This window comes from Nipponia nippon, unplaced genomic scaffold (genome assembly GCF_047370975.1).
Source record: "Nipponia nippon isolate SJK-2023a ecotype South Korea unplaced genomic scaffold, ASM4737097v1 scaffold_36, whole genome shotgun sequence".
NCBI lineage: Eukaryota > Metazoa > Chordata > Aves > Pelecaniformes > Threskiornithidae > Nipponia > Nipponia nippon.
In genome coordinates, this window is record NW_028262354.1 from 1,975,561 (window position 1) to 2,240,257 (window position 264,697).

The 264,697-nt window shown below is 57.1% G+C and overlaps 23 protein-coding genes and 1 long non-coding RNA gene across 60 annotated transcripts; 13 read left to right on the top strand and 11 right to left on the bottom strand.

The window, feature by feature from the left end:
* Window positions 1–457: 457 nt before the first annotated feature.
* Window positions 458–1,429, bottom strand: LOC104014934 (uncharacterized). The gene has a single exon (XM_009467617.2). It carries the CDS (start codon window positions 1,427–1,429, stop codon window positions 458–460), a length of 972 nt encoding a protein of 323 aa, XP_009465892.2.
* A 5,784-nt stretch (window positions 1,430–7,213) lies between these two features.
* Window positions 7,214–8,578, bottom strand: LOC104014948 (uncharacterized). Its single transcript, XM_009467632.2, has one exon. It carries the CDS (start codon window positions 8,576–8,578, stop codon window positions 7,214–7,216), a length of 1,365 nt encoding a protein of 454 aa, XP_009465907.2.
* A 10,192-nt stretch (window positions 8,579–18,770) lies between these two features.
* Window positions 18,771–22,631, top strand: LOC104014947 (uncharacterized). Its single transcript, XM_009467631.2, has 2 exons — window positions 18,771–18,808; window positions 20,617–22,631. The coding sequence occupies exon 2, from the start codon at window positions 20,638–20,640 to the stop codon at window positions 21,724–21,726; it is 1,089 nt and encodes a 362-aa protein (XP_009465906.2). The 5' UTR covers window positions 18,771–18,808; window positions 20,617–20,637; the 3' UTR covers window positions 21,727–22,631.
* A 1,444-nt stretch (window positions 22,632–24,075) lies between these two features.
* LOC148053896 (uncharacterized) lies at window positions 24,076–25,523 on the bottom strand. Its single transcript, XR_015707876.1, has 2 exons — window positions 25,464–25,523; window positions 24,076–24,511 (listed from the first exon to the last, which is right to left on the bottom strand). It is a non-coding gene; the product is annotated as an uncharacterized LOC148053896 (long non-coding RNA).
* Window positions 25,524–28,745: 3,222 nt separating this feature from the next.
* LOC104014945 (uncharacterized) lies at window positions 28,746–29,300 on the bottom strand. The gene has a single exon (XM_009467630.1). The coding sequence runs from the start codon at window positions 29,298–29,300 to the stop codon at window positions 28,746–28,748; it is 555 nt and encodes a 184-aa protein (XP_009465905.1).
* Window positions 29,301–35,645: 6,345 nt separating this feature from the next.
* Window positions 35,646–50,283, bottom strand: LOC148053897 (uncharacterized). Its single transcript, XM_087771918.1, has 3 exons — window positions 50,195–50,283; window positions 36,814–38,029; window positions 35,646–36,420 (listed from the first exon to the last, which is right to left on the bottom strand). The coding sequence occupies exons 1-3, from the start codon at window positions 50,253–50,255 to the stop codon at window positions 35,646–35,648; spliced, it is 2,052 nt and encodes a 683-aa protein (XP_087628044.1). The 5' UTR covers window positions 50,256–50,283.
* A 2,612-nt stretch (window positions 50,284–52,895) lies between these two features.
* Window positions 52,896–71,441, top strand: TCHH (trichohyalin). The gene is made up of 8 exons (XM_087771919.1): window positions 52,896–53,093; window positions 53,620–53,779; window positions 54,134–55,205; window positions 58,625–58,676; window positions 60,316–60,457; window positions 60,948–62,603; window positions 62,976–63,683; window positions 64,056–71,441. The coding sequence occupies exons 2-8, from the start codon at window positions 53,642–53,644 to the stop codon at window positions 71,439–71,441; spliced, it is 11,154 nt and encodes a 3,717-aa protein (XP_087628045.1). The 5' UTR covers window positions 52,896–53,093; window positions 53,620–53,641.
* A 3,150-nt stretch (window positions 71,442–74,591) lies between these two features.
* S100A11 (S100 calcium binding protein A11) lies at window positions 74,592–76,566 on the top strand. The gene is made up of 3 exons (XM_087772502.1): window positions 74,592–74,751; window positions 75,857–75,994; window positions 76,278–76,566. Exons 1-3 carry the CDS (start codon window positions 74,749–74,751, stop codon window positions 76,428–76,430), a joined length of 294 nt encoding a protein of 97 aa, XP_087628628.1. The 5' UTR covers window positions 74,592–74,748; the 3' UTR covers window positions 76,431–76,566.
* COPA (coat protein complex I subunit alpha) lies at window positions 76,565–98,091 on the bottom strand. Of its 2 annotated transcripts, XM_009476551.2 has the most exons (33): window positions 97,927–98,068; window positions 97,625–97,738; window positions 97,067–97,140; window positions 96,681–96,761; window positions 96,304–96,380; window positions 95,702–95,811; window positions 91,643–91,752; window positions 90,949–91,048; window positions 90,228–90,363; window positions 89,703–89,785; window positions 88,981–89,131; window positions 88,502–88,568; window positions 88,321–88,396; window positions 86,187–86,269; window positions 85,065–85,204; window positions 84,061–84,146; window positions 83,497–83,635; window positions 82,982–83,144; window positions 82,743–82,889; window positions 82,262–82,451; window positions 82,039–82,134; window positions 81,573–81,661; window positions 81,208–81,331; window positions 80,823–80,912; window positions 80,629–80,738; window positions 80,353–80,430; window positions 80,086–80,154; window positions 79,722–79,858; window positions 78,945–79,131; window positions 78,750–78,860; window positions 78,361–78,522; window positions 78,075–78,269; window positions 76,565–77,762 (listed from the first exon to the last, which is right to left on the bottom strand). In XM_009476551.2, exons 1-33 carry the CDS (start codon window positions 97,964–97,966, stop codon window positions 77,703–77,705), a joined length of 3,675 nt encoding a protein of 1,224 aa, XP_009474826.1. In that variant the 5' UTR covers window positions 97,967–98,068; the 3' UTR covers window positions 76,565–77,702. The 2 variants fall into 2 exon arrangements, with proteins under 2 accessions (XP_009474826.1, XP_087628421.1); XM_087772295.1 differs by lacking the exons at window positions 76,565–77,762; window positions 78,075–78,269; window positions 78,361–78,522; window positions 78,750–78,860; window positions 78,945–79,131 and adding an exon at window positions 79,144–79,497 and having other exon boundaries at window positions 97,927–98,091.
* A 20-nt stretch (window positions 98,092–98,111) lies between these two features.
* Window positions 98,112–111,639, top strand: NCSTN (nicastrin). Its single transcript, XM_087772300.1, has 17 exons — window positions 98,112–98,274; window positions 98,497–98,601; window positions 100,081–100,204; window positions 100,732–100,850; window positions 101,925–102,070; window positions 102,259–102,409; window positions 102,891–103,000; window positions 103,830–103,982; window positions 105,380–105,484; window positions 105,658–105,735; window positions 105,881–106,050; window positions 107,272–107,374; window positions 107,651–107,746; window positions 108,257–108,344; window positions 108,482–108,633; window positions 108,946–109,158; window positions 110,624–111,639. Exons 1-17 carry the CDS (start codon window positions 98,112–98,114, stop codon window positions 110,744–110,746), a joined length of 2,199 nt encoding a protein of 732 aa, XP_087628426.1. The 3' UTR covers window positions 110,747–111,639.
* Window positions 111,640–120,895: 9,256 nt separating this feature from the next.
* On the top strand, window positions 120,896–129,273 carry NHLH1 (nescient helix-loop-helix 1). The gene is made up of 2 exons (XM_087772455.1): window positions 120,896–121,015; window positions 126,280–129,273. The coding sequence occupies exon 2, from the start codon at window positions 126,681–126,683 to the stop codon at window positions 127,083–127,085; it is 405 nt and encodes a 134-aa protein (XP_087628581.1). The 5' UTR covers window positions 120,896–121,015; window positions 126,280–126,680; the 3' UTR covers window positions 127,086–129,273.
* Window positions 129,274–134,881: 5,608 nt separating this feature from the next.
* Window positions 134,882–150,265, top strand: VANGL2 (VANGL planar cell polarity protein 2). Of its 2 annotated transcripts, none has more exons than XM_087772337.1 (9): window positions 134,882–135,095; window positions 141,524–141,717; window positions 143,508–143,775; window positions 143,869–143,989; window positions 145,583–146,190; window positions 146,734–146,870; window positions 147,078–147,213; window positions 147,583–147,814; window positions 148,115–150,265. In XM_087772337.1, exons 3-9 carry the CDS (start codon window positions 143,705–143,707, stop codon window positions 148,373–148,375), a joined length of 1,566 nt encoding a protein of 521 aa, XP_087628463.1. In that variant the 5' UTR covers window positions 134,882–135,095; window positions 141,524–141,717; window positions 143,508–143,704; the 3' UTR covers window positions 148,376–150,265. The 2 variants fall into 2 exon arrangements, with proteins under 2 accessions (XP_087628463.1, XP_087628464.1); XM_087772338.1 differs by lacking the exon at window positions 134,882–135,095 and adding an exon at window positions 141,084–141,160.
* Window positions 150,266–152,264: 1,999 nt separating this feature from the next.
* LOC148053898 (uncharacterized) lies at window positions 152,265–157,120 on the bottom strand. Of its 11 annotated transcripts, none has more exons than XM_087772383.1 (8): window positions 156,993–157,120; window positions 155,023–155,173; window positions 153,852–153,993; window positions 153,510–153,734; window positions 153,033–153,071; window positions 152,866–152,927; window positions 152,603–152,686; window positions 152,265–152,458 (listed from the first exon to the last, which is right to left on the bottom strand). In XM_087772383.1, the coding sequence occupies exons 1-8, from the start codon at window positions 157,043–157,045 to the stop codon at window positions 152,399–152,401; spliced, it is 816 nt and encodes a 271-aa protein (XP_087628509.1). In that variant the 5' UTR covers window positions 157,046–157,120; the 3' UTR covers window positions 152,265–152,398. The 11 variants fall into 11 exon arrangements, 6 of the variants coding, with proteins under 6 accessions (XP_087628509.1, XP_087628512.1, XP_087628511.1 ...); XM_087772386.1 differs by lacking the exon at window positions 156,993–157,120 and having other exon boundaries at window positions 152,265–152,442; window positions 153,510–153,545; window positions 153,633–153,734; window positions 155,023–155,451; XM_087772387.1 differs by lacking the exon at window positions 156,993–157,120 and having other exon boundaries at window positions 152,325–152,458; window positions 153,510–153,545; window positions 153,633–153,734; window positions 155,023–155,451.
* On the bottom strand, window positions 155,594–164,763 carry LOC104022803 (SLAM family member 7). Of its 5 annotated transcripts, XM_087772344.1 has the most exons (9): window positions 163,502–164,763; window positions 161,090–161,383; window positions 160,717–160,986; window positions 160,511–160,537; window positions 159,745–159,846; window positions 159,563–159,607; window positions 157,975–158,030; window positions 157,500–157,610; window positions 155,594–157,261 (listed from the first exon to the last, which is right to left on the bottom strand). In XM_087772344.1, exons 1-9 carry the CDS (start codon window positions 163,554–163,556, stop codon window positions 157,181–157,183), a joined length of 1,041 nt encoding a protein of 346 aa, XP_087628470.1. In that variant the 5' UTR covers window positions 163,557–164,763; the 3' UTR covers window positions 155,594–157,180. The 5 variants fall into 5 exon arrangements, with proteins under 5 accessions (XP_087628470.1, XP_087628466.1, XP_087628467.1 ...); XM_087772340.1 differs by lacking the exon at window positions 163,502–164,763 and having other exon boundaries at window positions 161,090–163,491; XM_087772341.1 differs by lacking the exons at window positions 160,511–160,537; window positions 163,502–164,763 and having other exon boundaries at window positions 161,090–163,491.
* Window positions 164,764–164,897: 134 nt separating this feature from the next.
* On the bottom strand, window positions 164,898–173,488 carry LOC104022804 (signaling lymphocytic activation molecule). 4 transcript variants are annotated; one of them, XM_087772365.1, is made up of 7 exons: window positions 173,292–173,488; window positions 169,402–169,728; window positions 168,761–169,042; window positions 167,638–167,739; window positions 166,897–166,976; window positions 166,128–166,295; window positions 164,898–166,022 (listed from the first exon to the last, which is right to left on the bottom strand). In XM_087772365.1, the coding sequence occupies exons 1-7, from the start codon at window positions 173,341–173,343 to the stop codon at window positions 165,966–165,968; spliced, it is 1,068 nt and encodes a 355-aa protein (XP_087628491.1). In that variant the 5' UTR covers window positions 173,344–173,488; the 3' UTR covers window positions 164,898–165,965. The 4 variants fall into 4 exon arrangements, with proteins under 4 accessions (XP_087628491.1, XP_087628493.1, XP_009474834.1 ...); XM_087772367.1 differs by lacking the exon at window positions 173,292–173,488 and adding an exon at window positions 170,189–170,967; XM_009476559.2 differs by lacking the exon at window positions 173,292–173,488 and adding an exon at window positions 169,849–170,054.
* Window positions 173,489–176,003: 2,515 nt separating this feature from the next.
* On the bottom strand, window positions 176,004–178,738 carry CD48 (CD48 molecule). 3 transcript variants are annotated; one of them, XM_087772401.1, is made up of 4 exons: window positions 178,271–178,738; window positions 177,442–177,695; window positions 177,099–177,362; window positions 176,004–176,823 (listed from the first exon to the last, which is right to left on the bottom strand). In XM_087772401.1, the coding sequence occupies exons 1-4, from the start codon at window positions 178,330–178,332 to the stop codon at window positions 176,735–176,737; spliced, it is 669 nt and encodes a 222-aa protein (XP_087628527.1). In that variant the 5' UTR covers window positions 178,333–178,738; the 3' UTR covers window positions 176,004–176,734. The 3 variants fall into 3 exon arrangements, with proteins under 3 accessions (XP_087628527.1, XP_087628525.1, XP_087628526.1); XM_087772399.1 differs by having other exon boundaries at window positions 177,442–177,762; window positions 178,271–178,726; XM_087772400.1 differs by having other exon boundaries at window positions 177,442–177,759; window positions 178,271–178,719.
* A 1,754-nt stretch (window positions 178,739–180,492) lies between these two features.
* On the bottom strand, window positions 180,493–185,798 carry LOC104022806 (natural killer cell receptor 2B4-like). 6 transcript variants are annotated; one of them, XM_087772357.1, is made up of 9 exons: window positions 185,665–185,798; window positions 183,055–183,378; window positions 182,705–182,983; window positions 182,264–182,386; window positions 181,703–181,767; window positions 181,510–181,575; window positions 181,308–181,373; window positions 181,111–181,170; window positions 180,493–181,008 (listed from the first exon to the last, which is right to left on the bottom strand). In XM_087772357.1, the coding sequence occupies exons 1-9, from the start codon at window positions 185,747–185,749 to the stop codon at window positions 180,934–180,936; spliced, it is 1,143 nt and encodes a 380-aa protein (XP_087628483.1). In that variant the 5' UTR covers window positions 185,750–185,798; the 3' UTR covers window positions 180,493–180,933. The 6 variants fall into 6 exon arrangements, with proteins under 6 accessions (XP_087628483.1, XP_087628481.1, XP_087628479.1 ...); XM_087772355.1 differs by having other exon boundaries at window positions 181,308–181,376; XM_087772353.1 differs by having other exon boundaries at window positions 181,308–181,376; window positions 185,614–185,765.
* A 538-nt stretch (window positions 185,799–186,336) lies between these two features.
* Window positions 186,337–188,666, top strand: LOC104022807 (natural killer cell receptor 2B4-like). Its single transcript, XM_009476562.2, has 4 exons — window positions 186,337–186,474; window positions 187,306–187,629; window positions 187,701–187,979; window positions 188,273–188,666. The coding sequence occupies exons 1-4, from the start codon at window positions 186,417–186,419 to the stop codon at window positions 188,419–188,421; spliced, it is 810 nt and encodes a 269-aa protein (XP_009474837.2). The 5' UTR covers window positions 186,337–186,416; the 3' UTR covers window positions 188,422–188,666.
* Window positions 188,667–191,381: 2,715 nt separating this feature from the next.
* On the top strand, window positions 191,382–193,325 carry LOC148053899 (uncharacterized). Its single transcript, XM_087772389.1, has 3 exons — window positions 191,382–191,587; window positions 191,791–192,120; window positions 192,474–193,325. Exons 1-3 carry the CDS (start codon window positions 191,473–191,475, stop codon window positions 192,809–192,811), a joined length of 783 nt encoding a protein of 260 aa, XP_087628515.1. The 5' UTR covers window positions 191,382–191,472; the 3' UTR covers window positions 192,812–193,325.
* Window positions 193,326–200,986: 7,661 nt separating this feature from the next.
* KIRREL1 (kirre like nephrin family adhesion molecule 1) lies at window positions 200,987–226,089 on the top strand. The gene is made up of 15 exons (XM_087772299.1): window positions 200,987–201,213; window positions 217,446–217,595; window positions 218,340–218,489; window positions 219,862–220,019; window positions 220,131–220,281; window positions 221,243–221,348; window positions 221,499–221,647; window positions 221,725–221,852; window positions 221,938–222,064; window positions 222,221–222,321; window positions 222,416–222,614; window positions 222,772–222,879; window positions 223,020–223,159; window positions 223,263–223,340; window positions 223,511–226,089. The coding sequence occupies exons 1-15, from the start codon at window positions 201,162–201,164 to the stop codon at window positions 223,979–223,981; spliced, it is 2,268 nt and encodes a 755-aa protein (XP_087628425.1). The 5' UTR covers window positions 200,987–201,161; the 3' UTR covers window positions 223,982–226,089.
* Window positions 226,090–228,644: 2,555 nt separating this feature from the next.
* On the top strand, window positions 228,645–233,633 carry LOC148053900 (SLAM family member 9-like). Its single transcript, XM_087772390.1, has 4 exons — window positions 228,645–230,790; window positions 231,043–231,366; window positions 232,016–232,300; window positions 232,439–233,633. The coding sequence occupies exons 1-4, from the start codon at window positions 230,727–230,729 to the stop codon at window positions 232,546–232,548; spliced, it is 783 nt and encodes a 260-aa protein (XP_087628516.1). The 5' UTR covers window positions 228,645–230,726; the 3' UTR covers window positions 232,549–233,633.
* A 140-nt stretch (window positions 233,634–233,773) lies between these two features.
* Window positions 233,774–240,792, top strand: LOC148053901 (SLAM family member 8-like). Of its 4 annotated transcripts, none has more exons than XR_015707864.1 (7): window positions 233,774–234,440; window positions 237,287–237,628; window positions 237,950–238,243; window positions 238,348–238,467; window positions 238,566–238,646; window positions 239,558–239,671; window positions 239,800–240,792. XR_015707864.1 is itself a non-coding variant. In XM_087772374.1 (7 exons), exons 1-7 carry the CDS (start codon window positions 234,368–234,370, stop codon window positions 239,842–239,844), a joined length of 1,080 nt encoding a protein of 359 aa, XP_087628500.1. In that variant the 5' UTR covers window positions 233,774–234,367; the 3' UTR covers window positions 239,845–240,792. The 4 variants fall into 4 exon arrangements, 2 of the variants coding, with proteins under 2 accessions (XP_087628500.1, XP_087628501.1); XM_087772374.1 differs by having other exon boundaries at window positions 238,566–238,657; XR_015707863.1 differs by having other exon boundaries at window positions 233,775–234,440; window positions 239,558–239,688.
* A 737-nt stretch (window positions 240,793–241,529) lies between these two features.
* LOC104015017 (SLAM family member 8-like) lies at window positions 241,530–245,841 on the top strand. Of its 5 annotated transcripts, XM_087772372.1 has the most exons (7): window positions 241,530–241,862; window positions 243,538–243,867; window positions 244,209–244,493; window positions 244,569–244,688; window positions 244,894–244,982; window positions 245,379–245,463; window positions 245,584–245,710. In XM_087772372.1, the coding sequence occupies exons 1-6, from the start codon at window positions 241,727–241,729 to the stop codon at window positions 245,448–245,450; spliced, it is 1,032 nt and encodes a 343-aa protein (XP_087628498.1). In that variant the 5' UTR covers window positions 241,530–241,726; the 3' UTR covers window positions 245,451–245,463; window positions 245,584–245,710. The 5 variants fall into 5 exon arrangements, with proteins under 5 accessions (XP_087628498.1, XP_087628497.1, XP_087628495.1 ...); XM_087772371.1 differs by lacking the exon at window positions 245,379–245,463 and having other exon boundaries at window positions 245,584–245,841; XM_087772369.1 differs by having other exon boundaries at window positions 244,209–244,688; window positions 245,376–245,463.
* A 1,655-nt stretch (window positions 245,842–247,496) lies between these two features.
* ETV3 (ETS variant transcription factor 3) lies at window positions 247,497–257,057 on the top strand. Of its 4 annotated transcripts, none has more exons than XM_087772328.1 (5): window positions 247,497–247,689; window positions 249,043–249,105; window positions 250,093–250,330; window positions 252,544–252,659; window positions 255,192–257,057. In XM_087772328.1, the coding sequence occupies exons 2-5, from the start codon at window positions 249,060–249,062 to the stop codon at window positions 256,373–256,375; spliced, it is 1,584 nt and encodes a 527-aa protein (XP_087628454.1). In that variant the 5' UTR covers window positions 247,497–247,689; window positions 249,043–249,059; the 3' UTR covers window positions 256,376–257,057. The 4 variants fall into 4 exon arrangements, 3 of the variants coding, with proteins under 3 accessions (XP_087628454.1, XP_087628453.1, XP_087628456.1); XR_015707862.1 differs by lacking the exon at window positions 247,497–247,689 and having other exon boundaries at window positions 249,018–249,105; window positions 255,192–256,434; window positions 256,537–257,057; XM_087772327.1 differs by lacking the exon at window positions 247,497–247,689 and having other exon boundaries at window positions 249,018–249,105.
* Window positions 257,058–264,697: the final 7,640 nt, after the last annotated feature.

Here is a 264,697-nt window from a genome sequence, read left to right on the forward strand (position 1 = left end):
AAAGGAGTGGTATAACAACAGGGAATAGTTTTTTTCCAGTAGTAGGTATTAGAAACCATTTTAAAAAATTGAAAATAAATCAGACAGAGAGCAGGAATCCAGCTGCAACTTGAGTTTAATATGACTGGTACAACCCGCAAATATAATTGATCCAGTAACAGTAAAAACCTCTCGAGGTGTGAACACTGTAACAGCGTTGTATTGGTTCGAAGTTCAAAGTCTGAGCACCTGCTCAGAGTTACTTTAACTTCTCACTAACATCTTTTCTGTTGCAGGAATAACTTAAGTGCAGTCAAAAAAGAAAGGCAATGCACTCTATGAGTTTAACATGGATACAATAAGGGGTAAAATAAGGCCAAAGCTTCTCTGGGGGTTCGGAATGGGAACGGGGGGAGAAAAATAACCTCAGACCTCAGTTACATAGCTTGCTGTTTTCACAACTGCGTCTTTATCTGCTTTACCACAGACATTTTGAAGCACAGCGGCTCTTCTTGGAGTGGCTTGAACGTTTCACTCCCCCTGCGTGATGCTGCGTCGAGTGGGTGGCCCGTGGGTAGAGGCACTTGGACTTGCTTAGGTGTTGTGTCGATGAGCTCTTGTGCTTGGCTCCCTCCTGCAGCAGCGAGCATTTGACTGCGTGTTGCTGCGAGGAGCACTCCTTTATTCCCTGCCCAGGGGGGCACTTGGGCACATGTGGCTGCGGCAGATACTTGGTTACGCACTGCTGCGAGGAGTAGGTGGTGATGCACTCCTGCGTCGGGTAGCCCTTCATGCACTTCTGCTGGGGGAACCCGCTCACGTACTCCTGCAGGAAAGACTGCGTTACACACTGCGGCGGGCACTCAGTGACTCCCCGCAGCGGTGGGGAATAGCTGCTGGTCATCCCCCGCAGGGACTGGTGCTCTGTGCCGTACCGCTGCGACGAGCATTTGGATATCTTCTGTGACCTGCATTCGTCCTTGCACGAGGATGAGTACTTGATCCCACATGGTGGGAACTTGACTTTGCCCGGCTCTGGGCACCTGGGTGCGCATGGTGGGAGGCTCTTGGCCACCCGCTTTTTCTCAGGGCAGCTGGTCTCACAGGGCTGGAAACAGGGCTGCATTGTGCTCAGCTTCAGGCTGGGCTTCCTGCAGGGCAGAAGGTGAGTGGTCTCACAAGGCTCAGGGTACAGCAGGACACACTGCTGTACATAGGGCTGACAAGAGAGCAGAGATGTCTGGGTCACACTTGGCTGTGGGCACACGTAAGTGAAAGGTTGCGTGTAGCTTTGCCATCTTGGCATCGGGCTCTTGATCACGCTTACTGGGTGGCATGTGTTACTGCACGCATCAGACTGGGGCGTGCACTGCTGGATGCTTTCGGTGATATAGCTTGATCCTGGCAGGTACAGATGTTTATACCGCTCCCCATAATAGTGCATGGTCATGCAAGGTGCTTATGCCTGAAAGAAGCAGGAAAAAGACAGGCAGTTCACATAGGCATTGGCTATTTTTTGTGATGCAGGACTCGGAGTTTCTCTGCAAGCATCTCAACATGGCAAGCCCACACCCTAGCTCTCCTGAAGGTCCGAGGCTCTCGGTCACTCAAGACCAGGCTGTGATTAGCCAGGGGAGGAGAGGAGTGTCTGTGCCCCCACACCCTTCTCTTAAGAGCCCAGAAACAACTAGGGATTGGAGCCAGGCAAACTAAGGAGTTTTCATGCTGCCCTTCAAAGACAAGCTAAGTGTCCATCAAAGCATTTCACCAGGGAGAAGTGACATTATGACCTTACTTATGACATTATGTCTTACTTCCTGGAAACCTCTTGTGTCCCCACCGGGATGTCCTTTCAAGTTTATGTCCTGTAACTCCCAAGCACCAGAGATGAAAGGCAAGCCAAAATTAAAGGTGTGTCCAAGTTGTATTACTCAGGCGTGGCTGCAGTTCACACGGGCAAACCCAAGCTGAGGTTAAATTAGCCAGCTGAGGGTAAGGATAGGTTTGTGGCAGCACGAAGCTCAGCACGTACAACCTGCCTGCCTGCCGATTCATGGTCCTACAGGGGTCTGCTGGGCTGGCAGCATGCAATTACAGGCTCTGAGCTTGCTACCGCAGCATCAGCTTCGCTGCCTCTGCAAGCCTTGCAGTCCCAGCTTCATACTATTGCGTAGGCATCTTCAAGAAAAGAGGAAATACAATAGGATTGTTTCTAAATATTTGATGAAACTATAGCAGGAAAGGAGAAGCTATCAAGGCAAAACCTCAGCTGGTGTTAACTGGTCAAGTTTCACTGAGCTGAGAGAATTACACCCATTTAAAGCAGCCTCCAGCCCTGCCCTACAGTCATACCAAGACACAGTGTCCTGGTTTTGTTATGGTAACCTGAAGACCCACTGTCAAAATGCCTGGCATAGTAGCTCTGATGATAGTGAAACCTCATCCTGGCAGCCCCTGTACAAGCAGCAGGCAGGAGAGTCTGGCTGAGAGCGCATCCCTGGGGACGGGACCAGGTGGCACCACCTGGAGGTCCCCACTTCCCTCCTGAAACCACTGTGAAATGTCTCACTTTGCCTTGGCCCTGGGAGTTGTAGGAGAAACGATCCCACATCATTCCCCACTCTGGAAAACACCAGTTTCAGGGAGTTTTCTGAGTTTTTAACAGGATTATTTTGAGCATAACAGGTACTGAAACCACTGACATGTGAAAGGTACTCTCATCAAAAATGTTTTTTTCATTTCAACGTTGGTTGGAGATTAAGACATATAATTTAACGACTGTAAAGAAACTGCATTTTCTGAACACCCCTAGTTCTGTCTATAATTACAGTAAGGTGTTTTATCTTCCAAAAGCCTATCACTGAGTGACTGTTAGCAATAACAATGCTGTGTGTTACTACCATTAGGAAAACTTATTATCACTATGATTATAATAATCATCCACTAAGAAAAACAACCTGTTGAAAAACAATGATAACAATTGCTACTACTACATGTACAACACTAAAGTATCTGGTGATGCTCACCAAGATAAAAAGCTTTTAACGTAGGGGGGATGATTTGCTTCCAGGGGACTGTTTGCATCTCGGACTTATTTTCATCAGTTAGCCCAGACAGAAATTTTAACACGTTCAGACTTAGCTAGAGAGTCTCTCTGCTGACTTTCACATTGGCACTGAAGTTGGTCAGCTTCTTACTATTATCTGAAAAGTTTCTTTGTTTAAATTAAAAGGCAGCAAATTTCTCCATACCACTTCCTTTAGAGGAGTTGCCTTTTCGCTTGCAAGCTCATATCTGACTCCTGCCAGCATCGAGCCCTTTATGTAGTCAATAGCCTCCTTCGGACTAGAACTAACAGAAAGTGTAGAAAAGCCCACAAATCCCACTCCTGACTTCACAGTCCATCTGGAAGCGCTTTCCCAATATTCTTCAGTTTAGCACGGAGGAGATGCTCCAGCTGTTAGAGCCGTGCATGCGGTGCTGAAGGCAGCATCCCCCAGAGGATACTTCTCCGCAAGTACACAGGCAGGACCTCTGCCTGCTCCGGCCACCCAGGAATAAAACAGCATTTCAGGAGCTCCATTAAAAGTCAGACTTACCCACTTCATCAGTGAGAACAACCGGAGAGAAGTGCCTAGGAGAGCCCCGCGATGGCAGAGCATTTATACAGTGAATAAGTGCCCTAGGGGAGTGAGGTGGTTTGGCTGGGTGATGCTCTAATTGCCTGCCAGTCCTGGCTGAGCCACGTGCAGCTTCGCGCCGGTGGGAATGGCTGTCCTTGCTCTGCAGGGCTGCCATTGCCGGCCGGCACTGCTGGGACATCTGGCTTGCCTGTGAGCTTCATAAGGGGGAACCTCCTGATCCAACATGCTGAACCAGTGAAGCCCCTGGCAGGCCAAGGACACCCTGGGCAGGGGCTGCTCGTGGCCCTCACGCTATGAATGCACAATGCCGAAGCATCCCTGCCTGCCCATTGCAAATCCAGGCCAGCTAAAACGCACCTTTCCACCCAGAAAAAGATTGCAGTTGAGACCACCAAAGGCACAGCCCAAGGGACTCCTCATTTCCATGGGAGCTGCATACATAAGTCCCTTCAGTGCCTTTGAAAACACCGTCCAGGAAGGACTCTCGGCGACTTTTTGCAGACCATAATTACTGTGGCATGCAGGCTTCCTTCACTCACACAGGGAACCCAGGGAAGAGACGGATGATTGGGACTGAGAAAGCCTTGGGCTAAGGGCAAGACAGCTGCTAAAAAGGACCTGCCGCAAAGTGAATAACCTGCCGAAAGAGGTGACGCTTTCCCAGCACAACAAAGGGGAGAAGGGACGAGCAGGAGCACTGGGGCAGCCTTGGGAAAGGTGGCTGAATCAAACCGGGCTCGTGTCCTGAAAATACAAATCACATTTCCTGCTCTGCTGCACAGTCTCTGCACCAGTCATCCCTCCCTTTGTTCCCTGTTCATGCCACGAATAAACCCAAGGGGAAATTAACAGTGGCATGAGCATAAGTGCCAACAGAGAATGCATTTTTACATAGTCATATCTGCATAAGCAAAGGCCCTGGCCTTTGTTTTCCTTTAATGCAAATCTGACATCTATGAATTGCATTCCAGCATGCTGGGAATTCAGGTGAGATCCTACACATTGAAATAAAAAGAGGTGAAATAAATTAACTTTTAATGGAGTAGGTGGAAAATTTCTCACCGATATGAAGCACCGGGGATGCTGCTGGGTTGCCATCCCGGGAGGTATTTAAAAGACGTGTGGACGTGGCGCTTAGGGACATGGTTTATTGGTGGACTCGGCAGTGTTACGTTTACGGTTGGACTCGATGATCTTAAGGGTCTTTTCCAACTCAAATGATTCTATGATTTGAAGCAGAATATTGATCTCTGGCTTATGAACCACTGAATAAATTTTCTATTTCTGTTTTCACCAGAAAATCCAGAAGCCTGAAGGTAGGTAGGTTATTTACATTTCTGATTTTCCAACAAAAAATCTCCCTCAGTATTATAGAAACAAATACAGACAAAGTACATGTTTTCCCAGTTAATGTCAACATTTCAAGAGCTACAAAAACCAAAAGGACGAATGCTTTCTCTAGGCTTATCTTGTTTTCTCCAACTGAAGACAAAAGCACTGAATCCAACCTGAATTCCTCTGTCTATTGAGTTTCACTCTCCTGAACTACAATGCCCTTTTTAATGTTAAATGATCTGACCCAAGATTTTAGGAATCAAGCTGGTGTCAGAGAGCAGGTAAGCAGATTAATACAATTTTTACAAGCTCCATAAATCCAGTTTCTGTGCAAGCTCCAGATCAAGTAGCCTTCAAGTAATGCTAATATTCAATTTAGTGTTTCCAGTGCAGGTAGCAAAATATTAGCCCGATGATAACATCGTGCCCTGTCATCCAAATGTTCTTAATTAGCATCTATAAAGTCCTTTCATCTCAGAAAGACGCACAGTGCCACATGGGACATTGTTGTGGGGGCTGTTATTATTCCCAATTAAGCACAGGGGAAACTGAGGCACATTGCGCTGTGGTCACTTGGCAGCACAGCATGAGTCAGAGCCAGGGTCAGAACCAGACTCCAATGCAACCACCTCCAAAACAAGCCCCGTGCTCCAGCGGCCGCTCCATCCCTGTGAGATGAGGTCGTGTGCCACCCAGGCACCCACCACCCAGGAAGATTTTCCTAACGATCCCCTGGGCTCTGGTTCCTATGGGAGAGCCACAATGATGTGACAGCTCCTCAGAAGGCCACACCGGTGCTCATTTCTTGGTTTTAAAGGGGACACAAAACATGGGGTTGTGAGAGCATCCCTGGCTCTGCAAGGCAGAAGGAGAGCCGTGGTCACTGCTGCTTTTGCATGCTGCCACACCGGGCCAAAGCATCATCACTGGACATTCAGCAGAAGGTGTGAAAAGGGTCTGCTCCCCCATGACCCACTGAGCACCCTGGGGAAGCAGCCAGATGCCACCTTGACGTTGCTAGATGCTCAGGTTTCAGAGACATCCTTGCCTTCAGAGGACAGCCCGTGGTGGCACCCCAAGGTCACCGAAAAAGGGTGGAGCAGGGCAGGATGCAGGGCAGCGTCCCGGCCCCAGTCACACCCTCCTCTTCGTCTTGCGACACTTGTTTTTGCCCTCCAAATACACATGATCTACTTAGCGTGAGCTACTACTCATTTTCCTAATGATAGGATATGTTACAGGATTTTTGTATTTTTCAGACAGGAGTTCACTATGTTTAATAAAGAACCACCAGAGGATAAAAAGACAAGATATTTAATCTGAGGTCAGACAATTATATTTATTTAAGCATATGTATATGTATAATATAAGTATACATATAGATACATATGGTTTGTTTTCAATACAGCACAGAGTACACATCTTCAGGCAGCATAAAGAATACAGTTAATCAGTTTTATAGCTCAGACATTTATAAAATAGTCATGCTACAACTTTCAGTGTTATTTCAAAGACTTTCTTTTGTTTCAAGTTGTGTTTTCAATATTAATTAAAGCAACCAAGTGAATAAAAACATTCATGTATAAAATTTCAGCAAGGACCAACTTCACCGAGTCAGAAATCCTGTTTTGTTTGAGGACTCTACTGAAGTCAACGCAGAGTCAGTGTTTTAAAGCAGCCGGGATTTCTGGCCACCTTCTGAAATGAAGGCCATTGGAGTAAGATTCGTATACCGTTTGCTTAGCAAATTTACATTTGGCTCCCAAATCTGTGAGTAACAACAGCTATTTTGCAGAACTCGCAGCCTCATGGAGTACAAATTAACATGAACATTGTCTCCCAAGGCCAGGACTAAACCTGGAGCCGGGCACGGGCCAGCCCTCCATGGCCGCACTGCCGGTCCTCTTGATGCTGTCATGATCTGGATGCCTTGGACTCCTCATTTATTTTTTTTTTCTAATTTAAAAAAAAAAAAAATCACTATTCCTTTCACTTAGGTGAGAATTTAATAGCATCCCACTAAACTATGCCTTGTAGCAGATTAAGGTACAAGCCACAGGCACCTGGAGTGCAGCCATGGAAATAGTATCACACCCTGGCCCAAAATAGAGCTGAGCTACAGGGGAAGTACTGGAAAACAGAGATAAAGCAGACTTAAGCAACAGGAACTAGTCGGCAGGTGGTACGAGGAGATAAATAACCCCTGCCCCAAAGCTGTACCTCACTTTTTCTGTGGACCTTTGCCCCGCTCCTTTTTACCAGGGCCATTTGGATGCAGAGCAGTACTTCTTGGAGTGACTCGAAATTTTTACTCCACCTGTCTGACATTTCTGTGGGACACATTTGGGTGCACACTGCTGCTGTGGGACACACTTGGTCACACACTGCTGCTGTGGGACACATTTAGTCGCACACGGCTGTGGGACACACTTGGTGGCACACTGCTGCTGCGGGACACACTTGGTGGCACACGGCTGTGGGGCACACTTGGTCACACACTGCTGCTGTGGGACACAAGTTGTCTCACACTGCTGTGGGACACATTTGGTCACACACTGCTGCTGTGGGACACACTTGGTGGCACACGGCTGTGGGACACACTTGGTGGCACACTGCTGTGGGGCACACTTGGTGGCACACTGCTGCTGTGGGACACATTTAGTCGCACACGGCTGTGGGACACACTTGGTGGCACACTGCTGCTGTGGGACACACTTGGTGGCACACGGCTGTGGGACACACTTGGTGGCACACTGCTGCTGTGGGACACAAGTTGTCTCACACTGCTGTGGGACACATTTGGTTGCACACGGCTGCTGTGGGACACAAGTTGTCTCACACTGCTGTGGGATACAAATGGTAGCACAGTTGGTGGCACACTGCTGCGGGACACACTTGGTCACACACCTGGTCGCACATTGCTGCGGGATGTACGGGGTGGCACACTGCTGCGGGGCACAGGAGGTCACAAACTTGTGCGAGACACACTTGGTTGCACGCTGCTGGGGGACACACGTGGTGACACACCTGGTCGCACACTGCTGCTGAGGGGTGTACGTGGTCACACACTGCTGCGGGATGCACTTGGTCGCACACTGCTGCTGTGGGATGCCCTTGGTCAGGTATGGCTGCTGTGGCACACACGTGGTCACGCACCTGGTCGCACTCTGCTGCTGCGGGATGCACTTGGTCGCACACTGCTGCTGGGGGGCGTAGGCGGTCACGCACTTGGTCGCACACTGCTGCTGCGGCATACACTTGGTCACACAAGGCTGCTGCGACACACCCTTGGTCGCACACTGCTGCTGCGGCACGCAAGTTGTCACACATCGAGTTACACATGGCTGCTGTAGGATGTGCTGGGTCACACACTGCTGCTGCGGCACACACTTGGTTGCATACTGCTGCTGTGGCATGCACTTGGTCACACACTGCTGTTGGGAGAAGCTGGAGGACATGATCCGCTGCCGGGGGATGCAGGGGGTCACATGCTGTGGGATGCACAGTGTCGAGTGCCAGGTAGACACTGGTGGGTGTCTGGCAGTGTACATCGGCGGGCACTTGATGGGGATGGGTTCCTGGTAGACTGGAGGGAGGCACTGCTGTAGGTAGCACGACATCTCAGTGAGGCTTCGGCAGGACTGGACTGGCACATGAGAAAGCAGAGCTTTTAGACAAGCGCCCGGCTGAGTTTCACGGCTGCCCGTGCCGCAGGACCGGCTTGCTTCACAGGGTGCCGGAGACATGTCCCGCCTATGCCACGGTCTCAAAACCATGCCAGCAGCAGCCGAGGACCCAACCCATCATTTTCAACTCAGAAACATGGCACTAAGTCAAACAGTGGGGAAATTCAGAGACACATAAATATCTCCCCAGAGTGCAACTCCCCATCACCTGGACCTCCACAGGGGAGAACTGATCTTGGAGGTCAGCAGAGTAATGGCTGATCTCAGAGCTGCCTTTCAATCATTAAATCCAGTTTTCCCCTTCTGCTTTTGGTTGGTGACAGCCTCTGACCTCTTGCTGATGCATCAAGAAAAAAGCCCAACTGAGAAACAAACTCTGAACCTCTGGCCACATCTGCCATAGCAGGTGAGGCAAAGAGCACCCAAGGCACCGCTGCTTGGTGATCCCATTGCACCGCGGGCAGGCCGAGGTTCACAGCTCAGTCCCAGCATCGCAAAGTTCATTCTCATTAGGGAACCAAAGCCAATTAAAGGGTAGCGATACCACAACTGAACACAAACCTGCTTACAGCTCTTCTAGCGTTATGTTCCCTGATACACCAAAGCTGCTCTGACTGTTGTCAGCACCCTCAAAAGCAAACAACAATAGCAGCACCCCAATTACTGCTAACAACCTTTCCTCACATCTTGCAGGAGTGTCTCTTGGGCTCAGATGCCCACCTGAAGACACTGTAAGAGAGTGCACTCCCACTCCAACACAGCAATTCAAACGAACTAGTTTTAAAAACTTTTCCCATAGAGCATTTTTATGTGTAAAAAAACAGAAATAAATCTGCATTTCAGCAGCTACAGAGGCTCAGCACAAACCAGACTTACCCAGCTCCCTGGTGAGAACAGCTTTGTGATGTGACCAGTGAGCCCTAATAGAAGGAGAGCTTTTATATAGCTACTAAACGTGCCTTGAAGGTATGAGGTACCCACGACATATCCTATTAGCTCCTATGCAAAAGCTGTCCTGTGTGCAGGACTCGCAGTGACTAGCATCAGTGTACTCATCCCTGAGGATGAGTAGTTGAATGTCAGCTCCTCATAGTAAGAGTAATTACCTTTTGTACAATCCTCCCTGGCATGGTAAGACTGAAAGGTATTTGCAGAGGTAGGCAGCCGTGGCATCCCCTGCCTCGGGGGTTTTGCAAGGCAGAAGTGCACCCAATAACATACTGTTATGGCTTTCCAGAGATCTCACAGTCCCTGGAAATGTCCTGGTGGTCCCCAGAAACAGGGTCATCCCATCACTTGGCCTCTTTCCGCACACACATGCCATTGGCTTCATGCCATGAGAGCTCCTCTGACCCCTCCATGTCCTTCTCTAACTTTAGTCCCTGGTTAGAGCTGGCAGCGCTTCTCATCTGCCCTACAATGCCCAGCAGCCGGGGTCGGTTGTGTGTGCAGGCTGGACACAGGGCTCTGAGGAAAAACAGGAGCTCCTAGTAAAGTTTAAATCACTCCCTTGCGTGGGTGCAGTTCATCATCCCCAGAGAACTTCATTTTTAGCTCACATAGCTCTGGAGAGCACCTGGCTGTTGCTGTCCCGATGCTCCCGTGATTCCAACGCAATCACCTGTTATCAGAGCAATGGGAATACACCGTCCAGTGACTCTCAGATGAGCGGAAAAGATGAGCTACAGTCACGTTTGATTGCAGCTCTTGCACAAGAAGCTCAGCTGTCAAAGCTGTGACCGGCAGCACGACAGGGCACAAAAAGCACCGGGAGCAGATAAACTTCCTCCAGTCCTGCAGGTGACTTTCTCAGTGAGTCAACTTTTTATCGTAAACTGCGCACAGATTAAAGAAACTAGTTAGAAAACTGGGAGATTAATTTTTTGAAGTCACTGGAGATCTAATAAATGTTTTAATGGGTACGTTGACACATGAAATAACCCCCCAAAGTGACAATTTCTTCCTGCTGACTACAAGGAGAGCTGAGTGCTCTGCCCCACCAACATCTAGCACTGGCTGAGATGAAACCCAGTTCCTGAGGATGGTTATTAAAAACTGTGGTTTCTTGTGAACTAGAGAAATGGCTCTCCCCAGGTGGTTTTTGAGGCAAAGAAAAAGGTCCATAAATAATTTTGTTATGAAACTGAATAAAGTTTAGGAAGTCTTGTACAACTATGCCCCAGACCAGCAAGAATCACAGGGTGAAATGCTCCCTTTACCATAGGTTTCTCCAGCAAGAATGAATCCTGACCTTTGCTGGTCAGCACTGAGTGTGTTTCTCTTTGCCTGAACCACAAGAAATGTGGCTTTGTTGTGGCATCTCGCCTGCAGAAATTGGTTCTTTGATCCAAAGCCATAACCCTTCATTGCTTTTTAGCTCCGAAGGTCGTAGGTGTGTTCCTCCCTGTTAACCAAAGCGAGCGGTTCACATTTATATTATTTTTATTCTTGTCTGGATGCAGGCACTACCCTAACCTTCAAAGAAATCCTTATTTCATTCCCTACTTGACTGAAACCCCGCAAATACCTACCTAACTTACTGAAAGCCCAGGTGAACTTTAATTATTCAATCACAACAATAACTTGTCTTTCATGTTAATATCCAGCAATATCTGTAAGACTACATGTATCTAAACCCTCTTAATCAGTACACTCCAAAACTACAGAATCAAAGAAAGAAAGAAAAACCCCAGAAACCCAGTTAGGCTCCATTTTAACTTTGGCAACATAGCAACTTTGGACACTTTCACTATGTAACAATTTAATGAGTGTTTCGCTTTCACATGACAATGTCTGTCAAAAACGTGTGCTTCTGTTGTCATCATCTGTGTGTATTCTGGTAGTATTCACCTTCTTCCCACAAGCCAGTCCTGCCCTGCAGTGGTTGCCAGCTAAGAAAATCTCCTGCGCTTTTTTAACGTGCCTGACTCAACCTGGAAAACAGCACGAGATGAAGGTGGGAAAAGAAGTTAAAACAGGGCTGTGGCACTAAGAAGGACGAAGAGGGAAGCTGAAAAACATCCTGTAGGAGACGCCAGGTGAGACATTAGGGAATCCACCACCTTCCCTTTAATAAGTCAGGAATGCAAAGGAGCACCGTCACAGTGCAGCAATTATGGAGCATGAGCCAATGCACCAGGAATGCAAAGCTCCCTGCTGGCTCCAAATATAGAAATTTGGCAGAAGAACAAGCCAGTCAAAAAAGAAGATAGAAGAAACAAAGTAAATTGGCTAGGTGTGATCTGGGATATTGAGTTGAAACCTCAAGTGATGTAAAATTAGCCTTGCTCCATTAACGGTAACAGAAAAATACCGATAAACTAAGCAAGGAGCTGTAAAGCAGGAGGGAGCTACAGCGGGGAGCTGTTAAGCATGAAAACTAGAGCATAGTGAAGGACATGTGATAGGCTACGACAGCAAAGCCAAGGAAGAGAGTCCTCCCTTGAAGAAATAGATCCACCTTGAAGAAGTAGCTACATGGTTCTGTGATGGCCATTTCCTCCAGTCTCTCCAAGACACAGCCATTTCCTCTAGCCTCGCCAAGGCATGGCCACGTCCTCCAACCTTGACAAGGCATGGTCATTTCCTCCAGCCTCATCAAGGCACGGTAATTTCCTCCAGTCTCATCACGGCATGGCCATTTCCTCCAGCCTCACCAAGACATGGCCATTTCCTCCAGCCTCACCAAAGCATGGACATTTCTTCCAGTCTCACCAAGGAATGGCTATTTCCTCCAGCCTCATGTAGTTAAGGACATGGGTTAGTGGTGGACTTGGCAGTGCTAGGTTAATGGTCGGACTCAATGATCTTAAGGGTCTTTTCCAACCTTAACGATTCTATGATTCCTTCAGCCTCACCAAGGCATGGACATTTTCTCCAGTCTCAACAAGGAATGGCCATTTCCTCCAGCCTCATGAAGGCGTGGCCACGTCCTCCAAATTCGCACTGCATGGACATTTCCTCCAAGCTGTGCAAACCACTGGAGTGCAGCACTCGCACATGCAACCACCTCCTGCAACAGCCTTGCAGAACCAGATACTGGTAGCTGGGAAACTGCCTTCAGATGCACTCTCTCTCCAGGAAAATAGTTTAAACTGGCAGCCTGTGAACTAGACCCAGCCCAATGCCTTTGTGTCATAGGACCCTACTGTCTGAATGCTCCTTATCGCACCAAGGCGCTGGCATGAAGTTAAATCTGCCTTGCCAATGCTCCCTGCAGCCCAGCCACAGCCTCCTGTTCCCACTGCTGTAAAAGCCAGAGTGTCTTATTCCAGCTGCTCACATGTACGTGTGCTTCTGGACATTGAGAACACACACTGAAACGGTAGCTGGGCTGCACGTTGTGTTCTTCACAGGAGAGTGCATCTGTTCAGGCGATGCTGCAGGGCAGTAAGGTGCGTGCAGGGAGCGGAGGGCGGAGGATAAAGGCAATACAACAGAATAAGCAGAGATCGCACTTCTATTGTATCAGACTTGTAATTAGAAAGCAGCATACAGGCTGTAGATAATAAAACTTAACATATTATTAGCCCAGCAAGCAGTAAATTTGCAGTCTTGCTATTTCAATGATTTAACAGCACTGAAGGCAAAATACTAACCCCATCATGCATTAGAATGAAATGCTCCTCACTTTGACTCCTTCTTGCTTCATTTTAAGAGTGTTTTATTATTTAATGAACTCTTGCTGTTCTGCAATTAGTAGCCCCACACACCTCTTTGTTCTGGTTGCTACCAGCCTCAGCAGAGGTTAGTCTCTGTAGAAAATCTGACTACATCATCATAATAGCCCTGGTGACTTTTAAAATACTTAAGATGAGCTGTGGAGTTGCAACACAACTTTCTCTCTCCCCAGCGCCCATATCCATTAGCTACACCATCCATTAGCTGGGCTTCCAGTGCAAGAGAAACCTGGGCACTGAGGTATGAACTCAAAGCTTGATTGCAGCCACAGCTGTCCCCTCTGCAGCAGCAACAGACGTTATTTCAAAGGCACGAAGCCCCCAGCAGCACAACTCCAGGGACTGCCAGCACCTCTGCTCTGAATGGGGAAGCAGCGTGTGGTCGCCAAGGCACCCACCTGCAGAAGATGAAGCTGTGAAATATATCTAGTAGAGCCTCAATCACACCAGCAGCGAGAACGTGAAGTTACCATGGCATGCCCCAGATTTTCTTCCTCTGCCATCATTTTCCATATGCAGGAGCTACTTTGGCTTGGGAGGCCATTGACTCGGCTTCTGCTTTTGCTGTTGTTCCAGGTGTGGCACAGAAATGAGAGCCTGTGGTGCCTTGGGTGGTGGTGGGCATTTCTTGGTTTCTGGTTTTGGTGTGAAAAGCTCCTCAGGTTTCTTTTCTTTTTGGCTGTTGCTGTGTCTGGCTCTGCCACTGCTGGGTGACTGGTGCTGGCTCCAGCATGGCTTTGCTTACTGCAGGTGGCAAAGGGGCTGCTTGCTTGCACTGCTGCTGGTTTAGCTGGGAGGACATCCTTCTTGCAAGCCAGGGACTGAGAAAAACACTATAGGAAAAAAGAAAATCCAATGTTTTTGAGGAAATAAAAAATTGCTTCAGCTCCTGAAATTTAATCTCAATTAATTCCATTTGCAAACGGAAGAGTCTGAAATTGCCATCACCAAACTCTAATCCAACAGTACAGTAAGTCATATTATGGCAAGTCTAATTAACAGTATTTAATAGATTCATCGGAATCAAACTTACCCAACCCACCAGCAAAGCAATGAATCCATGCAAAGACAGTGTAACAGACTTGGGAATGAGAGAGGTCCTTATATACCCCAGGAGCCCTACCTACCAGAAAGGCCTGTGCTGTACATGATGTACTTTTTTTCACAGCTCCAGAACACCCCAAATTGCAGAAACAGGTATTTTTTCCTGACCTTTGGGAGAGAAAACTCCCCACTCCTAGGCATTTTCTATTTTAGCAGCAGAAGGCTGTTGTGTTGGCCACACCTGAAGCATGAAAGCTTGTTCTTATTCGGATGTTTTCCAAATGCTCTGTTCTAAAGCCCCATGGCTTCAGTCCTGCCACAAACAACAACAAAAATTTGCAGGCAGCAAATTCACACAGAAATTCAAAATGTGGGGCCTGAACCGCAGGGACATTCAAAGTCTTTTCTGACTTCTTTAGAAACATAAAGCAACCTTAATCCAAATGCATGCAGTGCCCCGAGAACCTCCCTGTTGCACCAGGCACCTGCCTGACCACCATGGAGCTGATACTCCAGCAAGCTGGTATTTTGTCCCCTTCCAAGAGGGCAGGGAAGCCTGAAAGGTGGCACTGTACCCCAGCTCCCTGTTCTCCAGCAGCAGGCAAAGATGAGCACAAAGCTAGAGTGACCCCCAGGCTGCTCTACTTTACAATTGCACATCCTGGTGTAAGGGCGAGAAAAGGCTGATGACAAGCTAAACTCAGTTCTAAACAAGTTCGTTCCTGAGCTCGAGGTGCATGAATGAAGCAATTAAGAATTAGGCTCTTTGATGTGATGGCTGACTGGAAAGTGTTCCTGTTGTGCCCAATGGGTTTTCAATGAGGCAATCTGTTGCACTCGAGAACAGTGAGTCTGCAGAAGCAGTTAGGAATAAATTTAGGCAGGGAATTAGGAGAAGATTATCAAGAAGCAGTGCAGGGAGACTCTGGAATAGGCTGCAAAATCAGAAAACTGGAATCAAAATATGGAACAAGCTTTAAGATGGAGGTTGGTGAATTTATGGAAGAAGTTTTATAACTATGAATGCAGAGTCACAGACTTAACTCGGTGATTCAGCCATGTGCATCTCTTGAGAGTTGTTAAACTAATCCACTAATATAGGTTTAATAGGAAACCCTTTGGTTCCTGGGAAGCTCAGGTGCTGCACTGTGGCAAAAACGAAGAGGAATCACTCATGAAATAATAGGCAGAAAAAGAAAAAATGAAGCATGGATACTTCATAGACAGTACTTGGATACTACAGCATTTGGTTATCCCTGTGGGTGACGAACTTCTTGTCTTCTCTCACATGATTTGACACTCAGTCTCCAGCAGTATGAGAGCAGGTGCTTTAGTGACTGGACTCACAGACAGACAGACCGATACTAGGAAATTCAGTAACAGGTAATTAAGGCTTTTGTCTCGTGAGATGAGTTAATCAAGATGTCCACCCTAAAATGATGACAGCCACAATAATAAAGAACAAGATGGGGTGTTAACAAAACAGGGTCTAATTAAGCCATAAGGGCGAGCCACGTCTTGGGAGATCCAGTTCAGCAACTTCTGAATCACACCAAGACATGAAATCCAGGAGTGCAATAGTTTCCTCAGACCATTTTCTCTGTGCACAAAGGTTCAAAGTACTGGACGGAGAAAAATCCAAGAGCATGCATGCAGACATGAGGCGAGGGTCAGAGCAAGCATTTCACATCCTGAGCTGAGGTTGCCTGCAGTGGTCTTCACCTCTAAAAAAGCTGATCCTTCTTTTCAGACTGAAGCAATACAGCTTTAGGACCCTTAGAGATATTGAGACACTCATCTCAATGATAAACCAGATAAAGTTGACAGCTACAGACCTCCATTTGGAGCTGCTACCATAACTGCTGCATACCTCCCAGGGCATCTTAGACTTTTGGGGACTGATGGACTGAGAGCAGCACAGCACCTACCCAAACTGTATGGGAGCTGGAGTAGCATTTTCTGTCTAGGAAGGATGGGCTTGGGCCAGTATTTTTCTCACTTGTGGTGTTACGTTCCCTGGAATTCCTGGCACAACTTCAGTATCGACTGGGAGCTGAGCCGGGCTCCACCAGGTGAGAGCTGAGGAGCTGCTTAGCTCCACGTTCACTGTAAAGCCACCTTACTCAATGCACGTTTCTCCCGTAGTTGCCCAAATGTTTGAGCAAGGCAGGTTTCACTGCATATGGCATTTGCCTCTAAAAATAGTCTTTGTGCAATTCACATGGAAGGGGAAAGCAATTACACCTCTACTGTGGGAAAAACATTCACTCCCTTTCCATGGGCTGACTTCAGAGCCTCTTCAATGATAATTACCCTAATTTTTCTGCTGAGGTTGCTGACGTGGAGGTGAAGTGACCTCCCCGAGCCTCTCCAGACCTGGATCCAAACCAGTGTTTAAGGTCAGAACAGCCCCACCTTCTGATTTCCAGACAGGATTCAGGTCGTCTCACTTCCAGCTATGGAAAGTGATTTTCTTTAATCACTCGATGTTGCAAGTTGAGGCTGGATATTTTACACCTAAATATTCCAGAAACCTCACTGCTTGCTTAAATACAAGCAATGTCTCAACACAGAGCCATGGCTTTACAGCCTGTAACAGTCTTTGCCTCAACAGTGCTCCGCAAGTGCTACGTGCCCTGTTTCTCTCAGGTGCCCTAATTTATGGACATAACAAAGGTTACTGAAGCTCTGACCTGAAGATGCATATTCACTGGTGAATGTTGCACAAATATTCAAATGCAATGTTTGATCTAATGAAATGCACTGTCTCATTTCAAACCCAGCAGCTCTGTCCTCCTAAGGCCAACAAGTGCAATGATAAAAACCACTTTTTTATGAGTCTGAGCTTATTCCCTCTATCTTCCTGCTTTGAAGGGCTATATTCCAGGAGCATATCTCAGCAGAAGGGCTATTTTGGTAACCACGAAGCATGATGCTACCTAGAAAGTGGACAGGCAGGTTCTCCACTGCTGGAAAGTGTCCTAGTTCCTGCCTTCAGCAGAGCTGCGACTGCAATTTGTACCAGCAGAGCAGCAGGTAAGGCCTGATTCAGGGTTAGGTCTTGGGTTGGGATGTTCCCCTCGCTAGCAAAGGCTGGCAACTCAAACTAAGCAGCTTCCAGAGCCAGCCAGGCAGGCAGCAAGGCAGGGCCCCACCTGCCATGAGGTAAGAAAGGAAGTTGCTCAGATGAAGTCACGCTATAGGAGAAGAAAATGTTGCCTAAAATTCAGGTGTTCTGTCCTTCAGTTGCCAAATGATTATTCACAGAGGAAGTTACACCACAGCTAGAAACAGCTTCTTACATTTGCAGCCCAGGAATCCCAACCGGTGATGGGTACCAGCTCAGCCTGTTGCAACGATTGCATCCGGAGTGCGTGCTCTGATAAGAGCTCTGGTAAAATGGTGGAGACAGGACAAAGATAGTCTCAAGACAACCAAATATGATGAAATTCACCTCTGTGTGGGACGTGTCATCTCCGCTGCTGAAAATAATCCTACCATCAGAAATGAGGACTCTTTGACTTGTATCCTGATAGTTCCCTGAGATTTTGAGGATAATAATCAGTGAGCTATTTTCACTCAATAAACTTTTACATGGAATAATGCTTAGGAAATAAACTGTATATGCTACAAGCTCCCTTTATTTCACATGTAGATTGGAAAATCTTTTCAAATGCCATTGTGGCACCTAAATGAGATCAGCATCCAAATTCCATTTGGATGTGATAAATCTTGTATACTATTAAAAAATCCCTTTACTTTTCACATGATACGTGGAGATAAACTCACTTCCCTCTTCTGTCACATTTAGATGGGTGGGAGCTGCATCTTCTGTACCATGGCAAAGAACCTGCATTCAAAATTATCTGTTCTGAAATGAAAGAAGAATGAAATCTATGAAGATCTTCATGGGAAAAAAAATATAATCCATCTGTCATGAGTTTATAGAATCACAAGAAAGTCACTTTAGAGAATTCATTGATGAAAAGCAGGTGAGAGAATTACAGATTAGCCCCCCTATCTAAAACTACAAATACATCCTAGGAAGCGGGGCATTAGCTGACTTGAACTGACTCAGTTGCATGGGTTGAAGTGGAACCGTGCTGGCTGACACCACACCAAGACCCCTGATGTCGATGGGGTCTGCAAGGAATGTATTAACCTGAGGCTATGACCTTTATTCACACAGAAAGTTTTTTGTTAAATCAGATTAGTGAGAAAGGGGATTAAAACACATTCTGCACCAAAAGCCTCTCTTCACAATGCCTACGTGTAAAACAAGTCTGTGGAGGAAATGTACAACGGCAGTTGTGAAAGAATGAGCTCATTACCTAGGAGGACTCATTCCCAGAAGGCAGGGCTTTGAAACCATATAAAAGTTCTCAAATCTCTGTGCTCCACCATCCACTCGACTTCGTGCTTCTCCCTGTTGACTGGCTGGGTAAGTCAGAGAATACCAATATTTTTTTGTGATGTCTATAATTTTACTGCTTGGCTTCATGCAGGCAGACTCGTTAAAGAAGTGTTTTATTTGGTACCTTTCACTATGCAAAAGATTCCTGCAAAGAAGAGAAACTGTGGGCATTGGGGTAGGACAAGCAGTCTTGGAATGACTCTGCAAGGCAAATTCAGATTGTGTGTAAATCTGAGGACAGTTAAGTGCTAAATTAGACCCTTTCTGAAGAAGAGATGAGATAAAATTATGTTGGTTTAAGTATAACTGATGCTGCCTTCAGGGAAGGAGGTCTAAATGGCCTCCTAAAGTTCCTTCCAAATCTATTTTCTGTGGTTCTGCTATTTATAACAAGAATATTTTTAAAACTTAATTTCATTTAAGAACTATTTTGTAAAAGATAGATTTGGGAGTATAAGGGGCTGTAGGGAGCAGAAGGGTGAAAGTATTCCTAGTGTGCTGTCTCATTCATGCTAACCATGTCAAGAGCAATATATTAATTTGGCTTAAGATCCTATCAGGTCCTTATAGAGAAAATAGCAAGGGACAAGTGATATTGATCTGGAGGATCCAGGAGGATGTAGAAGAGAGGAATGAATTTGCTTTGAAGATGTGCTGACAGGAGTAGGCAACATGGGGAAGGGAGAACAAACTTGCACACTCTCAATGATCTGTGTTGGCTCTAGTCCTGGGTTGAGGGGACTTTAAATGCCCCTTCCAACCAGCACTGCTGTGATTATAAACTTTTATTTATGCCCTTAGATTGTCTTTAGAAAAACAGCAACGCAGGCTTCACCAGACACAGCACGAGTCCAGCTGAGCCTGGTGCCTGCCTTCAGCAGCCCACAACACAGAGGCAGTTTCATAACTTGTTAGGAAAACTCATTTGGCCTGTTGCACATTACTGGCCTTGGGAGAAGAAATCCCTCCTGATTATTCTGATTCATGCAAGCTACATGTATTATTAGTGGCCATGATAATCCAGAAACATAGGGACACATTACCACTGCTAATTCTTTCCATGACTGTTGGAAGGACTCTGCCACAGGTAACCTTAATCCATTGCATCACCAAGGAAGTCAGAGTGAAACCAGAGCAAGAGGAGGAGCTGGCCTGTTGTCACTGTAAAGACTCTTAATGCTACAGAAAGATATCAGCTTACTGGTGAGGTCCACCTTGAGGCCTTAGCACCTCAGGTTTCTAATTCCAAGTAAAATCTGGAACCTGTTTCAATCAAATGAAGTATTTCAGTTTTGTCAACATAAAATATCCTGTTGGGCCCAGATTTATATTTTTCTACTTTTTGATATGTCAATTTTTTTTAAATGTTTGTCTTCAGCATTCATTATTTTTTATTATTATTTTGACTTTCTGAAACTCCTGTCAAACTAGCAGATCTGTTATATGCCAGCTCCTCTCATCAATTCCCCCGGACAGAAAGGAAGGGGAGTTAACACATTGGGAAGAGCTAAGCAACAGGAGGAAGAGCTCTGAAGTGTAAATCAGCTTCAAGTTCAAAGGAGTGGCTCTACCTCAGTTAGACCTGACGGGGCTGTCCCACATTGCAGAACACAAAGGACGAACAAGATAAGACAGAGTCAGAACAGGAGCTGAAAGACAGGATAAAAAAGAAACAGCAAATCATAATTCTTTCTGAGCCAACCTGCTTTGGGAAACCAAGGGCAAACTAAGAGAAATTTACTCTTGCAGCTGATTCGTGCTTCTTGTAATCGTTTCACCCTTATCCCAGTGGAGTTCATTTAGCAGACACAATAACACTCTGACATTTCTTTCAGATAATCTTGTTTCCTGCAAAGATGTCTTTGAATCAAATGCAAATCAAGCAGGAAATCACCCTCCCACCTGGCCTGAGCAAAACGATTTCAAAGCAAAGCCAAGAGCCTGTGCCATGCACTGAGCCGGTCCCATGTCCACAGCAGCAACCTGAAGTCCAAGTCCCAACACCTTGCCCTGAACCAGTCCCAGTAGTAGTGGTACCATGCCCAGAAAAAACAGTGCCATTGCCAACACCGGTGGTGGAGCCAGGCAAAGGAGAAACACCAGTCGTCGTAATACCCGAGTGTCCACCCCAGGAGCAGCAGCAGCAACAGCAATGCAAGCTACCACCAACTTTCCCACCTGTATCATGCCCTGAGCCTGTTCCATGCCCCGAAGAGAAAACAGCGTGCAAAGAGCTGCCTGTGCCAGCCCCTGTTTCCTGCTCTGAACCAACTCCATGTGTGCTGGAGAAGCAGGAGTGCAAGGAGATCCCTGTTCCAGTTCCTGTTACCTGCTCGGAGCCTGCAGTGTGTCCCCAAGAGAAGCAGCAATGCAAGGAGATCCCTGTGCCAATCCCTGTCCCATGCCCTGAACCTTCACCATGTCCCCAGGAGAAGCAGGAGTGCAAGGAGATCCCTGTGCCCGCCCCGTGCCCTCCAGAGAAGCAGGAGTGCAAGGAGACCCCTGTGCCAATCCCTGTTCCGTGCTCTGAACCCACACCATGTGCCCAAGAAAAGCAGCAGTGCAAGGAGATCCCTGTTCCATGCCCTGAACCCACACCATGTGCCCAAGAAAAGCAGCAGTGCAAGGAGATCCCTGTGCCAATCCCTGTTCCATGCCCTGAACCTGCACCGTGTCCTCAGGAGAAGCAAGAATGCAAGGAGATCCCTGTGCCAATCCCTGTCCCATGCCCTGAACCTTCACCATGTCCTCAGGAGAAGCAGGAGTGCAAGGAGATCCCTGTGCCCACCCCATGCCCTCCAGAGAAGCAGGAATGCAAGGAGATCCCCGTGCCAATTCCTGCTCCTTGCCCTGAGCCAGGGAAGTGCTCCCCTCCAGAGAAGTGTCCTCCCATCGAGCAGCAGCAGGTGAAGCAGCCCAACCAGTGGCCACCCATGCAGAAGTAACTTGCAGCTGTCAAGGGAAGCCCTGAAGAGAGAAGATTGCAAACTCAGACCTCCTCTCCCCATGTCTCACAGCCAGAGGTCATTGTCCAACACCCTTTTATTCACTGCAGAATTTCTGTTCAGAAGCACAGCTTCCAACTCCCCTCCCAGCTAACGCTAGCATTATCCTATGCTAACAGCCGCACGCTAACTGACACGTCGGGACTGTCAATAGATAATAAGGCTTCAAGCAGTGTTGTAGGCATGTGCATTCAGCTTTCCAGCAGCCTGAATTTCTGCCCTCTCCCAATCATCCCATTGGCTCTTAAAGGCCCAGAGAGAGACCAAAGAGCATGATAGCATGCACAAGTCGGGGTTCATTAAGCCAAATATTCAAACTTAACCCAAATGCAGTTAGGAACCTAGAGCTCATCGTCCAGACCCGCATGCTGCCTCCTGGTTTTCATGCCTTCCTCCCCAGCTCCCTGTCCGTGAATGCCACCTCCCACCTTGCGTTTAGGGGTTTTGCCTATTAATAAGAGGATTTGAGGTTTGTGCAGAACCTGCTGCTAAGGGGTTCTGGCCAATGGCAACAAGACTTTCTGAATCATGAATCCATAGTGCTGAATATTTTATGCAATTAAAAAAATCCATTGGGCTAGAGGAAATAGAAAGATTTTTTACAAAAGAGCCATCACCTCTTAATTATCTGCTTAGCTGAATTGGTAGCAATCAGCGCTTTCTGCAGAGAGCTCACCTTGGATTTTCTAGGATGTGTAAAAGAACAGCTCAAGATGAGATTATGGAAAATATATAGATAATCATATCCAATCCAGACATGTTCTGAAATAGATTAACCTCACGCATGGCTTCCATCTGTTAGACAAGATAAAGGAGGAAGCATACACACTGCTGTCTCAATTACACCCTGCAACATGTTTCACCACACAGTGTTGTTGCATATGTATTTGGTACTTATCTCTAATTATTTTAGGCTGATCTTGTATCCGGGATTGATTTCACTGTGAAAATCAACAATAAAAATGACTTTGAGTACCAAGTTGTGGAGGTTTTTAATAGCTTCTGCTTAAAAAGATGAAAAGGAGCCTCAGCTTGCAACAGTCAGTCATTTTTTAGGTTCAAAGCTGGGTGAATCTGGACTCAGAAACTTGGGTGGTCACAGGGGACCCTGGGTCTGCTGCTCCTCTCCAGGTGCTCAGGTTAGAGAACCTGCAAGAGTCCTTGCACTGTGTCAGCCCACGGGCTGGCCGGTAGCACTGAAACACTAATTGCACTGAAACACCTCTCAGCAAGATACCCCGTTCCAGAGCATGGCACCTGGCATCGGCTCACACCGAGTTGTCCCCATGATCAATCTGCCCAATTTAAACATATTTACAGCCACTCCGCAACCTTCAGCAGACATAAGGCATGGGCATGTCTCCGAGACAGCTTGCAAGTACAAGCAAACAAGTTTTTCCCACACTTCAGATGAGCCAGGAGCGATGTAATCTCACTAGTTTGGCCCTGTACCTGTTAGATGGGTGTTAGATACATCCAGCCTCCTCATCTGATCACTGAATTGCACCGAGACACGCAGCTGCTGGTTTGCAGAGCAAGCTTATGTCTGTCTGCCAGACACCAATATCATATCACTCAACAGTTTCTGTCTTTGCAATTTTCCTCCTCTACTCTGCCATGCAGCTGACTGGAAATCAATTAGCCAAGCCAGTATGTCCTGCTGAGGAACCAAAACATTCCAAATCCTCTCTCCGATTCTCTTAAAATGGAAACTATTGGTTCTGAGCAAGAAAAGCTTCCTTTCAGAGTTAAAAACTTGCAAAGACTATTTTCCTCTCAGCAGTTAGAGTATAATTGAGACTCTAAAACCATGATTAATTCTTTTGATAGACCCACAAGAATATTACATCTTGCGGAAAACTGAGTTTCCCCAGTTTGCTGCAGCTCAGGATGAAAACAACTTGCAAGATTGCCCTGAGATGGAAGCACATTGATCCTGAGCCAGTTTTGACACCCAGGCAGCCGCTCTGCTCCAAAGGACCCTGAATTTAAGCGGTCTTTCTAGAAATTGTGATCATTTTGCATCCTGTTTGCTTTAGGCATTTCACATTTCTGGTCTGCTTGGTCATCATATTAGTAGCTGTAGGCTTCTGCACCTAATCTGAAATAAAAAAATATGGTCAAATAATCCCTTGGGAAATCCAGAAGGCAAATGTACATGGGTCCCTGTGTCTGTGTGCCTTATATACAAGTGTATGTTTAAGGATAATTATTTGGCTAATAAAAGGAAAGCAAAAGAGCATGAACGACGCTAGTAAAGTGAAAAAAAAATAATCAGGAAGCAAGTAATGAAGTTACTTATAATTTTATTGTAGCATGTCCCGAATTAAAGATCAGAAGAAAGTGGCCCTGCAATGTTGTTCGTTTGTTTTATAGTAGAGGATGAATAAATCCGAGTTAATGAATTGCATCTCTTTATAATGTAATTTTTGCTTGCAAACAAAGGAAGCATGCTGCAAATGTCGAGCTGCTCTGGTAGAGCCAGCAGACAGAAGGAGAGCTTGGAAATAAGCATTTGCATCTTCCATGGCCCTTTGTGGCCATTGCTGCTAGGGCTACTTCTGCTTTGAGCATTGCTGCTGCTGCGGGATGCTCTTCACAGGACACTTGGCTTGCCCTTTTGGGGGCTGGCATTGCTCCACACACTTTGGAGGGCACTTTTCCTGGCATTTCGAAGGTATTTGCTGCTGCTGTTTCTGCTGATGGGAAGACATCTTTGCTAAGCCTGGAAGAAAACCAAGGTACCATTTCAGTTATTTTAAGCCCTACACACTTCTCCTTTCTGGATATTACAGTTTCAGTCAGTTCTTCAGCTTTAACATCAAAGCAACAGTGAAGAGCCTTTAAAAGTTAATCCTACCAGCAAAAAACACACAAAAAAAACCCCCTTGGAAATCCCTGAGGATGCTGCTGTTCAGACCAAATTTGTGTTGGTGACTCCAGTTTGCTGTAGCTGCCCCATATTGCTTTTCTGGGTTCCTGTCACAGTTAGCCTCTATGGAGATCAGCCTCTCTGCCGAGACCTTCATAAAGCATGCTTAGTTCAAGGAGAACCCCAGAGCAATATTTAAAACCAGTCAAAGAGAAGCAGAAAGCTAGTGACATTTCAGTACTGCAAATGGTTTTGAAAGAGAAAAAATCATTTTATAACAATCCCTTCTGGCAACAGCCGCATCTCTGCTTAGTTCATTGACAGCCTCAGAGCAGGAGCCATGTCTCTGGCCATTAAATGCAGGTGGACTGTCCTCCTGCTCAGTAACGATATGATTTTGTACAAAGAATGGAACTCAGAGCTCTGGAGATCCAGAGGACCGCAGTGATCAGCCCATAGCTGCTCAGTGGATGCAAAACAAGCTGCTGGTGGATACCATCCTTTGGTAGCTGACACTCAATGGTTATCTACAAGGATTCTTATCAGTTGGGAAAAAATTATTAAGGCTGACAAGGGTTTGCTGGTCCAAAGAATCAGCAAGGCACTGTCTGGAGCCTCAGAAAGTCTCAAAATAACATAATATGGCTTTTACCTGTATAGATGTGAAATTGCCAGGCAGACAAGCTGAAACTGTTACTAGAAAAACAAAGGAGAAAAAACAAAAAAAAACCCCCAAACCTGTCTCCCAAGACTAGAGCACCAGAAACCCCCACCTATAGAACTAAATGAGCACAGAAGGACTCACCTGGTGTCTCCTGCTGTTAAAGGAAGGGAAGAAGAAGCCACTGAGGTTAATGAGCTTCCTAAATGGGAGGCTTTTATACGCTTTCAGAAGTCAGAGCTGATGACAACAGATTAACTTGATGACCAGAATCTTTCACAACCAGAACCTCCTCCACTGACACCTGGACTTCAGTCAAGGTCTGTGAGAGATGCCTCCTCTTTCAGGTGCGGAGGATTTGTTGTTTTTAATGCAAGGCACACCCAATCTGGTAATAACTGGCTAATTTATTAATAATTCATCTTGTCCTGACCCTAGGCAAAGATCCCACAACTAAACTCAGATTTGAGAGATGGCTCAGATCCTCTCCAGAGTTAGCAGAACATGCTTGCATGAAGTTTAGGTGTTTCTTGATAGTTTTGTCTTTGATCACCAGGATAGATCTCCAGCTGGCATAAACCCAAGGTAGGGTGGGGGAGGTCTGTGTGCTGCATCGCAGCTCCTGGGAACAGCAGCAGGTCTGTGTTTGGCAGTCTGTGTTTTGGGGGTTGGTTTTGGTTTGTTTGTTGGGTTTTTTTCCCCCCTGTCTTTCTCTATTTTCCTTCCTCAAAAGGGAAATGAAATATTTTATATTGCCAAGAAATTAGAAAGCTTTTCCCTTATTTTTTCTTGCACTTTCACGTAGCTTTTCACTGAAGCAACTAAAACTTCTTTTTCACAAACACTGGGTTTGGCTTCCTGAAGTTGTGGCAGAATTTCTTTTTTCTGGGGATGGATCCATGTTTCAGAAAAATGTTGATCCCCTTGAAATTTTTCCAAGGAAGGAACAGAGGAAATGTTTCAACTGAAACATTTAGCTCTAATGGAAAAGGTAGTTTAAGCCTCCCTTGAGTATTCCTCAATGCTATGCCCTGTGGGGTCATATTCAGCGCTATGAATTACAGTCCAGTCTCCATTAGAGATGTGTGATACACGGAGAGATGGACATGGCTTCCACTGGGTGTAGGAGAGCAGAAGGTGCTAATGGAAAAAACATCATCCCGTATCTTAACATCCCTCACTCATGCCTGATTTACCAGGGGTCTTAATGACCCCAAGGCTGACATGGACCAAAGGTCACTAATTTGTTGTAAATGTGCAGGAGAATCTTAGCAATGCTCCGAACTGACCACAGGTGCATAGGGGAGCAGTGTGTCAGGGCTTCTGCAACACATTTTCCTACAGGCACGGGAAGCGCGATGAGCACAAACCAGCAGGTTTCTTCTGCCACTTCCTCTGGAGCTTTCAGAGCTGTGTGCTCCCATCTATGATTACTGCACCTGGTGCAATGCTCGCAGCAGAGAGGGAGGGAAGAAAAACTTGTACATGACTAACATAGCTGATAGAGCTGGATGAAGATGCTTGGAAATCAGTCAGAGGTGACTAACCTATGGGATGGATCTCATTAGTAGCTGCATATGACTTCCTGACTAAGGCTTTTTCCATGCCTGAAAGTGGGTGGTGATGCTACACATGTTGCAGCAGCAAGCAGTTATTAGCAAGGCAGAGTTCATTGCCGAACCCCCAAAGGTTTATATTCAACAGTAGGAATTACAGGTGCATGTTCCTAGTCTCCCTCTCCGTTTTCGTGCTGTTGAATATCTGGTCCACCTACCCCTGCTTTGTCCATCTGAATTGAAAGGTGTGTTCAGGTGCAGAATTCTTTTGCCTTACTGGGACATGTTTTGCCTATCATTTTTTGTTTATCTGTTTGATGGTGTCACCTTTTGGTGTTGACAGAAATAAACCAAAAAGGAATCTATGTCAAACTCTCTACACCTGCACACAAGGTTTCATTAAAAGCTGATTTGGTAATAGTGTTTACACACACCTAAATATAACTCTTTTCTTTTCTAGATTAGATGCTCTCCACCCTTGCCATAATGATATGGTAGGTGGCTAGCAATTCTCTACATCCCAGACATGGAAATTGCGTGGCCATCACAGAGATGGAGGTAAGCAAGTCACATGCACAGTAGGGAAGACAATGGGAACATTATCTCTGAAACTCAGCATTTAAACAGGTATAACATCCCTCCATCCATCCCTCCTTCAGTTTCAAAATTAGGACTCCAAATAAAGAAGATGCATTTATAAATGAATTAAAATATTATTGTACCTGCCAGACGTTAATGAACCCAAAATGCCAACCACTCTAACAGTCAGGGATGTGACTTCTTCTCGTTGGAGATGGGGAACAGACAGATAACAAGCGTGAGACCTGCCCAAAGCCACACAAAGTATCTGCAGCAACCCTGGGAACAAAACTGCAATCTTGCAGGGCTCGGACCTGTTCTTGAACCACAAAAAGATACATCTCCTGAAGCCAAATCCCCTACTTTCTATATTTAGTCAGTGTGGATCATGGAAAGAATTAATCAAAAATAGCATTTTTGTCTCCATCAGGATGTTTTTAAGAAATAATTAAAATCCCAGCAAGAACATTTTGATTCCTTCTTTCTTGGATTTGGGGCTTTCTTCCACTTAAATTTACCTTTTAACAGTTTCTAAGGTTTGCCTCCAAAATCCAGAGGTATAAAGATCGAAATTCTATCATTAATAAAGGTGAAAATTAAATTTCTATCATTGTTTTCACATAGGACAACACTAATTTTTTCTGTATCTGTCAGAAAGGTATTGATCGGATGATGTTTTGTTGATAGCATTAGAAGACATTGCTCCACGTTATGATGCATGCGCTCTCTGTTTACAGCACTGCATTGCAGGCACAAATCCTCCACAACCATAACAGCTTTTAGAAGCAAAACTAAACGAAGATGTTCTTGGGTCCAAAGACATGGGAATGGGGAGATGAAAGAAAGACAAAAGACACATTATGCCATTGATGGTCAATTTTTATTGCTGCACATAGACATTAAAAGACAAGAGGACATACATTAAAAGACAAGATGAGAATTAAAGAATGGGAGGGGAGGCATCTTCCAACATCAACTGCTTAGAGCACAGCCATTGCTAAATAACTTCCCAAGATGCCCAGCAGTATAATATTGGCCAACTGCAGTTACCAAGAAGAAGGTGCTGAGGTAGCAGTAGCAGGAGTATCATAGGCAGAAGTATCAAAGACACAGGCTGGAAACATTTAGAAAAATATTTTCCAAGACAAAGAGAGCATGGGGTAACCAGGTCGGAAGAGGTCTCGGTATGTTGCAGGTGGGTCTGTAACCTGTTTTTCATTCCGTGGGTGCTCATGAGCTCATGGATATTGCAATGCACCGAAGCATCAGGGCTGCTCATGCATTAAGGTGATCAGCATGGGCGAGAGCAGACCGTGCCGCATGGCTCCAGGCACACCGTCTCGCACGAATCAACGCACTTGGTGGCGCACACCTCCACGCATGGGGTTTGGCAGGGCTCCACGCACTTGGTGCAGCACTGGGTGACGCAGGGCTCCACGCACTGGGTGCTGCAGTGGGTTGGGCACTGAGTGGCACATGGCTTTATGCAGACGTCGATGCACTCAGGGGGACAGGGCTCCACGCACTGGGTGCTGCAGGGCTCCACACACTGGGTGCTGCAGGACGTGGTGCACTGGGTGGCACAAGGCTCCACGCACTGGGTGGTGCAGGACGTGGTGCACTGGGCGGCACAAGGCTCCACGCACTGGGTGGTGCAGGACGTGGTGCACTGGGTGGCACAGGGTGTTGAGCAGACCTCCACACACGGCGTGGAGCATGGCTTCACGCAGACGTTGCTGCAGGGCTCCACGCACACTGTCTTGCAGGGCTCCACACACTTGGTGCATTTCTGCACACAAATGGGAGGGGGCAGACAGGGCTGCTTGCACTGCTCGTAGCAAGACATCCTTCTGAGGTGCTGGTGAAGCTAAAGGCAAAGGTAAAGAGAGAAACAGAAAATCAGGACACTCGTCCTTTCTTCTTGAGCCACAATTCACAACCTGAGCTCTGGAAACATATATAGCAGTTAGCTGTTGGACTGAGAAAAGGACTGTTAGGAAAAAACACGTGTTAATGATTTCTGGATTCAGACATACGCAACTAACACTGCCAGATTATTCCTTCCTTTCTTGGGAGCCTGCAAGCATCACTGTTAGGAAGACTGGAGTCATAAACCCTGAATTTTATAGAATTACCTACAGTTAAACTTTGTAGAAGCCATCATAACATGAAAATAATTCATTTTGTTTTTTTCTTAATTAAATCAGCAGACGTTCCAGGCCCCATCGTTTGCTTATCACTTCTTCAGTTCCTCACGCACACCACAGAGCACATCCCCCTTTGTGTAGACATTGAGCTGCTGATGCCCGAGGATAAAGCCCAAAGACCACAAATTCAGACACTATCCTAAATCCTCCAGCTGTATATCATGGTACATCATTGGACTTGTATCAAAATTAATGGGCTCATCCTTTCATAAAAGAACGGTTGGCTCAGAGGCTGCAGCTCCTCGTTCCAATTCATTTCCTCATCTTGGCTTCTCCCAGATGTCTCCTGCAGCTTTGCCCTCAGGTATTCTGCAGCTTCCTTCTTCCAGATAATGCTTCTTCCCACCCATCTCTTTTTGAAGTCCCAAGACTTACTCTGCAGCATCTGCTAATTTATTTAATTTCCAGACTTAATGAGGTATGAAAAAGTAATGAAGATAGAATACGAAGGAGGATGACAGTCAGTCACAGTTTCTGAAGAGGTGACAGGGCATTTGCAAGCTGCTTAAGGAACAGCAAACTCTAAATAAGAGTTGAACATCCTCTCCCCCATTCCAGGACAAATCCTGGAACAGCAACATCAGAAGCAAAGCTCTCCTGTGATCAGTAATATATTCTCTTGACCAGAACAACCAAGTAACACAGCCATCACATCATTCCCTGATAAATCCAACAAAGACTTACCAGTTCACCAATGCAGGTGAGTGAGCGAGAAGTCAAATGAACTGGTGTGAGCATCAAAACGCAAACCTTTTTATATGGCTTGCATGGCGTCATCTCCGGAAACAAGGGAGCCCAGGGGTATGGACACCTGACCACTAACTACTTGAACAGGCTCCACCTATACATGCTTTACATATTTGTTTACATCCTAATTTTTTCCAGGAAAAACATATGATCCTGAGCAAATTCTGCTTCCACTTAATATCCAAGTCATTCCAATGGGAATGACACAGTAATGAAAAAAAAAATCGGGTACCAGATTAATTGTTTTTCAAAAAAGATTTAATATGCTTGGATATGTTCATGTCCTTATTTCCTTAAATGTCTGAATGATACCTTAGGGTTTTTTCAATGCAGTAAGAATGGATAGCTATTATTAGGGAAGACGGACAATGGATCTGATTTACTATGTGAAATATCATGTCCTAATTCTCATGGTAAGAAACAGCTAATCCTACAGTGGGCCATCAGCGCTTCCACAAACTGTTGAGGTATCTGTTTCTCTAATACCTTTTTAACCATTAAATGCAGCCAACTCATTCCTCTCCACCTTCATTCATGCTTAGCAGTGCCAATGGGGACACAACTCCAGTTACCTTGAGGACCTCTTCAAGCCATTCAGGGCAAAGTAAAGGGGCACTCATTTTAAAGGTGTTTTTCACCGCCAGAGCAGTGTAAAGGGCTTCAGTTTAAGTGGGATTTAGTCCCAGGACTCTATATTAGCATATTAAAGCCTTTTGCTGATCATGATATCTCACTCAGCTCCACAGCACAGAAAATCTTTATTTCTCTGAGATATTCCAATCACAGAGGTGGAATGTGATCATCAGACTACATTTAGGTGACCAAATTCCCAATGAGATCACTTACACAAATGCTAAGTGAAAAAAAAAAAAAAAGAACCCAAAACCAAAACCCATTCAGCATGAGCAGTGCATCCTGTTTATGCTGGAAAACAGGAGTCCCACTGGAGAATTGCAGGCGTTGGCGCTGGTTCCTTTCTAGTGTTTACATGGGGAAACTGGAATTCCTGTCCTAAACCCATGTGAGCTGATGGATTTGCACTGCACTTATCCTCCCAGCAGCACCTCATGGTTCATTCAGTCTTTCCACTCCTCTTCCTTTGCTGCATAGACTTGGGGCATCATGTGCGGCTTCTCCCTCCGAGACTCATATGCTACGCTGGCGGCTTTTATAGATGATAGGAAGAAACAAGGACTTGTACAGTGGTGTTTGCTTGTGTTAGACATCTGCTTCGGGGTGAGGAGAAACACCCACAACTGCATCAAATAGACCCTGCAGATTATAAAATGAGCAGAGAGCAACTAGCTCAGATTTAGGTGTCTAATATTTTGACAGATTAATTTCTCCCCATCTTCTCCTCCTAGAGCTAACCTCAATGGGTAATGCTGGGCAAGCAGTTGTCCTCCAGTACTTTTAGGTCCCCTTGCAGCAGCAGCCTCCAACACTTATCTTGCTGAGAAATTTCGCATAGTCTGGTTTGTACAGTTCTTCATGCTTTCCTAGGGCTCCAGGCTCACCTCTAAAACCAATGCTAAGGACCGGTCCTACGTCTCCCTTTCTATAGTGGGTTATTGTATATCCTATTGTTACATTTGATTAGCAAGAGATTGTAATGACTTCTGAGAGAAATAGACATTTTAGGAGATATAAATTGATGTGCATTTGTAATATGTGGGAACATCAGAGGGCTGGATTATTAGTCTTAATTGAAAATTATTTGTGGATCTCTATTATATTTATGAGCAATTTGGTCATTTGACTAGTCACATTAACTTCAGTGAGTCAGGACCCCACAGCAACATCTCTTCGTGGCCATCCTGAAAAGAAGTGATTTTCCAAATCTGACACTTCTGGGATCTATTTAATTAAATGGCACATGTTGAGGTCTCTTGCAGAAGCAGAGGCTGGTGTGATGGGTAGCGCTTTGATGAAAAGAGCACGACAGTGCAAATCTGAACCCGGAGAGGTTCCTGGGGCCCAGGAGGAGACAGACTCCCCTGCCCAGAAGTTTTTCTGGTGCTGCAGAAGAGGCGCCCCTTGAGCACTGTATTCTGGTGCTCAGGAGTATATTTCTGAAAAATTCAGTAAAAGATAACATGGTCAACACTTTTGGCTCCCAATAATCCAAGAGAGACTTTGTATTTCATCACCAAGAGCTACCAAAGATGGAGGCACATCAAGGCTGGAGCCATTTTCCTACAGCTATAAAAAATTTGCCTGCAGACAGGAAACACCACATGGTCATGGAGACATGATTGTTAACATAAATACGAAACTTCAGGATGTGCAGATGTCATGATTTTTGACAGAAACATCTCAAACTGAAATTTTTCCCTGTGCAACTGTTTGGATATGCACCATTGTGGGCTGTTCAACTGGATTTTTGCTAGAAAAAAAACCTGTTTCATAAACTGCTGAACACTTTGCTTTAAAAATATGACACCTCTGGATTTCTTTGCATCCCTTGGTTTACCTAAAAGATTCTCCCCGTATTCTCAGCGTGGCAAGGCCTTCCCAGCCCACTCTCCTGTACTTTGTTGCAATTAAATCTTGAAGTCTGGGGCTTCATTACACCTGACTTTCCCCTCTCATCATTCCCTACCACAACGACCCGGGGAAGGTGCGAGGGTGTGATCCAGCACCGAGGGCAGCTTCCAGGTGGGGCTGGACTCCAGGCTGCCGGTCTATCGCTCCAGCTTTGGAAATCATGGCATAGTTGAGATGCCAGGAAGCTAAGTATAGAATGCAATGGGCCTCACATGAAAACAAGTGGCTTGTCTAGTCCATGCCCTAGGGACTGTTTGATCAAGTAATTAGATCATTACTTCTGGGGCTGAGAGGAGCCCAAATACGGCACTATCCGCCTCTTTTCCTGTTTACTCAGGAAGGTGAGTGCTCTGTGAAGAATGATAAGTGAGCATCTGAATGCAATTAAATCTGAAAAAGAGGAACTGGCTGTGGTTATGGGGAAAAAAACTCATCTGTTTTATCTTTTGCCTTCTGACTATTCCCGATATTTGCTTTGATTTCCCAATATTTTAGAATGGGAAACTAGCTTTCCTTAGTTTTTTTTACATTACTGAATAAAACTGTGTCCTGATCGCTGAGAAACACTTTCTTGAGCTCAGAGCACATTGCCTGACAGAGCAAGAACTGTGGGCCTACTACATTTGTTTATGCTGAACAGCAATTTTCTCCCAAACTGTTATAACAGTTTCCTAGATGTAGTATAAACATTCAGGTGTTCAGGGAGGAATGATGTCTGTTTCTCTACCTACGGCAAAATCTTGTGACGTTCACCTGGAAATGAAGTGTCTGCTCTCTGCTAATAGTCTCAGCCTTTTAAAATCTAAGTTCCTCTGTTCATATGAAGGATTAAAAATAATGTTGAATCATGCCATCAGAAGGATGCTACGGAGAAAGTTTAAGGGAAAATCTTATCTGCGTGCCATTTTTTCCACCTGCAGTTTCTTCTTTCCCGGAAGATTGTTCCATTTGATTTGGGAGCAGGAACGAAGGAAATCGTTGCTTGCACAGAACCTTTTAGTGAGTTTTAAAGGAGTCTTGGAGTCAAATCAGACTTCCACAGAGAGGTGATAGGAAGCCTCAACTGGTTTGGTATTTCTGTTGTGTAACATTGGTGCTTAGGTAATGCCTGGAGCACTTGCCACAGTCCAGACACCCACTGCGACAAGTGTTGTACAACCAGTGGGGAGAGCCAGGGTCTGCCACAACCTGTTGAGAGAGGAAGAGGGAAACAGAAGAGCTGCGAGGGTGGAATGATTTGTGCGAGGCCAGATCTCCCCAGCCCACGTGCATTGCCACGTCTATCAGGTATGATTTATCAGTCCCACTACTGGTTGGACTCCTCTACTAGAAAAAGTGAGACAGTGATAATTGCAGGTTAGTCACCAGCCACGTGCCCTGGGGCATCTTTAAAGAAGGAGCCAGTGGGTGCTCGCAGACAGAGCTGCACCCACGTCTGCTGCTTTAGCAGCTGGGCTGGCTTCCCCCGCATTCTGCCTCCCCATCTCTCCTCCCTTCAGCAGTTGCTGCTACGCCCAATCCGACTCTACACCATCTCTGCCCTGGAAACCTGCAGAGCACTACCCTTGGCGTGTGTAACAGGGCGACTTTGAGTCCTGAGGATGTTGCTCGCTCCTGGGCGAGCAATTTGCAAACAAATTTGGTGCTAAGGCGGAAGCACTGGGCTCCTGTTAGCAGATATTCATGGAGGGTTACCAAAATTGTCCAAGACACCTTGCTGATACTAGCAACATTTCTGCAGAATTCAGTGGTGAGTGACTCTGTGCCGATCTCCCTAACTGATGAGGCTTGCCCAATTGCCACCGGAGACAAGCACACGGAAGTCGATTGCAAAAGGCTGAGATAGGACCTCTTACACGTAGGTGACAAAGTCACAAGGCACAGTTTCCCAGACCTGCTCATCTTCCCCTTGTTAGTGGCTTATTTATCCATTGTTCGTAATGGAACATTGCATTTCTGCCTGCGGGATGCAGATACAGCTGGCCCTGAGCTCCTCCAGCTTTGGAGAAGCATTTCAGCAAATGGTTGGGTTTTCAAAGTCTTTTCAGAACCACAGGAGTGCAGTGCTTCCTCGTGACATACAGCGTCCCCTCTCCCAGCAATGGTCTGGGACGTCCCAGATGAGTCCCAGGTCTCTGGCTATTGCCTTAGACCTTCCCATGCATTCTAGCAGGAGCTGCCACTCTACAGAAATCAGGCTTTTAGGAAGAAATTAAAAGGAGAAAAGGTGAGTCTGGGTGAAAGCAAAAGTGAAGGAAACACTTGCAGACAGCTGATGCCAAGATCATTATTTTTTATTGCTTCATACAAGTAAAGGAGAAGACGGTAAGAAAAAACAAATGAGGAAATTCCTCCATCCACATCAGTGCAAAGAAGAATTACAGAATCTCTCTCCCAGGCAATATTCCTGGGGGCACAAAATCAGTTAGCGACACGTTACAAGGAAAGGCATTGTGCTTGAGGTAAATACAGCAGAAATGATGCAAAATGTGAGGAAAACCGTTTGAGGATTGACTCTTCCGAGGACAGGAAGGGCACGAGGAAAGCAAAGATGTCAGGAAGACGTTGGCACGTTCAGGGAGCTGCAAACCATTTTGATTTCTTAGCCTTTGGAGACTCCACAGGGCAACGGCACTGCAGAATGGGGTCCCCTTGCGGCTTCCATCACAGGACTCCCCACGTGCAACCCCTCAAGGAGCCATGCGTTTACGACAGCAGACATCGGCACATGTTATGCAGTAGTGCCGGCCACAGGCACAGGTGCATACACCCATGCACGGGGGGGTGGCTTGTGTAACGCAGGCGGTGGGACAGGAATCCACGCACTTCGTAACAGCCTGAACACCCCCGCAGCAGGGATCCACACACGTGGTGGTGCACTTGGTCACTTCCTTGCAGCACGGATCCACACACGTGGTGGTGCATTCACTTACACCTCCACAGCAGGGATCCACACACGTGGTGGTACACTTGGTCACTTCCTTGCAGCACGGATCCACACACGTGGTGGTGCATTCACTCACACCTCCACAGCAGGGATCCACACACGTGGTGGTGCACTTGGTCACCTCCTTGCAGCATGGATCCACGCATGTGGTGGTGCATTTGGTTACTTCCTTGCAGCAGGGATCCACACACGTGGTGGTGCACTTGGTCACTTCCTTGCAACATGGATCCACACATGTGGTGGTGCATTCACTCACACCTCCACAACAAGGATCCACGCACGTGGTGGTGCACTTGGTCACTTCCTTGCAGCATGGATCCACGCACGTGGTGGTGCACTTGGTCACTTCCTTGCAGCATGGATCCACACACGTGGTGGTACATTCACTCACACCTCCACAGCAGGGATCCACACATGTGGTGGTGCACTTGGTCACCTCTCTACAGCACGGATCCACGCATCTGGTGGTGCACTTGGTCACTTGCCCACAGCATGGCTCCACACACTTATTGGTGCATCTGGTCACATGTCCACAGCACGGAGCCACACACCTGGTGGTACACTTCGTCACTCCTCCACAGCATGGATCCACACACCTGGTGGCAGACTTTGTCACTCTTCTACAGCAGGGATCCACACACCTGGTGGTGCACTTGGTCACTTCCCTACAGCATGGATCTACGCATCTGGTGCTGCACTTGGTCACTCTGCCACAGCATGGATCCACACATTGAGAGGTACATCTGGTCACAGCTCCACAGCATGGATCCACACACCTAGTGGTGCATCTGGTGACACCTCCACAGCATGGATCTATGCACCTGGTGGTGCATTTTGTCACTTCCCCACAGCACGGATCCACACACTTGGAGGTACATCTGGTCACAGCTCCACAGCATGGATCCACACACTTAGTGGTGCACTTGGTAACCTGTCTACAGCACGGATCCACACATCTGGTGGTGCACTTGGTCACCTCTCTACAGCATGGATCCACACACCTGGTGGTGCACTTGGTCACTCTGTTGCAGCATGGATCCACACACTTAGTGGTGCACTTGGTCACCTCTCTACAGCAGGGATCCACACACGTGGTGGTACACTTGGTCACTTCCTTGCAACATGGATCCACGCATGTGGTGGTGCATTCACTCACACCTCCACAGCAGGGATCCACGCAAGTGGTGGTGCATTTGGTCGCTTCCTTGCAGCAGGGATCCACGCAAGTGGTGGTGCATTTGGTCGCTTCCTTGCAGCAGGGATCCACGCAAGTGGTGATGCATTTGGTCGCTTCCTTGCAGCAGGGATCCACGCATGTGGTGGTGCATTTTGTGACTTCCTTGCAGCAGGGATCCACGCATGTGGTGGTGCATTTTGTGACTTCCTTGCAGCAGGGATCCACGCATGTGGTGGTGCATTTTGTGACTTCCTTGCAGCAAGGATCCACACACTTGGTGGTGCACTTGGTCACTCTGTCGCAGCATGGATCCTCGCATCTGGTGGTGCACTTGGTCACCTCTCTACAGCATGGATCCACGCATGTGGTGGTGCACTTGGTCACTTCCTTGCAGCATGGATCCACGCATGTGGTGGTGCACTTGGTCACTTCCTTGCAGCAGGGATCCACGCATGTGGTGGTGCACTTGGTCACTTCCTTGCAGCAGGGATCCACGCATGTGGTGGTGCACTTGGTCACTTCCTTGCAGCAGGGATCCACGCATGTGGTGGTGCACTTGGTCACTTCCTCACAGCACGAACCTTCGCATCTAGTGGTGCACTCGGTCACTTTGCAGCAGCACGGATCCACGCGTCTTGTGCACTTGGCCACTTCTTCACTGCACAGAGGCACACATGTGATGCCTCCAAGGCAGCACGGATCCACGTACCTGCTAGTCTGTGTCATACCAGTATTACCCAGGTTCACGTAAATGGTGCTGCCCTGAGGAATCCCAGCATAGCAGCAGGGATCCACACACGGAGGCAAGCACTGGACGTTACAGACAGCACCACAGGGATCCACACATTCTTTCACAGGAAATCTCCTCACCAAGATGGTGGGAGGTGGAAGGCAGATCTGTCTCAGTTGGCAATCATTTTGGCAATTCATCCTTGAGGGAGGGGTAATGTCTGAAAGCAGGAAAGGAATATACTTTGTGGAAAACAGAGACATTCGGCTTTCACAAGGCTATTTTAAATACTGAGTTAAACTATACTTGTTCCAGGGGAATACTGAACAATATACTGGGAAAACAGCCTGAGATCCATAGCAGGGCACTAACTCCACATGAAAGCATTTTAGACAAGTTGGTAGCTGCTGGCTGCATGTACATTTCAGATGACTTCTTCTCAAAACACGAAAGAAAAGCGGTGTTATTTGGACTCAGCTAGATTATATTGCAGGGTCTGAAGTCATGACAGCCCCCATCTGTCCACAGCTCCCCTCGGTTTGGGATTAACTCTTTGACATTACTTCCCTATTTCCACCCACACAGGTCTTCAGCTAGAGGACATGAGTGGAGGCTTCATGCCGGAAAATTTCCACAAGGAAAGGATCTGATGCTCACAGTGCAGCTGCTTTCCCACCTCTCCCACAGAAGTCCTCCTAGCTCTTCTCATCCAGACTTCCTTCCAGGCATTGCTTACCCTTGCAGCCTGCAAGTCTCCACTTCTTATCTTCCCTACCACTTTTTTCCTTTGAAGTCCTAGCCTTGCCTTTTGATCTCTCTCAAACCTAATAATTTCCTGGTTAAAACAGGGCAGCAATGTCACTGGGGAAAGAGAGAGGTTAGTCCACTCTCAACTACCCTGACACACATCTTGAGGGAGAAAGCACAGCAATTGCAAAACATACAGCGAGTAAAGACTGGTAGAAGGTGGAATGAATGTCTACCCTTAGCTCAGCTGCTTGATAAGTACCACACACAAATCTCGCTAAGCAGAAGCACGCATAACTCTTCTAACTTGCTTCTGCAGATAATATTTAAAAATTAAATAACCCCAGCCACTACATTACTTCCCAGTAAGCCAAGAGAGACTTACCCAATTCAGCACCAGCAACTAGCAAACGAAACCAAAATGGTTTGAGAAACACTAGAATATGAATCCTTTTATATGATTTCAGTGTCCATGTCTCCGGAAGTGAGACACCTCAGGGGTATGGAAATAAAATTTTTAATACTCCAGACCTGCTCCACCTCCAATCCTCAAATTACTTGCTTACATTATAATTTTTAATGAAACCTAGCCACTGAGGTGGTACATGCAACACTATGACTGCTGTCTGCAAGCTTGAATTCCTGATCCACCTGTTTCCTATGGGGGATGGGGAACAAAGAACTGATGATACAGCCTGGAAACAATCCCCCTCAGGATTAAACTTTGTTTTGATACAAGCTAATTTGGTACCTTTTCTTGGACCTTCCCCTGAGACAGCCACACAGACCAGGATTACAGATGGAATAGGACTCTGCAAGCAGCTTTGTTCTGCTCTACGTGCAAGTTTCCTTGCTCTTACTAGCGCACAATATCCCTCCTACTGAGAATGTTATTCCCAATAATCTGGTCAGAATTCCCCTTGTTGCAACTTGCAGTCGTTGCCTCTCACCCTGCCTCTGGGCACCTCTGAGAAGAGCCTCTCCAGTAATACTTTTTAGATAGCTGAAAGATGCCCCAGGATCTCCCCCAAGTCTTTTCCTTTCCAGGGCGAGCAGGTCCTTCAGCCTCTCCCCATCCATCATCTCCTCAAGGCCCCTACACCATCTTGGTGGTCTCCGCTGGACTCACTCCCGTTTGTTGGAGACTGTCTTGCACTGTGGGCCCCAAACTGGACACAGCCTCCAGACGTAGTCTCACTTGTGCCAGACAGAGGGGAGCACCCACCCCCCTGTAACTGCTGCTGTACGCTGGAGAGTGCAGCCCAGTACATGGGAGCACCCAAGTTTTCTGCGCAGCTTCATGACATCTCTGCTCCTCAGCCAAGTGCAGTATGCTGGCATAACCAACATCTGTTATGATTTTGGCAGTTAGGCAGCCAGGGAAGGCTTCACACTGCGTTAAGGTCTTCAATGTCACTTAGGCTCCTTCCAGGACTTCTCCTGTGGCAGCCCATCTCTATACAGTGATGCTCCAGGGTGATGAACCATCTGTTTGGTGCTCTGACCACAGTGGCCATGGTAGTGGCACTTTTTAGTTTGCTGCACACATTTCTATCGTATAGCAGGCTAAACCGAGACTGAACTACACCGTTCACGAAAGGTAGCGAACGGTGCATGACTGCCGCAGCACGGACCACAATTGTGGTCAAGTAAAGATGTTCTTGTCTGAAAATCCCTCGTTATAAGAGAGAAGGGAGAGCCAACAAGTGCACTGCCTGCAACAGATCAAAGCCTCTGAAACTTCCTTCTCTGCTCACTCCGAACCAGCCTTAAGTTACTTGGTGACACAAGCATCGAACTAGTATTACTTGCATGCAGAGACTAGGGCGTATATCATCCAGAGACAAAGGTGTGTTCTTGTGTCTGCATACTACGCTCCCTTCAAATATGCATCTCCATGCTGCTGAGCATGGTGCTGTCCAGTGGAGAGGCTTTTGGTCGTTTAAGGCAAAATAAATAAATGTGGGATGCGTGACCACTTGGGTTGCCAGTTTGCTGCTGACCACAGGGATTTGAATTAACCCTTAGTATAATTCAGCTGAGTTTGGTAAACCAGTGGGCTGAAAGGAAAAAGGTGGTGGTCACTCCTCTGTCACCCATCTGCTCTTCAGGGGTGTACCTGCATGAGGATAAAGGGACAGAGTAGGGTTATGTTATTTGAATCAGGGCTTTAGGAGAAAATGCAAAACATCACGAGACTAGCGATGATACAAGAGTTTCCAGAAGCACGTCAGGACACTACCACCAGCAGCACCACTTCTGAACAGGACAGAAAGAGGTCAGATGTGGCTAAAAATAAAAGAATCCCCCAGATCCCACAGCCCATCCTGTCTCTAATGGCCCGCATGATGTGTTGGGCTGGAGGATGTTTTACCGTCACAGAAAAACTGACCCATGACTGGCCAACTATTTGAGAGCAAGCTGAGAGTCCATTCATTTCCCAAATTCTTCTCTGACGTCAGCCCCACACAAAGGACATGTGACTTTGCAAGACATCTTTGCTAACTCGAGGTTATGCTACAGCCACGGAAATAGACAGTTTCCATTAAAAATAATTAGTCAAATATTCATTACAGGGCAGAGGCGGAGCAGGTCTGGGTTAGCAAAGGGTAGCTTGTCTGTGTGCCTGAGGCACCTCATCTCTGGAGGCCAGGCTCTTGAGTATACAAGGCAGATCCCAGGTTAAAGTTGCCGTGTCTGCTCGCCGTCTTTATTTGCTGATACTGAGCTGGGTAAGTATCTTTGGGATTGTACAGATCTAAGCCTATTGCTGGTGTTCATTTTCTACTATGTGCTGAAATAGATTACTGCTACCAGATGCGTAAGGGAAATTGTTTATTGGCTCTCACACCTCCTTGGGGATAAGGGTTTGAAAGAATAACAATCTTCTTTCACGCTTACTTTGCTCTAACTCCCACGGATGCTCTGCAAAATGCTTCCTGTTGTCTCAGCGCTGCATTTAGAGGGATAAAACACCGTCTTGCTCACTGAGCACCTGCACGGCACGCAGGAGCCGAAACTGCTGTTCATGTAGTTATCGTCTAAGTGGTGAAGTGACTGCAGCACCGCGTACGGCAGCGGCCAAGGTCCCAGGTAAGAGCGCCTAGCCTCATGGTAAACCTGAACAACTACGTCTTTCTTTTACCTGTCTAGCCTGGTGCTGCTTTTAGCCATGCTAAAGGTAGGACAGCGATAGCTGCACCTCTTGCAGCTGCTGTGAGATGGGTGTTCTGCAAGGGAGTTTCAGGACAAGGAGAAAATGTCTGGAAAAGAGAGAGGATTAACTTGAAGTTTATAAACCTGCTGAAAACGTTAATCAAATCCACTGCTATCTGTGCAAGAAAATGCTGCTAGGGTGAAATTCTTTGGCTGAAAACAGATTTTAATAAGAAAAGCTGAGTTTGGGAGTTTATACAGAAAAACAGAATGACCAAACTTCTTTTCATAAGGAGTGGTTGCAGAATTTGGGGGAAAAAAACAAAAACAAAAACAAAAAACAACCCAGCAAATTTTCTCTCTGTTCCTTATCCCATGATCAAATGGTGGCACAAACAGCAAACATGTTGCTGAACAATTCACCAGCCAAGAAAATGAAATGTCTGATGCTTTGGGTTCTCAGACACTGAATTGTTCTTTTTCTTTCAGGCTTGCCTGCAGTGCAGAAAGATGTCTTCCCAGTGCAAGCTGCCCTGCCTGCCCCCTTCTGCCTGCCCGGGGGAGGCCGCACACACCGACACTTGCCCATTGCATTGTGCCGTGGTGGACCTGGATGCCTGCCCTGTGCAGGACATGCACCCCTGTCCTGAGCAGGCTTTCCAGGTGGACCCCCGCCCATGTCAGGGTGCAGCCACCTGCCTGGATGCCTGCCCTCAGCTTAGGCCCACCTGCCCACCTCCTCCTGTCCCCACACCCGGGGACGCCTGCTGCCCTGAGCACACAGCTGCCTGGGACTCCTGCACACCTCCAAGTGTGGGTGCCTGCATGAGCCCGGCAGCGATCCCCTGTGACCCGCCTCAAAGCAAGGGAGGGGCCAGCTTCCCATTCCAGCCCACAGCCTCACCAGTGGAGCCCTGCACCCCTGAGACAGCTGGGACATGCATGGAAACCTTCCCACTCCAGCATGCAATCTCGCTAGTGGATCCCTGCATCCCTGAGACAGCTGGGATCTGCGTGGAAACCTTCCCCGTGCAGCACCCAACCTCAGCAATGGATCCCTGCACCCTTGAGACAGCTGGGACGTGTGTGAAGACCTTCACCCTCCAGCAAGCAATCTCATCGGTGGAGCCTTGCACCCCCGAGACAGTTGGGACCTGCATGGAAAACATCCCCTTGCAGCACCCAATCTCAACTGCGGAGCCCTGCACCCTTGAGGTGCTTGAGACACGCACAGAGGAGCCCTGCTGTGCTCAGGGTATGATCATTGGTGATCCCTGCCCCGATCAGTGCTCAGTTACATGTGTGGATGCCTACGCATCCCAAAGTGTGAGGTGTACGGAGCCATGTGCGTCCCAGAGCACCACAGAACCCCCAGGGACGTGCACACCCCAGAGCACCGTGGAGCTGGGCACACCCCAGGGCACTGCAGGACCCGCAGACACCAGCTCTGCCAAGGGCACAGCCAAGGGTGCCGGTGCCCGCCTGTCCCCGCGAGCACCTTTCCGCCTGAACACCTGCACCGCCACCATCGTGGAGCGGTGCCTTTCCAGGTGTCAAAACTGGCTGCGAGGCAAGAAATAAGAGTGGCATCAGTGGGCACACAGTAAAGAAGAGGTTTCTGTGCGTAAATGAGACCTCCTCTGGTGAGTCTCTTTTTTTCTCATGTGTAACAACAAGGGACAAAATTGCTTCATGTTCAATAAAAAATACTTTTCAATCATCTGTTAATTATCGCTCTTATTTTTATTGCCTAATGTTAACTGCAATAATACGGCCAAAAGTGCAATGCAAGTATTAATTGCACTCACAGAAACCCGTTTCATCATCTTCAACCTTTTTACTTCCCACATACCAATAACTACTGTCATAGTCTGTCTTAAATTCAGTTATGATTTTGCCTTTAGGTTTTCTATCCTCTTTTTTAATGGCCTTTTAGATTGCAATTATTATGAGAATATTGAGAAAAATAGCTCAAAGGCATCGTTTTAACATAGCTTGAGAAAGATCTTTTAAGGAGATATAAAATGACAGATGGCATTTAGGGTGAAGAAAGAGCAAACGCTGAATAGAAAAAAGTTGCAGAAAACACAAGGAGAAGAGTAATGCTGAGAAATGAGAGTTTTATTGCACAATGTCCAGGTGAAGACTCGGTAAAACTGTATAATTAAAAGTTTTCGTCACATAACAGCTTTCCCCAGAACCGGAGTTATATCTCTAAATATTAGCTGCAACCTGATGCAGTAGATGCATAAAGCTTTTTTAAAGTTATAGAAACACCACAGGGAGAAGGGTATGGCAATTATTTCTGCAGTTGTCTGCCTTGTGATTGATATATCATCTGCCATTTCTTGCCCAGCAGCCCTGTCAGACTCCGTGCTAGCACCCAGGGCTCCCGGTGGCACTTGGTCACAAGCTGCTCTTTGCTGATACAGCAGTTGGCTGCTGCTGCAAGAAGAGCCCAATCCAGCTCAGGGCAGCCCGGAAAAATGATGAGAACCAGCCTAGGCGTCCCTAAACAGCTGCTCAATAACAGCCATTTTTATTGGATTATGGTACTTTGTTTGCTGGGTCTTTAACATCCTCTGTTAGAAAGGATTTTTCTGCCTCTATACACACATCAAATAAAATATCTCTACATGTTAGCACTCTCTGTTTATTTGCAAAGAGATGAAACAAGCTCTTATAGTGTAGCAATAATCACAGCTTATTGGATTGAGGGAATAAATCTTGATGAATCGGAAAACTTTGTCAGCTGCTTCCATTTCTTTCCCAGTAAATAAATCAACAGATATCATTCTCAAGACACTAGGCCAGATTACCGTGCCTGAAACTACATATATCACGCTTTATGTTGTAATAAGACTCTTCTGTGAGTTAGATTAGATCTGCAGTATTAGACTTTGGAAACACCTATAAATCAAACATTAGTGAAGATAGCCTATAGTAATGTAAAAATGACAACTAAAGATGAACCAGCGAAGACGATAAGCAGAGGAATACTGTTTACTGTAGTACCAAAAATGCCCATGCGAAGTCAGATAAGCCCAGCACGTTGTCACAAGATGCTCTTTTGACACCGTATTACTAGGCTGTCCTTTACAAATTGTTGTGCTCTCCCGCATAATCTCAGTTACAAAAATAACTTCTCATTACACGCTTCCATTGCCCTGGCTGACGCTTCCCCTTGCAACTGCAAGATTTATGCGAACACACTGTGTTCCATCCCAGCACATTTGATGGTCAAACACCCATCTACTGATACTCAGAGTTTGTTGGCATCATCCTGGCTGCTTCCGAGTGCTTACCAACAGCTATAAAACAAACCCTGGAGACCAAGCCATTTCTTCCAGCATAGCAGCCACTCAGCAGGTGAGGAAGCGAGTTTCCTTTCCTCAAGTGTCATTAAGCTGGAGGTGTTCATCAAGACCAAGGTGAAGGTTTCTTTAGCTCTTTAAAGGACTCTGCAGTCCACCCAGGGCCATCAGTATGTCATGTTTTATGTGAAAACTAAACCTAGAAAAACTTGTCCTTTTTGTTGGGTACATCGACTGTAATTTCAGCGAGCATTTCTTCATTCAAGCAATCTGGGCCAGAGATGGTCTTCATGGCTGGGCTGCAGTGCCCTGATCCCAGTCTTGGGCCTGCAGTGCTGGTGGTAAAGCAGCAAAGCAAGAAGAGGACCAGATCCAGCTAGACCCTTTCACTGGTCCATGTCATTTGGGGATGTACTGTGTTTGCATCTCAAAACTCATGAACAGCCTGTTCATTGCCTTCTCCCAGCTCTTCATTCCTTTGATGGTTCTCATGTTCCCCTCGCCATGATCTCCTCCTCTCACTCATCTGTCATTATTCCTACCTCGTGACACATCATCATCAGGGTGGAGTGTAATTGGTACAGCTGGAAAAGAGGCACCAGGTGTGATTGTGGCATTCCTAACATATCCCCTAGTAATTTATCCCTTTCCTACAGAGAGGAAGGAAAGGACAAAATGCCATCCAGCCCAGGTCTAGCCAAACTTTATTTGCAAACAAAAGTTGAGGACCTCATTTCTCAGGCATGGTCGACAAGGCTGAGAGCTTGTGTACAGACATCTCAGCTGGTACCGAGATGAAGGACCATAAGCAGTACCCCAGGGCTGGTACTGCTTATTTCATGGAGCCGGGTGAGTCATTTTAGGAAGCCGACCCTTCAGAGCAGGTCAACTGCTGCACGTTTGCGCCTGTGAGCAGTTCCAGTCTGGAGTCCACATTCTCCTGGCCTGAGACACCAGCTCCAGAGGGTCTTCCAGGCACAGAGAGGAGACTTACAAGTCCAGTTAAAACTAGCATCTCCCACCCTTTGCTAAAAGCAGAGAGGTCAGCAACCCTTAGCACATCCAAGTAACTCTTCAAAACACACACGAGATGCACTAAGTGAAGCACTTAATAAAAATAACGGGTTCAGCCATTGCCACATTGGCTCTGAATTCCCTATTTCTTCATCCCATTTTTTCCCCTCTGGTTTTCAGGCTCCCATCCAGCATCTTGCTGGGCTCAAGACCAGGTGGCTTTTGCCTGGGGGCTGCGACTAGCTCTGTTTCGAGCAGGGCACTGCTCTAAACTTCAGCACAAACGTACACCCAGGCAAGAAGTTTCTGAGAATGGCTGGGAGCCTGCCAGAGCTCAGCACACCTTCCCCTGTGCTCACCTTCCCAGTGTAAACAAACAGAAATGTTGCTCTTAAAGAAGGCAGGCCACAGGCAGAACTGGTAGAGCCTGGTTTCCACTGTCTCTCCTGTGTCCAACAGCCTGATGAAGGGAGAACTAAGTAGTCCTTTCTACTACAGCAGCATTAACCAAGTCTCTACTGATTTTCATGAATCGAGTCGAGATTTAGCATTTGTTTGAACCATGCCACTGTGTCAAATTGGCTTGCAAAGAATAGGTTAGGATATTAAAATCGGGAGCGTAGAAGCTTTACTTCTTGGGAAAGCCAGGCTAAAGAAAGATGAACCCCTATGAAAAAAAGAGAGCAGGTGATTTCCCTGTCTGTACATCTCTGGAAAAAAGGAGAGAAGCGGGCAGGGCAGGCAGGAGTTGCATTCCTGCAAGCAGCACAGGTAGCACAGTGCAGGACAAGGTGCATCAGCTTGCTTACTGCCCGGCTTCCCCCTCTGCTGCCACCCCACAAGCTTTGTGCAAGCAGCTACCAGACCTGCACTGTTCACCTCGTTGAGTGCTGCCACACCGCTGCCAGATACACATCCCTGCCAGGCAAGCTCTGTCTTGCCCCAGAGCACCCACTCTGGTCCTCAGCTGCCAGCCCGACACAACACCTTGCTCCTCTCCAGTGGCACCTTGCCCAGCCAAATCCACCGCGCTGCCAGCCTGGCTTTGGTGTGGTTTCTATCAGGTCGTGTTTCCCAACACGTCCTCTCTGCCCCCTTCCACCCCCTGCTCTGGACGAGGCTGCCGTTGTTGCAGCACAGCCACCCCTGAGCACTTCTTAGTTTTTTCCTCTCCACCTGCCTTCAATGCTCCTGTGGTCACTCCTTGGTGGCCAGAGCCGCTTTTCAGGACAGCAGAAAGCAGGTTCCCACCCCAACCAGAGAAGACACTAAACCTCAGACTTTAAACCATTGCCCAAAATTGCAGCTTCCTCTGAAAACACGGTAGCAAAAGGAATGGAAATTCTCCCGCTGATGTGCTGAGCAGTGAGGAAGCTAACGGGCAAAGGCACTGAAATTGTCCCCACCACCAAGGGGAGCAGCCAAAATGAGTGCAGCCCGTGACTCACTTCCACCACGACCACAGGAGGTGACACCAACAAACCCTCAGCTTTCGAGTGGAGCAAGCCAGCAGAGAGCACAACTGAGCCAGCTGCCCTGTCCCATCCCATCTCCTCCGCTGACAGCCCCGGGATGAGGCAGTGAGCTCCACGGACACACGGGTGGCAGGAGCAAACTGCCACTGCCTCCATCCCCAGCCAGGGTCCCTGCACACGGCAGCAGCAACGGCCCTGAGCTCAGAATGATACAGCAGGGGAAGAAAATCCAAGAGGAGTACTTGCAGCCGGGCTGCTACACCTGCCCAGCCTCTGAGCACTACCACAAAAAGCTGGTTCATGGTCAGAGCTCTGCCCAGAAGCTGATTTTCCAAAGCTAAGCCCTGTGGCTGGCTCAGGGAGCGCATCTGAGCAAGGTCTGGGTGCGGGCAGCAGACCTGATGGGAGGGATGGCGTCCCAGCTGCCCACACCAAACGCGCACAGGTGTGTCTGTGCATGCACACGCTTGGCTTGGGCTCCCACAGCCGGCACGCACACGTGTGACCGTGCATGCACACGTGTGACCGTGCATGCACACATGCAGCGTCCTCTGGTGGTGCGCAGCCCGTGAAGGCTGGAGCTTGGAGAAGTTGCAAGGCAAGGAACATACAGGCAGTGTCAAAGCTCGTTTTCCGATGACAGATAAAAAGCAGGACTCGGAGTCCTCTGGGCTGGAGGTAACAAGCAGTAGCTGCGTGATTAATTTTGTCTTGATTGTCTGTCGGCTAATAGCATTCCCAGACATCTGGGTTGAAGGACTGCCGTACAGCACGCTGCCTCACCGGGGGTCCTCCTTACAGTGAAAAGCAGGTGCCTTCGGAGGGAGGTGAAATAATTCTTCATAGCACTAAACACGGGATAATCTCATCTCACCTTAATTCTTCATAGCACTAAACATGGGATAATCTCATCTCACCTTCTTCCCTGCCCTATTTCCACATTAGGTTTACTCTCAGTCTCTAATTGCTAAAGATTTGCTTAAAATGAGATACACGTGCTCTCTACGCACTGGCTAGCTACACATCATTGTTTCTTTTTATTTCCCAGACCTAGAGCTGTTTAAGTAAACTTGAGAGGTCCTTTGCACCTTCAGAAAAAATAATTTACCCAATGATAGCTTTTATGTTTTGAATTAAAACAGCCGGCTGGATCAGTTAAGAGCAAACGAAGCACAGAAAAATCCTGCCTTCACAAGGAGGATCAATGGGTGAGAGGAACAAGATAATCCGACATACCTGTGCCCCTTTGTGAGTTCCGGGGTACAAATGCAAAGGAAGGGTTTAATTAACTTCTCCATAAGTATAGTTAACGTGTGTATGAAAACTGTCTCAAAACAAGAAAAGTATCCTCAAAAGCCTTGTTTCAGCCAAGAGATTAATTCCTAATTTTAATTGTGGGATTATTCAAATGCAGAAAGAGTCTTTTAGATATTAAAGGCATTGCTAGCTGGCTTTCAGTGCATTACCACAGGGAGTCTTAGAATCCAATTATCTCTGAAGAAATATGTTAAATATGCTCATTAACATGTAAAAAAGTGGAAACACGTATTAGAGAAAAGCTGATGTATTACACTTCTTAATGTCACAATGAATTAGCAATAAAGAAGGTTGCAACAGAAATAACTTGCTGAAATGCCTAGGCAGCATAGGAAAATAAAGCATTTTATTCCAATTAGCTTAATTCCTGATAATGACATAGACGTAGCGATAAAACTCTCTGTATCATGGGCTCCAGCCCTGGGAAAGTTTAGGAATCGTGCTTCGTGTACGGAACAAGGCAAGAAAAGGGAGGTAAGCCTGAACCTCAGCGTCAAGTGCCCTCAGCTCTCAGCAGGCAAAAGAAAGAAGGAAAGAGCAGGAAGAAAAGGCAAAGGAGGCATGTTAGGAACGCAATAACCACGGTAAAACCTCTGGGTCCCATGGCTGCACAGAGTGCAAGCACTAACCAGGCATTTGCTGTTTCTTTTAATCTGCCAAAGCAAGCCACATCGATTCAAGCCCCGAAGCCTTCCAGCTCTCCAAAACCCATATTTAAATGCTTTCTTACATTAAACCTTCAGTGCAGCACTTTCCTTCCTTCATCACCGCTAACCTACACTTCTGCTCTTCCCCGCTGAGCAGGAATAATCAGAGCCACGCAGGAATAAACAGGAATTTCCTGCTTTATTTTTTGTTAAGAAACCTGGCCGCTCTGACCTAGCTCCCACCCCCTTGAGCCCCAGACCTTAAACACCCCCAAGTCCGAACACCCAACACCAGCTCAACACCAGTCCCTGCCGTTACTGCCTGACACACGCTCCCCACACACCCCTGACTGCCAGCAATGCTTTTTCTGTGCCCCCTTCCCTCCCAATGTCTCCTTCGTCTGCTTCTTCCTTTCCTCCCCATTAACCAAGGAGTTGAGCAATTTTCCAGATCCACAAAGTCTTCAGGCAGAAGAGAGGAAAATAACCCTGGGCTGTCTGAGGAGGCACCAGTTTTCTAGTTATACTTTCAAAGAAAAGAATTTTAGGTGAGGTTGGTTTACCTGAAGTTTTACACATTAAAATACAGCAGGAGAAATTTAAGCATGACCTAAGTTGTAGAACTCCAGGAATGGAGTTATGTAGAACTCCAGCAATGGTGGTAATAACAGCTACTAAATTATTTAAAAGCTCTTCTGTAACCATAGACACTTACATTTTCCACACCTTTCTTTTTTTTCTGCACATCTGACCCAAATCTTGCTCCACATGACCATGCCAAAGTCCCAGTGCTGCCATGAGCCAGGTGTCACCTCCAGCTTCACCCAGCCCTGGTGCACATCACTCCTCCAAACCCGCCCCAGCTGTGCAGCCCACAGCCCAGGGAAGCCCAGCTGCCCCTCATGTGAATGCACAGACCAACATGCTTAGAATATCTTTTTGCCCAAGAAAACAGAAAGAAAGGTGGACTGGACAGACGTGGACAAAATTAGGCGATCAAACTGCTTAAAGAAAACAACCAGAGAGCATTTTACCAGCAGCCTAAGCTTAAATACACACTGCCTATCCAGAGCAGCTGGTTTGCCCAGTGCCCCAATGCACAGGTGAGCTCAGAAAACAGAGGTCCTTCAGCAAATACACCTCAAAGATTAGTGGAGTGAATTTGCCAAGTAAACAAAGCACTGCAGACTTGTTCCCTCCTCTGCCACACCAAGTGCCTTACCTCCATGTCTCCGTGGTAAATCTGCCTTGGAAAGCCAGCCCCAACCAGCGTGCATTTTAGCTGCTTCAAACACAGACTCCCAAAGTATTTATTCTTCTCTCAAGTGTGGGTGGCATCACAGGGAAGGAGTGATCAATCATGCTAAAGCAAGATGCTGCCCCTCCTGCCCCAAAATTTCAGCTGTGGTGCTAACGATGCCTTTACAGCACCAGCACGGCTTGAAGGTCTTGGGGTGACCAGGAATCTCTAATCACATGGGGCACGGCCTTGGAGGCTGCTAGCCCCTTTGGATATTGGGTGAAAAACAGAGAACCTGGAGCTCGAGCTTTATCTCAGCCAAAGGCATCACGAGCTAATTCTATTAAGCAATTTGGCTCTGCTGGAAGAGCAGTTTTCAGGCTAAAGAACAGCACAAATGCTGCTTTTCTGTTGTAGAGAAGCTCCTAGGAAGATCAGCTTCTTGCCAGACCTTTTCAGAGGGCAACCCCTCCCAGCCCCATCCCAATCCTGTTCAAACCCCCCAGCATCATTGCAAAGCAGGCTTGAGCTTGTGCAAAGCCTCCTCTTCTGTTTCACAGATCTCAAGGCAGCACCACTGAAATTCCATGTGATTTCATTAGCACAAGTCTCAGAAGCACCTGCCCTCCACTCCCTGGATTCAAGAGGATTTATTGCAAGCTCTGCTAAAAGCGATGATTTTCGCTTTTCTGTTCTGCAGCACTTTTAACTTCTTCACGTATCAGTTGACCCTCTAACCTTTTCTCCTTCATAAAGCACATATGAAATCCTGTACGACATAAACCTGTTATTGCCTACGGTTGTCTACGAGAGAAGAAACCACCCTGCTCAGGGCCTGGGTGGTTTGACTCGAAATAACTTCAGCAAGAACACCCTGAACGCTTCTGCCTCTCCAAGGTGCCCCCAGTAATTGCCCCCTACCCTCACTGCAGCTTAATGAGAAGGTTAGCAGCACACATGCCACATGCTAGAGGAAAGCGGTGTGTTTCCATGCAGACGTGATAGAAAGGTTGATAGATTGATAGAAATAAAAGGGAGATCACAGCTCTTCCCTGGGCACTGCCTGCTCGGGCTGACAGAAGAGCTGCTTGATGGCACCTGAGATTAAAACTGCAGTATATTAGAAAGCTTTCAGCTTAAAGAAAGGGCATAGTTTCAGACAGAACCAGCCAGAGAAAAAGAAGCCCTGAGCTCAAGAGGACTCAGCACACAACCAAAGGACAGGACAGCCTACAAAGCCCTCCCGACCCTGCAGCCTCCCATATTTATCCCCTCCCAGTACACCTGCAAGGGCTTCACATGAATGAAGTGGCATTTTCCTGAAAGTGCTTTTTCAATACAAAACTGGGGTTTTTTTTATTTTCTGTGCCCAAAACACCTTGTACTTTAAAAGTTACGTGGATTTCTGATATAATTTTTTTCCAGTCTTTCTTATTAACCATGTATTGGCCAAGAAAAGGACTTTAAAAATTAGAAAGCTATAATGAGGACACCCAGAAGTCTTACTCAAAGTGCTTAGGAAACAACTTTCACATCGCACTGCATTTGGAGCGACGGGGGGGGCTCCCAGTTAACTCACTGGGCACCAATATGGTGGCCTCACGACAGGACACAGGGTTGCAGCGGGGACTGGTGCTGGACACAGCACGAGGAGTTTAAGTGCCTTCCTTGCCATGTGCCTCAGTTTCCCCTTCCGGTAAATGGGTGATTGCAGCCCACCATGCCCGCAGTCCCCAGCTGCTCGCTGGCCCTGGGACACGCCATGTCACCCTTCTGTCCTGCTCCAAGTGCCACTTGGTGGCACTGTTTGAAAAGATTTCTTTTCTTGATGCTCACCTCCCCGTCGGGAACCAGAAGAGGGAGTTTCTGGAAGGAATCACATTAATCTTGGCATCACAATATCCTCTTTTCTTTTCCTTTGTTTTCTTTTCTCTTTATTCACCATGCAAGCACTCCCGGGCGGCCTCCTCCTCTGCGTGTCAGTCACTGGCGATCTCCTCCTCACAAAACACATTTGCCAGACAAAAGAGTCCCGGGCGTTGCTCGGGCATCAACTTCAACTAAATTCTCCAGTGGTAAAAATAGCCTTTTCTGTTAAATTCCTCTGAAGTGTGTCTGCAGGCGGGGCAAGCTTAGGAAGGATCATGCATTTAACTCCAGAGAAAAGCATCAGAGCAGAAGGTAATGAGAAAGAGACAAATGAAGACAGAGGCATGACAACGTAATTGCGTGAGAGATGTTTCAGGTTGCCCTGCTGAAGGGGAGTCTCCTCTGGAAGGTGCAGGCTGTGATCCCGAACTGTATATAAGACAGCCACGAGCTGATCTGCTCCAGACTGCGCTCCTGAAGCTCAGCGCTCCTGCTCCTCGCCCAGGTAAGCCTGGGCAGACTTTTTACACTGTCTGACTTTGCTACCAGCAGGAAAGCAGGAGCTTCTGGCCGTGAGGATGTCCCTGGAGCTGCCACTACTGAGCTCTCCTAAAGGAAAAAAAAATAATAAGAGATCTGGAATGACACTATTCCGCAGTTCATTAGAGATGACTTCCATTCACAGCTCTGCTCTGCTCCAGAGAAAGCCAAATGGGATTTTTTCTCTCCGCTCTTACTGTGTGCTCCCAGCCTTTCGGCTCTCACTGTCCCTCACCTCTCCAGCCATCACCTGCTGGTCCTTGCACCCAGCCAGCTCTGCAGCCGAGTTTCATTTTTCAGATTTGTTTTCCTGTGAGATCCTTCCTGCTCTTTCTTTCTCTTCCCTTACACAGTTTCATTTTATCTGTGCCCTTCTCTGGCTCTTCTTTCTCTCTCTGCCTGTCCAGCTGTTTTGTTTAAGAGTAACTTATCGGAAAACCAAGCAAACAAACAAACAAAAAAGCCCCTTTTTGTCTGTGTTTTTCTTGCAGGCTGACTCAGTTTTGCAGCGAGATGGCCCAGCTCCAGGAAAACATCAATGGCATCGTTGCTGCTTTCTACATGTGCGCCAGAAGCGACGGCAACTGCAGGCCCCTGAGCAGGGAGGAGCTGAGGCAGCTCATGGAGCAGGAGTTCGCGGACGCGATGGAGGTGAGGATCCGGCCCCGCAGCTGGCGCTTGCTGCAGGTGTGCCTTCTGGCTGCAGGGCTGGGATCAGGAGTGCGGTGGGGTGGGTAAAGCCATGCACTCCGGTGCAGGTGTACAGGACACCTGGCTCCCTGGGAAAGGCACAGATGCCTTCAAAGCCCAGGATCTGCAGGGAAGAGGACAGGCTGTTCATTCTCCCAGCACCAGCAGCTTGTAGAGCTTGGTGTGGGGAGCAACTCGAGCCACAGTAGAAGGGGGCCATGGGGCTGGATTTCTGCCCTGAGACTGCTCGAGTGCTCCTAGAGAGATGGTACAAATGGTTCACGGGTTTTGCCAATGCCATTTGCCTCTTTACAGAACCCCCAGGACCCCAAAACCGTCAAGAAGGTGCTGTGCTTCCTGGATGATAACAGCAACTGCAGAGTTGACTTCAGCGAGTTGCTCAGCCTGGTTTTCCGCATGGCCAAGGCTTGTTACAAGCCGCTCCAGCAGCACCAGGCACTGGAAGATGGTCAAGAGCCAACAGCGCAAGAGAAGGCAAGTGGGGAACAGCTGCCAGGGCCGCGCACAGCGGAGAGGGTCTCCCACAACCAGCAGGTCCCCGAGCAGGGTGTGAACAATCAGGTCCAGGACACTGAGACACAGGACCCAGACAACCATCAAACCCAGGAGGGTGAGACATCAAAGCAGGACCAGGACACCCGTCAAACCCAGGAGGGTGAGACACCAGAGCAGGACCAGGACAACCTTCAAACCCAGGAGGGTGAGACACCAGAGCAGGACCAGGACAACCTTCAAACCGAGGAGGGTGAGACACCAGAGCAGGACCAGGACAACCTTCAAACCCAGGAGGGTGAGACACCAGAGCAAGACCAGGACACCCATCAGGATCATGGGACTGAAGCACCAGAAGGGGATCCAAAGAGAGTTGAGATCCTGGACACTACAACCCCAGAGCAGGACAGAAATACCCATAAGGCTGAAGAGACTGAGGCACCAAAACAGGACCCAGAAAACCAGCAGCCCCAAGAAACTGAGGCACCAGGACAGCGCTCAAACCACCATCAGAGCTCAGAGATGGAGTCAGCAGAGCAGGACCTGAACTGTCCCTCTGAGACACAAGGAAAAGACCCAAACAACAAGACACAGGTCTGCGAGGCCCCTCAGCATGAGCCCAACTCTGGCAAGACCCAGAAGCTGCTGCCCTCACAGCGGGGTGCAAGCCCCCATCGGGATCCCAAGCCCCGGGGAACGTGCCATGACCCAGCTTGCCATCAGCTCCCTGAATCCAAGGTGCTGGAGCAGGAGCACAGCAGGGCAGAGGCTCCATCTTGTCCAGCACAACAGCAACAAGATGCTTATCACCGAAGACAACCCGCTATAGAGCAACAGCTCCTGCAGTCTCTGTATCAGTGGCCATTACAGCAGTAACGGCTGAAACAAGCCCTTGCCTAAGTGAGGCTGTTGCCCCCTGCGAGGAGATATATTTTGTCCAGCCCCACTCTGGCTTTTGCATTTCTATTTGCCATGTCTTGTCCAATTCCTTATCACGCCTGGGCTTCACACCCCTGGTTTGTACTGAGCTATGCATGACTAGAGACCTTCCCTCTTACTCTTACTCTTACTTCCCTCTTAGGCTGCCTCTGCCTGTGTAAGCAAAGCAATAAAACTGAAGGCAAAACAGCACAGTGTCCAGGTGTGTTGCTGCAAACACGCCCTCAGCCTGGCTCGGAGCACACAGCCAGGTTGACATGATGTGGTGCGGAGGACCTGAGCATCCATCCCTTGCATGACATATGGCCAGATCGCTCCAGGGTGCAGATGGAGGGATGGTTGCAGAGAGGCAGGTGTGTCTTGGGGGTGGATAGCCTAAAGGAGCTGCTGCTCAGCTGCCTTTGCAATTTAGCCGAGGTGAATTGATTGCTCCCCGCAGGCAGGGATGTGACATCCCTGTGAGAGATGTCTTCAGAGGGGTTAGAAGTCTGGATTAACACAACAGCGTGGCTGACCTGAACAGATTCCTCACAGCATCCATCTGCTCCGAGCGTTTTTCATGTCTGCTGTGAAAAGAATAAACAGCTGCTTAACACTGAATGGGAGGGATTTGTCCTATTTAACCTCACATATTAATACTCTTAGAAGCAAGGGGAATGTGGAGCATGCTATGAAGATCAAAAATCTCTATCAGCTATGGAAGTCTCCAAAGGAAGGCGTGGAGACATATTAAACACAGGAAAAATGATGATTCGGGTACATCCAGTCCCAGCAACAACTGGGAGGCCCAAGATAAAAAGCTGACATGCAAAGCGTGCACAAACGGAGCCAATCTCAGATTCAGTTCAGGGTACCAGGTCCTCGGGCACTTGTCCAGACATGCACATAGGAATGTGGATAACTCTGAGGGCATGAGCAGTCCGGTGAAGTCAGTGGGGTTTATTAGGGGGTTCAGACGTGCTGGACCACCAGGCAGGCCCAGGACTTGGCATCCCGCAGGGAGGGTGATGCTCAGCCTGTTTTTCACCATGCTATCTTTCACTTGAGACCTATCAGCAAAATCAGCACATGATGAATGCACCCGCACCTCCTGCTCTGTGGCCGGTGACAAGCAGCACGCAGAGACCTCACTGGAAAATAAAACGTCATTCCTCTGGGACACCCCAGAATTTCACAATTTGCTAAGTGCTGAATCAGAAAAACCAGCATTTCAAAACTATCCCCAGAATGTACATGGCAAAAAATGATTTGGTTTAGAAGCGCTAATGTCAGAATTAAATGTATTAGACACAAAGTACACCACTCTGCTCTACTACTGATAAAACATATTAGCAAAAATAAGTTCTCATGACAGCTGTGGACACGCAATGGGAGAGCCAAGACTTAAATTTCATCACCTATCTGTCAAAACCCCGTTCCATCTGAGACATTCCTCAAAACATTTCATTTTCCAGAGACCTCCATTTTTCTTGTAAAATAGGTCCCAGTTAGAGGTTTGTCCAATACCTCTTTGCTTCTTATTGGCTCTGGCTTAGGGCCTAAAATCACCAGACCCAACCATCCCCCTGTAGTCTGTCTGTCCATCAGCTGCCACCTTTTGCAGCATCAATAAAAAACTGACCTCCCAGTTCAGGCAGGCACCAAGCCCTGTTAGGGACGTGTTAATTATATGCTCTATTCTGAATAACACTACTTTTGCCATCAGGAGTGGCCTATTTGAAGTCAAGAGCGTTTTTTCGTTCATTTTAAGGAGAACATGAAACTTATCCCGCTGACACAAATACCTAAGAGTCCTGCAAGCCTGGGAGGTGTTGGAAGAGAAAAGGTCTTTTATACACCACACAAGGAGCCCAGTTCCTCTAAGATTAAATGCAATAGAAGTTTGTTCACCCTATATAAACGGCGACAGGGATGAGCACAGAATTGGGTAAGAAGCAAGAGGACGCAGCCCACCCTCTTGGGCAATAGCTTTTTAAAAACCTACCCAAGTCCCATCTTGTGAAAGCATCTTTGGGGAAAACAAAGCCCTTGGAGAAAAAGGGGTTTCAGCGCTGCCAAGAACGTGCTTTGAAACTCATTGCTTTGTCCTGGGAATGGCAGCAAAGCACGGGAAAGCAGGCGAGCATGCCAGCGTGCGTATGGCCGAAACCTTTTCCTGCATCGATACCCAAACTCTGCCCGGTGGCTCATGTGGCACCCGACCATCCCACCCTGCCCCGGCCCCTGTGGGGGGGATTACAAACTGTTACAGGACACCAAGCCGCACTGCAATACTCTAATTTTAATAATAACTCCAATCTACCATAAAATTACCGTTTCCCAAGGGTATTATTATCCCACAGGTGGGGTATAATTTGCACAAGTATAATTTAATCTTGAAAAAAAGCTCAAAAATGAAGTATGGTTAGTAACAATCCTTCGTACGCACTTGTATGAGTATCCCCAAGGTGTTACCAGCACTAATTAATTAGGCTCCTACACCCAGTATGATCTTACCTTACAGATGGGCCAGATGAGCCACTCACCCAAGGCTGCGTGACAAGTTCATGCTCTGAAGGCTCTCCGCAATGTCTCCGTCATGCTTGTCAAGGCAGCATGCTACCTCCAAAACCAAAAGCATGGGCCCAGATGGCACGGCTGGTATCTTCCTTATTTGCTCTGTGTACTGGGAGAGTTCGGGGTGAATAAAGGAATCAGTTGGTCTCTAATTAATTTACTGTTAAAAGATTAAAAAAAAAGAAGATTGTAGGGGTAATTACAACAAAAGCTGCCTCGGGCAACCAGATGAAGATTCAACATGAATCGACCTCTCAGCAGAGAGGTTTCCGCTTTTATTTTTAATTAAAAATCAGGCAAAGTTGAAATGAAAGTCATTCATGGAAGACAGTTAATATGAAAAATGTTTTATCGTGATTTTTCTCAATGAAAAGTCATTGCTTATTGAATAGACATTTTCTTGTACAAAAATTCATTTTGCAAACTTTACCATTTAAAAGTGTTCTGTTTGTGGTTGGGTTTTTTCCCAACAAAAACCTAGATAATATAACCAAAAGGCTCCTTAATAAGAAGTTACCAAAAATAAAACACATTTTGCAGCACATTCTACAAGGACGCCACACAGCCACGATCTGGAGGATTTGGGGATCTCACTGCTGTGCACTGGCATTTCACCATTTTCATAGCACTTAGGTCTTCTTCTGTCCTTCTGTGAGCAAAAGCCAGACCCAAACCCCATTGACCTCTGGCCCAAGGTGATGAAGAAACTGCACATAAAGCAAACAAAAATAATCTCTGATATTGCGGTACCAAGATCATGGGCCATACAGATCTCAGCTGTCCCTGATCTGCTCATAGTGAGCTCTGCCACCATCAGCACTTCTGTCCCCATCCTCAAAATTTCATTCTGGTACTATTTTTACGTGTGCGTGTGTATATTATATAAATTCCTACCTATACAGATGCACATTTATTTAAAAATACACCCTCCCCTTAACGCATAGATATGCTTTATAGCTACTCTAGATTTTTTAAAATCTGAAATACAATCAGCCTGTAAAATAACTTTACAGTCTGGATTAGGTGGAACCAGCCAGTGCCTGAATTGCCACATGGCAACTGCTATTTCTGGGTTAAAATGATAGGTAAGGGGATGATAAGTTAAATAACCCGTTTGAGGACGTGAAGGTGCAGCTGGGCTTGGCCAAAGATGAATCAGGACAACGTCCACAAAGGGTGTCTCCTTTCTGTAGCTCCGTCAAGGACCCTATAAAAGCACTCGGGTCCTCTGATCACTCTGCACGGCTTCACAGGAATCCCACTCGATCCCGTTGGCGATTTGGGTAAGTCACTCCTTCTGAAATGTGCCCTTTGCTGGGCAAGGATGTGTTATTTCTATAGGATTCATGTTGGATGGCAGTGTCATTTCTGCCGCAGTATTTTTGGAGAGTCTTTTGCGTTTATATCCAATGAAGTGTTGTTTTGTGTTATTCGGACACCTGCATGCTGTTGTCGTGTGCCCATGTGTAGAGGCAGCTTCTCTCACAGGGAAAACAAGAGTGGGAGCAGGGGTTTGTGCCTTACTTTGGTCTGGAGTCTGCTCCCAGCCAGAATGAACAGATTGGAGAAATTTTCTGTTTTCTACAGAAATACCAAAAGCCAGGATTTCGTATGCAGAGGTGTGCACGTGTGTTCATACATACGTGCACGTTGTAGAGGCGGCAACGCAGACATGGCACAGCTTCCCCAGCTGAAAGCTGAGATCTCAGCACTGATGGACCTGATAACAGGCTTGGGGATCCTGGGAGGAGGGAGGAAGGAGGTGGCTTTTGAGGTTTCCAGACACAAAGCTCCAACAGGAGCACTGCTTTCTGCCAAGCAGATCTCAGTAAAATTAAATAAGTAGCTCTGACTAGGTGATCTGACAGTTCCTCTCTGTCCTCTCTATTTGCCAATGAACTCATGAAAGCTTTATTGATTGCTTTGCATTACTACGGGCCACAGGAGCACCAGCTGCAGGGCTTGTTTTAACTCCCTGTAAGCACTCTACCTGTCTCTGACCCAGCTAGATCTTGTCTCAGGCCGTGCCAGTGCTGCATTAGACACCCTCTAACCTGCTTCAGAGAAGCCAGCGCCTCTCAGTGCCAGGCAGAGACAGCAGCGTGGGTCCTGGAAACATAAGTACCTGGTATAGCCCCATGGGGATGGGTTCTTGGGGCATCTCTTGAGTCACCATCCCCAGTCCCCTCCCTGCAATCCATAAATGTAGGCATCCTGCCATCCCCTAGCAGACGTCATTCAAATACGTCAGGAGACCAGTTGGAGGACACTCCCCATCCCACTAAAACCCCTAAGCATTTGAATTCTTCCCAGTGCTCTGGTGAAACACAGCTCACCATGGCACAAGAGCAGACACACGGCACCCAGTGTCCCATTAACACACGCAGCCTGACCCCAGCAATTGTCCCTCCTTTATTCGCGCTCTGAGGCAAGCAAATCTCCTGTCCTTAGGTCTGCTCCTTTTCTTGCAGGCTTGCTTGAATCTGCAGGAAGATGTCTCGCTTCTTAGACAGCATTTCCACCATCGTCACCGTCTTTCACAAACATGCAAAGGAAGATGGAGACTGCTCCAACCTCAGCCGAAGGAAGATGAAAGAGTTCATCCAGAGGGAGTTTGCAGATGTCATAGATGTGAGTGCTGCTGCGAGGGAGAGGGCTTGAGGCCAAGACTGGAGTGCAGGGACTGCAAAGTCTCCTTCTGGAGAGGGGATGATACTTAGGACAGTGGGATGGGGAGGCTCTCACCAAAGAGGAGCAGCAGTTGTGTTCCTTTGCACCAACTGCTTCAACAGCTCCTCCAACCCGTTTTGTCGTGAGCAAATGGGCAAAAGCTGGAGAATGAACCGTGGAGAGGTATGGGTTTCTTTCAAAGGCAAGAAGGAAATGCATCCAGTAGAGGGATACAGCTTAGCCCAAAGAGAAGAGAGCTGGTTAGCTACAGCCAGGGAACAAGCAGGAAAAGGGAGAACAAAGACATGGAGTTGTTGCTGAGCTATAAAAGTGAAGGTGCAGGAGATGGAAGGAGAAAAGTTTGCAGTTGTCCCTGTCTTTGCATTTCTCTGACAAGAAGCAGGAAGGCTAAAATCCCTTTTTTGTTTCCCTGTGTGTGTTTTCTCTGCAGAAGCCGCATGACCCTCAGACGATTGACAAGATTCTGCAGTTTCTGGAGTGGGATGGTGATGGGGAAATAGATTTTAATGAGTTCCTGCTTTTGGTGTTCAGAGTGGCTAAGGCCTGCTACTGGTACCTCCCGAAGGGACCGTGCCTTCTGCAACGAACAAAGCTGACAACCAGTGGCAAGTCACTCCGAGAGCCTGAAATTAAGAACAGAGGGAGCCGTCAGCAGCTCCAAGAGGAGGAACACCAAACTTGTGAGAGGAATCATTATCTTCCCTGTGAACCTGATCTGCAACGAGACACCAGGGTCAATGAGCTTGAAACACTAGAGGAAACAGGGAGCCAACACCAGCAACGTAACACACAAAGCAGAAACGATTCAAAACGAAGCAGCAAGCTGGGAGAGCCAATCCCTCAGCTATATGAAGAACGAAGGCAAGCATCATGTGACCAACAGAACAGCCAAAGAAGACATCAGCCACCAGAGCCAGACAGACAAGGAAACATACAACGCCGCAAGCACGGCAGCTTGCAGTCACATGAGCCTGGATTGCAGGAAGATGAGAGGCAAAATCAAGAGAGGCCTCAGCCAGAACAACTGGCAGATGTGAGAAGTTGCAGCCAGACCCATGAAACTCAACCACGGAAAAACCAGTGGAGTAGCCATCAGCGATATGAGCAAGCACTACCAGCACATGATCAAAAAAACCAGAGGCCACAAGAAGCAGACAGAGGAAGTCAAAATCAGCCACGTAAGCCTGAATTACTCACAGAAGAGAGAAGCCGCTACCACTGCCATGACCAGGACAAAAAAGCACTTGAAGAGAGCAGCCACCAGCTACGTGAATGCCTGGATTCAAGACACCCACATCAGTCATACATACAGGAACCGCTAGAACTTGACCTCAGTTACTATGAGACCTGTGAGCGAGAAAGAGTTCTCTATGAACACGGGAAGCACCAGGAACATGAGCATGAATATCCAGAAAGTAAGAGAGAAATCCATCAGGCTCAGGAGTGGGAAGAACATGATGATGCAAAGAGGAAAGAGCCCATGAGGGAGAGGAGGATCGATCGCCAACGGGAGCTGGAGCTGGAGGTCTATGAGCGCCGCACGCACCAGACCCGCGACAGGGAAGAGCGAGGTGCCACGACCGACCAGAGAGAGACACGTGAGAGACGTGACCGTCAAGCACGCGAGCCCGAAGACGATGCAAGGAGACAACGGGAGTCAGTGAGGTCGGAAAGGACACGAGAGACCACAGAAGTGGCAGCAGAAGCCGACGTGAAGATCCACCGCGTGTCCCGGGAGCTGGAGCCACGTGAGGACGTGGGAAGGAGGGACCGTGCCCGTGAGTGCGAAGACCCAGAGGATGAGAGGAGGGTTTGCCGGGAACGAGAGAGGGAAGAGCCCGTGCGGGAGAGGAGGATCGATGGCCAACGGGAGCTGGAGCTGGAGGTCTATGAGCGCCGCACGCGCCAGACCCGCGACAGGGAAGAGCGAGGTGCCACGACCGACCAGAGAGAGACACGTGAGAGACGTGACCGTCAAGCACGCAAGCCTGAAGACGATGCAAGGAGACAACGGGAGTCGGTGAGGTCGGAAAGGACACGAGAGACCACAGAAGTGGCAGCAGAAGCCGACGTGAAGATCCACCGCGTGTCCCGGGAGCTGGAGCCACGTGAGGACGTGGGAAGGAGGGACCGTGCCCGTGAGTGCGAAGACCCAGAGGATGAGAGGAGGGTTTGCCGGGAACGAGAGAGGGAAGAGCCCGTGCGGGAGAGGAGGATCGATCGCCAACGGGAGCTGGAGCTGGAGGTCTATGAGCGCCGCACGCGCCAGACCCGCGACAGGGAAGAGCGAGGTGCCACGACCGACCAGAGAGGGACACGCGAGAGATGTGACCGTCAAGCACGCGAGCCCGAAGACGATGCAAGGAGACAACGGGAGTCGGTGAGGTCGGAAAGGACACGAGAGACCACAGAAGTGGCAGCAGAAGCCGACGTGAAGATCCACCGCGTGTCCCGGGAGCTGGAGCCACGTGAGGACGTGGGAAGGAGGGACCGTGCCCGTGAGTGCGAAGACCCAGAGGATGAGAGGAGGGTTTGCCGGGAACGAGAGAGGGAAGAGCCCGTGCGGGAGAGGAGGATCGATCGCCAACGGGAGCTGGAGCTGGAGGTCTATGAGCGCCGCACGCGCCAGACCCGCGACAGGGAAGAGCGAGGTGCCACGACCGACCAGAGAGGGACACGCGAGAGACGTGACCGTCAAGCACGCGAGCCCGAAGACGATGCAAGGAGACAACGGGAGTCGGTGAGGTCGGAAAGGACACGAGAGACCACAGAAGTGGCAGCAGAAGCCGACGTGAAGATCCACCGCGTGTCCCGGGAGCTGGAGCCACGTGAGGACGTGGGAAGGAGGGACCGTGCCCGTGAGTGCGAAGACCCAGAGGATGAGAGGAGGGTTTGCCGGGAACGAGAGAGGGAAGAGCCCGTGCGGGAGAGGAGGATCGATCGCCAACGGGAGCTGGAGCTGGAGGTCTATGAGCGCCGCACGCACCAGACCCGCGACAGGGAAGAGCGAGGTGCCACGACCGACCAGAGAGAGACACGCGAGAGACGTGACCGTCAAGCACGCGAGCCCGAAGACGATGCAAGGAGACAACGGGAGTCGGTGAGGTCGGAAAGGACACGAGAGACCACAGAAGTGGCAGCAGAAGCCGACGTGAAGATCCACCGCGTGTCCCGGGAGCTGGAGCCACGTGAGGACGTGGGAAGGAGGGACCGTGCCCGTGAGTGCGAAGACCCAGAGGATGAGAGGAGGGTTTGCCGGGAACGAGAGAGGGAAGAGCCCGTGCGGGAGAGGAGGATCGATCGCCAACGGGAGCTGGAGCTGGAGGTCTATGAGCGCCGCACGCGCCAGACCCGCGACAGGGAAGAGCGAGGTGCCACGACCGACCAGAGAGGGACACGCGAGAGATGTGACCGTCAAGCACGCGAGCCCGAAGACGATGCAGGGAGACAACGGGAGTCGGTGAGGTCGGAAAGGACACGAGAGACCACAGAAGTGGCAGCAGAAGCCGACGTGAAGATCCACCGCGTGTCCCGGGAGCTGGAGCCACGTGAGGACGTGGGAAGGAGGGACCGTGCCCGTGAGTGCGAAGACCCAGAGGATGAGAGGAGGGTTTGCCGGGAACGAGAGAGGGAAGAGCCCGTGCGGGAGAGGAGGATCGATCGCCAACGGGAGCTGGAGCTGGAGGTCTATGAGCGCCGCACGCGCCAGACCCGCGACAGGGAAGAGCGAGGTGCCACGACCGACCAGAGAGGGACACGCGAGAGACGTGACCGTCAAGCACGCGAGCCCGAAGACGATGCAAGGAGACAACGGGAGTCGGTGAGGTCGGAAAGGACACGAGAGACCACAGAAGTGGCAGCAGAAGCCGACGTGAAGATCCACCGCGTGTCCCGGGAGCTGGAGCCACGTGAGGACGTGGGAAGGAGGGACCGTGCCCGTGAGTGCGAAGACCCAGAGGATGAGAGGAGGGTTTGCCGGGAACGAGAGAGGGAAGAGCCCGTGCGGGAGAGGAGGATCGATCGCCAACGGGAGCTGGAGCTGGAGGACTATGAGCGCCGCACGCACCAGACCCGCGACAGGGAAGAGCGAGGTGCCACGACCGACCAGAGAGAGACACGTGAGAGACGTGACCGTCAAGCACGCGAGCCCGAAGACGATGCAAGGAGACAACGGGAGTCAGTGAGGTCGGAAAGGACACGAGAGACCACAGAAGTGGCAGCAGAAGCCGACGTGAAGATCCACCGCGTGTCCCGGGAGCTGGAGCCACGTGAGGACGTGGGAAGGAGGGACCGTGCCCGTGAGTGCGAAGACCCAGAGGATGAGAGGAGGGTTTGCCGGGAACGAGAGAGGGAAGAGCCCGTGCGGGAGAGGAGGATCGATCGCCAACGGGAGCTGGAGCTGGAGGTCTATGAGCGCCGCACGCGCCAGACCCGCGACAGGGAAGAGCGAGGTGCCACGACCGACCAGAGAGAGACACGCGAGAGACGTGACCGTCAAGCACGCGAGCCCGAAGACGATGCAAGGAGACAACGGGAGTCGGTGAGGTCGGAAAGGACACGAGAGACCACAGAAGTGGCAGCAGAAGCCGACGTGAAGATCCACCGCGTGTCCCGGGAGCTGGAGCCACGTGAGGACGTGGGAAGGAGGGACCGTGCCCGTGAGTGCGAAGACCCAGAGGATGAGAGGAGGGTTTGCCGGGAACGAGAGAGGGAAGAGCCCGTGCGGGAGAGGAGGATCGATCGCCAACGGGAGCTGGAGCTGGAGGTCTATGAGCGCCGCACGCGCCAGACCCGCGACAGGGAAGAGCGAGGTGCCACGACCGACCAGAGAGAGACACGCGAGAGACGTGACCGTCAAGCACGCGAGCCCGAAGACGATGCAAGGAGACAACGGGAGTCGGTGAGGTCGGAAAGGACACGAGAGACCACAGAAGTGGCAGCAGAAGCCGACGTGAAGATCCACCGCGTGTCCCGGGAGCTGGAGCCACGTGAGGACGTGGGAAGGAGGGACCGTGCCCGTGAGTGCGAAGACCCAGAGGATGAGAGGAGGGTTTGCCGGGAACGAGAGAGGGAAGAGCCCGTGCGGGAGAGGAGGATCGATCGCCAACGGGAGCTGGAGCTGGAGGTCTATGAGCGCCGCACGCGCCAGACCCGCGACAGGGAAGAGCGAGGTGCCACGACCGACCAGAGAGGGACACGCGAGAGATGTGACCGTCAAGCACGCGAGCCCGAAGACGATGCAGGGAGACAACGGGAGTCGGTGAGGTCGGAAAGGACACGAGAGACCACAGAAGTGGCAGCAGAAGCCGACGTGAAGATCCACCGCGTGTCCCGGGAGCTGGAGCCACGTGAGGACGTGGGAAGGAGGGACCGTGCCCGTGAGTGCGAAGACCCAGAGGATGAGAGGAGGGTTTGCCGGGAACGAGAGAGGGAAGAGCCCGTGCGGGAGAGGAGGATCGATCGCCAACGGGAGCTGGAGCTGGAGGTCTATGAGCGCCGCACGCGCCAGACCCGCGACAGGGAAGAGCGAGGTGCCACGACCGACCAGAGAGGGACACGCGAGAGACGTGACCGTCAAGCACGCGAGCCCGAAGACGATGCAAGGAGACAACGGGAGTCGGTGAGGTCGGAAAGGACACGAGAGACCACAGAAGTGGCAGCAGAAGCCGACGTGAAGATCCACCGCGTGTCCCGGGAGCTGGAGCCACGTGAGGACGTGGGAAGGAGGGACCGTGCCCGTGAGTGCGAAGACCCAGAGGATGAGAGGAGGGTTTGCCGGGAACGAGAGAGGGAAGAGCCCGTGCGGGAGAGGAGGATCGATCGCCAACGGGAGCTGGAGCTGGAGGTCTATGAGCGCCGCACGCGCCAGACCCGCGACAGGGAAGAGCGAGGTGCCACGACCGACCAGAGAGAGACACGTGAGAGACGTGACCGTCAAGCACGCAAGCCTGAAGACGATGCAAGGAGACAACGGGAGTCGGTGAGGTCGGAAAGGACACGAGAGACCACAGAAGTGGCAGCAGAAGCCGACGTGAAGATCCACCGCGTGTCCCGGGAGCTGGAGCCACGTGAGGACGTGGGAAGGAGGGACCGTGCCCGTGAGTGCGAAGACCCAGAGGATGAGAGGAGGGTTTGCCGGGAACGAGAGAGGGAAGAGCCCGTGCGGGAGAGGAGGATCGATCGCCAACGGGAGCTGGAGCTGGAGGTCTATGAGCGCCGCACGCGCCAGACCCGCGACAGGGAAGAGCGAGGTGCCACGACCGACCAGAGAGAGACACGCGAGAGACGTGACCGTCAAGCACGCGAGCCCGAAGACGATGCAAGGAGACAACGGGAGTCGGTGAGGTCGGAAAGGACACGAGAGACCACAGAAGTGGCAGCAGAAGCCGACGTGAAGATCCACCGCGTGTCCCGGGAGCTGGAGCCACGTGAGGACGTGGGAAGGAGGGACCGTGCCCGTGAGTGCGAAGACCCAGAGGATGAGAGGAGGGTTTGCCGGGAACGAGAGAGGGAAGAGCCCGTGCGCGAGAGGAGGATCGATCGCCAACGGGAGCTGGAGCTGGAGGTCTATGAGCGCCGCACGCGCCAGACCCGCGACAGGGAAGAGCGAGGTGCCACGACCGACCAGAGAGGGACACGCGAGAGATGTGACCGTCAAGCACGCGAGCCCGAAGACGATGCAGGGAGACAACGGGAGTCGGTGAGGTCGGAAAGGACACGAGAGACCACAGAAGTGGCAGCAGAAGCCGACGTGAAGATCCACCGCGTGTCCCGGGAGCTGGAGCCACGTGAGGACGTGGGAAGGAGGGACCGTGCCCGTGAGTGCGAAGACCCAGAGGATGAGAGGAGGGTTTGCCGGGAACGAGAGAGGGAAGAGCCCGTGCGGGAGAGGAGGATCGATCGCCAACGGGAGCTGGAGCTGGAGGTCTATGAGCGCCGCACGCGCCAGACCCGCGACAGGGAAGAGCGAGGTGCCACGACCGACCAGAGAGGGACACGCGAGAGACGTGACCGTCAAGCACGCGAGCCCGAAGACGATGCAAGGAGACAACGGGAGTCGGTGAGGTCGGAAAGGACACGAGAGACCACAGAAGTGGCAGCAGAAGCCGACGTGAAGATCCACCGCGTGTCCCGGGAGCTGGAGCCACGTGAGGACGTGGGAAGGAGGGACCGTGCCCGTGAGTGCGAAGACCCAGAGGATGAGAGGAGGGTTTGCCGGGAACGAGAGAGGGAAGAGCCCGTGCGGGAGAGGAGGATCGATCGCCAACGGGAGCTGGAGCTGGAGGTCTATGAGCGCCGCACGCGCCAGACCCGCGACAGGGAAGAGCGAGGTGCCACGACCGACCAGAGAGAGACACGCGAGAGACGTGACCGTCAAGCACGCGAGCCCGAAGACGATGCAAGGAGACAACGGGAGTCGGTGAGGTCGGAAAGGACACGAGAGACCACAGAAGTGGCAGCAGAAGCCGACGTGAAGATCCACCGCGTGTCCCGGGAGCTGGAGCCACGTGAGGACGTGGGAAGGAGGGACCGTGCCCGTGAGTGCGAAGACCCAGAGGATGAGAGGAGGGTTTGCCGGGAACGAGAGAGGGAAGAGCCCGTGCGGGAGAGGAGGATCGATCGCCAACGGGAGCTGGAGCTGGAGGTCTATGAGCGCCGCACGCGCCAGACCCGCGACAGGGAAGAGCGAGGTGCCACGACCGACCAGAGAGGGACACGCGAGAGATGTGACCGTCAAGCACGCGAGCCCGAAGACGATGCAGGGAGACAACGGGAGTCGGTGAGGTCGGAAAGGACACGAGAGACCACAGAAGTGGCAGCAGAAGCCGACGTGAAGATCCACCGCGTGTCCCGGGAGCTGGAGCCACGTGAGGACGTGGGAAGGAGGGACCGTGCCTGTGAGTGCGAAGACCCAGAGGATGAGAGGAGGGTTTGCCGGGAACGAGAGAGGGAAGAGCCCGTGCGGGAGAGGAGGATCGATGGCCAACGGGAGCTGGAGCTGGAGGTCTATGAGCGCCGCACGCGCCAGACCCGCGACAGGGAAGAGCGAGGTGCCACGACCGACCAGAGAGAGACACGTGAGAGACGTGACCGTCAAGCACGCAAGCCTGAAGACGATGCAAGGAGACAACGGGAGTCGGTGAGGTCGGAAAGGACACGAGAGACCACAGAAGTGGCAGCAGAAGCCGACGTGAAGATCCACCACGTGTCCCGGGAGCTGGAGCCACGTGAGGACGTGGGAAGGAGGGACCGTGCCCGTGAGTGCGAAGACCCAGAGGATGAGAGGAGGGTTTGCCGGGAACGAGAGAGGGAAGAGCCCGTGCGGGAGAGGAGGATCGATGGCCAACGGGAGCTGGAGCTGGAGGTCTATGAGCGCCGCACGCGCCAGACCCGCGACAGGGAAGAGCGAGGTGCCACGACCGACCAGAGAGAGACACGCGAGAGACGTGACCGTCAAGCACGCGAGCCCGAAGACGATGCAAGGAGACAACGGGAGTCGGTGAGGTCGGAAAGGACACGAGAGACCACAGAAGTGGCAGCAGAAGCCGACATGAAGATCCACCGCGTGTCCCGGGAGCTGGAGCCACGTGAGGACGTGGGAAGTAGGGACCGTGCCCGTGAGTGCGAAGACCCAGAGGATGAGAGGAGGGTTTGCCGGGAACGAGAGAGGGAAGAGCCCGTGCGCGAGAGGAGGATCGATCGCCAACGGGAGCTGGAGCTGGAGGTCTATGAGCGCCGCACGCGCCAGACCCGCGACAGGGAAGAGCGAGGTGCCACGACCGACCAGAGAGGGACACGCGAGAGACGTGACCGTCAAGCACGCGAGCCCGAAGACGATGCAGGGAGACAACGGGAGTCGGTGAGGTCGGAAAGGACACGAGAGACCACAGAAGTGGCAGCAGAAGCCGATGTGAAGATCCACCGCGTGTCCCGGGAGCTGGAGCCACGTGAGGACGTGGGAAGGAGGGACCGTGCCCGTGAGTGCGAAGACCCAGAGGATGAGAGGAGGGTTTGCCGGGAACGAGAGAGGGAAGAGCCCGTGCGGGAGAGGAGGATCGATCGCCAACGGGAGCTGGAGCTGGAGGTCTATGAGCGCCGCACGCGCCAGACCCACGACAGGGAAGAGCGAGGTGCCACGACCGACCAGAGAGGGACATGCGAGAGATGTGACCGTCAAGCACGCGAGCCCGAAGATGATGCAAGGAGACAACGGGAGTCGGTGAGGTCGGAAAGGACACGAGAGACCACAGAAGTGGCAGCAGAAGCCGACGTGAAGATCCACCGCGTGTCCCGGGAGCTGGAGCCACGTGAGGACGTGGGAAGGAGGGACCGTGCCCGTGAGTGCAAAGAACCAGAGGATGAGAGGAGGGTTTGCCGGGAACGAGAGAGGGAAGAGCCCGTGCGGGAGAGGAGGATCGATCGCCAACGGGAGCTGGAGCTGGAGGTCTATGAGCGCCGCACGCGCCAGACCCGCGACAGGGAAGAGCGAGGTGCCACGACCGACCAGAGAGGGACACGCGAGAGACGTGACCGTCAAGCACGCGAGCCCGAAGACGATGCAAGGAGACAACGGGAGTCGGTGAGGTCGGAAAGGACACGAGAGACCACAGAAGTGGCAGCAGAAGCCGACGTGAAGATCCACCGCGTGTCCCGGGAGCTGGAGCCACGTGAGGACGTGGGAAGGAGGGACCGTGCCCGTGAGTGCGAAGACCCAGAGGATGAGAGGAGGGTTTGCCGGGAACGAGAGAGGGAAGAGCCCGTGCGGGAGAGGAGGATCGATCGCCAACGGGAGCTGGAGCTGGAGGTCTATGAGCGCCGCACGCGCCAGACCCGCGACAGGGAAGAGCGAGGTGCCACGACCGACCAGAGAGAGACACGCGAGATACGTGACTGTCAAACAGATAAGGATGAAGGACCAAGGCACGAGAGGAGCCTCTACCAAACCGTGGAGGTGGATAGCAGAGACCTCTGCCCCGCAGGAGAGCAGGCGTCTGTCACAGACATGAGAGTCCGTTATATCCCCGCTGAGCCCGATGTACGGCCAGAGGTGCAGGTTCTCCCTCAGTCTTGCGAGCCTCAGACCATTGCATACTTGATTCGCGTGATCCAGAGTTTGAACGATCCTGAAGCTACCACCTATGAGATCGTCTGCCAGCAGCCCCATGACCTGGGGCAGCCCATCTACGTGAAGAAGTGCTATGTGTCACCCCAGCCGCCAGCAGTGCCGTGTGACAGGAGCAATCACCCAGAGCCAGAACCCCAAAGGGACGAGCAAGAAACAGGGGAGCCTGAACCACCGCAGCAAGGGGGCATGCCAGCTTCGAGCTCCCAGGAAAACACAGGGTCTTTCAACGAGCCACAGGAGAGGTCTGAAACAGGGGTGAAGGAAGTGGCTCACCAGGCTTCTGCCTCCGAGCCGGATGACCCTTGCCAGGCAAAGCCCAAGGAGGACAGAAGGGACAGCCAGCGCCCCAAGATGCCCGACGTGAAAGAGAAGGAGCCCCAGGGAGATGGATCAAAAGCTGCCAGGGAGCAGGTCCCGCGGGAGCCTGAATCCAGCTGCCAGGTGAGGGAGCATGAGGACAGGGAGGCCGAGAACTGCCCACCTCTGCCCCAGGCTCCGGAGCCACAGGAAGCCTCTGAGCCAGGCCGGCGAGCCGCTGAAGAGAGCTGTCCCCAGCCACCCCGGAGAGATCAAGCGAGCCGCTGCCATGAGGGTGCAGAGCTTCCCCCACCGGAGAAGAGCTGCCAGCCACGGCAGGAGGAGAACAGCAAGAGGAGCCCCCAGCAAGTGAGTGATGCCCAGCCTCAACGGGAGGAGGAACCACGTCTTTGCACCAAGCAGAGCCAGGGCCCCGCTGGCCCCCCGGTCCCACAGGAAGCACCGAGCCATCCTGCCAGGGATAAAGCCAAGGCATCTTAAGGGCAAGTCCCCTCCCTGGAGCTGGTGGGTCTTCTCCGAGTCTCTTTGAGGATCACTTCTGCTCCCTGCTTTCAGCTTAGGATGTTACCGTGTGGTGGCACAGAAGTGTTTGACAGAAAAGGGTTAATGGGGTGCTCTGTGAGGGTGTCAGGTGGGTTTGGGGTTTTTCCATCTAACAAATCCTCAGCAGCTAGCTAGGCAGAGAGTTACCCCAGGATCTGCAGCTTCTGCCTTCCCACATTATGTCTATCCACCTTAACGCCGTATTTAGTCACTTTTCTGCTCTAACTGGATTCCTTGGGTCTCTCTGTCCTTTATGTCCCTGTCATCTCTTCTACCCTGTGGCACGACTGTTCTGCATCTCACTGCACTCACGTCTCCCTGGCCCCGTGACTGCTCTCCTGTTACCTTCTGCTGTGCAATGCAAAAAAAAATTAAAATCCCAGTAGCTCAATCATACTCATTCTGGGGCCTGAAAATCCTCGAGGCTGGGAAAAAACCCACGCTTTTGTAGACTCGGTGCTTTTGGTTACACCTTTCTGCTCCCCTCACAGCTGAGCAGAATCCCAGCTCCACCTCACGGAGGCTTTGAAGCAGCTGAGTTATGCTGCGGTTACTGCAGGGTACTGGTGGCGGGTGGGGGGGTCTCTTTCTTCTTCACACTGATGTATTGCATGAAAAATCAGAATAAATAGCTGATGACTGCACAGACTGCTGCCATCCTTCATCCTTGCATTTAATTTCTACAAGGGCCTCAGCCTGGTGGGAGGGTGTCCCAGGTCAGATCACACCTTCCTCCTAATCCCAGGCACTTAATCCAGACAGGGGCTGCTGAAAATCCCACCAAATCCCCCCTACTACATGTCCAGGAGCCCACATACCTCTCAGACTCTGGCCCTCGCTACTGATCTGCGTGATTTCGGGGGCTCCCGTCACAGCCCGCCCATGCTGTGATCTGACACCCGAAGTGTGCAAAGCCACTGCTGGTTAAGAGCTATCCAGACACGCGTTTTCCTGCCCACAGGCATCCATCTGCCTTTTCCCCTGGGCTGCCCTGTACCTGGGACCACTCCTGGATCCTTGGGCAGGAGAGAGGCAGCAGCACGGCACGGAAAACGCCCCGGATCTCACACATGGTGCATAGCTGGAGATGGAGACATCCATGACCCTCCTTGGAGAAACCCAGATTTTATTCACTTTTCTTTCCCTTGAGCAAGAGAGAACCAATTCCCTCAGCAGCAGATGGGGCTGCAACGTTGCAAGAAGACAGAGAGAGAAGCGAGGACAACTCCAGCCCCATCTGCGGCTTGTTCTTAAATGCAACCAGAGCCCGCTGGCTGGTAACGGGGCTGGCCAGGAGGACCAGGGCCACCTCAGGTCCACCATAGCCTGATGCAGCCTCAGGGGGCAGCGCCCAGGGCTTCTCGCTCGCCCAGCCACAGCCACCACCCTGTGATGGTTTGAACCTGGTGCCAGAGGGACTCGGAAGGGTCTGTCCCAGCCAGGGGCAGGCGGATGCACGGCGCGATGCTCTCAGCGATGCCCCCTTGGCGCACGTGCCAGTCGCACGTCGTGGTGACAAACATACGGCGGCACAGATGGGCTGTCTGCAAACAGGGCCAAAGCCTCGACTGCAAACCCACGCAGCAGCAGCAAGAAACAGAAACCTCCTGAAATCCCGCGCTGCAGCCAGGCCACAGCCGCCCCTGGGATTTGCTTGTGCAAAGGGGGAGATAACACTTGCCCCTCTGACCAGCTCAGATCTTACTGTGCACAAAGAGGAGTTTGCAAAATGCAGGTGGAAGTGCAAAATCCAAGGAGAAGAGCAGCAGGTTTCCTGCCCTCAGCTCCCAGGTTTGGAAAATCCTTTTGATCTACGTGGACTGAGCTGTTTCCAGTTTGGGAGGGGCTGGAGGAGGGGGGGGCTGTACTTTTTCCCCAATACATGGGAAAAAAGGAGAGTTTAGGGCAGGAAATAAAGAAAGGAAAATACATTGGGGACAGCTGTCCCCCCGATTTGCTGCTTCCCTTTCTCCTGCTCTCTGCTGAGTCACAGTCTCCAGCCGGATTTCCCGAAGAGCCTCATCCCTGGAAGCTGTCCCAGATCCCAGAGCACATCCCGGCTCCCGCGCGCCGTGAGGGGAGCCAGCGTTACCCCGGCCTCTCCGCTCCAGGCTGCCCCCGAAGCTTTTGGGGAAACGCGGCAGCGCCCAGGGCTGGGAGTCACAGAGAAATCCTGCCCCGGGCAGAAGATTCTGCGTCAGTGCCGGTTGCGAAGGCGTGGAGACAGGCGCCGTAACCATGGGACGTCAGTGCAAACGTGGGTAAACACCACGTGTCCGAGCAGCTTCCCTGGCTCCCGATGGATGGGGAGCGGCCGGGCATTGCAGCCCCGTGTGCTGGGTTCTGCACGCCACCAGCCCCGCAGCCCCATCCTCCCTGCTCCGAGCTATCCGAGCACCTCACTTGCCTTTCTGGGTGCCTTCTGGGTGCCTTTTGGGTGCCTCCTCCACCTCCCCGTCTCCCTGTTCTCAGCCCTCCAGGGCCTCTCGCTCCGCAGCAGCACGAGGGTGGCCAGCCCCGGTGAGGAGCTCAGACCAGCACCGCTGGGGGCAAATCCTGGCTGCAGCCAGCTCCCAGCACAGCACCCCAGCCCTCCGGGGCTGCCTTCCCCCCTTTTACACCAGGGGAAGGGTACGGGGTGCTCTCAGCCAAGCTCAGCCGGTGGGGCCGCTCAGGGCTGCAGGGGCCGGGCAGCGGATGGCCCCGGGTGGGCAGCCCCAGCTGTGTCGGCAGGGGATCGCTGCTCCCCTGTGCCCCATCTGCCTTCGTCGGCCTCGTTAGAAAAGCTGGAAAAGCCCAAATCTCACCAAAGCAAGAGAAAATGCTGAGGGTGCTTTGGGCAGCAGCGAGGCGGCCGTGGGGGGGCTTAGCCCTGACCCTGGGGAAGAGACAAAGGGAGCCATAAAGGGCAGAGTGGGAAAGGACCGAGGGGTGAAAATGGATAAGAAGGAGAAAATGTGAGCGTAAACAACCATAAAGAATAAAACTCGGGAAGGAAAGGGACAGAGGGTCTAGAGGAGGGGCCCAGCGCATTCCTGAGCTGGGGACTGCAGGCACGTCCAGATCCGCCGTTAGAGCTGAGGATTGCCCAACGCGGCCCAAGGGGCTGAGTCAGGGCTGGGCGCTGGCTGCGCCGGGAAGGGCGGTGGCTGCGGGGCGAGGTTCATAACCACCCCGGCTCCGGCTTTGCCACAGCGCGCCACAGCCCCGCCGAGGACCGAGCCCCCTCCTTGCGCCCCCAGCCATGGTGAGCGAGCCGGGACCCCGGGACGGGGAGGGAGAGGTGACTCCGTAAGGGCAGGAGGGTGATGGCAGAAGAGCGTTTCCCGCAAGCGGCCCCAGAGCTGAAGGCGAGACGTGCGCTGGCACGGGAAAGAGCAGCCAGTGCCAAGAGCTGAGCTAAACGTCTGCCGGGGACGGGGCCTGGGCGCGGGGAGAGGGCGCAGAGCTAGAGAGGGAGCGCAAGAGGGTCCCTGCAGGGGCGGGGGACCAGGGGGTGGCGTTTGTGTCGTTCCCCCTCACCCCCTTCCCTCCCCTCCTTTTTCCCACCGATGCCGGTCCCCAGACTCGGGGCTGCAGCTCTGCCCACCGTCCCGTGCCCCCCAGCGCTAGGGCAGGGGGGTGCTGAGGACCCGCTGCCGAGGGAGGAAGCAGCTCAGCTCCTCTGGCATTAACCAAAAAAGGCTGAATCAGCAGGGCAGGATACGGCAGGGAGGCCCCAGGGTGCTGAGGTTGGCGAGGAAGGGTGGACTCCTCCCAGCCCTTCCCCAAAGACTGGAGCCGTGGGGAGGGGACAGAGCCCCACATCCCCCCATCTCCCTCACCCGGCCCTGGAGAAGCCCCCAGGCCGGCCCAGCTCCCTCCCCACCCCACGGCGGTACTTTGGGGAGCCAATTCTGCTCGCATTTTTTCCTGTCCTGACTCAGCTTCTCCCCTGTCCAGGGAGGGAAAGGGGGAGGCAGGCTTATCTGCCCAGAAAAGCTGCCCCAGCCAAGCCGTGCTGGAGAGCATGGAAAAAACCAGCCGTCGCTGTGGTTGCAGCGCAAGCTCTCCCCAGTCCGGGACGCTCCTCTGATGGGAGGGGACGGCTCCTAGGGGCATTTCCCATGAACCGCTCCCCCAGCCTCCGGGTCCTTTCTGCACTGCAACGCTGTGCCAAGGCATCCGGGAAATTAATACCGAAGAAAAATGCAGCTGGACGGGTTGGGCATAGGTGACTCCTGGAGGAAAGCAATTGCAGGAGCTTCTGAGCCCCCTCAGCCCAGCCTTCCTCCAGAAGGAGACTCGGGCTGCTCTCCTGCAAGCCCGGAGCTCCCTGCAACGCCTGCCTCAACTTGCTCTTGCTCCCGCAGCCCACGGAGACCGAGCGCTGCATCGAGTCCCTGCTGGCCGTCTTCCAGCGGTACGCGGGGCGCGAAGGGGACAACTGCACGCTCTCCAAGAGGGAGTTCCTGGCCTTCATGAACACCGAGCTGGCTGCCTTCACGAAGGTGAGCAAAATCCAGGCCAGAAGAGTCTCCCGTAGCGTGCGCTGCAGCCCCCGGGACGGCAATTAAAGCCTCTGCCCGCGCAAGCGCCGCGGGGAAGGCAATGGGAAGAGCGTGGCCTCACAAGAGTCAGCCTGACCAAATTCTGCCTCCCTCTGCCAATCCCTCTCCGCTGGCGATGGATTCGGCAGCTGGGGCTCCGTACCTGGGGCTGGGGGGTTCAGCCAGGGGCGCCTTTGCCTCGAGGCAGGCAGACATCGATTCCCATCTCTTTGGTCTTTTGCAGAACCAGAAGGACCCAGGTGTCGTGGACAGGATGATGAAGAAACTCGATTTGAATAGCGACGGGCAGCTAGACTTCCAGGAGTTCCTGAACCTCATCGGGGGCATTGCGGTGGCCTGCCACAACTCCCTGGTTGTCAGTACCCCTCGCCCCTAGCCCCGGCTGCTGGGTCTCCCCCACCGCCACAAACATTCCTCAAACAAGACCGACGCAGAGCTGGAAGCAGTGCCCTTCAGATGACAACATCCCCATTCCTCATTTTTATGTATAAAATAAAAGGTTTAAAACCCTAGTGTAAGGCATGGTTTTATTTCAGCATCATGAGGGAGGAGAAAGCGCTAGGAAAGCGGCCTGGCCACGGAGGGAGCAGCAGCCCTAGCTCCCACCCTCTGCTTCTGCACTGACGCAAGAACACGCGTGTTCTCATCCTTGTCGCCGCCAGAAACTCCGATCCGCCCGGCTTTGGAGATCCTCCAGCCTGTTAAGTACCACGGGGAAAGGTAGAGTGATGCTCAAGTGTACCACTACGCAAGGGAAGCGCAAAGACGGGAGCATTACCACTAAGGATAATTCAAGCACTGGTAACAGCAATTACACACTAACAATTAGCAGAAGCAGCCCCTGCTGGCATGATAAATTATTTCAGGACTACAGCCTCCATTTTCTGGAAACTTCAAACCCCTCCACGTCCGGTAGCTTAAGAGTGCAGAAGAGGGAGGAGGGGGAAGGTGAAAAGAGGAAATTAAATCTAGTCTCTCTTCTACCTCAGTAAGACCAACTGAGCTGCAGAACAGGAAGATCAAGATGGTCACTGTACTTTATTCACGAGAGAAGCTGATTATTCTGAGAACAGTTGCTGGGGCAACAAAACAAAGAAGTCAACACTGGCACTTGGATGCTGAGCTGTTCTCTTGCCACTTCCGAGGGGAGCAGGGCCGCCCCCGCACAGGGCCAGGCTCTGCGCTGGCCCCGGTTCCAGACAGTGCCGCCTTCCTGCCAGAGCCCGGCTCGGCTCTTCTGCTGCCCAGGCTGCAGCGGGGTCTTTGAGCTCTTCTGTCAGCAGCCCAACATTAAAGGATACAAGGGGCAGCTGCGGCCTCTCAAGCAGTTTCTGCAGTGCACTGTGTGGTAACCAGGGCTCGGCAGAGCCCCCCTTTACCTTCTGGAAAAGATTTGCCTTGAGACAATGGTACACGGAAACTTCAGCTGGAGCTGGAAACAGAAGCGCAAGTGGCTACTACTTGGAAGCAGCAGAGTCTCGCTACAGCATTCCTGGGTGGGGACGAGCAGGTAAGACACAGCACAGGCACGGCTGCGGTAAAGAGACTAGACTAGAAGCTGGAATGGTGGGAGGTGAAAGTTTCCACACCGTGCTGTGAAATGGGACCATTTCCCTCCGATCCCACACCTCCCCAGGACAGGCATGCCCTAGCGGAACTGGAGCGGGCTGATCCGCAGCCCGATGACATCTTTGCCGATCTCCGTCACCTGAGGAATAAAAGGGAGATGATTAATGCTTAAAAGCAACTCAACAGCCCAACCCTGTCTGCAGCGTTCAGAGCCTAGATGGTTCTCGAGAACGCACGCTGCAGTGTCAGTCCCTGAAGGCAGCGTTTCAGCTACGCCGTATTTCACAGTTCCCAAACTGTTCCACCTCACGTGCCAAGTCCTCCGACATTCAACTTGACCCGCAACCCGTGCCAAGTCAGCTTGGGGGGAGCACGGGGAAGCTGCTGAAGCGGATTCTCAAGGGAAACACGGGCTGGGAGCGGGCGGTACCAGACGTTGAGGCTCCCTTACCGTAGTGACGCGGCAGATCTGCCCATGGAACTCAGGGCAGTAGCAGGCTCCGCTCAGCGGACACTTCTCCACGGGTTTGCCACGATAGATGGGGCGGTAAGAGGCGGCACAGATGTCAAAGGGGTTGTGCATGTCATAGTTGAGCTGGTAGGTGTCCGTGGGATTCTTCTCACATGCTGACAAGATCTTGCGAGTCTGCAAAAAGCAACCACGTTGACCAGAGGGAAGCAGCGCAAACAGGGTCTGCCACGGCAGATATTTCTGCCCATGCACCTCACAGACATACCTGCTGGGCCACCTCAGGCTTTGGACCCAGCTCCAGCAGCCGACGGGCAAAAGTAGCAGCTGTCTTGAAGTTTTTGAGTTTGAAAAAGAGGTTGAGAGCAGTACGCAGCACCAAGATCATGTGGACGGGCTGCAGGTTGGAGTGGGTGAAATAGGCAGCCATCTGCATTAGGGAGAAGGAGGGAAAGCAGGGATACAGTCACTACCAACCACGTGAATAACCAGATGCCCTGAAAATCCTGCAAGAAACCCCTCCCAGGTAATCACTGCCACATCTGCTCTACAGGAGGAAATGGCAGAATCCAGGATTCCCAATGCCTTTTTAAACCCAAAGGCTGCTTCTTCCCCCTCATCTCCCTCAGACTGAAGAAATTCACAGAGTTTCTGTACCTCGCAGATTCGCTTCTGCTGCTCCAGGGTCTCTTTGGGCAGCTTCTTCCGCTCAATCTCCATCGAGAGTCCTACAATATACTCCCGGCAAATGGCTATCAGCTGCTGGGCCTTTCAGAGAGGGAGACAGAGTCAGGCGGGCGGCCTCCTGCCCCACAGGCATGCAGCCAACGGACAGAAGAGCCTTCCTCCCACCTCAGCAATCTCCTGCTTGTTGTCCACCACCAGCAAGGGCACGCTGAGCAAGATGGAGCGGAACTTCTCCACAGCCTCCTCAAACTTGCCGGCTGTAGTGAGCTGGTAGCACAGCTGCAGGCGCTGGATCAGGTCGTTGAGTTTCAGTCCAACGGCAGGGAGGGCATTCTTCAAGCCTGCTTCTTTCCTGGGGGCACCAAAGAGGGGGCGGGGGTACAAACAGGGCCACCGCAGAGGCCAGCAGGAACACACACGTTGTTAGCTTGACTGCAACTTATCAGAAATGTTTTGACCTAGGGCCACGCCATCTTTCTTTGCCATTAGTTTAGCACAAAAGACATCTGTGCTTCCATAATTCCGCCACCCACAATGCCCAGCTCTCTCTGCATTAGTGCAGGCTGGGGAGTCTGGCTTATTTTTCTGCAGTGGCTTCCACGCACCGCTGTAAAAACACACCTGTGGTTCTCCAGATGCCTCAGACCAGCTTTGTCAGAGGCAGAGCATTAGTGCTAGAAAAGACAGCATCCCAACTGCCTCACCCTGGTTCTAGTCTCTAAAAGAAAAATAAAAGCAGTTCTTTAACATCTTTACACTAACAGCAGGCAGCAGAAAAATCCCACTGAAGACAGAACGCTCCCTGTGTATATCCAGCAAACAGGAAGGCTCCTCCCTTCCCAACAGAGGGAGGAGACATTTCTGGCTACAGCTGTCACGGAGTCTGCGAGGTACATTGCACGAGGAAAAGAGCACAGAAAAGGAGCTGACCCGATTGCTTACCAGTTGCGATGTGGGTATCCATACATGGTAGGGAGACACGGCAGGGCTTGGTAGGTCGTACGGCCACGGGCATAGGTCTGCAGGAACAGCTGCTTGTAGGGTCCAAAATTTGTTACTCCCACCTGGTCATGGAGGAGCTGAAAAACACATTGATCTGCTGAGTAAAAGCTGTCCAGGGCTGTACAAAGGCCGCACAGACATCACTCAGGCTCACAGCACCTCTGATTTTATACCCAGAGAAAACAACGTACAAAATGATTCAACAAAAGGACACAAAACAAAGCTTCAGACCGGATCAGAGACAAAAAACACCTGGGGACAAGGGCACAATCTTTTCCCTAGAAACTCCAGGGGAAAAACTTACTCTCATTGCTGTCTCAAAGGAGCCTGCCAGAATGTGGTCAACAGGAAGCTGAGAATTGTTACACCACACCTACAAGAATGGAAGGGAAACATACACAAGAGGAACTGTGATACGCTCACATTTGTCTTATCTACCCTCACCACCCCGAACTCCCCTTAACCAAGTTCCTACGCTGTGCTCACAGATGAGTGTTAACAAGAAGGACTGAACCCGAAAAAACAAGCGCCAACGTTTCTGAGAAAGACAATCAAAGACTTGCGCCACTACCTGAGCTGGGCTGGTGCCTTTGGTGGGTGGCACAAAGAATCCATCCTCTGCTGCTCCTGCTGGACCAGCAGGAACATCCTGGGGGAACACACAGAGTAGTGATTAGTGTGGAAGTTTCCGGCACCCAGATGAAATCAGAGCTGGCCACAGCTGTGGTGACCAAGTCTCTGAAAAAGCCCAGAACACATTTCCCCCACCACCACCACCACAAGCTGTCATTGCCTTCCCAACTAACTACAACTGGGCTGCTTAAGACGACTCCCAGAAGCCTCCTACCAGTTCAGGGGGAAGATCCAAATCTTCTTCGACTTCCCATCCGCCTCCTTCTTCCTGTCCTTTACCTAGACCTTCCTCTCCAAAGCCCTCTCCAGCATCCACAAAGCCATCTGCATGGAAGGGGCCGGGGAGAAACAGTCAGAGCTCCTACAGAGGCACACACTTCTGCAAGAAAAACTCTTGGATTCACCCACCTTCATCCAGCTGCAACTCTGCATCTTCTCCCCAGCCTTCGGTGCCAACAGTGTCGATATCAATATCAGCAGCCAAGGCACCCCCTTTGCCTACAAAAAGGGTAGGATCCTTCATTTACTCATCTCTTGAGTGGGTCAGGTGTTAAGCAAAGAATTATGTCAGGCCAGCACCCTCCCCTCCAATCGTCGAGTCCTATCTTGTGCTAAAAGGCCAAAGATTTGAGAGATTTGCCAAAGATGGTGTAAATGCCAAGCTGGATTCCAACCACTGTTAGTAACACACAACAAATCTGAGGTTAAAAGCAACAGTCCAGGAGCCACTGAGACAAATATCTCCATTCTGCATATCTCAGCTGAATGCAGCTTTCCAAGGACAAAGCAATACCTTTGCTAGCAATTGTTCCTTCGAAGAACCCCTTGGAGACAGTCAGCAATGGCCAGTTGGTATCCAGAGGCATGACAGGAGCAGGAGGCTGCAGCAGCTTTGCGTTGTGATCGATGTCTGGAATCTGAGCGGAGAGGAGCAGAAAACAGTTAAAGGCCAAGGAAAATCCCCTTCTTTGACCTACCTGCCTCCAAGCGGCACAGACAGTCTCAAGCCTGATAAGTGGTGACTGGAATGGAGACGGTTCCTCCCTCCCAGAAAGGAGCTGCCTGGCCAGTCACACGAACGCCAGATCCCACTGTCATCTTCTTCCCAAACTCTAGAGCTCTTGCAATGAAGTAGGAAGCATTAGTCAGTTTGCTAACCGTTTCCTTTTCAGGATCAAATGTTTCCTTCAGGCTTTCAGCTTCCTCATCCAGACCATGAGTTGCAGCTGTGAGATAGGCCAGGGACTCTGAAATGAGATATAACAAACATGAGTGTGCGTTCTTCGTTGCCTAGAGAAAGAAAACTTCTCACACCAGCACGCACGGCCACACCGTCACAAAGCAAAGATCAGCGGCACACCAAGGTGTAGCATCACACCTTTAGGAGTGTCACTGGATTTAGGACCAGAATGTGCAGGCAGCGACCGACCATTTGAACATGCTCTACAGCTGCTTCGGGTCTCCTGGGTGATATTCTAGCTCCCGGGTTACTTTCTGCTCATCTGAGTCAGTTTCTCAGGTAAGGGATTATGCTGATCTGCCTCCAAAAATTACCGTTCATCCCAACAACCTCTCCAGCTTCTCCCCAGCCCAGAGCGACGTGTGTTAGTCTGATATTACTCACTTTGCCCACAGTTCTTCAGGATCCTCACTCTCTCTGCCACGTCTCCTAGATACAAGGCATTCTGGTAGTGGCCACTCATATCTTTACGGATCTCAGCTAAACCAAAAGAAAAAACAGTCACGATAGCTTTGCTGTTCAGCCACTGTGATGCTGCTCATTCCCTCTGGGAATGACACTCAGATCCTCTTATCTCATTCTTCTTTGCCACCACCCTGGTACTCACCTATCTTCATCATCTTCCGAAGCTTCTCCAGATTGCCAGTGATGAGATAGAGGAAGGAGAGCCTATCGAAGTTCTTGGTGCGCTGGTAGCACATCTCCACAATCTGGTGATTTCCCTGCAGCAACGCCACTTCTCCCAGTTTCTCCCAGCAGTTCTTGTCATCCAGAGCTTTGGCTGCTTCCAGAGCAATCTAACAAGAGAATTGACATGGTTACAAAGGCTTTGCAGGAAGCAGTTTTCTCTGCAGGCTTCTGCTGATAATGCCAGTGATGGAAAGCATGGGATTACAAAGATCACTGCATTAAATCATGTCCCCAGCTGAAGGCCTGCACCTTAGCAAGGCTGCTGTCATCCTCAACTCTTACCACTCTCAATTAATACTTCTGCTTCCCAATACTCCTCCTCCTTGCAGCAAAAAGTAAGGTTCGCACGCGATGCCCCAAAGGCTGTGCCTTTCTCACAGCACCACCTGCCACCTCACCTCAATGTTGCCACACTCCAGTGCCAGGCTGAACCGGGTCTTCTCATCCTTGACAAAGTGCAGGGCCACCTCTGGGTAGCCCTTTTTCTGCAGGTAGGCAATGATGGACTGGCCCACCAGCTTAGCATTCCTCACCATGTGCAGCACCTGCAAAGAAAAGGCCCAGGCACTGAAGCTGTCAACAACTTCCCCTTACCCTCAGGGAAAGGAAGAGTGCAGGGTCTCTCGTGTCTCCTCACCTCATCGTACTTTCTGTTGATCAAGGCCAGCTTGAATTTGAATTCTGTGGGATCAATGGTGAGGACCCTGGGGCGGCACTCTCTGTCCAGGCAGTACACGTTGTTCCCCTTCACGCGGGTAACGTAGATAGGCAGGTCCAGGGTGCGGATAATTCCGTGATCCCTGTGCCAACACACAGCACGCGCTTGACAGGCATGCCAACACAACACCTCTGTACGACTACAATCCCTCCCTCAAAGGAGGCTCAACACTCTCTATGTTAGTTTAGCCTGCATTATAAAAGCAACACCCAGTCAGATGAATGGTGCAGCCACCCAGCCCAGCGATAAAATACCAGTGCACAGGGTAAGCGACCAAACACGAGCATTTAGCTCTAGCTGTCTTTGGGTACGCCCATGCTGTAATAAAAGTGCCATTTCACAAGCACCAGCTTTGGTGCCTGCCAAAAAAACCCCGTGGTAGTCTGCACAAGGCCTGCCAGTTCAAGGACTGAATGCACGGCTCCCAGACTCACCCCGTGGTGACAGCATATTTGATGTGATTGCTGGTGGTATAGATGAAAACACCGCTTTCGTCCCAGGCACCGCTCTTGACACGGATGTTTTCATGGATGTTACACAGCGACTCCAGCTTTCTGTTGCAGATCATGATGGCTGGAGAAGAAAGCCAAAAGTAAGGCTAGGAAACCCCCTACTGTTAAACATCTGCCTCTGAATTACGGCTTCTCTCTTCCACAGTCCCAGCAACAGGGACTATATTCAGAGTGTCAGACACTAAGGAGACGATGGCAACCCCAACTAAATTGTCACCGCTTGCCTTTGTTTTATGAAAGAGATTAGCTGGATCACTTCAAGGAGGACAAGAAGCCCTCTGTTTTACAAGCTTACAGAATGGTTTGGCTGAAGAGACAAAGCGGCAGGGCCCACACTGTGAATGTCTTCAGCTGCACCTTCACGGCTAGCCACGGCACTGAAGGGCTTCTCTAGCAGGCCATGCTGCAGGGACTCTGCTCCCAACCAAGGAAGGAGCTGGTGGGCACTAGGGTCCAGGTGAAACGCTGTGCTCCCCCGCCACTCACCGTGCTTAGCCAGCAGAGCTACATGGGACATGTCAGCCGACCAGATGACGTATTTCACCTTGGAGATCTTCACTGAGGCCAGAGTTCTGGGAGAGGACAGGACTGACATCAGAGCGCTGACAATACCCCTCCACAGCAAGCTCTATGATCAAGCTCGGTGTGATAACGACCGGTGCCCAATAGCCTGAACCCAATCTGATGCTCTGAAGCCCCTTTTTGCCATTCTGGAGCTCTAAAATCATGAGGCAGAACCGAGCGCCTCTGCAGTCCCGTACAGCAAAACAAACCTCTCTCCATACCTGTGCAATAACGAATAAATTTGAGTGAAAACTGACTTCAAGACCTAGATTTCTGAGGCGGTTTTAGGGATACAGCTAACAGAACGAGGGAAATAAGGTATTTCCAAGCAGCATTTGCATTGTTCAATTTACTTGTAACTCTCCCAACACCACCAGAAAGGCAAAGGCATACAAATAAGGAAATGAGGCAAGTTCTGAGGCATAAGCAATCAACACACACCTTATCTAGCTGCAGATAGTCCAGAACCTTCTCAAGCCTACAAAGACAGCCAAAAGCACTAACTCCTTGCCTATTTCTTTGTGGCTAGCAACACGTATACCAGCACAAACATGCCGCCAAAAGAGCATTTTGAGCAGATATAAAACCTAAGGGACAAGACATCAGGCAAGCTTAGCTTGATTGAGTTTGGGTTTTTTGATTTCTCTCCGCTTTTATAGCACCCGATTCTGTAGTCACAGGATTTACAAGGGTATGGCACACATCGCCCTGTGATCAATGGCACGATGCCTGCAGCATAAATTGCACCTTGGCTATGTTTACGCTCCGCTCTTCCTAACAGTTGTTAGCCGTGGTTTGGATCAGTCTGACGCAGCCTGCAGCTGATGCTAAATTCTGGAGTGCATTAATAGCTATTACTTGTCCCCAGAGGGCATACGCCAGCAGGATTACAATATTAAAACTTCTCCCAGCAGACTGGATCTTACCGCTTCTGCTGCACGTCAAAGAGGGTGATGGAGTCCGCATCTCTCAGTAACAGGTTCCCTGTGCCAGCATAGAAAATCTCATCACAGTTCGGCACCTGCACCTTCTTCGTGATCTCATTCTTCAGGTTTTTGATTAAGATCTGCCATTCGATGAGAGGAAATGTAACAGCACAGGACAGTTAGGTAGATTCTACCAAGAAATTTAGGATTATTTTAACTCAGAATTTTTGTATAGCTGAACCTCAGTGACAAGAGGCCAAAACAAGAGCTGCAGCCTTTCTCGAAGCAGGATCCTGCTAGAAAACCCAACCACAAGTTTGCCAGGGTGCAGACAGAGTGTATCCTTTCTTTTCAGCCCCACTGCTGTCACTACAGTGTGCAAGCCCTCTCTACAGTGAGTACATGAACAAAGCAGGTATTGGGGGGAAGCGAGAGAGAACACAGTGTGGATAGAAAAAGGAAATGAGGAAGTTGAGAGGGGAGAACGGCAAGTGGAGAAGGGGAAGGCAGGGAGGAGTAACAGAACAGGCATGAAATAAACTTGGATTTACTAAGCCAAAACCCACTCTGAATTAAAAGAAAAGAAAAAAAGAAAAAGAAAAAGGAAAGGAAAAATATACAGTATGCTGCGTGGGGCAAAGAGCAAGACTTTTCCTCCCCTTCGCATCAAGTAAATTCAGGCAGGGAAAACCTTCCACGACTGTCTTTCGCCCTTCTTTCTCCTATTGCAGTCCACAAGTGAGAACAAAGAGCTTTATTAAAAACCTAACCTGTATTTTCACCATTTCCCCATTACTTTCATGCTATGAAAGCGACCTGGGTGGCTTCACTGTCCTGTTCTGGTCAGCTTTCATTCCTGAACTCACCTGCTGTAGCAGGCTTCCAGCAACAGAGCTAAGATTTACTGTCAAAGTAGTTAAATAATATTTCAACTCATTACACTTTCACTGTATTCTATTTCTACGTGTATGTCTGCAGCCCACTCTCTACTGACAATGCTTTGCCAGTCGACTTGGATTTCCAATAATTCTGTTAACCCAATCTCCCCGCTTTCCATCTGCACGCTTCCAACTGACAACATACCCCGTTAAAAAGATGACCCTATTAAGCTTGTCCCCTTACCGAATGCATGCGATCCAGGACTGCAAAGCGGTTACGAGCTACCCACACAGCTGTTAGCCCGGAGGAACGCTTCCCTTCAGGGGCTAGGGAGAGCAAAACACAGGCAGTGAATAAAACCTCTGGCAGGCTCTTACAGCAACACATTAGTCAGTCTTGTTTGATCCCATCTTGGCTGTTGTAGCTGCTTCCTACTAATTCATGTTTAACCTGAGGCTATTCGCAAGACTCATTCCCTCCCCCGATGTCCTTTCAGATCTCAGCGTGGCCAGCGCCAGCCCTTCTCTCCAGCCAAGGCACAAGACAAGTGGCTGGCTGTACCGCCAACGCCACTGCTTGGCGCTGAAGCGGGCCATCCTGGGCGACAGCACCGTCTGTCAAGCTAACGAGCAGAGCCTTGCTGGCCAAACGAACTGAGCAGCGAGGGTCCCGGCTTCAATGTAAGCCCCCCTCTCTCTCCCCGCTGCAAACTGATATAACGAGCTGGAGGAGAAAGGCTGCGCTCTCCCCAGCACGCAGCTGTTCTCCCGGTTTTAAAATGCTAATACAAACACAGCACTCTGCATGTCAGACGGCACAGAAGGACCAGTACTGCAGGATGCGCTTCAGATGCGGAGAAGGCTTTTTGCAGCAGCAGAAGGGAACAGAGAAGTGAAGTGGGAGAGCTGCTGCTGTTTTGGTAAAATACAAATTTTCTTTAGTTCTCAGCGCCTTTTCTCACCAGTCCTGCTGCTCAACACGAGTGGTGCTGGAGACTCACGCGCTGGACCAAGTGCTATTTCACCAAGCACAGTGCCATTTGCGGCAGATCTACATCCTAACACACGATGATTTAAACCCGACTGCCTCGCCCCTCAGCCCTCATTTGCTACCCAACACAAGAAAGACTTGTCTGAATTCAACTCCCAGCTCCACTTGGGGTTTTCCGATGGCAACTTCACCTGCTTTTCTGAATCTCCACAACTCAGCGTTTTTACTGGCTTTAAGTCTTCAACAGTGACTGTAGATCAGGCAGAAAATGACTGAAATGTATTACCCAGAAGACTGTTAAAGAGTGATAAGAAAGCTTGGCTTCCCTTGTAGGGCAGACAAATAAGCTGAAGGACAGAAGGATGACAGCTCCAAGGCACGTGTTAAACACCTACATCACAGTCCTGGGACTACAGGTTGCATATATAGCAGCTTGTTGGAGAAGATACTTATCAGCCAGTAGAATTTTATGCTATTCTTGAAAATGCATTAAAAGTGCATGGTTTTCATGAGGCCTAGACATTTCTTCCTCTAGAAGAAGAATAACCCCATTCCTCTGGGCGTCCCCAGACAAGTCAGCTTTGAACGTGTCGGTCAAACTAAATACCTGAAATATATTCAGTAACATTTAATCTGTATAGAGTTACTAAAAAGCTCCCTTTCTCTTTCTCTCTCCAAATACACCTGCTGGCTGTACTCAGCAAAGAAATCTTCCCTTCATTAGACCCACAGAAATCAATAAATCTAGGAAGAAGTGAGCTGGATTCCGGTCTAACTCATTCATCACTCCCCCTCATTTCAAAATCTTTACTGCCGTAACGACAGAGGCAGGAGGAACCAGCTGGAGTTTCAGATCCCAAATGGAATTCATAGTTAGGAGAAAGAATTATTTTTTTTTTCCTAAATCATGTTCTGACTTGTAAATTGCACAAAACTGATCTGGAATTCGCCGAGAGGAAGAATGACTACTGGCACCCTGGCACTGTCACTTTTACAGCCACTTTTCGGAGTATAAAACCTCTTAGAACAAAAGATATCTGGTCAAAATCCATCTCTGTTGACAAGCCAGGAAGGCTGCCTGCTGCGTCGAAAGGGAAAACGGAAAGTTCCTAATAACAAAATTATAAAATATATATTTGTAGCAGTAAAAGTTTGGGATGAACATGAATTTTTCAAGTCAGTGTAGTGTGATATAGTGAGCAGGAAGCCTGCCAAATGATGTGTGCTGCAGGGGCACTGGGAAACACAGAGAAAGAGTCCAACAAGAGAGGCTTAGAGAAATGAAGCTTTTTTATATATATCACACACACAGTTGGAGAGCAGAGGAGGGGACAGCTACACAGGAATAAACACTCGCAAGGATTAATGTCAAATAAGAAATGCCTACCATCCGGATTCTGAGAGTCCGCATCCTTGGGAATGGTGTACAGGTCGTAAGTACTGTTCTCTAAGTTGCTGGCTCTCTGCAGAGAGAGGGAAAAACCCGTTTTGAGATAGGATTTCACAGAACTGACATTCGCAGCCTCGCGGAAAGTTCTTTAGCACACGATGCAGCAAAGCTGACTTACTGTGCAGAGCAGGACAGCGTTCTCAGCTGGGTTGTACGACATGTTGAACACAGGGAACTTGGAACCACTGAAGAAGAGTCACGAAGAAAAGAGAAAGTTAAAGTGGACCAAGATTATATTTCTACCAAAGTCACCTTCTGATAAACGCTCTTCATTTTCTGAAATATACCGAGTACCAGAAAAGCTCGGTTTTGATGAATTTCCTGAATCAAAACCACTTGGAAACACTGTAAGAACATCAGTGTTTCACAAACGAACGAGCTGGCATTTCAGTTTGAAACTTAAAACTAGTTAAAAAAAAAAACTTATATCTATGCACAGATAAAAATTGACCTACAAAAATTCTTGTAGGCTTTGTAAGTTCATCTGACAGAAGAGTCAGTTGAAACTGAGGTATGTGAATACACAAACCAGAAACGAACATGGGATCCAGGATACTGACACCACCTCTCGTAACATGGCAAGCACCCGTCTCCTACCTTCGCAGCTGCATGACAGCAACGTCTTTTGAACTGTTGAAATCAAGCTGGCGGAGGAAACGGTCCTTCACGTAATACAGCATGTTCCCATGCACAGCATAAGCAGGCCTCTCACGCTCCAGTTTGAACACAATCATGCCACCGTCGTGGCCTGAGAAAAGGCACGCGAGAATTCAAACACGTGAATTAAACCCTGTGGTTCTTCTCATCAGGAAGATGACGCTATCAAGGCCTTCAAACCAAGAAAGAGCCAACAAAAATCGTAACGGATGACTGCCAGCCACCTCTGCTACTCCTCAGCCTGACCGAATTAAGTGATTCCACTTCTTTCCGAAGGGCCCACCCGCCTTTAGGTTTCCTAATAAACCTAAGATCTGAAACTCTTCCAGAAACACTTTGCTTCGCTGTCACGCATTTCTTTAAGTGTTAACAGTCCAGTGTGGGTTCCCCTAGGACCCGTCCTGCCCCTTCTTAGCCTTCGAGCATTTAGCTCGTTAATGCATAGGCTATCTTGTTCTAGCTTTGACCTGCAGCTGATACAATGAGATTGTGTTCCACCAAATAAGGACCTTTGCCCTACAATACATTTAATAAAAGCATCTGCAAGTCAGTGTGTTCTGCAAAGTATGCTAAAGAAAAGCAAATCCTATCCGGATTTCCTATATGGAATATATTTTCTTTTCACAGCAGCCTGTCAGACACTGAGTAGGAGCTTTTTTTACCTGCAGCAAAGAGGTTGAGGTTGGGATGAGCAGCCAATACCCAAAAGCGATCATGGTCACGCCGAAAGGTCTGGACGCCCGTGCTAAATGCGCAACAGACGGAATAAGGAATATAAACAAAATGAAAACCTTGGTGTAAACTTCAGTTCCCAAAATGAAGATCCTAAGCTTTGCCATACAGACCATCTCTAGCATTCAGCACGAGAAGTTCACCGAGAGTTCAAAACGCTGTATTCAGTGTCTTCTGTCAAACAATATATTCTCATTTAAAACACTTTCACAGCAGCAGTATCATTAGACAAGTCAGCCCTCCTCCACTTGCTTTCAGACAATTACAAGCCTTGCTCTTAACACGCGTCTCAAAGGGACAGAAAATGTGAAAAACACGACTTCTCACTCATGAATTATCAAACACTAGCACTGATGTTTTAAGAACTGCTAGTGTTCTGCTTCTCTAAGAATACCTGTAGGTCTTTCATACGTGTAAATACTTTCATAATAAGATTGAGTCAGACAAGCACTAACCGTTTAGACATATCCCAGACTCGGATGCTCTTGTCCTCCGAATTGCTGAGGATTAGTTCCTGCCGCGGGTGAAAGACGGCGCACGAGACGTTGTTGTAATGCCCCCGGCAAGTGTCAACCTCCCAGGCCTTCGATTCTAACCAGAAGAGGAAAAGAATGAGGCAAATAACACTTAAACAGGTTAAGCTCTGCCATAGCAGAAGCCCAGCAACCACTTTATTATAAAGCAAACCGCATCGGCCATTAGCTACTGCACCATTCTCTGCAATCTACGTTTTTGATCTTTCTCTAACCCATAGCACAGCTCACCTCAGAGAGACAGATAAGCCAGACTACTAAAGAGGTGCTAAGATTGTACATAGTTTGGCTGGACTGAGCTGACAGAAGCACAACCGTTCCTGATAGAGGGCTTCTGGCTCTCGAATCATCTCCCTTTCTTATTCCATCGGTGCATATTCAAAAAACTTCAGAGTTTTTCTGCTCCTACCAGCTTCTGCTCAGCAGTGTGTGCAAATCAAAACAAGCTACAAGTGTTTGCTAGAGAACTGAGCTCTCCTCAAACTGTAAAAGCCAACGCTGCTTGGGATTCTTTCCCACTCTATCATACAGACACGTTTGCAAAGTGTAAAGTACCTCCAGGTTCAGCCTACAGATGTTCAAACGTACATTTCAGCTCTTAACCCCCTTCTCCCTGTGGGCTCCCCCTCGAGAAACCCCTTACCATTCATCCGCCAGATCTTCACTTGCCGATCGTCAGCTCCTGACACAATAAGTGGCATTGTGGGGTGGAAGGCAGCCCAGTTCACCCCACGATCGTGGCCCTACAGGCAAAAAGGAAACAGTCACTCGAAGCAATCTGGTGACCGAACGGAATGAGCAAAGGAAGGACGAAGCAACAAAGACTACAGAGAGGCTTGCCAAGACACAGCTTTCACTATTTTTATACCCCGTGCTGCTCATACCGAATGCTTACAGATTGTAAGATTACAGATGCACACAACAATAAGCTTTGCGGATACTGTTCTTCACAGCAGAGCAAAGCTGAAGCTCGGCAGCAGAGCAGCACCACTTCCTTGCTTTAACAAGCCGTTACAGAAGGCTGTCTCTACCATAATCTCCTCCGTTGCTTCCAGTAACACAAGGTAATAACATCCTCTATTTAACTGAGCTTTGGGCTGTACAGAGAAAACTGTATCTGTTTGGTTAGAGTGCAAACATCTCCGGATTTCAGATTTTAAGCTCAGAAAAAGTAATGCCGTAATCTGCAAAGGCATATAACTCTACAGAGCTGAGTCAGGTGTTTTAACTCTTTTTTCCTCTGCTATTTTTGAGCTTTTAGAGGATCAATTGTGTCACAGGGATTTCATTAAATAAACCTGAAAAGGCTGTACTGCACACACACATTGACACTGTACCTCAAGAACATGCTTGACAACCGCATCTGTTGTCCCAAACAAATCCACCCCCGTTATTCCCCTGACATCCGATTCCACAGCTCCAGGGGACAGGTTCTTCTTCCTTAGGCCTTGTGGAACAAAGAGGAAGGAGAAGCAGGGGTGGAGGAAGCAAAAAACATATTATCAAGACAACGTTTCTAATTTAACAACAAGTTGAGCGCTCTCCTGTGCTGTTTACACACATCTTCAGGTGGAAACTGGGAGCGTGAAAGAGTGGAAGAGGGTGAGAAACATCCAGGACTCCCTTCCACTTCCTCCAAAAGCTCAAGCTCAGATTAGACACACCAAAAGGAAAGGCTGCAATGCAGCAAATCGTGCGAGGGATCACCTCAGCTCGCTGGGATGCAGACAGCGGCACCTCAGCAAAGGACTGAAACTCCGATTTCTCCCCCTCTCACCCCTTTGCTGATCTGAGCTTGCACCTTTCAGGGGACTTTCGCCCATGCCACTTTGATGACCTCTTGGTTATGGATTTGGACAATCTGCCTGGACACCAAACACTTTCAGGAGCTAAAGCTATATGAAATAAAGCCTGTTCCCTCTTCTGAAGAAAACTGAGTCATCCCAGTTAAAACAGACCTCTACCTCCTACCCCTCATCAAAACCCCACGGAACACGGCAGGGAAAGTGAGAATTGAAAAAAGCCCCTCCTCCAACAGGCACAGGGAAAAGACCATACATACAACAGTAAAACAACACCTAGAAAAATATGCTTTTCCCTTTAAAAGTACTTGGCCCAAGGATGCTATCATGAAATCTATCCAGGATAAGAAAAAACTGTCTAGGATAAAAGCAGAATTGCACTGGTACGGGTGCCAACAGAGAGGGAAGTGTAAGGAGAAAACAAACAATACTGATGACAAAAATTGTTCTTTTCTTGTTGCAATTCTGATTCCCAGACTCCTCACGGATTAACAGCTCAACAGCCTCTCTGGCAAAGTTAGTCTAACGCAACCAACGTGTTAAGCAACGTCTCACAGCGAAGCACAGACGCTCAGCGCACTGAGTGAGGTGCACATACAGATGGTCCGGGTCACGGTGAAGGACTCGAATGGCTGAGTAGATGCTTCTACAAAGCTGACACAAAGTACCCCAGAAAGGAGGAATAAAACATACATAATCCAAGAAAGATGAGTGAAGAAACACAAGACTTTTGGAAAAGGACATACTTGAGCCTTTGATAAACCAGTGAAACAGGACTGGGACGCAAGTGGAAAATTTCTGGCGTAACTGCACAAATCGAGAGGGAAGGCAGGACACTCACAGAACGCACCAGCCTCCTACGCTGCTCTGGGGAGGGAGCAGGGACGGAAAGGGGACTTGCAGAAGAAAGGCAGATATTAGGCATTCTGAGGACAGCTGTTAAAAAAAAAAACCTGAAAAGGAGCCTCAGCTCAACATGCACACGAGCACCCAGGAGAACGGGTATTAAAATAACCAGAGTAGAGGGGCACCATGCTAACTGTGAATGCCAAGTTGCAAGTTAGGCGGGAAGGAAGAAGACAGACGGTCCTTGGCAAAGTCTCTCGCTTTATTCCCTTCTTCAATGGCAACTAAAGAGGGCCCCTGGGTACAGACTCTGTCGTTGCTGGGCTCAGGTTCCTTCCTGTCCCTGTACTCCATTCGCATTCAGCGGGCAGTTAGCAAAGTGCAGTGGAGGCTGAAGTTGTACCAAAGGTTTCGCCAGCCATCAACATACACCCGCTGAGGGGACTAAAGGAGAGGCAGTCTAGGTCTACAGGCGCCATCTGGGGACTCTCAGCTCAAGTTCTCCCAGTCCCAGGGCTTCTCAGCCCAAACCCTCGGGTGATCCTCACTTACGCTGGCCATCCAGATGACTGAACAGAGCCCTGACAGAATAAGGAAGTTTCCCGCCAAGCATCAGACATCGACTTTGCCAACCATGCATAAGGTTAAACAGGAGCTGGTGTGCGATGTTAGAGCACACGCAAAAGCACTCTGCTCAGGGGAAGAGTACTAACTACTAACACCCTCCTCGGGGGTTAAGCCTTATAATAATAAGTGACAGAGAAAAACAGAAGATTATTTTGTAGTTTCTGCAGGTTAATATCAGCATCACAAGCAAAGACTTCATTCCACAGCACAGGTGAATAATACAACACAAACGTTCATGCATTTTATATATATATATATATATAAACAAGCTTATTCTGATGCATTCACACAGTCTCTCTCAGGAGATTAGCAGCAAACAGACCTTTTAACCTTGAGCATACTTGTTTTCCGTTGAAGATCCTTTACCAGAAGGTTTCAAACCAAGGAGCACTAACTCTGTAGGAATTCAAACCAACAGGGCCATCTTCACATTCTGGTGCCCAGTCCAGGCCACGCTCCTCATCCCTCACACCCTCTGCTGAGGCTGCCAACAGAGCTGACAGTTTTGGGAGGAGGATTTTGGAATGCGACCTTTAAGCTCATTTAACTGAGGGCATCAAAGAACCAGTGCTCCTAAGCCCAAAACCTGCTGAAAAAAATGGCCGCTGCTGTCAGCAGAAGCTGCAAGTTAACAGCAGCACTCAGAAACGGAGTCAAAGCTCAACACCAAATGATGCTCTCTCTGACTGCAGTTATGTGCACAACAGACATCAGACAAAATGGGGAAATAACCCTTCCCAGGAGACTGCTAGAGCCGGGACAGCATCCTGCTAAGAACGCAAGTCATTTTGGGGAAAAATCAAGGAGTGGAATTGTATTTTGAACCCGTTCCTCATCTCTCGGTAGGTTTTTCCACACACTAGTATTCTCGCAGTGTCGTGTCTGACTGGAGCGACAGCTGAGTCAATAATTCAGCATGTCTCTAAAACCCCTCATCGCGTATCAGCTGAGGAAAAAAGGTCTGTACCATCTCCAAACCAATTTGGCAGCTGGAACTCTGCTGAGAGAGAGTGTTTGTGGGAGAACGCAGCAGCAAAGCTTACTGGCAGAAGAGCTGTTAAACTCCCCGTGCTGGCAGTAGAGAGAGGGGGACAGGTTTTAAATAACCAGGATATCCTGTCCCCAGCCCCTACTGTTGACACAGCTGGCCATGTCTGAGCGTGTACTACAAATAACGCGGCGTGCCCAACCAAAACTGCAATGGCGAGAGCGGCAGGTCGGATGAAGTCTGTCTCTGGAATAGTTTCTGTTGTAACACCCCCGCCTGCCTCCCGCCACTCCCTTCTCTCCATCTAATATTTTCTTTATTTCTAGCTTTTCATTTAAGGATCCTATTTTATTCCATTAAGTCACCTTGTGGCCTAGGTGTAACTAAGAAACAGCTAAGATATCAGCAAAGTGCTTCTGAGTTTTGACTTGCAACTCCCGCTCTGATCTTTAGGCCACACTTCATTTTATGAAACGGACAAGCAGACTGAAAAAGTTGAAAGAATTCCTAATAATATTATCTTCCTGTCACCACCCACAACCAGACTACAAAAAAAAAAAAATAAATAAAACAAACACAAAAAACCCAAACCCTACCCTTTCTGCAATCCAGACAGAGGCCTTTTTATCTTTCTCTCAGAACAAATGACTTTTTGCTGCCTCCAAGAGTTTTTCAAGGGGATAAAGGTGATCCAGAAATTTCTAAAATCCTCCTCCAAGTCTGGCGCACCTGCAAAGCTGATCAGCTGACAACACTATGTCCCTTCTGCCTATATTGGCTATAAAATCAGACTGGGAGATCAGGTTGCAGAATCTCCATCTTTAAGGGGTTTTTTTGGCTGCGCAAACCTCCAGCTCACCTCACCTACTGTCACAGAAGACTTCCTTCAAGCAAAAGGGTGGACTAGAAGATGCCCAGAGGTCCCTTCCAGCCAACACCCTAGGACTTCGTGGAAACTGAGGGGAAGAGGTCCCTGTCAACAGAGAATTTTCTGCCGGAGGCTCCCGCAGTCAACAGGCTGCTCCTCCTGCTCTCAGAGCCGAACTGCTCTTTCCTGCCTGCCTTGGCTTTCAGCAATTGCAGTTTTGAAGTGGGCTTTGCCACTGGGTAACCCCTTGATCTGGGCAGCTCACCAGAAATATCCCAAACGCGCACAGTCTGATCCAAGCTGGCTGACACTACCAGGTCCTCAGAGGGGTGAAACTGGGCACACATCACATAGTGGTTGTGTCCTGTCAGCACACTACAACAAAAAGGACAGAAAATACCATTTAAGCATAAGATATATTAATACACATTCCAATTTGCACCAACAGCAATAAGCTCAGTCTCGGGAAGGTTGATGAGGAATACAGGATTGCTAAATGCTATTCTTCAAGAGTTGACACTGAGCACATCTGTTCTTACAGAGAGCATTCAAGGGCTGCCATTCTGCTATCAACAACTTCACAGGCTTTGGCACTGACACGTATCACTTTTAACCTCAAAAAATTTTCAACCAAACAACATGTGAATTTATGAATACAAGTCTGTGTAGCCTCATGAATTTATGAATATAAGCGGCATCAGAATAAAGAAGCAAAAGACAAGATCGATGGAAACATTCACAACTGATCAGTTCTCTTTGTCAGTTCTATTCCTTCCTCTAAGCGCAGCTTCCGCTTGAAAACAAGAGATGAAGACAGCTCGCCCCCCAAACCGTACAGTTCTTTTTTAAAGCAAGCATTGATTTTACCAAACACAAGTTCTGGACTGCCAGTTCCAAACCCGAATGGTCTGGTCATCAGAAGCACTCAAGATCCAGGGATATTCCTAAAAAGACAAAGTATTCTGTACATGCAGCAATACACACCCCAGATGTTCCCTCCCCACGCGGTATTTTCCGACTGTCCCCAGGAATGACCCTTTTTAGATCTTATTTAAGATCTCGGAGGCAGAATTTATGCCTCTTACACCTCTACAGAAGGCCACCATATCTGGAGCACCCTCATACCAGCAAGTCCAGAGCAATTCCTTTAGCAAGGATTCCCATCCAGGGAAGCAAAAGAAATTCCCTTTCACACACAAAGGGAGCAGGCACCCATCACCGGGGTGAGTAAGAGAGGAGCTTACGTGGTGGAAGAAGGTAGTACGAATATAATCCAAGTGCCCGAGCAGAGTGAAGAGACAACGGCGCAATTTGTAATTCCAGACCTGCACAACACAGAAGCAGAACAATGCCGGTACCTGCCACCGCCTGCTAGACTTTTTGTGTGCATTCCCCCATCGCAGTTCACCCACAAACCTCTCTTGCGTTTTAAATTGTGTTTCTAACGCAAGCTACAAAGAGACTTCAACTCACTGCACTTAACTCTAACGTCTGCAACAGGAGAATCGCAATTCCCAAACACTACTTCCCACCCACCCAGACTCTCTCATCTTTTAACCAGTTTCTTCGCACATTCCCTTCCCTGGATGATACCTTTTAGAGAATAAGAGCTAAAGGGGTAAAATTTTACCTTTATTTTGTAATCATCACCTCCAGAAACAAACAGAGGCTGCTGTTTGTGGAAATCAATACCTCGAACGGGTCCTACAAATAGGAAGAGCAGGTTGGACACAGCAAGATGGCTGACAGCTGGAGCAGCCCCTTGTACCACTTGAACACTACGATTCGACAATTTAATAAATTCGACGATTTAATAAATCAAGAGCTTCAAAGCAACAATAAAAAGCCACGTAACAGTCTGAGATCCCATTCCCAAACCCGTTCCTTTCCATCAGGATGCCTGCAGCAACCCATCACAAAACACCCAGGCCCTTCAGAGCTGTATTTACAGTTTCATTTTCACGCCAGAAACAAAACCACGACCCCACTTTACGCGTGTGCAAGCAATGTCCAGAGCCAGCAAACTAGCCACGAAGAAACACAGGCTAAAATAGAGAGGATCTGAAGTCAAACGGGCAGAGGCCTCGGCAGCACCTCAGCAGAGCCTCCCTCCCTCCCTCCCTCCCTCCTCTCGCACCCCAGGCCTCCTCCACACGCAGGGCCCCCCACCGCCCCGCCGCACACTGACCGTCGTGCTCGTCGAATTTGTCGATAAGGGTGCACATCCGATAATCCCACAGCTGGATGACGCCATTGTGCAGGCTGGTGAGGATCCACGGCCGCTTGGGGTGGAAGCTGAGCCCTGCCGAGGCACAGAGAGAGCTGGCAGCGAGGCCTCCGCGCACTCGGGAGCCCAGAGGCCCGGAGCAGCCCCGGGGGACCCCTCCGTCCCCCGGCCCAGGGACCCAAGGGTGGGCGGGAGCTCCCGGCACGGCCTCCCCGGGTCCCCAGGGGCTCCCAGCACGGCCCAAGCACCGGTCCCGCCGCTACCTTTCACCCGGGCCGACTTAGTCTCGAACTTGGTCAGCATCGCCCTGCGCCCCGGCCCGCGCCACCGCCCCGGCCCTCCACGTCGGCGCCCCGGAAGTGCCCCCAGCTGACTTCCGCTTCCGCCATCTCCCCGCCCATCGAGTGTCAGTCCTCCCGCCGGCGCAGAGCGGCTTCCGGTGGCGCCTATGCGTGGCCGCGACGGAGGAAGCGGAAGGGCTGGGAAGATGGCGGCGGCGGGGAGAGCCTGGGGCAGCCGGGGGATGGAGGCCGCTGCGAGGAGGTGCTGGGTCCCGCTCCCGGCCTGGTGGGGGCTGCTCCGGGGGCTGCTTCTCGTCGTGCTGGCGGCGGGTGAGGCTGGCTGGGAGAGCGGCGGGGCGGGGCGGGGCGGGGCAGGCCGCTCCGCGACTGGAGCGGAGGTAGGGAGGGCCTCGCTTGGCTCCCTTGGAGATGGCGGCACTGGGAGCCTTCGCCTGGGCTTCTCTGACTTGGGGAGGGGCTCGTCTTTTCTCCCCTGCGCTGGGGAGCCCCTGGTTTGTTCCCCTCTGAGGCGGGGCTGTGTCTTCTCCCCAGGCTCCTGCCAGGGGAACTCTGTCGAGAGGAAGATCTACATCCCCCTGAACAAAACGGCACCCTGCGTTCGCCTCCTGAATGCCACCCACCAGATCGGCTGCCAGTGTGAGTACAGCTGCGTGGCCCCAGAGCTGCTCCTGGGGGCGGTCGTGCCGTAGGTGACGAGGTGTAACGCAGCTCTGCTGTTGGACTTGCCCGGATCGGTATCACCCTTGTTCTCAGCGCTGTTTGCCCTCTTTTCCGATCCTGTTCTGGTAACATGGTCACCTGTTTCTGCTAAATTGAGGGGTGGAGGCCTTAGAAGGACTGTGCTCCTACAGACCCCGAAAATCCCTGGCAAGGCACAGAGCAGCGCTTTGAGCTTGTGCAGTCCGTGCACGCACAGGACAAAACCCAGCCACAGCTGCCAGGGGTGCAAGGCAAAGCTGTGAGCGCCGCAGGGTGCGTTGGGGTTAACAGGGTACGAGGGAACAGGAGCAGGGAGTGAAGAAGTGAGAAGGTGACGTCTGAAAGGAGAGGAGGGCTTGGCTGAGCTGCTTGCGCAGTGCTTGTTAACTTTGTAAGGTTTTTTTGTCGTATTGAAATGGGGAAGGCAGGACTGCAGGACTGTTAAAATTAAAAGATAGATAAGGGAGCCCCATTCAAGCAGTATTCCGGGCTGAAATTAGCGTGAGTCAGTGTTTTGCTCATTTCCAATTCAGTTTTGCTTCCACAGCGAGCCACTCCCTGTAGCGGAGGTTGTCGGCTGCCACTGCGGGGCAGCACAGCTGCGCTTGGTCTGGCAGATAACCCAGGGTACAAGGTTCTCTTGACTCCTCTTCCACCCTCGGCCTGAGCCTGGCGTTAGGGCAGACAGCCCAAGCAGTCCTGCCTTCCTGGTCACAGGCGGTTTATGACTGTGACAGCAGTTACTAAGTGGGAGAGTTGACAAAGTGCTTGTTTTTATCATAGCTTCTTATGAAAGTGCTTTGTCGTCCGTTTTCTTTGGGACGGGGCGAAATGACAAGTGGAGGACCTGCTTTGTTGCTCGTCCCCTTTGCTGTCGCAATCTTCTGCCCCTCCAGGCCTCGTGCTGAGCTGTCTTTGAGCTCTCGGTTTCTGAATTTGCAAGCTTTACTCTTTACTGAGGGGCAGCACTAAACTGCTGCTGTGTCTGTGCTCCTTGAGGCAGGTCTGGTCTCCTCCAAGTGCCTTTCTGTCTCAGGGCCTGTTTCCTGCTCTCCTTTCTTACTCTTCTGTCACAAGAGACTCAGTGCTTAGTTAGCTGAAGGTGCTAGAAAAGTGCTAAAAGCACTGCAGTGCTTTGATGCACTTAAACAAAAGATACTTTCAAAGCTCGAGTGCTTATTTCTTCATCTATGCTGTTCAGCTTTTTTCTTTCCCTACTAAAAGCCACTGTTCCTTTTTCTGTCCTCTAGCTAAATGGTGCCACTTCACCAAATTGCTTCCTCCAGCCCTCTAATCCCATGAGCTGTTCTTCCCTAAAGCCCTTGGTAACATACTGCCCTGCTATTCCGGGGTGGTTTGGGGGTGTGAAGGACATAGATCCCTGTGAAACGTGAAGGGCACGCTCTCTTTCCACAGCCTCCATCAGCGGAGACACAGGGGTGATCCATGTGGTTGAGAAGGAGGAGGACCTGAACTGGGTGCTTGCTGACGGCCCTCACCCACCCTACATGATACTGCTAGATGGGAACCTCTTCAACAGGTCAGTCATCACCAGTTTTTATCTTCCCAGGGCAACTGGAGCCCAGAAGACCAATATGGGTCCCTGATCTGGTGGTGAAAATGTCATTTTTCAAGTGACAGATGGCGGAATCAGCCCTGACTGCACTGAAGTGTAGTGAGGTTGAAACATTTGTGGGTTTGCTGTGTTTTAGTGCCTGAATTTATTTCTTCTTAAATGGGCTGGTTTGCTGTTAGAGCTCTGCTCTGTGTAAATTCTGATGCCGTGTTCGTTACTGTAGCAGTTACTAAAGTTCATTAAACAACGTGATTAAGATTGGTCACATCTCTCCCTGGGCAGTGCAGGAAAGAAGTGGCTGAAGTTTCCTGCTTGTTGCTGTATGCATAATCTCATGCAGTTCTGAGAAGATGAAGAAAAAGGGATGTGTTGGTTATTTTGATCAAAAGCATCATCACACGCTCGACTGTCATACGTCAGCGTTAGCATGTCTTGGATTGTAACTCTTCATTAACAAATTCAAAATTTCATTCGTATTTTGTCTCTTCCAGGAGGGTAATGCTGCAGCTGAAGGGAACCTCACGAGTGTCAGGCCTTGCTGTGGCCATTGCCAAACCCAGCCCTCCCCAGGGATTCTCTCCTGGTTTGAAGTGCCCCAATGATGGGTTCGGTAGGGAAATGTTCAGTCTTTATCCTTGTTAGGAGGAAGGGAAATGGTGCCTTTACATTGTACAGTCAAAGCAAGAAGTGCAAAGGGCAGCTGAAACCGCAGCTACGCTTTAATGTCAAAATGGTGTTTAAGATTTAAGATAACAGGCCCGTGATGTTCTTTCGAAGTAGTTGGTCTGAGCTGGAATCTCATCATTTCTCAAAAAGGGCCGGGACAGGTGTTTAGGGGAAGACTGGTAGATAAGCTGGCTAAAACACCATTAAGTCGCTAAAGTGTTAAACCTGACCAAGGGTTGTTGTAATTTCTTTTTCTTTTAACATGTGAAACTTGTACTTTGTCCACACGTGATCCTTAAAGCGTCTTGTGTTTGCATCGATCGAGTGGAGTCTGTGTTAACCTCTCTGTCTGGGCCAGTCGCTACTTTTTAAAACGACATGCTGCCTCCCCGAATTCCCCCTGTGGTTTCAGTTAGGTTTTCATTTCACTATTTTTTCATGCAGCAAATTTACGGTATTGCTCTTTGAGGGGAGAAATTGCTACACCTTCTGTAGTTTGCACAAAGCTTTCTGCTGTGAAGGATGCCATGTGCGCTCCTGAGATGCGTTTGGTCTGCTGGCATTGGTCGTGTCTCTGCCTTTGTGCTGTTTGCACAGTACTTAGGTGTTAAAATGATTGGCACATTACGGATGCCTTAGGGGTACTTCCAGCACATGATGAGCTCAGAAAATGCGGGTTTGTGTGTTCCTCCTTCTGAAGTATAATGTTTCTCTGTGTGCCTCCTCCGCTCTCTCAGCATGTGATAAATGCTCGCTAAGTGCTCACGCCAGCCTCCTGGCATGCGACGGCTTGGAGCATGCATGTTTCTCATTCTCTCTGCGTGGCACAGCGCTCTGTCTCTGCCGCTCTGCCGCATGCAGTGACCGACTCCATCTCTCCAAGCCTTTGTCAGCTGGTTCCCCAGCCCATAATGGTGCTCATTCTATATTTGCTGCTATTTTCTCAGCAGGCCCTACCTCTCCTGCCGTCTGTTATTCTCTTCCAGCCTCAGATTTGCCTATTTCTTTCTGTTTCCAGGTGTGTATTCCAAAGATTATGGCCCTCAGTTTGCACACTGCAATAAGACTGTGTGGAATCCGGTGGGGAGCGGGCTTTCGTATGAGGATTTTGACTTCCCTATTTTTCTCCTCGAAGATGCCAATGAGACACAAGTTATTAAGCAGGTACTGCACATCCTCGACGCGTAGGAGAGGGGAACTGCTGCACAGTTCAGGAAGGGGGGCAGCCGTTTTGTTTTCTCTCACCTTAGATGTTGAAATCTACAGTAAAAATGTATGGTCCGATTTCACTTGCAGTACACAATGCTATTACAGAAAAGCTAAGTTTTGTAATGATTTTTATTTCCATCCAGTGTTACCAAGACCATAACGTCCCTCGTGATGGATCGGGCCCCGAGTACCCTCTCTGTGCCATGCAGCTTTTTTCCCACATGCATGCTGTCACCAGCACGGTTACCTGCATGAGACGCAGCTCCCTCCAAAGCACCTTCAGCATCAATCCAGGTGAGCAGAGTCCTCTCCCCTTGTCATGATGTGGGATAAGGCTGGTGGGAAAAAATCCCAGTGGAATACAGGTGTGCAAAAGAAAGGAAATTTTAGAATTTCCCTAAAGGCTTGCTTGCCAACTGAGCTTTTTCAGAATAAACTATTCAAGTGGTAAGGAATTTGGGGCTACGTTTGTCATCAGTTTAGAAAATAATATGTAGAAGAGATGCTGGCTGAGAAAGGTACCCGATAGCTCCTACGTAGATCATCAAGAATGGCTCCGAGATTACTGCTCATTAGACTGTGGGCACATGAATTGAAATCCTGGTCCTGGTGAATGTTTTGCCAGTGACTTTCCTGGGGCCAGGACTTCACCCCTGCTGAGCAGAAGTTTGCTCCTGTGATAGACCCACTGGTGAGCTACGGCTGACCAGAAAGCTCATTTCTCACTTGTCGCTGCTGTAGTCTCAACTCAGGCAATGTTGTTTCTGCTTCCTAGAGGTTGTGTGTGATCCTCTTCTTGATTACAACGTGTGGAGCACCTTGCAACCTATCAATTCCTCTGGAAAAGTCGATCCTGAGAAGGAAGTTATTATTGTCGCTACACGGGTAGGTACCTCTTAACCTTGCTTTGTAGAGCGTGGACTGGAAAGATACTGGGGAGATGTGGGCCTAGAGGCTCATGGGAATATACTCCTCATATATTTTCATTTACTCCCATGTTCCAAACTTTCTTTTAGATCTGACTGGCTATTGTGTTTCTGCAAGTATGAGTCTTTTAGTTGGTGGGTTTACCTGTTGTTTCCATAGAAGGACATCTGCGTTTTGTTTCTTTCTGTCTTGTTAATATGAGACTTTTTTCAGCATTTTCCTCACTGAGGGAACCAGACAAGTAGAAATAGTTCGTGTGTCTGTTATGCTTTCCTAAGATATTTCACATTCTTAAAATGTGCTGCAGGGGGAGACAGCATGGTTGGCTCATCTGTATTTTTTGGGGGGGAAGGCTGAATCATGTGGAGATTTTGTTGTGTGTCAAGCAGTGAGTCAGTGTCAGAGCTGAGAAAGAAGTTCACTTCCCCGTCTAGCAGTCTGGTTTACGGTCACTTTACGCCATCCAGAGATGCAAGTTCAAAACTCCGTTTTGTCACTGTCTCAGAGGCCCACGCTGAACAGCGATGCTGGCGTTAAAATTATGGCACGCTTGATAATCTCAGTTTTCAGGTCCGGGCTGAGGGGTGGTGGCGGTGGCTGGGCTCTGAGGCCTCAGGACTGCCGCAGCAATGCAATTGGTATTTTAAGTTTCATTAGGCGGGGTGCTTTGGTCCTTCCCTTATCAATAGGATGAGCGGGCCAGGAGGGAGGTGATAGATTTGCTGTCCCAGTACAGTATTCCTCTGTCTGTGGGCACGTTTCTTACGCCTCCTGTTCATGCTTACAGATTGACAGCCATTCCTTCTTCTGGAACATTGCACCTGGGGCAGAGAGTGCTGTCTCTTCCTTTGTGACCCACTTGGCTGCTGCTGAAGCCCTTCATAAAGTGTCAGATATTCATTTGCTGCAAAGGAATATAATGTTCACCTTCTTCCAAGGGGTAAGAGCAGCGGCATCGCTCCACCGTTTGGCTTGTTCTAAGATAGCAAATCAGCCCTCGGCTCCCTGCAAATGAACTTTTTCCCTACTCTTTGCTCAGAGCCATTTGTCTGCATCCCCACACCGCGGTTCTCTCTGCTCCCCCAGTGAGAACAGGATCTTAATTGCACTGGGATAACAACAGCAGATGGAGCTTCCACTGGGGCAACCCATATTCTGCCCCACAGTTCATTCTGGATGAATGACTCAAACTTTGCTTTGCCTCCTCTCTGCTCCCAGTGTGCCTGTCTGTATGTCTGTTCTCTGCCTCACCCCCGTTCAGGATGAACTGCAATGGCCAAGCTTTAAATTCTGAAATGAAGCCCAGAAAAGGCTAGATTAAAAATATATGTGTTGACAGCAGCGAAATGTAGCTCATTTCTGAGCGCCCAGCACTGGAGCTGGCAGCTGTGGAAGAGCAGAACAAGCCTGTGGAGGAGGGACTGATGGCCAACAGCTGATGTTCCCCTCAAGGCATCTACACTGATGGCTTCTTTTGTGCAGCTTTGTGAAACCGGCTCCCACAGCCCCATGCTGTGGCCATGTGATTCCCTCCATTCACCCTCCTCGGCACATATATCCCGAGTCAGAATTTCCCTGGGGGAGACAGGCGTACAACGCTGTGGAGCGGACATTCTCTGTCGCTCCCAAGGTGTAGGAGGAATGGTAAGACTTGGCTGTAAATTAGTCAAGGGGGAAGTCTGGCGGCTGGCTGACTTCATTGCCCTTCTTTTGACGCAGGGATTCTCGTCTTAGGGGTACCTCTTCTTCCCCAGGCAATGCTCAGCTTTTTGCAGCTCCCTTGACAAACTCATTTCTGTCATCTAGCCTTCCCTCGCTTTTTTCCAGGGAAACAGACAGCCCTCCTTTCCGGAAAGCTTCATGTGTTTCATTCCTGGAATGGAGAATTGCCCTTTTCCCTGACTTGCTGTCCTCCTTACCAAAAACCAAAGAGGATGACTTATGCCAGAGTGAAGGCTGTGTTAATGCCTCTCTGCTGGTACTCACAGTAACGGTATCTTGCTAGATATCGGTGCTCACTGAAGTCTGGCTTTGCCTCTGTGCCTTTCTTGCTTGGGAATTCAATAGCTGTCCCCTGGTTTTTTGCTCTTTGCCTTGATTTCTGTCCTTTGCTTCATTCCTTCCTACAATACCTTTGTCTTTGGAGCAGGCACAATGTAATATTTACTTTGGTCTTTTGGTGTGTGCCAGGCTATGCAAACCTTCAGAAATACTTGGTGCAGCAGTTGGCCCTCGAACTCTTGGGTTTGGTCCCCTCAGCCTCTCAAATATTGCTGTTAGTTGTGCCAGGCAGCTATCCGTATGTGATTTATGTATGATTTTTTTTTTCTGTTGCAGGAGACCTTTGATTACATTGGCAGCTCACGAATGGTGTACGATATGGAAAAAGACAAGTTTCCTCTCCGCTTGGACAACATTCATTCATTTGTGGAGTTGAATCAGGTGTGGGATAAGTTAGGGGACCTTTGCATTCCCTGTGCCTCTGTGATAATTTAGCTGCCGTTTTCCCAGCCAGCCTTTCACTGGTTTTGATTCTTCCCTGGACTGGACTGCCCTGCTCTGCGAGACTCAGTGATGTCCAATCATGTACTTATGGTGGGGGTTTTTTCTTGCAGGTGGCTCTAAGGAATGACTCGATTCTGTGGATGCATACAGACCCCGTCTCTCGGATGAATGAATCTGTTGAAGTGCAGGTAATAGAAAGCGATCTGTAGTCGTTCATCTAACCAAAATGCTGCGGGATCTTTAGCACGCTGCAGATGATCCAGAAGTTAACCTTTCCACAGAAATTACACATCCAAAAGACTAGCAGAACAGTGCTGTTTTCTCTTCTTTCAGGTTAGAAACTTGCTAAGTATTCTGAGTGATAGCAGCGTGGGAGCAAACGTGACTTTGCAGGAAGCTGGATATTCGCAGCCGCTTCCCCCATCTTCCTTCCAGCGCTTCCTTCGGGCCCGGCACATCCCTGGAGTGGTCCTAACTGACCACAGGACTGCCTTCCAGAACAGGTACTTCTCCGGGGTCGGCGGCACAGGCTGGCCCACGGCCGAAGGCAGCGGAGCCGGCAGAGGGCATCTGAGCTCCTGCGGCACCTCTGCCAGGGGTGCGCTGCCTAACATACATGTAGAGCGGCAGTCCGGGGGGAGCAGAGGAGCAAACATGTGCCATGTAATTGAACAAGCGCAACATAATTATTCTGACAACCGAAAGAAATCCAGTTTTGTACAGAAAATGTTCCCCACAGCTGGCTAAAAGCCAGAGGTGAGCAAATGGCAACTGAGCGTGCCTAAGCCTCATCTGTTCTTCCAGAAGCTAGCTGCCTTTTTTTTTTCTTTTTTTTTTTTTTTTAATATAGCTTTCTATTTGTGATGGCAGAAAGCCCCAGGCATTGGAAAGGGCACTTTCATTCACCCCACATGACCCTACTACAGCGTGTCCCTTGGGGATCCCCTGCTCCTCTTCGACTTTCGAAGTGGAAATGTGGGGTAGAGAACATACATAGGTCTCTCCTCTGTTCCCTAAACTCTTCAAATTGTCTCTTTTCCTTCATTTTCTGTCCTTCTCTGTTGTTTCTGAGAATCTGTAGCAATCAAGGGGAAGCAGCTTCCCTTTCACCTCTAAATCTGTGCTGCTGTAAAGGGGTGAGAAGAGCTGGGGTGGAGGAAAGCGCAGCTCGGTGCTGTGTGACCCATCTTTAGACTGGGGGGATCAGTCCCAGGTTAGCTGGGAATGGCGGGTGCATAGACCACGCAGCGGCCTTTCAGTCCAATTCCCAGTTCAGCTGCGTGTGCTGCAGATGCCTTGGTGTAAATCTCTCGTAGAGTTCACTTGGAATTCCTCGCCGCCTTCGAGATAAGGCATTAATAAAATCCACTGGCACGACTTGCATCAAAAGCCCCCTTCCCGGGAGACCTCCTGCATGGGTTGTCCTTGCCTCAGTTTCTCTGCCCATTTAATAGATTGGGCTGTCGCCCACCTGAAAGCTAATCACAGCTTGTAAATTGTGTGGAGATCCTCAGATGGGAGAAGCTGTGGAAGGGCCAAGTTAATTATAAAGCCTCATTAAATGGTTTAAGGAGCGTGTGGCAGGGCAGTGCTTTGGCAGGGCTGTCTCTCTGCTCCCAGGAGACTGCTCCCACTGTTTGCTTTAGGCACACTCTGAATTGAATTCCATGCCCTGTGGTTTCTTTCTGCCCCTCCCCAACCTCTGTTTGCCTTCTTCTTTTCAGATACTACCAGAGCATGTACGACACTCCAGAGAACATCCGGCTGCAATACCCCGAGGGGCTTAGCCCTGAGGAGACCTTGGAGTATGTCACAGACACAGCCAAGGTTCCTACTTTGCATTTGCTTTAGCTGCTATATCTGGGGCGGATGGGGCTTTGGGTAGGGGCAGACAGAAGCAGGGTTGTGGGGAGAGGGGAAAAGCTGTTTCCAAAAAGGGCAGAAAGGAGGTGGGAGTGCTTTGTACAGTGACAAAGGCAATAGGCACTCAAATGCTCGCACGATGTAAGCGTTTTGATGGATGTGTGGAGGCTGGCTTGCTCTCCTTGCTTGTTTTGCTGGATCTGCCTATCTTGATTAACACAGAGCACTCTTCCTTTGCAGTCCCTGGCAGAAGTTGCCACAGTGGTCGCCCGTGCTCTCTACCGGCTTGCGGGGGGAGCCAACAACACCTCTGCTATTCAGGCAGATCCAAAAACGGTACGAGCAGATGGAATTGAGTCCCTGGCATCTCTGATGAGCCCTCACGTACTTCCCTTCTGTCTCTGTTTATATGTGTTTACACAGCATGCTGTCCTGTCTGTCTCCGTGAGGGCTTTGCCTCCCCCCTTCTCTCCCCACCACAGCTGAATGAAAAACCTTTCACCCTTCTCTCGTTCCTTGCCTCTCGATCTCAGGGCAGACGTTAAGCTGAGCCCTCTACAAAACAGAGCTCCTTTATCCTCGTTCCACAAAGCAGAAGAGGAAGCTAAGGTGAAATGGCGATGTGTGCCACAGGGATCAGCTGAGGAGTCAGTGGAGCTGGAATCAAACCCAATTTTCGCAGCTCGGTCCTGAATTATATACAGTTGTGACATATAGTCTCTCCGTTGCTGGGCTCTTGGTCCTTGTAGTGGGAAACATCTGTCAGCCAAATAATCTTGGGAGGTATAGCTGTTAAGATGCTATTTTCTTTCTTCTTTGTATAAACCAATTTCCATCTCTTTCCAGGTGTCTCGAATGCTGTATGGGTTTCTGATTAAAATGAACAATTCCTGGTTTCAGTCCATCATTAAACCAGACATAAAAGGAATTCTGGGTAAGAGCAACATAGGGAAGAAGAACAGAGGAATGGCTTTGACCCCATGTGTTACCTGGCAGCTTTCTAAAGCACCATACTACCGTTGTCTGCTTCTGGCCCTCTCCCCTACAATCCCATTTCCCTGACTGTTCCAGGTGATGTTCCCCAACATTACGTCGCCGTTTCCAGCCCTGTGAACACTACCTACCTTGTACAGTACGTCTTGGCCAACCTCACGGGCACTGTTGTTAACCTCACCAAGGAAGAGTGCCTGAACCCTGAAAAAACCCCCAGCAGTGAGAAAGAAGTAAGTATCCGTTAGAGTGGGATGATGGGTAAGGGCAGATCTGCTGTCCAATTTGCTGGTGTTCGCTTTTGAGGAAAGCCGGTTAGGAATGCTTGCTATTGCTTGTAATAATACGTGGGAGGACCGGGAAACTCCTCCAACAAGGAGGCATCTTAATGCCCAAGGGCAGGGAGTGGGCAAAACGCCCTTGCAGTGCGAACGGTCAGTAAAGCCCCTCTCTCTCTCCCCAGAGACACGGGTAAGGTTCTGGGTACAGTCTGCTTATTTGCTCGTGGCTGTTTGCTGCCTCTTACTCTCCCGTTTTCGTTGCAGATGTATGAATATGCCTGGGTGCAGGGTTCTCTGGACCCTAACTCAACATCACGAGTCCCCTACTGTGTTCGGTCAACCGTTCACCTGAGCAAAGCACTCTCCCCTGCCTTTGAGCTGAGGCAGTGGGGATCTACAGAGTACTCCACGTGGACAGAGAGTCGGTGGAAAGAGATCCGTGCCCGAATATTTCTGGTAGCTAGCAAGGAGCTAGAGGTGAGTTTGTAAATGTCTGAAAAAGAGAAAAAAATGTGGCTGGCTTTGAATAACATCTCCTGACGGCTGGAGAAACGGGTCAGAGTTTGTTACAAGATCTTGTGCCATCATCCTGTGTGAGCTCCTCGGTTAAGAACAGCCAGGCTTTGGTCTTTGGAAATGATGTAACCAAGAATGCCTCACTGGTGATAACCCTGCCACCTCCAGCCGTTTGTGGGTTAATAACCAAGTCGCTGAGGCTGAGACAGTGCAGAGTAATCGAGTCCCATGAGCAGACTGAGCTCTGTGAATAAAGATGGAAGTGACAGGAGTCTTAACCCCTTCCCCAAGCACGGGAAGCCAAGCCAGTGACTCTGGCTGTTCAGGTGTTTTGCCTGATGTGCAACCCAGATCTTCCTTCCCGCAGTTCGAATCCCCTCTGACAGCGCAGAAATAACTTTTGCACAAACCTCCACAAACAAAAGCTGCTGTTGGTTCAGGGTCTCAGATTCTAAGCAGCCCTTAGCTGGGTGTGATGTGGCATTAAGTGCCAGCGGAATAAGGGTTAAGCGTACAGTCACTTTGGGACTCTGCGCCTGTCCTGATGCCCTCTGGTTGGCTGTTAATGATGTCATACCCTGTCGGGACAGACTCCATCGAGCTGTCATCATCACGGGCTAGCAGCATGCCACCCAAAGGCCGCGCAAGCCCAGGCAATTGCTGCACCTCTGGGATGGTTATTGGAAATCCGAGCGATTTATTTGTGTGGCACTGGGCCTTTTTACCACTGTCAGGCAAGCACAATGCCCTCCTGCGTCTCTCGGCCTGTTACAGCCCAGTAGATACTGGTGCCCTGGAGACGCACAGTTTGAGCCCAACCATCCCTGAAGCGTTGACCCCATAGACAACATACCAAGAGAGTTGTAGCGGCACGTGAGGGTCTGGCCACTGCGTGGGGACTGCCCTGAGTTAGCCAGGGGAGACGGGGAACAGCAGTCCTACCCTGCGAGGAGAAGGGCTGACAGGAAGGAATCTAACGAGCCCTCGGACTAGTCTGGCACTTAGGCTGCAGGAAGGTAATCAGTCATGCAAGTTGAAGACTTGCTGGGGGAGATGACAGTTCATGCCGGAGTAGCCAAAGTGTCACATTAAATGCTTGCTAAAAATCTTTGCGAACTGCGTCGACCGCTCTGAAACGTGATACATTCTTTATCCGTGATACAGCTTTCTTACCTTTTCTCTTAAACATCTGTTTGTGTGCACTGTTGATAACTACAGTGAAAGGTGACCTGATCCTGTCTGGCAGTCACTTTTGTCTAAGGCCGTAAGGTCCTCGATATCTTTTAATTTCGGTATAGATAGTGCCTCAGTAGCGAGCTGGTCTCTGTAGCTGTCTGACAGAGACCCCCATTCGCTGCAAGTTCTGCAGGGTGCTGCAGGTCTGTGTTTGTAACAACAACGCTAAGTGTTTCTCATCCCTTCCTAGATAATCACTTTGGTTGTGGGCATTGCCATTCTGATCTTCTCTCTCCTCGCCACGTATTTTATCAACGCCAAAGCGGATGTACTTTTTAGCGTCCCGCGGGACCCTGGGGCTGTGGCTTACTGAAGATGCTCTCGGGGCTTGAGAAGTCTTAGCCCTTGGATTACAATTGTCAAAGATAAAACTACACTGGAATCGCCCCTCTCTCTGGATAGGGACGCAAATGGTTCTCTCCAGAGCTTCTGTGCTCAGGTTCTGGGGACTGAGCCCTAAGACGTAAGAGACTTTCCCAGAAAACCGTGCCGACCAAGCCCTAAAGAAACTGTGACTGAAAAGTTCCCAAAGCCTTTCTTTTTTAATTTGTCCTTACTTCTGAGCAACTTGAGAGGATTGGTCCTGAATGCCGCCGAGACGACAATGTGATGGATGTGTTCCCTAAATGACGGCAAGGGTGGAAAGGGTAAGGGTGTTTTCTTTGGGATGTACGTGGACCAGCAGATTTCCATGGTGTCTGACAGCACGGGTTGCCTGTTAATGGCCAACTGTGGCTGTGAATTTGAGTATACTACAATGCAGGGAGGGCAAGGTGTGTTTTACAGGTGATTAGATGTAAAATGTCCTTTTTTTAATGGTGCAATATTTTCTGGGTTTTGTATATATATAAATAGTTCCGTTTAATTAAAAAAATCTCCACTTACAAATTAGCCCATTGCCTGTTTTGTCTTAGTTGCTGCCAAAAGGGCCAAAACCACTGGGTGTTGCAATACGTTTTGGTCTCGGGAAAAACAGAGGTTGATTTGGTTTTTGACTCACATTGAAACTTTGAATTCTTTCTACAGCTGGACAAAAGATTAAGACATTGTGCCCTCAGACAGGACAGGGAATTAACTCACTGTTGGTTAGACTGTAAGCTCTCCAAGGCGGGGCTGGCTGATGGCTCCAAACAGTGCTTTGTACCGTGGTACCTTGATCTCGGTCCGTCCCTAGGCGCTGGTATAATAAACGTGGTTTTTAATGAGCGTGCTCACACAGTTTGTCTCCTTTGCTGCTATTGCTTCGTGCCCAGCAAGGCTGGGCTCTCAGGGCTGGCGGTTGTGACTGACCAGGCACTTGGATATTCGGGCTCGTTTCTTCTGTATGAAAAGTCACTCGTTCTTCAGCAGTCATGATTTAAAGGTGTGATAGTGCCGTTGTCCAAAGTGAGGAGCTCAAAAATAGGTAGAGAGGGTTAATTCCAGAAATGGGAGCTGATGAGCACTAAAGCAGACATCACTTTCCCTTCCCTAGAGGACAGAGCGGGCTTATCGTGTTTAAGGCTTTTCTCAACTAGGCGTACGCTCCGGAGCTTTAAAGTAATTCAGACCTTGTACTTTCAGTGCTACCCTGAGGGAGATGTTTTCCACTTGCATCCTGCTATCAGGAAACTGCTCCTGATACTTGGTGGGGTGTTTCTGTGCCTGGTTTCTTTTCATTTCTCCTAGCAATGCTGAAGAAAGTCATATCTCAATTTGCGTGGAGATATCTTGTCTTTACAGTAAGGATTTTCATAGCCTCTTAACTCCTAATCTTTGGACTCATTCCAACTTTGTCAGAACAAAATCAGTTCCCCAAAATTATCCAAGTAGACTATTTCTGTGCGTGAAAGTACTTTGGGTGAGACAGAGGACCTCAAGACAGCATGTGGTCTGGCAGAGAAATTTGTAGAATATTTTTTTCCTTCCCTAAGGTAAGTTTATTGGGTTTTATTTTTTATTTTTTTTTTTTACATATCAAAATGCAAATGCTTAATTCATGGTGGAGCAGTGCTGCGTGGAGAGATGGTGGGATCCGTGATGGCTAATCAGCAAATTGGGTTAATAGACACAGCGTTCTTGATAATTTTCAAATTAAAAATGCGTCCTTCCCATACTGCTCTCTCTCCCATCTTTCAAATCTAGATTCTGTGCTTGGGTTTGGGCTTTTTTTTTTTCCTTTCCCCCCTGAAGGCTTCTAGTTGGAATTTTTTTTTTCTCTCCTCGTTTTCCCCATACAAACAGAAATAAACCCTTTTACCCCTCCCAGCCCCATTTTCCACTCCCAGCTTTTTGTTCAGAGCTGCTCTCTGGCGAGGCGAACAAACAGCTGCCTCCGTTGCCTGTGCCTGCGCCGCTCCTTGGATGGCCAACAGGTCTCCCTGTGGACGGCGCAATGAGCAACCCTCCTATCAGTGGCTGACAAAAGGAAGGGCGAAGCAAGGGGGCTAGGCTGGCAAGCGCTGCAGCAGAGACACATTTTCCCTCCTGCTGCCAAGGCTGGAGAACACCGCAAGTCTCCGCTTGACTCCCAGCCCAAAATTTACCCCGAGCTGGGTTTTTGCGTGTCCCTCGAACTCTCTTGGTGCCAGCACTGTCGCTGCACAGAGGGGTAAAAGGAAAGGCAGTAGCCATCGGTGTTTCCAGCCCTCCTCATTGTGTTTTGCCATGGTCAGTAAATTCGTTTTGCTCAGCTGGCTTTTGATGAGGAGGCTCGCACCATGCAGACCTGAGCCTTCCCTCCTCTGGGGAACTGGGCCTGAGTGCTGGATGAAAGGGGGTGGGGAGGAAATCAGCAGGATTGCGGGATTCGTCTGGGAAGCAAATGAGCTACGAGAGTGAGTCCTAGTCCCAAGGTTTCTCTTCCCTGTCCTTCCCGAGACCGGCTGCGCCCGCTTCCCTTCCCCTCGCCATGCCCTTCTCTCACCGGTGACACGGACCCTGCTGCCGCCCTGTTTCACCGGGGTGAGGGGATGCTCTTGAGACCTTGAGGTGAACAGTACTTGAAATACAAAGGTGTTTTGTTAAAGTAAAGCTAATGTTGGTGAAAGGAGCTGCTCTGCGGGTGGTGGAGAATGAAATCCCCTTTTATACAGAAACAAGACCATGCGAAAAGGTCTTACGTTCACCTGCAACCCTCTCCAGATCATAAATGGAGTGAGCTGCGAGGAATCGGGATCTCTGTGACCTATTCAGTCATTCAGCCTCACTCCTGATCTTCAAACAAAGAGCTGACAGTGGATTTGGGAGTGCTCCTTCCCCTCTGCTGGGACCAGGAAAGCCTTTGCTGCTTTGTGTGCGGCTGCTAAACCGCTGCCCCTTAGGGAGTTGCTGTCTGCTGCTTTAAGCCGAGTTAGTGTCTTAGCCCTGGAAAGGCTCGCTCTTAAGCCGTCCTTTCCATGCCTTCAGTCTGAGTACAGTTATCTGCAGTAGATACACGTCCCCGGTTTAAAAACAAAACGGGCTTGACCCCTTGTGCGTCTTCCTTTGTGACGTACGGTGGCTGCCCTTGGCTTGAGGCTGAGTTTCTCTCTGGTTCCTCCTGCCCGTCCTGGCGTAACAGCCGCTGTCCTCAGCTGCGCAAACCTTAAAGTTGATAACTCCCCTGATACACTTTTCTCCATCACTCCTGAGATTATGTGCATTAATTAGAGCATCCCTAATGCTAATAAGCAATGGGGAATAAGTGCCTTCTCAGTAAATTAATGTGGAAAGTAGTTTGGGTGTTGGTATATCTGTAGATTTATTTTTATCTTTGCGATAGAAACAAAATTGCTGAGTTCTGAGGAGCAACTAGGTGTATTTCGATGCGTGCTGGCTAAACAAGGTAGAGGCGAAGTTGTTCTGGGTGACAGTGCAAAGCCTTCTTTGAGGTAGGCTGACATGAAGGAGAGAATTCCCCCATTCAAAGCCCATTTGCTTTGGCAATTAGAAAAGTTTGCATGGGAAATTATGCAAAACATACGGAAAGCAAACAACTTTCCTGCTCCTTGTCTGGTCGTCTTTGGAGCGGCGGCTCACAGCAGAGTACCCCCGGCTGCCTCGGCCTAGGGAAGGGATGCAGCAAGCGCCGCTCACGTCTGTCGTAGCGGGTCCAGGAGGACGTAGTCCAGCTGGGAAACAATTCACAGGAGCGCTCGAGAGAGACCTGGCTGTTTTCTGGCTTCGACCCGTTTCTCCTGGCAAACCTTGCTGTGGTGATTTAAGATGCTCTCCCAGCTGACAAAGGGTACCATCTCTCTGGCACAGCCGGCAGAGGAGACAAAAGCTCACTCCATTTCAGTTCAGCATCGCAATCAAGTTCGGGTACTGGGAAAATGCTCTCTTCTGACTCTTAAGACTTTGGCTTGTTGCTCCAAAGCATGAGTACTTGAATTTCGTCCAGAACTACTACATTTTGAGGTGGTTTTACTTCATTCCTGGTCTAACCAGTTCTTCCTGATGCTTATAGATGCTGGACAGCTTTGAGTTCGGTCCAAGCGCTTGGCATCTTTTAGGCACCGAGTTAAGCAGGTCAGTTATTCTGCTGGTTTAGTGGGACGGGGGTTCTGTGAGCTCTCCCCTGCTCAACGCTTGACCAAAGAAACAAGGAAGAAAGGAGAAAACAGCTGAGCACCCAAGGGCAAATTCACCCTCAAGAGATGGAGCCTGGAAGAAGCAAGTTCTGCAGCCCTCTGCCAGGGGAAAAAGAAGTGATGCAACTTCTAGCAAGTCTTGCTGAACTGCTCCTCAAAATAAACAGGCCGTTGACGCCAGCGGAGGCTGGGGCAGCTGCTCCCAGGGGCAGTTGCCTGTCTGCTCCTTGCGCTGTGTTTTGCTCTCGAAGGTAAAGGCTGCAGCTCTGCGCCTGTTCCCGTCTCCTCCCCGCACCCAGCTCCAGGGAGCCTGGTGCTGGCAGGACAGCCCTGGAGATCGGCCCGACACTGGAACCACCTTTCCTGTTGTGCCTGGAGAGAAGTCATTCACTACCTGCTCTTTTGGCTACAATGTGCCGAGCCAGGAGTAGAAACCCAGGGATTCCTGCCTCGCTTTCCTCATGACTGTCCTCCAAAATCGGCCTCATCCCTGTACCTTGCCTTGCAAAGACCCGTAACAAGTCCTGCCCTTACGGATAGCCCCACAGACTCTCCGTGGAACTCCCACCCACGCCGCTGGTACTGAGATAGTGCTTGGATTACCCCAAACCACCTCCAGCTGCATCAAAGCCCCGAGTAGGCTTTTTGGGCAGCCCCTGACTCCTCTTGCTGCGGAGGGCAGCTGGCACATGCTGTCCCCGCCGCAGAGCCCCCAGGCATCTTGCTGAGACGCACGCTCCCCCCTTCATGCACGCACGTAATTTGCAAGCATCAATTTCCTCTCCTCTCTCCCCACGCAACTCTACCAGGGATTTCTGCACAAAAAGAAGATGCCACTGACTCTCTTGACCTCTGAACTCGCTGCCTCCCGGGAGGCAGAGGGCTGGGGCTGAGCCCAGAGAGGAGGGTTTGCAGCTGCCCTTGTGCCCTGAGGGGGGAGACATATGGGGGTGACAGTCAATGAGACAAGGAGAAAGGAGAGGAAATGTGTGTTTTCTTAGCGCCCAGCCTCTCAGCTCCTGGGAACTTTATGGCTCTGGAATATTAAGAGGCAGGAAAGTTAATTAATACCCAGAACAAAGCCAGGGCTGTTTGGCTTCTGGGAGAAGGAAGCAGTGGAGACAGGAAGAAAAAATTGGTGTCTTCTTAAATAATTTGTTTTCTACGTTTTATTAGGAGCAAAAATAGAGATGAAGCCCACTGTGGGGTGAAGAGATTGATTTTTGGAGACCAGAGAAAGAAGCTTTCTGACAAAGGGCAGGAGAGTTTGTGGGGTGAGCGGTAGGAACAGCTACCATCGCCTTATTCAAGCTGGGGACTGAGCTCGGGACGTCGCAGAGCAGCATTCGTAGTACCGTGCTCTCTGTCACTTCTCGAAGAAGTCACTCTTTCTCTTACTTGAGATGATGCTTCTGCTCCCCGTGTAGCATCCTCCCTCTCCAGTCTGCCCAGCTTCTGCTGCCTCTTCTCTTCCCAGCGCAGGAGCCCGGCGTCTGTGCTTTGGGCAGCAGTGGCCGCAGCTGGCCGGAGCCGAGCTGTCCCGCAGATGGCCTTGCTAGGGCTGTCATTCACCCCCTCCCTTCTCCCTGACGGTCAGCGTTGCAGTGTGGCTGGGTTTGGCTCCCGGCTGGGCTATTGCCTGCCTGATACCTAGCTCAGGATTTAAGGAGTCTGAGGTGTTGCTCTACGTATCGCTTTAAGGCGTATTCAGACAACCAGACCCTGTCTTCACAAGTGACGATTGCTTAGGCATGGATTATTCAAGGGAGAGCATTTAGCTTTAACTCCCAACTAAGTAGGTGGAGAAAACCTGCTACCTGCCACAAGAGCTGCTCCTCTGCACGCCTTGGAACTGCTCTAGATCTGTCGGTGCTGAATACTTTAAAGACTTTGCATGCCCTGTGCCTCGAGTCGCTGTGAAGTGGGCCTGAGCCCATCCTTTGCCTGCGTAGACCGGCAGGTCTTTGGTCCGTGGACCAACAAAGTGGATACAGACGTAACGGAGCCTTTGTGTGATGTTGCTGTCTAAAGGATCCGTCGAGTCCTCTGTCCTGGTCCGGTGCTCTGTCCAGTAGCCTGTGGTCACTCTCCAGTAGCCCTGCTGCCACGATCGTGGACAACTGCTTTCTGTGTCCTACCCGTGAGCAGCGGCAAGGTCGAGCTGAAGGAACGAAGGCAGGATAACCATCGCAGCAAGCAAGGGCCATTGGCTGGCACCCGGCAGGCATCTGAGTCCAACATGTGTTTAAAATCAGGGCCTGACTACTACAAATAGGAGTGTAGGAATTGCCAGGCTGGATCATGCCCAGGGTCCATCTCTGCTGCTGCCCTTGGCTCCGACAGAGACCAGCACCCGCTGCTGCTGGGAAAGGCACCGAAGGCCCTGGAATGGCCCCGCACCCCCACGTCCACAACACCCAGATGATACCTGGGTGCCTAGATCCCAGACCGGGTACCGCTGCGCTCTGCCCCGGCTCTGCGCGACCTTGTCCTCTCTCTGTGTGCAGCGAGAACGTCCAGTCAGATCCCACCACCACGATGTCTGTCCATCCGTCTGTCCGTCATCCAGCCAGTTGCATGCATTCCTGGAGAAAAATACCAGGGCTAGAGAACAAGGAAGGTGGTTTGGGGAGATGCGGATTCAAGCTGGCTGTTCCCCAGCCTGCCTCGTGCAGCCCTGTGCTCCTGGGGCCCCGTCCTTTTATCTCCAGCCTCTTTCACCCGCGTGTCCAGCCTGAGCGCTCGTGTGTGGTGCGATGGCTCGGAGGAGGTGGATGGTGAGGTAGGGATGGAGGATGCTGCTTAGGACCTACAGCTCGCTGCTACCCAGGTGATCTTTCCCCAGTGCCAGCACAGCTTTAACAGTGAGGTTTCTGGGGCTAATCAAGATCGACATACAAACAAAACAGCATCTCTGCATCTCGCAGCCAGCAGAAAGGGAGAAGCAGATGGGCTAGAGGAGGCAGGGAGCTGCTGCTAAATGGATTGATGGAGAGGCCTTTAAGAGAGATGGATTGGAGAGGGAGCCGCTGGAGGAAAGGGCCGGGGCGGCCACGCTGCGAATGGGGCAGGGGCCCAGGGAGATGATGGGAAGGGAGAAAGGCCTGCAGATAACAGATGGATGGACACAAAGACTGGAAGGGAAGAGAGGGACAGATGGACAGGCAATAGAGAGAGTCAGGAGAAGAGAGGGATCTGAACGTAATTAGATTGGATCCGATTATGACAGACTCGATTAGAGCAATATTATGATCAGGAGCTTCTGTCGCTATTTGGCTTTTAGGGGGGAACAAAGCCAGAGAGCACGTGTGGAAGGGGGACAAGCAGAGGCGAAGGGAACTGGGAAGGATGAAAGGAAAGGGGCTCCTTGTGAAAGCTGTCAGTGGTGGTGGTGACAGATTGTCTAGTTATCGAGCACCGGGGCCGTCTGTCACCGACCGCTCACAAAACCTGCACTCAATAAAAGCCAGGGAGACAAAGGCGAGGAGAGGAGAGGGGCTATCGGAGCCGAGAGCTTCTGTCACTAGCCAGGCAAGCGTGGCCAGGGCGTGGAGAGAGCTGTGCCCATCGGGGGCCTTCTGTTATTAGCTAGGCACACGCACAAGTAAACAGGGGTGTGCGTGCAAACACACGTGCTGAGGGGTGCTGGACCTTGCCCAGCCGCCTGCCCACGCACCCGTATACTCTGCAGCCCAGGTTTGCACGTGCACGCACGCTTGTGCACACGCGGCTTGCACAGACGGCCTGCACGTGCACGCACGTTAGCGGGCTCTAAGCTACTTGCCCAAAAAGGCCTTGAGCCCTGGCTTCGCAGGGCATCGTCGCCCTGAGTGAAGATTAACAGGCTGCCCAGGTGCTTCTCCAGCGTCGATCCAAACAGCTCTGCTTCCCGCTCTCTGTCTGCGAAGGGTCCGGTAGCTGGAGCGGCACCCGGCTGAGCGTCGCAGTGTGGTCGGCGAGGCCTCGCGTCCAAACCTTCGCGGCCAGCCCGGGCTGCGGCTGTTGGTTGCAAGAGTGTGCTGCAAACCAGACGCGATGGGGCTGGCAGCTGCCCCCGCCACAAACTGCACTTGTGCATGTTTGGACAAAGTATCGTGGCACCGAACGCGACACTGTGGATGCTACAGGATCTCTGATGGCTTGGCTGCAGGGAACGGTCCAAAAAGGCAGGTCTGCCAGAGAAGACTTTGCCATGGATGAGCAGCTGGGTGGTCACAGGAACACGGCGGAGCCCAGCGCCTTTTGTTCTGCAGAGGGTCCTTGCTGGAGAGATGGGGTGCAGTCCCACCACCTGCATGAAGGTACCAGTTGACGGGCAGGAGTAGTAATGCCCCCCAGGGACTCTGTCTTTCCAGCATCTGTGAGTCGTGGTAGGGGTCTCCTTCCAGGCCTCCCACCCGTTGTCTGGACGTGCAGCCCTTCACTCTATAAAAGTTACAAAACTCCGTCTGGATCTGCTCCAGCAGCACAAGGGTTAAAGCTGCCTGTTTTCCCCGACAAGCCCAGGCCAGTGTGGTCCCCAGTGGTTTTGTACAATATGTCGCCTCATCTCCTGCCAAATGCTGCTTCTTCTGGTCTCTTTTCATACCTCGCCGTGCCCTCCCTGCACGCACGCAGGAGGCCCGGGGCGGTGAGCCCGGCTCGGGTCCCCCCGGCCCCAGGCCACGGCTCCTCTGTCTGCAGCTGATCCCTGAACCGTCTGGGTCGAGGCGGGCAACTCCTGGAGGGCTTCATCCCCTCGGATGGAAACACCACAGTGGACCCACCTGGGTCCATCAACCTCACAGGTCAAGCCGAAGGTATCGAGAGATTTTTAAAAGTTGGCCGTGCTCCCACCGCTGTTCACCAGCCTCTTTCTTCTTCAACGCTGTGTTGTAAAGGAGGCCCAGGAATTCAGAGGAAACGTGGGATTTCTGCAGGCTCCAGCTTGTGGGCTCCTGCAATTAAGAAACCTGGTTGGGTTTGACAAGGAATACCAGTATCTGCCAGCCGGGAAGCTGGGAAAGTCAGAAGTGAAGAACAAAGCCAGAGGGTCTCTTGTTCTCCCTCCCCCAGATCTCATCAGTTTTTGGCCAGCCTTAGCATATTTGAAGCTCAGAAATTCTTGCTGAGGAGGTAGAGACCGAGGCAGCAGCCAAAATCCCAGGGATCATGGCAGCTCCCGTGGGCTGCAGGCTCTGAGCGGGGACCAGGGAGGGTTGCAGCCGCGGGGGGAATACTGGCTTGGATTGCAGGAGAAAGGTCTTGAGTTTCTCGCTCTGCCGTCACCCTCCCGCGAGACCGGTGGCTGTGGCTTCATCTTCCCCCGCTCCCCGGCACAGCCCTGCCGGGGTTCATCTTGCCCTCCGCGAGCCGGTCGGCTCTTTGTGGGCTGCGTGCGCACCGTGCGGCGCTCAGCGCCGGGGCTGCGTCCTGCCCGTTGACACTGCTCAGGTACAACGAGCAACCATTTTCCAAGCTGAGGGACGTCCCCAGGTGAAATCCTCCCACCCGACAGTGCAAAATTTGGATGGTGACAGACGAAGGGGCCTTTGCAATCTCGACTCTTAGCTGCGGGAGGAGGAAGGCTGAGAGTCTGCGTCACCCCAGGGCAGAGTTAAGGTGACTGCGTTATGGGAAGGGGGCCTTGGCTGCTGGCAGCAGGCTCTGTGCTTGTGTCACTGCAGCCGGGCAGAGAGGGCTGTCCCCGGTTAGCGTACCCTGCCTCGGGAGCGAGCCAGGCAGGCCGCGTCCCCGCAGAGCGCTGCGCATCGCTCCCGGGGAGAGCCGCGAGGATCCGGGGTGGGAGGATGGATCTGCCAATGCCTCCGCTTGAGAGAAGAACTTGAGTGGGAGCCTGCTGAAGGCAACCGAAACCTGCCCGCTCGCCTGGATGCTGCGCACCGCGATGGCCACGAGGCCGGCACAGATCGGGCCTGGTGTCCCCAGTGGGGAGGCTCCGGCAGCCAGCTCCGCTCCTTCCCTCCCCTCCTCTCCGAGCCCAGCCCGGCAGGATGCCCGGAGCAGCCCAGCATCAGCTGCGGAGAGAGGTGGGGCCCTGCTGGCGTCCTGGCAGGGGGAGAGGAGTTGGCCCTGGGGGTGGGCAGGCGAGACGGGGACAGGGAGCGCAGAGCGAGAAATAAATACAAACAGCCCATCAGGCTCTCGGAGGAGATGGGGGGCCCAGGCGGAGCGCCGCAGCGAGGGAAGAGGGGGACGTCTGTGCACGGGCAGGGGGAGATGGGGTGTGCAACGGGGGCCGGTGGAGGGCGTGCACACCCATGTGGACGCGTACGTGCTGCTCGCGTGTCCAGGCGTGAGAGAGAGGAGCGATTTGTGCGCGTGAGCAGCGTGCGCAGGGCGCGCGGGTGATAGATGCACGATGCGCGTTGCATCCAGTGCGTTATCCAGGCATGCTGTGCATCGCGCGCGCGTTAGTCTCGGGGCGGATGCGGCTATTGCCACGAGCTCGTTAGGCAAATATTGTTTTATAATCGGTGCCATAGCAATGGTGAGGCAGGCTTCTCGCTGCCACCTGATCCCTCTGCCTCGTCCGCCGCTCGCCCTGCAAACTCCGAGACCATCTGCTGATCCGTGCCACGGGCTGGAGGCCGCCCAGGTGCGAATGCCCATCACCTGGGCTTCGCCTGCCGTGCAGGGGAGGGGGAACCGGCCCCCGGGAGGGAGGCGAGGGGGAACCGTGACCTCCAGCACTCGGAGGAGGGAGAGGACGAAGGTGGGAGACTCCAGCGAGCAAACTGCAGGGAGGTCTGGGAGGACGCACGCAGATATGTGTGCGTGGGATGGGGGACGCAGGGATTTCAGAGCGGGGAGTTTACTGATAACGAGGACAAACCAGAGCAGATTTTCTCAAGACAGGGTTTAACAGTAGAATTTGAAATCGGAGAAGGGTGAGAGGCAGAGGCCACGTCTAACCCACAACAGGGGTCATTGTTCCATGGTTAAATAGAGGATCAGTGTTTCAAAGCAATACCTGTGTATTCTGGGTCCCTCTTTCTTTCACTTTCTTTCTCTTTCCTCACCAAACTTTACTACAGGTGAATTTTATAGCAGCTCGCAGGCAGGACCTATGGGATAGTTGTTGCTGCTGGTAGAGCCTGTCTGGGAGAGGCTGTCCGTGGTCCGGGCACCCACCAGCGCTCACCCGCCCCGCACACGCACCCGCAGACCCGTGCATCACGCGGCTGCGTGCACGCGGACACGCGTGCATGCCGGCACAGGACGGACAGACAGCCCAGCTCACACGCACGCTCACGCCACGGCTGCAGGGCTGCAGGCCAGTGGGAGCCACCGGGAAGGCTGTGCCGTCGGTCCCGCTTCTTCTGCAGGCGCTGCTCCTCGTCCCACCCTGGCGCAGGGACTTGCCTGCCTGTCTCTCCCTCTCCCCTTTCCACACTCGCTCCCATCTCTCTATTTCTCCTTTATGAAATATGCATGGAGAACAGATGTCGCCTTCTCCCGGAGCACCCCCACCCTCCTCCCTCCCTCTCTCCCTCCCTCCCTCCCAGCCCACCACCTCCATCCACCCTCCAGGACCACATCCAACCTCCACCTCCCTCCTCTCCCGGGGACTCCAACCTCCCGCACAGCCAATGGCATCCCCTCTCTTGACTTTAATATTTATGAGGGGGGGAGCACCGGAGCGGCCAATGAGGCGGCCGGTGTCAGACCCGGCGTGCGAGGCTGGGGTGTATATATAGCGTCTGGGGCACATGCCTCCTTGGGGTGTCCATCTCAACGCGCGGTGGCCCGCTCACACTCCTGCTCAAGGAGTAGCATGCCTGGGCCCCAAGGCTGCCGGGGTTCCCCCTGACCCCCCAGGTCCATCCCGCAGAGCAGGACGCCCGTGCACACCTGGGGAAACTTTCTGCCTCCTCAGTGGACGGATGAGCCAAGCGGTTCCTTCCTCCCTGGATTACTTTGAGCTTCATCCTGCTGGAAGAGAAAAGCTGGAGCCCGGGAATGGTCATCGGCTCGGGGGTAAGGTGGCTGTCCTGGGGATGGGTGAGCAGCGCTCCTGGATGTTGCTGTGAGGTCTGATGCTGCTGAAATGGCAGCGTGGCAGGTGGGGAGAGGGCGAGCGAGATACGCGGCGTGGTCTCTGCGGGAAGGTAGCCCTCGGCACAAAGCCACCGGCTCTCTTGGGAAGGGGGCTTGACCTCGGTGCGAGGTTTAACGCACAAACCCGCGTGCGCATCCTTCGCTTTGGGCTTGGCGGTGGCACGGGGGATCTCTGATCAGGAAAAAGAAAAGGAACCTCCATTCAGATGGCCTGAAAGCGAGTCCCAGACAGACTTCGCGGGGCCAGGGAGTCTTCAAAAATTGTTACACTGCTGGTCTGGAGTGCAAGGAAAAGGGCAAGTGAGGAGGAGGGAAGCATTGCTTCCCATCAGGGGTTTAAGCAGTACTGGGGTTTTGCTGAAGGCAGGAGTGGAGCAAGTGTAGGTTTAAACGAGGTTCTTGCAGTAGATGAATTTAGGAAGATGGCAGTTTACGGTTCATCTGAAGGAAAGAGTGAAAAAGAGCCCTCAGAGCACAAGTCACCCATGTGAAGGAAAAGCTTTTTGAGGACTGGACTAACCCGGCGAAGGAGGAGTGGGATAAGGAGTTTATTTGGGTCCAGTACTGAAACTTGTCTTCATGCAAATGGTCCGGCATCTCCTGCCGACATCCTTCTGCGACTGAGAGCAGAGACCCCCGTGCAGGACTCCTGCCTCCCGTGTTTGATACACCTTAAATTCACTCTCAAGGACACCGAGACAGCGACAGCCGTGTGTCCCGCAGCCTGTGCCCTCTGCAGGCCGCGGCAGACCAGCGAGTGGTTCCCGGGCTGTTCCTGGGCCAGATCGCCATCCCCGCCTGCCCAAGGAGAAGGAGTTTTTGGAGCCTCCCCTACTCCAGGACGAAGTGACACGCTCGTGCCTCGGTGCTGGTGTCCTAGGAGGGGACAGGAGGCGGTGGTTTGCCTCCTTCCCTGCATTGAAGCAATGGGGCCAGTAGGCAGCGGAGCCGCTCCACAGTTTCTTACCGGCGTGGCTCACCCACACGTGGACAGCAGCTCCAGCACAACCCTGGTCGGATGAGGCAGCGCCCGAGCTTGCAGAGCAAGAGAACAGGCCTGTTGTTTTCAGAGCAGCAGCGCCGGGATAAGAGGGAGACAGGAGAGCGGTGAAGCTAGCACAAGAGATCAAATGCAGCTCCCCGTCCCCAAGAGCAGGGGCAGAGTATTTAAAGAGAAGCTGCGCACACAGGTGAGGAGGTGCACACATGAGCGTGATCCTGGACGTCCGCGCACCGACTCCTCGCCACGGCCCAGGAGCTGGAAGTGCAGAGCTGCCGTGGCACGTGTCCAACCCCACAGCCGACCTGCCCTCCTTCTCCCGGCCCGGCTGCAGCCTCTCCGGAGCTTGCACTCGTGGCTGGAGCAGCAGCCCTGCCCTGCTGCCAGGAGCTGCCGTGGCTGGGAGCGGTGCTCCAGGGACAGCTATTGTGAGCGGGCGGCACCGCCAGCACGCAGGGAAACACGGCCGTGGCGACAAGCCTGGAGCTGGCCACGACGGGCTGCCGCTGCTTTGGGTGGTGGTCACCCACGGAGACGCTGCTCCCGAGGGCAGAGCAGCCGGCAGGGCAGGACGGCTCCCTCCGCCGCCGAGCACCAGAAAGGAGGTCCCGGGTCTGCAGGAAGGGGACAAGAGCAGAAGGAGAAAAGAAATTAATGCGGGAGGGGAATGGAGAAGGTTAAACAAGGTGCAGGCGATAGTGGACAGCTACAGCAGATGGGGGTAATTCAGGAACTTGAGATACACGCTCCTGCGCTGGTCGTGGTCCTTGGTCGCTGGCTGGTTTGTCTCTGAAGCCGATCGCAGGGAGAGCAAGTTAAACACAAAACCAAACTCGGCCGCGCTCTAAGGGCAGCGCAGTTTATTGCAAGCTCAGAGCCTTGAGAGGGCACCTCCGTGGATCCTGAAAGCCACCTTTCCATCAGCCCTTCTGTCGTCTCCAGGCTGAGGGCTTCACAAGAGTAACTTTTTGTTTAGGATTTGGATAGCTTGCGTGTACTCTTGTGCATAGCGGAAAGGTTTTGTGTTAGAGAAAAAAAAGTCCAGGTTAATTTTTTTAGCGAAATCTGAGTATCACAGTGCTAGGGTGAGTGTGTGTGTGCACGCAGAGATGCCTGGCTTGGGGTGGATTTACGAGCTTGGGTGTAAATTATTGCGCGTAAATGGATGTGGGATGAGGAGATTTTGACTGGGAACATTTGCAGATATGTGCTGGGAAACGTGTCTGTGTGTCTATGTGTACACGTGTGCGTACATGCGTGTGTAAGCGTGCAAAGAAAGAGCCAGCTACATCGGGGGGGGGCTCAGAGGGGCCGTGCAGACATTTCTGTACAGGCTTGTGGGGTTCCCTGTGTTTCGCGGGCAGTGCTTCTGCCAACGCACATCAAGGGCTCTGTCCCCTGCCAGTCTTTTAAAACGGGATGTGGGCTATTTCTTCCCGGTCATCGCCTGTCCATATTCGTTTAATTTCCATTTCTCAGTCGTATGGCTCGTTACAAGCTTGTCAGGCCTGAGAGAGGTAACATGTTGTACATCTCTGCCTGGCTGCCTTCCCAGCCAGGCTGCCGTCTCTTCCACCGGCAGCATTTCCCCATCTGAAGTTTGTTCCCCTTCTCCTGCTCCACCCCAGCCCTTCCCCTGCCCGGGGGGAAGATGCGCCTGCGGCAAGACCTGCCTTTCCCAGACCTGCTCCCGGGGTGCCGGAGGCATCTGTGCGGGCCCGGGGCCGCGGTGCCGGAACCACGCAGGGAAGGCAGCGGGGGGGAGGAGAAGGGAGAGGAGAGGCAGCTTTCCCGGCCGGCGGCGCAGCGTCCCGGAGGGAGCGGGGAGCCAGCGTCTATTTGGACACATCAAGCAAAGCAGCTGTGTTGGGTTCCATATGTCGGGGGTGCCAGGATCCATGACATACGGGCTCATTTAGTATACAATAAGCCCCCCTTCCTCTCACCCCCACAGTCTGTTTTTCCCCTTCGCTCATCCACCACCTGTCATCTCTCCAGAGAGCCAGGAGAAATGGCTTCCACCTTCTCCCAGAGCCACCCCACCGGCTCCCTCTCCGCTGCCCGGGACCGGGGACCCGGAGCCCCAGCCCAGCAGGGACGGTCTGTCCCCTGCTCCGGCTGGGGCCAGCGCCGCAGGGCAGGTGGAGCAGCCGGCCGTGCACCCTAGCTGCGTCTCTCGTGTCCGCCGGGAGCCGGGCGGTACTGAGAGCCCCTGTGCTTCTGTTTTTCTAGAGCACGCGGAAGGAGTTCGGCTCTGACACCTGACGGCTCCGAAACTGGGTCCTGCCACGGCTGCACGGAAGAGCCCGCGGTCTCTGTGCGCGCATAGAGGATATTTATTTATTTATTTTATTTATATGCATCCTGCCATCTTTCTTACGTTATTTATTGTGAAAGCCGTCACCCACCCAACGAGTTCCCCGGGGAAAAGGGAACATTTTGAAATTCCCTTGCGGAGACTGTGTGTGATGAGGAGGAAGAGGAGGAGAATAACCAGGGGCTTGCTGTGATCCGGAGACCTTCTCGTCAAAGTAGAGCAGTTTTGCTTCGGCATCGTGCCCAGGTCACTCTGTCCTCCTGACGTACCACGTCTCTGAAGCATTCGTCTCTCTGTCCACCCCTCTTCCACAAAGATGATGCTCAATTCGGACCAGACGGAGATCGACCTGCCCCCGACACACTCCGAGTCCGAGTCCGTCTTCAGTGACTGCGGCGGCGGCCGCACGGGCAGCGCGGAGGACGCCGGCGGCGTTGGCTTGTGCGCTCAGTCCCGGATAACCGAGCCGGGCGAGGCCGTGAAGAAAGACCTGCAGCACCTGAGTCGGGAGGAGCGTCGGCGCCGGCGGCGTGCCACGGCCAAATACCGGACAGCCCACGCCACGCGGGAGCGCATCCGCGTCGAAGCCTTCAACATGGCCTTTGCCGAGCTGCGGAAGCTGCTGCCCACCCTGCCGCCGGACAAGAAGCTCTCCAAGATTGAGATCCTCCGCCTGGCCATCTGCTACATCTCCTACCTGAACCACGTGCTGGACGTCTGAGCCGCCCAGCCTGTGTCCGTCTGTCTGTCTGCCGCATCTCCTACCTGAACATGTGTTGGGCATCTGAGCCAAGAGCTCAAGTCCGTCTGTCCATCTATGACCTGAACCACATGTTGGGCATCCAAAATGCTGTGCCTGTGTTCATCCGTCTGTTCAAAAGGACCAAGTCCCCAGCTGTCTGCTCTATCCCCTATCTGAACTATGTTCTGTATTTCCCCACCACCAAGCCCACATCCGTCTGTCTGTCCATCCTGCCCGAGTCAGGCTGGATGTTTGGTCCATCAGCCGTCTGTCTGTCCTGCTGGATCTGCTGCCTGAAGCCTGTGCTGGCCGTGTATGCTCCCAACTTCTGTCCGTCCTTCTGCTGCGCGTCCCACTGATACTGCCTACGGGATCCTGAGCCCACATCCGTCAGTCTGTCTGCCACGTCCACTCCCTGACCCCCAGCGGGAGCTGCTGAGCCCAAGTCTGTCTGTGTGGCACCTCTTTTATACAAGCCACAAAAAAATGGACCTGTGAAACACTGCAGCACCAAGCAGCCCTGGCGTCTTGTCCGTCTGTCTGCCTGCACCGTCTGCCCCCAGTCACCCCACCAGCACGGCCAGTCTGGGCGTTTTGTCTGTTTGCTGCTGCTCTGCCCCTGGCATCGTGCTGGGCACTTAAAGGCCCGCGTCAGGACCGTCCTCTCCGCAGAGGGAGCACAGCCCAGGAGCATCCTTGGGCACAGAGCAGCTCCGCTGTGTTTGCCCTGGCTTTTCACACCCTGAAAGGACCCAGAAAGCGTGATGCAGACCTGGCAGGACCTCACCACACTTTCCACGGGCGACAGCGGCAGCTTCCCCTCGAGATGGAGCAGAGAGACGTGCTCGCTCGCTGTGCCGCCCGCAAAGTGCCCATGCCAGGCTGGAGCAGCACCCGGGGTCTCTCGGAGCCCCTCCGTTGCACATCTGGTCTCCCCGAAGCTCAGCACTCTGCTCCCCAAACCCGTGCATCCCAGGCTTTGCTGCACAACCCTCCCTTCCACTAGTGCACAACGAGCGTGAAGCCCCTCTGGCCTGGCCCGTTGCACTGACGGACGCGAGCACCCCGGGGTGCCAGACCTCCCCCTGCAGCACTTCATCCCTCCCCACGCTTCCTCTGTCTCCCCTTTGGTGCTCCTGGTGAAAAAGGCCCGAGCGGGGTCACAAGCGTGGCACGTGCCCTAGCGCGGGGGGACATCGGTGCTCAGCTCCGCCAGCGCCGCATCCCTCTGCAGCGCAGCTGGTGCTGCCGGGGCAAGTGAACGTTTTGCCTTGTTCTATGGGTGTTCGGTTGTTTTAAGAGTTAATTTTGCACTGGCAGTGGCAAGAGCACAAGCAGAGCCCAGGTGGGGGACCAGGACCACGCAGAAACGACTGGCTGTGCCTAGAGCCAGCGCTCCGGGCTGGGAGCAGAGCCACAGCCTGGCCCGCGGGGAACGGGTTGGGGCTGCTCCTCGTTGAGCCTCGCCGCGAGACAGGCAGTGGTCCGGCCCGCGGGGTGCGTGCTGGGGGAGATGGACTTTGGTGTGCCAGAGGTGAAACGTTCGTGGCGAGAGGGTCAGTGCCATGTCCTGCGAACACCAGCAAACCCCCAGAGGGGGTCCCACCCTCCGCTTTTTGCCCTCCCGAGGCATTGGCCGCTGCCCGTGCCGGGTGTCCGAGGCCCTGCGAGCCCCAGCTGGGCTTCCCGGGACCTCGCAGACCTCCCGGCTCCATCCCACCCCGTCTCTGCCGCCAGCTCCCAGCGACGCCTCGCTCCGTACCTCATTTTCCCCCTCCCCGTTAAAGCAGGGAGAACGACCGCTACCTCTGTCTCGCAAGGACTCGCCAGCAAATGTGGGATCCCCGAGGGCCGGAGCAGCGGATCCCGCAGCCGGCTCCCCCGTCACCGCGCCGCTCAGCGGGGCAGCGGCAGGGCAAAAAGCAGGGCAGCCCACCCTTCCCCTCCCCTCCCCAGCTGCGTCTCTGTGCCACAAGGATATTTATTGAATTAATTTATTGATAAATGTTATTATTTATTTGCTGTGTTGTGCACTTTTGGGAAAGGAAAACTAGAAAACAAACAAAAAAAAAATAATGACCACGGCGGAAAACCAACCAACCCACCCCTGTATGCGGTGTGCCCCAGCGTGTGTTTGTCTTGGCTGTTCAGACTGTGCAAGGATTTATTATTTATGAGTTCACAAGGAAGTCGGGGAGGGGGAAATGAATTAAACTGCCAGCAAAAGAGAGATCTTGAACTTGGAGTGCCCAGCTTCCCTTTTTCTTTCTTTTTTTTTTTTTTAAATCTTGTTTTTAACCGTCTCTTCTTTGCGCTGTTTGGCGGCGGTGGTAGCAGATTCCCTGCGCCGGAGTCGATGGCTGTGGCCGTGCCTGTGAAAGGAGGCGGTGGGCGGGAGGCCATCGCTCACCGCTCCGGCCCGGGACCAGGACTTGTCCTCTCGGCACTCCAAGAGTCCGACCCGCGCTGGCTGGGCTCGGGCTCGCTCGGACCCAGGGTGGACGCCGTGGCTTTGGCTTTCCCCGCGTCTGCAGACGCCGTTTGAGCCCAGCTTGGGGTTGCTGGGCCAAGCAGCGCCCGAACGGCCCAGTCCCTCTGGCGACAGCAGAGGGATGAGGGCATCTGGTCCAGACATCAGCATCTCCAAACACACCCCATAAACCACCTTCTCTCTCCTGCGTACCCCTGGGAAATCAGTGCAGCCCTTGCTCCAGCGTCACCCATCGCTTGCCCATGTGCTTCTGCCTAGCAGAGCCCCTGCGGTCCCCTCCCCATGCCCCCCAGCCCTCTCCCCTGCCCCGCGAGCCCCGGCGAGCCCCCAGCGCTCTCCCCGCTTCCTCGGCCCACCCCGAGCTGCGCGGGGAAGCAAGTTTGCGGCTCATCTCCTTTGTCTGCGCTGATCCCGCGCGTCCCTGGGGGCAGGTTGCAGCTGTTCGCCGACTTGCTCCAAATTTCTTCATATAATCAATTGGCCTCGGCTGCAGCTCGGCTCCGCAGAGATGCGTCAAAGGGGAAATAATAAACATGGGGGAGGGCGCAGGGGAAGGAAGCGGGGAGACTTTGCACCGGGCTGCAGGGGTCATAGCGGCTGGTGGGGCACAGGGGGGGACCTTGGGGGACCTCGGTGCTCCCAGGGCCTCTTTGTGTCCCAGCTCAGGGGTTTCTCCCCTGCGTTCGCCCGTTGGGATGCACCGTGGCCCCGCCGCCTCTATCCAGACCCAGGCACCAGCCTCTGCGCACGGAGGTGCGCGCAGGACGGCCGTCTCCATCCCACCCCGGCCGCGCGCGCTCCGGGAGGTGGTAATCGGGTTAGGGCAGCGCGAGCTCCGCGGCGGCGGCTCCCAAACCTCTGCGGGGCCCGTTGTTCCCGGCTGCCAGCCCCGGCCCTGACATATGGTCCTCATTGTGCCTCGCACAATGGAAACACTTCATGCTAATTTAGATGCTGGTTCTGGCCTTGCTGTCATCTCCAACAGATTGGGTCCCTTGCCTGCTCTTTGTGCTTGCGGGCAGGCAGGGTAACAGGCAGCTCAGCTTCTCCTCTACCTCCCCAAGCGTTTTCCTAGGCACTTCCCAACTCTTTCTCTATTCCCACCGCTATTTCCTTCTGCCTTCTTCCCCATACACATCTCCATCTCTTCCCTGGAGGACGCTGGTCCCGGTGCGGAGGTACGTGTGTGCACGAGAAATGTTTCACAATGGCTTTTCATTTGAAAAATACCCATGGAAAATAATCCTGAAGGTGCAGATAACCACACATGCATGAAACCGCTCAGCTGCTTCTGCCTGGCGGCGTTTCTGCATCCCTGCCCCGGGGACGATGAGGTGGGGATGGCTGCTGGCCCCATTCCGTATCCCTTTCTCTCCCAAAAAGGAGCAGCCAGGGCAGGACGTGTTGCCCCGCTTCGGGAAGGGTGGAGGCCACCCCCTGTTTCAGCCTGTTGCCCCAGGGCCGGGCTGCCTGCCTGTGCCCTGGTCCCCCGGGGATGTCACCGTGGGCAGCAGCTGTGTCCCCAGCCCTCCTGCGCGAGGCGGCAGTGCCATCTGCTGGGTCCCCAAGACGGGGTCCTGCATGCTCACGCCAGACCCTCGTCACCCCCCAGGCTGGGGACCCCCGTCCCTGCCAGCCGGGCCCTGGAGCATCCCTGTCCCCTGCGAAGGGACCCGCCACCAACCCCGCTGCGGCTCCCAGGCAGGGCTGGGACTGGGACCGGTGCAAGGGACAACGGCACACGGCGCCTGTGCGCCCATGTGGGACCTTCCCGAAAGCATCCTCCGTGACCCATGGTTTTCAACGCTCATTTCGTGCTTGGTTTAGAGCACAAGGGTCCCCCGAGGCCACGATGCCGATCAGAGATGGGTGGCTGGGAGAGACAGGCCCTGGCCCAAAAGGGCTGATGGTCTCACTCGATAAAGCGCGTATCTGATCCCTTCCTTCCAGACAGCGAGCAGGAGCTAGGGAGCCATCGGGTGCCTTGCGCCGGTGTGGCAGATGAAGGGCCCCTCTGCACGGAGACCAGAGGCAGCAGCGTGGTGAGAGCCGGGCGCGAGGGCATGCAGTGCGGGCAGCGTCCGCAGGGTCGGACCCTGTCCCCCAGGCAGGGTCCGCAGCGCACGGCGCTGGGAGAGGAGGGCCAGCGGGCCGAGGAGGGTCTGGCCAGCGGGCCGAGGAGGGTCTGGCGCAGTGGCCGGCAGCCTGCGGCCCCAGGGCTCGCAGACAGGTCAGGCAAATATCTGTGGGGATGGGTTAGATGGTGCTGATCCTGCCCGGGGCAGGGAGAGGCTAACCACCCCGCACGCTGCTTTCTAGGACTCCTAATCTCCAGAGTTATCTGCCCGGAGCCTCTGCCCCCATCCCTGTGGAGCAGGAAGCCCAGCCGCGACGCCTTGGGACTGAGGGGTGTTGGAGCGGTCCGGTTGTTAGTGGGTAGGGTGGTGGGGCAGCTCCGGGCAAGGAGAGGGGCCTGGCGAGTGTGAGGGGACACAGCTGCCCCCCGCTCCACTCAGGGAGGCGTGCGAGGACTTTGCAAGGGCCCTGGGCCTTCCCTGCACTGCAGAAGGTCATTTTGAAGACCAAGGCAAGACAGAGCTGGGTCTGGGGTCTCCATCATCCCCAGGAGATGGATGGGAAGCGCCCAGCACCCTTGCACTCATGATCCCAGGCGCTCCACACGGGCCAGGGCTGGGCGCCTTGCAGAGCCGGGCGCCTTGCAGAGCCAGGCAGGCTCTTCTGTCCCGAGAGCAGGGTGCAGAGGGAGGGGACCGTCCCTGTAAATCACAAGGTGGAACAATGCGGCCCTTCCCAGATGGCAGGAAGGCTCCAGCAACCCCAGCTGGCCAGGAACGAGCACCAAGGGCCCATTAATCACTCCCGGAGCTGGAGCCGGAGCGAGGGGACAGCCCGGGGCAGCTGGCTGCAGGGGGAAGGGAGAGCAGGGGGGGCCACCCCCAGCAGCGATCCCCAAGCCCTGCTGGGACCCAGACTCGGCCACAGCTCCTGCACCCCCAAGGCTGCACCTCAAGGCTGCTCCAGTGACTCAAGCAGCCCACGGAGCCATGTGAAAAGGGGGGGGCACTGACCCCCCAGCTCTGTGCCAGGAGCCAGGGGACCAGCGCAGGCTGGGATCCACCTCCTTCACATCTCTGCGGCCGGCGCAGGGCGCAGCACCGCGTCTCCTTGCCATTTCGTAGGTGGAGGCAGAGAGGGACCTGGAGCAGCCCCGAGGCGGCTCAAGTCGCCCCAGGGAAGAGGCTGGAGCTGGGCTTGCCCGTGACAACTGCAGCGTGGAGCCCAGCTGAGGTAGGAAAACACGCAGTGGGATAAGCCACAGCGATGGCTCCTAGACGGGCTCCTCCACGAGAGCCAAGATCCTCGATAAAAAAAAAAAGGAGGGACAAGCTGGCCAGACTCGGGGGGTCCCTCCCGCGGCGCCCTGAGCTCCATCCTGCAGCTCACGGCTCTGGCTGCCCTTTCCCTCCCTTCTGCTCTCACTGAGCTCAGCCTGGCCCGTGCGTTTCTGGCTGCTGCGGAGGGGGTGTTGCCGGACACCACTTGCCTGGTGCCTCGGCTTAGGGGGCACGCACTCGGGGGGGCGACCCAGAGGGACCCAAAACACAGGGGCTGAGCTGGGCCAGGGCTCAGACAGGGCAGGACCCCTCCCTCCCTCCAGCCTAGCCTAGCTAGAGATGGGATGGGGTGGAATGGGACAGGACAAGCCTAGCCTAGCCTGGCCTGGCCTAGGATAGGATGGGATGGGATGGGATGGGATGGGATGGGATGGGATGGGATGGGATGGGATGGGACAGGACAAGCCTGGCCTGGCCTAGGATGGGATGGGACAGGACAAGCCTAGCCTAGCCTAGGATGAGATGGGATAAGCCTAGCCTAGCATTAATCTGCCCCTGCCCCTGCCCCCGCCCCCCATTAAGGGAAAACAAGCCATTTAAATCCAGCCAATGGCGTGCGCCGGCAGGAGAGCGCCGCACGCCATTGGACAGCGCGGGGGGGCGGGCCCGGCCCGTTCCCAGCCTCGCTCATTGATATAATGCGGGGCTGTTCCGGGCAGGCGGCGCGCCCCCGCTGTGGGAGGGTTCCACGCGTGGGGGGGGGGTCCCACGCCTTCCTTCCCCCCCCCCGGGGAGGGGCTGGCTTTGTGGGTGCCCCACGCCTTCCCCCCGTGGAAGAGCTGGCTTTGCGGGGGGTCCCCGGGCCCTGGGGGTGAGGGGGTCCGTCCCTCTGGGGCCCGTGGGGGTGCTGGCTTCCCCCCCCCTCCGTGGGCAGTGGCACCCCTGCTGCCGCGGGGTGTGAGTGGGCCCTGAGAGCGCCGGCTCCTTCCCACGGGCCCCGCTGGTGAGGGCGCGGGGCCGCCCCAAAGCGCTGGGCCCCCCATGAGGGACCCCGGTGCCTGGGGTGGGGGCTCGCCTGGGGCACGGCTCCATCCTTCCCGGCCCCCCCGGCTCCCTCTCTGCAAACGGGGGTCCGCAGGCGTGTGCTGAGCTGCTGCCCCCGTCCCTCCTCGCTCCCTGGGGGTCCCCTGTCGCCGGGGAGCTGGGGGTGGGGGGCTCCCACCCAGCGCAGCAGGAGCCTGGCTGGAGCAGAGCGGGGGGCTCCCGCGGAGCCGCTCCTGGGCCACGCCGGGACACCTTTCCCACGAGGGTCGTGGGTGGACTCGCCACCCGGACACACGGGGGGACAGAGCCGGACTGGGGCGACGGACCCAGCTTTCACGGGTGGGGGCACCCAAGGGAGTCGCGTCCTTGCCCCCACCCCGGAACAGCACGGACGGGGGAGCAGGAGCGGGGCCCCGGTGGGCTGCTCCCCGCGGGGACGGCTCGTCCCTGCCCGCCGCCGGCCTGGCCGCGCTCACGCCCGGGGCGGAGGGGGACACCGGCGGACACGGGGGGGGGGGCTCTGCGTGACCCCACCGACTGCCGGGGGGGGCGGGGGGAGACAGCAGAGGGGCTTAACCCTGACCCCACTGTGCCACCCCCCCCCCCGAGCAGCAGGGACCCCCGTGCCGCCCCCCTTATCCCCAAAGCCCCGGCTGCGGCTCGAGCAGCGGGTGGGACCCCCGGCGGGGCGGGACCCCCCGTTCCCCACCTGCGGGGGGGGGGTGAAGGATGCCGGGGTCCCGTCCGTGTCCCCCCGTCGTCCCCGTCCCCGTCCCCCCCCCGCTCCAGACAATGGCCCCGAGCGTGGAAGGGAGACAATGGGCGGGCGCGGGGGGAGCGGCCGGGAACAGCGGCGGGGCGGGCGGGAGCGGCCGGGCCGGGCCGGGGCCGGGGCCGGGCGCACGGCGGAGCGGAGCGGCGGGGCTGGGGTGGGGGGGGGGGCGCTCCGCTGGGATTCGGGGTTTCCTCCGCCTCCTCCTCCTCCTCTTCCTCCTCCTCCTCCGCCGCCGCCGCCGCCGCAGCAGCAGCAGCAGCCCCGGGATTTCGGTGCCGGGGAGGGGGGGGACGCCCGAGGAGCACAAAGGTGCGGCGGCGATGGTGAGTACCGGGGGGAAGCGGGGTGCGGAGCAGCCCCGCTGCGGCGTGGGGAGGAGCGGGGCCGGGGCCGGGGCCGGGGCCGGGCTCGGCGCGTCCCTGCAGGAAGGGCCTGGGAAGCCGGGGACTTTCCTGGGCCGGCGGCCAGGCGGGGAGCGGCTGCTCGGCGAGCCCCGCTCCCGGGGGGGCCTCGCTGCGTGGCAGGGGGAGACGCGGGGCTGCCGGGTTTGGGGGTTCCGTCCCCCCCCAGCCCTGAAGCAGGGGCCGGGGTGGGGTGGGGGGGTCCCTGGGCGGTGGGTGCTGAGGATGCACCCGGGGAGGGGCCCCGCTCCCAGGGTGCTGCTTGCTCCCTTTTCGCAGGGCTGCGCTGGCCCTGGGGAGCCTCCGCGGTGGGCGATGCAGCGGGGCCGGGTCCCCCCAGTTGCACGCAGCCTGGCACCGCTGCCTGTGGCTTTCCCGCTCTGCAGCGGGCATGCTTATACTGGAGTTTACTGGTCAAGCTGCGGTCAGCCAGCCCTTGGCCTCCGAGCCCTTTGTGCCCAGCGTGGGTGCAAGCACAGGGCCTCCTCCCTGCCTGCAACCCCTGCGAGCAATGGAGTGACCGCAGGCGACGAGGGTGGGCACCTATGGGGTGTCCACCCCGCTACCTGCCCCGCGCCAGGGCTGGGTGGCTGCTCCGAGGACGGGGACGTGAAAACGGCCGATGCTCCTGCCAGATCTGCCGGACCCGCGAGGCAGGGTCTGCCCGCTGCGCCTGTCCCTGCCGGCACGCTCACCTGCTTCTGGGAGAGACCCGGCCGGATTCTGATCCGGTTTATCTTGGTCCTGTCCTGGCTCAGCGCCCTGAGCCGACAGGGAGTTCCCTCCGCCCTACACCAGGCGCGAGCGCAGCCATCGGCCCTGCTGCTCTGTCTGGGGTGAGAGGCTTTATTTCCTTGGGAGAGGGTGTAGAGTCTGTTCCCCCCCCCCAGGCCTTGGTATAATAACCGAGGCGGAGGTTTACAACAAGAAAAAAAAAAAAAAAAGAATTAAATATTATCTGCACGGAGCCTCTGGGGATGGCTGTTGCTTAATCACAGCAATTCGGGATTGTGTTGGGACCGAGCTGGGCTCCGAGGCAGCCTGAGTCAGATGCGATCTCTGCGCAGCTGGGCTTCTCCTGTGTATTTACGCTGCCTTTGTGCTGGGGGGGGAGCTCAGGATGAGACCCGCTGATTTAATTAGCAGACGGCTTCATTGGAGCCGGCGATGGCTCCTCGCCTGGCTGTTGGACCGTGGGGTGGTGGTTTTAGGGTTGCGGGTCGCTGGGTCCCGTGGCAGCCCCCATCCTGGAGCACGGCCCCAAGGACGGGCACGGGGTGGGGGCCACCAGCTGCCCGTCCCCGTCCTCCCGGGCTCCCTTCGGCCACCGGCATGGTCGAATGTGGTTTCTTCTTTTCATCAGCTTGCAGACAATGGGGCCGGAGGGGGCTGGGGGGAAGGCAGGGAGCCCATCACCCCGGCGTCGGGCAGGGCGGAATCAGCCCCAGCACTTTGGTTCGAGTTCATTTTAGATTTTGGTTCTGTTTTCTGAGGGCCGGCACGGCTGGCAGATGCTTTATGGCTTTATTGTCCAGCCAGGATGCTTGGGAGGGGGCCTCGGAGGAAACCACGAGCCTTCGCTGCCCTTCCCTGGCTGCCCCCGTGTGAGTGCCAGCGATGAAGCAGCGAGAGCTCGGACCCGTGGGCATCGCGGCGGCAGGGTCAGCTGCCAAAGCCGGACCCCACGCAAGGGATTTTTTCCCTCGTGCCCTCCAAAGGCGTTTACCTCGAGCACCGCGGTCGGTGAATGCGGTCACCTTGCTCCCTGCCTGGACGCAGACGGATCCCGTCTCTACGCTGCTTTTCCAGGCTCCGAGACGCCGGTAATGCAATGCCGTCTGCCCGCCGCAGCCTGGCAGGATTTAGTAGGGTTAAGGATTAGGCACCCGGAGCTGACGGAGCAGAGCTATAATCGATCTAAAAGCGCAGTCTCTATGCCGCGGGTGTCCCTTTGGGGTAGGAACTGGCCTTTTGGGGTGTCACTGCAGCGCCTTGGGGATGGAGCTTCCGACGATGCTCTTGGAGAACGCGCTGAAATCACAGCGATGGCCCGAACTGCGAGCGTGGACCCCAGCGCCTCCTCGGCTCGCCCTGTCCGAGCATCCTGCGGCACCGCTTGGGTGCTGGTGACCACCAGAGGAGCAGCCTGGGACTCCGGCGTCTGCAGCCTCCTGTGCCCCAGGGTGACCGTAGGTTTGTCACTTCGTGCCAGCATCCCACCCGCAGGTGCCACCGGTGCAGCCGGAGGGGCGGTGGGAGCAGGGGGGGGACGGGGAGATGCGATTTGGGCAGCGAGAGGGAGATCTGGCGGCTGCAGCACCTCGCCGTGGGGCTGGCGATGTGCTGGGCATCACGGTGCCATCTTGCCTCCGCCTGGACCCGGCACCAGAAACCACAAGGGCGAAGCTGCCGCTCGTCTTCCCGGGGAGCCCCGAGCGCTCCCCGCGAGCTTGGGCCGAGGCGGACGGGGCTGCGAGGATGCGGGGTGCAGGCTGAGCCCCGCTGCCGGGTGCCGAGCCGCGGGAAGGGAGAGATGGAGCAGGTACGCGGCCGGTGGGAGTCTGGGAGCGCAGCTGGTCTGGGATGCAGTTAGGATCCCTTGGTGCCGGCACGTTTTGCAATGCAAATAGCTTTCTCTTTGCATCGAGCCCTGTTCTCATGCAAATCCCTGGGTTTTGTACATTTTTTTCTCCCTCTGGTTCTAGATCTCATTTTTACCTGCGCGGAGGCAGCTAGTGCATCGCCGCCGCCCGATGCGGCTGCGACCTCCATCGCTCCCGGACACGCAGCGGGATTGAAATGCCGGGTGAAAGGCCGGGCTTTGTCCCGTAGTCGCGCAGTGGGACTTCCCCGACGGAGGAAACTTGGTGGGGACCGAGCGCTGGAGGGACTGGACGTTCCTGTGGATATTGTAACAATCCCGAGTGATCGTAATTAAAGCTGGCAGTTTGGAAGGGATATTAAACCTTCTGCATCCAAGCTGACGCTGAGCAATTTGAGAGCAGAATGAGACCCCATGGGGGAGTTGGATTCAGCCATTCGGGCTTCCCATGGGCCTGTCCCGCGTCCCTCTGAAGCGCCCGGTCGTGCCAACGGACCAAAGAGCTGGAAGTTTGCGGATTCCTCCCAGCGGTGGCATCTCCCGGGGCTGGGGCTGGAGCAGCGGGGGGCCGAGGCGGCCGCTTTCCCAGCCTGGCGCGGGGGGACTCGGCCGTGGAAAGGAGCGGAGCAGCCTCGGGTTTGAGGGACGCGCCGTGAGCTCGCTGTGAAGCCTCAGCTCCTCCAGCCAAGCGGAGGCGCGGGGCTGGATACGGCCCTGGGAGAAGGGAAGGAAAATTGCTGGTGTTTGTGCTTCTGGAGGGGACGTGCGGACAGGGGGAGGGCAGCGCGTTGCCTTGGTGGCCTCTCCCCAGCTCCTTGGTAGATGATGCACAGGCGGTGCTTGGGGCTTGAATAGATCTGCTTTGACCCCCCAGCTCCTCCCTGGGGATCCCAGCAGCGGCACCCACAGGGTTTTTCCTAGCCACGCACCCACCTTCTGCTCTTTGCGGGTCACCCATGGGCACCCAGCTCCCGGTGCTGGCAGCCGCCTCCGTCTCCCCAGTGTTTGGTGCGTATGTGAAATAAGGTCATTGCTCCATCGTCGTCCCCCCCACAGGGCTCGGGGGGCCGGTGGCCGGCGGGGGAGTGCGGTGGTGGCCGGCCGGGGAAGGTGCCTATTGTGCGGAGGCAGCAAGGCGTGCTTGTGTAGCCAAGCAAGCAAATGTGCCGGGCGTTCGGCGCGGCAGACCCATGTGCCGCGGCCGGGAGGTGCCTCCCGTTCCCAGGCCGGTGTTGGAGGCGTGCCGCCAGCATCCCTGCTGTGGGCATCGCTGCTCGGGGGTCCCCGGGCCAACCTCCCCGGTGTCGGCACGGTGAGGGAGGACAGCCCAAAAATGACGGTGTGAGGCAGGGCTGAGACTCGCGTTAGGTTTCCTGCCATAAACAGCCCGTGCGGCTACGGACTCCGGCTTGCGGTGTGCCTTGGTTTCCCCATCTCCGTCATGGGCAGAGCCATGCTTCCAGCCCTCCTGGGCTTACTGGGAGGATAAACAGCGGTGGAGTCATGTGCCAGGAATCCAGGACCCCGGGATCCTCCTGGCCCGGTCTGTGACTCAGTTTCCCAGTCGCCGCGATGCTTGTCGGGTCTAGCAGGAAAACGCCTGCCCAGATGTGGCTGATGTTTCCTTCTGCTCCTGCTTGGCCCCGGCGGTGGGAAGCCAGTTATCGCCAACGTGCGAAGGGCTGCGTTCACACCCCTCTCGTAACCACATTAGAGCATCCTGGCTTAATGCTGGTATTTGTTTAATTGATCTAGATTTGCAGATGCTGAAAAAAGAGCACCGGTGGCGTAAATCGCCGAGCCCTGGCGTGGGAGCGGGTGGACGCTCGCCGATCCGCTCTAGTGCGAAGGCAGCCGGTTTGGTCCCAACCCTCTTGGCCGGGACAGAAGTCGTTCGGCCACCGATTTCTTCCTCTGCCCCTTGCTCAAAGCGGGTTTTTCTCCAGCAAATGTGGTGCCTGGCTCTCGCGAGGTCTTGGTGCTGAATAAAGCTGGGAGAGAGCCATGCAGCCTGGGTTTGTGCTGCCTGGTCCCAGGGGCACGCCGCCTCACCGGGGACGGGAGGAGAGGATTTCCCTCTTGGGATTTGCCCTGGAGCTGTTTGAAATAAGAAAGCTTTCTCATCTAGAAAGGCTTGGATCTACTTTTTTGAGCATTTGAATGCAAAAGAGAGTTCGTGTTTGAGGTTCATGGACTCAAAGGCAGGAGAGACGGCAGCAGTGGCTTTTCTGACCGCCCCGAAGCCCCAGCCGAGCTCTCTCTGCTTTGAACCCTGTGATGTGCTCCAGCATCATCCCGAGAAGCCATCCAGTCTGGACTTGAAGATGTCAAGAGATGGCAAATCCTCTCCTCCCCTGGGGAGTTTGTTCTGGTGGTTAATCACCTCGCTATTAAAAATGTGAGTTTTCCTCCTCGTTTGCATGCATCTGGCTCTCGCTCCCAGCCCTCGGCGGTTGCTCGGCGTCTCCGCGGGCTCGGTAAGGCGAAGCTGCTGCTTCTGGAGACGAGGCATCCATTTCCAGCCTCTCCACCTGAGCACCTTGTGCTGCCGAACCGGCTTTCCCCACTCTGCCAGGCAAACCATCCAAAAAAAAAAAAAAAATCCCCTTTCTTCCCCACCGGAGTGGCCAAGTTGCTCTGCCAGCACCGGAGCGGCGGCAGGACAAGGGGATGGCTGCTTGATTTACAAATTAACCTTGCAAAACTGCTGGGTTGGGGATTATCCTCCCTGCCAGGCTTTGCTAGGGAGAAGTTTGGCCGTTTTGGTAGGAGCAAGACCAAGGCTCCTCGTCGGCCGGAGCTGAGCCCTGTTCTGGATGCGGAGATCGCCCGTGGCTCATCCGTGGATCGTGCTGGAGCAAACCGTCCCACGCCGCTGCTCTGCCCTGGGAAAGGGCCCCAAAGCCCCTGCCCGTAACCTCTGCCCCGTCGCCAGCTTGTGATTGAAGGGCCGGGCTCGCCGCAGCCCTCTGCAGCCGTTCCCATGGCTCGTTGCTTGCTCCCCTTGGAAATGCGTGCCGCCTTCTCCCTCTGAACGCATCGACCTTCGTCTCCCGGCTCTGGCTTTGCCTTTGAGAGCGGATGGCTCCGGGGTCCCCACGCCACTGGTGCAGCCGTGGGGACCCCTGACTCGAGGGTGGACTTGAAGTGTGGCTGCTGCCCACGCGATTGTGGTGGCCGAGGAGTGTTAAATCCCGGGCTGGTGCCTTGAATCGCTGAGATGTGTTGGAAAACCCCGTCTTGATTTCGGCTGATAAATCAGCGTCGCCTCTCCAGGAGTGCCTGGCTCTGGCTGGAGCGGGGAGGCGCGGGAGCGGAGCTTGGGCTGGCTCTGGCCACCGCAGGGAGGGTCGCATCCAGCGGCAGGCGGCCGTGCGGTGCCCGGGTACGGGGCAGGGTGCCGATGCGGCGTGGAAGTGGTGCCAGGGCAGGTTTGGGGCTGTAATGGTGTCTGTGGGGTGTTCAGCCCACCCTTCTTTTCCTCCCCTGCCCATCGCTCTTCTCGGCTGCTTGCCAGGGGTCAAGGCCAAGCGAGGAGCTCTCGTGGGGTGGGTGCCCCCACGGGAACCGGGGGGGGGTGACCTGCGGGACAGGGATTTTTGGCTGGCGGTGCCCAGTGTGACGCGCTGCGGCGCTCCCCCAGACACGTGGCTGGGTGGTCCCAGTCCCCGGGGAGGGGATGCCGCGAAGCATCCCTGTGCGGCAGGGATGCCTGGCTCCTGATTTCCTTCTCTCTTGCCTCCCCCAGCACGACCGCGGACCCCCAGCACAACCGCCCATCCCGTGAGCGGCCCCCCATGCGCAGCCCCCCTCCGGTGCCCGCCAGCTGGATGCAGTCCCCGCCGGAGGCTCAGGATGCCCCAAGTGCCTCGGTGACCACCGGGACGGGGGACAGCACCCGCCTGCAGCCGCCTCGCCCTGACCTCCCGCACCGCCCCGCCGGTGAGTCCCCTGCGTCCGTCCCCTCTCCCAGTATCAACCGCCTAATGGTGTTAATGGATCAGACTGGGGCAAGCCTGTCCTCGGCCCCCTGCGCCGATGGAGGCAGCGGCCGAGGCCCCGGCATTGTTCCCAGCAGAAACCCGATCCCTGCCTGCAGACAAAGCCCAGAAGAGGGGGGCTGGCAGGAGGTTTGGGGGGGGCACAGGGGGGTCCTTTCTCTCCCAGTCCCTTCCCCCATCGCTCGCTGGGGATGCTGGGACGAGCTCCCGGCCCTGTTGCCATCTCCTAGACAACCAGCATGGGGGGGGGGGCTTTTGTTTCCATAGTGATAAATGTGTGAGCATCCAGCATCTGGGACAAAAGGACCCCCCCTCTTTTCCCCTCCTCGACCCCATCTCCCCCTCCCCGAGGCCTTGGAAAAGAGGCCAAAAGACATTTGGGTTTTATTTGGTCGAAATGGCATTTCCGTGGTAACCCGGCACGGGTCCACCCCCAAACACAGCCGGCGCGGCCCCCCTGGTGCGCAGTAAAGGCTGGGGAAGGGGGCTTTGGGGCTCTGGGGGATGCCTAATGCCTGCAGCCCCCCAGCACCCTTAGGGTGAGGGCAGGAGGATTTGGCAGGACCCCTCCGATGGGGTCCGGCGTCCCCCGGCACGGGTCAGGCAGCGCGACGGCCCCTCTGCCTCCCCGAGGGTGGCTCCCACCTCTGTCCGGGTCCCCTCCCTGGTGGGATCACGGACCCAGGCAGGCCAGCACCGAACCCGCATCGGGGCTGTAAGCAGCTTGGGAGTCCCCAAAACCAGCGGGGTGACCCGGGCTGGGACCCCGGGAGACCCCCAACCCCGGGAGACCCCAGCTCCCGCCCGCATCCCCTGAGCCTTTGCCCAAGGTCAAGGTGCCCTGCACGGCCCGGCTGGGATCGAAGCAAGGCGTTACCTTCCCAACCCAGCAGAGATCCGGCACCATCAGTAGGCGTAGGTCGGTATCATGTGCGTGTGTGTATATATTTATATACGTCTGTGCCACAAATGGCTGTAATGGGAGTTTGGGGTTGGCTAATAACGACGTGGCAGCCGTGAGTCAGCGCGCGGGGTGATGGTATCTGCTCCGAGCCAGCCTTGCGATGGTGGACCGGTCCCTGGATGCTGCGGGGGTGGCCCAGGCCAGCGGTCCCATCCTCGGAACCGCGGTGGTTCCCGGCAGCCTGGGAGCTCCCCGCTTCCCCCGGTCCCGGCAGCCCCAAGCTCTCCCCGGCTCGGGCCGCGGCTGCGAGGGGAGGTGGAGCCGGCGCGAAGCGATGCTCCTCGGCACAGATCGGGACTCCTGTGCCGATCTCCTGGGTGTGAGATCCCGGCTCTGTGCTGGGAAACATGTCCGGGCAGAGCCCCGCGCTGCGAGATGGGCCTGAAACGTTGCCTGCACCCAATTATTCATTCCTTTTTTTTTTTTCTTTTGGCCCCCACCCTAGGCACTCTCTTGGCAGTTAAAATAATGATAGTGACATTAATTAAAGTGTAAATCACCCAAAACAGCAGCTAATCATGCAGTACCATTAATAAAGGGGAAGGTGGCCATCCCGGGCCCAGCTTGGGCATGGGATAAAATACAAAATGCCCCAAAGGGACCCAAATTCCCTCTCCCTGCTGAAGTCCCATCCCCATTTGCCACCGGGGCTGGAGCTGTGGTGGGGCAGGGATGGTGGGCGAGGGGACGCTCACCGGCGGCTGGGACCCCCGGGGGGTTGCCGGGATGCTGCCGTGCTGCGCTGACCCTTCCCTTCGCCTCCGCAGGCGGGCGAGCTGTTTTCTCCTGAGACGAGCCCAACCAGGTGATCAAAATAGAGTCCCTCAAGGTGACGGTTGACTTCTTGAAGGTGCCCCTGGGCCTGAAGAAGCCCCCTCTGAAGGAGGCCCTGGCCGCCGTCCCGGGGCCGGGGAGACCCAAGCCCCTCGGCGTGGAGCGGCACAAGCCCCGGCGCTCCGACAACATGGACAATGAGTCGCAGTACTCGGGATATTCCTACAAGTCCGGGCATTCCCGCAGCTCCCGCAAGCACAGGTGAGGGGTCAGTGCACGTCCGGGGGGGTCCCTGGCCCCAGTGGGTGCTGCCATCCCAGTGCACCCACCCTGCTCCCCTCTCTTGCCTTCCAGGGACCGGCGGGACCGGCATCGCTCGAAAAGCCGGGACGGGAGCCGCGGGGACAAGTCAGTGACCATCCAAGCGCCAGGCGAGCCCTTGTTGGACAACGAGTCGACTCGGGGGGATGAGAGGGTGAGTTGGGCAGGGGGGAGGGATGGGGTCGGCGTCTCTGCCCCGCCATGGGGATGCTGCCGAGGGTGGGAGCCGCTGGCGGGGCGCGGGGGCTCCCGGCATGCCTGGTGCTCCCCGGCGGAGCGGTCGAGCCGGTTGGGCTGGCCCTGGGCTGGCGGACGGGCTCCTGTGAGCTCTGCGGCGTCGCCGGCGGGGCGGGCGGGCGAGTGGTGCGGGTGCAAATGAAAGGGGACTGGCTGACGCGGCGCCCCAGGGAAGCAGCCGGGCTGGGCACGGGCTGCCCAGGGTGGAAAACACCCTGGGGATCCACTCCCTAGGGATTAGCTCCAGCTCCTCACTCGGCGCCTGCAGGTGATGCTGGCTCGGCCATGCCAAGGCGTAATAACCCCAGCCCAGGTCCGGGCACGATCGCCCCGGTGAGCGGGTTGGTGCAGAGGCTCCCGCGCTGCATCCCTCCGCCGGCTGCCCTGACCCCGCGGTCCCACCGCGATCCCTCGGTGCGAGCGGCAGCGGGGGCAGCATTGCCGTGCCCCCCACGCTGGGTGCCAGCACTCCTCCAGCCGCCGCGGAGCCCGATCCCTGGCTTTAATCCTCTCCCAGCCACCTACGCAGGCGGCTCCGGCTCTTTTCATCTTCCCCCATCAAGAAGTCGGCACCGGCAGAGGCTGGGGTTTGCGGCGGCTGAGCCTGCCCGGTCCAGCCGTGGCCGGAGCGAGCCGATGGCTGCGTGGCTTTGCCTGGGGATGGGCTGCCATATGGACTGGCCCTCCCGGACCCTTCTCCGCTTCCCATCCCTCCGGAAAGCCCCAGACCGTGCCTTTATTGTGCTGTTTGGTATGAAATTGCTGGCTTTCCTGCAGAAATTCAAGGGGGGAGAAAATACAATACAATAAACCCCCAAGTTTCAGTGCTGTAAACCAGAATGTGACAGTCTGAGTGAGAGGACAGACAGATGGACAGATCCATGGCTGTGCTGGGGCAGCGTTTTCAGCGCCTGCGGTGCAACGTCTTCTCGCTCCGCTGAAACCCTGCATTTTAGCTGGGAAGGAATCAAATGTGAACGGGTCATTTCCACACCCCTCTGGCTTGAGGAGGGGGTTTTGGGAGGTGGTGGGAGACCTGTCCAGCGCTCTGAGCTGCCGAATCGCCGGCGACTTTGTCCTGCCCGGCGCGGCACTGGAGGAGGCAGCGCCTGCCTGCGCGGCGGTGGCGAGGGTGTGTCGGGACGGCAGCCGGGCATGTTCCTTCTGGCCCTGCTAATGAGGGGGTTTGCCTGGAAGCAGGATCCTTCCCACTTCCAAAGCTGCTCTCACCGGTGCCGGAGAGGTGGAGCGCGGCACGGAGCTGCCGACGGGGGTTTCCTAGAGGTTCCCAGCCAAATCACTGCGTCCCCCCACCCCGGGCTGAGGTTTCCGCCGTCTAAATGGGGGTGATGGCACCGGGCAGCGCGCCGGGCTTTGAGGTTTGGCGGATGGGAGATGCTGGCGTTGGGTTGGGGTGGGTGTCCGGCGTGGCCGGCAGCCCCCCGCGGCATTGGGGATGGGGGGGACACAGAGCCATCCCCCGCGTAACCCTCCCATCTGCCCTCCCCAGGATGACAACTGGGGCGAGACCACCACGGTGGTGACGGGGACGTCGGAGCACAGCATCTCGCACGATGACATCACCCGCATCACCAAGGACATGGAGGACAGCGCCCACCTGGACTGCTCCCGGCACCTGGGCGTCTCGCTGGCCGGGGCGCTGGCGCTGCTTGCCTTCCTCACCCCCCTCGCCTTCATGCTCCTGCCCCAGCTGCTGTGGCGGGAGGAGCTGGAGCCCTGCGGGACACCCTGCGAGGGGCTCTTCATCTCCGTGGCCTTCAAACTCCTCATCCTCCTGCTGGGCAGCTGGGCTCTCTTCTTCCGTCGCCCCAAAGCCTTCTTCCCTCGCGTCTTCGTCTTCCGAGCGTTGCTCATGGTGCTCGTCTTCCTCCTCGTCGTCTCCTACTGGCTTTTCTACGGCGTGCGGATCCTGGACTCGCGGGACCGCAACTACCAGGGGGTGGTGCAGTACGCCGTCTCGCTGGTGGATGCGCTGCTCTTCGTGCACTACCTGGCCGTGGTGCTGCTGGAGCTGCGTCAGCTCCAGCCCCAGTTCACTCTCAAGGCCGTCCGCTCCGCCGACGGGGCCAGCCGCTTCTACAACGTCGGCCATCTCAGGTACGGGGGTGCCGGGGGGGGTCCTGCGTCTGTGTGTGCACGGGGTGTGCGTGTGCAGGTGTGCACGTACGTACGTGCATGAGCATTGACGCGTGTGCACGTGCAGGTGTGCACATACATATGTGCATGGGCATTCGTGTGTGTGCACGGGCATCCATGCGCGTACATTCATAGAATCATTCAGGTTGGAACAGACCTTTAAGATGGTCAAGTCCAACCGTAAAATTTGTGTGTGCGCTCGTACACGTGTGCATGTGGCGTGGTGCGTGTGCGTGTACATATGTGCACATGCACACCCATATTCACGAGTGGTTGTGCCCACGCCGCTGCCCTCCGCGGCGCCGTGGCATCAGGTGGCCGGAGGAGCCGCGAGCGTGCCCCGCAGCGGGTACAGCCCTGCTCACTCCGCGGGATGAGCCGTCCCCGCGGTGCCACGCGCTGTCCATCCGTCCCTCCCTCCTCGTCCTGCCCGGCTGTGTGTGCCCCCGGCGCGGTGCTAACCGGCTCTCTGTGCCCGCCGTGCCCGGCTGTGTCTCCCTGCAGCATCCAACGAGCAGCCGTCTGGATCCTGGAGAACTATTACCACGATTTCCCGGTCTACAACCCTGCCCTCCTCAACCTGCCAAAATCCGTCCTGTCCAAGAAAATGTCTGGGTTTAAAGTCTATTCCCTCGGCGAGGGTGAGCTCCCCTTCCCTTGGCTTCTCCTCTTGTTCTCTCTCCTCCTTCCCTCCCCCATCCCTGTGTTTTCCTCTCCGGAGCCTCCTCTCGGCTCTGGAGAGCCCGGAGCAGGATCGCCGCAGCCTGGCCGTGAGGCAGGGGGAGCATTGGGCATCCCGAAGCCCCCCAACTCCTCTTTTTTTTTTCCTCCAACCCTTTTCCCTGCAGAAAACACAACGAACAACTCCACGGGCCAGTCCCGGGCCGTCATCGCAGCGGCTGCCCGGCGGCGCGACAACAGCCACAACGAGTATTACTACGAGGAGGCAGAGCACGAGCGCAGGGTGCGGAAACGCCGCGCCAGGTACGGGGCTGGCGGCGGGGACCGGGCTCCATGCAGCAGCAGGTGCCCCGTTGCTGCGTCCCCCATGGGGTGCCCGTGCCAGGACCCCCACAAGGACCTGGACTGTGCTGGCAGGAGGGAGAGGGGGCTCCCGGGGTCACCTCCAGCCCCCCCAGATGAGGTGTCCCTGCTGCTGGGGAAGCACATCCCCAGCCTGGCTGTTGCGTGGCACAGCCACATCTCCCCCAAAGCTGTTTTGGGGTGGAAGCTGGGTTCCTGCCATCCGTAGGCAGGCAGGCGGCGAGTGACTGCCCCCAACCCCCGGGGATCTCCTGCCCGTGGCCAGACTCTGCCCCGCTGCAGCCACGTCCATGCCTCTCCTCCCGGCAGGCTGGTGGTGGCGGTGGAAGAAGCCTTCACCCACATCAAGCGGCTGCAGGAGGAAGACCAGAAGAACCCACGGGAGATCATGGACCCACGGGAGGCAGCTCAGGCCATCTTCGCCTCCATGGCCCGGGCCATGCAGAAGTACCTGCGCACCACCAAGCAGCAGCCCTACCACACCATGGAGAGCATCCTGCAGCACCTCGAGTTCTGCATCACCCACGACATGACGCCCAAGGTGCGCAGGGGGCACGGCGAGGTGGGACGGGTCTCCAGGTTTGCCCAAGGGCTTGGTCCAGAGCGTGAGGACTTGGGTGGGGTTTTTTCCCCACCGTGTGAGAGCATCCCCCCGGGAGGAGAAGGGGTTGGGGGATAGACGGAAAAGCGGGTGTAACCCCAAGGGAGCAACGCGCCGCGCTGGGAACCAGCCGCGCGGGGATGTTTTTCCTGCAGGACCTGCTGAGCAGCTTGAGGCTGCAAAAAAATATAGGCTGAGCCGTAGGAAGGTGACGTTCACGTGTCCTTTCCCTTCTCCAAGGCGTTCCTTGAGCGGTACCTGACGGCCGGGCCCACCATCCAGTACCACAAGGACCGTTGGCTGGCCAAGCAGTGGACGCTGGTCAGCGAGGAGCCGGTGACGAACGGCTTGAAAGATGGGGTGGTCTTCGTGCTGAAGCGCCAGGACTTCAGCCTCGTGGTGAGCACCAAGAAGATCCCTTTCTTCAAGCTCTCGGAGGAGTTCGTGGACCCCAAGTCGCACAAGTTCGTCATGAGGCTGCAGTCGGAGACCTCCGTGTGAGCTGAAGAGGGATGGAGAAGGGTTGGGGGGAGACCCTCTCCGGACCCCTCCGTCTCGTCCTCCCCGTCTCCGCCGGGGCTCAGGGAGGCCACGGCTCGAGGGCAGAACTGCGGCGGGCGCCGGGAAGCAGCACCCATGCCCAGCTCCATCACCTACCTGTGACCACTCGCCCTCCGCCTCGGCTTGGCCCCTGTTGGGGTGGGCTGAGCCCCTTCCTCCTCCTCCTCCTCCTCCCCGAAACCCAGGTCCGTGTAGCATCCCCCCAGAAGGCGCAGCCGGCGGAGGACAGCGGCACGGCCAGGAAGGAGACGGCGTTTCGGTGCCATAACTCAAGGGCTAACTCTACCTGTTCTTCACCAGCGTCTTCAAGCACCATCGGGTCCCAAGGACCTTCTGCGCTTGCCCGTTTTCTACCTGGCAGCTCTCCTGGCTCTGACCTTAAACCACCACCCGCCGTCTGGGGCTGGTTTTTAATCCTAGAGATTTTTTTTTCGGGAGTATTTTGCAAACACCTCCGTGATCCGTGGCTGCTATGAAAACCTCCCCTGGCATCCAAGACACCGGAGCGGTGATGCTCCTGGATGTAGGAACGTCCTCCTCTCTGCTGACGGCGTCCGTGCTCAGCTCTTAACAAAAGCAAGTGAAAATCTGGTTTTTAAGAGAAGCAGAAGGGGTTTTTTTAGGCGGTTTCCCTGCTCCTGAGGCGACCCGTGTCCCTGGTCCCCACGGCTTCCCTGTGGGGCTTCCCCACACCGGCTGGAGCCGCAGCCATGGGTTGCAGGCAGAGCAGCTTGAAACGTCTCTTGGGGTCCAATCCTGCACCCAGAGCCAACGGGGTGAACGAAACGAGGGGTTTCTGGCGGGGGTGATGAGGGCTCGTGGCTCAGTGACATCCTTAATTGATGTCCCGTGGGGGCAGGTGGCCTGTGGTGGTCCCGCGAGCTGGGGCTGGCTCGCCACCGGGGACGCAAAAGCTTTTGCCTTCCCTTGGTTTTGTTAGGGTCACAAATACCTCATGGATTTATTTTAATTTTTTTTTTTTTTTTTCCCCCTCCGGATCCCGTTACCCGGCCACGCCGGGCCGGGGGCTGCGGGGTCCGGGGGTTGTGGCTGGGCAGGGTGGGCTCGGTTTGGTTGTGGGAGCTGCCAGACTTCGTCCCAGGGAGGCGAGCGGTTGGATTCCAGTTGGGGTTATTTTGTCCTAAGCACTAAAGGGGGCAGCGAGGCCGGTGGGGCTGTGGCACGCTGGCCACGTGTGCCACCCCAGAGGGGCTGGGGGCTTCCCCAGTAAGTACCAGTAGCACCATTAAGATGCTGGAGGGGTCCTGGGGGGTCCGTCCCCATCCGGGCACTGCGCTGCTCAGGGCTGGCTTTCCCAATTTCCAGGAAATCTCCATTTTTCAGGAGTTTCTAACCCCTGCCTGGGCTGCCCTCCTCTTCCAGCCTCCTGAGGCCGAAGGACCCGGGTTTCACCCCCCCAGTCCCCCCAGCTCCATCGGTGCTGCTGCCGCTGGGAGCCCGTTTTGGGGTGTTTTACTGCAAAAACGACGTCAGTGAGCGCGAGCGGGCGGGTCGGCCGGGGGGGGGGGTCCACTTGGAGTTCAAGAAGAATAAACCCTTTTTCGTTCGTTTTTTGGTTTTGGTTTTGGTTGGTTTGGTTTTTTTTTTCCGCAGAGCCGAGACCTTGTGCATGCGTGTAGAAAGTTGTAAAATGTAAAATTGTTTTTTAATATATAAAAAGCTTGTTTTTACAGTTTGCAGTGGATCGAAGCATTACGGCAGTGGTAGGAAGTTCTGTTGGTTGGTTTTGTTTGGTTTTTTTTTCATAGAGGAACTAAAATTGTACAAATTTTTTTTTTTTTTTATAAAATAAACCCATTTTGACTTCTTTTTTTTTTTTTTTTTCCTTTGTCTTCCTGCACCCGGTGCTTTGGGGCGAGGCTGCCCGTCCCCTGCCCGTCCCCTGCCCGTCCCCGGAGCTCAGAGGTGCTGCAGTGGCAGGATGCGGCCTCAAGAGAGCACTCGGAGAGAAACGGGTCCTGCGCTTGGAGGGTGCTGGGTGCGGGGCAGGGGCTTGGGGGTGGTGGGGGCTGTGCATTTAAGGTCTGTGGGGCCAAGGGTTTGGGGGACCAAGGGTTTGGGAGGGCCAAGGATTTGGGGGTTAGGGGGTCCAAGGGTTTGGGGTTTGTGGGATCCAAGGATTTGGGGTTTATAAGGCCAAGGATTTGTGGTTCGTGGGGATCAAGGATCTGGGGTTCAGAGGTCCAAGGGTTTGGGGTTTGGGGGGTCCAAGGATTTGGGGTTTAGGGGGACAAGGGTTTGGGGCGTGAGGGGTCAAGGGGTTGGGGGAACAAGGGTTTGGGGGGTCCAAGGATTTGGGGTTTATAAGGCCAAGGATTTGGGGTTTAGGGGCCAAGGATTTGGGGTTTAGGGGTCCAAGGGTTTGGAGTTTATAGGGGCCGAGGATTTGGGGTTTGAGAGTCCAAGGGTTTGGGGTCTATGGAGCCAAGGATTTGGGCTTTATGGAGCCAAGTGTTTGGGATCTGTGAGGCCAAGGTTTGGGGGCTCGTAGGGGACAAGGATTTGGTATTTATGGGACGAACAGCTTGGAGTCTAATGGGGCCGAGGGTTTGTGATTTGTGGGGCCAAGGTTTTGGAGTTTGTGGGGCCACGGTTTTGGGGTTTATAGGGCCAAGGGCTTGGAGTTTATGGGGCCAAGGATTTGGGGTCTCTGGGACAAAGGGTTTGGGGTTTGGGGAGCCGAGGATTTGGGCTTTACGGAGCCAAGTGTTTTGGGGCTGTGAGGTCAAGGGTTGGGGGTTGGGGGGACCAAGGGATTTGGGGTTTATGGGGGTGAAGGGCTTGGGGTTTTACGGAGCCAGGGGCCTGGGGTGAGCAGAGGAGAGCAGGGGCTGCTGCTCTGCCCCCTCGGTGCAGACCGGAGAAATGCCCGGACCCCCCCGGGGGGGGCGAAGGCCAAGCCCTTTGCTGGGGGCCGAGTCCCGGCCGTGCCCAGCTCCCGGGGGGCTGCAGATCTGCCCCCAGCCCGCGGAGCCGCCGCCTGCCCCGGCCGCTGCCTGCAGTCGCCTCGCAGCCGCGGATGTGCCAGCACCTGCACCCCCCCCCGCACCCCCCCCGGCCGCCCTGGGCCCCCGCACCCCGGCTTGGGGGGGCCCCCCTGCAGCAACGGCAGCGCTGATTCACTGGGACCCGGCCTCAGCGGTTCCTTTGGCTTTTGCACCTTTTCTTGCCCCCGTCTCAGCCCTGGGCCCCCCCCCCCCGTGCTCCGTGCACCTCGCAGGAAGGTTGCTGTAGGTGGGGGGAGCAGAGCGAGGGGAAACTGAGGCAGGTCAGGGCCGCTGCAGCGCTGTCCCCAGCAGCGGGGACAGGAGCCGGCCGCCTGCGGTGCGTGCACGGCGGGAGTTGGGGGGGGTCGCTGGAGCTCAGGGCCCCCCCAGGCTCCTCCTTTCCCTGCGGACATTCTTGCTTCTCCCAGGGCACGTCACCCACAGGGGCAGCGGGGCTCCCGGGGGTGTTTATTTCCAGCCCTCGCCCCAGCTTTGCCCTGTGATGAGTTCAACAGTCATCTGTAACCGAGCAGCACAAGCTCCTTCCCCGGCCGCCTTGGCGTGGGCTGGTGCCAGCCGCCCCTGCTCTGTTCCACCAGAGGAGGAAAAAGTGACGGCGGGGCTGGGCAGGGGGTGCCGCCTGTCCTGCCAGAGAAAGTCCAGGCCTTCTGGGGTGAAATCCTGCTTTATTGGTTCGGCCGTGCCCAGCGCAGGCACCCCGAGCCCCCATCCTTGCACACGGGGCACAGCACGGCCACGGGGGTCCCTCTCCCACGCAGCTCCCCGTTCCCACTGGGATTTGGGCTCGAGCATCCATAGAAAGGGGCCAAGGCGACACACGATGCTCGTGGTCCCCGGCTGGGAGCATCGTCCGGCTCGGTCCCCGCTCTGCCCCTTGGGGTGGCCTCCTGCTCCCTGGGGGCGTCTGGAAGCCACTGGGCTCCCCCAGGAGCCCTCAGTCGGCACCGGGCTCCCCGGAGCAGCAGGGACCATGGGCGGCTGTGGGGGTATCAGGCTGGGGAGAAGCAAAATCAGGTGCTCGGGGGGGGGGCTACGGACCCTCCCCAGGGACCCCCATGGGCTGGAGGGGCTGGGGCCCCGCTGGCAGCCCCCCCAGCCCACCCTGGGCACCGGGGCTCAGGGCACTGGGGTGAAATACCTGGGGCGGCGGGGGGTCCGGCTCGCAGAAGCAGGTTTCGGTGTGCTCCAGGGCCGGGGGTTTCTCTGCCCCCTTCCTCTCCTCCTGTAAGAGCGGCAGCGACTGCTTGAGGAGCTGCTCTGAGCATCCTCAGCACTCGCCTGAGATGGGGAAAGTGAGGCACGGCTGGGGTTTGCTCAAAGCCACGCAGGGACTGAAAAGCAGCTCTCAGCCCTCCCAGCTCACGCGTTACCGGGAAGAGGATCCCCATCAGCCGGGCTTACCTGGGAAGTGGGGATTATTGGGGCGGTGTCCTGGACTGGGAGGTGGTCCAGGGCTCCCAAATCTGCAATGCAACGAGCTGGGATGTGAATCACGGCCCTGAGAGCGGGTCAGCGATGGCGTACCGGGATGCCCCGGCCTCGTGGGGCTCGGACTGGCCCAGCCTCACCTGAGGAGTCGCTGGCCCAGGCGGCTTGGTCCTGGCTCCCTGCGGGCCAGGCAGACGGGGTTAAAACAGCGGGGCCGAGCGGGCTTTGCAAAAAAAGCCCAGCAAAGCCCTCCGGGGAAGGGGGCAGTGGGGGGCTGAGCGGGCCAGCTTTCGGGTTTGCTTTGCAGGAGGAAAAAAAATTCCTCAAGCTCGAGATTTGTGTTAAAGCAGAGAAGGAGAAGCCCCAGGGGGAAAGGGCAGAGCTGGCACCGAGAGAGGTAGAATTGAGCAGAAAAGGGAGTTACGGGTTAAACTTCTGGACTTTTAAAGCCAGATATGAGCAAGGGGGAAGCCTCACCGTGGGGCTAAGCCGTGGCCAAAGGGGTTTCTGGGGACAGCCTCTGGCTGGTGCGAGGGCCTGATCCTGCCCCCCCCAGCATGAAGCCACACACACCCCCACACATACCCCCATCATCGCGCCACATGAGAATAACTGACTTTTTGCGGCAGTTCTTGATGTTTTGAGGATGTGGGCTGTGAGATAGTTGACACATTTTCCTGCTAAGCCAGCGCGTGGTTGAGCGAAGGCAGAGCTCTGGGTGCTGCGGTGGGGGAGCTCACCTTCCCCCTTGGTCCGCCGGTAGGTGAAGAAGAGCACGAGCAGAGCCACCACCACAAAAATGACAGGGGACCAGTACCTGACGGGAACAGCCGATGCATTTTCTATGGGAAGAGAGAGGAGATGTGGGCATGCTGGGGGGGTCCTGGGGGGATGCAGGACCCTCCAAGGATGGTGGCACGTCCCCAAGCCACATCTCTTCCTTTCTCCATGGGACTCACGGGTTTTGTTCCCCATGGCGCCAGCTTGTGTCGGCACGGGGGTGGTGATGGGGTCCCTGGTCCAAGGAGGGGTTGGGGTGACCATTGGCTGCGTCGTCAGCTTGTCCACATCCCCGGTGGTTGTGGTGGGGTCTCCGGTGGGCTGCGGGACATCATCACGCTGCGTGGTGCTTTCATGCCTGGGCTCCAGGACGCCATCACGCTGCGTGGTGCTTTGATGCCCTGGCTCCTTCTCTTTGAGGACGAGAGCTGGGATCGAGGGTCATTAATTCGTGTTAATGCCTCCCCAAGCTAGAGGTGCCTCCAAGGATCAGGAACAGAGCTGGGAGCGGCACTGGCCCAACGTTGTCCTGCACCAGGAGCTCAGCCTGCACGGCAGCACCGTGGCTTAGGGAAAGGCAAGGCAGGGGCAAGAAATGGCTGACCCACGTCCCTCCAGCCTCAGGTGGCTTGAGACGGAGGTGGGGGGCTGGGGGGCCATCACCTGAGCGGCTGGCGGATGCCAGCGGAGCAGCGGGCGTTGCCGTCCCACATCCTGCCGGGGCGGCGAGCAGCCGGTTTCACACCGCTCTCCCACGCGGCTCCGCCGAGACAAAGCCCCGCTAACGAAGAAGGTGCTGATGGCAGCAGCGGTGGACGCCAGGGGCTTGTTGGAAGCCATGCATGGCCACACGCTGCCAGGCAGCGTCACGCTGACGCTGCCGGAGGTTGGGCAACTGGCAGCGGTGCCTGCGCGGACCGGCGCTCGGCAGTGGCGAAATGGTGTCCCCAAGCAAACCAGCCCACAGCCACTACGCTCCCGGCCATGAAAGGGGCCCGGCGGTCAGCGAGCATCCCTGCCGTTTGGCCCGCGAAGGGCTGGGCAGGAGCGGGGGAGCCCAGGGCTCAGATTTGCAGCACAGCTCGGTGCTGGGAGAGCCCAGGAACCCCCAATCCTCCTCCCCACGTGAGCCAGACCTGAGCCAGACCTAAGCCAAGCAATAAAGCAGGCGGCCCGAGCCTTGCCTGCCACAAAACGGCCGGGCAAGCATCCCGCTCTGCCGCAAAGGGTCCCCCCAAGAAAGGCATCATTGTACCTGCTGCCTTCGCATCACCCCTTCCTCCTCCTCCCTCCAGCCCCACAGATGGAGGGAGCCCCCGGACCCCACGCCAGCCCCCCAGCCCCACTCACCAGCTCCAGAGCAGAGCACCGCGACGCAGAGCCACCCCGTCCCGACGCCTCTCGGCTCCATCCTCCTCTGCCCCACCGACCCTTCCACCGCCGTTCCCCCTCTTGCAATGTCTTCCTTCCCCTTTCTGCCTGACCAATGGCTTCCTGCAAGCTCAAAGGTGTTGGCACAGAAGTAGGGTGATTAATGGCCAGAAACGGTCCTGACCGTCATTTCTGGGGCTATGACTGGAGTAAGGGACAGAGCTCCGTCAGCCGTAGGCGTGGGCGAAGGAGGAGGTGATGCCCCAGCACTGCCCCAGCTCCCTTCAGGCCAGTCCCTGGTGCCATCACTGCTGGTTTAAGCCCTGTCCAGGGCACAGACAAATCCTTTCTTTACCCCCATTTACCAGTGGGTAAAATGCATGGCCCACTGAGGTATATATTTTTAATTGATCAGCATGCATTTGAGGAACTCAAAACCAAGCCTGTCACCTACTGTGAAAATGCAGAGAATAAACAAATGACTCCACGGGCTTGTCAGGAATGGGCTGTTTTCACCCAAAATAATCTGCAGCCAGAAATTGAGCCCAGATGTGTCTTGCATTTTTATTCCAGTAGCTCCTAGAGGGCTCTCCTGTGCCAGGCACTTCAAAGAAATCTCCGGTTTCATCCCTGAATAATTTACTATCCGCACAGACAAGACAAAGAGCAGGGGGAAGCAGCACGCACGGGAAGAGGCTTCCCAGTGTGGACAGCGTCTGTCTGTCCGGCGGCACTGGAAAATTAATGCCAACGTGTGTGTTTTGCTCAGTTTTCAGGCTCTGGGTGGGTTTGGGGAGCAGGGAGGGTGGGGATGTGCCCTGGGCCCTGCTTGCTGGGCACCCAGGTCCCCGTAAGTCCCAGCTCGGGGTGAACCCACGCAGACCCTGCTGCAGGCCGTGCATCCCGGTGGGATGCGGCCGCTACCGCGCCGTGCAGTATCCCTGCATCGCTCGGGGCTCGGACAGCCGCTCTCCTCCCTAGAGCTCCGCTGGGAAGCCGCCTAACACCAGAAACACAGCACTTCACATACAAATATGTAAACCAAAAATAAAACCTCACATACAAACACATCAAAGGAGCGGAGCAGAACAGCACCAGCCCCCTTCCTTGTCCTGTTTCCCCCCAAGCCCAGACCATCTCCTGCCCCTGGAGCCCAGCACGGCCCTGCAGCGTCTCCGGGGACCACAAGCAGCGCGCTGGCGGCATAAAGCGATGCTGAGCATGGTGCCGGGGTGCTGCGAGGTTTGGAAAGCCCTCAGCAGGCCCGGGAGCAGCGAGCATTGGGGAAAGCAGCCGGCACTGAAACTGCAGCAGCCTGGGTGTGTGCACCCGGGCAGAAGTACGTGGCTTTCCTTATCCAGCTTTCTACCACAAAGGGTTACTTTTGCTTTCTCTTGGTTTAGCAACAAAATGAAGCAGCCGAAGTATTCGCCAAGCTTAAAAGAGGTTCCCGAGGGATCCGTACTGGGGCCAGTACTGATTAACGTCTGCATCAGTGACACAGACGGCGGGATCGAGTGCACCCTCAGCAAGTTTGCAGATGACGCGAAGCTGAGCGGTGCGGCTGACGCGCCTGAGCGACGGGATGGCATCCAGAGGGACCTGGACAGGCTGGAGAGGTGGGCCCGTGTGAACCTCATGAGGTTCAAAGACAAGTGCAGGGTCCTGCACCTGGGTCAGGGCAACCCCCGGTGTCAGCACAGGCTGGGGGATGGAGAGCAGCCCTGAGGTTTCCCGTCCTCTCGTCCTGAGGCCCCGCACCACGAGATGCTGCTGGGCAAATCCCAGGAGCATCAGTTCATGTCCTTGCACCAGGAGGGCTGGGTTTGCAGCCACAGTTTTGGTCCATGTTCCTTGGTCTGGTTAGAGAGGGCAGAAAAAGGAGCCCAAACCCCACGTGGATGCCAAAACACCAGCAGAGCTCCTGTGCCAGATGAGCCTGCACTTACAGGGCGCTTACATCCTCACGTCGATGGCTGGGGACCGCTGACAGCAGGCGCATGGGGGGCAGCAGTGATGAGGAGGGAAGAGGGGATGCTGCAGCCCCATGGGCCGGGGCCAGGCAGAGAGGAACATCGCGCTCAGAGCATGCTCATGGGTGCACGGAGCCGTGCCAGGGCCATGCTGAGGGGTCTGGCTAGCTGACCGATGAGTAGATGGTTTTCTCATCCTGCTCCTGACACCCCAGTGCACCGTTGCCCATCTTCTCATCATCTGTCTGCAATTACAAAGGGACAAAAGCTTTGCTTGGGCTCGTGGGAGCCGATCCCTCCATTGGCAAGAAAGACAGGACTCACAGGCTTGGCTTGAAGCTCTGGACCCCACGAAAGCCCAGTGAAGCCCCGTCTGTCCATGCCCCCTGCTCCAGGGCTATGCCTCTCACCCTGGGGCCTTGCCCATCTCCTTGCTTGGTGTTGGAGCCCCGCCAGGGGAGGTGGTCATGAGCGCCAACTCACCTGGCCCATAGACTGGATGGTGAAATAGATGGTTTTGGAGGTCTCCACATCAGGGATCGGTGTCCTCTTTGTGGTGTCTTGCTGTGCATTAGAGACGCTCTGCAGGCACAGCTGCGGAAAAGATTTGAAAAACTATTTCCAGGGCTTGGAGCTGGCAAAGGGGTCTCAAAGCCTGGGTGAGCCAAAGAAGCCAAGTTTGGTGGGGACTAGGGACAGAGACCCTGGGGATGCAGCGGGAAGTGCAGGCAGGTGGCTGTGCTGGCTGCTCTTGGGCAAGCCCCGGCGTTGGCATGTCCCCCTTCAACTTCCCGGGAGGATCTAACAGACAAACCCGGGGCTGTCCAGCTGCCGTCCTTCCTCCCCGTCCCCACCACGTGGCCCCCCGGCCATCCCCGTCCCGTGCAGGGACCCCCCAGATGCACAGCCTGGCCCAGCCACATATCTGGAGGATGGGGATGATCCTGCACAAACTCACCTGCGGGGAAGGGCCGACTCGGGCGTACACCGTCACGTAATCATCTGCTACGGCCTCTGCAAGGACAAAAAAGCAGAGGGTCAGCAAGGGAGCAGGCTGCCGCAGCCGGGAAGGGGCTGCAGTGGATCCCATTGCATGTCCTGCAGTGCCATGGGAATGCTCCCTGCCAAGGGAATCCCGGCTTAAGGTGTGCCGGGCTCGGTGAAAGCCCGGCCATGCAGGAGCTGCGGCACCCAGCAGCCCCTCGGAGCTGCTGGAGGTGTTTGCTGTGGGTCTGGGTCAAGGTGAGCATCGCATCCCACCATCTCTCCTGCCCTGGCCACTGCGGGAGCGGGGTGCTTGCTTCCAGCTCACAGGACAGCAGTCAAAGGGACTTGCTAGTGAAAATCAGCTTTTTTTATTTAAATACAAGATCCCCGCCTGCTTTCGGAGGGTGATATGCACTTGTCTCTCCTTCATACGTTGCCACCGTTGCAGCAAGTGTTAGCATCAGCTCGTTCTTTGGCTCATTGAACACAGAGGGGGAGAAAGGGTTTAAATCCTTCATAATCCCATTTTTGGGTCAAAATTTCAGTGCCTCTCCTTTTGAAGTACTGCTGCCAGTCCCACAGAGGAACAGTCATGCAGGCTTCAGTCTGTGCAGAGAGCAGCTCTTCGGAGAGAGGTTTTGCCCATGGTTCCCAATGGAAGAGCTGGATCCAAGCTCTCGGCCGGGAGGAGCCCGTGGTCCTGGCGCTGGCTGTGCCCCAACATCCCGCTCGGGCACACACAAATGCAAAACACAAGGCAGGAACTCCCCCGTTTGCGTCAGCTTTATTTTAGCATATGGCAGCAACACAATACACATGTAAAAAAAAAAAAATTAAAAAAAAGTCAGCAAGGTGCCTGCTGCCCAGCTGTGGCAGTGACCGGCACGGCACAGCCCGTCAAAAACCAGCCCTGAACATCAGGGAGAGGAGATGGTCCAGTGGTCTCTGATTCCACCATGTTTCTCAGCTGGACTTGCAGCCTGAACCCCTGAGTCTAGCAGACCTGATCCCAAAACGATGCCAAGGGTGTGCTTCAGTCCCTGCGGCTGCTGTTGGGCCGCTCCACCTCCCCCAGGAGCCTCGGATCTCAGCCCCCAAGAGCTGGGGAAAGCAGGCAGCGGCTGCTGCTGGCAGCGGCTGCTCGAGCCGCACGCGGTGCTGCGGGGGGTGTTTCTGGCGATGGAGCACACGACCCCTCGTTGCTTGTCTCTGCCTCCCGGTTGTCTGTTGTCAGCTCTTATCTTTTCCTCAAAATCCCTCTTGCTTTGGTGATCTCATGGTTGTGCTCCCAGCTCCTTCTCGGTGGGCTGGCACGAAGTTTTGCAGGAAGAGACTGGGGGAGAGCACGGCTTCAGCCACCACAGCATCGCCTGGGATCACCCCCTTTCATTTGCCTCTGTGCACGCAGGGCAGGGGCGCGGGGAGGCGTCAGGGTCCTGCCAGCTGGGGTGCAGTCCAGTACCAAGTCAAGGCAGTGGATGATTTCCCTCCCGATCTTAATTACCACCAAGCTATTCCCACCAAGAAAAAGGGTGAGGGAGGGAAATGCCAAGACCTACCTACGTTCCTGACCTCAGCTGCGGGCAAAGAGAAGATCCTCCAGCCTGGGGGAGAAGCAACATGGAGCTCTCGTCAGCAGCAGCAACCAAAGCGAACCCCACACAGCATCCTCGCTTTTGCAGGGCTCATCTCCTGCTTGCCAGGTCTGCAGGGACGGTTACCCACAGGGGAAGGAGCTCACCTTTGGATTTATAGCAGGTCATGAAGATAAGCACTGCTAAAAACACTCCGGCTCCAAGCATCGACGCAACCACAATTCCAGCCCACCTGCTGGAGTAGGTGCCTTGAAAGAGAAGAAGATCTGGTGACAACATCCCCAAATGTATCTGCCTCTTCCCAGCATCAGAGTGGGAGGAAACGGCCACGTCTCTGCTTCAACACCCCACTGAGACCCTTATTTCACGGTAACGTGGTCCAACACGGAAAGGAGGCGACACGCTGCACGAGGACAAGTGGCTTTGCAGACAGAGCAGCGGCTGGGAGACTCCTGCCCCAGCCCCAACGCGGCCGTGGCTGCCCCTGCTGATATCCCTCTGCACTCTGGGGACCTCACGGGTGGCTTTTGGTGGGGGGAAAACCCCACATGGGCTGGTGGCAGCCACCTCCAGCCCATCCTTGGCTCTGCCTCCCTGTTGCACAAAGTGATTTGATGTTCCCATCCCAAGCTAAGCTTTTTGGGGGGACAAGCTAGAAATGCGGACCCACCTCCCCTCCCCAAATTCCCCAGGTGATGAAGACAGCACACGGATGCTAAGAGCGCTGCCCAGAAAGCCTGGATATCCCCTACGAGCTGTTTTGGGAGGAGATGGACTGCGCTGGCCTCAGGCTCCCCATCTCCCCCTCCTCAGGCACGGGGGTCTGTGGCGGCCGGACGCTGTTAGCTAGCTTGGGCACACTCAGACATTTAAAAGCGAGGCCAGACACGGATGGGAGGTTCGGCAGCTCACCGGCAGTGGAAAGGTGGGTTGTGTTTTCTGACAGCATGGGCGGCGTGGCAAAGGGAGAGAACAGGGAGAGAGGTAAGTCCCTCTGCCGAGGGTCTGCATTTCTCTCTTTGTGCGCCAAGGCACAGCTCGGGGGAAAGCTGGAGCCACTGGGAGAAGGATACGGCCCATCCCTGCCATCCACCCACACGTCTTTCCTTGGCTGTTACCTGCACAGAGGGCAGCGGGCAAGACGACGCTGGTGTTGCGGCTGCTGACAGGGTTTTGTGCCACGCACGTGAGCAGCAGCGGCGGCTCGCCCGGCAGTGACTCTTCCACCACCACCGTGGGCCCCTCTCTCCCTGGCAAGTCCCCCATGCTCCAGCTGTAGGAGACGTTGCCATAGCCGGAGCCCGACGTGGCACAGCGCAGGGTGTAGAGGCAGCCGTCGGCCGAGCAGTTCTGCATCGTACAGGTCACCGTCGGCACTGCCAGTTCCCCTGTGGGAAGTGGGTGGCTGTCAGGAAATCCCCAACCTCCCATTTAGCACAAAGCCTTAAAAAGCAAACAAACAAACAAACATCAACGCTAAAAGGCACTTACTGTATACGTGTAGGGTGAAGGTGGTTTTTATCCCCAAGGTCTTTGCTGTGTAGGTACCAGCATCATCTGTCGTCAGCTGGGAGATGGTGAGCGCACTGCCGTTCCTGGGGAAGGCCAAGCGTGGCTTGTACTTTTGATCCAAAAAAATGGCTTCAGGAGGATTGCCAAATTTCACAGTCACTATGACATCGTCGTGAAAGCTCCAGGCTGCAGCTTCTCCATCCAGGTTCTTGAGGAAGAAGGTGACAGACCTGCCCGTGGCGCTGGTCACCTCTGCCCTGTCGTTAGTGCATGCTGGAGAGAGAAGCCGAGCTGAAGGCGGCATGCCCAGGGAGAGGACGCACAGCAAGCCCGGAGGCTGGCTGGTGGAGATGGCAGGAGGGCTCGGGGAAAGGTCCTTGGCCAAAAGAAGAGCCTCAGACGAGAAGAGCAGCCTCATCCCACTGCGATCGCACAGTGTGATGCCACGGACAGGCTGATCTATAGGGGCCAGAGCCCCCACTGCTATCGCACACCGTACAGTTGCGGGTAAAGTCATAGAATCATGGACTGGTTTGGGTTGGAAGGGACCTTTAACGGCCATCCAGTCCAACCCCCTGCCACGAGCAGGACATCGTCACCCAGATCAGGTTTCTCGGAGCCCCGTCCAACCTGGCCTTGAACATCTCCAGGGATGGGGCACCCACCGCCTCTCTGAGCAACCTGTGCCAGCGTCTTGCCACCCTCAGCGTAACAAATTTCTTCCTTATATCCAGTCCGAATCTCTCCTCTCTTAGTTTAAAACCATTCCCCCTTCTCCTGTCGCTACAGGCCCTGCTAAAAGGTCTGTCCCCATCTTTCTTACAAGCACGGCAAGGCTGCAGTGAGGTCTCCCCACAGCCTTCTCCTCTCCAGGCTGAGCACCCCCAGCTCTCAGCCTGTCCCCACAGCAGAGCTGGGCCACCCTCTGCCCATTTCGGTGGCCTCCCCTGGCCCCACTCCCGCAGCTCCATGTCCTTCCCGCGCTGAGGAACCCCAAGCTGGACGCAGGGCTCCGGGGGGGTCTCCCCAGAGCGGGGCAGAGGGGCAGAATCCCCTCCCTCGATTTCTTTATGCAGCCCAGGAGACGATTGGGTTTCTGGGCTCCAAGCACACATCACCGGCTCACCCAAACCCTCTGGGGCATCCCTGGGGACAAGGATGCGCACCGTATCACCGACACTGGATGGAGAGAGCACTGAGGAACCACTCCATCGCAGGTGATTGCAGGAATGAGAGGATTCCTTTTTATTTTAAATAAACGAATTGCCCCTGAGGCTCTGAGCTGAGCCTCAGGAAGACCTGTTGTTTCGCACCCCCCCAGGGCTCGTGAAGCAAGCAGCACCCTGCAGCAATGGGACACCCACGCTGCTTCCCACATGCAAAGGGGGTGCAAAGGACAGAGCCTGGAGGTGTAAAATGAAAGTGCAAGGAGGAGTTTGCGAAGGCTCAGAAAGGTCAGGCCGGTTCCCTTTCATCACCAGACTGAAAGGCCAAGCTCACCTACACAAGCAGGCAAGAAAATGGGTGGCCTCTTCCCTAAATGTGCAGCTGCTTCTATCCTCTTCCGAGAAGGAGAGAGGTGTTTCCCTCTTATTTTGCTTACTTCCTCTTTAAAAACAAAAATCAGTGCTACCCAGTCTGGGCTGGAGGTTTTCTCCCCAGTTCCCAAAACGGGACCTGCTCCTGGCTCAGCCGGGCAGCCAGATCCCGAGGCTGTCACCTCGCCCCGGGGCTCTGCGTTTCTGGTCACGCCTGCCTGACCTGGCAGGGACACCTCTGGGACACTGGGAACAGGCAGCTCCAACTGCAGGGAAGGAGAAGCTGATGGGGAGCGTAAACTTGAAGAAGGAAATTCTGCTGAAATAGCAGAATACTGCAGTGCTCATCGGTGGTGAAACCTGCCTCCAGGCTGGGGGGGGGAGCAAAGCCGGCATCTCTGCCCGTTTCCCCTTGCCTGAAAAGAGGCAGAAAGTATCTCCTGTTCCAAACAGCCCTAAACACCCCACAACGAAGCCACGGGAGCACAGGAAATAACTCAGAGACAACGCACAGGGGCACAGACCCTGAACACGGAGCAGAACAGCAAGCGCGGCAGCCCGTGCACATCTGGCAGCAGTTGGATAGAGACCGAGCCGGAGCTGAGGGGCGATGAGTTCGCTCATTAGCCGAGAGCGACCACACGAGAGCGAGGGGCCAGCACCGGGTATCTTTCACCCCGCTTTGCCCAACATCACTGGGACAAACTCCATCCCTGCGGAGCCGCACTCGGCACTGCTGGTCCTGCACACGCCAACCCCATCCCCGCTCTCCCGGGAGTCCCTAAAATCATCCCGAGCCCCCGCGGGCTCCTTTCCTTCCACCACCGAGGGAAAAGGAGCAACTTGCACTTACTTGCTTGGTGGAGGAGGAGGAGAAGGGCGAGCGGCAGGCACCAAAACATGTCCATCGACCCACAGTGCAGAGAGAGGGACTCTCTGCGCCCGGCATCCACCACAGCTCGTGGTGGCAAGAGGAAGATGTAAGCATGTGTGTCCACTCCGCTTTCCACTGCCCCTCGGTGGGTGGAGAAAATCGTAATTTGTCACAGGGCTAAGTCACTGCAGTGACGTGGGACATGGTTCAGGAAGGGACACGATGAAGATTAAAATCTCACATGCACAGTGAAAACTCGAGCTGAAAAAGTCCGTTTCCAAGCAAAGGTGAGCGTGGCAGCTGGGACAAAGAGCACCATCGTGGCCGTGTGTGACAAGCGTCCCAGCTCCTCTATGGGAATCAGTCCTAAGAGAGGGGTATCGTGGAGACCGCCGCGGGTCAGCGCCCAGGAGCGCACTGGTCCTCATGGACCAATGTCACGGGGACATCCTTCATAAGGAATGTCGAGACCCAAACTCTCCCTCCCCCCTAGACGGGACACCTGAATGACAACTGCAGGGAAGCAGCCACTTCCCTAATTCAGATTATTATAGGAAGTGGCATGACACCAGCGTCATACTGAAATTCAGGTGGGGGAAGTGTGCTGGACTAGCTGGGCATGTCGGGCTCTAAAATAGCCCTGGTTCCTCTACCCCAGCAAGGGAGCGGGGGCTGCTGTCGTCCCTCAGCGCTGCCACGATGCTGGGCTGCGGGAGGCTCAGTGACTGGGTGCATTTGCACAGGGACTGGCATCGTTGCTCAATACCAAAGCACTTACATCACCGAAAACATCTTCTCTCTCCCAGCTCCCTGGTAGGGGAGAGAGAGGAGAGGCACATAGAGACACCCTGGGGCATGAGCCACCCCGTAACCCCCTTTGCCTCCTCCAATATCACCTGGGAGCTGGGGGGGGGTCCTGCAGCATCGTGGCTCAATGCTCCTCTGCAATGGCAATATTGGCATTTTTACTTGAATTCTTCCCCGTATTGAGCATCCGATATCCCCTCACAGCCGTGGGGCGGGCTGCAATGTTTGGGTGCCCACAAGGGTGGCACATCACAGGGTGCCCCATCCTTCTGCAAGGACCAACACAGGCAGCACCGAGCTCCATCCTGCACCAAGTGCCAGGCACAGAATCTGGGGCCTTTACACCATTTTAGAGGCACGAGGGCAAGCATGACCTTGCCCTTCCCTGGACCTGCCCACGCTCCTGGGGGAAGCGGCTGTTTTGCGGGCAGACTTTTCCAAGGAAGCAGCTCAGATGATTTTCTGTAGCAATGAAATGAGGAAGCTGGGGAGATGCAAAAACACTGATTTCTCTTCCCCCTCAAAACCTGATCCAGCCCCTGACACATTCTTCCAGCAAACCTTCCCAAAAGGCTTTACTAGAAATTTATTTTTCCTTTCCCCTAGCAGCGGCACATGAGATCAGACCTACTGTATGAACTGAGGCATGTTGGAATTATAAAATAACTCCGACTGGGGAGGGGAGTGGAACAAGTTTACAGCCCTGGTCCCTCCTCCAGCATCCCCACACCGGGTACTTCTGCAGCAAAGTTGGGAGCTGCCGCGGGCAGGGAGCGGCCAGGCCACGGGCAGGGGCTGCCTCCCCCTCTCAGCCAGAAACTGAGCTTTAAATAGTCCACTTGGAAGATCCTCCCCGTTCCCGTAGTCATCAGTGGAAAAGGATGGGGATGGAAAAGTGCAGTGGGCCACGGCTGCTTCCCCAGGCACAGGCATCGGCTGCCGGTGCCCCCCGCCAGGCTGGGGCTGGGCGGACGCCAGGCAGCGGATTGCAAAGCCACCTTCACTGCTTGGGCCAAACTCCAGGCATTTTGCAACCGGTTGTGGAGCAGAGACAAAAAAAATAAAAATGGAAAAAAGATCTCTTCCGATATTTCCCCACTGCCGTTGAATACGCGTTGCTATGTGTCACTGGTGTCGCCGGCTGCCACGAACCGGGGGCTCCCTCTAGTGAAGCCGGGGCCACAGGATGAGGCCATGGAGTGAAAACCCACAGGGCAGGGATGACATTGGGGTGCAAACCCCCTCCGGCCACCCTTCCCAGCGCCGCGCTGCTGTGCTGATGGGCTGACCCTTCCCCTCCGAGGCGCCGATTCTCTCTCCCTTGCTCATGCCCAGCTGCGGGGTCGCATCCAGAGCCCCTCTACCCTCTCCCAGTGCTTCGGCATCTTGCCGGCCACCCTTAGCTGCAGCCCAGGGAGATTTCTTGCCTTGCTTCAGCCCTGCTCTTTGCTCCACCGGTCCTCATTTCCACAACCATCGTTGCAGTCCCAGCTTGGCTGCGGCAGGGGTTGGAGCTTGCCAGAGAGTTTTGCCTCGATTCCCCAGGGATGAGCAGGGTTTCCTCCAGCTGGAAACATGGACGTCGGTGCCTGGTGAGCAGAGGCAAAGGCTGGGCTGGGCTGCTGCCTGGAGAGGCTCAGGCCACGGGCATCGTCACACTGGCGTAAACCGTCATGGGCTCCTTGTCGGGGCTCTGCAGCAAAAAGCGGGGAAGCAAAGGGGTTGGCGAGGTGCCTGAGCTGGGGGGGGGGCCGTGGGTCGCCCCGTGGCAATGCCTGGGGCAGGCAGCCACCCTTACCTGCGAGAGGGGTGGGTGGCCCTGTAGGGCGGGCGCCTGTGTCTGGGGGCTGCGTGGGGTGCACGGGGCTCTGCCGGGGGCCGGGGCCATGTCTGGGGGCAGGCCGGTGGCTGCAGCGTAGATGGTGGTGCAGGAGGGGTCCTCGGCGGCGGGGGCCACTTTCTGCTTCTGCGCAGAGAGTGAAGGATGAGCAGTGGCAGGCAGCTCACCACGGGGACCCTTCCCTCCCTCCACCCTACATGGACCCACCATTTCCTCCCCAGTTTGCGCTGAGCAGGACTCGGGGAGGGGGGAAAAAAAACACACAGTCTGTCCCCAAAGCCACCCTGGGATGCTGGGGGCTGGGGAAGCTGCAGCACCCAACCTTATTCCCAGCAATTCCCAAATTAACAGCGGCCAGGCTGACTCCTGGATGGCAGGGATGAGTGAACCCGGGGGAGCCCACGGCCACCCCAGTCCCCCCAGCCACAATTTTGCCCTCTCCCTCCCCAGCCGCGGGGCTGTGTTGACACCCAGTGGCCAAAGCCCATCACAGAGGGTGCTGCAGACCAAGGAGGAGGCACCCAGCAACAACCCGGGGTTCTGGGTGCTGCTGCCTTCGCTGCTGCCCAAAGCCAGGCTGCCCCCATCCGAGACCCCCACCAAAGAAACCCCGGCAGGGTTGTGCCCGCGCTCCCCGCCGGCTGCAGCACTCAGGGTCCCGTCGCTAAAGGAGTATTTTTTAACCCGTGCGCCAAGGATGGCTGGGGTCGTGTTGGTCGTGACTCACCTCCACCCGCTGCACTTGGGAGTAGATGGTGTGCACCGCGCTGTCCTCGGCGAGCGGCAAGCGCGAGTGCTCCTGGCTGGCTGCAGCGGGATAAAAAAGTCACCAAGCTGTAACGGCAGCAGGGACCGAGGGGACCCTGGAACTTTGCAAGCTGCTCCTGTGCCCCAAGGTGCGGCAAGGGTGAGCCCGTGCTGGATCCATCCCCGCCACGGTGCCCGCTGGCTGGACCTGGCTGCATCCCTATCGCTGCAGCTGCCCGGCCGCAGTCGGAGGATTTCTGGTCGCCGCAGGTCAGCTTTGCAAATTTGTCACTACACAGGGAAGGGGCGGGGGGGGGGGGGGGGGGGGATAGCACAGCCTGGCTGAGGCACTCGGAGAGATGACGCTCTCTCAAACTTGGGCTGGGATCATTCAGTTCCCCTGGAGACCGAGCGATACGATCTCAGAAGCCCATCATCCGGGTGAAGGGCTAGAGATCACGTGCAGTCACATTTCTCTTTTTTTTTTTTTTTTCCCCTCCTCTTTTTTTGTTTTGTTGGGTTTTTTTTAAGCTGGTTTCCTTCCTGCCTTTTACTCTATGCTTCAAGAGAAACACATTTTGCTCCTTCCTAAGGCCCAGGGGACTCCCAAGAGGGGGTGTCCGTGGGGATCAGCCCTTTGGTCCATTCGCTGGACCCCCCCAAGGCTCACCCCACCCGCGGGCCACCAGCTGCCCCAGCACCCCTCCCTCGCAGCACTCACCCTTGGGCATGGCCAAACGGGCAACGAAGACCACGGTGAACACTGTGGCGAGGGGCACCAACACCATCAGCACGAGATGCTCTGTCCTCAGCCCGGCACTGCCTGGATGGGGGGCAGAGAGGGGAGGTGGTCAGCCACCGGCCCTGGGGCCCAGCGTCACCCAGAGCCGAGCTGAACGGGCTGCTAAAAATCTTTCTTCATCTCATCACCTAATTTTGGGGCTGAAGATCTTGGTAGAACAGGAAACAAGGGGATGAAATGCTTCTCTTGAGCAGAGCTCTCTCTAATTGCTTCCAGACTGCAACAGTCAGCAAAAAACCTGCTGAGGGCCAGATAAAGCCCTAAAAACTTCTCCGGTGTCTTCACGGAGGGGAGGCAGCCCCTTTGTACAACGCCCCTTGAGAAGGGGGCCCTGGGACAGAGCTCTGCAGCTCCAGTGGCCAGCCAGGCTCCCACCACGGGGACGCACCCGGGGTGGCCCCGCTCCTGGTGACACCATGCAGGGGTGTCCCGCGGTGCAAGGGGTTTTGGGGCAAGGGGGTGAAAAACAAGACCAAAACGCCCCTGGAGTGTCTCATTTCAGCATCTCCCTTTCCTAAGCAAGAGTCCCAACCGTTTTCCCCACGGGGATATTTTCTCAGCACAGGTCACTGCAAGAGCCCCAGCAGAGGTGTGATTTCGCCTCTGGGTCCCCCGGGAAAGGGCAGCCACTGCACCGCCCAGCCCTGGCAAAAGTCCCCCATGTCACGAGGGAGTGCTAGAAAATCCCAGTGAGAGAGAGCATGACTTTTGCCCCAAGAGCCTCCAAGGGGGAAGTTGTCACCGAGGTTTTTATCCTCCCCAAACCACCCAGCGTACGAGTCTCATGCATTTAAAATGAGCCTTGAGCACCGGAGTGCAGCAAGTGGGGTGGCCGAGCTGGCCGGGGAGGCAGCGGGGACCCACGGCTCCGCAGCTGGCATTTACTGGAAGGACTGGGCAAGCCTGAGCAGGTCACGCAGCAGCCCCTTTTCTTGCAAAAGGCTCCTTTGAGGCTGCCTAAAGCAGCGTGGAAAAGTCCCCTGCAAAGCAAGAGCAGGATTGGGAGACTGGAGAGAGCCAGGCTGGCAAATGGGGGACTTACCCCCTTGCTCATAGCTGCACTCGGAGGAGCTGAAGTTGACAACTCGTCTGCTGACGGGGTTGCTGGCCATGCAGGCGCAGGTGATGCTTGTGTTTTGCAGCGGGTAGGAGAGGTTCAGGAGGCTGCCATGGTGGGAGCAGAGCCCCGAGGTGCTGCTGTCCCAGCTGCCCCAGCTGTAGGAGATGTTGTCCCCTCGCTCCGCCGTGCAGTTGAGGGTGACGGTGCAGCTGCCGTTGGCCAGTGCCCAGCTGAGGATCTGGATGCTGGGATCGGACACTGGCTCTGGAGAGAGGGAGGGAGGGGGCAAAGGTTTGTGTCTGGGGAAGGATGGAAACGTTGCCTTGGCCCCTGCCTGGGAAATCCTGCTGGCCTCTCCTAAATCCCCAGGAGATGGAGAGGAACCAGTCTGGTCCCGGACCCGCTGCAAACGGCATTAGAGGGACATGGTCTGAACACACCCAAAGGCTCCTGGGGGTACCCACATGGGGCTGCAAGAGGGTCCTGGACTCACTGCTGCTTCTTGACATCAGGGTGGGCATCTCCCACCCTGCCCCGACCACCGCCCACCTCCCAGACCCGCTCCCAGCACCACAAGAGGCTGGGAGCATCCAGCACGGTCCTCCCAAAGCAGCGTGTCTCACCATACACCTCCAGCTGGATCTGCCAGACTTTCTCCTCTGGTCCTTTGCTGACGATGTACTCGTAGAGATGCCCGTCCTGCCGGCTGGTGTTCAGGATCTCCAGGGAGAAGTCCAACTTGTGGAAGCGATTCTGACCCTGCATGTAGTTGGTGTAGTTGCCGTGGCAGTACTCGAGCAGGATGAGCTTCCTCTGCGGGTCCTCCGTGTCCCGCTTCCACACGGCCTTTCCGAAGTGCAGGGTGAGGTTACGGAGTTCGGGGGGGATCTGCAATATCGTCGCCTTCCCCAAGGTGCCCAGCACCGTCTCCCTCACCCCGCGGCCCATGCCTGGGAGGAGAGCAGAGAGAGGGGCTGAGGCAGGCAGGGAGGCACGGGGGGCTCGGAGCAACCGTCCCCTACCATCCTGGCTCTGCTGGAGGAGGGAGGATGCCTGCGGAGCTGCGGTACCTGGCGACAGCATTGGACCCACCCTGCTAATCCACAGACTGGGGATGGCTTGTGTTGTGCGAGATTAATCCGTTCAGTTTTCGACTGATTTTCTAACCATGTTTTCAAGCTCTGGGTTATCCACCACATCCTGCACCAGCGATGGCTGGTGGGTGGGAACACGAGTTGCGCCATACAGCAGGGCTCGGTGTGAGCTCTGCCCCATGCCCACCCCGCAGGACCCTCCCCAGAGCCAAAGGAGTGACCCCCAACCCTCAGCCCCACATCCTCAACCCCCGGTTGAGGGCTCAGCTCAGGAGCCAGAGGGGAAGCGTTGCCTTCCTCTGCTCTTCCTCCCCACCCTCGCCTTCGCAGGGTGAGGCAAGAGAGTCTTCATTTGCATCAGCCTCAAGCGTTCTCCTGCATCGGGCACCGCTGTACGTGATGGCTGAATCCGGATTTAAGGCTCTGGGCTTTCTGTTGGCACAATGACAGGCAGCCAGCACAGAGAAACATCACCCCATGCAGCGGGGCTGCCTCGAGCAGGGGAAGGTGCTTGTGGTCCCAGTCTGGTGGGGATGCTGGTCCTGGGAGAAGGGTGCTGGCAGCGGTGGGACCAGCCTGGAGAAGTCCCGGTGACGCCAGGGCAGTCCAGAGGGAAGCGATGCTCGGTGGTTCTTGGCCAAAGCCTGCAGTTGGGCGCACATCATGGCACCCACCTCCCTCAAGCACCTCAGCTCCAGAAACCTTCGGTGGGACTTGTCTTGTAGAAATTGCAGGAAACGCAGCCTCCTGGAGGTGGGCTCAGGTGTAAACCCCAGTTGTCTTTCTCCTGGTCGAGGTGGTCCCAGATGTGTTTCTTGGTGGCCACGGAAAAGTGCTCTTAAGAAGAGATGTCCAAGCATCCCCCGCGAGTCCCAAAGCATCTCAACCACCCAGATTTCCTGGAGCACACGGCAGAGGATCTTCTCCCCCAAACCCTTTCTTTCTCGCAGCAAGGCAGTGATTCATATTTGCCCCCGCCCCTAGGCAAACAAGTTTGTTTTTGTAGGAAACAGCGTGGGGAGAGGTGCCAGCTCACCACTGCTGCCAGCCCCCGGCAGCGGGAGCGTGGAAGGGACCCCACCGTGTCACCCCCACGTTTCCTACCAACTTCTTTCCATCGGGGCGAGGCTTTGCCCCAGAGGGGAAAAGAGGAGGAGCTGCCCCAGAAGAACACATCTGGGGAGGCCCAGATAAGCCCAGTATCTGCCTCTCCTGCAGCACATATGGTTCCAGTAAAAACCACAGAGCCAATGCTCTCCCCGCCACCATCCCAAGCAAGTGCCATCGCTTATTTTTTCCCCCTCCACGGCACAAAACACAGCAGTTTCTGAGCTGTCCCTGTGGACTGCACTTCCCCAGCATCGAGGCAGCCATGCAGACGTGGCCGTCATCCCTCAGAAACCCCGCAGTCTGGCTGGCCCCGTGCCTCATACATTTTTTCTTGATACATTTACTGTAAAGCCCAGCACGCAGGCGGATTGCTGTATCTTCTCAGCAACGTGTATTTTTGACATGCAGCGGTTAAGTTCCTCATTATTTACCAAATGGAAAAGCCCTTTTTACATCACGTTAGAAAAACCCTCTCCTCCATCAAGGAGCATCTCCTTTGCGGGGAAGGTGACTCGGCTGGAGCAAGGCTGCAGGAGGAGGGATGCAAAGAGGTCTGAAACCAGCCGTGCTGAAGATGGAGGGGCTGGAGGAAGGCAAGCGACCCACACCGGCACAGCGCTAGGTCCGGAGCAGCCCTCACATCAGGTATTGGGCTCGTGGGACTTTCGGTGTGATGGCTAGGCAGAAAACCCCAGGGGGGATTTTAAAGGCAGGTATTCTAGTAACACTGAGCCAGCAGAGCCGAGAAGAAACCCCAGCTCTGCGAAGGTCTCTGGTTTCCTGGCGGAGCCATTTGTTTTACACCCCGTAGTTACACAGATGAAGTGGCAGCGGGCTCACGGGGCTGCAGGGACACACAGTGCGCCCAGGGAAGGGGAACGGACATCAGGCTGGCACCAAGAAGAGGGTCAGGATTAGTCACAACTCCCTTTGCTCTGCTCAGGGGCCCTGACTCACCCAAGCTTTTTTGCTCAGGTTCAGTGCCACCAAAACCGATTTTGCAGCATCCTCCCATAACTGCCGACGGGTTGGGAGGAGAGGAGCCACGAGCCCTGGGCAATCCGGGTGGTCCTCACTCCCTGCCCAGCTGGTCTGGAGCAGATTTCAACTCATCCAGGACACCATCGTCCCCAGGACGCCATGCACAGCTGGCCAGGGCTCTCCAGGCACCCAGAAAACAGGCATTGCCCCGCTGCCAGTCCCTTTCCACTCGCCTTATACACATTTTATTACTTGTGTACCATCTCCCAGCCCACCAGCATCTCTTGATCCGAGACACTCAGTATCGCAGAGAGTGAGACAATCTGTCAAGGACCTTCATCTCAAGTACCCCGATTCACGTCTGGTACTAAATTATTTGCTCAGTGCTATTAATACCCCATTAAAACGCACGGTAGAGTGCTTCACTATCGCAGCTACACTTTGTCCATCACCATCGTTGTTCATTCATCATCTTTTATTCTCTCCTCCCTCAGCCTGAGTAGGAGCATATTAGGGATGCACCACGCATCCAGCTTGGAGTTGCGAGCCATTTATCTTCTATATGAATATTTATACTCGATCTGCCTGTTGTAGAAGTCACTTTCTAGCTCAAATGGAATCCAATACATCGCATTAGTAGCAAGGATTGCTAAAGCCTTAGGCCACAAGAACTTTCACCTGGACACACTGACCATATACTGAACTTTTGCTTAGCTACATGAAGGAAGGCCCCGAAACCAGTGCAAACCAGAAAGATAAGGTAGGCACAACCATCAGCAGAAGCTGCATCCATTAAGAAAAGAAAAGTCCTGCCTGGAGACAGAAAGGCTCCAATAAGGACCAAGAAGACCCCAGACCCAAATATTGCTATTGAACGCAACCGTCGCGTGAGGGGAGGGGAATTTAAACTGTAAGGGTATAATCGCCCAGGGATTTCCCTGTTCAGGGTCCCTCTCCAGAGGCACCCAGCTCAGGCTGTTTTTTCACCGCTCTACCGCTCAATAAATTTGTCTAGCGCACATCGTGTCGGAGACTCTGCTTCAGGGAAACCTAGGGTCAAGCCTGAGCGGGGAGAAAGCTCCCAAGAGCGAGTGCGTGTGTGAGCAAGGAGTCAAAAAGGGGCACCCACCGCGAAGGGACTCCGGTCCAAGCAGTTAAGGTCTCAGGCAGTGCGTGTGCGGCTCCACGAACGGTGCACGAACACCCGGGCAGCAGCTTCTCCTTTAACACCGCCTTCCACCCGGCGCATAGCTCGCAATTTCTAAAGGTCTTAATATCCGACAAAAAACCCCAAACCGAGTATTTCACAGAGAGGAAAACGTACATACCCCAAACGCAGCCGAGAGAGATCAGCAGCCAGAGCCACACGCTGCAGCCCATGCCTCGGTTCACGGAGCCTCTGCTACAGTGGAGTTAGTATCTGCTGCCGGGCTCATTATAAGAACAGGTGTACTCAAGTCAGAGACCTGGGCCATGTGTTTACTGGTTTTGGCTGATTGACTCTTTTTTTTTCTTAAGTGGAAAGTATTCAAAGCACTGAGTGGTGCTGCTGAATGCTTCACTGGAGACAGCGCAAGAGAGACCTCCAGAAGAAAGCAGAACATCAATTTATAGTTTGTACGAGAACTGCATCATCCCGCTACGGGTTCTTAACCTGACCCCCAGAAGAAGAGGAAACAACAATCAAGAAAGTCATTTCATGTACGGTAACAGCTTCCTGGGGCTGTACAGAGCCTTCAAACCCTGCTGCCGCAGCGGAGGTGGGCAGCTGCTCCTCCCACACAGCACCATCACGACTGCTAACGCTCGATCCCAGTGCCACAGAGCTGGAACCCGGCACAAAGCTCACCCAGAGAGCTGGCATCCACTGGTGCTCACAGCCACGATGCCCACCTGTGCAGGAAGGCCCCAAATATTCTGGGATTAACCCATAGCCCTGCTTTGGGCTTCGTGGGATCTGCAGCAAGGAGGAGCATGGGTGGTCTTTAAAAACTCACCGAGGAAAAGCCCAATCCTTGTTCTCAGGCTGAGGGTGCAGGGAGGTGATCTGGACTTCAGTTTGCTCCCGTTCAATGCCATCCCCATGGCCAGTGCTCGGGGATGGGGACGGCCCCCCCTCCTGGGTCCCCCCCACGTGGGGATGGAGCGGGGACCGCAGCCTCCTGCGGTCATCGGAGAGCCGGGGATGGGGAGCGTGGGGAAAACACCGCTCACTTGTTCCGCTGCTGGAAAGGGGCGGGAAAAGTTTGGTTGTTTCTGTGTTTTTAGTGGAATGAATTATTCACCTCCGTCGGTGTTCGGCCCGTGCCGCTTTACAATGGAAGAAGGGTTTTTTCCTATTGCTTTCTTCAAATATTTGTTGCTTTTTCTGGTTTTCAGAGGAAAGCAGAGGCGACAGTGTGAAGCAGGAATTCCTCTGCTGTTTTAAACCAAATTTGAGTGCCACAAGGAAATAAAGGGTGAACTTCCATCCCACTGCTTTTCAGCAGAGCCAGGCCCCAAGACCTCCATGAGTTTTGTTGCCAATAAATTATTTCTAATGACAAAAAGCCTAAAACCACACTAAACCACCCCAGCATCCTGCTAAGCTGCTTCTTCCCGCTCGGAAAGCATCTGGCCGAGAAGAAAAAAAAAACAAAAAACCCAAGCTATTTCCCAATAATCAGCAGTTCACAGAAGGGAAGAACTCAGCAGAGGCGTAAAAAGAAAGGCTGAGTAAGAGCAGTAGGAAGGGACTCGGCTCCTTTTCTCACCGCACACACGCGAGGAGCTTTGGCTTAGCCGAAACGTAGCGGTGGTTCCTAGTGGAGACAGCCAGCTCCCGGACCGAGCGCTTGGCCACATGACGGAGGGGCAAAAACATTGCCTCGGGGTATTTTGCAGAGCAGCAAGCTGCCCCGGCACAAATCCCACCCGAAGAGCCGGTGGTCAGGAAGGTCTCCGGTGGATGGGCTCCACCAGCTCGGCCCCGCAGGCAGGGCAGCAGGATGGTCCCCAGCCCTCCCCTCGCCATGGATGGGTGCCCCACGCTTGGGTGCAGGCTGTGCCACCATGGAGAAGGCCATTGACCACAACCTGGTCCAGGAAAGCCGTAAAACTCCCAATGTCACCCATGGGGCACTACCACAGCAGCGTGCCCCAGGCTGGGCTGGCACCGGCCAGGAGAAATGGGGAAAAATTATTTAACAAGCAAAACCATCAAGAAAAAAATCCTTCCAGGAAGCACCTGGGGGCACAAAAAACATGCAGGCAGTCAGAGAAAAGCCTCCTTTAACCAAAAATAATGATCCTAAATGCCTTTACTTTCCCAGTCAGCTTAGGCTGAAGTCTCCAGGCTGGAAAGATGACTGAGGCACGGCACCGGGCTCCGTATTTATTCGTCGCAGGAGGTTTTATAACGATGCTGGTGCTCAGCGGTCATCCTGGATTTTGTTAGAGGTAGAAGAGTCCCAAACCTCCATATGGGAATGGACCAAGACACAAGCAAATATTGTCAAGGGGGGGATTTCTGCGAAAATATACATTGGCGCTAAAACCATCAGCCACCCAGCAGGAATTACCCCGAGCCGCTCATTAGACCCGGGGAGCTGGAACAACTTGTGCTCGTTACTGATTTTTGAAACGAGCCAGTGCAGTCCCTGTTGACCCTTTGATGAATCTGGCCGTAGGAGTCTTTGCTTAAAGATGGCTCTGGAAAGTGATGCCTCTTGGGTTTTGTGGAGGGTAGAGCCCAGTTCTCCCCTTTCTTGGCCTGGCTTGCTGGAGCTGGCAGGAGCAGCAGCATCCCAGGGCTGCGGTGGCCCTGAGACATGTCCCCATCCCTCCCTGCAGGCTGAGGGACCTTCTCCATCACAAGACACATCCTCCCACCCCAATGGGCCCGTGTTCCACTATCCGTCGGGACAACTGTGGAAGGTCTCCTGTCCCCAGCAAGGGTGTTGGGAGGGGAAACACAGCTCCTTCCATCATCACCCCCGTCCCCAAGCACCTGCTGTGGCCGACCCCAGCCCAGAAGAGAATGCAGAAGAGACACCTAAAAATGTGGTGTTTAAAGTTAATTTAATGAATATGAAGGTAATTTTGAAGGCAGAGCCCGTACTCGCCCTGCCAAGCCCCTGCAAAGAAACCCCAAGGTGCTGTTTTAGCTCTGCCCCCTCGAGATGCTCTGGTGTTCCAGACCTGGAGGCTGGGCAGTAGCCAGCTGCACCCATGCTGGTGTCACTGGTTTCACCATGCACTGTCCTGCACTGTCACCCTGCTCATCGGTCCCGTGAAGGGCATCGCTGACAGCAGGCAATGGCCGAGGACCCCCAAGGTCACGGGGAGCCCTGGGAAAGGCCCAGACTGGTTCTGCCTGCAGATCATCTCAGGGCCAGGGAAGAGGAGGGTTTCCAAGCAGTTAACCATGAATTTAGCAATTTAGATTGCCAGTGTATTCAAAACACCATTGCAACAGGCTTCATCCCTATTTTGCTGAGATCTGGAGAACATGAACTCTGATTAAAGCAAAGCAGAAAAGGTGAGGAGGGAAACTGAGGCACGAAGCTGAGCTACCCTGAAGGCAGCGGCAGAGCAGTCAGAGCCTGAGCTGGTGGGAAGCAGGTGGCTGTGGATGAGACCTGGTGTGTGCTGGTGGGACAGACACTGGTTGTAATGGTTCCCTTGAGGAACTGCATCTTTCTGCATCCAGCCGGTTTGGGGACCTCATCCAGGCGCTGGTCCCACGGCGTGGGGTGGTGAGACGAGGAGAGATGTCAACTGCAGAGCGTCCTTAAGCCAGAGTGAGGAGGAGGAGGAGGAGGTGTCCCAGGGCCACCAACACGCTGGTGGTGGTGCAGAATGCAGCAGCGGAGGACTCACCTGGAGGCAGAGGGAGACCCAGGGCGTTTGGAGGGCTGTGGGCTGGCCGGCCCTGGCAGGGGACCCCCCGACCCCCTCCCCAGGGGGAGTCCTGCCACCCACCAGCCCACGGCACAGGGGGAAAAGGGACTGATCCACGGGCCACCTCCAGCCTTGCAGGGACCCGCTGTCCTCAGGGTCACTGCCGCTGCTCCGGGGACCCTCCAAAGCCGAGGCCACCTTGCAGCCCATCCCACACGAGTTTTGCCATCTCATGTGTGCATAGCAGGCAGTACCTGTCCAGGAGCAGGGGTGCCTGTAGGTCAGTGTGGCATTGTTGGAGGAAACAGGGTTGCTGACTTTGCAGATGTAGGCTTCTATCGAGGGGTCGAAGGAGACATGCCACTCAGAGGTACCCGGACCCTGCAGTGGGGGTTTGCTGAGGCGGATCCACTCATAGGTCACCCCTTCAAGCCCCACCGAGCATTCCAGCATGGCATCGCACAAGGGTGAGCCACCCCTGATCACTTTGGCATTCACAGTGGGCTTCGGAACCAGATCTGCAAGAGGCAGCGGGATGTCACAGCCTCCCTGTCTCCCCATGGGGCACGGGCACAACCCTCCCGTCCCCCAGCTCACCATACACTGTAAGGAGAATGTTTTCAATGTGCTCCTTGCCCACGTCGTCTTCCAGGTACACCCAGTACGTGTTGCTGTCGCTTTTCTGCAGGGAGCTGATTTTTAGGGTGTTGTTGGGGAAGAGCTCCACGCGTCCCTTGTAGGCGCTGTTGGGGTAGTAAACCTTCCCCTTGCTGTCCCGGCTGGCGATCTTCACCGTGTTGTTGCATCGCCAGTGGATTTGGTGGTAGGATTCTTGCTTTTGCAGGCTGGGACTGAGATACACCACCCCGTGAACGGTCCCAACCACTGCCAATGATGGGCTTTGCTGTGACCAGGCTGCTAAGAAAGCGGAGACCGGTGCTGCTTGGCCAGCCAGACGCAGCCCACCCCTCCCTGGCACCCGGCCCTGCTTGGGGACCTTGAATCCTCCCAGACACATGGAAAATGCAAATAACCCATTTGCTCACTAATTCCTAACGCTTCTGCTCTCTCTTGGCCTCGGAGGACAAGACCTACAGTTTGCGGCAGAATTTCTGCCTCCCCCCCCCCGAGCACGAGACCGCTCAGATCCTCCAGTGTTCTTTCGCTTTCATTTTTGGGGTCCTCTCCCCCCTCCAGGCTCACCCAGAGCAGCCCCTCACCCCCAGCTTGGCAATGCCAGGGGCTCCCACGGGAAGGGAGCCAGTGAGTCACACCTCGGGCACCGCGCCGGGATAGGAAAAGCTGGCGAAGAGAGCAGGGATAGGAAGCGTTTACCCACGGGCACATCCCCAGGGTCCCCCACCGTCCCCAAAGCCATCTCCCTGCCAGCCCAGCACCCTCTCCCCAAGGGAACCCGTCGCCGTACCTTGCGTGATGAAGAGGAGGAAGAGCACCGTTGTAAGCCCGACCGCCATCTTGTCTTTGCATCCACACCCAGACCCCGGGGTCAAAATCCCCCCTCGCCAGGCAGCTGCTCACCAAGGACCCCCTCAGTCCCACAGCCCCCTGCCACCGTGCCGAAACCCGGGGCTGGGGGGGCTCTGCAGGGCGGCTCCTCAGCTGGGAGAGCGCATGAACCCACCACCCCACGGAGGTTCCTCCTTTGCTTCCGGGCTGCTCTCTAGATAACCCGCCCAGAGGCTACCATGCAACACCAACGGTTTGCAAGGGGCGTTGGCGAGAACTCACGCAGCAACGCTGAGCCACGGGCCCCCTGAGCCAGCGTTCCCATTTCTCCACTTACAAACCCGGGTCTGCGTCCTTGTCGAGGTCTGGCCCCCGGACGCGCCATCGAGCAGCCCCAGCTTGAGCAGGGACCACTGGCACCAGTATTCGGGGTGTCCCTGTGACCCTGGTACGCAGGTGAGTGGTGTGGTTGGGGAAGAGATGGGCGGGATGATTTGCTGATGCTAAAGCACATGCTGCAGCCAACCAGGGCAGATGCTTAAAACGAAGGATTTTAATTACGGCCTGGATTCCTTCATGAAAGACATCATTTCAGAGCCTTTGTTCGGCACCGGCCAAGGGATGCACGCGGCGGTGAAGCAAGCACAGCCCCCACGTTGGGGGCAAACGGCCACCGGTGTCTTCCCACGCGCCGCCCCGGCTGCGAGCGAGGAGCACGGGGGCTGACCCTGGCCGTGAACAAAGGGGAACGGCGGCACCCGCTGAGCCCTGACCCAGTTTAATTCCAGCCCTGAGTGGTCCCCGTCCATCGGGGAGGAGATCCGATGTCAGCGTGGGGAGACGTTAGTACGAGCACTCCAGCAGCCATGCGATGATGCTGTGGCCGGATCGCTGGCACCAATCTGGTGGCACCGCGGTGCTGAGCACCTGTTGGCTTGTCCCCGTGCCCGATTACACCACGCTGGTAGAAACCAGCAGAGATGGGAAAGCAAACTTCCCTGGCAGGGAGAAAAGTGCTGCCTCAGCGCTCACAGCGAGCACTGCAAATTATCTCCAATATGCAAAAGCAGATCATTAGCATAAATTACAGCGCTGTGATGGAGCATGGCTTCTGCAGGAGCCCAACGCGCTGATGGATGCAGCAGCCCCCAGGCTCCGTGCTGTCGCCTTCAGACGTTTCTGCTCATCAGGAGCGCAGGGAGACGGCGTTTCGGGCTGCAAAGGGCTGAGATGCAGCTCCTGCTTTAGCCCCTGCTCCCAGGCAGCATCCGCAGCCCAGCAAGGACTGCCACCACATCCCCAGCACCCGCACTGAAGGATTTCCATTCCCTCCATCATGCCTGAACTTTTCCCACCAAATTCAGCTGTCCACAGGCCCCCCGCCACTTCTCCATCAATGCCGACTGCCACGTGAGGAGGGGGATGCTCTTACAGTGCAAGAAGTATTTAGCTCACACCTGCACATCGTGAAAAGGAGAGGATGGGCTTGGGATGGTGTAAATCAACCCGACTCCAGCAGCAGTGCCGGCACACCATGCCTGAGCCCCCATCCGCACCAGCCCGGCCCCCTAAATTCCCTCGTTGTGGCAGCCAGACACCCCCTCCCTCCCTGTGCCAGCCTCCCAGCGCAGCTCCCAGTTAATGATCCCAATTAATGCTCGTTTCACAGGGAGCAGCCACAAAGCTATTTTGATCCAGGGACTCGGGCGGGAGGGGAGCGTTGCGGAGCTGCTGCTGCTCCCCATGCTGCCATCAAAGTGCCACATTTCATTTTAATCCCAAAGAAAAGCCCTTGATCTTGCCTTTGGAAAGATCTTTGAAGCTGGAGGCCCTCTTTCTCCACCTCCTTCTCCCAGGGCCACTTGTGCTGTAGGAGCATGGGATAACTTAGATGGGAAGGGACGTGACGGCATCTCCAATCTCAGCTCACCGCGGGGCACCCAGGGCCGTGCCCAGCCCAGCCGGTGCAGGGACTGTCCGAAGCTGATGCCCATGGCCACCCTCTCCCCTACCCGACACACACGGCTGAAACTTTGCAAAGTGCATCTCCATGTGAGACCCCATTCGCTTCAGAGGTTCCCGAGCCACAAACAAGGCAATTCCCACTCCCTCCCTGTGCCCAAGGTACATTTCAGGCTATAAAGAGCCAATGAAGCTAATTAAACAAGCATCACGATTGCCTCATGCAGTTCAGCTTATAATTGCACATAATAAGAAATTCCTGAGGTGTATTGGACCTGTCAAGACCTAAAAAACCCCACAGGATCACACAAAACACACTAAAAAACCCACAGGATCACACAAAACACAGGCACAAAACACAGGCACTAAACACACACGTCACACGTATCCTCTTCCCCCATGATCCTGCCCGTCCAATTTCACATCCATCTCCTCCGAAGACACGTTTCTATCACCGAGTCTTTCCTTCTTCCCTCACAGGAAAGACTCCAAGGCACAGCAGGGGTTTGTATCCTTGGAAAAACCCATGTCTGACCATTTCCATCCCGAGCGAGCCCCTGGCTTTGCCAGGCGGGGCCTTGGTGTTTGCTGGAGGTCTTTGGGTGCTCCAGGAGAAGAGGCTCGTAGGGAAGGGAAGGTCTTGCCAAGGCAGCCAGGGCACTAGAAGTGGTGGCCAACAGGAGCTGGGGGTGAGGCCTGCAACGGGGGGCACCAGGGTCTAGAATCCCCTGTAGGCTGCAAGGAAACGGGTGAGCTTTAGCACACCGCAGGCTCAAAAAGCTGATGAGTGTTGGAGATACCCAGGGCTCATCTCCCCACCGGTCCGGTGCCTGTTACCTCTACATAGGCAGTGGAAACCAAAGCTGGGTCCAGCCTCTTCCTCCTGAGAGAAGGAGACTGTGGAGGAGAGTGAGAACTTGCCCTTAGGCAATGCACGAGCGGGACAGTGAACCCAGCACCCGGTTGACAAACCGAGGGGACGTGGGTTTCTGTGCCGCTGCAGAGAGGCCGGGGTCACAGCAGGACAACCTCACCTTCCTGGTGGGCTGAATTGTAGAGTAGATGGTGCGGCTTTCAGGTTCCTGAGGGCAGACGGGTCCCTGCTAGGGAAAAACAGTCAAGATGTGCAAAGAAAAACAAATTTTGGGCAAAAGGGGTGGTCTTGGCAGGTGCCATAGATGCATCCAGCTTGGGGGCTGCTCCAGTCACCCCCACCAGCACAGGACTTGACCCCACCTGTGTTTTGTTGCTGATGACAGCGTAGATGGTGTTTCCTTCTACGATGGCCCCACTGGTCCCATTCTGGGGGAGAAAGGAAGCCCAGGTTCGTTAAAGGATGCAACCCGGAGTGACAGACATTTCCAAACAGAGGTCCCATCCCTCCAGGCAGCGTGGGGAGGGGACGCCCAGGGACACCCCCGGCACTCACGCAGTTTTGGCTGGTTCGGGCTTTGCCCACCTCCTCGTAGACGGTCAGCATCTGCCCGTCGGGTCCTGGGGGAGTTTGAAGGGCCAATGTAAGGTGGCTGACGTGTTACAGCCCCCAGACTGGGGGGGTTCAGCCCTCAAGCAAAGCAAAGCAAAGCAGTAGGAGAAAGAGGTCCCTTGGCAACTGGGAGGTTTGACTTTGTTGGCACCTGGCAGGGGGTGGGGAAGGATGCTGCAGCTCAGAATAAAATGAATATCCAAACCCAAAGAGTCCTCTAGACCCCATGGGATGAGGCCTCCAGGTTTGGGCACCAATGCTCGGGCTGCTGGGATGCTTCATCTAGCTCACCAACCTGGACCAGCCTGCATCAGCAGGGACAGGCAAAGACTTCGTGCCCTGTGCAGCAGCTGGCAAGGGGGTGACAGTGCCCGGTGGCTTATCCCGCATCAGCCCCAGGAGGAGGGAGAACCCCGGGGCCAGCACGGAGCATGACAGCAGGCAGGAGGAGGGCAGGGGCTGCACAGCCAGAACCCCACGGCCACCCATCCTGTGCGGACAAACCTTCTGAGGAGACCTTTCTTCGCTTTCTCCACCAGTAGCAGGTGACAACGATGGCTACGGCGGTGGCCAGTGCCAGCACCAGGGACACGGCCACTGCCCACCATGGAACAATGTCGAAAAGCCCTGGGGAGGAAGGAGAGGAGAAGGGGGGACCTTCGATGTAGGACAGAGCCTCGAGCCATTTCTAAACACAATATCACAGCCCGCAGAGGATGGACCTGGCCAGGAAACCTCAGTCCAGGTTACATCACCCGTGCTTGGCTATCATGAGCGTGTTTCCTTTCCCAGGAGGGGAAGCTAGGCACATTTTGGTGTCAGTGTGACGTCCTCCACAGTTTCACTGGCCCAGGCAGGGAAATGAAGGGCCCCAAGAGAGGACTAGAAGTGGTGCAGCTTCCACACCCCCTAAATCCTGCTTTTACAAAGCTGAGGGCAAATTACCTGAGGGCACAGGGCCGCAGGCTGCCGAAACGTTGGTACTGGCCGTGCTCCAGCTCACCGGGTTGCTCACGTTGCACTGGCAGACGGTGGGGTCGGCGTCCCCACGGACCCGCAGGTGCAGCCAGGGCTGGTGCTCCAGGGCTCCCAGGGGATGCCCAGGGCAGGACCAGGTGTAGGAGATGCTGCTGGCACTGGGCATGGTGCAGTCCAGCGAGAGGTTGCACCAGCTCTGCTCCCAGTGCAGGACGCGTGCCTCCAGGCGCGGCTGGCGGACAGGCTCTACGGGGACAGAGCCAGTGAGAGGGGATGGGGGGAGAGGGGGACGGGGTGATGGGGACCCGGCTACTCACCCCACACCGACACACGGAAGCACAGGTTGGTAACGTGGCCTGATGTGTCCTCAAAATCTCCCCGATAGACCCCGCTGTCTGCCGTGCTAACAGGGCTGATCCGCAGGGACAGGGTGTCCTGCTGGAAATCCACTCTCCCATAAAAAGGACTCCCGGACAATGTGACATCAGTGTTATTCTTCTCAGCCGTCAGGATCCGGTGCCGGGATCCTGCATCCAGGCTCACTCTCCATTCGACCCTTGCCCACCACTGCGGGGGTTTCTCTGGCTGCAGCCGCAGCGTTCCGTCGGCAGACACGGCTTGTTCCCGGCACGCCGGGGGTCCTAAGGTGGAGAGGGGTGAGCGAGGGACTGTGGCCCTGGGAGAGGCTCCGTGGCTGGGGAGGGGGCATGGCCACTGGAGCCCCCTCATGCCGCAGACCCACAGCTCCCAGCACAGCCCCCCCTGCTCCCCGGGGGTGAGCTCAGCCCGGTTCCCCATCGCCATCCCCATCCTGGGGGCACCCTTCTCTCTGCACCCTCCCAGGCTGGTTGCATGTCTGTCCGCACCCACAGCTCTGGCCACACATTGCAGATGCTCATGCAATATCCTCTGCCCCGCCCAGAGCAGGGATGGTTGCAGGCCCTCTGATCATATTATCTGCTCGCTCATTTGTGCCCCAGCTCCTCCCTTGCCCATCCAGCCTGGGGAACAGCAGGAATTTTGCCCACTGGACCCTTTTTTTTTTTTTAATTTCTGTGCTTGCCTCCCTCTTCTCAGTGCAGCCCCGGATGTTAAGGGCTCTGGCAGAGGCAAGATAAAAAAGCCCCTAAAATAAACAAAGGGCCACGGCCGCCGGGGCTGAGCGTGCATGCAGCCTCGCCGCTTCCTCACGGCTGCGTGTGGTCAGGGCAGCGCCGGGGGCTGCCTCAGCCGTGGGTGGACTTTGCACAGAAAGAGCCCCACACAAACCACCCATCTTGCAGTCCTCGGCAAAGCCTGGCTTGCACAGCCGTCAAGGCAAGCGTCAGCCTCCGGGAGCTTGGCTTAGCTCACCCATTCCGCAGCCCCCAGCAGGGCTTTGCCTCCGTGCAACCGATCTGAACACCAAGCCGTGCTCGGGGGACACCGGCGGAGCCACCAGCTTTGCCATCTCCTGGCGCGGCCAGGGCATCTCAAGCAGCTCTAGCTTGAACCTTGTCTTTGCAAGGCTGCAGGCATGAGGATGCCTGCCCTCACCAAACCCTGGGGTGCAGAGGGGACATCACTATACTCAGCAGATCTAGGAATACGAGAGGCCAGAGCAAGCAAAAGCAGAAGCATCCTCCCCTGGGGAAATGAAGGAGCAGGCTCAGGAGCAGGCACTATTTATCAGTTCCCAGCCCTGATGGCTCACACCTGGGACCAGCGGCTCATTACAAAGGGGGCCCTTCCCACCATTCCAGGCACTAAACAACCTGCAAGAAATAGGGATTATTACTTACTACTGTTTTGCAGGTATTTGGTACTGCAAGAAAGACATGAGGACACCTTAACACCCTGGCTGGTACCACTCCTGGAGCTGCCCCAGAGGAAGGGTGCCGGGGCAGTGGGTGTGCAGAATGGGGGAAGAAACAATGAAAAAATACACCTTGCAGCCTGGAGGCATGATCATAACCTACTGCCTACACCCAGCGTGGGCGCTGGGGCCAGGCCGGCGCAGCATGCTGCGGGTTACCCATGCCAGCACCTGCAGGGAGGTTTTGCAGCTCAGCTGAGCCCATGGTTGCTGCAGGCTCTGTTGCTTCAAGCAAGCAACACCCCATCTTGTGCACCCCGGAGCAGCGAGTGCTCCCCAGCCCTGCACCATCAGGGTGGGCCGTGGGGCTGGGAGATGCCTCTTAGGGTGGCAAGAGAGGGAAGGCGGAGGTGATGCTCGCCTGGTCTCCCCGGGAGCAGGGAAGGGTGGCACGATGGGGAGATGTTCCGGCCACCAAGATGGCCTCCAAACCCGGGCATTTCTCCACTCCCCGCACACAGAAATCACTGTTTTTAGGAAGGAGACCCTCAGCTATCACCAGCTCCGCTGAAATCGTGGGAGAATGGTGCTGCATTTGTTCAGCAGAGAGACCTGGCCTTGAAAAGCTGCATTTCTGGGTGCAGGAAAGGTCAAGGCCGGCTGCGGGGGCGTGGGTGCCGCTTGGGCAGGGAAGTGACTTCTTTTGGACAAGCCCTGCGTGCTGCGGGTAGGAACGCTGCCCACAAAAGGGAACCGGCACTGCATGAGAGCCATCCCCGCTCTATCTACTCTGGGCAGAAGAAGAAGAAAAGCCAAAAAAAAAAAGCCCACCGAGCCCCGCTCCATCTCCCCAGGCACCCCGAGCCCAGCTTGCTGCCCAGGACCCCACCGCCCTCCCCGGTCTGGGTGCCTGTGGATGCCTTCGTGCCAGCAGCACGGCCAGCCTTTCCCCGGCACCCAGCTCCCCAGGCAGGCAGCAGGAACATCTCCCCGTCCATGCATCCCTCCTGCCCTGCCTGCAACCGCTGCCGGCACCAGTGCAGGCAGCAGGGCTCACCCACCACCAGCCTCCCCTCCGTACCATGAGGCTGAGCGAGCTCCCGGCGAGCCCGGCAGCGCGTCCCCTCCTCACCTTGGCCGCTGACCGTGGCCAGCAGCACCAGGCACAGCAGCACCAACCGTGTCGGCGGGCAGCAGGGACCCCCATGCTGGCGCATCTCTGGACGGCACCCGAATGAGCTCCCTGCAGCCTGAGAGGTGCAAAACTCCTCAGAGCTGGCAACTGTCCGGCAGCAACTTCCTCTCCCGCCTGCGGTTCCTCGGGTTCCTTCGCACCCTCCGCCTCTGTGTGATCTCCCGCGCGCTGCCGCTCTCACCCCCGCTGTCCCCCCCCAGCACGAGCCTCCGCCGGGCTGGATGCCGGGGTCCCTGCGGGGCAGAGCGCGGTGGGGAAGGACGCGGTGCCAGCTGCCCCGGCAAGCGCAACTGCAGGGCAGGGTGGCTTCAAACCTCAGAGGAAACTAATTTTAATTACTAGGGCGGGGGGGGGTGTGTTTTTTTGGGGTTTTGCTTTCCCTTTGCAGCTTGCTTCTGGAGGAGAAGTTGCATCGAGTGCTATGTGGCAGCTTTTTGTAACGTGCGGACGTGCCCAGCACTCTGACCGCAGGCCAGAGGTGGCCCCCAGCAGCAGGATTCGGCCCATCGGGCAGCAGTGCCCAGCCCAAAGACCCCCGCGCCTTGGGGTCAGGGAGCTGGGGAGCGGCGCAGCCCAGCCGGGGGGCTCCCAGGAGATACGGGGGGCAACGGATGCAGAGCTGGGGCTGATCCCTGCCCCGCACCTGCCCTGATCGCCCACGCCAATTCCCACCTTTCCCTGGGACAGCCATGGAGCATGTCGTCCTTCTCCTCCTCGTCTCCCTCTCCTTCCTCTGCCGAGCCCAAGGTAAGCACAGGTGGATGGCACTCGGCTCTGCCGCGGGAGCTGCAATGAGTTGCGTCCAGGCTCTGTGCCAGGCATCCACTTCGGGCTGGCAAGTTCCTTGGGAAACTGCTTTTAAAAGCATGCCCAGGGTCAGCGCGCGTGTGCTTTTTGGTTTTTTTTTTATCGTGCTAACAAGCAAGTAAATGGCTTGTCGTGGGACCACAGCAGACTCTCAGGTTCTCAGGTGAGAAAAAAAAACCCGCAAATGAAAGCTGAAAGCAAAAAGCTCATTTTGAGGGTCAGAAAGCCTCGGCGCTATGGATATCGCTTAAATTGGGCCATTAAGAAGGAATTATTGTAAAAAATTGTCTTTTTTTTTTTAAGGAAAGGCTGGACATCTAGGAAAAAAATGCTCTGCTTGTGAGGGTTTGACTTGCTGTAGGAGGCACAGGGGAGGGTGGTGAGCGAGAGCGTCGTCAGAGCTGTCGCTCTCTTTGGAAAATGGGATTTCCTTTATATTAGCCTTAGATAACAAATAGATGCTTGGAGAAAATAACCCCCACGGTGCGTAGTTGGGAGTATCTGGTTCTCACAAGCCAAAGGAGGTGGAGGACGCAAGAGAAAGAGGAACTGAGAATGGCTTCCCAAACGGCGCTTGACCTCCCCAGGGGAACTGAGGGACAGCCGAAGGCACACGATGCCAGAGGCTCCGAGCGCCGGATGCCCAAGGGTGGCCAGAGCGCGGTGGTGCCGGCTGTGGGGCCCCCCTGTGCCGGCGGTGACCGTGCCCCCTCCCCAGCCACGGAGCCTCTCCCAGGGCCACAGTCCCTCGCTCACCCCTCTCCGCTTTAGGACCCCCGGCGTGCCGGGAACAAGCCGTGTCTGCCGACGGAACGCTGCGGCTGCAGCCAGAGAAACCCCTGCAGCGGTGGGCAAGGGCCGAATGGAGAGTGAGCCTGGATGCAGGATCCCGGCACCGGATCCTGACGGCTGAGAAGAATAACACTGATGTCACATTGTCCGGGAGTCCTTTTTATGGGAGAGTGGATTTCCAGCAGGACACCCTGTCCCTGCGGATCAGCCCTGTTAGCACGGCAGACAGCGGGGTCTATCGGGCAGATTTTGAGGACACATCAGGCCATGTTACCAACCTGTGCTTCCGTGTGTCGGTGTGGGGTGAGTAGCCGGGTCCCCATCACCCCGTCCCCCTCTCCCCCCATCCCCTCTCACTGGCTCTGTCCCCGTAGAGCCTGTCCGCCAGCCGCGCCTGGAGGCACGCGTCCTGCACTGGGAGCAGAGCTGGTGCAACCTCTCGCTGGACTGCACCATGCCCAGTGCCAGCAGCATCTCCTACACCTGGTCCTGCCCTGGGCATCCCCTGGGAGCCCTGGAGCACCAGCCCTGGCTGCACCTGCGGGTCCGTGGGGACGCCGACCCCACCGTCTGCCAGTGCAACGTGAGCAACCCGGTGAGCTGGAGCACGGCCAGTACCAACGTTTCGGCAGCCTGCGGCCCTGTGCCCCAAGGTTTGTGGGACAAATGGGTTTTGGGGGTGTTTCTGCCCCTCCAGCTCCAAAATGAGGTTTGGGACTTAAATCCATTTGGGATGAATAAGTGGGAGATGTAGCCGGGGGCGCATAGCATCATGCAGCCGGCGTGCAAGGTGCTGCGTGGCTGTGAACCGGTGCCGGAGGCGGTGGGGATATGGCAGGATCAGTCCCACAAGTGCTCTGAGCCTGTGCCGTGGGCACCCCGGCCTCAGTGCCCCCGGGGGGTAGGGGATGTCCCCCCCATCCCCAGCTTCTCTCTCTATTTGCAGACATTTCGTGGCCCTACTGCAGAGTGAAGGGGCTGCTCTGCCTGCTGGTGCTGGGCAGCCTGGTCGCAGCCATGGTCCTCATGCACGTCCTCGTCCGGCGGCGGCGATCCCCTTCCCGCAGCACTCCCGGCTCTTCGGGCGCTGGGTAGGGCCCCCCAAAGGCCCCCTGCTTTGTGCATCACGTCGGGCCTCAAAACTCCCCAACTAATGAGCTGCTTTTAACCGCAGAGAGCCGTTAACCCACCTGAGTATGGATTAAAGAAAAATCTACTTTTTTTCCCCCCAATTTTCTGTATTTCAGGTTCTTGAACAAGTTCTGGGCTGTTCTGTGGAGGGGACAGATCAAAGGGGCTGCAGCGGGTTCCCCCCCAAAAGATGAGGCTCTCCTCCAACAGCAAAGCTTCCCCCCACCCTAGAAGAGACCCTCGGGCCGGGGTTCTCCCTTGGGTTTTGAGCAAAGAGGGACACGCTCCCCTGCCCAGCATCCCGCCAGACCCCTTGCTCTGGGATGGAGCCGTCCCGGTGGGATCGGGATGCAGGGACTGAGGAGCATCACCCCAGCCTCGCGTTAACTCTCCTCCCCATCCTCTAACGAAGCAGCCCAGCGTGTCGCCCGCTCATCGCCGGAGGTTTATTCCCTCTCCCAAATATCTTAATGCCAGATCTCCCACATTTAGATAAACTGCAGATAGGGCTCCATGTGGAAGGAGCGTCGTGTTATCTGGGCACAGCAGCAGTTTGTTGGTCCCTTATCTAGCCCGAGCCGACAGATACCGCCTCGTTAAATCGCTGGTAGATATTAATGAGCTTGTCCTGAGAGTGGTTTTACTGCGATCCAGTGGCACTCTCGGCTTTTCCTGTGATATCAGGGATGCCCAAGCCCAGCACAGCCCCACTGAGGCCAGGCGTCCCCCGTGCCCGTGCCGTCCACTGCCCGGCAGCATCAGCCGGGGCTGGTGGGTTGCAGGCAGCCGCGGTGCCGCTGGAAGAGAGCAAGAGACGCCGGGGCCAGCGGCCCCTAATCCGATCACCCCGCCGTCTGCTTCTGCCCTCCGATCCACGCCGCTAATCACCTTATGGTAAGCTCATTGCCTCCGCGGCGGCCCCGAGCCATTCCCCAGCCCCGCTGACAGGTTGGATGCTGGAAAACCATGGCTGGGAACGGGGTGATGCATGGGATGAGTTGGGGACCAGGGGTCCCTGCTGCAAAACAGCCACCCCAGGCAGGGGCCGTTGGCTGGCTCTGCCAGGGCACTGGGCGAACGGGTGGGAAAGGGGCAGATTCCCAGCAAAAGTCTTGGAAAAAGGCCATGGCACCAGGACCAGAGAGGGACGGGATCAGCTCAGCCTCTCCGGCAGCCGGAGGGGGTTTCCTGCAAGCCTGAAACCCGCCGGCGTGCCCAGGTGTGCGCACCCAAGGATGCACGAGCCGGCAGGTCCCTGTTCCATCACCCGGCAGCGACCAGGGTGCAACGGCTTCAACCCCAGCAGTGGGGGAAACTGAGGCACAGCCTGACCCCACAAGCCTGGACGCACATCGCCGACCGAAGGGGCTCCGGCGGCTTTCCCTCCCCGCGCGGTGCCCCAGCAGTGACGTGGGACACGCCGGCTCTCACGGCCCCTTCCTCCCCCTCGCAGGCAGAGGAGCAAAAAAACTAATTAAGGCTACAAAGGGAAAAGCAGCGTTTTGCAAGGTTGAAAACCTCCGCTCCAGAGCAGGGGCTGAGCCGATTAATTAGAGCTTTTGTCTGCGGCTCTGTTCAACATGTAGGGAACAATTTACATCAAGGGGACCTTCCCTGGGCTGGAGGAGCTTTGCCCAGGGAGCGCGAGAGAGGGGAATAAAAGGGAAGGGAATGAAAGGGAAACATTTACCACGTTTCACGGACCACGTTGAGGAGGAAGGGAAGATGCTGCATACTTGAAGCACCGCATTGCAGAGGGTGTTTTTATTCAGCGCATCATCCGCGGTTTCTCATTCCCCTTCCAGCTAAATTTGGCCCGTGAGATGCGCAGGCGAGGAGGGCGGCGGAGGGCCGGGGGGGTTTCTGCGCAGGCAGAGCTGCTCGTGCGACGGCTCGGGGACGCGTGGCTGCTTCCCTGGCTCCGGCGTGCCTCCGGCGTTTGGGAACGCGGCCGGTGCGGCCGAGCCAGCTGCGTGGGGCACAGGTGATGGCACAGGATGGGAGCGGGAAGCGGGCGGCCATCCCGCACGAGGCTTTCAGATGGATGTCACCATCGGGGTCCCCGTGGGGACCCCCACAGTCCCCCCCCTTTCTCAGACAGGCAGCTTTTTAAATACTTTTCTGTTTTAATGGGCCTGCAGCCCATCCCCGCAGCATCCGACCTGCGCTCCACTTCTAAACCACAGAGGGAGGAAAAGTCATATATGTATTTATTTTTTTTTTACCCAAAACGTTCTCTCCCAGGCCGGAGCGCGGCTCTGCCCGAGAGGTGGCAGCATGCGACCGCGCTCGGTGGCAGCTGGGCTGGGTTTGTCCCTGGGGTCCAGGCCTGGCCTTGGCTGGGGTCCCTGAATCCCCCCCCAGCATCCATCCCACAGGAGCTGAGCCCTGGCTCCGTGCGCTGATCCCAGATCACTCAGGGAAGCGATAACGGTGTGGAAACCTTCGCTTTTGAGTGGGACAGGGATGGAGGACGAGTGGTGCAGGGGTTGCCTCCAGGGGACAGCAGGTTTCCACCGAGAGCATCTCAGAGAGCACCTGAGCCTCCCCCAGCCCCAGCTAAAATTCCCCTGTGCTGGGGGGCAGCGCCTGCAGCCACGTCCCCGTTCTCAGCTGGCTCCGATGGGAAAAGGGCTGGGATGCGCAGGGAAAGGACCCCAGCCCCAGCTCTGCCCGCACCCCCCTGGCCGCTCACACCCTGCAAGCAGGATCTTAAACCCCTGCCTCCCCTCTGCCGCCAGTCCCGTCGCCTCCGTCGGGTTATTCACCACCCAGACAAGATACCGGTGAAGTGGGAACTGCCCGTCCCGGGGCAGAGTCAGGCCCTGGCACGTCCCGGCAAACACCAGCCACCACCGCTTCCTCCATGACGCCCGTCCCACCCGCAAAGTCATCGCTTCCCTCACCCCACGAGCACCCGTGTCCTTCCTGGCAGTGGCGAGCCTTGTGCAATCCCTCTCTGACAGCGCCGTCGCCAGCCCCGGGGGTTTTCCTGCCCCTGTGGGGCTCAGCCCCATGGGTCGGGGGCGTAGCATCTGCTCAGCCCCCGCAGCCAGCCCCACGCAAGGAAGGGACATGGTCGGAGCCTGGGCCACGCTTGTCTGCTGTGTGCTGCTAGCAGCAGCCGGGGGTAAGGATGCTCCGGGGGCTGGGGCGGGCATTTTGCCGCAGGCAGGGCTGGGCTGCCAGGGCCCATGGGCTGGAGCATCCTGGCTGCACCAGCATCCATCCCTAGGGATGCTTTGGGGTGCTTTTTTGGGGGGGGGATGGAGACCAGCCTTACAATCACCACCACTGTGGTCCTCCCCCACAACCGCCTCATGGCACTTGCAGGTCTGCATCTCTGCTGTGGCATCGAGCTGCTGAAGGGGGTGAAGGGACAGTCCCTGTCCTTCCCGGCCCTGTACCCCGAAACTGCGGACGTTGCGCGGGTCACCTGGAGGTGCCGGGGGACCCACATCGCCGAGGCCAAGCCCAGGGAGAAGATGTTCACTGTCGACTACCTGCCGGAGTTCCAGGGCCGGCTGCTCATCCACCCCACCAACCTGTCACTGGAGATCAGGCCGCTGAAGCTGGAGGACATCGGGTGGTACAAGGTGGTTGTGGACACCTTGTCTGACCCCACCAACCCAAAGACTTTTACCTACTTATTGGTGGTTTATGGTGAGTCCGAGGATGGAGGGAGGAGCGTCGCGGGGACCAGGCTTGGGTTCGGTCCACCCCGGGCATGTCCCCCCGGGGGTGGGCTACCACTGCGTGAGCTCCCCAGTCCCAAGCCCCCCCATCCCACAGCATCCCCTCCTTGATCATGCGGAGGAGCCCAGGATGGGCCATGTGGTCGGTGGAGAAATTCCTCTTCCTCTTTCGGTGCCTGCGCTCACCCGCTGCACCCGCTGCACCCGCTGCACCCGCTGCACCCAGCCCCGCTGGCACCCAGATCCCCAAGGCGGGGGCCAGTCCGCTGTCACCAACACAGCCACTGGCCCCACGGCTCACGCCGCACCCCGTGCCTACAGGTCGCTCACCCGAGGCGGTGACGAGGACCGACAACATGGGAGGACAGAGTGGGAGCACCGCGGGACCCCAGCGAGTGACCGAGTCCCACGCTGGAGACACCACGACTCAGGGCGCAGGCGGGGGGCCGGGGGCATGCGGGGCGCAGGACCGCTACTGCGCGGTGAAGGGGTACCTCGTGGCCGCCATCTTCGGGCCGCTGCTGATGCTGGTGGCTGCCATCCACGTTGTGACCAGGGACAAAGCCACCAAGCCGGGGGATGAGGTCTCAGCAGGGCCGAGAGTGGGGTCTGAGCCCCCCGGCATCGCCACTCCACAGGGACCATCCCCATGGCATTGATGAGCCCTCATTCGGGGCTCCGGGAGCGGTGGCTCCCCTGCCTCAGTTTCCCCAGCTGGGGAAAGCCAAGATTGTTCTAATAAAAGCCCCCGAAGGATGTGAAGTGAAACCCCGTTTCCACATCTGTTGCACAAGCAGCTGCCCCAAAATGTGACAAAGCCTCTTCCTCCCCGAGGCCACCGCAGCCCGCAGGGGGCCCAGCACCCTGCAGGACCGAACCGCATTCCGGCACAGCCCCTGCACCGAGTGTGCCGCGGCGTCAGCTCTCGGCACACCCGATCCAGGGACACCTCCGTTACCGGGACACCATCGGTTTCATATTTACGGCCCTGAATCCGGTGCAAGATAATAATTCAGCATCTCATAAAACCTTCCATAGTTTATAATAAGTGAATTATTTACTGGTGACCCTGACTAAATGCTGTGCGGCATAAATTATTGAGTGGCAGATCTGTCAAAAAGTTCTCATAAATAAGTTATCTGGTGCCGTCTTAATGTTCCCAGTAAATTACTCATTCAATCTCCCGTCTAAATGCTCTCCTGGGGAAATTACTCGCGCCTGCTGATTTATGAATTAGGCCTGGGCAAATAAGGACGATTGGAGGGAGAGCCCTGCCAGGACACCCAAGGGTTTCGCTTCGCCGTGACGTTTCATCCCGACTGCATCCCTGGTGCTGCCCCGTCCGACAGCTGCTGGGTACCCGGCGGGACGGATCCTGGTCTGCCCTGCGCGCTGGTCCCAGAGGGACTGTCCCCACCCCGGGGTGCTCAGCACCCTCCTTCCAGCCACAGGCACCAGCCAGGCAGTGATCCTGGGGTCGGGCAGCAATCCTGGGGTCCGGCAGCGATCCTGGGGTCTGGCAGCGATCCGGAGGTCAAGCAGGGATCCCAGGGTCTGGCAGCAGTCCTGGGGTCCCACAGAGATCCTGGGGTTGGGCAGTGATCCCAGGGTCCCGCAGTGATCCCAGGGTCCTGCACTGGTCTCAGGGTCAGGCAGCGATCCCGAGGTCCCACAGCGACCCTGGGGTCGGGCAGTGATCCTGGGGTTCCACAGCGATCCCAGGGTCCCGCAGTGATCCCAGGGTTGGGCAGCGACCCTGGGGTCGGGCAGTGATCCTGGGGTTCCGCAGCGGTCCTGGGGTCCTGCACCAGTCCCAGGGTCAGGCAGTGATCCCGGGGTCCCGCAGTGATCCCAGGGTTGGGCAGCGACCCTGGGGTCAGGCAGTGATCCCGGGGTCCTGCAGCGGTCCCAGGGTCCCGCACCAGTCCCAGGGTCAGGCAGTGATCCCGGGGTCCCGCAGCGATCCCGGGGTCCCACAGCTTCCCGCCGCAATGCCTGGGGAAGCAGCATCCTGCTCCGCTCTTCCCCATTGCAGGAGGGAGCCAGAGGGGCTCCCCCAAATCCCCAGCACCCTGGATACCCCAAGCAACCCCGCGGCAGCCCCGGGCTCGTTACCTGTGCTTTATTGCCTGCAGGCTGCGGCGCGTTGCGCTGGCCATATGTTTTATTGCCGTTATAATCATTGCCCGGCAAGCACGCGTTTCCATCTCCCCCAACAAGCCTAAATCCTCCCTGCCAGCAGCCTGGGGTTGCTCTCGATGGCTCGAGCGCACCGAGAACCATATTTCTACCAGGTCCTGGGCGTAATTAAAGTGTCGCCTGAGGAGTGTGACGGCCGCGACCCTGACGAAGAGGCAAAGCGTGAAGTCACGAGCCCCGGGCGGGGACTCCTCCGGTTTAACCATCCCTCTCCCCGCCACTGGCGCGCGGGAATTGCAGCCACTTTCAATGAATCTCTTTGCTCTGCCTCTTATTCCTGGAGCGGCAGCTGATTAAAATAATACGTTAAGCACGGCTCGACCTCGTGGGGTGATGGGATGGAAGACGCGCCTTCCCCGTGAGGAGGCACGGCCTGCGACGGAGGCAGTCAAATCAGTCTTGGAGGATGGTGAATTTTGGGGAGGGGAGACAGGAGAGAGGAAAATTCATGTGCGAGAGACCGGGATGCCACACGGGTATCCGCGGTGGGAGGACTGGATTTGCCCCCACGGAGGGGATGGGGACGGGGATGGGGATGGGGATGGGGATGGGGATGGGATGGGATGGGATGGGGATGAGGATGGGGATGGGATGGGGATGGGGATGGGGATGGGATGGGATGGGATGGGAAGGGATGGGATGGGATGGGATGGGATGGGATGGGATGGGATGGGATGGGATGGGATGGGAATGGGGATGGGAATGGGCATGGGATGGGGACGGGGACAGGGACAGGGACGGGGATGGGATGGGATGGGATGGGATGGGAGGGGATGGGATGGGGATGGGGATGGAATGGGGACAGGGATGGCGTTGGGGATGGGGACGGGGACAGGGACGGGGTTGGGGATGGGGATGGGATGGGATGGGGACTGGGATGGGGATGGGATGAGGATGGGAATGGGGATGTGGTTGGGGACGGGGATGGGGATGGGGATGGGGATGGGGATGGGGATGGGATGGGGATGGGGACGGGGATGGGGACAGGGACGGGGACGGGGATGGGGACGGGGATGGGATGGGGATGGGGATGGGATGGGGATGGGGACAGGGACAGGGATGGGGATGGGATGGGGATGGGTCTCCCTGGGGACGCTCCTGCATCCACTTCAGTGCAAAGGCCACCCTGGCCGCTCCGCCGGCTCCCCGTGGGAGCCCCGCTCGCCCGTCACCCGCACACCAGGCCTGCGCCAGTGTTTGCTTTAATAATTGAATGCCGGTTTGGGGGACAATTATTTATTTAAAGGAAACAACGTGTTAACAAGAGCACGATCTAATCCCTGGTGACAGATGTCTGCTTTATTAGCACCTCTGTCCGAGAGCCGAGCCCGGGAGGCAAACAAACAAACACGACAAATAAAACCCTCATTAGAAGATGTAAGCACACGCCAGAAATTAGCGTGAGGGGGAAAAAATAAATATTAAAAAGCGGCGGCACCCCTGCGATGGCTGCCGGGTGGGGTGGAGGGAGGCGATGCTCCGAGCTGGGGCTGGACCAGCCCCGGGGTGATGCTGGAGGCGGCGTTTCGGCCAAATCCCCGGCTAGACGGCACCTCGCCGGCCCCGGGGCCCTGTGCCGAGGGGTGCGACCAGAGCTGCTGGGTGAGGTTGTGTCCCCTTTTCGCCCCGTGACACCCCGATCTGCTCTCCTTGCCTGAGCCTGGCACCAGGGAGCAGCGGGAGCTGGGAGCTGGGGAAACTGAGGCACCAAGGGGCAAAGGGTCCGGTCCACGGCGGCCACGGGAGATGCATCTCAATGTGGGGGAAACCCTGATTGCGGTGACGGGGACCAGTGGGGAAGGACAGGCAGCGCAGGCAGCACGGGCAGCGGGTTACGGGGACAGGATTAGTGCCGGCAAAACAGGCTCCGTCCTCGGCCACCGTCTGGGGCCGGGGGGAAAGGGAGCGGATTTTCCCCCAGCGCAGGATTAGGCCAAGGCACTGTCGGGGGGAGGCTGGCCGAGCGGTTTGGGGTGCTGGGGACGGGGTCCCGATGGCCAGGACAGAGCTGGGTCACTGTTGCCTGCGGCCGGATCCAGGGCCCTGCCCCCCGGCTCGGCTGAGAACGGCGGTGATCGAGGCGGTGATGGATGCCGCGGCACGCCAGCCCCGCCGGGGCTCTCCGGCACGTCCCCATCTGTTTGGTGTCCGTTTAGCAAATGCCTCCGTGAGGACCAGCTGCGAGTTGGCACCCAGCACCCGGCTGGCACCCAGCACCCACCCCGAAACCAGCTGGGGAAGCCAGAGCGTCTGGTCCCCCGGGAGCTGCTCCCGGGCTGGAGTCCCACCTCGACCATCTCTCCCTGCAACTCATCCGTGCTCCAAAAAATAAAGGCATTAAAGAAAAACGGCATCAGCGAGTTGCGGAGGGTTTGGCACCCGGCTTCCCACGGCGCCCGGTGGGGATGCTCTGGTGTCTAATATAGAGCTGAGCCCGCCGAGCGCGGTCCCAACAGCGCCCATCTCCCTTGCTCCCTTCTCGCCCCATCTCCTTTCTCCTTGTGACTTCGACCCGCTTGTGAAATTCGTTGTAAATCAGCCCAGGAGTTGAGGAGTTGTTGGCAGGGGGAAGGAGGGCAGAGAGGCGAGAGACGCTGCCTTGCCTTAGGAAACCAAGGCCCCTGCAGCTTTTTGCAAATCCCCATCCGCCGAGCAGGCGGGAGCCGGGCAAGCGGCGCCCGCCGCGGCCCCTCCTGGAAGGCGGTTAATTACCGCGGAGTAGAGGTCACGCCGGCAGGAGGGTACGAACGCAGGCGAAGAGGCTTCCTCGTAATTGCTTTTTAAAAAAAAAAAAAAATAATAATAATAAAGAGACCTAACGTGGGTCTGAAGGGCTGGGGTAGAGACTCCTCCAGCCGGGCTGCTTATTTAAGCAGGGAATTCACCTGCCGTTCCCCGCCAAGGTGCTTTTCATAAGCCAAAAAATATCTCAAATTATTTTTCTGCTCCCCATCGTTGCGCCCCGACGAGCGGGAAGCGAAATCCCTTCCCTCGCCTCATCCGCAGCGGGCATTGCGACTCCCCGGGGACCCCCAGTCCTGACCCGGCGCGGACCGGGGCCGGCTAACGAGCGGCTTCGTTAGCCATTCCGCTCCAGCGCGTCGCTCGTAATGAGGAAAGGCGAGCGGTTGCCTCCAAATGGGTTCTGGAAGCTGCTCGGAGACATTAGGCTCTGTATAAATATCATTATGATTGTTATTATTATTGGCGCAGATGGGCTTTCATGGCCCGCCGCGCTCCGCGGGGGATCCTGTTCCGCCTCCGGCGCTCGGCGAGTGGGAGAAAACAAATTGCTGCTGCCAGTCCCGGCTCCGCGCGGTGCTGGGGGTGCCGTGTACCCCACCCCGGTCCGGCTGCCCCCCCTCCCGGCCTGGGTGCCGCGAAGGATGTCCCCAGGGCCGCGATGGCTGGCGTTCGCCTCAAGGCTTGCTCAACCCGCCCCGACGCCGGGGTTGATGGGCCTAAGGCCAAGCTGGCCGGGCCGTGCTGCCCCATGGGGACTTTGCCAAAGTTTTGGGGGTTTGGGGGTCCCACGCTGCCTCTGCTGCTCCCCGTCACCCCCAGCCCGCCCTGCTCCCGGGGGAGCGCCGACCCCGGCCCCGGCCGCCCCCGCTCCCGAGCAGCGAACGCGGCAGCTTTCTCCTCTCCTCCCGTCAGCAAATTCCCGGCCGCCGCCGCTCCTCCCTGACCTCTCTCCCCTTCCTCCGTGCTCCACCAACTCCTTCAGATTTCTCTCCCTCCGCAGCCATCTCCTCTCCTACTCAAATTCCTCCGGGTGGCTGGGGGGGGGTTGGCAGCTCCACGGGGCCCCTCGAGCCCCAGGAGACCCCCCAGCACCCAGGGAAGACTTTGGCCAGATTTGGGGTAAGAGGAGCCCACGGGCACGGCGATGCCCGGGGACGGCACGGCCACGCTCCCCCCCACCGACACCTCCCGTGCCCCCCGTGCCGATCCGGACACAACCTGCGTCGCCCACAAGCCGCCTTCCCGAGGACAGCCGCTGTTATTACTTTTAATAAAACATCCTTTATTTTCAACTATTTTATTGCAATCATCCATCTCGCTTGCTTCGGAGCCCGGCGCGGCCGCCACGAAGGCTCCCGGTGCGCCCGAGGGCTGCGCCGGGAGGGGCTCGGGGGTCCCCGGCTCCGTCTGGGGGGGCCTTGGGTGTCGCTGGGTGAAACCACCCGGGAGCAGCGGGGTCCCGGAGAAAAGCTGCAGCTGAAGGGAGGCCCCGAGGAAGAGGAGGGAGCCGAGGGGGAGCCCGGTGCCCGGCGCCCACCGAGAGCCACCTCCTGCGTCGCGCAAGGGACGCCGGGGACGCGCCGACCCACGGCCACCGGGATGGGGTGCGGGACCCCAGCCTGCCCCGTGGCCAGGGGGAAAACCAAAAATCCCTGCTAGAAATCCCCGCCGGAGCCAAAAACTTGGCCTTTCTGCTCTGGCGTGGGGCGGTTCGGCGGCCTTAGCCCCTGGCCCAGTCACCCGGGGCCGGCCAGCGCCGCTCTCCCACCCCTTTGGCAAAGCCGAAGCGCGGGAGATGCCTGCTGACTCAGGCAGGCAGCGCGGCGCTGGTTCCCATTTGCGATGTTTTCTCTAAAACCCTCAGGGCTCGAAATTCTATTTAAGAAAAAAAAAAAAAAAAAAAAAGAAACCCAACAACAACAACCAAAAAAAAAAAAAATAAAACCACCCCACGCCATGAAAGCTGGAGCTTCGGCCACCCCAAGGGCTTGGAAAGCTCCCCGGCCTCGGCGCAAGCGGGGTCCGGAGGCGCCGGCAGCCAGGGCCCGCAGCGGGGCCGGGAGTGGCCATGGGCCAGCGCCGGAGAGGCCGGGGGCGCGGGGGCGCGGGAGGGGGCTGCGGCAGCCGGGGAGAGGCCAGGGGCTCGGCAGCGGCCCCCCCGGGGGCTCTGCCCTGGGTGGGCGCTGTGGGGTCCTCAGTGGGTGCTGTGGGGTCCTGGGTGGGCGCTGAGGAGTCCTGGGTGGGTGCTGTGGGGTCCTGGGTGGGCACTGAGGGGTCCTGGGTGGGCGCTGTGGGGTCCTCAGTGGGTGCTGTGGGGTCCTGGGTGGGCGCTGTTGGGTCCTGGGTGGGCACTGAGGGGTCCTGGGTGGGTGCTGTGGGGTCCTGGGTGGGCACTGAGGGGTCCTGGGTGGGTGCTGTGGGGTCCGGGGTGGGCGCTGAGGGGACCTGGGTGGGTGCTGTGGGGTCCTGGGTGGGCACTGAGGGGTCCTGGGTGGGTGCTGTGGGGTCCTGGGTGGGCACTGAGGGGTCCTGGGTGGGCGCTGTGGGGTCCTCAGTGGGTGCTGCGGGGTCCTGGGTGGGCACTGAGGGGTCCTGGGTGGGCGCTGCAGGGTCCTCAGTGGGTGCTGTGGGGTCCTGGGTGGGCGCTGTGGGGTCCTTACTGGGTGCTGTGGGGTCCTGGGTGGGTACCCAGGGTGCAGACACCCCAGCGTGCAAAGCAGCGGGGATACACACCCCCAACAGGCGTGTACGCACCCAACATGCACACACACGCAAGCGGACACCCCAACACACGTGTACGCACCCAAACACGCATGTACGCACCCCAACACACATGTGCGCACCCCAACACGCATGTGCGCACCCCGACACGCATGTGTGCACCCCAGCCCGCATGTGTGCACCCCAACATGCACGTACATGCCCCCCCCCAAATGCACACCCCGACACACATGTGCGCACCCCAACACGCATGTAGACACCCCAACACACATGTGCGCACCCCAACACGCATGTACACACCCCGACACGCATGTACACACCCCGACACACATATGCGCACCCCAACACACATGTGCGCACCCCGACACGCATGTGCGCACCCCGACACGCATGTGTGCACCCCGGCCCGCATGTGTGCACCCCAACACGCACGTACATGCCCCCCCCCCAAATGCACACCCCGACACACATGTACACACCCCAACACGCATGTAGACACCCCAACACACATGTGCGCACCCCGACATACATGTGCACACCCCGACACGCATGTGCGCACCCCGACACGCATGTGTGCACCCCAGCCCGCATGTGTGCACCCCAACACGCACGTACATGCCCCCCCCCCCAAATGCACACCCCGACACACATGTGCGCACCCCAACACGCATGTAGACACCCCAACACACATGTGCGCACCCCGACATACATGTGCGCACCCCAACACGCATGTACACACCCCAACACACATGTGCGCACCCCAACACACATGTGCACACCCCGACACGCATGTGCGCACCCCGACACGCATGTGTGCACCCCAGCCCGCATGTGTGCACCCCAACACGCACGTACATGCCCCCCCCCACAAATGCACACCCCGACACACATGTGCGCACCCCAACACGCATGTAGACACCCCAACACACATGTGCGCACCCCAACACACATGTACACACCCCAACACACATGTGCGCACCCCAACACGCGCGCGCACGCACACCCCCCCCCCCGGCGCGCCCCGCCCCGCCCGCTCGCACCCCCCCGCACCCCCCAGCACCCCCCGACCCCCACCCCCCGCCCCGCCCCGCCCCGCCCCGCCCCTCCTGGCCCCGCCCCGCCGGCCCCGCCCCGCCCCGCCCCGCCGGCCGCGCACTCCGGGGCTCGGCGCGATCGGGCGCGGAGCGGAGGCAGCGGAGGAGCCGGCGGCCCCTTCCCCGGCCCTGCCCGGCCGGGCCATGCTCTGACGGGGCCGGCGGCGGGGCGCGGGGCCGAGCGGGGCGGCGGAGCGGGGCAGCGGCCACCCCCCGCGCCCCTTGCCCGGAGCGCGGCCGGGACGGGAGCATGCGGATCCTCGTCCTCTGCCTTCTGACTCTCGCCGATACCCACGGGCAAGGTGGGTACCGGGCACCGGGGATCGGTCGGGGACCGGGCGGCGGCAGCGCCCGGAGTGCGCGTCCCAACTCCGCGGGCAGCGCTCCAGCCCCGGCGCGGCTCGGGCAGCGGCTCCGGCGGCGGGCGGTGCTGCCCCTTCCCGCTGGGATCCCATCCCCGCGGCTTCGTCCCCCGGGAACCGGCGGGTCGGGGTCCCGGGTCCCCCCCCCCCGCCCCGCTCCCTCCCCGTCCCCGCTGCGGCTCGGTGCTGCCGCCCGGGTACCGGTGCCCCGGCTCCCGGTGGAAACCCCCCTTTTTGGGGGGTCCTGATGGAGCCGGGTCCGGTTCTTCCCACCCTGGGGCTGCGTCTGTCCCCCCGCTTCTGGGCCTGTTGCCCCGGTCTGGGGGCAAGGTCTTGTGTCGTCCCCCCCCGGTCTGGGTGCTGGTCCCCCCATCCCGGTCCCGCGGGGCTCCCGGGGAGGTCGCGGCGAGGCCGGGGGAGTCGGGGTGCGGGTGGGCAGCGGTGCTTGGACGGGGGAAGTTGTGGGGGGCGGGAGAGGGGACCCCAGGGTCATGAGGGTGCTCCAGCAGTGGGGACCCGACCATGGGCACCCCAGCTGCTGGGGGGGACCCGGGGCTGAGGGCGACGGGGGGACCCGGCCCGGCGATGCTGGCGGGGAGCCGAGTGGGGGCTGCCGTCCGTCTGTCTGTCCATGGGGAGCGGAGGGGGGATCTCTGGGGGGCGGCCAGGACCCCCGGCTCCTGACCCGGGCAGCCCTTGGGAGATGGGCCGGGAGCAGCATGGGGCTCCCCCTTGCCCCCCGCTTGCTTTCCAGGCTTGCTGCAAGCTGGAGGCAGCCCCGGCCCCATCCGACCCCCAAGAGCCTGCGCGGTGCCCTCTCGGGGAAACTGAGGCACGGGGGGTCGCGCAGCCAAGGTCACGCAGAGCAAGAGGAGCCGGGGGGGGGCAGCCCCGCCGCCCCCCAGGGCCTCCCCGAAGCTCGGCCTCCCGGCCCTGCCGTGCGAGGGGAGCGGGGAAGCGCGCCACGCATGCAGCGAGCTCGCGAGGTCTCAGCCGGCTCATCCCTCCACAGGGCTGGAGCCAGGCATTGCCCTGCGCCGAGGCAGCCCCTGCGCGGCCGCCGGCTCCTTCCCTGCTGCAAAATCCAATCTAATTTTTAATTAAGGGGGCGGCGTTGCTAAGATGCCAGGAGGAAGGGGGAAAAAAAATTGAGTCGACCCGGGGTTTAAAAGGAGCGTGCAAAGCTGCTTAGGGGGCCGGGGGGGCAGATCCCAGGCTCCCCCGCGCAGGGCTGGGGGAAGCGCTGCGGGGCTCCGCTGCCCTCCCAGGAACAAAAGCGCCCGCTCTCCCGCCCGGTGCCATGTGGATGTCGTCGGCGAGAGGGGCCCAGCTCCGGCATCGCCGCTTTGGCGGAGGGAAGAAGCGGATGGCTGGGCCCGGGGCTCTGGCGTGGTGGGGCTGGGGGGGTCACGTCCCTGGGCGAGGGACCCGGTGACCCCCCGGTCCCTCCCGAGCAGCCCCGTCCCGTCGCGGTCCCCACCGTCAAAGTTTTGCTCTCGCCTCGGAGGGGATCCTTGCTCTAAACTGGGGCGCTGGGGGGGGTCCCGCTGCTGTTGGGGGGCAGAATTTGGGGTTCCCTCCCCCTGGAGCCGGGGCCGTGCCGCTCGGCGCGTGCACGCACGTGGGGGGGGCCGATGCCATTCATGTCGTTGCGCACAAAGATGTTGAATGGGTTTCATCACTCTTCATTTCTCACTAAATAATTTTCTGTATCTTATCTAAATGAAACCCATTATTCTTCCCCCCGTTTCAATCACTCGCCGTGATTGCGCCTCAAATTGAAATATTTATTCATTTTCTGGGCGATTCTTCTTCTCTTTCTCTCTGTGGGTTGTTTTTTTTTTTATCCCCCCCTTCCCCTCTTCCCTCTCAAAAGCAGCAAAATTGAAACGGCAGAGAGCTGGGAGCTGACGGAGGGGCGGCAGCAGGGGCTCGTCCCGGGGGGCTCGTGCCAGCCCGCTGTGGCTCGTGGGCCACCCCAGTGTGTGGCTCTGAGGCCTGGCACACTCGCTGCATGCCCCCACTGAGCCCCGCTCCCTGGGGCGATGGCACCGGTGAAGGAGCAGGGGTGGCACCGGGTGGTTTGAGGTCAGGCTGGTCCCTTTGCTGGTGACTTTTCCAGGCGAGCTTGGATGGAAGGATTTGGCCCCGGATTTCCAGGGCGAGAGGGACGGCGCCGGGGCACAGGGCCACCCTGGCTGGCCCCGATCCGGGGTGTCAATGCCCGCGGTGGCTCCCCGAGGGGGAAGGACCGAAGGCAGGTCCTGGCACAGCCGGGGAGATGATGGGGACGGCAGCGGGCACCTGCCCGTCCTTCCTCCGGAGGAGCGGCGGCGGCTCGGCTCCCCGCGCGCCGCCGGAGCCGTGGTGGCGTGATGTGGTTTGTAAGATGACCGTCGTCTGCTGCAGGGTAATAAAAGCCCCCGGGAGACGCTCCGGGGCTGAGCCGTGGCGGTGGGGGAGGACGGTGGCCCTCACCAGCCCCCTCCCGGGGCTGGGGGCTGCGCCGGAGCCGGTGGCGTTCGGCATCACGGCCTGGCCGTGGGCATTCGGGTACCAATGGTGATGCTGGTGGCCCCTGGGTTCTGCCCGACCCTGGGGGTCCGCGGGCTCCCTTGGGCGCTTGCCTGGGGTGACTCCGCTGTCTGCGCGGGCGCACGGTGCCCTCGGCCCGGAGCTGCTCTCCCGGAGGAGCTGATCCGTCTCTGGCTCCAATTTGGCTTCGCCGTGGCCGGCAGCGCGGCAGTGGCCGGCCTCTGCCTTGCAGCGTGCCCCCTTACGCCTCGATGCCACCCAGACCCGTGCCAGCCGTCCCCCGGGTCCCCTCCGGGCAGGAGCCCGGGTCACCGCGATCGTACCCAACACCCCTCCGCACCCCCATCCCCAAAACCCCTCGGTGGAGGGGACGGTGCCACGGCGGGTCACCGCAGGCTCCCCGCAGCAGGGTGACACCCCCAGCCCCGCAGCCACCCTTCGGGAAACCGTTTTGGCAACTGGAATCGGGGCTCGCGGGCGCCGGTGCGGTTTTGCCGATGCTTCTCCGGGGCGGGCACGGGAAGGGGATGAAGCCCCTTTCCCAGCCTGGGGATGCCTCCATCTTTCCGCAGGGGAGCAGAGCGAGCGAGGGAGGCGTCGCAGCCCCACAGGAGGGGTCTGGATCCGGCCCCGGGCTCTGCCCCGCTGCGGGGCCAAGGCCAAGGCAGCCTTTGGGGCCGGCGGGATGGGCCCTGCCGCAGCAGCCACCGCCCCGTGCCGGGACTTGCCGGGGCAGCCCGTGCCAGGGCTGAATCACCCGCTGCCGCGCTGGGGCCCAGTTCGCCGGTGGGGAGGCAGCCCAACCGCGGAGCCCCCCAGCAGCCTCCGCCGCCTGTTTTCTGTGGAAGCCGGTGCTGTCCGTCTGTCTGTCCGCGGTGACCTCTGCCAACCCAACCGTCCGGTGAAATCTGGGTCGCTGGGCACCTCTCTCCCACCGACCAGAGCTGAGCGGCATTAATTACATTCCCATCCCTTCATTCGGGATTGGTTTAATCCCGAGCCAGCTTTGCTCCTGGCCTAGATCCTACCTGGGATCCTGCCGCCCGGCTCGCCGGGATGCACGCCCGTCCCGCTGAGCCCATCCCCAGGGATGCCGGAGCCAGCTCCGGTCGTGGGACCGTGGCATACAGTGGCTGTTGGGCCTCGCTGCTCCTCTGCCACCGTCTGTGAGTCCGTCCGTCCGTCCATCCGACACGCAGCCCCCCGCCACGCGGGCAACGCGGGGATTATAGCTAACTCTCCATAAAGATTCCCTTAATTGCTTGCCTTACCTCAGGTTTTATCATCAAAGCATCCGTTATTCCCTCTCTAGCCTCCTTTTCTTTTTATTATCTCTTAATTAATCACTCCAGCTTTCACACTTAGCAGATAATTACAGTCTCCTGGGCACACAGCTCATTTTCATAACCTCCTGCTCCCAGCCAGGAGCGGGCACGGCGCGGGAGGGAGGCGGCGAGCGGGGAAGACGGAGGGGACGGAGGGGCCATCCCGCGCCGGCGGCGCGACCCACGCCTCGCTTCTCTCGGTGGCGGCGTGCCCACTGTATCCCCCTCCGGTGGGCAAGCGGGCAGCGCCGGGTACCAGCCCCGAGGGAGGATGCTCGGGCGAGGAGCCCCCCGGCTACCAGCCCGCAGGGGAGGATGCTCGGCGAGGAGCGCGGCCGGGCGATGGGGCAGAGTTAAGGATATCTGGAAAGGGATGGAGCTGTGGTCCAGGATCCAGCCTGGACTTCGCTGGGATGCATCTATCGGGGCTGGGAGCCGGAAAGCGAGAGCTCCTTTCCACCCACCCACCGCAAAAGTCCCGTCGGCGTGGCATCAGACGTGGCGCAGCCGGTGACGCCAGGCCCTGGTGCCGGGCTGGATCCCGGCGATGCCGCGGTCGTTGCCGCGAGGGGATGGCGGGAAGGAGGGATTTAAAGAGCAAAGCTACTTGGGGAAGGAGCCGGGAAGGGAAAAAGGGGGAGAGAGGCCTTTTCTGCAAGGGCTGGGACATAAAGGGCTGCCAGCGCTGCCATGGCAACGGGCGGATTATGATCCAAATGGAAATCAAAATAAGGGGGGGGGGGGAAGCGAAAGAGTGGAGTAAAGGAGGAGGGGAGGAAAAACAACTTTTATTTCCAATCGGAGAGCGGTTGTGCGCCTTGGAGGGGTTGCCATAGGAACGGCGAAGAAAAGGAGCCGGGGAAAGTGTGCGCGCGGGCGTGCGAGGGAGCGCGTGGGCGTGCGAGGGAGCGCGCGTGTGCGGGGCTGCGCGAGGGAGCGCGTGGGTGCACGTGGGCGTGCGAGGGGGTGCGGGTGTGCACCCCGCTGCGCCCGCCGGAGCGTCGCCGGCGTGGGGGGGAGCGGGCAGAGCGAGGCAGAGGAGGGGGCCGAAGGCTGCAGCCCCCTCGCTGGGGTCTCCCCGGGCGAAGGCGCCCCCCGTGGCTTCTGACATCGGGGACACCCAGTGAGCCCCAGCCCGTGGGAGCTGTGGGAATGGGGGGCACCCAGGCTGCCCCCTCCCCAGGGTGCCTCCGAGCATCCTTGTGGGTGCTGACTCCCTGCCGGGCACGGAGAAGGGAATATCCCGGTGCCGCTGCCAGGCTCGGAGGGTGCTGAGGACGGAGCGGGGCTGCTCTGGGTGCCCAGGGCTGCTCTGGGTGCCCGGTTCCCATCGCTCCCCCCACCAGAGCAGGACCCTCTTGCAGAGGGAGCGGGGGGCTCCAGCCGCCGCCTCTCGTCCTTCCACCCTTCCCTTTTTGGTTTTTTATTTAAAAAAACAACCTTTCAAGTGGATTTGATTTAAAATAATAGGTTTAAACATTCGAGAGGGGATTTCCCATCCTGCGCCGCTGGCTGCCGTGGTTCGGGGTGTGCAGGGCTCCAGCGTGTGGCCCCGGGGAGGGCTGGGGTGCTGAGCCCCCCTGGCCGGGCCGGTGGGCGGCCGGAGGCGTCTCCGGGGCTCGTGATGGGATGGGGGACGCAGGGCGATGGGCTGGGTGCTGCGGGGTGGCGGGTTGGGGTGGGGGCTGGAGCAGGGGCCCCAGGGCCAAGGAGGAGGTGGGAGAGCGGCAGTGGGGAAACTGAGGCACGAAGCGCTTTGATTTCCCCATCAAATGTGCACAACCCCGACGCGGGGCCCCGGCTCTCCGGCCGGCTCTGCGCCCAGCGGCGTTGGCCAAAAAAGCTGGGGAGCAGCGAGAAGCAACCCCCAAAGTTAAATGTTCCCCCCCAAAATGCCCCCCAGCCCCGCCAGCCCCTTCCCCGGGCTCTCGGCCCCCTGCCCGGCGCGGGGAGCTGAGGGTTAAGCTCTGGATTTTCTTTCTCTCCCTCGTCTTCCAGAGAGCCTTGGCAGGAAATTCCTCAAATTCCAGGCTTGTGGGATCATTGCTGGGCTCTGACCGCAGGAGCGGGAGCGGGAGCCAGGGCTGCTCCCTCCAGCTCCAGCCTCTCCCGCTGCAGGATCTGCAGAGCCCCAGAGGGGAGGGAGGGCTGCGGCCCCCCAAATCCAGGGTCACCCCAGTGGGATGGGTCCCCCCGCGGTGGAGACGCGATGCTTGTAACCCCACTGAGCGGTGGGGACCCCAGTGCCCAGCTTGGGGTGACCGAGCTGCTGTGGGGACCGCTGGGCTGTGGGACCCCCCCAGACGTCCCCAGTGGGGCGGTGGGAGCCGAGAGCCCCACGTCCTTATGGACTGGGAAACGTGGCCAGTTTGGGGTGGGACGCGGCAGCTGGGGTTCCCCAGCCCAGGGAGGCGTGGGGAGCCCGGCGGGTTGGGTGGGCAGCTCTCGGGGGGCTCCCACCCCGCCGCGTCCCCCCTGCTGCCGCCGGGCCAGGGCAATGCCTCCGCAGCCAGGCACGGCTGGGGAGGAAGGAGCCCAAATTCCTGCCCTTATTCTTCCCTCGGGAAGGGAGCAGCCAGGCCAGGGGCACAACTTGGGGTCCCCACCGCGTTCGGGGTCCAGCCGGAGGGGGATCGCCAACCCGCGCCCCATCCCCATCCATTTTTTCCCTTCCCTTCAAACCCATTTCCTCCCGGCTCAGGTTTTTTATTAAACCCCCTTCGCCGGGGATCAAAACGAGCTGCTGCCAGCTCCGTCGGAGATGTGGAATTTAACCTCATCTCCTTACCCGTGCTCGCGGCACCGCCTTTAGCGCTCGGGACTCAAGCCGCCCGGGGGGAAACTGAGGCACGGCGCGGGACGCACGTGCCCCGTCGCGCCCCGGTCCCCGTCCCTCGGGAGAGCTCCCGGGGCGGCTGAGGAGGCCGGGGCTCGTCCCCTGACTCATCCCTTTCCATCCGTCGGGACGCGGAGGCCCGTATCGGAGCCTCGCGCGCTCACAGCTGCTTGTCCCGATTCAATGTGAATGATAATCCCATTATTAAGAGATGTCTCATTAAGACATCTGTAACGAGAGCGCTTACCAGCAGCTCGGTGGAAGGATGCCAGCGCTGTTTAAATATGGTTTTTTTTTTCCCCTTCATTAATGATTAGGGATTTTTATTCCCCCCCCCTCCCCTTTTCCCAAAGAAGAGCTCCCCTCCCCCTCCACACACACACACAAACAAAAGTCTTAATTAGACATTGTTCCTAACAGGGATATTACACAAATTAATTAAACTCAAGCCAATAAACAGCACTGCTCTATAATTCTGACAGCCCCAGAAATGAAGAGGAAATAATAAGGGGAGAGGCTCCGCCAGCTCCTTCTGTCTGCGCGGGGGGTGCCCGGACGCCTGCGTCCCCCCGGGGCTCGGGGGGCTCGGGCCGGGGTCCGCGCCGTCGCCGGGGATCGGGGCCCCGCAGGGGGATGCTGGGTGTCACGGGGGACGTGGCATGGGGTGGGATGCTCGGGGTGCAGGACCGCTGCGGGGGGGGGGGGGGGGGGCTGACCCCGGGAAACCCGGGTGGGAGCAACATCTGTAGCGTCCCGCACATCTGCAGCCCAGGCCTTTGTTTGGCAGCGGTGCAAAGGGCAGCGCCGGGAGGAGGAGGAGAAGGAGGAGGAGGAAGGCTGGGGTGCGAAGACAGCTCCAATCTGCGCCCTCGCCCCTGCTCCGAGCCGGGAGCCTGCAAAGGCCCCCGGTACCCGGCAGGGACCCCCCACCCAGGGGTGCCGCGGGGCCGACGGGGCTCGTTTTGGGGTGGCATGGGGGCGTCCGTCCTTGCCTGGGGCGTGCGCACGGCTGCACACGCAGGCACACACGTGTGCACACACATGGCCCGCGCTCACGCTCCCAGCTCTTACAGACACAGATATTCCCGTGCGAGCACACGGCGGGTGTGTGCACACACACACACCCGTGCAAGCACACAGCTGGTGTGCACACGTGCACACGTACACCATTGCAAGGACACAGCTGGTGCACACACACGCTCCCGTGCAAGCATGCAGCGGATGCATGCGCACGCACTGACACGTTCCCGTGCGAGCACGCAGCTGGTGCATGCACACACGTGCACACGCACGCTTCCCGTGCAAGCGCCCAGCCAGCGCGTGCCCCTGCATCGCCCCACTCCGGCCCCTTGCAACCCTTGCCCGCTGCCCCCCGGCCCCCCGTGCCCCCCGCATCGCCCCGCTGGGGCCGGCCGAGCGCTTTTGTCTTTCTGCCTGGCTGCCCCCTTTCACCGGGATTAACGGCAGGAGAAAGGGGCCGAGTTTTTCCACCGACTTGGGGCGGCCGAGGGGTCCCTCCCCAGCGCGGGGCAGGTGGGTGGGAGACAAAGACCCCCCGGTGCCCCCCAACCTCTGCCTGCACTGGGGGGGCAGGAGCTGCGGGCAGGAGCTGCGGGCAGGAGCGGGATTTGGGGGTGCAGGGATTCCTGCCGGGACCCCCAAACCAGGGTCAGCCTCGGGGGGGCTGCACCCCACCCAGGACTCCGGCGTGTGGCCTTGGGGCCGTGCCCCGAGCCCCGGGGGGTCCCCGGGGGGCACCAATGGGGGGGCCGGGCCCCCGCCGTCCCCCCCAGCCCGGCTCGTTTGCCGTAACGCGCTAAAGCAATTCATTTATTTTCATCTCTATTTTCTCGCTCTGCCCGGCACTGGTTTATATTTTATTGGCATCTTTGCAGCGCTGAAAGTAATGTAATTACGAGGGGAATTTATATGTTGTTTCGTAAGTCGGGAGTTCATTTTTTTTTATATTATTATTATTAGGTGGGGAATATTTAAGGCTCCTCAGGAAGGAAAAATAGAACCCAATTCCACCACGTCATCTCCCCTGGTATTTATGCCTCTTCCCAACGAGATTTTAATTGAAAATTGTTTCGCATGGTCCCCGCGTTGCGTGTTTTTACCCTGCCTCTAATGACGACGTGGGGCCTCGGCCCATCTCCCCCCGCCGTCTGCCCTGGCGGGCTGTGAAAGGCAGGAGATTTGGGTGGAAAATTTGGGGGTGGGTCGGGAGCGTGGGGTCACGCCGGCGGCGGAGGGGACGGGGTTATCGCTGGGCTGATGGGCCCCCACCTCCCTCCGGGCTCTCCCTTCCCCGTGCCTCAGTTTCCCCGCCAGGACAGGCAGCATCTCCTGGGGACCATGGCAACCTGAGGATGCTGCCCCGGGAGCGGTACCCGGGCTACCAGGGACTCTGCCCGCCGCCACGGGCATCTTCCCGCCGGGCTCTTGATGGGGTCCGACACGGAGGTGCCGGCGCGGCACGGCAGCGCCCGTCTCCCTGCCCAGGGAATAATCGAGGTGGAATATTTCATCGGTTGGGAAATGAGCTGCTAAATTTGTTGGGAGATTGGTGTCACCAGCGATGGCGGCCAGGCCGGGAAATGAGAAATCGGGAGGTTACGGGAGAGGCCGGTGCCGCGGCGGGGGGATGCGGCACGTCGGTTTGCTGGGGACGTGGGGGGACGGCAGAGCCGGGGTCACCGCGGGGGCTTCGGTGGCACGGAGGGGATGGGGAGCCCCGGTCCCAGTGGGATCCCAGGGGATGCTGTGCCAGGGTGGCACGGTCAAGGTGACCCCGGCCAGGGCGCGAGGAGGCGGTGGGGACCCGGCGCTGCCGAAAGCGGGCAGGGAAGAGAGGCGGCGGGGCCGGGGGAGGGGAACCAATATCCTCCTCATTTGTTTTTATAATTTTGCCTTTTAAAAAATGAAAATAACTGGAGCATCCTTTCCCCGGAGAGCTTCGCTACCACCGGCTTCGGGAGCAGGGAGTGGAGGGGGAGGCAGGGAGCGGCCCCGGCCGGCACTCTGCCAGCCTGCCGGGGATGGCGGGGACGCTCGAGTGTCCCCAGCCATGGGAAGGGACACACAGCCCCAGGGGAAACTGAGGCACGGCACAGCCATGGTGGAGTCTGTGGGTGGTTTGCGGGGGCTCCCGTGCCCCTCACGCCTGCTTTCCCCCCTCGGGGGGAGTTTTGGGTTAAAACAGCCCCGGTTCCGCCACCGCCATCACCCGTGCAGAAGTAACGGGGTCACACAAAGCGGCGGCTGGGGACCCTCAGCCGGGCGAAGCAATGTCCCCCGAGATGGCGGCAGGGGGGACCAGGCTGGATGCGGCCCCGTCCTGGTGCCTCCCAAGCCCGGGCGCTGGGCACTCGCCAACGATGCGCTGGCGTCATATGATGGTGTTGAAATACTTTCCGTTCCTGCCGGGATGGGGAGGACCCGCCAGCACCGGGAGCGGAGCCAGGGCACAGGGTCCGGAGGCAGCCGGGATGGAGACAGGGATGGGGACAAGCGGACGCTGAGGATGCTGGCACGGCAGGGATGGGGACAGGGATGGCGACAAGGGCCACCGAGGATGCTGGCACGGCAGGGATGGGGACAGGGACGGGGACAAGGGCCGCTGAGGATGCTGGCACGGCAGGGATGGGGACAGGGACGGGGACAAGGGCCGCCGAGGATGCTGGCATGGCAGGGACGGGGACAGGGACGGGGACAAGGGCTGCCGAGGATGCTGGCACGGCAGGGATGCTGCCAGCTCCCCGCACATCACGGAGTAGCGGCTGCAGGATTCAATTAATGAGGAATTAAAGGATAGTAATATTCAATTAATGTCAATCAGAGCGGGATTATAGGAGAGAGATTTTGGTCAAATGGGGTCGATGCCTTTTTGACGAGGATGCGCCAGGGGCTGATAACGAAGCCGGGGCAGGGGACAGCGCTTTGACCCCCCAGATGGTGCGGCCGGCACCGGGATGGATCCCTGCCTGCCGGTCCCCCCAGCATCACCGCGCCGGTCCCGCCGGCGTCACCATCCCAGGGTCCCCCCCGGAGCTGCTCCGGCTTTGCCACCCGCCGTCCAGCCACGTTAGCGTTAAAAAGCCAAGAGGAAAAAGAAGAAAATAGAAGAGGGCATTGAGTGACTTCGAACAAGGAGCGGAAGCGGCTTCTCCTGCCAAGCTGCTTTCAGAGCGCGCGGCTCGGCCCGTTCCCGGCCAGCGCTGTCGTGCCGGGGTAATCGCGGCGAAGGAGGCTCATAAATTGTTGATGGCAACAGGGACCCTCTCTAGCAAATATCAATTTGCTGGCTGGGAGCTGCGGGCGAGCACGCTGGTGGGTCGGGCGGCCGCCGGTGGGGTCCCCGTCCTGCTGGGGCCAGCGGTGACCTGGGGGTGCTGCGGGAGATGGTCGGGGGCATCGCCGAAGCCAGGACCCCCCTGTCCTCCCCGGGAAACCTCACTGGAGCCTTGTCCCAGCCCCGCTCCCCGTCCCTGGGGTCAGGATGGGGCCCCGCTGCCACCCCGGGCCCCCCAGGGGCATGCAGGGTGGGGGGGTCGCTGGCTCTGCGGCCACCCGCACCAGCCCACCCGTGTCCCTGTCCCGAGATGTGGCCGGCTTTAGCTGCAGGACCCAAACTGCCGGAGCCTAAAATAGCCCCCGACGCCGGGCGGAGCGGGGAGAGCGCGGAGATGTGCCAGGGCCGATCACGTCTCGGTGCCGGCACGTCCCCGCGGCGAGGCACGGCACCGCTCTGCCAGCGCCCAGCAGGATGGGTCCCCACGGGGGCTGCGTCCCCGGTGGGATGCGTCAGCGGGCCACGGTGCTGGCGCTGAGCTCAGCCCCCTTCCGTGCCTCAGTTTCCCCATGCAGCCGGTCGCAGGCGAGGGGTCCGCGGGGTCCCCTCAGCGCCGGCTCCCGCTGCGTTATTTCAGGGCCGGCTGCGACGTTTGCGCTTTTTTTTCCGTCCCGTTGCCTCGCGCCGGGTGCCGAGTGGCTCGGGGCGCCGGGGCCGTGACAGCGCGGGGACAGCGGAGGGGGGACAGCGATGGGGACGGGGGCGATGCCCCAGCCGCAGCATCCAGCCGCGGCCTCCTCCTGCCCTCCGCTCCCATCTCTCCCTTTCCGCTCGGCCGGGCAGGGCCACAAGGAAGCCAAATCCTCTTTTCTCTCCTGCAGAATAAAACCAGTGGAGGGTTTTTTTTTTCCCCTCCCTGTCTATTTTTTTTTTCAATATAAATAGAAGCGAACAACTTGGGAAGAGGAAGGGGGAAAGGCTTAAATTTAAAAGCAGCGAGAGGAGGAAGGGGAGGAGGGAGAGAGATAAAATAATAATAAAAAAAAAAAACCCTCTAGCACGGAGAGATTTAGCTCCATCTGAAAGCTGTCAGCGCGAATAAAAAGCTTTTCTTTGAACCCTGAGTTTAATAGCGAGAGGAGAGAGAGGGAGATTGGAGCACCAGCCCCAGGGCTTAATCAGCCCTTCATTTGATAAATAGAGGGAGACAGGGCCAGGAGCGGGGCTCCCCGGCCCCCGCCGCCTCCCCGCGCCTCGCCGGCCTGCCCCGCGCCCGGGGCCACGCGGGAGCCACGCGGGAGCCACGCGTGGGCACGGCGGAGCCCCCCGGGACCCCCCGCGCCCACCTCTGCCCCCGCGCGCGCGGGCTCCCGTGCACACGGACGCATTCCCGTGCACACACGCGTGTTCCCAACGCACACGCGTGTCTTCCCGTGCACACACGTGTGTCTTCCCATGCACACGGGCACATTCCCATGCACACGGGCATGTGCTCCCATGCACACATGCACAATCCATGCACACATGTATTCCCATGCACACATGCACATGCTCCTATGCACACGTGCGTATTCCTATGCACACATGCACAATCCATGCACACACGTGTATTCCCATGCACACATGCACAGTCCACACACCCATGCATGTGTTCCCATGCACACATACACAATCCATGCACACATGCACACCTTCCCATGCACACGTGCGTGTTGTTATGCACACAGGTATGTTCCCATGCAGACATGCACATTCCCGTGCACACATGCATGTGTTTTCATGCACACGGGCTCATTCCCATGCACACGTGCATATTCCCATGCACACATGCATGTTCTCATGCACACAGGTGTGTTCCCATGCACACATGCACCTGCTCCCATGCAGACCTGCACATTCCCATGCACACATGCGTATTCTCATGCGCACGGACGCACTCCCATGTGCACATGCCCGTGTTCCCATGCACACGCGTGTGCATGCACGCCCAGCGGCCAGGGCCACCGTGTCACGGTCCCCGCCGCGCCCGCCGCGGGGTGAGGAGCGGGTGGGATCGGCTGTGCCGAGGCGCCAACGCGGCACGGGGTGGCGAGGCAAGGGGGGCGCGGTGGCGAGGCAGGCACCCCTTGCTTTTTAAACCTCCAGCCTTCGGGAAGCCGCCCGTCTCCTCGGCATCACGTCAAGGCCCCGTGACATGGAAAGACTTTCAGCGCTCGCTGTGCCGTGGCAGTGGCTCAGCGCGCGGCCTCCCCCGCGTCCGCCGGCCCGGTATCGCCCTCCTCCAGACTAAACAGCCCTTTGCTGGGCAGGACGGGCAGCGCAGGGGTGGGGGAGACGTTCAAGCCCCTCCGCCTCGGTTCCTTGGGGCGCCCAGCAAAGCCACATCGAGGGAGGGAGGGAAAGGGAAGGAGGCAGCGGGCGCGCATCGCGTGCTGATGGCTCCCGCGCTCCGACAACCGCCGCCAGCACCCACTGGCGACCTGCCACCTTGGCTGGCGCGGGGGGGTGGCACTGCCACCCACCAGTCCCTGCCCCGGGGAACTGCTGCGTCGGGCGCTGGGGTGCAGGAGGGTCCCGTCGATGGGGGTTTCGGTGCTTGGGGACAAGTGCGTGGTGATGGGCACGGGGGGCCGGTGACGGTCGCATCCCCCTCCACACCGGTGGGTGCCACAGGGCGTCGGCGCTGCGGCGGTGCCCTCATCCTGCCGGGAAGAGGGAGCTGCTGCCCGGGGAGCTCGCAGCCTAAATACCCGCGGTGGCCGATTATCCGCTGCCGGGATTAGCAGCCGAGTTGGAGTTTGCCGGAGCCGGGGCTGGGCAGGGGCAGCATCCCCTGCACCGGGGGTGCTGGCATGGCTGGAGGAGGTCAAAGCATCCAGAGCGGCCGGCTCCTCGCTGCCTGCCCTCGTCACCTTCAGCCGCCAAAAACATCACCCGTGCTGTGCCATCCCAGTCCCGTGCCATGCCAGCCCCGTGCCAGCCCCATGCCACGCCAGCCCCACACCACGCCAGCCCCGTGCCACGCCAGCCCCGTGCCATGCCAGCCCCGTGCCAGCCCCACGCCACGCCAGCCCCACACCACGCCAGCCCCGTGCCACGCCAGCCCCGTGCCATGCCAGCCCCGTGCCAGCCCCACGCCACGCCAGCCCCGTGCCACGCCAGCCCCGTGCCATGCCAGCCCCGTGCCAGCCCCACGCCACGCCAGCCCCATGCCACGCCAGCCCCGTGCCACGCCAGCCCGCTGCCAGCCGGGCCCATCGGGCAGGCAGAGGGCTGTGGGTCCCCCCCGCGCTGGCTGGCAGGCGGCCGCCGCTGCCTGCGCCTCCTCCCACCCGTCTCGCTCCCCCTTCCCAGGCTCTGATCTTCCCTCACGCCCACCTCTCTGCAGGCACCTTCCTCTTTGATCTCCGCTCTGCTTTTTATTTCCCCCTCCCCTCGGCCCCCCCATTCCTGCTCCATCCCTCCCCTCCTTCCCCTGCCTCTCCCGCTCTCTCCTTCCCTTTCTCTCTCCCTCCCTGCCCGCATCCCTGCTCTGTCTCCCCTCTCCAGGGGCCACGGGGCGTGGGCTGGGGCTGGGGGGGCCGGGGCACGGCGCGGGGTCACCCCAGGGTGGCCGGAGGCAGTGACGGTCCCCAAATCACCGCTGTGGGCTGCAGGTCCTGGGGTACACGGCCAGCGGTGCTGTGGGGCCTGTTTGCTGCACTCTGTTGTGCCGGGGTGCCCCATCCCAGGGATCCTGGGGTGCCTGATCTGGGGTGTCCTAGCACAGGGATCCCTGGGTACCCCATCCCAGGGATCCTGGGGTACCCCCTCCTGGAATGCCATGTCCCAGGGATCCGGGGGTGTCCCATCCCGGGGATCCTGGGGTACCCCATCCTGGGGATCCTGGGGTGCCTGATCCAGGGGTACCCCATCCCAAGGATCCCTGGGTACCCCATCCCGGGGATCCTGGGTGCCATGTCCTGGGGATCCTGGGGTGCCCCATGCCAGGGATCCTGGGTGCCATGTCCCAGCGATCCCAGGGTAGCAGGTCCCTGGGATCCTGGGGTGCCCCATCCTGAGGTTTTGGGGATGCCTGGTGCTGACTCGTCCGGTGTACCTGTTGGCACAGCCTGGCACCCGGGGGTGCCGCACATGGGCCGTGGGGTCCCTCCAGCCCATTGCCATACCCCGCCCCGTGCCAGCACCCCCGGGCAGGCGCCGGGGCGGTGGTGGGGGATCAGGCCCCCACGCCGGGCATGGCCAGGAGGGTGCCAAGCGCCAGCGTGTCCCGGCCCCCTTGGCGGGGACAGGGACAGGCAGCCCGGCTGCGCCTCGGCACTGCGGCGTCCTCAGGGCCGGCGGGAAAGCGGGGGCTGCCGGGAAGGGAGGCAGCAGCCTGGGCCGCGGCGCGGGGATTTCGGGAGCTGTCGGAGGCTTTGTTTGCAGGATCAAAGGCAGGAGGGAGCCCGGAGCCCCCAGCTCTCCGGGGGCACAGCACAAGCTGGGGACAAAGCCAAGCGGGTTGGGGTGCCCAAGCTGTGGCTGTGCCCAGCACGGCTGTGGCAAGGCCATGGGGCACCCCAGCGAGCAGCCCAGCCATGCCGTGCCGTGCCGTGCCTCCGCAGGCGGAGGCCATGCTGGGGACTTAGCGGCTTCGTTATCTGCAGCTCGCTCATCCCCAGAAGGGATTTCTGCCTTCCCCTCTCCCGCGCCATGACAGAAATAATTTGAATATTTTAGAAAAACGGCTTTTAAGGGGGGAAACCGCCGGGGATAGGCAGCTCCTCTGCCGAGATGTCCCTCTCCCCGCTGCCCTCCCGGGGTCCTGGTCCCCGTCCCCTGCCCAGGGCCGGCAGCACACACGCGTGTCAGGCATGCCCCACGCGTTCCCCCCACCGCGTCCTGGTCGATACCCGCTGGCCGCGTGATGGGTGCCGTGACGGGACACCGAGATCAATCCTGGCTGCTGCACGGGGCGGGGGCTCGGCAGAGCACAGCTTGGGGGGTCCCACACCCCCGGCAGCCCCTCCGAAACGTCCAGGGACCACGGGTGGCTCTGGGGGGGCCCCGGCGGGGCCGTGCTGGAGGCAGCTCCATGATGCTGGAGCCACTGGCATGACGGAGCACCGGGTGCTGCTGGCACAGCCGCCGGCGTGCGGGGCACCCTGGGCCCTGGCCGATCCCCCTCCTCTCTCCCCAGTGGCACAGACGCGGTTCGTGGAGGAGCCGGAGGACCAGACGGTGGTGGCCGGCCAGAGGATCGTCCTCTCCTGCGTGGTGCTCAATTACTCTGGGATCGTGCAATGGACCAAAGACGGCCTCGCCCTGGGCATGGGGCAGGGGCTCAAAGGTACCCGCGGGGCGGCGGGCGGCTCTGGGGATGTCACCGTGCGGGGCAGGGGCTGTCACCGTGCGGGTGCTACATCTCCTGCGGTGCTGCTTCCCCCCGCCCCGTGTCCCAGCTCTGGGCAGCGTCCCCGGCTGCTGCAAGACTGGTGCCACGTGCCCCAGCAGCCAAGCACTGGCTGGAGCTCGGTGCCGGTGCTCCTCTCCCTCCTATGCACACTGGGGGCCTGGCGCGCACTGAGCATCCCATGTGCGCCAGGGATCCCACATGTGCCAGGGATCCCACATGTCCCAGGGATCCCACGTGCACCAGGGATCCCACATGTGCCGGGGATCCCACATGTCCCAGGGATCCCACATGCACCAGGGATCCCACATGTGCCGGGGATCCCACATGCACCAGGGATCCCACATGTCCCAGGGATCCCCCACGTGCACCAGGGATCCTGCATGTCCCAGGGATCCCCCATGTCCCAGGGATCCCACGTGCACCAGCGATCCCACATGTGCCAGGTCCCCGCTGGCTGCCTGTGTCCCCACTGGGGCTGGCACAGGGTGCAGGCAGAGCGCTGCCTGCACGCCGGCAGCCCCGCGGGTCTGCCCAGGCTGTACCCAAACGGGCAGGAGCTGCTTCTCCATGACCGGGGGTTCCCTTCCGCACTGGCCTCTCCTCCCTAAAAAAGGGGCCCTGGAGAATTGGGGTGAACCCCGTCCCCTCTGCGCTGACCCCCCTCTGCTCTCCCCGCAGCCTGGCCACGCTACCGCATCGTGGGCACGGCCGATTCAGGCCAGTACAACCTGGAGATCACCGACGCCGAGCTCTCCGATGACGCTGTGTACGAGTGCCAGGCCACCGAGGCTGCGCTGCGATCCCGCCGGGCCAAGCTCACCGTGCTGAGTAAGGAGCCAGCCCCGCACCGTACCCCGCGGCCCCCACCGCGGCCCCCACCGCGGCCCCCACCGCGCCCCACGTCTCCCGAGCCATCGCAGGCGGCGCGGCTGCTCGCAGGCGCGGGAAAGGCTGTGGCTGCCTGCGCTGTCGCCCTCCCCCTTCCCTCCCGGCAGCCTGGATGTGCCATTATCTTTAATGCCTTAATCTATATTCACGCCGTGGCTGAGTTACGGGACCTACGAGTGCAGTAACTTTGATTTCCCTGACTTTTGTGTCTTGTAAAAAAAAAAAAAAAAGCAAAGAAGATGCCGGAGCCGCAGCGGAAATGTTGCATGAATGGGGTTTTGGGGCGGATTTCTTGCTTTTCTTAATTTTATTTTTTTTTTCCCTCTTTCTCCTTCTTCCCCTGGCATTGAAATTCCCATTAGAAAGACGAGAGATAAAAGGCGCGCGCGCGGGAGATGTGGCTGGGGTACTGAGCAGCGCGGCTCTCCCCGCGCCGCAGCCGCTGGAGCGTCTCCCCGCGCCCCCGGGCAGGGACGGTCCCCGGGGACCCCCAGCCCGAAGGGGGGCTGTGAGCCGGGGGGAACAGCCCCGTCCCAGGGTCTTTGGGGTGGCACTGCCAAGGCTGGGGGGTCTCCGGGGTCTCCTCCATCCCCTGCCAAGCTCAGCGGGGTCCCCCTGCACCCCCTGCCTGGGGCAGGGCAGGGGGTCCCCGGGCAGGGGGGTCCCTGGGCAGGGGGTCCCTGGGCAGAGGAGGCTCCTGTGGGTATTGGGGTCCCCAGACAGGGGAGACCTTCTCTCTCTCTGCCCATCCTACAACCGCCTCTGCCTGTCCTACAGCCGCACTCCTCCGCCAAACACCCAGTCCCCGTTTCCGTCATTGCCGCCAGCTCCCCAGGGCGGCTCGCAAACAGCCGGGGCCGTTCCCGCGCATCCATCTCCGCACGCGCGGCACGAATACCACCCCCCGAAGCCCCCTCTCCAGGCCCCCGCCGCGAGGACACCCCAGCCCAGCCTCCGGCCCCGGCTTCTGCCAGCACGGGTTTTCCTTCCCAACACCAAACATTTTACCTCTCTCCGAGAACCGAGCCCTGATAAATCAGTAACGGGGCTTTAGCTCCTGCTCAGAAAGGGGATTAATACCCAGGCGGTGCCGGCCCGGTTGACGCTCTGCTGTCAAATGCTGCCTGCAGTTGCAGGCAGCGGGGAGGAGGCCTGCCTCCGCTGCCCTTAATCGCCCTCCCTTTATCAGAGCAGCATCAATTTTTCAGCATCACGTGGCCTGGAGCGGGGTCTGCCTGCGCCCGGGGCTGCGGGCAGGAGCCCCGTCCCCCCGCAGCCGGCACCCACCCAGTGTCCCCTCTCCCCTCTGCAGTCCCCCCCGAGGACCCCACCATCGACGGAGCCCCCGAGATCCTGCTGCGCGCGGGGACGCCATACAACCTGACCTGCCGGGCACGCAGCGCCAAGCCGGCGGCCACCATCGTCTGGTACCGGGATGGGCTCCAGCAGGACGGAGCCATCACCAGCACGGTATGGGGACGTGCCGGGACCCCCGCGTCCATCCCCTCCGCCCCACGCCGTGCCTCGGTGTCCCCAGCACGGTGCTGGGAGCCAACAGTGACCGTCCCCTCTCCCCGGCAGGAGGTGTTGGCCGACGGCAAGCGGGAGACAACCACCAGCCAGCTCGCCATCAACCCAAGCGACCTCGACATCGGGCGGGTGTTCTCCTGCCGCAGCACCAACGATGCCATCCCGGCAGGCAAGGAGACCTTCGTCAAGCTCAACGTTCACCGTGAGTCGGTGCCGGGGGGCGGAGGGGACAATCCCTGCGTGTCGGTGGCACAGGGGGGGAGCTGGGGCAGGGAACTGGAGATGAGTTCTCGGGGTGCCTGGGCATCGTGGGGTGCCCGGGGGACCCCAGCCCCGTGCTTGGAGCCGGGTCCCTGCAGAGGGGCTGTGCCCACGGCGGGGATTCGCCCAGTGCCACTGGGCCGGTGCCAGGCTGGAGGTGGGAGGCCAGGCTGGGACTTCGTGGTGAACACCGACCTCCAGTGGCTGCTGAGGGAAGGCTCGGCACCCACCGCCGGCACCCACGCCAGGCAGAGGCGCTGGGTGCCCAAGGCAAGCACCCACACTGGGTGGGGATACTGGGCGCCCACGGTGAGCACCCACACTGGGAAGGGATGCTGGGCGCCCACGGTGAGCACCCACGCCAGGCAGGGATGCTGGGTGCCCGTGGTGAGCACCCACGCCAGGCAGGGATGTGGGGCACCCAGAGCGAGCACCCACACCGAGAAGGGATGCTGGGTGCTCATAGCGAGCACCCACAGTGAGCACCCACACCAGGCAGGGACGTGGGGCACCCACAGCAAGCACCCACACCAAGAAGGAATGCTGGACACCCACGGTGAGCACCCACGCAAGGCAGGGATGTGGGGCACCCAGAGCGAGCACCTACACCAGGCAGGGATGCTGGGTGCCCACAGCAAGTACCCGTGATGGGCAAGGATGCTGGGTGCCCACACTGGGAAGGGATGCAGGGCACCCAGAGCGAGCACCCACGCCAGGCAGGGATGCTGGGTGCCCACACCGAGCATCAGAGCTTTTGGGATCTCCCGCGCCGTCGGCCATGCCCTGGCTGGCAGCGTGGGGAGGGGGCGGCACAGGCAGGGGGCTTCTCCCTTTGTCCCCTCTGCCTTTGTCACGCTGTCCCTGTGCCAGCGCCCGTGACGGCTCCGTCCGCCCTCCCGCAGATCCCCCGACCGTCACCCTGTCCATCCAGCCCCAGACGGTGCAGGAGGGCGAGAGGGTCGTGTTCACCTGCATGGCGACCGCCAACCCCGAGATCAAAGGCTACAGGTGAGGGTCCCGCGGGACCCCAGGAGGTCCCGCCTCAACCTCCTGGCTTGGCTTCGGCATCATACGGGGACGGGGTGGGGGACAAACGGGACCATGGGGGTCCCGTGCACCCCCTGAACGTGCCCATCTTGGGTGTCTGCCCCCCTCCAGGTGGGCCAAGGGGGGGGTGATCATCGAGGACGCCAAGGAGAACAAGTACGACACGCAGGTGGATTACACCTTCTTCACGGAGCCCGTCTCCTGCGAGGTGCACAACGACATCGGCAGCACCAACGTCAGCACACTGGTGGACGTGCACTGTGAGTGGGGCAGCCCCCGGCCCCGGCCCCCCCGGGCTCCCCGGCTCTGCTCCTCACCCTCTGCCCCCCCTCTCCAGTTGCCCCTCGGATCGTGGTGGACCCCAAACCCACCATCACGGACATCGGCTCCGACGTGACGCTGACGTGCGTGTGGTCCGGCAACCCACCGCTGACCCTCACCTGGACCAAAAAGGAGTCCAACATGGTAGGGTCCGGCAGCCGCGCTGCAGGGGGGTGGGCTGGGGGGTCTCCTGCCCCCGCCCTGATGCCCCCATGGCGCTTGCACCCAGGTCCTGAGCAACAGCAACCAGCTGTACCTGAAGTCCGTCACGCAAGCCGACGCGGGCCAGTACGTCTGCAAAGCCATCGTCCCCCGCATCGGCGTGGGCGAGCGCGAGGTCACCCTCTTCGTCAACGGTGAGTGCCCCCGCCCCGTGCCAGGCCCCCATCCAGGACAGGGAGGGGTCGATGCGGTTGTGATGCCCGTGACGAGCGGTGCCTGCAGCGCGGCACGTCCCCCCGCCAAACCCAGGGTTTCGGTCGAGCCCCCGCCCCCGCCTTTGCCTCCCGCAGGACCCCCCATCATCTCGAGCGAGGCCGTGCAGTACGCGGTGCGCGGGGACCGCGGCAAGGTGGAGTGTTTCATCGGCAGCACGCCGCCCCCGGACCGCATCGTGAGTGCCGCGGTGGGGGGCCGGGGGGTGCCGGGGACCACGCTGAGCTGCGGGTGCTGACGCAGCCCCCTCTCCCCTACCCCGGCGGGGCCAGGCGTGGGCCTGGAAGGAGAACATTTTGGAGGCAGGGACGCTGGAGCGGTACACGGTGGAGCGGACAAACACGGGCAGCGGGGTCCTCTCCACCCTCACCATCAACAACGTCATGGACGCCGACTTCCAGACCCGCTACAACTGCACGGCCTGGAACAGCTTCGGGCCGGGAACCGCCATCATCCAGCTGGAGGAGAAAGGTAGCGCCGGCACGGCACCGCGGCCGCCTGGCACACCGGGCAGCCTGACTACGTCTCGGGTCTTGCAGGCAACGGGGCTTCGGCCCTCCTGCCGCAGCCGCCTCCTGGCAGTGCCCCTGTCCCCTGTCCCCAGCTAACGTCTCCCCGTCTCCTGCAGAGGTCTTGCCCGTGGGCATCATCGCCGGTGCCACCATCGGGGCCAGCATCCTCGTCATCAGCTTCCTCGTCGCGCTCGCCTGCTTCCTCTACCGGCGCCGGAAAGGAAGTGAGTGGGGGGCACGGGGGGTCTGCAGCCACGGCAGAGGGGACCGTGGGTGCTACCCAAGGCAGGGATGCCACCCACGGGGCGGGAGTGGGAGGATGCTGCCGGCGGCCGCCTCCAGCCCCGGTCCCGCGTGTCCCCAGGCCGCAAGGACGTCACCCTGCGCAAGCTGGACATCAAGGTGGAAACGGTGAACAGGGAGCCCCTGACGCTGCACGCGGACCGCGAGGAGGACACGGCCAGCGTCTCCACGGCCACCCGCGTCATGAAGGCCATCTACTCGGTAAGGGACACCCCACGCCGGGGGGCCACCCCGCAGCATCCCGCCCCACGCCGGGATGGATGGGACCAGGGAGGAACGAGCCCCTCTCTCCCCGCTTCTGCAGTCGTTCAAGGACGACGTGGACTTGAAGCAGGACCTTCGCTGTGACACCATTGACACCCGCGAGGAGTACGAGCTCAAGGTCCGGTGACGGTGCCGGGGCACGTGGGGGGCGTAAAAGAGGGGCAGGTCCTGGCTTTGTCCCAGGTTTTGGCTGCGGGATGCTCGGTGGAGGGGAAAGGGCTGGGACTCGTGGGCCGTCTCCCCGCGGAGCCCCGCCAGGCTCAGCGCATCCCCCCGCTCTCCTCGCAGGACCCCACCAACGGCTACTACAACGTCCGCGCCCACGAGGACCGCCCGTCCTCCCGCACCGTCCTCTACGCTGACTACCGCAACCCCGGCCCGGCGCGTTACGACACCCGCCCGCCCTCCCGCCTCTCCCACTCCAGCGGCTACGCTCAGCTCAACACCTACAGCCGCGGTCCGGCCTCCGACTACAACGCCGAGGCAGCACCGGGTCCTGGACCCCCTCCCGGCACGGCGGGCGGCGAGACGGCAAGCCAGCTCTCCTACGAGAACTACGGGAGTCACGCCGCTTTCCCGGCCGGCACCGGTTATGCCACCTATCGCCTGGGGTACGGTCAGCCCCCCAGCCTGGACCGGGCACCCTACGACGCCTACGACCCCATGGGCAAGTACGCCAGCGCCACCCGCTTCTCCTACACCTCCCAGCACTCGGACTACGGGCAGCGCTTCCAGCAGCGGATGCAGACGCACGTTTAGGGCGGGCAGGGGCTGGCAGGCAGCGCCGAGGTGGGGGGCGCAGGCAGCGGGGGTCCGCAGGTACCTCACGACTGTCCCCTGATATTCAGGGGCTCATCCCGACCCTCCTGCCCCGCTTCTCCTCCGGCGGCTGGACTCCACGCGCCGTGCCGCCCCTCCGCGGGGTCTGCTGGCGGCGGGGACGTGCCCCTGAGTCTCTTCGAGCTTCCACTCATTCAGTTCTTTCTTTTCGGTACCTTCCCGGAGGAGGGAGAGGGTTGGGGGGCATCGTTTCCCCTCCCCCGCCGCGCCCACCCCGTCCCCCAAATCCCACCCAGCCCCAGCGGGTGCGTGCGGGTCCGTGCAGCTGGCGGGGCCGGCTCTGCAGCCTCCGCTCTCCCGCCGCCCCCGATCCCCCCCTCTGCAAGCTCTGCGGGGCCGGATCCTGCCCCGATGGGTCCCCAGCGCCCCCGAGCCAGCACCCCAGGAGTGAGGGGTGCGCGGGAGCTGCCCCCAGAACCCCCCATCCCCTCCAGACCCCTGTGCGAGGGAGCAGGGAGGTGCTGTATGTCTGTATATACGTGTCCATACGTACATACACATATGCAATGCCCAGTTTCTGGTTTTGCCCCAAAAAAGCCCCGTCCCAGCCCGTTCCCATTCCCTGTGCCTTGATTTTGGGGACAGCCCCGGACCATCCGTCCCCCCCGCCGACAGCCCCCGCACCCACCCTCGGAGCGGGGGGTGCCCCGGGGGTCCCGGAGGATGGGGACCGGCGAGATCAGCGCAGCAGACCCCTGGCGTCCGCCTCGTACGCACACTCGTACCTACGGGACAGGCAGCGGTGGGTTTCCATCCCGCTGTTGTCAGCCTGACCCCAAGCAACACCCCGAGCAACACCCCGTCGGACCGGCCGGCTCCGTCCCACCGCCACTGCCGGCGTGGGGGGTCCCTCTTATGAATGTATATAAAGATGTAGATAAGGGGTATAAGCACCCTCCCAGCCACCAGCAAGCGTTACCGCTCCGCAACCCCACCCCGCCACGCTCCCGCTCCGGCCCCGAGGGTTTGGCGAATGTTTTGAGCCGCGAAAAACCAAACCAGCCGGGAGCGGGAGCTCAGCCGGTCCCCCAGCTCCAGGGACTGGGAGGCACTGGGCGGCCAGGGGTCCCGATTTCGCTGCCTGCAGTGACAGGGACCCCGATTTCGCTGCCTGCAGCGATAACGCTCGCCCAGACGCCGGCCCAGGAGCTGGGGGCCGGGGGGGGGGGTCTTGCCGGGGTGCCATGAGTTTTGGAGGCGCAGGGTGGGTTTTGGTTGGGGAGCCCTTCCCGGTGCCGTCGCTGCCGGAAGGCGTCCCTGCGCTCCCCCGGGATTAGGTACGGAATACCGCCCCGCGGGGGTCTGCCCCGGGGAAGGGGGACACGCTTTGGGGTCCCCATCCCGCCGAGCGACGGAGCCGGCCCCGTCGCCAGCAGGTACGATTTCCCGGGGCTGCCGGGAGGGTTTGGGAAGGGGCTGGCAGAGCCTTGCTGCCAACGCAGCCCCAGCGGCACAGACGGAGGGGTCCCCGTCCCCCTCCTTTCCCCCTCAGCCCCCCCAAAGGTACTGTCAGGACGGGCCAAACCCTGGAAGGTGCTGAGCCCGCGCCCAGCCTGAGCCTCCGACTGCAGGACTGCGTGCCATTTCTTGCAATGGTGCCTGATTTAACCCCCCCCCTCCCGCACCATCCTCCTCCTCGCCCCGCGTCCCCCCCGCTGGGGACAGCCCCGTTTTTGGGGGGGGGGGGGTGTCTCCCACCCCAGGTGCTGCACCCCCACACCGATAGCAATAGCCCCGGCGGCAGCGCGGGACGGGCGTCCCGCCCCAGCCACCCCCGGGTGCCGGGAATCGAAGCCGAAGCTTTAAATTAAAACTTCCCCCCGCCACCCCGGGGTGGGAAGGGGCCCCCCGAGGGCACGGCCGAGCCCCCCGGCAGCGGGCGAGCGGCTCCCTCCCTTAGCGCAGGCTGTTTTAGACCCCTAGAGACACGTATCTGTGACCCCCGCCCCGCCCCACCTCCCATTTTTTATTTTTCATTTTCCTTTTTTTTTTTTTTTTAAATATTATGTACTATATTTTTAGTCTTAAACACGATATATTATATATATTTAATTTTTTTATATATATATATAAATATAAATGTTAAAAAAGGGGCTGCGGGTCGTCTTTGTTCCGCGGGGAGCATCGCGGGCGCGAGTGAACCCCCCACGGGGGACCCGGCGGTGGCACGGCCAGCGGGATTGGGGACACGGCTGCCACCGCCGCCCCGGGGAGGGACAAACCCCGTGCCCAACGCTTCAGCCTCGGGTGAGCTCCGCGCCGGCTCCACCGGCCCCAGCAGGGCCGCGGGGGCTCCACCGGCCCCGCGGACCCCAACCACGCCGCCGAGGGGGCAGCAGGACGCGCGCCGGGCCCCCATTTCACCAAAGCTTTTAGCCAGAGCCGATGCCAGGAGGGGCAGGGGAAGTTTGCCAGCCCCTCCGCACCCAGCCTGGCTTTATTTTTAATATCTATCTATATATATATATTTTTTTTTTCCCCTGCAAACAGGCTCGCTTAACGATTTTGTTTCCCTACCAATGCAGCCTATTACTCGGTGCGTTTCCACGCCTGGTTTATTATGCATGAACCAAGCAATTTGCCTACCGCTCCCGGGGACCCATCTTTAAAACAAAAAAGGTGCTTTGTCATTCCTAATGGCTTTTGCTGGAGCGGGCGGCTGGAAGCGGGATGGAAGCAGGGATAGACGGCTGGATGGACACGGAGGAAGGCAGAGACATTAAGTTTCTTCTCCGTCCGTAACCCCTCTAACTCGAACGGCGCCGTGCGAACGAACCAAGCCGGGCGGCTTCAAAGAGCTCCGAAATCCAAGCCCTGGAGGTGTCTCTACCTCGCCGAAGAGGCGGCCTCCTTTCCCAGGGAAACAAATCTCCCCTCCTCGCCATCCGGCTAATTTATTCCCGAGATGTATTCTAATTCATTCCCCAGGACGGCAGGAGGCTCACCGCCTCCTCGCAGCAGCACAGAAATCTCTCGCCTTGTTCTTCCAACCCAGCCTTCGGGGGTTTCTCCCAAATCCACCGGGCGGGCAGAGAAACACGGCCCCGCAGCCCGGGGCTCGTTCACCTGGGGTACGGGCAGCCGCCATTTCACTCCGGTCACCCCGACGGCTGCGGCAGGTTAAAAAAAAAAATAAATTAAAGAAGGATTCCCTCAGGAAAACCATGATTTGTCTCCCGGAGCCCAGTGCCCAATAGTAACGCGCTGTAACCAAACAGAGATATGATTCCCGTCCCTTCCCTCACCACCGGCTGTCGCGCTGGAATTTAATCTTTCAGCCCTCTGTTACCCAGGCTGGCGATAAAACATAATTTGATTTCGTTCGTAATAAATCACCAGCTCTTGGAGAGAAAAAAAAAGACGGCGGGAGGGCCGAGGTTCCTTGGATTTTCCTGCGTGGAAGGATGGAAAAGCGGGAGTGAACGCCAGCACCCCAGCTCAGCGCTTGGCATGAGCAGACGGAGGAAGGAGCGAAGCAAAGGAGAGGGGACGCAGAGGGGACAGGCAGGCGCTGCCCACAGTCTCCCCACCTGCCCGGGGCTCTCACGGGGCCAGGTCCGCCCTGCTCAGCACCGGGAGCTAAACCACAAGGGAAGCGACCGTGGGACAGTGGCTGCCACTCCGGCCCTGCAGGGCCTGCCCTGCGGAACGAGGGGGCGAGACCCCCCTCAACACCAGGCCCCAGCCCTCACAGGCCGCAGGAGCAGGCCTCAGCGCCAGACCTCGGCCCTCACAGGCCTCGGCCCTGCCCCCTCAGGACAACCGCCCTGGCTCTCCCGGGCTGCCCCGGGACCTTTAGCCCCGGGACCTTTAGCCCCAGGACCTTTAGCCCCGGGCCCGGCCGCGCCCCCACCGCCCCGTCCCCCGGCCCGGGCGGGCACTGAGGGCCACGCCCCGCAGCGGGGCTATTTATACCCCGGGAAATCCCGCGAGACTTCGTTGGTGCTGCCGCCGCCAGGTGAGAACGAGGCGGGGGGTGGGGTTTGCCTGCCGCTGCCTGCGTCATCACTCGGCGCCCGGGGGTGGCGGTGGTCGGGGGCCTGGAAGCGGCGGCGGCGGCGGTGGGGGGGGGGGTTCCGGGGGTGGAGGGGACCTTGGTGAGGCCAGAGGGCAGCGGGCGGTGGGGGTCTGAGGGGGGCCTGAGGGTCTGGGAGGCTGTGGGGCCCGGGCCCTGGGGCTCTGGGAGGGCCCAGGCAGGGCTGGGGGGCTCTGAGCCCAGAGCTGGAGGGCTCTGGGAGGCTCTGAGGTCCGGGCCCCGGGGCTCGGGAGGGCCCAGGCAGGGCTGGGGGGCTCTGGGCACAGGCCCCGGGGCTCTGGGAGGGCCCAGGCAGGGCTGGGGGGCTCTGGGCGCAGGCCCCGGGGCTCTGGGAGGGCCCAGGCAGGGCTGGGGGGCTCTGGGCGCAGGCCCCGGGGCTCTGGGAGGGCCCAGGCAGGGCTGGGGGGCTCTGGGTGCAGGCCCCGGGGCTCTGGGAGGGCCCAGGCAGGGCTGGGGGGCTCTGGGAGGGCCCAGGCAGGGCTGGAGGGCAATAAGGCCTGGGCTCTGGGGGGCCCAGGTAGGGCTGGGGGCGCTGGGACCCGGGTGTCGGGGCTCTGGGGGGACCCAGGCAGGGCTGGGGGGCTCTGGGGCTGGGGCCTGAGCCTCAGGGCAGTGGGAGGACCCAAGGCTGGGGGGCACTGGGGACCTTGGGGGGTCTGCTACCCCCATAGCTCTGTTCTGCTCCCTGGCTGGGGGGGCAGCAGCCAGAGCTGGCTGAGGTGGGCAGAGTCCCCCCTCCATCTGCACCCCCGCAGGCCTCTGGCCCCAGCTGAACCCCGACACCCCGGTCCCCGAACAGCGCGGGGTCCCCTGCCGAGAGCAGCCCGGAGGACACGGCCAAGCCCGAGAGCTGCCCGCAGCAGCCAGGCCCGCGCCCGAGAGCGATGGGAGCAGAGGCAGGAGGGGACGGGGTGGGGTTTGACGAGTGCTTGGGGCTTTCCTGGGGAAGGAGCTACACGTAAAGTGCTAAATAGTGTTACTGCTGGCCCGGTCCCGGGAGGGAGCGCTCCGTAAGAGTGCAGCTCTATCCCTAACCGTCGGTGATAAATAATAAAACACTGCATTTCTCTTCTCCCTGCGTTCTCAGCCGCCTCCGGCAGCCGTTTCTGGAGCAGTGGCCTATTTCACAACAGGCGCTTTCGCAGCGGGGACACTTGCTGCGTGCGGGAGTTACTCACAGCAGCCCTTGCTGCTTTAACCATGTCGCTGCTCTTTTTTCTGAGGAGGAAAAGGGTCTTCGCTATCGTGACTTTGGCTGCGTCCGCACCTCCTGGAGGGTCAAAATCGAGACCCAGCTCTGATGCTGGCGGGTTGAGCCCTGGCCGTGGCTGCGGGGGGCACGGGCACCCCCGGTTTGTGCTACCTGCTGAGCTCCTCCTGCTTTGAAACGGTTGGGTTTTGGTCAGTGGAGGGAGAGGGCAGCTGGCATCGGCTTGCCGGGGGCTCGGTGCCCCCCAGCGCCGTGCTGGCCCTGCGTTCCTCCTCCTCGTGCTTCGGGGCGCGAGGTGGCAGCGAGTCCTGGGCATGCGGGGTGACATCCCGGCCCCGCGCTGGGGCAGGGTGGTAACGGGGCGGCTGCGGCGGGGGCACCCCACGGAACGGGGGCTGAAGGCCAGGCCCTGGGCTGGTGCGGTCCCATGGGACCTGCAGGGTCCCTACAAAATAACATTTTCGGGTGACAAGTGGCTGCGACTGTCACCGGGTCCTTTCCTGAGGCCACGCTTCCCTCTGCTGGAAGGCCACACGGGCGCACCCTTCTCCATCCAGGAGATCTCATTTACTGGGAGCAGTGGGGAAACCCCTGAACCCCTCTGTCCTCGGGTTGTCCCCTGCAGGGAGGGAAACAGCCGTGCGCTGGGTGAGGAAAAGGTGCGGCGCTGCCTCGGCCGCGACGTTTTCGCACCCGTTTTGGGAGCCGACGGGAGAGGCGCAGCCTGGCCCCTGCCAGCTGAGCCTGGGGCGCGTGGAGTCTGGCAGCTGCCGGCACCGCTGCCCGGGGGCCAACGTCTGCGAGATGATGGTGAGCGGCCTGAAAGACGGGAGAGGCTGGGGGACGGTGGGCAAGGAGGGCTGGATCTGTCCCTGAGGCATCCCCGCAGGCGACGATACCGCTCGTGAGGCTGAGCCGAGCCCACGCTCCGAGCAGACTTTGTCACCGCCACTGTGACAGCGATGGGGACAAAGAGAAGTGGGTGCTGACGCCCAGGACCCCCCTCGCTCACCCCGAGGCCTGGCTGAGGGCGGGGGGGTGACGCCGGCTGGCAACCCCAGAGCCACAGGGGCCCCCCGGTTCTGCTGCAGGGCCGTCGCTTCTCAGCCCAAATCGCCGCTCCCTCCTTCCCCGTCTGGCAGGGGCTGTGCCTGGCGGGCACGGCGGCGGCGAGGGGGGCACGGCGGGTGACAACGCAGCGTCCCCTCCTTGTCGCTGACCCTGCTAACGCGGGGACGGCAGCGCAGGTCACGAGGCAGGAGGTGAAGGCCGGGCTTGCTGAGCTGTGGGCTGGCAGAGACGGGCAAGGTGTGAAATCTTGGCAGCGGCGCTGTTTGTAGAGGCCGGGGTGTGAATGCGGAACCGCCCGGCTTTGCACTTTCATTTGCTGCTGTGCGAGAAGGCAGCGAGGGTCGAGGATGGGTGGGCGCCGCGTCTGCCTTTTCGGGGTCGCCTCGCTGGCTGCGGCCCTCAGCTTTGCAGGTGGGTGAAGGGCGAGAGCAGAGGGGGCTGCAAGGGGGCCGGGGACAGGGGGCTGGGGTCAGCTGCAGCGTCCCACTGCCTGCAGCCTGCTCCTCCCGTCCCAGCAGCCAGGTCCCCCACTGCGGGTGCTTTCGGGGTCCCCCATTGCCCTGCGCCTGCAGCCCTGGGGGCGAGGGACAGGGCAACGGGCTCCTGGGACCAACCTTAACTTCTCTTCTGCACCCTGTTTTTCTGACGCTCGATTACCCCAAGCCTGGGCGCAGCCCCAGCAGGTGAACGGCGTCCTGAGGGGGTCCGTGCTGCTCTCCCCGGCTCTCCCCCCCAACAAGACGGTGAAGGAGATCGAATGGAGCTTTTCAGCCGGCGCCGGTGCCACCATTCAAGTGGCAGAGTTCAGCCGCAGTGGCTTCGAGCGCCCAGACCCCAAGGACCGGTTCAAGGACCGGCTGGAGATGTTCAACGAGACGGCGCTGAAGATCAGGGCCCTGGAGCGGGGTGACAGCGGGGTCTACGGGGCTCGGATTAAGCTGGAGCCGGCGCTGGTGGAGGATCAGTCCTTCAGCCTCTCCGTCTCCGGTGGGTTGCAAAGGGGGGATGGAGATCACAGAAATTCTTTTGTTTCGGCACTAAACGCCAGCACGCGCGGCCCCTCTGCTAGTGCAGTTGGGATGTTTCCAGCCCTGGGAACGGAGTCACCCCCGTGGCCTCCCTCCCTCCGTGTGTGCAAAGTGACGATTTATGGTCACGTTGAGCTGAGCTCTCAGCAAATGATGTGGTTTTCCTGGCTGCAAAAAAGCGCGGTCCCTGCCCCCCCCGCCCGCCCGGGGCTCAGCGCCGCCCGGCATCGGCCGCACACCGGGGTGCTGGCTGCACGCCGGGGCCCCGCTCTCCCCCCACGCGGCACGCAGGCGCTGGCTGCTCCTCGCCCACCAAACGGCAGCTGCCGAGCCGAGGCCGGTGAGCACGTAGGCAGCTCCGGCTCAGACTTCCCCACGCTGTTTCCCAGCCTCCTGGCTCCGGCACGCTGCGGCCGTGCAGAGCTTGAGCTAATCGGCTCTGGCAGCCGGCTGCGGCATGGGGCGTGCGGCTGGTCCCCGTGGCCATGGTGCTTACTGGGCCACATCCTGGCTGCTACCAACCTTTTGGTCGCCCGCCAGCCCCCCAAGATGGGAGGGCAGTGGGAGGATGCAATTTTGCCGGTGTGTGTAATCTCCTCCCGTTGCAGAGCCGCTGCCGGACCCCGAAATCCAGAGCTGGCTGCTTTTGAAGCACCCCGCGTGGTGCCACCTCATGCTGCAGTGCCGCTTACCCAGCGGGACCGGAGGCGCCGTCGCCTGGATGAAACCCTGGGGGGAACTGGAGGGTGTCAGGGTGCATCCCCTCTGCAGCGGGGTGCTCCGCGTTGGGGTGCAGCCCGGCTCGCCCAACAGCACCCTCACCTGCAGGGCCTGGCGTGCCCTGGAGGAGAGGAGCCGGTCCATAGACCTGGCCAGCGTGTGCTGGAGCGGAGGTGAGGGCGGCATGGAGGGATCAGAGGGGAGGGGGAGGGTCTCGGGGGGTCCCCTGGTATCTCCAGCTCCCTCCTGCCCCGCAAAGGGCTGTGCTGGCAGCTGGGCATCCCCTCACTGCAGTGCTTTCCCCACGGCAGGGGACGGCGTCGGGCCCAGCTGCTGGTCTGCGGTGGCTGCAGCGGTGCTCCTGGCAGCCTACGCCACCACGCTGGTGTTTCCCGAAGTCCTTCCACGGCACCGTCCCTGATGGAGGGGGACGCGGTGACGGCTCAGACCTCCGTGCCCGCCTTCGCGGACTCTCTCTGCTTCGCATTGGCGCTGCCCGGCTGCCCCTTTGGGCCGACTCCCCGTGCCACGGGGACGTCCATCCCTTGCTGCCATGTGCCAAGAACCGCAGCCCGTTCCCACGGCCGTTCCCAGCTGCCGGGAGTGGCTCTGGCAGCAGCACATGCCAGCGGCAATGACGACCTTGGGACTGATCCTGTGTCCTTCTCCTGGGTCCCGACATCCCCGCAGAGGACCGAGCCGGCGGCATTTCCCAGTGTGATGGTGGGGGAGTGATGGACCCAGCGGCTCAGCTTGGTGTTTCCCAAAGTCCTGAGCCAGCGCCCGATGGCCAGACGAGCCCTGGCAAGATGCTGCCCATCTCCCCATCCCACGGGGACTGTGGGGGATGTCCAGCACAGCGATGCTTCACCTCGCTGGGGATGTCCCAGCCTGCGAAACGCCTCGGCGCCGGCTTGCAGGCAGGAGGATTTGGCAGGAGGAAGCCCTAGCCTTGCAGAAGAGCCAGCATCGTCCCCGGCGAGCGCCCACCGTGGAGCCCCATCTCCAGAGGGATGGCCTTCGTGCCATCCAGCCGCGTTGTTCTCCTTTTCCTCGGCTCTCGGAGGGCCAGCCGGTTTTCCCCTTGAGCTGGAAATTTCAACTCAGCGACTTTCGTTTCCCCTCTGCCCTCGAGATATGCGGGAGGAACTGGCAGCATGGGCAGCGTGTCCAGGCCCCGCTCGGCTGCCCGCTTCCCTCGGGGGGGACCCCGACGGGCAGTTTTGGGGCATTCACTGGCCACAAACAGCCCGTGTGCCTCCCCACACCGGCCTCGCTTTCCCCAGCACTTTGAGGATCCCCATTTGAAGGTGCCCCAGGAGAAGGGCTGGAGTTGAGAGTCCCCTGGGTGCAGGGTACTGATTCTGCTCGTAGGTGGGGAGCGAACGCCATCCCCGCTGCTCTGTCCTGCTGCAGGGAGAGCAGCCCTGCTGCGGAGGCTGCTTCCCCCTCCCTGTTTTCCACTTCGAGTTGCTGGAGGTTTTAAATAAAAAATAAGCTTTCTGTGCCGCTCATGGAAAGCGCTTCCTTCCAGCCACAGCCCCCGCAGCAACTCCCAGCTTGTAACTGGTGGCTGGGAGGGCTCGGGGGGGCTTCTCTGCAGCCCCCAAAGCGGGGAGAGGTGCGTGAGGGACCGGGGGAGCCCATGGCGGGGGTTGGCAGGTCCACGGCTGCCCCAGCATCGCCGCTGGACCCTGCCAGGGCATCTGTTCCCCAGGTGCGTCTCCTGTGAGTCAGCCAAGACCTCGCATCCCTTGGGGACGTCCCCTCCCGGGCTGTTTTCTGCACCCAAGGGTGCTCAGGCCCCCCTGTACCCCCCCTGGGAGCGGAGCTGGGGGTGCTCCCACCACCCAGCTCCAGGATGCTCCCGCTCCCTCTTAATATTGGGAAGCCCCATTTCAACGAGCCCTCGGTCATCCCCAGGGACCAGCGGGAGACCTGGCAGGGCTGTGCCGGGCATCGCCGGCGTTAATCCGGGCACTGAAGCGGGCTGACGAGCGATGCCGCGGGGTCGGGGGTCACCGGCAGCCCCCGCCATCCTCGCTTCCCATCCTCAGCGACGCGGGTCCTGCCTGCTTCCCCCAGCCACCTAATCATTTCTGGTGAGCTAATTAATAAGCTGGCTGTGCCCTGCGATGCACGGCTTCCTACGGGTTGCAGCGAGAGGCGGCTTTGCTCCTCCCCGTCTCTCCTGCCGCTGACTCTGCCCACTGAGCCGCACGAAGAGCCGAGGAGGAGAAATGGAGGGGGAATTGGCCAGGAGCAAAGCCTGGCTGCCCTCGCTGCTCCTGGCGTTGCTCGGCCTCGGGCCAGGTGAGTGCGCGGGCGGCTGCCGCCGAGCCCTCGTCCGGCGGGGACCTCGTGGCAGGGGGCTGGCGGCGGGGTGGGCGGTGGGCAGGGATGCTGACCCCATCCTGCCTTCTCCCTGCCTGCTGATTGCAACCCACCCCGACGCTTCCCCTCCATCCCTCCGCGCTCCCTGCCGGGCACGAGAGTTTCTGGAACGCCGGCTCAGCGGTCCAGCCTTAACGAGAGGTTTCGTAACGAGGTGGCGGCCGAGCGGCCATGGACCCCCTGGCTCCATCCCCCCCCCGGGGGTCCCCTCGCCCCTAACGTGGCTTCTGCCGGGCGCCGCTGTCGCCCCACGGAGCCCTTTAACCCCCCGGGGCTGTGCCAGATCCGGCTGCGAAGCGGCTCCTTACGTAAAGCAGGAGCAAGGAATCCCCTTAATTCCCAGCGTGCTAATCCACACATTTAATAATTCCCATAAAACCTCCAATTCCTACAGAAAGCATCTAATAGTACGGGCAGATTAGCGGGGAGGGGGTTTATCTTCCTAACGGTTAATTGGCTTCACGAGCAGGACAGGCTGTCGCCCGCCGTCGGGCAGGAGAGCTGGGGCACAGGCTGCCAGCCCTGCCACGCCGATGACAAATATCTGACCCAGCTAGATGGAAAATAAGCTGTTAACGATGCTTTGGAGTTTTCCACCTGCTTTCTTTGATCAAAATTATTTGATATCGGGGGGGGGGGGGCGGTGATGAGAAAGAGCAAAACCTGGGCTCGTGGCGGCTGAAGTCAGCCCTGTAGCTCTGGTTTTTTAGGCTCTGATTGAGACCGGAGTTGGACTCAGCCGGGTGCTGAATGCATCGCGATGCATCGAGCACCAACGCGTTTATCCCCCTCCTTCGCCCGCCGGATCCTGCCATGGGCTCAGGGCTGCGGAGCCTCGGTTTCCCCAAATCCCAGGGTAAACAGGATGAGCCGGGAGGATGCCGGGGAGGCGAGGCGGCGGCTGTGCTCGGCGGAGGCCTGGCACCAGCCGGCTTTTCCCAGCCGTCATTTCCTCCAGCCGCTCATACAATAGCGCGGGGGCGGCCGGTGGGGACCCCCCCGGAGAGCCGGGGCCAGCGGATGTGCTGCAGGAGGGTGTCTGTGTCGCTGCCCCTGCTGCTGCCTGCACCGCTGCCTGCACCGCTGCCTGCACCACTGCATCTTCTGCTGCCTGCGCGGTGCCCTGGGTGAGCAGCCCCTGGTTTAACCGCGGCGAGCAGCGCCGCTGGGGAGGCCCGGCCGACAGACAGCCGGACAGATGGACAGGGGCACACGTGCACCTGCGGCCTTCGCAGGGCTGCGGCGAGGGCTGGGAGCAGAGCATCTGCCCGAGCTCCTCTGCGGGCCCCCCCAGCTCCTTCCTGCCGCTCGGGGTGGTGGCTGTCCCTCCTGTCCCCCCCTAGACCCCAAACCCGGCTCCTCGGGACCCCCAGCTTCCCCCTCGCCGCCCCACCGATCTCCCCACGTCCCCACGCTCCCGTGCACGGGCTCAGCATCCTCCCTCCGGCCTCGGCAAGAGCCACGTGGCGACGGTGCCCACGGCCGGGGCAGCTTCACGGGGCCCCGAAAACTTCACGGTCGCCCGGGAAAGCGTCAGAAATTCGGTCGAGTTTAAGATTCGGCTGGAAGAAAAGGAATCAAGCCTGGGATAAGCAGGATCAGAGCAACAAAAGCTCCAGCGAGGCGGAGCACTTCTTCTAAAGCAAAGCAAAGAGGCGGCTTGTAATTTGGGGCTGCTGGAGGGTTTTATACAAAGTAAACACTCAGATGTCTGTTTAATCTGCTTTTATATACAGGCACATCTGCTGGCGGGGGGGAGAGGAGGGGAGGCGGCGGGGGGTGCACCGAGGCGATGCAGGACCCGTCACCCCGGCCATGGAGGGGTCCCAGCCCAGCCGGGATGGGGGCAAAGCCGCTGGCCCCCACCTCGCCGTCCCAAGGGCCGGGCATCCCGGTCCCCGGCTGGGCCAAGGCTGGGGAGAAGGGGAGGCTGTTATCCCACCGGCAGCGGGGCGTGGGGGGCCGCGGGGGCCGGGGCCGGCAGAGGAGACAGCTTGGAGGTAGGCGGGAGCTGCCAGGAGCGAGGGAGGTGGTGCTGAGCAGCTCCTGGCGTGATTTTGCAGAGAGCTGTCGATGCTGCCAAAAAAAAAAAAAAAAAACAAAACTCCATGGTGGAGGCTCAGATGGAGGGGCTGAAACCTGCCCCTGGGGCTGGGGGAGCAAACTCCATCCCTGCGGGAATCGCCCTGCGTCGCGGGCTCCATCCCTCCTGGTCCAGCATCCCCACGGCGCAGGGACCCCCGCAGCCGTCCCCGCTCTCCCCTGTCGCCTTAACCCTTGTCGATCTTTCGTAGGCATCTTGGCCGAGGCGCGTTTTAAGGCGGACAATGAGGTTTTGCAGATGCTGGCTGGGAACTCCTCCCAGGCTCTGCTGGAGCGTTGTTCTGGTGAGAGCCCGGCCGCAGCCCCGGGGCCGGCAGCGTTCAGATGGGGCATCCGCATCTGAACCAGTAGATGCTTTATTCTTTTTGGCAACCAGTCTCCAAGCCCGGCATCTTTCCCTCCCTGCCGGAGCAGGAGATGGCTCCGTCGGGATATGGGGTCTTTTTGGGGGGGACATCCCTGTCCCCAGCCTGGAGAGGGACCGGCCGGCAGAGAGAAGACCAGGCGGCTGCGTCAGGGCAGGGAGATGCTGCTGCTTCCCCCGAAAAGGGACCCATCCCCAAGGGTCCTTCTGTCCCCATCTTGTCCCTGCTGTCCCCGACTTGTCCCTGCTGTCCCCGTCTTGTCCCCGCACGCCCGGTGACTTTCTGCCTTGTCCGCAGAGCTCCTCTTTGGCCAAGCCCGGGCGCAGCCCCGGCAGGTGAACGGCGTCCTGGGGGGGTCCGTGCTGCTCTCCCCGGCTCTGCCCCCCAACAAGACGGTGAAGGAGATCGAATGGAGCTTTTCAGCCGGCGCCGGTGCCACCATTCAAGTGGCAGAGTTCAGCCGCGGTGGCTTCGAGCGCCCAGACCCCAAGGACCGGTTCAAGGATCGGCTGGAGATGTTCAACAAGACGGCGCTGAAGATCAGGGCCCTGGAGCAGGGCGACAGCGGGGTCTACGGGGCTCGGATTAAGCTGGAGCCGGCGCTGGTTGAGGATCAGTCCTTCAGCCTCTCCGTCTACGGTGAGCGGCTGCACGCTGGGGTTTGGCAGAGGTGCTGGGAGCAAAAACAGAAGGCCCTGAGTGTGAGCGCTAATCCCTTTACAGGTGGGGAAACTGAGGCACGGAGCAATGATGGGGTTTACCAGGCTCAGCTTAGACCCCAACCTTTGCAGCCCAGTGCTTGCAGCCCCTCAATCTCTGCAAAAGGCCAAATCCTGTCACCCCAGGGGTCCCCGAGGTGGCCGTGCCGTGCCCCGCTGGAGACAAGCGTGAGGGTGGGGATGAGCAGGGTGGAGAAATCCCTGCCATCCCACGCTGATCCATCCCCCCCATGGGATGCAGAGTCGGTGCCGAGCCCCCGGACCCGCAGCCAGCTCCTGGCCAGCACCGTGGAGTGGTGCAACCTGACGCTGCAGTGCCAGGGTGCCGGCAAAGGCGCCGTCAACGTCACCTGGAAGAAGGACAACGTCATCCGGGACCTGACCTCTGACCGTCACCAGCTCTCCCCGGACGGGACCACCCTACGGCTGGCCCTGCCACCCACCGCCGCCAACGTCACTTACGCCTGCACCGTCAGCAACCCCGCCGACCAGAAAGTCGTCCTCTTCGACCTGCAAGCCATCTGCCAAAGCGGAGGTGGGACCCCTCGCCCCGAGGACGGTCGGGGGTCCGACACGGGGTGGGCTCAGCCCTTGGTGGGGGGGGTTGGCACCGCTCAGTGCCCCTCTCTGCCCTCCCAGGGGGACAGACGTCCTTCTCGAAGTCGGGGTACATCGTCCTGACCCTCATCCTGCTGGTGGTGAGCTTGGGGGGAGTCTTCTGGTGCTGGCGGATGAATAGCGAGAAGGCGGCAGACCCAGGCAAGTGAAGCCCCCCCGAGAGCCAGCACGGTTTTGGGGGAGCTCAGGGAGTTGGGGGGGTGTTTCCCAGCCCCCCCTGATGCCCTGCTCCCCTGCAGCTGCCACCCCCACGGTGCCCGCCGAGGAGAGCCCCTCCGACCCCCAGTACGCCGAGATCGTGCGCCGGAGCCCCCCGGAAGGTAATGACCAGGTGAGGCCCCCGGGGGGGCTGGGGGCTGCCGCCCGGGGCGGGCTGTGCCGGGGGTCCCAGCCACACTGGGGGTCCTCAGCCATACCAGGGGTCGTGGCCACACTGGGGGTGACCCCAGCCATGTCAGGGACCTGGACACACAGGGGTCCCGGCCACAGCAAGGTCATGGCCACACCGGGGTCCTGGCCATGCTGGAGTCCCAACAGCGCTGGGAGCCCCAGCTGTGCCGGGGGTCACGGCAACACTGGGGGTCCCAGCCACATTGGGGGTCCTGGCCAAACTGGGAGTCCTGGCCACGTCATGGTCACAGTCACACTGGGGGTCCTGGCCAAACTGGGGGTCCTGGCCACACCGGGGGTCCCAGCCACACTGGGGGTCCCAGCCACGCTGGGGTCCCAGGCACACTGGGGGTCCCAGCCAAACTGGGGGTCCTGGCCACACCGGGGGTCCCAGCCACACTGAAGTCACAGCAACACTGGGGGTCCTGGTCACACTGGGGGTCATGGCCACGCTGCGGGTCCCAGCCACACTGGGGGTCCTGGCCACCCCAAGGGTCCCAGCGGCACCAGGGTCCCAACAACACTGGGGGTCCCAGCCACGCCAGGGTGTTCTGGCCAAACTGAGGTCCTGGCCATACTGGGGGTCCCAGCCACACCGGGGGTGATGGCATCACAGGGGTCCCAGCCATGCTGGGGGTCCCAGGAACCCCAGGGGTCCCAGCCACACTGGGGTCCTGGCCACATGAAGGTCCCGGCCACAGCAGGGTCCCAGCCCCACAGGACACCCATGGGCGCAGGCTGGGCTCCATGCCGGGGCAGAGCATCCCGCAGGGGCTCCCCGGGGCCGGGGAGGGGAGCGGGGCCAGTGAGTCCCTCACCAGCCCCCCAATTTCTGCTGCAGGGCCTCGGTCACCCCGAAAATAACCAGGAGCAGAGCCAGAGCCCGCCGCAGAAAGCACCGGTCACCACCGTCTATGAGCAGATCCGCCGGGTGCCAGAGGACACGGCCGAGGAGGTGACATAGGTCCTCAGGTGCGGGGGGGCTGCCCCCAAAAGGGGACCGGTGCCGGTGGGGTCCCTATGGGCCCCCCCAGCCTCCACCGCCGCACGCAGCGGAGGCTGAAGGGCTCCTCTCTCCCGCAGGCACCCGCAGAGCCGGAGCATCGGGATGTCCCGGAAGGGCTGTAAAGTGCGTTTTGTGCCAAATCCGAACCCTCCAGCCCCCGTTTCGGCTCCGGGGATGGGAGGCACCATCTCGGGGCGATAGCCGGACGGACGCTTTCCCCCTCAACCTCCAGTTTCTCTCCAAGCTCCTTGTCTGACGCCCTCCGAGACTGTTTGGGGAGCGGGATCCCGGACCAAGGCAGAGACAAGCGGTGGCGGCGGCGAAGTTGGGGGACCCTCCGCGGTCCCCAGATGCCCCGGGATGCTCCGGGATGCTCCGGGATGCTCCGGGATGGGGGGGACCCCAGGGTTCACATCCCACGTGCTGCTGCTGCTGGGTTTGGCTGGGGCTGGGTGCATTAGGGAGGGCAGCGGCACATCCCGGTGCCGGCTGGGCCATGCTGCTTCGGCACGGCACTGTGGGTCCAGGATGAGACCCCCGGGGCAGATTGACCCCCGCCATCCCCCCCCAGGCCTCCCCAGCCCCCAGCTCCCCCCAGGGCCTCGCAGGGACCCTCCATGGGGAGATGCCCATGCGGGGCGGACCTGCCCACCCACTTCGCTGCTGCCACAGAGGCACGGAGCGGGGGGACACCGGGGCGTCCCCCCAGCCCCGTCCCATGCGGCTCCACCGGAGCGGACCCAGGTGGCATCTCCGGGGCCACGGAGGGATGCAGAAGGGACCGTCGCCTGTGCAGATCCACCGCGAAGCACCCCGCTTCCCCCCCCCCGCCATAGCTGTTGCCCGTGTAGCCCGTGCACCGTCGCGACGGAGGGGGTGTCTCACTGCCTGTGTGTCCAGCACCTACTGCCACGGGGCCCCTCGCTCGGCCGGACCTCCCGCCGTTGTAAAAACAGCAAATAAATGTTGGTGAGATCACAGGGGAGAGCTGGCAGCGCAGTGGGCACGCACATGCATGCATGTATGTGCACACACGCATGCCTGTTTCTCTCTGTGCATCCCCACGCGGAGCCGTTGCCGTAAAAGCATCCCGGGGCCGTGCAAACTGCCCCGGTTCAGGGCTGCACCCCGAGAAACCCCAGCCCGGTGCGCGGGGCGAGGACGCAGCCGCCTCTCGCTTCCCTTTTCAGAAAGGCGGCGGCGACGTGGCCTCTGCTTGTGGTCCCTGTGCTGCCTGGGGCCGGCCCGGCCCCCCACATCCCCCCGAAACCCGGGGGGCTCTCGCAGGCGGACTCTCCATCGCAGCCAGGACACGGCGGGAGCCCCGAGGGATGACAACCGCCGTGGCGACAGGGCTGGGCTGTCCCCAGAGCCCCGCTTCTCTTTTACGTGTCTCCTGCTGCTGCTGTGGGCGTTCTGGTTCAACGAAAGCTTCTCAAGCAAAGACTTTGCCGCTCATGGGGAGAAACCGGCCGAGTCCCCAGCGGGAAACGCAGCCTCGAGGCAGGGCACGGGACATCCCCGGGGCAGGGGACAGGAGCAGCCCGGGCGCTGGGAGCCCAACCACGACATTTCCAAGCCAACAAGGACCTTCTCCCCTTGGTTTAAAGCCAGGCAAACCCTCCTTGGGAGGAGCAGCCAGCCCAGCTTGGCTCTGCGGTGGGACCAAGGGCTCCTCCTTGTCCCGGGTGTGCTGGGCTCCATGCAGGCAGCCAGTCCAGCTGGTATTATTTACCCAACAGCAGGCAGCAGCAGGCAGCATCCAGCTCCTTCCTTTATTTATTGCACCTGGTTCCCAGGGGGAAAACAAGGCCTGGGCGACGGGGAGCGCCTTGGGGGCTGGCGCCGAGCCCTTGGTGCGGCAGGAGGGCGAGATCCCACCGACGGCAACCCATGGCTGGGCCACACCAGCTGGGGCTCGGCGAGGTCCCCGCGGTGTCCCCATGATGTCCTTGCGTCGCCACTCCCCTGCTAAGGTGTGTTGCAGTGTGTGGGTAGATTTGCATGTTCACTCCCACCAAGCTGGTACGCAGAACTGAGATCAAGGCTTCGAGACGCAGCGTTGAAGTGATGGGGATGTCACCCAGCCGCCCACGTCCCCGCGTCCCCTGGCTGCTGGTCCCGCTTCTCATGGTGGCAGGTAGGCAGGAGGGGAGGGCAGCCACCGTGCTGGAAGGGGACCGTGGCTATTCCAACGCTTGCGATCCCCATTTATTAGCCACCCCCATTTATTAGCCACCCCCATTTATTAGCGACCCCGTTTATTAGCAACTGGGCAGTGCTGGGAGAGAGCTGGGGAGCACGGCTTTGGGTCCCAGTTGCAAAATGAACGCTTGCCCTGGGGGTTTAGAAAATACGTGAAATATTAGGGGTGAGAACAGGATTTCCCTGTGCCAAGGGGCCGGGGCCAAGGCACCGGGGCACCGGCGGTTCCCGGGGGGGCGAGCCGGGGCAAGCCGGGGCCACTTGCTTGCAGCCGATGGGGGAAACGATGCGGGGCGTTGCTTGGCCTCCCCTCCTCGCTTTATTGCCGGCATAAATCAACTCCCGAGAGGTTTACGGTCCCCGGCGGGGCTGGGACCCCGCGGCCAGCGCCTGGGGCTGTTTGCCCCTTCTTCTGCTCGGTGGCTGCTGCTGGCCGCGCTCGGCTGGGCCAGCCGGCGATAGGAAAAGGGAAAATTAATTTTGGTGAGTTACGGAGGAAGGCAAGGAGGGGCCATCTCCACTCTTTCTTTGCCTGTGTCTTTCCGTGAGGAGGAAGAGGGAGGCCGAAGGGAGGCTTGGTCCAAGGCTGCTCCGGCCATGCCGCAGCATCACCGCCACGGACTGGTTTCCTCGGGGGGGGGGGGGGGGGAGTTTTGCATCCTGCAGGTGTCGGGAGCACCTGGAAAATGCTGGATGGGTGCAGTGAGTGGGGAGGGGCTGGGTGCTGCCCAGCTGGGTGCTGGGGGACGGCTGGGACATGGCGGTGCCGCGGTCTCGCTCCCCGTTCCGCTTGCCTCGCCTTCCTCTTTGCAAACCAAAGCGGCTGCAGAGAGCGGTGGGGAGAGGTCGGAGCCGGCCCCGAAGCACGCAGGAAGCGAGCAGCCTGCGAGCCGGTGCACAGGATGGGCCCTGCGGTCTGGGGATGTGGCCACCTGTCCGTCCGTCCGTCCCCCACCTGGGGGAGGCTGCGTCCACTTCTTGCAGCATTCGGCATCTCGAAGCCACGTCCTGTGGCGTGGGCAGCTCTGCTGCTGGGAGCATCTCGCTCTCACCGCAGGGATAAGGGGGCTGCACCCCAAAAGCTCAGCGCTGAGCTGCCCCACAGCCCTGGATGGAGGGACCCTGTCCCCACCGGGACCTGTGGGAGGTTTCCCAAAGGTTTAACCTCAAATCTGCCCCGGTTTGTGCCCCACTCGGGCGCAGGCGGGGTGGGGAGAGCATCCCCGTCCTCTCCGTGAAGCCCTGGCTGGTCCCTGTCGTGGGGATGGCCCGTCTGCAGTGTAGGGTGACACAGGGTGACACTGGGACAACACGGGACGATGCTGGGAAGGCACCGCGAGTGCCCAGCGTCCCCCCGGCCCCAGGGGATGCCCAGCCCCACGCACGGTACCCAGGGGTGCTGGCAGGGGAGGTGATGGCTGTGGGATTAAATGAATCATCTCAGGCCGTGCTCCCGTGCTCCCGTGCTCCCGTGCCTAAGGGGAGCCGTGCTCCCGTGACTAAGGCACGGGCGGGCAGATGCCCACGGGTACCCCGGGTGGGGGCTGTGGGCAGGAACGGGGGGCTCTGCTGGGGGTCTCCATCCTCCAGACTGTCCCTGTCCTGGCCAGGCGCTGCGGCCGCCCAGCCCCGGCAGGTGAACGGCGTCCTGGGGGGGTCCGTGCTGCTCTCCCCGGCTCTGCCCCCCAACGAGATGGTGAAGGAGATCGAATGGAGCTTTTCAGCCGGCGCCGGTGCCACCATTCAAGTGGCAGAGTTCAGCCGCAGTGGCTTCGAGCGCCCAGACCCCAAGGACCGGTTCAAGGACCGGCTGGAGATGTTCAACGAGACGGCGCTGAAGATCAGGGCCCTGGAGCAGGGCGACAGCGGGGTCTACGGGGCTCGGATTAAGCTGGAGCCGGCGCTGGTGGAGGATCAGTCCTTCAGCCTCTCCGTCTACGGTGAGCGGCTCCAAAACGGCAGGTGCTGGAGACGGGTTTACAGCCCTGGCAGGACCAGTGCACGGGAGAGGCAATAAAACCCGCCTGTATCCGGAGTTGTTAGCACTCAGGAAAGGGGAAGAGAAATTGCTCTTGCTGCTGAGCATCTGTCACGGGGATTTTCCTGAATTTATAACTAACCACGATCCACCCCCACCTGCGCTTCCCCTTCCCACGCCCTCTCGCTGCCCCTCCAGCACCGCTTTGCCCTCCCTGGGTGACCCGGGGTGTCCTCGGGGTGTCCTCAGGGTGTCCCCGGACAGGCTGGGTCCTGTGACGGGGTCTGTTTGCATCTTAAACAGCGCCGGTGCCAGCACCGGAGATCCAGCACCAGTTGCTCTCCTTCACCGCCCAAGCGTGCAACGTCACCCTGCGGTGCTGGGTGCTGGCCAGCAACACCACCGTGGCCGCCTGGCAGCTCGACAGCTCCCTCGGGACACCGTGCGGACACCTCAGCGAGGACAACCAGACGCTGCACTTGGCCGTGCCCGCCAGCGCCTTCAACTCCAGCTACACCTGCGTGGCCCGAAATCCCATCGAGGAGCGGAGCGTCTCCATCCACCTGGACACCCTGTGTCGGCAGCAGGGTAAAAAACTGCCCCGGGCACCCGGTCCCACCCGCCCGGGGGGGTCCTGGCATCCACCACGGCTTGTTCCCGCAGAGACACATGGCCGGTGGAGGTGGCACTTGTGCCTGGTGCTGCTGGCCGTCTGCGCGGTAGCCCTGCTCGGCATTGTCTGGCTGCAGAGGAAGACGAGGAGGAAGAAAGAAGCTGAGGGAGGTGGGCGCTGCCAGGTCAAGGCTGCGTCCCCGCAGCCGGGATCGCTGGGCAAACAGAGCTGGAAAAGAGGGAACTGGCTTTTTCCTTCGCCATGGCTTTGCCTGCCCGCCCCTGCCCGTCCTGCCTGGACCAGGGCGGCTGCATCCCCCCCTTGCCCGCATCCCGGCACCCCTTGGCTCACCCCCGCCTGCTCCTCTCTCCGTAGCCACCCTCGCCTCCCCCTCCAGCGAGGATGCTCCGCTGGAGCTGCAGTACACCGTGATCGAGAGATTCCCCCTGGAGGCAAATGAGCAGGTGAGGCTGGGGGGCCGGGGCCGAATTTGGCTCCTGGCCCATTGCACGGTGACGCCGGGGCTGAATTCAGCTGATGCCGGGGCCGGGCTCTGGCTTCCAGCCCTTGTCTCCAGGCGCTGTGGCTGAGGGTCCCTCCATGTCCCCAAAGTCCTCTGAGCCGGGGGACACAGCCCCCTTCCTCAGCCCCGTCGCCCTGGAAGCGGCTCCTGCTCTGAAGCTCCTCGTGCTTCACCGGGGGGTGGCCGGGAAGGTGCCACGAGGGGACACCGAAGGGGACTTCCCAGGGCCACCATGTCCCCAGGGGCTGGTCCCGGCTGCGGCGCGGCCGTGACTGTCCCCCTGCCGAAGTGCCAGCGGCTCAGGGGGGGTTCGCCCCTGTTTTCTGGCCCCCAGCAGCAAGAGCACCCCACCACCATCTACAGCCAGGTGCAGGCAGGAGCGGGCAGCTGGGCCGAGATGCTCGCCTGACCCGCCGCGGCCAGTGAGTACCGCCAGCGCCTCGTCCGTGCGGGCACCGGGAGGGCTCCATCCTCGTCCCACCGCCCCCGGCGGGGCCCAGCTCTGTCCCCGCACTGACTGTCCCCAATTTGTCCCCGAGCAGGACAGCTGGAGCAGGACAGAGCAGCAGGACGCGGACGGCCGAGCCCCCATGACGTCAGGCAGGAATGGCCGCCGCACAGCGCCGTGGACTGACGGACACGCGTGATGTCCCCTCCTGGCTCCGTGTCCCCCCACCTCTGCTGTGGCAGTCCCTGGGGGCTGCCACATCCCCTTCCCCCACCCCAAGAGCAGCCCGGCGGGGACGGGGGTGCGGGATGGGCTGGGGGGGACCCAACCCCCCCCCCGGCTCAGGGGTGACTCCAATAAAGATGGGTGACGGCGAGGTGTGGGCGGATTTATGGGGGGCAGAGCCCCCCCGGGGCACCCAGGGCTCTGCAGTGGGGTGGGGGGCTCGGGGGGGACACGTGGGTGGGTGCCAAAGCGGGGGGGACATGGGGTGACGCGGGGGCTGGCACCGGGATCGGGCCCCCCCGCGCCCCCCGGGCTGGGCGCGCCCCAGGGCCGAATCCTGCGCGGCTGGATCCCCGCACGGCTGGATCCTCATCCAGCCGCACCCCTGCACAGCTGGATCCCGGTAAAGTAGGATCCCTGCACAGCTGGATCCCCATGCAGCAGGATCGCCACACAGATGCATCCCCATAAATCGGGATCCCCGCACAGCTGGATCCCCGCACAGCTGGACCCCCATACGCACCCCTGCGCAGCTGGATCCCCCCACAGCTGGATCCCCGCACAGCTGGACCCCGTTATGCCAGGATCCCTGCACAGCTGGATCCCCATACAGTCATTTGCCTGCACAGCTGGATCCCCATGCAGTGGGATCCCTGCACAGCTGGATCCCGATAAAGTGGGACCCTTACACAGCTGGATCCCTGCGCAGCTGGACCCCCACATAGTAGGATCCCTACACAGTTGGATCCCCGTAGTCACACCCCTGCACAGCTGGGTCCCCCGCACAGCTGGATCCCCATACAGTCACACCCCTGCACAGCTGGATCCTTGCACAGCTGGACCCCCATATATCAGGTTCCCTGCGCAGTTGGACCTCCACATCACAGGACCCCTGCACAGCTGGATCCCGGCACAGCTGGATCCCCATACAGTCACACCCCTGCCCAGCTGGACCCCCAGACACCAGGACTCTTGCACAGCTGGATCCTGGTAAAGTGGGATCCTTGCACAGCTGGATCCCTAGGTACCAGGTTCCCCACATAGCAGGATCCCTGCACAGCTGGATCCCCGTACACCTGGACCCCCAGATACCGGGCTCCTCGCACAGCTGGATCCCCTTCAGTCGCACCCCCGCACAGCTGGATCCCCGCACAGCTGGATCCCCCACATAGCAGGATCCCTGCAGAGCCAGACCCCCAGATACCGGGATCCCTGCACAGCTGGATCCCTGCACAGCTGGATCCCCAGATATCAGGATCTTCATACAGCTGGATCCCCCTACAGTCATCCCCCTGCGCAGCTGGATCCCGGCACAGCTGGATCCCCCTACAGTCACACCCCTGCACAGTCGCCCTCCTGCACAGCTGGACCCCCGCACAGCTGGACCCCCAGATATCAGGATCCTCATACAGCTGGATCCCCCTACAGTCACACCCCTGCACAGCTGGATCCGGGCACAGCTGGATCCCCCTACAGTCACACCCCTGCACAGGTGGACCCCAGATACCACGATCCCCCTACCGTCACACCCCCGCACAGCTGGATCCCCGCACAGCTGGATCCCCCTACAGCAGCCCCCCGGCACAGCTGGATCCCCCGGCACAGCTGGATCCCGGCCTCGCGCCCCCCCCCCCCCGCTTCGCTTTCCGCCCTCCTTTGTCCCCCGCCGCCTCCCGTCGCGGCGCCGGGGCGGGGCGGGGCGCGGAGGCGTGGCCGTGCGTGCGCGCGCCCGGCCGGCCCGCCCGAGCCGGAAGCGGAAGCGCGTGGGAGCGTGCCCGGAAGTGTGTGGGCGGTGGCGGCGGTTCCGGTTCCGGCGGCCGTGCGGGGGAGGCAGCGGCGGCGGCGGCGGCGGCAGCGGCAGCAGCGAGGCGAGCGGCGCGTACCCCGCATCGGCACCGCGGCCCGGGCGCGCTCCGCCGCCCCACCGCACCCGCTTCACCCGCCGGACCCGGCCCGGCCCCCGCCGCCCCCGCAGGTGGGTCCCGGTGTCGGGCGCGGCCGAACCGCCGCCTTACGGCCGGGCCGCCCCGTACGCGCAGGCTCGGTCGCGCCGGTGCCTGGGGAACCGGCTGCCGGCGAGGAGGGGGCCGGTTACCGGAGGCGGCGGGGGGGGGGGGGGGGGGGGCGACCGGTAACCGGGAGGCCCCCGGCGAGGCGGAGGCCTTTGGCGGCGGAGCTGGGGATGGCGGGGGCGGCGCCTGGTGGAGACCCTGGGGAGGGTAAACGGGGAGCAATCGGTTACCGGGGGTCGCTGGGCGGGAGGGGCTGCGGGAACGGTGCACGGAGAATCGCGGCGGGGAGACCCTCCCGGTAACCGGGCGCCTCGCTCCGTCGGAGGGCGGTGGGGGCGGCGCGGATCGCGATGGCCGTGGGGCGGGCGGGCGCCGGTAACCGAACGGGGAGGGCACAGGCGGCTCGGCCCCGGAGCGGGGGGGGGGTAACGGCGGCGGGGAGGCTGCTCCCGGGCCGGTCCCGGCGGGGCGGGGGGGGCCGGCGGGGCCGTCGCTGCCCCGCCCGGGGCAGGGGAGGGAGCGGCGCGGCGGGCGGGCAGGCCGGGGCAGGCCGGCGGCAGGGAGCGGCGGCGGGGCCTGTAACGGGAGCCCGGCAGCCCGGACCCGGCCGCCGCCGCGGCGCCTCCTCCCTCCCCTCCCCTCCCGGCAGCCATTTACATACTTTGAACATTTCAAAGCTTGGAAAAGCCCGGCGGGAACGGAACGGGGACGGTTCCCCCCCGGGGGCCACCGGGCCTGGACGGGGCGGGGGGGGGGGGGGGCTGCCCCGGAGCCGGCGGCCGTGGCTGCGGTCGCTCCCGGGAGCCGGTTTCACCTCGGCGGGGGGAGAACAGCGCTGGATTTCCGAGGCGCTGGCAGGTAGCGCTGCCAGCAGAGCCCACCTAAAGCGATTGGAATCAGATGTGCGTCTCCAAGCGGGACCAGGAGCCGGGATTTTATTCCCCCGCCCTCCTCTTCCCTCCCTGGTACATCTGGGCGAGCTCAGCAGCTTGTGTATTTTGGCAGCGGAGCCCGTCTAGTAACAGAAGACAAACTGTGTTTGGCTTGTTTTGTCTGTCTGACGGCCCCGCCGTGCCGCCGCGTTTCGGTCGCCGGCTTTAACGGCAGGGCAGGAGGGAGGCCGGGATTAAATGCCGGCTTTTTGCGGCGGGGCGGAAAGACGGATGGGGCTGATTATGGTGAGGGAGACCCCGGGCAGAGTCTCTGGGGACGGGCAGGGTTACGGCTGGAGGTGGCCTCTCCGGAGAAATTCCGAGTGCCGCCCGCCGATAATGGCGTGTCGATGTCGCTGATGCCGATTTCCTTCTGTTTCGCAGTCAGCAGGAGGGAGAAAATGAAAGCAGGCTGCAGCATTGTGGATAAGCCAGAAGGAGGAGGAGGTAAGGAAGTCTAAAGGCTGAGTTGTTCAGCTGTTACGAATTCTTTTCCCAGGATAAAGGAGCTCAGGCGGGATTAATTCCACCTCTCCTAAAAGCTCTCGTACGTGGGCAAAAGCCGTGTGCGAGCGAGGATCGATCAGACGTCTGCTCCATGGGCTGTCGGCGAGTTTTTAAGAGCGCCGGGCTTAATATGCAAATAAATCTTCCCGGGGATGTTTTATTTGTAAGGATTTGGGATCTCGAAGGTGGATTCCCTCCGGTTTGGTACAGCTCATGCCTGGTTTTGTCTCCGTCGCAGCCTGTGATAACGGTGTGGGTGGCGTTGGAGCGTGATGTGACTTCTTCCACGCTGCCGGAGCCTGAAATTGTGGCCACGATGATTTGGAGGAGAAAAAAAAAAAAAAGGAAAAAAAAAAAAAAAAACAACAAACCTCGCGTTAGTAGTTGTGCTGGGAAACTATTCTGAGAAAGCCGAACTTGGCAGTCGCTCAGAAACATCTGCCGACGCAGTTGAAGCTGGAGCGGGCTGCCGTGCTCTGAAATCGGGGGGAGCTGGAGTCGCTGGGAGCTGTCCGCCCTCATCCCCCCCCCCCCCCCCCCCCGACATCAGCCCACCAAATGCTCAAATCTGCGTTATTTGCCTTATTTCAGCCACCTGGAGCCCAAATCGGAGCGATGTCTAAAGCTTGGGGGCTCCTTTCTGCTGCGTTTCACTCTTGTCCCTTTCAATTTTACCTTTTTTTGGTGGCGTTTGGGGATTCTCCAAGGAGAGGGGGCTGAAATGAGTAAGAAAATGAGCCGTGGAGAGGAGAGCCGGGTTTCTCTGCTTCCACGTTGGATGTTTAATAGAATTACAGCCCCCAGCGATGCTCTGCGGTCTCGCTCTGGAGAAAACACGATAAATATGCAGTAGAGCTTGGCAGTTGTGAGCTCCTGTCGCTGAGTGACTTTTTCTTTTCTTTTTTTGTTTTTTTGGCCCTTCCCAAGGTTATCATTTCCCAGAGTGGGCTTACAAGACCGAGTCCAGCCCCGGCTCCCGACAGATCCAGTTATGGCATTTCATCCTGGAGCTGCTGCAGAAGGAGGAGTTCCGCCATGTCATCGCCTGGCAGCAGGGCGAGTACGGGGAGTTTGTCATCAAGGACCCTGACGAAGTGGCTCGGCTGTGGGGCCGGAGGAAATGCAAACCCCAAATGAACTACGACAAACTCAGCCGGGCGCTCAGGTGAGCAGAAGCTTCCGTGGAGGCGAGGGGCTGGTAACGAGCCCTCCTTCCGTCCCTCCCTGCCTCGTTTGGGTAACTGATTGTAGACATTCGGTCCCTGGTTCGGTGACACCTGCGTTTCTGGGAGGTTTGTATCAAATTTTGGGTTCTGGGCCGCCAGATCTGGCTGACTGTACTTGGGCGTGATTAGAGAGACAGGGGAGGGAGTCCCTGGTTCACCGTGCCGTGTTCTGCGTCACGGTGGAAATTTGCACCTCTAGTTCAGGTTGTTATTATCAGGATGGCTTCCTTCGGGGGAGCTTTTCTGTCTCTTTTCTCAGCTTCCATTGCCGCTGCTGGCTTGAGCAATGAAGGTGTGGGAGGAAACCAGAGGTGTTACTCTATTATCGCGCCATCAAGGGTGCCGTTTCAGAGAAAGCAACTCCCCTGTCTAACATAATTTGTACTTGCCTCTCCCCTGCTAAATCCGTGCGAGGCAGAGGTTCGGTGCCAGTCCCACGGCGACGGCCTGGACTGGGTGTTTCCCGAGCCCTGATGACACAAATTTGGGTGTCCTTAAGGACACCCTCTGGCCACCACTGTCCCCTTGTGTGCGACAGGGGCCGAGTGTTCCTCGCTTTGCGCTTCACAGCTTGAAAGCCTCCGGTACAACTTCACCCTCTTTTATTTAGTCTGTAGTTTTTTCTTTTTTTCAGTTATCGCTCTGTATTTTGAAGTCAGACAGTGGAAAACTAGCACGACCCTCTGCGGCGTTTCAGCATTTCAAGGCTGTCACCTGCAGGAGTGGCCGCATTCCTGACAGGTTCTGGCATTATCAGTCTGTAACGTGGACTTCGCTGCCTTATGCCCTCTGATACCTCCTGGGTGGAGCTGACAAAGACAAACAAGGCAGCAAACACAAGAGTCTCATACTGGAACAGGAAGGAAACAATAAATTGAGTGGCACCGAGGCTGTAATTGGTGCATGGGAGTGGAAAACAGCCTCCACCTGCCAATGCTGATCGCGTCTTGGCATCTTGATGCCGAGTGGGACAGCGGCGGGGCGAGAGCACTGCAGGTATCGGCAGCCGCTTCCGCTGGGGGCCTGCGGCTCCTTCCCGGCTCCGAGCTGGCCCTGCTTTGTTCGGTGCACACTGTGGCAACAGGCACCGTGTGTTCATCTGCCTCCTAAGCACGGAGAGCGGCGGCGATAAATCCGCGTGTAACACCTTTGTTTATACACCAGTATTAGGAGGCTGAGGACAAACGGTGGTGGTGTAAGCGGGGAGGAGGCTGCGGTGGGGATTACACCCGCTCTCCCCCTGGCCGAGTTCTTCTGCCTTTGTTTGGTGCCGTGAAGGTGAGGAGGGGAGGCTGGCCGGCGATCGGGGCTGGCTCCGAGCGCCTGCCCTCCGCAGCCCTGATCAACGCCGCCTGCGAAGGCGAGGGAGTGTTTTTAATCCGAAGGTGCGAATGGGTGAGCAGAAGGGAAGCAACTTGCTGACGGGCACGAGAGCAGCAGCAACCAGCTCTCCCGATTTCCAGCCTGACGCCCTGTACGCTGTTACAATACCCTGAGCCTTGAAGATTGCAGAAATAACAAACAAATCTGAGGCTAGCTGGGTAATTTGGTCCCTTTTGCTCAGCTCCCTCGTTGCGCTGAGTTTTCTTCTTCCCCAGCCCGTGTACGGGTTCCCCTCTTTCAGGTTCTGTGTCTTAGCACAGGTTCACCCGAATTTTCCCCTCCTGTAACGTTTCCCTGGCAGTCACGGCCCACGTGGAGCGACCGTGCCTGTTTCACTGGCCGCGGGGCGCTTGCACGGATGGGAATAGGGAGGCAGTGCCGGCGCCGTGCGGGATGCTTGTATGAGACCCCCCCAGCCCATGGCACTGGTCCCAGTTTGGACAGGGGTGAGAACAGCATGTACAGGCTCAGCGTGTTGTTCGGCTTTCGCTTCCCTTCAGGATCTTACCTTTTCCCACATGTTCTAAGGAACATAATGACCTGTGCAATGGTTTGAAACCTACTGCTGAAGAATGCGTTGTAGAAGGAGTGGGTGTTGTTTGGAAACTTCCCGATCGACTACTGTTTTCTTGTCCTCATAATGTAAATTCTCTGGGCGGCTTCATTTTTGTAGCTATGTCAGAGGTGGATGTTGATGGCGCTAAAAGAAACGAGACCTTTAAACAGATCACCACGTGCTTTGATCGATCCCTTTAACTTCCCTTAACAGATACTATTACAACAAGAGGATTCTCCACAAGACAAAAGGCAAAAGGTTTACCTACAAGTTCAACTTCAACAAGCTGGTGATGCCCAACTACCCGTTCATTAACATTCGGCCTAACGGTGAGTGCGGGCTCGGGGCTGCTGCTTTGAACCGTCCCCGCTGCTGGTGTGTGGAAGGGGGCCGGGACCGACCCCGCAGCCTCTGCAGATCCCTTCTCGGTCATCGACGCTTGCAAGGCTGCCGGGGCAATCAGCGCTGCCGTGGTGGGAATGTCTGGACCTTGATAAAGCCTTATCTGGAGCGCTCTTTCCCTCGGGTTTGTCGCAGACGCATCTGTGGTTGCCTTCAGGGGAGACCGGAGGTGGTTTGGTTTCCTATTTGAGCTTGCTTGTTGGACTGTCTGTAGGGGTGCCGCGGGTTTGCTTGGCTTTGCCATCGGGGGGGGCGGGCGTCCTTGGGATAAGAGGGTTTTAGTTCTGTTGCAGGGACCTTGCCTCACTCACATGCTCGTCACGTAAGTTTATGGTGCCATAGAAATGCGAGCCTTCTTGACAAGGGGCTTAGAGGTGCATGGCGAGGCATGCGTGAGCGCTATCAGAGAGTTCGCAGCTTAACAGCAGTTTGCTCTCCTCCCTGCTTCTGCAAAGGCCCCTTGTTTGCTTCAGTTCTGCTCCTCTTCTATCAAAAGGCACTTTTCCTAACCAACTTCTGCCTCGAGTTCAGAGGAACGTAATAGCCAGCGCAGAGCAGTTTCCAGAGAAGAGTAGTAACTCGTCTGAGTTTGACTAAAATCACAGGTATTTCTCGGTTCTCCCTGGGGCAGAACGGCGCGCTGACGTTCAGGATAACGAAAAAGAGTTTGGGAATGGAGCGTAATTGTTCCCTTCTCGTCCTAAAACGCCTTTGAGTCTCTTGCCAGGAGCAGTAGCCTGAGTTCACTCCGGGTTTGTCCCAGAGTCAGCAGTACTGCTGTGGTTTCTCTGGAAGAGGGTCCTTTGTTCGCAAGATCCTTTTTGGTGGAGTTAAGTCCCCCCGTAGCTAGATTTCTACAGCTGGGGTGATTGCCTGCGTAACTGCACAGCCACCACGCAAGCAGGGAAATTAGTGGCCGTCGAGTCCCTCAAAAAAAAAAAAAAAAATAAAAATAAAAACCCTTCTGGAAGTCATTACAGCGAGGCCCGAGACTGCAAAACTCTCCGCAGCAAAGAGAGCGCGAAGGCAGAGGCGCCTGAACCAGCCTTTCTCACAGCGCCGGGCGCTTAGTTCTCACCTCGCGGAGAGTGCCCCAGGGGAAGCCTTGAAGATTCGTCTAGCAGGGAGAGAGCAGGGGAAAGTGGGGATTGAATGTTGACTCTGAAACCCCGGCGGCTGAGAAAAACAGGTTACATGTGGGCAAGAGTGTTTCTCATCGGCGCTCGCGTAGCCTGTGCCTACGTACGGCGCTGCCTGCTCGTTGGTCTTGGCAGTTGAAGCGACCTGCATCCCCCCCCCCCCGCCCCCGGGGAGCCCCAGCCGGGCGCAAACGTGATTTCGAGGCATTGTCTCCTAAGCAAACGGTAACCCCAAAACGGGGCTGGGAGAATAGAAATATTCATAAAGGCGTTCTGCTTCACCTGTGTGGGACACGCTGCCTTTATGGCAGCGGGGAGGAGGAAACCTAGTCTCCAGGAGTCCTTAGCCGAAGCACGGGGGTGTAAGATGTAGTACGAAGCTGCACTGCAAATCTGTAATTACTTGCAGCAACGAGTCTGGGCAGTTCCAGCTCAATATTGCTCACTGCTGTTCCTTTTCCCTGTTTGCAGCCACTCCCTCCTATCTCTGGGGCATGCATTTAAAAAAAGAAGTTTGGAGAACTGGAATGCACTTGTCTAATTACAACCTGTTTTCTTTCCTTCTGGCTGGGATGGGGGTTGGGATATCAAACCTGTTTGGGGCACTGGAATCGGGTTTCTGCTCTCGGCTCTCACTCGCGCAGTTTTGAAGGGAAGGGAGAATGAGCGGGCGCGTTGTGGAGGTGAGAAAGCGGGTGGCAGAATTTGCCTCAATATGGCTCGTTATGGCACGAGTGAGTCGTAGACAGGCGGCTCCGTAGGCACGGCGCTGGAAGAGGAGCCAGCGAGAGCTGGCAGCGTTACTGGCAGAAACGTTGGAGAGAAGACGTCTTCCCAGAAAAGCACAAATCAGTGACTTTCAGTCAGCCCTGAGAGCTTGAGGTTTACCAGCAGCGCTTCTGCCGGTGGCGTTCGAGCACGATTGCTTAACCGAGCTCCTAACGCACCGTCGTCGAGACGTTTTCTGGTTAAACCAGAGCGAGGAGGTCAGGGGAGGGCATCCGAAAGTGGAAGTTGTTTCGGTGGCACTGGAGGTTCACAAAACCTCAGGCGGGGCGGAGAGAGGAGATTCATCCCCAGCAGTGGCGAGGGTTTGAGGTGGGCAGACTGGAGCTATGCAGGGGAAGGGAGCAGATGGGAAAGGCACCTCCCGTCTCATCGTCTGCCGCCTTGTTGATAGCGCACGGTATTTTTGTGTTGCTCTTCCAAACGCCTGCGGGCGCAGCCCGAAGAGCAGCTCTTTACCTGTGATTTAACTCCCTCAGCAACCGCGCTCTTAACCCTCTCCCGTACTCTTTCTCTTTTCCCCTCCTGTCCCAGGTGTCGTGCCGCAGAGCGCTCCTCCTGTCCCCACGGCTTCGTCCCGCTTCCATTTCCCACCGCTGGACAGCCACTCTCCCACCGAAGATGCCCAGCCCAGTCGGTTCTCCGGCGGGTCCCTGGTCCCATCCAACCCAGAAGCGTTGGGTGACGGCGGCGAGAGGAAGCCAGACATGCCGGAGCTGGAGGACGGCTCCTCGGATTGGCGCCGCGGCGTGGATCTCATGGCCTCCCGCAACGCCGTGGGCGCTGGTAGCGTCAACCACCAGAAGCGCAAGCCCGATATCATGCTCCCTCTCTTCACCAGGCCCGGGATCTACCCGGATCCTCACAGCCCCTTTGCCGTGTCCCCTCTGCCGGGGCGCGGCGGGGTCCTGAACGTCCCGATCTCTCCTGCGTTGTCCCTGACTCCCACCCTTTTCTCCTACAGCCCCTCGCCGGGCCTCAGCCCCTTCACAGGTAGCAGCTGCTTCTCTTTTAACCCCGAGGAAATGAAACACTACCTGCACTCGCAAGCCTGCTCCGTCTTCAACTACCACCTGAGTCCGCGGACTTTCCCCCGCTATCCGCTCATGGTGCCACCACTACAGTGCCAAATGCCCCTCGAGGAGCAGCCCCAGTTCCCCATCAAGCTACAGCCTCCACCCGTGGGGCGCAAAAACAGAGAGAGACTGGAAAGCGCTGAGGAGCCGGCGGCCCCCCAGCTAGCTACTCCTCCTCCCAGGGTCAAGGTCGAGCCCACGATGGACAAGGAGGCAGAGTCCGAAGAGCCGCCGGCGAAAGGCAAAGACAAAAGCGAGAGAGAGGAAGGCTCCGGCGCGGCTGCCAGCCTGGAAGAGGAGAAAGGGCCCGTGTTTGCCAGACCAGCTGCCCCGTCGTGGCACCCAGCCCCACCGGCACCCGCCCAGGCCGGCTTCTCGGCTGAAGAATCCCAGGAGCAAGGGGAGAGCAGCGGGGAGAAGTCATCCCGAGAGGCTGCCGGAGAATCGGGGGCGCAGGAGAAGAGAGAGGATGCCCTGATGCCTCCGAAGCTGCGTCTCAAGCGCCGCTGGAATGGTGACCGGCAGGCGGACGTCCCCGAGGAGCGCCAGAACGGCCGAGTCCACTGGAACGGGGCGCTGGGCAGCCCGCACCTCGCGGCGGGTCCCAAGGCCGTGACGGCCACGGCTGCCTCCGACACCTAAGCCCGAGGGAGCCTCGCAGTCCGTCTGTGCTGAAAACATCTGTGTATTTATGTAGCAAGGTTGCAGAGCGTGGGGGGCGGGCGGGGGGCTGGGGCTAGCCTGGTTTGGTAATTCTAGAAACTAGGGGTTTTGTGTTCTTTGTTTTCGTTGTTGAATTGCAGGTGAGACACGGTTGTCTTGCTCCGATTAGGAGAGGCGAGGGAAGCCGGCCGCTCTTGTGCGCGAGCTTCAGGCCTTGCACGAACTCCAGCGGGGTTGAGGCCTCCACCGGGACGGAGGAACTCCAGACACGGTCTATTTTATATATGCTCTAGTATTTATAGAAGCAGGAATCTCCAAGTTCATCTAGTTCCCCCCCTTTTTTTTTTTTTTTATATGTATGGAGCCTGGTGCGATGGCGGGAGAGGATTTCCTGCCCGTTCGGGAGGTGCCGCGCGTCAGCCTCGGAAGCCGGCTGTGTTTCGGGGAGGGGCTGGGGGACGGGGCACGGGAACGTTGCACTGTCGGCGGAGCGGGGAAGGTTTGCAGAAAGACACAACTGGGCAAGGCGCCGGCGAGGTGGGACGCTGCGGGAGAGGGAGCCGCGGTCCCGGCGAGCGGATCTCGGTAGCGCTTCAGGATACGTTAGTCGTCCTTTTCGCCTTTCTGAAATACTGCAGAAGCCATGAGCAAAATATTAAAATCTTTCAGGGAAGGGAGTGGGGTGGGAAAAAAAAATAACCTAATGCCTTTAATATACGCATTAAAATGTACCCTAGGTTTTTTTTTTTTCCTAATTGTATGGGTGGAGTTGGGAGTGATTGGAAGATTAACGCTGAAACGATTGTGGTGAGTTCATAGAGAAGGAATGACAGGAGCTTTGTTAAATCTTATTTCCTTTGTTTGGTTCCCCTATCACTTTGACTCATGCCTTAACTACGTGTACACTTTATGCGAGCAGGGGCTGTTGAGAGGAGCAGCCTGGGCCCGGCCCGGCCGAGGTCGGCTTTTGCGGCGGTTTTGGGCTTTGCCCGATGACGGAGAAGCGACGGAGGGGCGGCCGTGCCCGCCGGGCTCCGTCTCCGCAGGCTGGGTCGAGGCGGGGTTCGCGGTGTAAATCTTGCTGTATTTTTTGCTATAAATCCGCTATTTCCCTACGCGGCTGCGTTTCTCGTTAGGCTGATGAACTTAGGCTCCGGATTACACCGAGGAACGCGCTCGTCTCCTACTGCGTCGGGACGAATCCCTAACAATTCCTTGAAAGGAGCTTGGAAACAACCGATCTCCAGGGGGATGGAGCCGTATCCAGAGAGCGGCTGATTATTCACGCGGTCGTAGGCGAGAGGCGTGCGCGGGCAGATTTCTCCAGTCGAGGACTCCGTAACTGGTGTAGGAGGGAGCGTGTGTGAGCACAAGATTATTTGCAAACGCTATTAGGCAGGTAGATGGGGCTGGTCGGGCCCTGCCGAAACGAGATGCCGTGCGTGGTACCCGAGCGGTCCTGGGGGCCGCGGGGGCCGTGATCCGTTTACCTGGGCGAGCTCGGCTCGGCGGCTGGGCTCCGGACCCCCCCGGATTTACCTCCACGGCCGGCGCGGAGGAAAAAAGGGGGGGAAGGAACCCCCCGGCCCCGGAGAGGGGGTCAGCGAGTGAACTCAGGAATTAGAAACACGAGGCCTTTCCCATCAGTAATGCATATCGTCACCCCCCCTCGCGCCCAAGTGCCGGAGCCGTTCGGGGAGGGGGCCGAGGGGGGGGAGCCGCCTTTCTCGCCCTTCATTTAAGGCAAAAAAATGGGGGAAAAAAAAAAAGTGGAACTGTTGTTTGGCTTTAAAAGTTTGTAATCGGTTTTTTGGGGGGCTGGGGAGGGAGGGGGTGTTGTCTTCATAGCCATTGCACTGCAAACCGGGAGCTCCGCGTTCAGGGATAAAGGACTCAGGTTCTCAGGACAACGGACCAGTGACCGGCTGCGGGTGATGGGCTCCGCTTCGGGGGGACACACACTCACACACACACACACACATACACACACACACAGCCCCCCCCCCGTCCTCGCCGCCGCCGGCAGCGTCGCCCGCGGCCCCGCCGGCGCAGGGGGTCCCCGCGGCGCGAGGCGGGGGCTCCTCCCGACCAGACTTCACTTTGCCTAGCAGCAGCCTCGGAGGAGGGCGCTTATAAATACATTTTAAATAACGAAAGCAGAAGAAAAAAAAAAAAAAAATTATATATATTCCGATGTGCCAAAATATTTAAACTTGTAAAGTTTAAATGGTTGAAATCTCAACGTCCACCTGTATTAATTAATCAAGAGCATGTTAATGTTTAAACCATTTTTGCTTTGTTTAGTCATAGAGAATCGGTAGGAAAGAGACTTTAACCGGACAACCAGCAGAAAGCCGAGATCGGGGGGCAAAATAACGATCGGGACGGGGCGGGGAGGCCCGAGCCCCGCGTCTCCCCGCGGCTGCGGAGCCGAAAGGAGCCAGCGCGCCCGTCCCGGGGAGGAGGAGGAGGAGGAAGAGCCCCTCTGCAGAAGCATTAACGCGGCGGCCGTCGCCTCGCCCCCGCGGGAGCTCCCGCCCGTCGCTCGGTTGTCCCTTGTTTTTATTTATTCCATAATTACGTTGTTTTTAAAGTAACTTGGGGTTTGTTGTTGTTGGTTTTTTGTTTTTGTTTTTTTTTTCTTTTCGTCTTACGGATCCTGGTGGGGTTTAAAAAACAAAAAAAAAAGAATTTTTTGGTTTGAAATAATCGTAATCAGATTGTTTAAAAAAAAACTTCGATTTTTAGAGTGCTTTTAAGGAGAAAGTATTTACCGATAGAACGTTGTTGTTTGTTTTTTGTTTGTGTTTTTTTTTTTTTAACAAAACAAATCACTTTTCCTGAGGCATGTTCTTTGACTTTACTAGAATTGATTCAGCAGGGATTAGCGTGGATGCATACACGTACGGCGGGGACGCGGTTAGCTCCAGCTGTCTGTCCGCGGAGAGCGGGATCGAACGTGTGCGGATCTGTACATACCAATGTAAAGTAGTCTTTAAATACTCCATTGTGCAGTGCCTTTAGACGTTCCACTTTCTATAAAGTCTTCAAAAAAAAAAAAGTTTGCATATATATATTATATATATATGATGTAATGTTATAGAAATATATGTATAATATACATATTTTTTCCAGGGGTATCTGATAGCTCTGTATTTTGTTATGGAAGTTGAAAGAAAAAAAAAAAAAGTATTTTACCTCAAATTAAAAAGTTAAATAAACCTTTTAAATAAGCATTTCTGCTGGCAGCTCGCTTCTTGGCGGGTTTCGCTCGGGGCCGGGGCGGTGCCGCTTGACCAGCGTCTCCCAGTCTTTCCTAGAGCCGAGGCCGCGTCCGGAGCCGCTGCGCATCGCCGCGTTCCTGGCGGGATTTTCGGAGAGGAGCATCCCCGCGTCGCCATCGCCGCCGTCCCCGCTCCCGTCGCAGCGTCCCAAACCCCCGCCGAGCTTTTCCCCGAGGTAATCGCAGCCCCGTCGGTGGGGAATCGCAGCCGGCGAAGCCTCCGCCGGCGAAGCCTCCGGCGATCCCGGTTCCCGTGTCCCCGTCCCCCGGCGGCGGCTCGGCGAGGGGACCCCGCGCCCCGACGGGGACGGACGGACAGACGGGGTTTGGGAAGAGCTGAAGTGTCACCGAGCGGGACGGTGGACACGCAGGGCTGCGACAGCCCCAGCCGCGCTCTTTAAACTCGGGTTTAAACTAAATTCAACTAAAACTGGCTCAAATCCCCGCTCCGGACCCGGCGCAGCTTCCCCCTCGGCCGGGCCGGCTGCCAGCGGCGCCGTTTGCGCAGGCTTTCCCCACTGGAAAGGGGCTGGGGCGGAGGGGCCGGGGCCGTGCTGGCGTGGGGGACCCCGCTCCGGCTGGCCGGGCAGCTCGGGCCTTTTAATGTTTTATATTATTATTATTATTATTTCCTTTTTATTTTATTTCTGAGCACAGAAAGGGATCTGCGTCAGGAGAGGATTAGGGGAAGGAGCTCCTGGCTCTCAGCCCTGGGCTTACACCGCAAGGCTCTGCTCTGCGGCCCTCCCCTTTCCAGGCCTTTCTTATTACTATATTATTATTAATTATTATTATTATTCTCTTGCGAATGGCAGCGGGACGGCCCCCAGCACCCTCCTGTTCGTGCCACGCTCCTGGAGGGCCGGAGCTGCCCAGCAAGAGCTTTCCGCTCCCTTCCCCGGTCACACAATTAATCTAATAAGAAGTATATTTAATTAAACACCCATTAATTCCAAGGACGCGGGCGCTGGGGTCCTGACAGCCGGCTAATCCTCGTGGTGGAGATTTTGGTTTTTATTTATCCATCAGTACTTCGCAATTAGGTGTGAATTCCAGACCCTGGTTTAGCTGTTGGCGGCGGCCGTGCCGAGCGCAGCGGCTTTGGCGCTCCCAGGCCAATCTCGGGGGGGGGAATTCGAGACGTTTTGGGGAAAAACAGGTCCTGTTTGGAAGTTTGCAAAATGGTGACTGCAAAAAAAAAACCCAACAAATCCCGTTGCACGAGGAGGCACGGAGCGCGGGAGCCGGAGGCGGCGTCCCCGTCCCGGGGGTGCTGCAGGATCGGGCCCCTCCTGGGAGAGAGCGGCCAGGAAAATGAGGGGAAAAACCGCACTTTTGCAGACGCTTTTCCAGCTTCTTGATTAAAAGGGAAAACTGCAAATGCTCTTCCAATTTCGTGATGAAAATGAGCCCCCTTCCAGCCCCGCGGAGGATCGCTCTGGAGCGGAACGCCCGCCGCTTCGCAGGGAAAAATGGGGGAGATTTGAGCCCAAACTGGAAAACCAAAGCTTAATCTTTAGAAATTTCCAGCACCATCCAAGTGGGAATTTTCCGCCGCGGCCCCAGCAGCTCGTGCCGGCAGCCGGTGGCAGAGCTGACGCCGAGCCTGCCGGCGCTGCGGAGCCCGGGCCACGCTCCCAGCCGGCTGCTCCCCCCCCCCCCCCAACCACTGGCACGGCCAAGGGCCAAGTTGAAAGCCTGGCGCTGGGGAGCGACGCGGGGGCTGGGAAAGCCCCCCCCCCCGGTGCCGCTTCTCCTTCCATCGCGCGCTTTTCCCGCCCTGAGCCGGAGCTGGGGGAGGATTTGGGGGGGGCAGCCTGCGGTTCGGGCCCCCCCATCCTCATCCCGGCCCCAGGAGCGAGCCCTCGGGGCGGGGGGGGGGGGGGGCAAAGCAGGACATGGGCTGCATCTCCCTCTGTGCCTCCTCTCCTTCATCCCCCTTTTTCCCTCCTCCTCCTCGCCCACCGGGGCGGGGGGGCTGCTGGTATTGATCTGTGCCGTTCCTCCATTTCCCCCGCATTGATCAGGTAATTGCTTTCTCTCTTATTTGGCCACCGCCTCATCTGCTCTCGCTCCAGCTCCCGGCCGGCACGAAAAACCCCAGGACCCGAAAAACCCCGCCGGGGGTCTCGTGCCTTCATCTGGTCCCTCCCGGCACCGGGCCTCGCGTCCCCGAAGCGAAGCCCCCCGTGGTTACGCCGATGGCACCCTGCCCCTCCGTCCGTGCCCGCGGCCGCGTTTCGCCTGCTCCGTCCTGAGCCAGGCGTGGGGCGAGGCGATCCCTGCGTCGCGGGGCTGGGTCCCTTGTCCCCGGCTCGCCTCGTGCCACCCCGGGACCACCATCGGCCCCATGTTGTCGCTTGCAGGCAGTGAAGATGAAATGGGAACGGGGGGATGAGGCTCTGGATGCTGTGACAGCCCGGGAGCTGCTCCCCGTCCGAGCGCCGCAGCATCGCGCCACGGCCAAGCGTCTCCCCGACGCCGGAGCATCGTGCTACCGGGGTCACGGTAAGCTGGGGCATGCGGCACGGGGCGGGGGGGGGGGGAATCTCTCCGGGACTTTCCAAAGCCTTTTCGGGGAGGGATGCCGGGCTCGGGGGGTGCGGGGCTGCTCGCGTGCAGCTGGGCGCGTGGGAGGTCCCCCCGAGGGCAGCGAGCCCGCAGACCCACGGGGGATTTCCCCACGCCCTCTCCACCCCACGCTCGCAGGTCCCCCCCCAGGTCTCTTCTCGGCATCACCCCCAAATTTATCCCGGGGGTCTCTGCTCCCCGCGGGGATCTGGCCGGGAGCACCCCCCGGGTCGGCGGGAGCCTGCTGCTGTCGGAACCGCCCGAATTCACAGGTGCAATAAAACCCCAAAGCTCTTTCATCCCGTCCCAGCCTCCTCTGCACGGCAATTAAAACCACCTCCAGCCCCATTCCTGCCCGGGGTGCTGTTAATCCTCCCTTGGCACCCGAAAGGCAGAGAGCTGCTCCCGCCCGGCCGGGAGGAGGGATGAGCCGCGCTGTCCCGGCTCCGCAAAGCCCCAGGGCCCGATCCTGCCCGGCACGTGGGCTTTGCACGACGTCGGCCGCAGCCAAAAAGGGGCCTGGAGGCGGCTGTGGGCTGGGGGGGCCCTGGGCTGGGGGGGGTGGGTGATGGCGGGGGCCGGGGCACGCGAAAACGTGAGCGAAATGGCTTTATTACCGGGAGCCTGTCGGCGCGATTGCTATCGATCGGCAGCCGTCACCTTCCATCCCCGCTAATGGGACCTGAAGGGGCTGCGGGAGCCGGAGCGGGGCGTGCGCCCGCACACCAGCCTCATCCTGCTCCCGGCGCAGTCCCCCAGCACCCCTCACCCTGGCTCCTGCCTCCTTTCTCCCTTTTCCTTTCCTCCATTGGCTCTTTTATCATTTTCTGCCAATTCTGCCTTCCCTCCTCGCTCCCCATCTCCGGTTCACCGCGTCCTCTCGCTTTCCATCTCCCCCTCTCGCCCCGTCCCTCATCCCCACCTCAGCTGAGCATCCCCCGTCCTCGGATGAGCCCCCTCCGCCTGTCCCTTCCCTCCTTCCCCTTTCATCCTGCTTCTCCCTTTTATTTCCCCCTTCGCTCCCCAGGTTCGGCCGCTCCCCTCCACCCCGACCCCTCGGCTCGGCCGCCGCCGGCCATGCCCGTCCCTCCGCTCCCCGCTCCCAGCCCACCTCTTGCCTTTCCCCCCTTCCCTTTTTAATATTATTTTAATTTGCGAGGTCTCCCGCCGAGGAGGAGGGGATTAACCCATGAGAAATGACTTAGTGATCCCGGCTCGCGCTTCGCGGCTCCATCCCGGGGGAGACGGGGGCGTCTCGGTGGGCTGCCGGCGGTTGGGTTATCCGCAACGAGATGCCGGGGCTGGACCAGGAGCATCTCCCGGCTCCGCGCCAGTGCAACGGGCAGGGGGAAAGCGGGCAGAGGGTGCCCTGGGTGCCGGGACACGGTGGCTCGGGGGTCCGGCACCGGCACCGCTGCCTCCCCGTCCTGCTCGCTCCCGGCGTGCTCTAGAAGTTCAAGTCTGGACAGATAGCGAGCTGCCCGGGCCCTTCCTCCCAGTTACCAGGAGGGAAAGCAAAGGAGCGGGAACTCGCCCGGCGCTTTGGTAGGCAAAGCGCTTGGCGCCCGGGGTCCTGGCACCGCGCCGCCATGGCTGACGGTGTCGCAATGGGTGGGCAGCCGCAAGCCGGCTACGCCCTGCGGGATTCGCAGCGAGCTCCTGGATCGGCAAGAAACGTTCACCGGCTCCACCCGGCCTCCGCGCTGCCAGGGCGCGTCTGGCTGGCTCCGGCTGGGCTCGGGCCGTGGGCAGGAGCGCTGCCGGCGGAGCTGTGCCGGCTGGGAGCGGGCAAAGCCCAGCCCCAGCACCGGGGAGGTGCCGTGGGCACGGTGCTGCTGCATCCCGGTGAGCGTGGCCATGCAGGGGGTCATGCTTCCCGCCGCGGCGTGCCGCGGGCTGGCATCCCAGTGGGAGCCGGCTGGGGAGATGGGTGCCTGGCTGGGTTGGGGGTCTCGGCACCGGCCAAGCTGCGTGGTGGTTGGGAGACGGATGCGGCACGGAGATCCGGGAGATTTTCACTCCAGCCCTGGTGTCCTGGGCGCTGTGGACCCGGATAACTCAAATTTGCAGCATCCCTGTGACTCCCGAAGGGACGAGCACCCCCGCGGGACCCCCGCAGCCGTCCCCCTCACTCATCTCGCCCACCCCTTCCCCGCGGCCGAGTCCCTCCCGGCTCGGATGTGACCCTGCGCCGCTGGAGGAGAGGAGGGTCCCGTCACCTTTCCGGCTGCCTGGCATCACCCGCTCCTCCCGGATCACGGGCATGAGCAGGGCTGGGGCCTCCGGCCCTTTTGGTGCCCCTGGGCTTCGTGCATGGCTCTGGGAGGGTTTTCCAGCAGCCTCCGGGGCTGGCAAGACCCCGTCCTGGCCAAAACATCCCTGCCGGATCCCCGCTTTTCCAGTGGGATCCCGGTGGCGCTGCCGGCCACGGCACTCGGTGCCCTCCC

Excerpts from the sequence above, each read along its gene's own strand:
- LOC104014934 (XM_009467617.2), bottom strand. The coding sequence starts at position 1,429 with ATGACCATGCACTATTATGGGGAGCGGTATAAACATCTGTACCTGCCA.
- LOC104014948 (XM_009467632.2), bottom strand. The coding sequence starts at position 8,578 with ATGTCGTGCTACCTACAGCAGTGCCTCCCTCCAGTCTACCAGGAACCC.
- LOC104014947 (XM_009467631.2), top strand. The coding sequence starts at position 20,638 with ATGTCTTTGAATCAAATGCAAATCAAGCAGGAAATCACCCTCCCACCT.
- LOC104014945 (XM_009467630.1), bottom strand. The coding sequence starts at position 29,300 with ATGTCTTGCTACGAGCAGTGCAAGCAGCCCTGTCTGCCCCCTCCCATT.
- LOC148053897 (XM_087771918.1), bottom strand. The coding sequence starts at position 50,255 with ATGGTCATGTGGAGCAAGATTTGGGTCAGATGTGCAGAAAAAAAAGAA. Across the intron at positions 38,030-50,194 it reads AAAAGAAAGGTGTGGAAAAT|ACATTACCCCTCCCTCAAGG; the intron begins GTAAGTGTCTAT and ends TCCTGCTTTCAG. Across the intron at positions 36,421-36,813 it reads GTTACCAAGTGCACCACTAA|ATGCACCAATAAGTGTGTGG; the intron begins GTGTGTGGATCC and ends ACATGTGACCAG.
- TCHH (XM_087771919.1), top strand. The coding sequence starts at position 53,642 with ATGGCCCAGCTCCAGGAAAACATCAATGGCATCGTTGCTGCTTTCTAC. Across the intron at positions 60,458-60,947 it reads AGTTTGCAGATGTCATAGAT|AAGCCGCATGACCCTCAGAC; the intron begins GTGAGTGCTGCT and ends TTTTCTCTGCAG. Across the intron at positions 63,684-64,055 it reads CCGACGTGAAGATCCACCGC|CTGGAGCCACGTGAGGACGT; the intron begins GTGTCCCGGGAG and ends GTGTCCCGGGAG.
- S100A11 (XM_087772502.1), top strand. Across the intron at positions 75,995-76,277 it reads AGCTGGCTGCCTTCACGAAG|AACCAGAAGGACCCAGGTGT; the intron begins GTGAGCAAAATC and ends GGTCTTTTGCAG.
- COPA (XM_009476551.2), bottom strand. The coding sequence starts at position 97,966 with ATGCTGACCAAGTTCGAGACTAAGTCGGCCCGGGTGAAAG. Across the intron at positions 86,270-88,320 it reads GGACTCTCAGAATCCGGATG|CCCCTGAAGGGAAGCGTTCC; the intron begins GTAGGCATTTCT and ends TGCTCTCCCTAG. Across the intron at positions 77,763-78,074 it reads AGATCTGCCGCGTCACTACG|GTGACGGAGATCGGCAAAGA; the intron begins GTAAGGGAGCCT and ends TTTATTCCTCAG.
- NCSTN (XM_087772300.1), top strand. The coding sequence starts at position 98,112 with ATGCGTGGCCGCGACGGAGGAAGCGGAAGGGCTGGGAAGATGGCGGCG. Across the intron at positions 103,983-105,379 it reads TGTTCACCTTCTTCCAAGGG|GAGACCTTTGATTACATTGG; the intron begins GTAAGAGCAGCG and ends TTTCTGTTGCAG. Across the intron at positions 106,051-107,271 it reads AGGACTGCCTTCCAGAACAG|ATACTACCAGAGCATGTACG; the intron begins GTACTTCTCCGG and ends TCTTCTTTTCAG.
- NHLH1 (XM_087772455.1), top strand. The coding sequence starts at position 126,681 with ATGATGCTCAATTCGGACCAGACGGAGATCGACCTGCCCCCGACACAC.
- VANGL2 (XM_087772337.1), top strand. The coding sequence starts at position 143,705 with ATGGACAATGAGTCGCAGTACTCGGGATATTCCTACAAGTCCGGGCAT. Across the intron at positions 146,871-147,077 it reads AGTCTATTCCCTCGGCGAGG|AAAACACAACGAACAACTCC; the intron begins GTGAGCTCCCCT and ends TTTTCCCTGCAG. Across the intron at positions 147,214-147,582 it reads GTGCGGAAACGCCGCGCCAG|GCTGGTGGTGGCGGTGGAAG; the intron begins GTACGGGGCTGG and ends TCCTCCCGGCAG.
- LOC148053898 (XM_087772382.1), bottom strand. The coding sequence starts at position 157,045 with ATGCGCCTGCTGTCAGCGGTCCCCAGCCATCGACGTGAGGATGTAAGC. Across the intron at positions 155,174-156,992 it reads CGTGAGGATGTAAGCGCCCT|CTTGCAGGAAGCCATTGGTC; the intron begins GTAAGTGCAGGC and ends AACACCTTTGAG. Across the intron at positions 153,072-153,509 it reads ATCAAGAACTGCCGCAAAAA|GGAGCCAGGACCAAGCCGCC; the intron begins GTCAGTTATTCT and ends CCTGGCCCGCAG.
- LOC104022803 (XM_087772340.1), bottom strand. The coding sequence starts at position 161,672 with ATGGCCGTTAAAGGTCCCTTCCAACCCAAACCAGTCCATGATTCTATG. Across the intron at positions 160,538-160,716 it reads GCCCGCTGCCCTCTGTGCAG|AAAACACAACCCACCTTTCC; the intron begins GTAACAGCCAAG and ends CCATGCTGTCAG. Across the intron at positions 157,262-157,499 it reads CCATCCAGTCTATGGGCCAG|ACAGATGATGAGAAGATGGG; the intron begins GTGAGTTGGCGC and ends TTGTAATTGCAG.
- LOC104022804 (XM_087772364.1), bottom strand. The coding sequence starts at position 169,861 with ATGCTGTCGCCAGGTACCGCAGCTCCGCAGGCATCCTCCCTCCTCCAG. Across the intron at positions 167,740-168,760 it reads GTGCAGCTATGAGCAAGGGG|GCAGTGCCGGGCTGAGGACA; the intron begins GTAAGTCCCCCA and ends CCCCCCATCCAG. Across the intron at positions 166,023-166,127 it reads GCCACCCACCCCTCTCGCAG|AGCCCCGACAAGGAGCCCAT; the intron begins GTAAGGGTGGCT and ends TTTTTGCTGCAG.
- CD48 (XM_087772399.1), bottom strand. The coding sequence starts at position 178,319 with ATGGCGGTCGGGCTTACAACGGTGCTCTTCCTCCTCTTCATCACGCAA. Across the intron at positions 177,363-177,441 it reads CATTCTCCTTACAGTGTATG|ATCTGGTTCCGAAGCCCACT; the intron begins GTGAGCTGGGGG and ends TGCCTCTTGCAG. Across the intron at positions 176,824-177,098 it reads GCACCCCTGCTCCTGGACAG|GTGAGTCCTCCGCTGCTGCA; the intron begins GTACTGCCTGCT and ends CTCTGCCTCCAG.
- LOC104022806 (XM_009476561.2), bottom strand. The coding sequence starts at position 183,547 with ATGGGGATGGCGATGGGGAACCGGGCTGAGCTCACCCCCGGGGAGCAG. Across the intron at positions 182,984-183,054 it reads CTTCCGTGTGTCGGTGTGGG|AGCCTGTCCGCCAGCCGCGC; the intron begins GTGAGTAGCCGG and ends CTGTCCCCGTAG. Across the intron at positions 181,171-181,307 it reads CAATTCAGCCCACCAGGAAG|TCTCCTTCTCTCAGGAGGAA; the intron begins GTGAGGTTGTCC and ends TCTCCTCCACAG.
- LOC104022807 (XM_009476562.2), top strand. The coding sequence starts at position 186,417 with ATGGAGCATGTCGTCCTTCTCCTCCTCGTCTCCCTCTCCTTCCTCTGC. Across the intron at positions 186,475-187,305 it reads CTTCCTCTGCCGAGCCCAAG|GACCCCCGGCGTGCCGGGAA; the intron begins GTAAGCACAGGT and ends TCTCCGCTTTAG. Across the intron at positions 187,980-188,272 it reads CTGCGGCCCTGTGCCCCAAG|ACATTTCGTGGCCCTACTGC; the intron begins GTTTGTGGGACA and ends CTCTATTTGCAG.
- LOC148053899 (XM_087772389.1), top strand. The coding sequence starts at position 191,473 with ATGGGTCGGGGGCGTAGCATCTGCTCAGCCCCCGCAGCCAGCCCCACG. Across the intron at positions 191,588-191,790 it reads GCTGCTAGCAGCAGCCGGGG|GTCTGCATCTCTGCTGTGGC; the intron begins GTAAGGATGCTC and ends TGGCACTTGCAG. Across the intron at positions 192,121-192,473 it reads CTACTTATTGGTGGTTTATG|GTCGCTCACCCGAGGCGGTG; the intron begins GTGAGTCCGAGG and ends CCGTGCCTACAG.
- KIRREL1 (XM_087772299.1), top strand. The coding sequence starts at position 201,162 with ATGCGGATCCTCGTCCTCTGCCTTCTGACTCTCGCCGATACCCACGGG. Across the intron at positions 217,596-218,339 it reads CATGGGGCAGGGGCTCAAAG|CCTGGCCACGCTACCGCATC; the intron begins GTACCCGCGGGG and ends CTCTCCCCGCAG. Across the intron at positions 222,065-222,220 it reads GGTCACCCTCTTCGTCAACG|GACCCCCCATCATCTCGAGC; the intron begins GTGAGTGCCCCC and ends TGCCTCCCGCAG.
- LOC148053900 (XM_087772390.1), top strand. The coding sequence starts at position 230,727 with ATGGGTGGGCGCCGCGTCTGCCTTTTCGGGGTCGCCTCGCTGGCTGCG. Across the intron at positions 230,791-231,042 it reads TGCGGCCCTCAGCTTTGCAG|CCTGGGCGCAGCCCCAGCAG; the intron begins GTGGGTGAAGGG and ends GATTACCCCAAG. Across the intron at positions 232,301-232,438 it reads CAGCGTGTGCTGGAGCGGAG|GGGACGGCGTCGGGCCCAGC; the intron begins GTGAGGGCGGCA and ends TCCCCACGGCAG.
- LOC148053901 (XM_087772374.1), top strand. The coding sequence starts at position 234,368 with ATGGAGGGGGAATTGGCCAGGAGCAAAGCCTGGCTGCCCTCGCTGCTC. Across the intron at positions 234,441-237,286 it reads GTTGCTCGGCCTCGGGCCAG|AGCTCCTCTTTGGCCAAGCC; the intron begins GTGAGTGCGCGG and ends CCTTGTCCGCAG. Across the intron at positions 238,658-239,557 it reads CCCCGGAAGGTAATGACCAG|GGCCTCGGTCACCCCGAAAA; the intron begins GTGAGGCCCCCG and ends TTTCTGCTGCAG.
- LOC104015017 (XM_087772368.1), top strand. The coding sequence starts at position 241,727 with ATGTTCACTCCCACCAAGCTGGTACGCAGAACTGAGATCAAGGCTTCG. Across the intron at positions 244,689-244,893 it reads GAAGAAAGAAGCTGAGGGAG|CCACCCTCGCCTCCCCCTCC; the intron begins GTGGGCGCTGCC and ends CTCTCTCCGTAG. Across the intron at positions 244,983-245,583 it reads CCCTGGAGGCAAATGAGCAG|GACAGCTGGAGCAGGACAGA; the intron begins GTGAGGCTGGGG and ends GTCCCCGAGCAG.
- ETV3 (XM_087772327.1), top strand. The coding sequence starts at position 249,018 with ATGCCGATTTCCTTCTGTTTCGCAGTCAGCAGGAGGGAGAAAATGAAA. Across the intron at positions 249,106-250,092 it reads TAAGCCAGAAGGAGGAGGAG|GTTATCATTTCCCAGAGTGG; the intron begins GTAAGGAAGTCT and ends GCCCTTCCCAAG. Across the intron at positions 252,660-255,191 it reads CATTAACATTCGGCCTAACG|GTGTCGTGCCGCAGAGCGCT; the intron begins GTGAGTGCGGGC and ends CTCCTGTCCCAG.